This window comes from Talpa occidentalis, unplaced genomic scaffold (assembly GCF_014898055.3).
Source record: "Talpa occidentalis isolate TD23 unplaced genomic scaffold, MPIMG_talOcc4v2.1 talOcc4.3, whole genome shotgun sequence".
NCBI classification, from domain to species: Eukaryota; Metazoa; Chordata; class Mammalia; order Eulipotyphla; family Talpidae; genus Talpa; species Talpa occidentalis.
Window position 1 is genome coordinate 54,765,750 of NW_023603184.1, and position 252,510 is coordinate 55,018,259.

Genomic DNA, 252,510 nt, shown 5'->3' on the forward strand with positions numbered 1-252,510 from the left:
AGCAATACACTGAGCTGCGGCTGCAGAGCGAGGGGGGCCTGGAGAGCCGCCCCCCGCATCCGCTCCCCACTCGGCGCCTCGAGCAGCCTCTGCCGTCGCGCGCGGTCGCGCCCCACGAGCGGCCTTTCTCCTCTGGCGCCGGGAGCCAGCGCAGGCGGCGGGACGTGCCCGCGATTCCCCCGCAGCGCGGAGCAGAGGGCAGAGCCCCAGAAGCCTTTTTGAGCCGCAGAGGCCGCGGAGCCGCCCGCTTTCCCGGGGAGAGCTGGGCCCGCGCCCCCACGTCCTGCTCCCTTCTCGGGGCGCCCCAGGGCCCGCGGCGCCCGACCCGGGAGGTGCAGCCGGGGCAGCCGCGGCCTCCCGGCTCGTCGACGCCCAGCCGCGCGCCAGCCCTTCGGCCGCGGGGACGCCCCACCGGGGCCCCGGGGAGCCTCCCTGCCGGGGCAGAGACGCACCTCGTCCTCGCCCCCTGACTCAGGGGCGTGCGCCTGCACCCGAGGGCGCTCACGGGGGAACGCGGGGGCGCCCGAAGCCCAGCAGTGTCACCCCGACCTCAGGGGCGTAAGGCGCGTGGCGGGGAGCGCCGGGGACAGGCCCCCGCAGCTGGGAGCGCAAGACCCCCTCAGAGGCGCTCGGCGTCCCCCCCACCCCCCACCCCCGAACCCCACCCCCACCGCACCCCCACCACCCACCCTTGGCCTCAGCACCCCGCGCCGCTCCCCGCCCCGCGGCAGCTGCTCCAGGAGACTCCTCCGTGTGCCCGAGGGGTGTCCCCCGTCTCTCCGGTGGGCGCGGCCACGTGCAGCCGTCGGGCCCCTCGGGCAGCAGCCGGGCAGGCCCGCCCCTCCCTGGCCGGGCTGGGCCGGGGGCGCCCCGGGGTCCGCCGCAGGACGGCGCAGGGAGGCGTGGCGGGCCCGGGGACAGCCCGGCCGCCGCCAGCCGCGCTCCTAGGAACGCCCGGGTCTCGCGGGGCCGTCCCCGCCGCCCAGGCCCGGCCTCCCCGCGGGGAGAGTGTCAGGACCGTCCACACTTCACGACCCTCCACTCGTTATTTACCGCCCTGGGCCGTGAACGCGCCGCTGCTCGGGAAACGCCCAGAAGCAGGAGAATTTCCTCGGCTCTCACCCCCCCGCCACCCCGGGGCGGCACCTGCGGCTCTCCCGCGCCAGCCTGGGCGTCGCCGCCGGGGCGCCGCGCTCCTGCCCGGACGGCCCTGGACAGCCCGGGCGGGGCAGCCCCCCAGGCTCAGACCCGCCCGGGAGGGCCCGCCCCGACGTGCGCTGTGGCCAGGGTCCCCCCGCTCGAGGGGTCCCGCCCGCCCCGCTCGAGGGTCCGCTGCTCTCTGCTCCTCACTCGGGTTTACACTCTGGGGGGGCGGGGGGCGGCCCCGTTTACGTGCTGCGCCCCCGCAGAGGGCTGGCTGGAAATGCCGCGGGCCCCTGACCACTGCGGCTGGAGCTCCCAGGGTGTGCACAACAGCCTCCTTGGTGTTGCACCCCAGAATGTAAACTCCCCAAGAACAGACACTTGCCTTATTCCCAGCTCTGTCCCCGGACAAGAACAGAGCTCTGCTTAGGGAGGTTGTGCAGTAGGTGTTGGTGTGGGGTTTTTTTTTTTTCCTGAGGACAAAATTTTATTTTTTTAAAAATGAGATTTCTTTAATTTCTTTTTTCCTTTTTAATTTTTTATTTATTTTCTTATATCGTTGTTCATTTTTGTACAGCAATCGGTTCAGTAGGTATTTGTTAAATGACTGTTGTTGTGGACATTCTTGCCAGGTTTTCATATTCATCAGGGCCCTCCTCGCACTCCCACCGCTGCAGGACGCTCACATCCATCATGCTCACCTGCTCCTGCACAGAACTGAATGTCCGTAAATAAAAACGTTGTTTTACACGTATGTAAATCTTGGAAAAAGTTTTCTTTTAAAATGGAATCTGTTTTAAAGCCAATTGGTTTTTTAAACTTGTCTTACATAGTCCAGACTTCTATAACTGAGACTTGTCTGAGATTTGCCCCAAGAAGGCAGGTCTGGAGGCCTCCCTGGTGGCGCAAGGGGTTAGGGCGCAGCCTATGAAGCTATCGGCAGCCTCTGCAGCACGAGTTCGATCCCCAGCTGACCAGGGAGCTACCCATATGGCACAGCAGACCTCTCCTGTCTCGCCCGCTGCTCCCCTCAGCAGTGTATTTCAGTCAGTCTGCATGTTCTGCTCCACTTTGGTTCTGGTGAGTCCTCCCACCCTCCCACACCTCTGACCTGTACCCTGGTTCTTGTATGCACGAATAAATAAATCTTTTTAAAAAAAGAAAAAGAAAAAAAAGAAAGGCAGGTCTGGGGGTGCCCCTGGAGCACTGATACTGTTCCATTAAATGTGTGTGTGTGTCAGAAAAAGCTGAGCAGCCACAAGGAAGCCCCAGGTGCCCCCAGACAGGCACCCCCAGAGAAGCAGCAACTCCACCTGCATGGGTGTCCGTTGGGATCCAGCCCATCAGCATGAGGGCCACACTTGAGGGCCAGAGACCAACCACACTCCTGGGACCCTGGGGCCACCCAAACAGCAATGTGAAGATGCTTGGAGCCCAAGGACTCTACCAAACAAGAAGGGGGTGCACACACCTGGACCCTGTCCCTACTGGTTACTCTGTGACACTTAAATATGCCATGACAACTGGGCCTCCCCTGGTGGCGCAGCAGTTGAGCGTTGGGCTGTGAAGCTGCCCATGGCCTCTGCAGCACTGGTTCGATCCCCGGCCACCAACGAGGGTCCCACATGGCACGCAGACCTCTCCTGCCGCCTGCTGCTCCCCCCAGCAGTGTACTTCATCAGTCTGCCTATTCTGTTCCCTGCTCTGACTCTGGTGAATTCTCTCACCCTTCCGCACTTCTGACTGTACCCAGTGCTTGTATAAATAATAAATAAATAAATAAATAAATAAATAAATAAATAAATTTTTAAAAATGCTGTGACAACCTCTGTGACAAACCAGCGCTGTTAAGGTATGGCTGTTTGACAGCCACAGACCATGAAGCCAGGGTTGAAATACTGTCAAATAATTACTTTTACTAACTGCATGATCTTGAACAACCACTTTACTGCTCTGGGCCTCAGTTTTCACATCTGCAAAAAAAGGTTGATATCAAAAGTACCTACTGATGTTATAGGAATGAAATAAACTCATGTGTATGTGGTTCTCAAAGGTTTTGGTCTTTGCTTTACACTCTTAAAAAGCATTGAGGATGCCACGGAGGTTTTATTTTTGTGGGCTACATTTATCAATATTTACCATATTGGAAATTAAAATGAAATCTTTTGAATTATTAATTAAAAATCAATAAGATAACATGGCTTAATGCATAAGGATATATCTTTATGAAAACTAACTTTATTTTCCAAAACAAAAAGTTTACTGAGACTTCTTACTGAGTAATTACTGAGCCAAGTTAAAGTAGCAGGAACCAGACAAAATACATGAAGCAATTGTTTTCCAAGACATCAAACATCAGGCAACAAAGGACAATGACCCATCAGAGCTGGAGATGAACAAGTAACACCATGACTGCCCCAGGCCTCTGCTCAGGGAGAAGGAACCCAGGCAGAGCTTGTGACTCCTGAGCAGACAGCTGCACTGCCCAGTGCTGAAGGCAGGCAAAGAGAAGCCGGCACATGGAACCCGACGTCTCCAGAGCAGCCCCCTCAAGTATCCAGATGGAAAGCACATGCATGTGAGGAAACCGCTCCAGCCCACAGAGGGGTCGCCTGAAAGAACGAGGGCACAATGTCTGGCACTCACATGGGGCAGAGAGTAAGTCCAACTCACCGCCAGTGTGGGAAACCCAAAGGCGGGCCAAAAAAATAAAAGAAGCCCAAGTGTCTTTAATACTCTCATGTTGCGAGCCTGCCGCAGCAGTCTGGGTGTCAGGGGTTCCTGAAGGATGGGAAGGCGTCGGCGCAATAGTAGAGAAAAATGGTAAGGGAAAAGGGAATGAGGAGACTCAGACACTTGATCAGGGTGCTGACATCATCCTACTGAGGTCTCAGCAGTCCTTTATTTATACTAAGCAAATTGTGAGTACACAAGCACAAGGTAGGAAGATAACAATTATCACATGTCCCTTTTCAGGAGCCGCCAAGGGTCTGTTTGCCTTCCGGCAGAGGTGTAACATTTATTATTTTTTGTCTTAAAGAAGGCACAGTTGCTAAACAAATGTTTTCAAAATAGTTATTTACTTTACACATTTAACAGTTATTGTATTACTGGCAAAAAGTGTATGTGTCTACAATTAACATTTCTAAGTTTGCCATGGTGAACGATTAACTATGGGCTGAGGGAAACAAAGGGCAGGAAGTTACCTGGGGGAAGGGAAACAAAGATTATCTCTAACTAACCTATGAAGTTTAGACCAACATACAACTAATTGATTAAAGTAAAAAACAGAAGGCTTTTATTTAGAGATTATTATTTATATTGTTTTAGCTCTACCAGTCATAAAATTGCTGTTGACTTATTCTTGAATGCATACTCTAACAGCTACCATACCACTGTCACCTCCAGGGGAATCAGCCCTAAACAAACAGGAAGAATTTAGCAGGAGTTAGCTATGGCGCCTCCTGGCTCATCAGAAATGTTCTTACACTTGGAGAATGGATCACGTCTGCCACCCAACTGCTATCTTTAAAGTAATGGAATTTCCTTCTCCAATTAGCTCTTGCCTCAAAGGACCACATCTCCATATTAAAGACTTGGCCAAGGGATGTTTACAGCCTTTTGTTCCCAGAAGTTTTTTCACTTGTTAATGTAAGGCCAAATGTTGACTGCCTTTTGGCAGAGAAAGACTAATTTTATAAAAAATGTAATAATTGTATTATGCAGTGCCATTTGCCATCAAATTGGTTATTGAGTAATTGATCAGTATTTGCAGTTTTACTTTTAAATGCGTATTTTTAGCAATGGTAGAAACTAGCCATAAACAAATGAGGAGAATCTTGGAGTCAGCTAACGAGATTCCTGATTTTTCAGAAATCTGCCCCAAGCCCGGACTTTTGTCAGACGACATGAGTAGCGCGGCTCCCATTACTCTCACAAAATGATAAAATGTCGATACCGGTAGACTGTGCATAAGTTATGCATATATTGCTTCTTAGAGAGACAGATATACTAAGATGTATAGACAAAGAAGTACAGCAGAAAGCGCAGTGGAAAAATCAAAATGGAATTCTAAAAACTGCTCGAGAGTTAGAGAGGGAGACAAGATGAAAGAATGAATGATCTATTGCTCTAACAATCTGATTTATCCCAAGGGCATCATACTGTATGAAAAAAAAACAATCTAATGAGATCACATACTGTAAGGAGTCATTCATTTAACAACCTTGAAATAACAAAACTGTAGAGCTGGAAAACAAAAATGTGGTTGCCAGGGCTTGGGAGTGGTTGGGACAGGGGATGAATGTGACTATTAAGGAGATTTCTGGTCTCTTAACATGGAATGCCTTTCCATTTATTTAAATTTCTTTGATTTCATTGAAGTGTTTTGTAGTTTTCATTGTACAAGTCTTACACAACTTTCCTTTAGTTTATTCCTAAGTATTTTGTTTTTCTGATGTGAATATAAATGGAATTATTTTATTAATTTCCTTTCTAGATTTTTCATTGCTGGTGTATAAAAAATACGATGAAATTTTGTATGTCAATCTTGTATCCTACAATTCTGCTGAACTTATTTTTTAAAAAGACTTTATTTATTTATGCATACAAGAACTAGGGTACAGGCCAGAGGTGCAGTGGGTGAGAGGATTCTCCAGAGACAGAGCGGGGAGCAGAACAGGCAGACTGACTGAAATACACTGCTGAGGGAGCAGCGGGCGACTCAGGAGAGGTCTGCTGCGCCATGTGGGTTGCTCCCTGGCCAGCCGGGGATCAAACTTGTGCTGCAGAGGCTGCGGACAGCTTCATAGGTTGTGTCTTAACCCCTTGTACTATAAGGGAGGCCCCTGAACTTATTAGTTCTAATAATTTCATAGGGTATTCCTTTTCAATATACCAAATCATGTCATCTGCAAAGAGAATACATTTTACTTCTCCCCTCCCAATCTTGATGTCTTCTACTTACTGTTCTTACCTACTTTCCCTGGCTGGAGCACTGTTTAATAGCGATGTTTCTGTTGTTAGGCTGAACATAAACAGTTTTTGACCATCAAATATGATAATTGCTCTGCTTTTTCATAAATCCTCCTTCCCTTCCATTCTTGGTTGTTTCTTTGTTTTATCATGTTTTGTCTACTGCTTTCCCTGTATCTGTTAAAAGACAATATCATCACTTTTTTCTATTTTCTGTCCTCTATTCTATTAATGAGCTGCTATTACATTGATTGATTTTCAGATAGTATTCCATCCTTGCATTCCTGGGGTAAATCTCACTGGATCATGGTGTATAATACTTTGTATTAAGAGCCCTTCCTGGTGGCCCACAGGTTGGTCTCAGTGCTATCACTGCTATGGCCTGAGTTCAATCCCCAGCCATGGAGCTAACCCATATATGGCCCAGCAGACCTCTCCTAGCTTGCCCACTGCTCCCCTCAGCAATGTTTTCGGTCTGCCTGCCCGTTCTGCTCCCTGCTCTGTCTCTGGTGGATCCTCTCACCTCCAGCCTACATCCCAGTTCGTCTACAAGATAAATATGTATTTAAAAAAATACTTTGTGTATGTTTCTGGGTTTTTTTTTTTTTTTTTTTTTTTGATATTTTCTATTTCTCACAGGGTTTGACTTTATTTTTTGTTTCTGGGTTTTGTTTGAGGATTTTCATATATATTCGTGGAGATATTAATCTGTGGCTTCCTTTCTTTGTGATGTCTTTCTGGACTTGGTATCAAGTATGAGTTGAGAAGTGTTTCTTCTATTTTTGGTAGTTTGTAAAGGGTTGATAGGATTGGAAAGTTTGAGAACATTTGGTTGAATTCCCCACTGATCTTTATGTGTAGTTTTTAAATTACTAATTTAATTTCTTTGTTTATGATAGTTCTATTCAGATCGTTTCTGTTTGTTCTTGAATGAATCTTGGTAGTATGATTCTTAGAATTTTTCCATTTCATCTAGATTATCTAATTTGTTGGTATAGAATTGTTCATAATATTCTCTTCTCTGTTTTATTTCTGTAATGCTGACAGTGATGTCTGTTTTTCATATTTGATTTTAGCCATGTGTATGCTTTCTTTTTTTTCCTTCAGTCTAACTAAAGATTTGTCATTTTGTTTGATCTTTTCAAAGAACCAACTTTTGATTTCTTTTTTTTCCTTTTAGTTTTCTTCTTATTTGATTTTTTCATTGGTTTTGTTTTGTTTTTTCCTATTCTTTTTCATCTACTTCCATTTTCTACTCTATATTGTTTTCTTCCTTCAAGTTTAGTTTACTCGTCTGTTCTTAATTTCTTTAGGTGAAAAGTTATTGATTTGAGATCTTTTTTTAGATTTATTTTTATTTTATTTATACAAACAAGATCTGGGGTATAGGCCAGAGGTGCGAAGGGGTAAGAGGATTCACCAAAGACAGAGGGTGCAGAATAGGTGGATCTACTGATATACACTGCTGAGGGGAGCAGCTGGCAAGACAGGAGAGGTCTGCTGTGCCATATGGGTTACTCCCTGGCCAGTGATAGAACTCAGGCTGCAGCAATGGGTGATAGCTTGATAGTGCTGAGACTTAACCCCTATACCACCGGGAAGGCCCCAAGATCTTCTTTTTTAACTAACCACTGCTTTTCTTGCACCCCATAGGTTTTTGCATCTATGTCTTCATTTTCCACTCATCTCAACATATTTTTTTAATTTTCTTTGTGATCTCATCTTTGACCCATTTGGTCTTTGACCAGTGTGTTATTTAACTACCACATTTGTAAATTACTAAGATATCCTTCATTTATTAATTTCTAATTTCATTTCATTGTGGTAAGAGAACTGATTGTGTTACTTTATTCATCTTAAATTTCTTGGAGTTTGTTTAATGACCCATCCTGGAGAATATTCCATGCACCCCTGAGAGGTGCATATATCTTGCTGTTGTTGAGTGGAGTGTGTAGATGGCTCCTTCCGTTTTTTGTATTATTACTGTTATGCATATTGCAACCACAAGTTATAAACACAACATACTGTTATAATCATTGCATAATCTTGCCATAATCTGTGAGAAGAAAGTGGAACAATTATATATTTAGGGTTTTTTATATGAATCTTATTTAGCATTTCTGATTCATTTCTTCTTGTGGATTTAAGTTACCATCTGGGGTCATTCTCTTGCTCTAAAATAGCTTTGTTCCCACTTCCTTTGTACTCTGATTGTCAAATGAGATTTTGACAAAATGCTGTCACATATTATGTGTCTCTATGTGAAAATCCAAAGAAGACCATTATAAACACATCTTGGGTAATTATTTTTTAAATAGCTAAGAAAAGAAAGAAAAAGAAATTTGCAATATATGTCTTTAGTAATTATATACCCTTAGAAAATTTAGATAAACCATTTGCTTTTATGTGGGTCCAAATTACTATCTAGTGTCATTTGTTTTTGTTCTGAAAAATGTATTTTAGTATTACTTGTGAAAGAGTCCGACTAACAATAAATTGTCTGTCTCCATATTTTTAAATGTCATCATTCTATCATTATTTTGTCTTTATGTTTGAAAAATAGCTTTGTTAGATATTGAAATACTTGGTTGACTTAAGCACTTTGACTATGTCATACCATTGTCTTCTGGCTTCCTCTTTTTATTGTTGAGACATCAGCTGTCACTTATTGTACTTCCCTTATACATAACTAATTGTATTTCTCTTGCTTCTCTTAAGATTTTCTCTTTATCTTTGGCTTTAACATGTGACTATGGTAAGTCAGGTTGTAGATCTCTTTCTGTTTATCTTACTTGAATTCATTGTTTCTTGGATGTACAGGTTACTATTTTTCATTAAATTTGGGGAAATTTCAATCATGACTTTTTTTTTTGGTGGGACCCTCGCCAGAGGCCTGGGAATGAACCGGCGCTGCAGGGGATGAATGAGTTACATCCCTGGTCTGGAAAAAGACTAGGAAAAAAGGAAGTTGAGGTGATGTGGGAAACTATTCAGTTGCACCAAGATCCTCCTCCTATGGAAAGCCTAGCTTTCCATTGCCTGTCTACCTGACCATAATGCCATAAGCCATTGTCTATAATCCATGAGTCAGTAAAAGGGACTTTTATTATTGCTCAATTCTTCTAGCTCTGCTAGAAAAACAGCATGCAATTCAGCCCACGGGGTTGACCTATTCTCTCTTTTTTAAAGATTTATTTATACAAGAACCGGGGTACAGGCCAGATGTTCGGAGGGGGAGAGGATTCACCAGAGATAGAGTGGGGAACAGAAAAGGCAGACTGACCAAAGTACACTGCTGAGGGAAGCAGCGGGGAGACAGGAGAGGTCTGCTGCGCCATGTAGGACCCTCGCCGGCCGGCCGGGATCAAACCCATGCTGCAGAGGCTGCGGACAGCTTCACAGCGCTGCGCTCAACCGCCCGCGCCACCAGGGAGGCGCAGGTTGACTTATTCTTACCTTCTTCATTCTTGACCTCTGCTGATCTTAATGCAGCAGCTTTCCAAATGTGGTATTTTCCATTCATCTTGAACTGCTATCCACAAACCAAGCAACTCTTTATTATTCAGTCAAGAACTGTTCCTGGGCCTCCCCGGTGGCCCAGTGGTTGAGTGCTTGGCTGAGAAGCTGCCCGCAGCCTCACAGCCCAGCGCTCAACCGCTGCGCCACCAGCCTCTGCAGCGCCGGTTCAATCCCCAGCTGCCGGGTGAGGGTCCCACATGGCGCGCAGACCTCTCCTGCCGCCCGCTGCTCCCCTCAGCAGTGTATTTCATCAGTCTGTCTGTTCTGCTCCCAGCTCTGGTGAATTCTCTCACCCTCCTGCGCTTCTGACTGTACCCAGCGCTTGCATAAATAAATAAATAAATCTTAAAAAAAAAAAACTGTTCCTGTTCTTAGGGCACTGTCCATGTGGCAATAGGTTCCAGGTATCTGATATAATCTTTTTAAATATTTATTTATTTATTTATGCATACAAGACCTGAGGTGTAAGCCAGAGGAGCAGGGGTGGGGAGTGAGAGGATTTTCCAGAGAGAGTGGGGAGCACAACAGGCAGATCTACTGAAATACACTGCTGAGTGGAGCAGTGGGCGAAGCAGGAGAGGTCTGCTGTGCCATGTGGGTAGCTCCCTGGCCAACAGGGGATAGAACTCGTGCTGCAGTGGCTGGTGATAGCTTGACAGCACTGTCTTTAACCCCTGCGGCACGAGGGAGGCCTTGATACAATTGTTAAGAGAACACGACTCCAGAAAATTGGTCCTTAATAAAAAAAAGGCTCCCTGCTCATGGATCTGGTGGGTGCCACCTTGCACTCCCTGGTAGCAGGCGCCTGTATAATCATCTCCATTTTATTATGGAAGTCTTCTGGGCACTGCCTTCTCTATCAAAGTGTTTCTCTTGACATTGCCTAAGACATTATGGGAACTTCAGTTTCCATGATTACTTTGTAGCTTTGGTCACTGCAGCAGTCTAAATTAATGCCAACTAGTAATTGTCCTGAAATGGTGTGCATCATGTGGCAGTATCTTGGAAATATGCTTTTCCAAAATCCCAGCAGTGGTCATTGGGAGCTGCACAGGGCTTTGCCACAAAGCCCCAGACTACGTGACATTTCTACAATCATATCTATATGGCTATCGTAAGGGCCCAAAGGCATTAAGAGAGTTGTCGTTACAGCCTTTTGCAATTCAGACATGGTCTGCTTCTATTCAGGTCCCTACTCAAATACTGACTTCTTTCAGGCAGCTAGCAATATTCCCAGATGTGAAATATGCATTCTCCAGAATCCAAATAAACCAACCAAAAACTGAGCTGGTTTGGTCACAAGGCATGGGTAATGATAGCAGCTTAATTTTAGCCACTTATGGACTATCCCATACATTATTTTTAATGAATTATATTCATAATACTATAGAATATACACATCGAATATTACATTCATATATAGTTATATAAATATATTTTATTTATAACAGCCACAAGAGATCTATAACTACTGGATCAAACAGTGCAACCTGGACAATGTTGGAAACATGGGGGCATTTTGGGTTATCACTGCTTCCAGGAGAAATTCACTTTGAGGACTGCATCATCAGCTTCCTGAGGAAACGTCACTAAAATGGATCCTGAGCGTATGTAGTATTCCTGGACCCTATTTTATTTTATTTTAAAGATTTATTTATTCACTTATGCATAAAAGAACTGGGGTGTAGACCCAAGGTGGGGGGGGGAGGTGAGAGGATTCACCAGAGACAGAGTGGGGAGCAGAACAGGTTCATCCACTGAAATACACTGCTGAGGGGAATAGTGGGGAGATAGGAGAGGTCTGCTGCGCCATGTGGGTTAGCTCCCTGGCCAACATCGAACTCAGGCCATAGCAGTGACAGCACTGAGACTTAGGCCACCAGGGGATCTGAGAAATCACCCCAATTCTGACAGTCTACCTAGAGATTGCATCAGATTCCACAGGTAAAGTACCCAGTCTCCCAAGACTAAGACCATCGTCCTCTCTAGATCATCCCAGGCTGACCTGTGCTTCTGACCAGCCAGCTGGAGTCCCAACCAGCCCCCCTCAGACTCCACTAATTTGCTAGGATGGTTCACAGACTCATCAAACCTGTTTGCTCACTATACCCCCAATGTATTACAAAGGACACAAATCAACAAAAGAAAAATAGGAAGCGGTCCCAAACAAAGGAGCTTCTCTCCTGTGGGACCTGGCATTCAGTAAGGTGGCATGTGCAAGAGCTCCAGGTCTCCAACCTGAAAGTCCCTCATTTTGGGGTTTTTATGGAGGCTTCATTATAGGTTGATTCGATCACTGGTGACTGGCAAATGAACTCAACCTCTAGCTCCTCTCCCTACCCAGGAAACCAGCTGAAGGCAATGAAAGTCCCTCCTTAGATTCATGTTGGTTTACCTGACAACCAGCCCCCAGACCAGGTGATTTTCAAAAGTCACCAATGTATCTGTGATTAAATGGTTAAAATGGTCTTAGACCCAAGGAGCACAAAGAGAGGGGGAAAAACATAATCTCAGCTTTTCTCTGAGACTTGCTCTAACAGATTCAGCAGAGTTTATCAAGAGGCTTATCAGGTAAACTTGAGTTAAGGTCCAAGGCCTGTTGGAGCTGGGAGACACAAAAGCGGGAACACGGGGTCTTCGCAGAGGCAAGGGCCCACCAACAGAAGTTTAAAACCCATTTTCTGAAGAAAAGCCTCTTCGTATTTCCTCCTGTATGGAATGTCCTCTACCTGGCCAGTGACTGCAGTCCAGCCCACACTTCCTTGGCCCTAACTTGCTTTTCAGACAATAAAATAAAATTTAACCCAATTAGTCCCCAACGTGATAAAATTGTTCTCAATCCTGACCCCGCTTTACAATCAATTTGCTAAAAAGTTGATTTCTCTTCTCAAAAACCTTAGGTCACGATCTGAGCCTACGCGCAGTGGACAGGGAAGCCCACTGCTCAGGAACACTACCAGAGACGGTCTCTCGGTGTCATGGGAAGTGACTCCGCGGGCACGTTAGGGACACTCAGGCAGCCTCGAGGACAGTGCAGGGACTTCAGGAGAGTTCCGGAAAGCTCCAGAATAAGAAGCACAAATTCCAAAGGGGACTCATCACACACCCCACGACTGAGGACATTAGGGACTCACTTTATGGCCTCAGGGTCAACAGGACGTTCCAAATAGAGACAAGGGCTGGGACCCAGAGGCTTAGTTCTGGGCACACAGACATTGAGGCAGTGATGAGACAGCCGAGAACTAACTGTCCACAAAGAGCCTGGTGGAGCTTTGGGATAATGAGGGGAAGGTCCGTGTTTCCTGAGACACGACTCCACTCCGGCTGCCTTGACCCTCCCTGGCCTGGTTCCACGGCCTGGGGTGCCACTTTATTTCTGTTCCTTTTCTCCTCAATAAACTTTTTCTTTCTCTGAACAAACCTGCCTCTTCTCGCTTGCTCACCAGAGCGTCTGCGAAGTTCCTGCTGCGGCTTCGTGAGACACCGGCCCGTGGTGGTCTAGTGGCCGGGGCTCCCGTTCCTGGCTGGGAGACTAGGCCCTAAAACCTGCAATTCCAGTATCAGCAGCACACAAGGTTAAACACCGAAGCCACAACCTCTGTAATATAAGCTTAGAGTAGAAAAATTGGGGCTGGACGTTTTCACAAGGGACGATTAACAAGTCGTTAAACCAGGCATGGAAGTTTCCAGGAATCCGAGGTGCAGTGAAAACGGATCACCTGTTACAAAAAACTAACCTAATCAGACCCCAAAGTGATAAAACTGCACCAAGGAATGAACCGTGTCCCCCTCAAACAACCCCCCCCAACAAAAAACACTACATAATAACATCACTTTCTCTGGCAAAACATGGATCTTGTCCTTTACGTCTGCCCGCCCGAGTCTACGCAGGTGGTCTCTTTCCTTTCTGTCTACCTCAATAAACTCTCTGCTGAACCTGGAACATCTGAAATTTCTCAGAGGGACCCAAAACCCCATTCACCAAATCCCAATACTCTAGCTCTGCCTATCACCAATTTTGGGGGTGAGCGCTGATAAATTATTTAGCTTCTCAGGATTTCAGTTTCCCTCATATTCTAAAATGAGCAGAACCACCCTGATCTTCTGAAGCTCACAGCTACATAAACGATCAGGCAACACAATCTATACAGCACCATTCCACTGTCCATAATCTTCACTACTCCAAGTGTAACAGGGTGGTCCCCAGGAAAGGGGGAGGTTCCAGGTTCCCTGCCCCACCCAAGGGAGGGTGGAGCTGAGCAGGGAGAGAAGAAGCTGCAGAGGAGACTGAGGAAGGAAGCAGGATGGAGCCAGAAGGAGACCTGGAGGAGGCGCATGGAGCCGAGAGACACGCGAAGAAACTGTGCTTGTCTTTTGGTCATGGACTGGGTGACACAGATGTGGGTGAGACCCGTGGGGAGGTGACAATGGCAGTTTTTGTCTTGATGTTGATTTTGCTCTTTTCCTTCCGGATTTGTCTGGTTGTTTCTGACCCTTTTCTGTGGGTCCCCACTGGAAGATGCTTTGGACTTGTGGCAGGCTTTGGGGCCTTGCTCTGGGCCGATCCCATATGGATGGACTTTTACCCACGAGGGGACGGGTAACTTTGGGTGCTTCATTTAGAAAACTAGATTCTTTGCCTTTCCTGTATTGTTTCCTAGTTTTATTAAAGTTCCTTCCCATTAAAGTCTCATATGTTTTGTGTTGATGCGACAGGTGGCAGAACCCTATATAGAATAGGCAGGTTTGCCAGGTTTGGGCTGCCCCTCTCCCTGCCCTGTAACACAAGTACCTCACATGAAGTGTCATTCAGTATTTGCCTTTCATGACTGACTTATTTCATTTAGCATAGCATCCTCAAGGCCACCCACATCCTCAGAAAATCTCGATTTTCTGAGTCACATTCCAATGTTTGTATGTGTGTGTGTGTATATATATATATATTGCTTATCTATTCCTTTCTGGATAGACACCTAGATTGCATCTTACCTTTTGGCTATTATTAATAATGCTGCCCATGCACATGGTGTACACTGAAACTTAAAGATTCAATTCTTTGAGATACAAACCCAGAAGTGGAATCACTGGATTATATGGTAATTCTATTTTTTTAACTGTTAAATTTTCCATAGCAGTTGTACAACTTCTATTCCCACCAGCATTACACGTGTACCAATTCTCCACACCTTTGGCAACATTTATTATTTTGTTTTTATTTTTCACAGCAGCCATCCTAAGGTTTTGCCCATGGTCAATATTGTCAAGTCAGCTACAAACTGGAGTATATTCTGAAAAACAGTATGTGAGGATGCAACCAGGAAAGCAGAAAATATTGAAAGAAATGTAATGGGGGTAACTGGGTAAACAGGTAACAGAAAGGCTAAGAAGCTGAACAGAGCCTAAAACAGCAGGAAACCAGTAACATCTACCACTACCTACGGCAGAGCACAAGCGTGTTACCAGCCCACCGGCTGTAGCTGTGTAGGGAAACCTCTGTCAAGGCTGTGAAGGGAATCGTTTTGCTTCTTCGTTCACGCACAGGAGAACTGGGGTGCAGGCCAGAGGTGCAAAGGGAACAAAGGGAATTGCAATGCAGCCCAAAGAAGCTGAGACCAAGGGAAACACCAAGTCCCCCAGCAGCCCGGCTCCACCTCCCCAGCCGGATGGCAAGTGACGGAAAACTCAGCCTTCGGAGGCCGGCGAGGCTTCCCGCCCCCCGCGGAAGCTCGGCAGCCGGGGAACGAGCCGGGGCGGACACGCCACAGACCTGCGCGAGGGGCCCGCGGTCGGCCCCTGTCGTGCCCGGCGAGGGCCCGCGGCGGCGCCTGCTCGGCCCAGCGCGGGTGCTGGCCGGTCCCGGCGTCTGGGACCTCGGGAGAGGGGCCTCCGCCGCCCGCTAGCCGCGGAGCCTCCACGCCAGGCCGCCGGGCCCCCGGGTCTGCACCTGCGCAACGGGCGTTTATGGGCCCAGCCACGCGGGGAACAGGGCAGCGGCCTCGACGCCGCCGCCCAGCCCGGGCGCGGTCACCGCCGGCGCCCCGGCCCGTCCTCCGGCCGCCAGCGCGCGCGGGGTCGGCACGCGGGCCGGGGCGGGCAGGAGCCCGGGGACACCCGGGCCGCCCCCCGCGGCCGCCGCCGGCGGAGACACCCCACGAAGCTCCGACCAGGGAGGGCGCAGGGCGCCCCGGGAGCGGGGGCGGCGGGGGCAGGGGACAGCCTCGGGCCAGGGACGCCGCGGGGGCGCCGGCCGGCCCCGCGAAGCCGCGCCCCGGGAACAGGCGCTGGCCCCAAAAGCGGCCTCCGCGGACGGCAGCGACTCCGGGGCTCGGCAGCGCGGGGCGCGCAGCCCCGAAGGCCCGAGAGGGGGACCGGGCGCCCGCCCACGCCCCGCCCACAGCGGCTCTGCAGAGCCCCCGCGCGACCCGGCTAGCCCTCGACCGGCGTCAGCTCCGCGCGGGCCGCGACGGGGGAGGCGCGCCCCGGCCTCCCGGGTCCCCACGTAGCCCGGCGCGCCGCCCCGCCCCTTCCGCCGCGAAGACCCCGCCCCTTCCGCCACGGCCCCCGCGGGCAGCCCGGAAGGGGCGAGACCGCGCGCGACATGGCGGGCCTGCACCGGCAGCTGCAGGAGTACTTGGCGCGGGGCGGCGCGGGCGGAGCGGCCGCCGTGGAGCCGCTGCTGGCGGCCGGGCGTCCGGAGGCGCCCGCGGCGGGCCGCGGGCCGGGCTGGCTGGGCCGGGCGGGCGCGGCCTGGCCGTGGGCGCGGGGCCCCGCGGGGCCGGCGGCGGGCCCGGCGTGCGGGGCCGGAGTGCCGCGCGCGCAGCGGCTGGCGTGGGCCGGCGCGTGCCTGCTGCTGGCCGCGCTGTGCTTCGGACTGGCCGCCCTGCAGGCGCCGGCGCTCGTGCTGCGCGCGCGCAAGTTCGCGCTGCTCTGGTCGCTGGGGTCGGCGCTGGCGCTGGCGGGCGGTGCGCTGCTGGGGGGTGGGGCGGCGTGCGCGCGCCTGCTGCGCGGCGAGGCGGCGCCGTCAGGGCCCGCACTGCTGTACGTGCTCGCGCTGGGCGCCACGCTGTACGCCGCGCTGGGCCTGCGTAGCGCGTGGCTCGCGGCACTCGGTGCATGCGCGCAGGTGGCGGCGCTGTTGGCGGCTCTGCTGGGGCTGCTGCCCTGGGGCGCGGGCGCCGCGCTGCGCTGGGCGCTCGGGCACTGGAAGCCGCGCGCCGGCCTGGCCCCGGCGCTGCCCGTGTGACGCCCGCCGCCCCCGCCGCAGCCAGGCCGGAAGCCGGCGGCGGGCGCCCCCCGGCTCTCGCGAGCCCGCCGCGAGACCTGCGCGCCCTCGGCCGCCACGACGCCCAGCCCGGCCCCGACACCGCGTCTGCAGCGCCCGGCTCGACGGAGGCCCTGTGGGAGGACACCGCCCGCGCCCGGCCTGCAGGCGCCGCCGGCCGAAGACGGCGCGTCTCGTGAGCGTCCAGGCGAAGCTGCCCGGGATCGCCGGACTCCGCGCCGGGCTCCAGGCCACCGCGCAGCAGGGCCTCGGGCGGCCGCGGGGAGCCCACCAGCTGCTCCCGTGGCCGGCCCCGGCTGCGAGCCACGGTTCTGTGGGTGCACAACCTGGGAACGGTTGTTTTCTGGGGCTCGTTCCGGTGTCGCCTGAGCGGGTGTGTCGGGCAGGACGTTCCTGCTTGTCCAGGCTCAGGGTGTATGTCCCCGGCCCCTGCTCCGTGTCCTGCATCCCACCTCAAAAAGTGACCCCAATACCCACATTCCGCCCCCCCCCCCGAGGGTAGCACCGCTCATCCTCAGAACTCCAAGACAGCCCTGTTCTTCGCTCCGTGCTAAACAAGGTCACCTACCTCGTGGGAACCACCCAGAGAGTATTCAGGAAAGAACAAATGCACTTTTTCAGTGAGTGATTTTTTTTTTTTTTTTTAAAAAAACTGGCAATCTTCGTGCCGTTGGCCGCTTTCTAGTTGCCTGGTAAAACTTGTGTTCTAATTCTAAATTCCTCTAGAATTTACAATACTTAGTATGTTTTTTGTTGATGCTGTTGTGTTTTTAACAATCTCCCCAACATTTTGTTAAGAATTCAAAGTTTGAAAATACAGCTTTTATAAAATTCAAAGCACAGTATCTTGTATTTTGACAATGTTTTAAAATGCCTCTGCCACGTACCTACTAAATACATAGAGAAGATTTGAGTTTTCCCTAAATCATTCTCAAAATGTCATCTGGTTGTCTGATTACAGAGATGTATTTCTTGTGTGTTTAAATTTACAGCCTAAAATGTCAATGTCAAGATGGCAAGTTCTTACATCTTGGGGAAAAGAGCCTTGTCTCACTATGGGATTAGCCTCTGGATTTGATGACAACTTCCCTCTTTTTAAGCCAAACCAGTGGAGAGCAAATAAAAAGTATCCACAAACCTCAGTCTTGAGCCTCCTAGTCCTGTATTTACAGTGAGGTGCTAATAAGCAGGACATAAATTTCAGAGTAAGTGGGAATTATTCGCTTATAGTCTCTAGATCCTGATAACCACAAAAAGCTGTGTGTGGTGCACATTTTCTCACTGCAGATGGAGCTTAGCTTTCACCATTTTTTACACTAGTAGAGAATCAATTAGTTTTTCAATACACTGTCCAACTATGCCCAGGTTATTTTTCTAAGCAATTACTGAGATTTCTAGCACTACTAAACTTTGTCTCAAATGCCAAACTGAAGCTGGCGCCATAATGAGAATGCTAAGGCAGCTTCAGGCCTGTTCTTTCAATAATAAAAGCTTTTTTCTTATAAAAAGTATCATGGGGTATTCTCAAACTGAACTTTTGGCTGCCAGCCAAAACTGGGTCAAATACAACATTTAAAACTAAAGGAAGCTTGTGGAAAAGAACTTCCTGGCTCTAGGTTAGCTAGTATGGCAGGGAAGAAAGTTACATTTTGCAAATTGTTTTAAGACATATTTTGGTCCCTTTTCCATTTAGACATCCTGTGAAATGATTTACCGTAATTAAGAGAGTACATGTTTCATTCCTGTCTTTCATCAAAAAGAAGGCAGTTGACTTGTGCCGTGTGATTGCTGGCAGATGTATAGTCGGGAGAATTCCCTACTTTGACGGGAAATTTAAGTTTCTTCAGTTTAACTTCTGCCAGAGCATGTCTGAAGCTTTGGATCTACTTCAAACTAGGTTAAAGTTTTAAAGTACTTACCACTTTTACCAAGGTAAGTGTGGCAGAATGGCTAGGTGAGAATTTGCTTAAAAAGAAAAGTTAACATGAAATATAGACAACTTAGTGGTTCCCATCAGATCTGCTCATGAGTATCAGCCTTCACTGCACACCCCTCAGCAGACTAGATGCAATGGAAACAGCGTTTCCTTACGGCAAGCACTTCACAAGTAGTTTTCTGTTAATCCTTGCGTAAATCACATTCTGTATTCATACAAAAACAACTTAATGTTTTTTCTTTGACAAACTGTACATATAGAAACAAATTTCCAATAGGACATGAACTTAAATTTGTGGAGGGGCTCCATGTCTTGTGACACTTAAAAAAAAAATTCCAGCTTTTATCTTCACAAAACAGTGGGAGTGAGGGCAGTGAGGGCAGACAGGACAAAACAAGGCCCGCTACTCGGTGCAGCTGGCAGCAGTCTCTTCTCGAAGATCTCGTTAATGGCTCCGGGGGGTCATCAGCCCCGCAAGAGAGCTCAGGGCTACATGGTGCAGGCTTCCTTTTGTTTCTCTTAGTAAGTCCACAAGAAGTTCTTAAATACTGTCCAGAGAGGCATGGGGCTACTCAGCCCCCACTTCTACCGACCTCTCCCGCCACCCCTCGAAGCTCCTCGCCTGGGTGGGCCAGAGTTCATGCTACTCCCTCTACCCCAGTTACTGCCACTCCGGCCCCCTCTCGAGGGAGTCCCACTGCCAGGAGGGCCCCCAAAAGGTTCATCTCTGTGATAGCCATCATGGTGATCTCCATCCAAGGAGCTGGATCGCCCGGACTTTGGCACTCTCTGGGAAGGTCCTGGGCCCCCTCGGCCTGAAATGAAACATTGATTTCACTTGTGACTTTAAATCAGAAATTGTTCAAATCAGTAACTCCTGGTACAAACTTTCACTGTATGATGAGGGTGGAACACTTGTGTGACTTTGTTTAAAAGAGAATCTGAGGACATGAGTAGAGCGTTCGGAACAGCCCACCCTCCTGACCACTGCACCTCACTGCCATCCTGGCTCCTGGCCCTGCCCTCAGCTTCAACCTGACAAGATTCCCCAAGCAGTGACCAAGATGAGAAGAGACCAAGAGAAACATGGAGCATGTTCTGGGAGTCAAGGACCACACCAGGCCATGTCGCCAGTCTATGGAAATTATTGTCTCCCTCTTCTGTGCTACTAGTGGTACTCTGAGGAGAGGCCTGAAAACTCAACTTAATTTTGGAAGCCACAAAGACACCCAAACTGTTGATGTTAATTACAGGTACACTAACCAGGATAAGTGTTTACTATGGTTATCCCATGATTACGTGACACCTTTGGTCATCTTTTAAACAGTGAAGTCAAATATTTGAAAAAACAATGGCTTTTAGATTTCTCCCAAGATTAAATGCTCCAGACTTGAACACAAACTTTTAAGTGTTATTAAATTCTGACTTCTAATTTTTTTCTCATCAGATGATAGATTTGGCCACATCTACCATAATGCACCATTGCCAACTTTATTAAATTTTTGAATGGAATTTGAATTCACTTAAGGTGAAGAAGAAAGCTAGCCACAGGAATAATTGTTTTTTTTTCTCCTTATAAAGTGCAGCACAGGCCCATGGGGAAGTTCTTTAGGCAAGAGAATTTGTCAGCTAGGATGTCGTTTTCTATACTAGCCTGTCTTTGGCTGGACAACTAGAAAGGTGTCCTTGAAAGTCCAAGACAATGACCACACCAACCAGCAACGGAAAAGATGTGCCTGGGCGGAGAGATCTGACACAGGAGGTAATTTCTGAGAGTTTTGTCTGGAGAAGAGCCAAATAAACTGTCAAAAACACAAAGCAGAACTTAGTCATGGAGGACTGTAAACACGAGGCAGATTGACAAGAGTGGAGCACAAGCCGGGCCCATGAGCAATTTTCCCAGCAGCCTGCCTACCAGAGCACATATGCAACTGCCCGGTCTAACATAGGCCCAGAACTGCAGCAGTAGTAGGTGGCCCTGCTCCTGGCTAACAGTGCTGCCTCTAAAATAAAGATCCCAAGTTTCATGTAATAGAAATTACTGCAAGGGGCTTAAAATAACTTCTTCAGATCACATTACCCAAAGTGAGCACAAGCAGTCTTCCTTCCAGGCTTACAATAAAAAAAAAAACCAGTCCTGAAAGAGAATGATTCCCCCCCTGAGGATAGCCTGAGGGGGCAGAGTGGGCCACAAGTGGGGAGCACACTTGCCAATCAGAGCAGAAGTTCCTCAGAAAAGAAGAGCAGAGTGCAGAGGCAGCCTGTCAGCACAGTGGAAAACTTGAACGAACCAGGAGATTCTGGAAGCAACTGCAGGAGACCGGTGTGGAGGCTGAGCTTGCAGTCACCAAGCGGGCGCTCCCACGGGCTGTAGTGCGGGCCTCAGGTATAATCACTGAACTCCACCTACCTTTGCCTCGTTCCTCAGAAGGCACCCCTGGGGCGTCCATTTCTCTGTGCTCTGAGGTCCCTGGCCCGTCATGCCAGGGACGCTTGCGAGGTGGCAGGGACGCCATGTCCATGCCTTGGAGAGAAGAGGACCGTTCTCTGCTAGCTGGGGAATGGCCGTCGTGAGGGGGGTGATCGGGGCGGGGAGCATCGCGGAAGTGTTCATGGCCCGGCCCTGAAATGTGAAGCAGCATCATAAGACTAAGAGCCTGGCAATCTCATTACATCACAGTGTGCCCAAAGCAGACAGAAACTACTGTCAGGACCAGGATCAACTTGAAAACCAACATTCATTTCGTGCAGGAAACACTCCCTGAATCCCCACTGTAGGCGAGGCAGAAGTTACACTGTAAAAAGGTGAAGATTAGAAATCAACATCCCTTCCTCCTAGAGCAAGAGACAGGAAAGGTGGCTCTCAGACCTTTTAGTCTCAAGATGTGTCTTTTCTTAAAAATCACTGAAGACCCCAAACAGATTTTACAAGAATTATATCTAGTAATATTTGTCATGTTATCAATTAAGACTAAACCATCAAATGATACTTAAAAAAAAAAATTTAGTAAAAACAGTACTTTTTTTTTTAAGATTTATTTTTATTGGCCTCCCCGGTGGTGCAGCGGGTTGAGCGGAGCGCTGTGAAACTGTCCGCAGCCTCCATAGCGCAGGTTCGATTCCTAGCTGGCCAGGGAGATGCCCACATGACATGGCAGACCTCTCCTGCCCCGCCTGCTGCTCCCCTCAGCAGTGTCTTCGGTCCATCTGCCTGTTCTGTTCCCTGCTCTGTCTCTGGGGAATCCTCTCACCCTCCCGCACCTCCAGTCTGTACCCCAGTGCTTGTATAAATAAATAAATCTTAAAAAAAAATTATAAAAAAAGATTTATTTTTGGGTCTCCCCTGGTGGCGCAGCGGTTGAGCACTGGGCTGCAAAGCTGCCCACAGCCTCTGCAGCACCGGTTCGATTCCCGGCCACCGTCCAGGGTCCCACATGGCGCGCAGACCTCTCCTGCCGTGCCCACTGCTACCCTCAGCAGTATACTTGGATCTTTCTGCCTGCTCTGCTCCCCGCTCTGGCTCTGGTGAATTCTCTCACCCTCACGTGCTTCTGACTGTACCCAGTGCTTGTATAAATAAATAAATAAATCTTAAAAAAAATTTTATTTTTATTTATTTATGCATATAAGAAACTGGGGTGTAGGGCCTATCTGGTGGCGCAAGGGGTTAAGACACAACCCATGAAGCTGTCCGCAGCCTCTGCAGCACGAGTTCAATCCCCGGCTGGCCAAGGAGCAACCCACAGGGAGCAGCAGACCTCTCCTGGCTTGTCTGCTGCTCCCCTCAGCAGTGTATTTCAGTAGATCTACCTGTTCTGCTCCCCATTCTGTCTCTGGTGAATCCTTTCACCCCCCACACCTCTGGCCTGTACCCCACTTCTTGTATGCATAAATAAATCTTAAAAAAAAAAACGACCTGGGGTGTAGGCCAGAGGTGCAGTAGGAGGGGGCTAGAGAATTCACCAGAGATAGTGGGGAACAGAACAGCTGATGTACCGAAATACACTGCTGAGGGAAGCAGAAGGTAAGACAGGAAAGGTCTGCTGTGCCCTGTGGGTTGTTCCCTGGCCGGGGATTGAACTCACGTTGCAGTGGCTGGCGATAGCTTGATAGGGCTGAGAATTAAGCCCCTGCGCCACCCGGGGGGCTCTTGTTATATATATCTGTATCTATATATTCAATGCAGGAGATTCTGCACTGAACCTACTGTGATGAAATGCTACTGAGAGATGTAGCGACAATGCAGCCTCCCGTGTAGAGTAATTTGTGAGCAAGAAGACCTGGTGGACCCTGGGAAAGTCTCAGGCTTCCAGGAGTCCTCACCACGCTCTGTACTGCTGGTCTCCAGATATCCATAAGCCACAGGCAGTGCTCCTTCCTTACCTGGCTCTCTACTTCCATCCCAAGAGTCTGGTTTCCGTCCTCCTTCAAATCGAGGGAACTCATCAGGAGTGGGAAGTAAACCCTTCCGTCCTCCTAGGCGATGGAACAGACGACACCACGCTCACAGACTATTTCAGGAATGTCCACAACCTGCCTCTGTACCCCCATCCTTCCAGCCCTGGTGTCTTCTGGACATGCTCACCTCGGGGGGTACCCCGACCTCGACCTCTGAGATCCCTTCCTCGGGCAGCTTCATCAGAAGCATCAAAATTCTCGTCTGGACCAAAGTCGTCAGGGACGGGAAAACCATCCCTTCCTCTGGGGGGAACACGGCCCTCATGTCTTGGGGGGGCTCCTCTTCTAAAGCTGTCAGGAAAAAAGCAGCAAAACATTTACCGAAGGGAATACCTGGAAGCTCTTAAGTTCACGGTTCAAAGAAGCATAATGATATGAGAAAATAGGATACAGTGTTAAATGGAAGAAAAAATTATACATTTTTTAAATTACACATTTCACAGTCCCAACATTACAGGCAAAACCAGACAGGCAGGAAACATACCAGAATGTAGGGTTATTTTAATTTTCTTTTAGGCTTTTAGGAATAGTAATAGCAAGCATTTTTAAGTGCTATATCATGCCAAGAGCTTTACATGTATTGTTTCATTTCAGTTCACCTTCACAACCGCCAGATGAAGCTAGTACTTTTATTAGCTCCACCCTGCCCACGCGAACACCCAGCACAAACAGATTACGGCACAGGTGAGTGTTGGGATTTGAACTCAGCCAGGCTTCACCCCAGCCCAGGCTCTTTATCACTGCTTCCCTAGTATTTTTCATTATCATTTACATTTTCACAGTGAATATTACTTATGTAATCATGAAAGAAGCAGGTTTAGACGCACGCCTGCCAGTGACTTCGTTGAGAGCATGTGTCCTCTCCAGTCTGCTGGTTCAGTCTACTCAGAGCCAGCAGGGGTGGCCGTGAATCTCACCAATGGTCCTGTTACAAAGCTAACAGGTATACAAGTAGACACCTGGCTTACGGACGGTCCACCCACTGGCTAGCTGGCAGCCTAGAGCCCTGCCTGGTGGATAATTTCACTCTCAGGAATCCTGGGTCTAAGAAACTAAGTTGGTAGAGGTATTACTGAAGCAGAACCATTATGAGGAAGCACAGCACAGCAGCAGACCCGGAGAGGAGGCAGAAAAGAGATCTCCAAGCAGGAAAGTTGCATAGGTATAGACCAAAAGCAGCCATGAAAACTGGAGAAAGGGACAAAGGAAGCAAGGTCACAGGGTCAGCCTGCATGAACCATCTGCTGTGGCTTCCTCTCAGCCTTCTGCTTTTTCTTGAGTCTCCACTCAGTTATCTTTTACACAGTATTTTATTTTGAAAAAGTTCAAACTAACAGTAAAGTTCAAAGAACGGAACTACAAAATGTCATACCTACTTCACCTAGATCTTGCCTGTCTCTCTATACACAAAAGTATTTTGTAAACCATTTCAAAATCAGCTGCCAACATTGACAACTGACTTCTGCATAGCAAGAGTGACTACAACGAAGAGACACCCTACTGAGTGGGAGAAAATATCTGCACACCATACATCTAATAAGGGATTGATAACAAAGGTCTTATACAACTCAAAAAGAAAACAACCTGGGCCTCCCTGGTGGCATAGGGGTTAAGTCTCATCACTGTCATCGCAATGGCATGAATTTGATCCCCAGCCAGGGAGCTACACACATGGCACAGCAGACCTCTCCTGTCTTGCCCGCTGCTCCCCTCAGCAGTGTATTTCAGTCAGTCTGCCTGTTCTGTTCCCCGATCTGTCTCTGGTGAATCCTCTCGCCCTCCCATACCTCTGGCCTGTACCCCAGTGCTTATATGCATAAATAAATAAAAAATAAATCTTAAAAAAAAAAAAAAAACCTAATCAAAAAATGGGTAGAAAGCAAGAAGACGTGGCATATATACACAATGGAATACTACTCAGTGATCAAAAAAGATAAACTTATGCCAGTTGCAGCAACATAGATGGAACTGGAAGGGACTATGCTAAGCAAAATAAATCAGAAGGAAAAAGATAAACGATGGATGGTTTCACGAATGTGCGGAATACTGAGAAGCCAAAGAAAAGGTAAGGAAAAAGACGAAACCTGCAAGCTGCCACAGATCTGAGGCCCACGGTGGGGGATGGGGGGTGGAGAAAGGGTCAAAACGGGAGGGAAGAGCACAAGGGACTGTGGTGATGGGTCACGGGTGCTGTGGAGTGGGAGAACTATGGGGACTACACCTGAGGGTAGAAATCAAATACTGTAGACAAATTAACAACAATGTAAGAAAATAAACATTAAAAAAAATTTAAATCATTTAAAAATAGGGCAGAAGAGCTAAACAGGCACTTCTCCCAAGAAGACACGCAGATGACCGACATATGAAAAAATGCTCATAGTTATTTATCAGAGAAATGCAAACCAAAACCACAAAATGCAAACCAAAACCACAACCAAAACCAAAACACCTCATACCTGTGAGAATGGCCCATATCAAAAAATCCACAAACAAGAAGTGCTGGAGAAAAAGGAACCCTATTATACTAATGGGAATGCAGACTGGCCAGCCCCATGGAGACAAGGAGGTTCTCCCAACGACAAAAAATGCATCTACCCTATGATCCAGTGATGCCGCTCCTAGGAATCTACTGAAAGGACACAAAATGCTCATTCAAAAGGAAACCTGCACTCCTATGTTTATAGCAGCACTATTTACAACCGCCAAGATATGGAAACAACCTAAATGCCCAAGACCAGAGACTGGGTCAAGAGGATGTGGTGCATACACAATGGAATACTATTCAGAGATCAAAAAAGATAAACTCATGCCATTTGTGGCAACATGGATGGAGCTGGAAGGGATCATGCTCAGTGAAATAAGCCAGAAGGAGAAAAATAAGAACCAGATGGTTTCATTTCTATCTGGCATCTAGATGAACCAAAGGACCAAAGGAGACACACAGTAAGGCTGACCCTGAAGCAGACACAGATCTGACACACTCGGGGAGGGTGGGGGGAAAGAGCAGAGAACTGAGGGGAAGAGCGTGCAGTGGAGGGTGGTGGAGGGCTGGGGGCGCTTTGGTGCTGGGAAACCATGGTGACCACACCTAAGGGGAGATATTCTATGTTGTAAAAAAATAAACAAGGATGCTTAAAAAAATTAAAAAATTAATGAAAAGCATTGATGCTTAATCCCTAATACTTTGGTGTGTTTCTTTTAAGAATAAGGACATTCTTCTACCTATTATTTAGTGTATGTAAATATACTAAATAACACGTAATACTTTATAGCCCAATTCAAATTTCTTCCATAGTCCTCAAAATGTCCTTCATAGTTGTTTCTCAATAGAGCTCTCGACCATGATCACGCACCGTTATACAGCGGTCGTGTCTCTGTGGTCTCAAGCTAGCACCATTCCCCTTCTGTATTTTATCTGTCTTAACCTTGACTTTTTGGAAGGGTCCATCCAGGTGTTTTCTAGAAAGTACCACATTTGATTTTATCTGAGTCTTTCCTCGTGATTAGATTCAGGTGCACAATTTTGGCAAGTGCTGCTTAGCTCTTAATGATGCCAATTTGTCTCACTGTGATGTACAGTGGGTGGAAACCCAATTTTACTATTCCAAAAGTACTTTTTCTCCTTTGCAATTAAGTACCCTATGGGGTGACATTTGGGCCCCCCACCCCATACCCAGTTCACCACAATCCCTTCCCCAATCATTAGCATTCACTAACTATCCTTGTCTGAACACTGATCACTTTATAAAAGGGCTGATTTTCTATCACTCTTACATTTATTACTTTTTGCTTTACTTTTCCATCCCACCACCCCAGCTATTAAGGTAAGGGAGGTTGGGGTGGTCAACAAGAGATGAGCGGGCACAAGGCACAATCTCCAAAGACAACAGGACTCCTTTTGACCAGGCATCTACCGTTCAACTTTTCTAGTAACAAAGGGACAGAAAGAATCTAAATTGCCTTAATCAGAAAATAGCTCCTATTATGGACTATATGTTTACGTGCCCCCACAAAATCCCTATGTTGAAGCCCTAAGTCCCAGTGTGAAGATCTCTGGAGATGGACAGCTGAGAAATAACTGGGGTTAGATGAAGTTCTAAGGGTGGGATCCTTGTGGCGTGACTATGCCCTTGTTGGAAAGAGACTAGTAAGAGCTTGCTCACTCTCTTGCACCTTCATTCGAGGACAACGGGGGGGGAGCCAGGAAGAGCATTCTCAGCACAAACTGACCCTGCTGGACTCTGCTGTGGGCCTTCCAGCTTCCAAAACTGAGAAAATGCATTTCTGCTATTTAAGCCACCCAGGCTCTGGTGCTTCGTTAAGGCAGCCTGAGCTGACTAGTGAGTGCACCACCGAATGCACTGAATCTGCTCAAGCAGGTGTCCCCATTTAACAGATTACTGAATGGTGACTGCGCAGCTGCAGTGTGTCACCACGACTGCTCTAGGTGCTGAGGACAGTGGTGAATAAACAAAGATTTTCCTAATTCTTATTTTTTTCACCATCTCATCTTTTTTACCCCAAGTAAGCTGAATGGTCAAGCCTGACTTCAACCTAATTTTAGTTTAACAGCAAGATTATTTTTAGTTTCATTTGATTTTGTTATGATCTTTAGGCAATTATGCAAAAACCACCTAATAATGCCTTTACACACAGCCTATAGATCTCACATTTCTCATTCTAATCAAGAAGAACAGAAGATTTCTAGTCAGATTCAAGACACTTCATAGCACAGTGGTTCTACTAGCTCCTCAGAAGAAAGACTTTAGTGGAGAGAACACGTAAAAGACGTCAGGAAAAATGAAATGGACCCAAAAAATATCCAGCCCACCTTTCTTCTCTGCGCCCCCGAAAACGCGGGTCCTCAGGGTCCCGGGGGAATCGTTCATCTCCAGGTCTTCGGCCCTCCCATGCTCCTGGAGGGCCCCGGGCTGCCCCCCGGCCATCCCCCTCACTGAATTCCCTGTGATCAGGAGGAAAGGGAGGCCCGGGACCCCCACGCCTCCACTTCTCTTCTTGTGGTAAAGGTCCTCCTCTCCCCTCAAATTCACGCAATCGGTGGCCAAAGCGCTTGTCAGGGTGGAAGTCATCTGGTCTGCTGAAGTCATCAGGGAAGTCGGGGTGAGGGCCGCGCCTATCCGGGGGCCCCCTGCAGTCCTGGCCACCCCGGAAAGGCCCCCTCTCGGGACCGTGCTCGGGGCCACCGCTCTGCTCATGTCGCCTCTCGGACATCGGACCCATGTGATGGTTTGGGGGGCCGCGGGCATCACCTAGAGGAAACAAAGCTGACTTTTATCTTCCAGGAACCCTGCCAACACAGCTCTGATTGGGAGCATCCTGAAGGCTCAGAAAGCACTCTTCGTTTAGAATGTCTACCCTCCTGGGTGCGCAAGCATGCTGAGAAGGCAGATGCCCCTGAAGCACCCTGTCCTGGATTTCAGCGTCATCATAGCCCCGCAGTCGAACCATCTGACCTGAGGCAAATTACTACCTCCTGGGAGATGCAGCTGCCCTGAGGACTGATTAGAAAACATTAGAAAGAGCTTCCCTTCCCCTGCCCCATCCTTCCAGAGGCTTCACTCTGCTTACCTGCTCCAGCAACCCCAGGGGGGGAAGGAAGAGAACTTGCACACTGCAGGTCAGGCAGTGGGAACTCGCCTCTACACTCGAAAGGTTTGCAAAACCCACCCAGGGTGTGGAGCTGCACTGACCATTATCTCAGATGTTGCTCCTTTAACCCCTAGGTCATTCAACGTAACCGCTAACACACACATTTGGATCCTTAACAAAATCCTCTGTAAATCCAAGGGTCTCTCTTATATCTGCACTGGCCACAGAACCCCTCTGTACTCACTTTCAGGCTTAACAGGAACACTTTTTTCCCTTGCCCCTTCCTATGACAAGCCCTCTCCTCAACTATGCTACCACCACTTTGCAGTGCCAGTACGAGTTTTTGGTTGTTTTTTCTTAATATCTGATATAGATAATATATTCAAAACCTGAATAAAGATGGAAAGAGGCCAATTAAATATGTGATGGTCAACTAAGCTCACCTAATTTTGAAGGGATTTGTTTTACTGGCCGCTGAGCTACTATAGTTATTGTAAATTAACACCTATCTTCTGTCAACATACAATTTAAATCAAACATTTTTAAAAAGAAGGTAGCAGAGAGACACATTGCTTAACTAAGTTTTTAAAAGAAATGCCTCCACTTGCCCAGCTCCCGCATTTCCCTGCATTTCCCTGGCAGCAGGATACGCTGTAGCAGGCACAGCCAGCCACGAATCTGATCCTTCCGTTGTTCTTCCCACTTCCATTTTTCGTCATCTCTCTTGGTCAGGTCAATCGTTCCTCACCACTCAACGTGCATAAAACCTTGGAGATCTCAGCATAAAAACAAAACACTAGGACTCTCTCTTGAGCTCTTTCTGTCCCTCTGCCTCCTCATATTTCCTTCAGCACACTAGTCCTCCCCACGCTGAGACAAGCACCTCCCAATAGCCACTGTTCAGCTTGCAAACACCCCAGGTCTGTTTCCTGCTGACAGACAAGCCCTCTTCCTTCTCAGTGTGTTCCGCAGCTAATGGCTTCTCTGACAGTGGTGCTGGAACTTCTATGATCTCAGACATGGCAGATCTTTGACCTGAGGAAGCTGAGCACATTCCACTTGGACTTACCTAGGAATATTAATCCTCCCATTACCTCTATCTGTTTAAAAGCATCCTGCGCCAAGAAACCCACCACTACAAATTAGAAGGGATGTGACCACCGGAGATGGGGCGGCGGTGCTGGTTAATCCAGTAGGGGATGGCAGGGCCACTTTCTCGGCTCGCCCTTCTCCCTTTGGTCCCCGGGAGGGAAATAGAGGAGGAAGAAGAGAGAAAGAGGGTGGGGGGGTGTAAAGAGAAGCGGGGCAGGCAGAGACAGACACAGGATAGGGAGAGGAAGAGGCAGGCTCTCGGTGTGTTGATTACTATACTTTGTGGATCAAAGTCTCTCCTTAAGATCCCCAGTTTCAAAGACTGAACCTTGATGGTTTCGTTCTCTTTTCCCTGTTGGCCATGACTTCCATGCAGTGGAACTAAAGTAAACACTCCCGTCGTTCCTTTCTCTATGCATCTCCTACCTCTAATAATTCGTATCGATTCAAAACCAAGCTTTAAATTCCCAATGTCCCAGGGCCAACAAGTGCTTCTCTTAAGCTGCTAGAGCGGGGGCAAGAAACCTGACATGTACCACAGGGTGCTGTAGGCTTAGCCAATTAAAAATGAAAAGAGAGGTGTGTGGGGTGTTCCGACTGTAACATCTCCATCCATCGCCTGCCATCACGCGCAGCCCTAGTCTCACTTCCCGTCCACCCGCCCGCCCGCCCATTTCACTCCTGCCCCAAGTCTGCATGTGGGTGTGTGAGAGTTGAACACTTCAGCATCAACAGAACAAGGATTCTGGCTACCTATGGACTACTGAGATCAACTCCTACCTTCCCAATAGCCTCAGCTCTAAACACTACCAATCCTCAACTCTGTGCTTCCGCAATACCGACAAGCCGAGGCACTGCTTCTCCTTTTAAATTATGCACAACAATGAAAGCAGCTGAAGAATTCAATAGATGACACAATTTAGAGGAACTATTTAAAAACACTTAAAATCTCTGAATTCTCTGTACCATCAACCATTTTTAACTGAAACAGTTCGGCCCTCTGGGATGCTAAAAGCACGCACTGCCTTCATGAGCACAGGGACCCCCCGCCTCTGTCCAACAGACAGACAAGGCCGATCCTGGCACCGGCCCTGCTGGCAGGAGTGGCCCCAGCAGCTTCACCATGACCTTCTGGTATCAAGGAGGGTATTTTTCTCTGGGTAGCCTTTTTGGCTAACTAAAGCAAGTCTATGAAAATAACATGAGAAAAAGCAATTACCTGAAATGACTGTGCTCCTATTTTTCCTAGTGTTTATTCTATCAATTACTGACCAGTAAAATTATTTCTTGTAAGACTTATACAAAGGTGGAAGAATACAACCTCTTATTCAGCCGAGCAGATATTTACCTTTGTTAGGGCCAGGTCCTGGTCCAGGATTAAGAGGGGGGATGCGACCTTGTGCTCCCTGCTGCCCTAGGCCTGGTATCAAGGGTGGGGGGCCTGCGTTCTGTCCTTCCTGAAAAGATGTTTTTAAAACAGGGGTGTGAAATTATAGGTTTGTGCTTCATGAATAGCAAATTTATTATCATGTGAGAAGATAAAAATAAAAACACTAGATTGCTCCAAAGCCTGCAGCATAAATAGATAGCTAGTGACATCATAGCAAGACTGGCCTTAAATGGTGGGAGAGGATATACTTCTTACCATAATTAGAGAAAAAACTTAAATGTTAAGCCTACTGCTAGGTTTTAGTTAAAGCCCACAGCTAAGTTTTAGTTAAAGCTAGATCTTTACTGGTATGCCAAAGAAGCGCCTCAATGGAAAAGCAACAGCCATAACACAGTGACAACACTCTGCACAGAGGAGGAGCTTCTGGCAAAACTAAAGACCTGGAAATGTGCCAGGATAGGTTAGCTCTGTTCTGATATCCACAACTCCTTCCAGTTACAGGAAATAATCAGTCCTTTCAAGAGGTCAGGGCTGGGTTTGAAAAGAACTGCCCCTGTCCTCAGCACCTTCCTGTTCATTCCCAGTAGAGTCAGCTGGGAACTTGCTGAAGGTTCTTACAGCTACTGTCTGACACAGACCTTTTGGTTCAATCAATCCTCTTAATCTCCTTACTGCCCAACCCCCTCCTACCACAGCCTTCGAATTCTGTATTTTTATCTAGTGTATCTAAATTCTGATTTCCCCCCCACTGTACAGTGACTACAGATCGGGTCACTTGACAAAGAAATGTATATCCAGATTTAGTACCTCTATCTACTGCAAATATAGCTCAATTTCAAAAACATCCATAGCAAAACAACTTTCATCACATTCTAAACCAGCAACAGTAAAGAGCAGTCTTGATAGCGGACGTAAAACTGTAGGCCTATGTGGCCATCACCAAATCAAGGCCAGCAACATCTACAATCCTTTGTTGTCTGTCGTTTTACCAAGGAACCCTCTTACCAACCTATTTCATGGTTGCCTGAAGGTAGTGACAGTTAATTAAGCTGATCAAAATAGGTTTTAGGGGCCTCCCTGGTGGCGCAAGGGATTGAGACACAACCTATGAAGCTATCCACAGCCACTGCAGCACGAGTTTGACCCCCGGCCAGGGAGCTACCCACATGGTGCAGCAGACCTCTCCTGTCTCACCCGCTGCTCCCCTCAGCAGTGTGTTTCAGTCAGTCTGCCTGTTCTGTTCCCCACTCTGTCTCTGATGGATCCTCTCATTCCCTGCACCTCTGGCCTGTACCCCAGTTCTTGTATGCATAAATAAATAAATCTTAAAAAAAAAAAAACGGGTTTTAAAAAATTGGTCTATTCAAAGTGCAAGAAGAAAGCCAGAGTTCAGTACATAAGAAATATAAGCAAAAACTTTCATCTGGAAACCTTTGACATTTGAAATGCCCTAAAATATACTACACCTTTACCCTCATTTTACTAATATTTCCATCTTTACAGTCATTATGTTTCCCATGTACAAAATCTTTTACTACATGATACAATAAAAATTCCTATAGAATTGTCCCATGAATCTGACATGTTTATCATTTCCTATGTGTTAACTAAAGTTCACTGTTTTTCTCTCCCAAATGAAAAGTGCTAATTCACTACCATAAAGTTAGGTAAATAAATATTATAAAAACACAAATAAACAAAATACATAACATTTTAAGTTTTAGGGCAATTTAGGACCGTAAACCTAGATTGAGTTTACTCATTCTGAAAAATTCCAATAAAATCTGAAAATTTACTCAAGTACCCTCAAACATGTTCAAGTTCTGGAAAATCTAGTGAAGAATAATATATGCCTACCCATTCAGCTAGTTATTTTAAATCAGTAATCCAAAAATCATTTTCACATTACAGATCCTCAGAGTTGTTTGAAAAAACAAAACTGATGATGTTCTATATACACAGTACCTACAGCATGCCCTCTGCCAAGTGACTCAAGCGTCTTGCAGTGAAGACCCAGGGAGTCAATAGCACACTTAATTCACTTACTTTTAGCCATGACAAGACCTTGGGGACATAAGCCCAGTAATTCACACCCAAATATAGCTTCAAGACTACAAAATTTTCAGAAAAACATAAAAACAACAGGGCCTAACAGGAACTGAATCTATTCATACTCATATGGACTTTCTGTAATTTACTCCAAACAACCTAAAAACTCACGTTGCCTCTCCAGCACAAGCTCAGAGGATGGGTGAGAAAACTAGAAAAATAAAAACACAGTTCCTGGAAAAAGGGCCAAGAAAATTTCTGTAGAAACATTCCCCACATAAGGGTCATGATTTGAGAATGCTCAATTATGGATTCAGAGATGCTTAAAAGTACTCACTGAAAAGCAAATAGTGAGATCACAGTATATAGTATACTTGTGAGTTAAATACCCACCTTATCCTAACAAAAAAAAAAGTGATAACTGCAAGAAACTCAGAGGTGGTTCAGTTGCTGGCAGGCCCATGAAAAGTGAGACTACCAAGTAAAGGACTCAGAAAAGGTAGTGTGATAGACTCAAGGTCATCTTGCTTTCTCCTCAGGACCACAGCTTTCTTAGAGTTCTGGGACAATCACAACCTGTATTCAATTGAGTTTTGATCTTTTCTGGAAATGCCTCTACTAAAAACATAGGTTGAAAACCAAAAACTCACGTCATAAGATCTATTTAATTATCCTTATTTCCTTCTTCAAGATGAAATAAAGGCTTTTCTCAAGCCCTAATTATTTGAAAGACAACTGTAATGTCTGTGACTCCTTATCAGAGCATCCAGAAGTGCCACCTCAGTGCAGAGTGTATTTTCCCAAAGTGTAATGCCTACAAGTTGGAAATAGACAATACCTGATTGAAGGGGGCACGGGGCCCATCACCTAGCAGAGCTGTTTTCTGTTGCTGGAATGGTATTGGCCCTTGAGATGGATGTGGCCCTCTTGCCGGGTTCTGCTGTCCCTGAGGTCCAGGGGGCCCTTGCATGCCACCCTGGGGTGGAGGTCCCAAAGAGCCCTGGGGCGGCCCCTGCTGACCTTGTGAGCCTGGAGGCCCTCGCAATTCCTGAGGCGGGCCTAGCATTGATCCTTGGGGTGGAGGCCCCTGCATGCCTCGCATCTCCTGAGGACCTCTCATTTCCTGAGGGCCATGTCCCAGTAGTCCACTTGGAGGGTGAGGTCCTCTCATCTCTTGAGGCGGGTGGCCCATCATCATCCCTTGGGGAGCAGGACCCTGATTTTCTCGGGGGCCTGGAGGACCCTGCATTCCTCTTGGATTCAATCCCATCAGAGGTCCCTGAGAAACAGGACCTTGGATCCCTTGAGACCCTGGTCCACCTTGTAGCCCATGAGGATGAGGAGGTCCTTGCATTCCTCTGGGACCAGGTGGTCCCTGCATACCTTGAGTACCAGGAGGCCCCTGAGGGCCCAAATGACCTTGAGGACCAGGTGGGCCTTGGGGGCCTAGGTGACCTTGTGGGCCAGGTGGACCCTGCGGACCCATATGACCTTGAGGGCCAGAATTACCCTGTGGTCCAGGTGGTCCTTGAGGTCCCAAAGGGCCATGAGGTCCGGGATGTCTCTGCATTCCTTGAGGCCCATGCATGTCCTGAGGCCTCGGCATTCCCTGGGGTGGGCCCTGGGGCCCTTGTGGTCCCATGAATCCTTGTGGCCCCCCACCTCCCTGATGCAGTGGAGGACCTTGTGGTCCCATTTGTCCCTGGGGTCCAGGGGGTCTAAACTGTCCCTGTGGGCCTGGAGGCCCCATTTGAGCCATGTTCATTGGCATCTGCTGAGATGGATGGGGTTGCTGAAAACCTTGAGGAATCTGAGACATTGGACCTTGTCCTGGAAAAGGCTGGGGTCCAAGAAGAGGAGTACCAGGTGAAGGAGAAGGCTGAATTTGTTCAGCTTGTTTCTGTGCAAGTCTTTCGATTTTAAGTTGCTGGAAAGAAAAAGAGAAAAACCATACTGATTAATAAACCAGAGCGCTTGAAGATGACAATGTTGCTATCACTTATTTCTTTGGGGGTGCATCAAACATAAGGCGTTGCCTTCTCAACACCCCAACAGTGACTAGAATCCATATAACATTTACTCAGGCTTCCAGACTCAATCTACACTGCTTCTTTTTTAAGTGCTAGGAAACAGCATTCAGGACAATTTATACCCATCTTGATCAGGGGAAGTCCAATAACTTACTAGCATTTTAGCATTCTTAGGAGCTGTCAAAGGTAGAAAAAATAAGAATAAACTACCTGCTCTAAAGCTGACAGAAAAAAAATTATTTTATGCTGAATAAATAAATCCTAATTAAACTATGTTGGCTTTATCTTTTCTACTAAAAATGTACATTCACCTTACCTCTACTCACTATTTCTGATTTCCTTTTAAAAGACTAAGAAATAAAATTCTTTTAGAAACCAGCTTCCCCACAGAGTAGCAAGAAATGGTGGCACTCATCAGACCCATCTACGAGGCCCTGCCTTCTCACTAAGTGCATCAGTAAGAAACGTCCCCACTGCGCTCCTAGGTCATCTTGGGCTCTACTTTGCAACTTCACACACCTCCAGAAGCTGTGGATTAGTATACTGCAACGTGGCCATTTCCTGCTCAATTTCTGCTTGCGTTTTTTTCTTCTCTTCCAATTTAATATCCTCTTTTCTATCATTCAGCACTTCATTTGGGGCAGGGATTGGAACTTTATTCTGCATCCAAGCCTTGGGAAAGAAAAGAACATGAAAAGAAACCCCGAAAGTGTAACTTATAATGATAGTATGAGAAAATCATCCTACAATGTCCTAGGCTCATAACAAGCTACTAAATACAAGTCAGTTCGCCCAGCCCAGGTACTGTCTTTATCTCTAATGATTCTTAGTGACATAGGAATAAAGTTCGCAAGTTCATTACCAGGTAGAAATCCCCAAGTTGATAAAAGTTGTAGGACCTTATAGGTTATTAAGAATGCAAGCTGCCCTACTGCTTCAAAAGAGCACATGTACTTTGTGTTGGGGGGACAAATAATGTAGAAGACAAACAATGTAGAAGACAGTCATCATACTCTCTGCTGCAAGCCTCTTTTCCTCCTTCCTCAGACTGCTTGGATGATAAGTAGAGAAAGGAAGACGATCTAGAGAAGATTCATAACAAACTCACTGCTAACTGAAATGTAATAGATGGAATTATGTTTGAGAATGCCTGAGACAGGGGCCCCCCTGGTGGCCTAGGAGTTAAGTCTCAGTGATATCACCGCTATGGCCTGAGTTCAATTCTCCACCAGGGAGCTAAACCACATATGGCATAGCAGACCTTTTCTGTCTCTTCTGCTGCTCCCCTCAGCAGTGTATTTCAGTAGATCTGCCTGCTCTGCTCCCTACTCTGTCTCTGATGAAGCCTCTCTCTATACATGTACCTCTGGCCTACACCACCCCAGTTCTTCTATGCAAAAATCAATAAAATCAATAAAGTCTTAAAAAAAAAGAATGCCTGAGATATGTGAAGAAGCTTCCCAAAAAGCCTACAATACAGAAATACTTTCAACAGATGAGATTATCCAAAAGAAACACATTTCTGAACTTCAATTAGATTCTAAACAGAATGTCCCACTGCATGGATGAGGAAGGGCCATTTTTAGTCACTCACCTGCTGAAACTGAGCAGGAATGGGCTTTGCATAAGGAACTTTCTTTTGAGGTACTTTTTTCTGATCCTTTTGCATCACCTCCTCCATTCCCCAATCTAAACCTGGAATTGTCATTTCAATTTCATTTGATTCATCTTTCCCTGTAACATAAACAGGAGTATTTAGTCAAGGAAGTGAAAGAAATTGGTTACTACATCAATGAACATATTTTTAGAAGAGATTTTGAGTAATATGTAGTTCACATCACTTTTATGGCATTTTCAAAATAACTCATAAAGATATTAAATAGGCCTACAAAAATTTTATAAAATAAAACTTACAGGTACAACTTCTCTTACCCATTTGCTCTTGCTCCATAGCTAATTTTAGTTGTTCTGGTATTCCCATCCCTGGAATTACTGCCAGACTATTAGGTTCAAGGTCATCTATAAATAGCAACACATCCATTGTTAATAGAGATTTTACAAATGTAGTAGCCCAGTAAAATTATCACTTTATAAAAAGGAAACACTGCTGGTGATTTGTAAGTTAAAATGTAAAAAGTGAAATTAGTATTGTATAATCTTCCCAATATCTAACACTTTCACAGAATATCAGAAGGAAAAATGTTTAAGAGCCTCACCATATTCTACTCCATCTTCAGACATTCCAGGTAATAGGTTTAGATTATATCTGTCTCGCATTTTATCACCTGGTCGGTTTCGGGTCCAGAATTTGCTATCAAAATAAAAGTGATGAGGATGGGGAGAGGTACATAGATTTAGTGTTTTCCTGAGCACTTAATAGTTCTATAAACAGTTCCTTGGTAAATGCAACAATGTTTTATAATGTCTTTATTCTGAAAAATTTTAATGCAGACATACTTTTTCTTTCAAATCAGAAGGCAAAACAAAATTGAAATAACAGGTCATGCAAAATTGAAATAACAGGTCATAACACCTCTTTTTCTTGTAAAAATGTATAAACTATTTCAAAAATATTTCTAAAATTAAGTTGGAATACAATTACTATATCAATCAACAAATCTTTAAAAGTATGCATGCATGTGTTTGTGTGTGTATTTCCTGAGGCTTCCTAACTATAATCATTCTTTGCAATTTTTTATTTTTTACCTAAAGCTTACCTAGTATGGTCATTTGAGCCTGAGCAGAGAATATGTCCAAGAGGATGCCAAGCCAAACTCCAGATCATTCCTTCATGGGCCATCTCCATCCCACCTACTTCCTTCTCTACCCTGTAATAGCACCACACAAAGAAGTCTTTTTCACAAAAGTTACCAAGCAACAACAAATATTTTCTTTTAGTGTAACACAAGTCATCAAAGTCTATTACTTTAAATCTGGTCAATTGCATATGTTTTGGGGCTAATGAACTGTCATCAGTAACAGACTTTTATCCAAAAAGCACTGCAGAGGGGAAAATGCTTCAAGAATGATTTCACCATGAGCAGCAAGGAAATTTGTTTTATTCTCCCTTGATGACTCCCACATCAAAACACAGAGGGAGTCTCTGATAACAGGACACGCAGAAAAATACAAAACTTGGTCATGCTTTACACTTTCATGTGCTCTCTTCACAAAGTTAGGAACATCTTTACATAGTAACTAGAACATACCCAACGTGCCAGAATAACAAAGAGCCATCAGACCCTCCACTAGCAAAAAGTCCTTCATGAACAGGATGCCAGGCCACAGCTGTGAGACCAAACCACAAGGAAAAAAAAAAACAATTAGGGTCTCAGAAGCCTATAAGTCATCATCAGAATGAGAAGTATATCATAGTCACTGACCTGTGGCTTCTTTCTTATGACCTCGGAACACTTGAAGCTCTTCTTTCAGGTTTCGGATGTCAAAAAGTTTACAAAGATGGTCACGTGATGCTGTAAGTAGCCAATTACCATTGAGATTTAATTTCACTTCCATTACAGTGTTTTTATGGGCATGACTAGAAACAAAGTACCAAAAAAATAATCTGTCAGAATTCAGAACAAGTGTAACTCGGTATAATTGCCATTTTTGTTGACAAGCAAATGGATCAAGATGGCAAGAAGTTGGCCTAGAAGTAATAAAGTAAGCAACATTACAGGATCAAAGTAAAAAGTACACTTGAAAAACAGGTCAATGGCAGAAATAATTTCCATTATAAACAGCACTTTCATTAAGCAATTAAAATAGCAGCAGAGCTAAAATTGTATAGAAAAGTTTATCTGTGAAACAGAGGGAGCACTTTAAATGTAAATTAATATTCAATAAGGCTCATTAAACTTTCAAAATTCATTGTTCCTCTCATTAAGACAAAACATCAAGAGGGGCAGGAGATAGTTTGAGGGTTAATTTGAACTAAAAACACTACAGGCTAAGGCCTATGCAATGCACATCTCCAATGGGCACCATTTACAGGTGTCCTATGCTGGAGTGGCCACTGGAATTGTTTAATGAGGCAGCCTGGCTCCAACCAGCTCACTCTGGTTATGGCTCACTTCCCAATCAGAAGGGCCACAGTATAGCTACTTGATCAAAAAAAAGTTAATATATTCATTAAACTGAGGTTTATAGATAATCCAAAAATTGTATGTGGCTGTGTCATAAGTAAACACCTCAGACAAAAATTGAAAGCAGATTCAAAAATGAAGGGAAAACTCTATAAACAGGTGCAGTGAGATGGAGAAAGCTGGGCTGTATTCCAGTAGGTGGCACACACACATATCACCTCCATACAGTGTCAAAAATATATTATGAGGAGAAAAAATGAGCTAGAACAGTAATAACCACCTCCTCCTCACCCTTCATTCCACCCCCACCACTCCATGATACCCAAATTAAATTTATTTGTGGCAGAACAAAAATCAAGCCTTATTTTATTGGGATTTTAGAGAAAAATCACATTTATTTTTAAGAAGTCTATAGCTACAAGTCCATCTGATGTCTAAACGACTTTTTCAAGAACACATGAGAGGAAAGAAAGCTAAAAGTTAAAGAATACAGGCAGCTTTGTTCCCCTTTGTTTAGGGACCAAGGTGGGGTTCCTATCACTTACAGTGTTGCAAGACTCTGCCCAGTCTTGGGATCCCAGAACTTGATTGGCTGTTGACTATCTTTACTTCCTGAAACAACTAACCCTTTTGTTGGATGCCAGTCTACACATTTCACATCAGCACCATGCCCTGTCGGAAACAAGTTAAGATAAAAACCTAATCAGTCATATATAATTAAAGCAGGACTCCATTCCAATTTAAACCAAAGTAGAGAAACCTATTAAATGTTTTAATCTTAATGCTCACTCATCTTAAACATTTTAAAGACTCTTTGGTCTTTGTGTCTGGGAGGAAGACATTCAGATAGAGACTCCTCCTTCTATGCCAGAAGGCACAGGAACCACACCTCTTAGGAACTAAGCTCATCATCTCACCTACTTGCCAGTAGGCTTTTGGAAGCTGCATCTCTCAAGCCTCCATATATGAGCTTTCCAAACTTGTTATACTGGATTATTCTATTAGACATAATTCACATTAGTTTTTCTATTTCAGAAGTCCTTACAAATCCAAAGTCCTAAGCTCAGGTTTTGATATCACCACTTTCTAGAAGAGATGATAGGAAAAGCATTTCATCTTTCTGATCATTTATTGAAATACATAATGAGAAAAATAATCACTTCTTCACACACACATCAGATAAGAGGATAATAACAGCTATGCGATTGAGTGCTATGTGTTAAGCTCTCATAACCTTTTTCTCTTGAAGTCCTCACAAAATCCTGGGGAATAGATTAGCATTGTCTGTTTTACAAGTAAAGAAATAGAAGGACAGAAGGGATTAAATAACATGTCCTAGATTCCCAAGCAAGTCGCAAGCAAACAGGAGTTGGGGTCTAAACCTGCTCTACAGGATTCCAGAGATAGATCTCTTAACTCTGTGCTTAAAGGATAGGCTCACTTCACAAAAAAGCTCACTTAACAATTACTAAAGGTCACAAAAGTGAAAATCAGTATTTATAAAACTAAGAAATGAGAATGATTTTTGAAAAAATTGGGTGCTATACTAAATGAACCTCCATAATATTTTATGTAGCAAATTCACTAAGGGGCAGGTGAAGAATGGAAAACTTGAAACACCTCCTTCTCTAAACTATTATCAACTTCAGCTTCTATGAAGTTTGTGGAGGGAAGAGAGGTATATAACAGAAAAAAAGGAAGTAGGGAAGAAAGATAGCTCTAGAGGCACCTTCACAGGATAGTGAATATGCAGGTGATTCAGAAGATGAGCAATGTGTTTCTCAAATATGGATTTTAGCTAAAGATAATATCCCATACTGGCGAGCATGGGACACCAACTGTCTGGACAACCGTTTGTCACTGTTGATCAACCGGAAGAAAAAGTACATATCCTATAAGCTCAATAACTCTGTCTCAGAATTTATGAGAGGGCAACAATGTCCAAAAAGATTCATCTATGAGGATGCTTGCTAATAAACTTTATTTTTATTTTTTAGAAGATTTTTATTTTATTTATTTATGCATACAAGAGCTGGGGTGTAGGCCAGAGGTGCGAGGGGGTGAGAGGGTTCACCAGTGACAGAGTGGGGAGCAGAACAGATAGATCTACTGAAATACACAATTGAGTGGAGCAGCAGGCGAGACAGGAGAGGTCTGTTGCGCCATGTGGGTAGCTCCCTGGCTGGGGATTGAACTTGCGTTGCAGTGGCAGTGGCTAGCTTCATAGTGCTCAGACTTAACCTCTTGCATGATCCAGGAGATCCTGTACTTTATTTTTAAATGCCTTGAATAAGATGTAAACATATTACAAAATACAGTATGGCATATGTGAGCAAGGAATATGATGCACATATTAAAATGATCTTATACATAAGTTAATGCTGTGACTAAAATGTTCTTGATACTATTTATACATAACGAGTGTATGTAGCATTCCTGATGACTTCACTATAAAAGGCAAACAAATCAACACTATGACTCTGTACACATCTAGAGAGAGAAAAAGGCAAGACGTCTAGACATCAAAGTGTTAACAGAAATAAAACTGAGCAGGGTAGTGGTATTAAGATTCAGCATATTTATCTCTATTTTCTTTTCTATATTTTCTATAAAGTATATCAGGGCCTCCCTGGTGGCCTAGGGGTTAAGTCTTACACTATCACCCCTGCAGCCTGAGTTTGATCCCTGGCCAGGGAGCTAACCTATATTATATATGGCCCACAGACCTCTCCTGTCTCACCCACTGCTCCCCTCAGCAGTGTATTTCAGTAAATTTGCCTACTCTGCTCCCCACTGTCTCTGGTGAGCAGTCTCACCTTCCGCACCTCTGGCCTATACCCCAGTTCTTCTACACTAAGATAGATAAAATCTGAAAAAAAAAAAAAAAAAAAAAAAAAGGTGGTGGAAAAGGGAGATTTGTTGTTGCTTTGATTTTTATCAAAAAGAACTAAGGGGCCTCCCTGGTGGCGCAAGGGGTTAAGACACAACCTATGAAACTGCCTGCAGTCTCTGCAGCACGAGTTCGATCCCCAGCCAGGGAGCTCCCCACATGGCACAGCAGACCTCTCCTGACTTGCCTGCTGCTCCCCATAGCGGTGTACTTCAGTCGATCTTCCTGTATTGTTCCCCACCTCTGTCTCTGGCGAATCCTCTCACCCCCTGCACCTCTGTACCCCAGTTCTTGTATGCATAAATAAATCTTAAAAAAACAAAAAAGAACTAAGAACGGAAAAATTGGATACAATTCAGTCCCCCCAGTTCCTTGTTTGCCTTAAGACATTTTATTAACAATTTTACCCTCAAAAGAGGTGGCCAGGGAATTTTAAAACTTTGTAAACCACTATCACCTAAAATTCTTATATTTATAGACATGTATGAATTTCAACCAAATCTGAGTGGAAAAGAGGAGAAAGTACTTAAATATGATGCACTATGCAAAAAGGTTTACATTCTTCACAGGCATCTTCTCTGGGGCACTTCTATCACATAAAAAGAAATTACAGGGCCTCCTTGGTGGCGCAAGGGGTTGAGATGCAACCTATGAGACAGACCATAGCTTCTGCAGCATGAGTTCAATTCCCGGCCGGCCAGGGAGCAACCCACATGGCACAGCAGACCTCTCCTGCCTCGCCCACTGCTCCCCTCAGCAGTGTATTTCACTCAGTCTGCTGTTCTGCTTTACACTCTGTGGTGAGTCCTCTCACCCTTCCCCACATCTCTGGCCTGTACCCCAGCTCTTGTATGCATAAATAAATAGATCTTTAAAAAAAAAAAGAAAGAAAGAAATTACATCTGTTTAGCAAGTGCTGGTAAAGAATGGAGAAAAAAGAACTCTCTTACACTGTTGGAGGGAATATAGAATAGTCCAGCACCTATGAAAAACAGTAAGAGGTTCCTCAAAAGAGTAAAAATGAATCTGTCATAACGATAAAACCCAGCAATCTCACTCTTCTGACCAAAGAATTCAAAAACACTAATTCTAAGGGAAACTTGCCCTCCTGGGTCCATTGCAGTACTATTTACAATGACAAAGCTATGCAAACAACCTAAGTGCCCAAAGAGAGGAGTGGATGAGGACCCATGTGTGTCTATACAAAATGATACACTCCTCATCTGTCAAAAATGACAAACTCTTGCCATTTGTGGCAAGGTGATATAGCTGGAGGGGATTATGCTAAACAAACTAAGTCAAAGGGAAAGAGACAAACATTGCATGGTATCATTGATATGTGGGATACAGAGAAGCCAAAAGGTCAAATAAAGCCAAACTAAATCTGACCGCAGAACTGAGTATATCAGAGGGGGAGGGGGAGGGCCGGGGAGGGCAAGGCGTGAAGACAAAGTGGGGAGGGAGAAAGTGAAGTGTGGTGGACTATATTAATTTCGGTTACCGGTGAAGTATGGTGACAACACCCAGTGGCAGAGATCCTATATATCTCAAACACAAGCAACAATATAAACCCATATAATTAAAAAAAAGTAAAATATATCTAGTTAGTGTAAAGAAATACATGCAGAAACAAATAAAAATCTTGAGATAGTTCTCTTTACCACTAAAGGATGCGACCACTTCACAAATGGAATAGATTAACTGTTACCAAAAATCACAAAAGTGAGAATCAGAATTTACAAAACAAGGAAATGAGTATAATTTAAAAAAATCAATAGCCATACAGAGCTTCAATAATACTTTATATAGCAAATGTACTAAAAGGCAGGTGAAATGCCATTAGAAAGGAACAATAACATGTTTTACCTGCTTTAATTTTGCTTCTGAGGTTTTCTAAAGTTTAAGAAGAATTCAAGCAAGTGAGGAATTCCATCCATCCTTTTCCATTAAATGAATTTACCCATATATATAAATAATCACAAACATAAATGAAACTGATACTAATTCTTGGATACTGTTTTATTGGCCACTGTTCTTAGCAATAAAAATACTATTAGCAAAAAAAAAAAAAAAAAATACTATTAGCAAACACATGTACTACTTGTGTATGGTACAATTCTAGGCAGGAGATGTGTATTGACATGATCCTACACACAAAGGGTACCAAGCATAGCTAGGTTAAGTATGTTGCCAGTAATCACACAGCTCATGTGTTGCAGAGCACACATCTGAATGCAGGGAGCTACCCTCAACCCTCACTGCTCTTAATGCCTATTGTATACTCCTTATCTGAGAAAAAAAATAAAACAAAAATATGTACTTCCCTGTTCGCATCTATCTACATAAAGACACACACTGAAAAATGACACATCAAGGACAAGGACAAGAGAGGCAACTATTCAAGCCTGTACATCATATTATTTTTGAGCCCTGTACATACATTCTCTACTTTTTAAAAATGAAACAAATAGTTATCTAAGAAAGTATGTGCAAAAACTATGTGCAGCATGTTAACATTTGTGACTGAAAGAGACACACACATATAATGAACCATCTACACTAAAAATGCGTAAGAATGAAAGTGTATACGAGAATCTGAAACTGATTCCAAGAATGTGAACTGGGTTGCTAGGGGACTTCACTGTACATTACTCAGTAATTTTTAATATTGGTACATGTGAATGATCCACTAAGAAAAAAATTCAATTAAAAAGTTTATTAAATAGCGGATTACCTCTGGAAAGTGGATATGAAAATTTTACAAGTAGTATACATCATTTTATAACTTTTTTAATTAAAGAGGAAAAATAAATACTTTAAGTTGGCAAATTTATAGGCCAAGTGCTTCCTTCTTCAGGAAAAAAACTGCCCACATGGCACAGCAGACCTCTCCTGGCTCGCCCACTGCTCCCCTCAGCAGTGTATTTCAGTCAATCCGCCTGTTCTGTTCCCCACTCTGTCTCTGGTGAATCCTCCTACCCCTCACATCTCTGGCCTGTACCCCAGTTCTTGAATGCATAAATAAATAAGTCTTTAAAAAAAAGGGAAAAATCTTAATGAATTCCCAATGAAATGACAAAAACTTTTCAAGTGATAGAATTCTACCCTTTCAAATCAATGCTGAGAGAAACTGAAGAAAAACCAGACTAGTAGAATTTATCCTAAGAAAATAATTTTATTTTTTTTTTTTTGTTAAGATTTACTTATTTATACAAGAGCTGGGGTACAGGCCAGATGCGTGGGAGGGTGAGAGCATTCACCAGAGACAGAGTGGGGAGCAGAACAGGCAGATGGACCGAAAACACTGCTGAGGGGAGCAGCGGGCGAGACAGGAGAGGGCTGCCATGCCATGTGGGATTCTTGCCGGCCCGCTGGGAATCGAACCGGCTCTGCAGAGGCTGGGTACAGCTTCACAGTGCTGCGCTCAACCCGCTGCGCCACCAGGGAGACCCCTAAGAAAATAATTTTAAAGGATTTCTTTAAACTTTCATTTAAAAGATATTTAAATCTTTGTCCATAATAGTGAAAAAGTGTAAACAGATTTTAGAAATGGAATAATTAAATTTCACAGCCAAAAAATAGAATGCACTACTACTAAAATAAAAATTCTAAAAACAAAGAAAAATGCTCATGAAATAAAGTGAACTAAAAATAATACATGCACAAGTTGTGCACGCGCTGTGAGGATGACTACTAAAATGTACAAGTATAAAAATGAATATATGAAAAAACAGGATATGAAAATTTTATTAGGACAGTGGAAATGCACATAAAATTTATCTGTTCACATTTCCTCTAATGTTATATTGTACAATAGTTTTAGCCATCAACAAAAGGATTTTGTGTCTGAATTAACATTTTGGTATCTTTTAGAATGAGACCAAAAAAAACCACACTGAATACAAGTTACTTTACTAAGTAATATTTTCTCCACAGAATTAGCAAAAATGAAGTCTGATGGCACCAATGTTAATGAGAGGAACAGGCACACTCAACCATAACTGGTTGGAAAGGAAACTGGTACAACTTTTTGGGGATGTCATTTGGTAGTACTGTTAAATACTCATAACTTTTACTCCTGTGAATTCTTCTGCTAGGAATTTACTATAAAAGCACACTAAGATTTACACACAAAGATATTTATTGTACCTTGTTTGAATTGCAAGACTGGAAACAACCTAAGTAAGAATCAGTAAGAAGTTATTTGGAAAACTAAGAAAATTTCATGTAATTGAATACAATATAGCTGGTGAAACTGAGGCAGAAAGAGTGAACTTATGGGGGTAGCAGAAATGTTCTACATTTTGATTTGGTGGTGGTTACAAAAATGAAGCAGAGAGAGGGCCTCCTTGGTGGCGCAAAGGGTTAAGCACTGCACTATGAAGCAATCCGCAGCCTCTGGAGCACAAGTTCGATCTCCAGCCCGCCAGGGAGCAACCCACATGGCACAGCAGACCTCTTCTGTCTTGCTCGCGGCTCCCCTCAGCAGTGTATTTCATCAGCCTGCCTGTTCTGCTCCCCACTTTGTCTCTGGTGAATCCTCTCACACCCCCACCACCTCTGGCCTATACCCCAGCTCTTGTGTGCATAAACAAATCTTTAAAAAAAAAAAGGAAGCAGAGAGAAGGAAGTGAAATGTGACTTGATTATGATATATATATTTGTGAAAATTCACAGAACTGTACACTTGAAAATGGTGAATGTTGCCACATGTAAATAATACTCCAATAAGTCTGACTTTTAAAAACCAAAAGCAGAAAAGCAAGGTGTAATTTAATCCCATTTGTAGAAAAGGAAACATAGCTGGTAATAGATATTTAGGGAAAAGAAACAGTGTAAGAAGGCATTTATTCTTCTGTACCACTTTAAGTTCTTAATATATATTTCACTACTTTATTTAATGACAACTGCCTTTGATTTCCCTCTATTCAAAAATCAAGGGAACAAGTAGTATCAGTTAGTGACTTCATTTGCCAATCCAGAGGTAGCCAGTGCCTTTGATCTTAGGAAGATGACTCAGAGCCTCAATGAGAATTCATTTTTTCATCAACAGGTCTCAGACTTAGTATGGCTGAATTAAGTTTCAAGTATATTGTGGATTTTGTGAGCATGTCTGCCATATATAAAAACTTAACCTTATATAAATTATCTCATACAAAAACAACTGAGTCCCAAACACATGGCACATCAATTTAAACCATTAATCCCAAAGAATGCCTCTACACTAATTTTTATCATTTCAAAGTTCCAGGCTTTCAGGACTGAATCATTCAAAGTTCTTTGTGAACTTACAAACACGTAAATTCTAAGAATGTAGTGTTTGCCATGTTAAAGTGACTATTACAGATTAAATGGAACATTTATTCAAATGATAACCATTTTTATGGCTTGGTGACCTAGATATTTAAATACTAAAAACATCTCACCAGTGGCTCAAGATTTTAGGGCTAAAACTTTTTGCCAATGAAAGACCAAATTTTTTTTTGTAAAGGTCAGCTTTTTTTGTTTTTTTTTTTAAAGATTTATTTATTTATTTATACAAGCACTGGGTACAGTCAGAAGCACGGGAGGGTGAGAGAATTCACCAGAGCCAGAGCGGGGAGCAGAGCAGGGAGAGTGACAAAGTACACTGCTGAAGGAGCAGCGGGCAGCAGGAGAGGTCTGCGCGCCATGTGGGACCCTCGCCTGGCAGCTGGGGATTGAACCGGCGCTGCAGAGGCTGCGTAAAGACCAAATATTTTTTAAAGTGGCATTTTAATTGAACTCTTCAGAATCAAACTCTTAAAAATAGTAAGATAAAACTCTCAACACCAAACCTACGCCAGATACTACAAGCCCTAACTCCAGAATCTGATGGAACCCTACACAGGACTGACATGAGTCTACAGGCAGAAGGTGATAGAAACATACAGTCCTCGGTAGGATGGCAGAACTTTAAAGAAGTCAGTAATACAGGTACATGGTTACCAAGTAAAGACTCCAGCAATCCTGGGAAAGGTACCAAGTATTTTTTAAAGTTGGTATTTAAGTAAATTCTTCAGAATCAAACTCTTAAAAACAGGAAGATAAAACTCTCAACATCAAACCTAACAGAGGAACTGGATGAAGCCCTCCAGGGGATACATTTTCTAAGTGTGGAATACTCTTTGAATACATGTAAGAATTTAACCTGCACTGTCAAGTACAAGAGCTATTAGGCACAAGTGGCTATTTATAAATTAGATTCCTCAGTTACACTAATTGACATTGCAGGTGCTCAAAAGGCACATGTAAATAGTGGCTAGAATGTTGGACACCAAAGGCCAGCATAGAGCATTTCCACCTTCACAAAAAGTCATATTGGACAACACTGAGGCTATAATTAGGCATTTTAAAGAAAGTTTCTCCTTAGAGCCTCACAATCACGTACCTTAATCTTCACTATCATACACACTGAATAGCAAACCTAAAAAAATTATATTCAATTGATATGAGAGCTAGGGAAAACCTGCAAAGATTTCTAGCCCTTTAATTTTTAGAGATGAAAAAAAAAGGCATGAAAGTGTGAAGCTAGTGGCCAGAGGTAGCCTGGATCTTCTCTCATTTCAATTTGTCCGTCACCTAATTAAATATAATGGCCAAACTGTTGTTGGAAGAGCCCTTTTGTTTTGTTTTACTTAATCAATTTTCACTTTCTCAAATATAACTGAGAAGTTGTAGAAGACTACTTCTGTTTACCTTTCCAACTCTCAAAACTATACAAAAGAATTTAAGGATAAGATCTAAAAATAAATACATAAATAAAAAAAGTACTTCTATTAACTGAGAAACAATCAGATTATTCTGAAGACTTTAAAAAAAATAAAGACTTAAAAAAAAAATAAAGCAATGCAGCAACCATGACTTAGTTTCACCAAAAGGAATTCTAATTTAATCTAACCATATGGGGTTGTTTTTAGAGGTTAAACGTGGAGGGCAATGAACTCTGCATCATTTCTTAGCTAGGTAACAGCCTCACAGGATCCCACCCAGTTCAATGAATAGTGACAGAATTAGCATCTCTTGGAGACAGGTGCTTTGTGGATTAATCTCTGTCTAACAAAACAAAAATTTTTCATGATTTTTTGCAGGAACCAAACATTAATTGTGCATCTGAATTTATACTGAATGAGAGGGTAACAATTTTATTTATTCCACTTTATCACTCTATCACACACTCATATGTGCTTTTTCACTCATTCCAATGTGTTCAACAGCCTTATTTATTGGGTTCCTATATATGAGTGCTCAGTCTCTAAAACATGTGAGCAACAGAGGACTATAGTATTTGTAGAATCAAACAGACCAGGTCAAAAATTTTTAAGAAAGTTAATACTTCCAATAAAATAAGTTTTCTGATGATTAGAATTAAGCGATTTTAAAAGGCAGTTTTAGACTTTGCTGCATAAAACAAAAATTGAAGTAAAATGTTTTTGTTACATAATTATACCTAAAATAGCAAGGTGCGGAATGCAAGTTTTCCTAACCAATGAAAATATGTTTAATGTGTTATTAAGTAGATATCAGAAATACAATGCAGAGATTCCTTAATAAATCCTGTAGTTCTAAGAATAACAGAGTAGAAGGCTTTGTTTTTAGGTATTTGGTGAACAGTTATAGACTTTAGTAGAAAGTAGAGCTTTTCTTAATTATGTCCTGTCTCACAACCAAACAGTGTGGTGCAGTGAAGGCCAGAAACCAATGAGAGGTCTGTTTGAGGACTCTTTCCTTTCGGGAGGTGGTCGCCTGGCTTCTATAAGGTTGTAGGTAAACTCTGCACCTCTGCATTTTTCCAGAACCTCATCTCTACTCCACAGCCTGAACAGATCCTTAGGGAACCTGTCATTCCACACAGGTGAACAGTACTGCCTTTAAAACAATGCGTATATCCCCAAGGATCGGTGAACAGTCTGAAAACCAACATAGAGAGCTTTATTTGAAGGTCGGAAAGTATTTATTTTTCCATTTTATTTTTCCTGGATCAGACCATTGTATGAACAAATTTTAGGAAAAGTTTCTTTTATACAGAACTTACAAAAAGCACCAAAATTTTCTAATACAAGAAGAAAAAAGTAAACAAAGAATTCAAGTATGATGTTGTACAATATTAACAGTTAAAGAACTGTTATTCAAGAAACTGTGTCAAACATTAACAACAAACTCTGGCTACTTCCAGCCATAAGAACATAAAATGTAACAGATCAGTTTAAGGCAAAGAGTATGTGTAGCCATGGTCCACAGTTAGACAATTTAGATCAGTGAATATTCAAGAATTTTAAAAATTAAGGGACATAAATAAATTGTGTGCTGGTCAATGAAATGCAATTCATTAACATTTTGCCTTCTCTTTTTGCAGTCAACATGAACTGGAAGTGATTATAAATGTAATCACTTTAGATCAGTGTCTTACTGATCTAAATTTAAAGTGTTACATTAATAAAAAACTCTAAAACTCAAAATAAAATTCTAAAACTCAATGGATAGTTAATGTCTTAAGAGCAGACCTCTACACAGTATTTTCATGAAGTATGTTCAAGCAACACCACACAGAATGACGCGCAGTGGGGTTCTATGGTGTAGGATGGACAATATCTAGTTCTACGGACAACAGATGTTTCTATGGTGTAAGATGTGAAATGTATGTTGTCAGAAGAGTAATCAATGTACAAGCATAATATTTAAAACTCAAATGGAGAAAGGCGGTAGATTTAACTTGCTGATCTCCTATTAAGTCACATATTTAATTTGAATATGTAAGAAAAATGTTTTCTATTTATTTGTACCATGTATTTAACATAGAAGACCAACAATCCCTAAAAGAAACTGTCAAGTAGGTTAAAATTTGAAACTAAGTGTATCTCTTTGAAACTAAGTGTATCTCATAAGATTAGCCATGGTTTCTAGCACCAAAATGTAAAAACACTTGAAGGCATAAGTGTGCAGAAACTTACACTGCTGTTAAATTTATACAATAAGGGTGGAAGAATATAACCAGAGAAAAGCACAATTTCCATTTCAATCAAGATTTAAAGACTGTATCTAGAAAAATGTTAAGGTTTATGAAAGGGAGAAAAATAACCAGAAAATGATTGATGCAAAAGAAAAATTGTTATTTCTCTAAAACACTGCCCAACAGTGGAACAGAATGTGTGCCTTGTTTATATTCTTCAGTTAGAAAAACCAGAAAGCAAACTCTGTAAGCATGTTTTGTGCCAAACATCAAACTCCCCTTTCTTGACCTTTTTATTTAATATATTCAAAAAATACAAGGCTATTTTAGAGAATATGCAACAAAGAAGCTTAAAGGGAAGGAATGCAACAACCAAATATTCTTGTCAACCTAACTGCTGATGTACTTTTCCAACTGCTTCATATTAACAACCCATATTACAGGGCCTCCCCGGTGGCGCAGCGGTTGAGCGCTGGGTTGAGAAGCTGCCCGCGGCTTCTGTGGCGCCGGTTCGATCCCCGGCTGCTCCCCGGCCACCGGAGGAGGGTCCCACATGGCGCACAGACCTCTCCTGCCGCCCGCTGCTCCCCTCAGCAGTGTACTTTGGTCCTTCTGCCTGCTCTGCTCCCCGCTCTGGCTCTGGTGAATTCTCTCACCCTCCCGCGCTTCTGACTGTACCCAGTGCATGTATAAACAAAACAAACAAACAAACCAGCAAACAAATAAATAAAGCATGCCTCTATAAAAAAAAAAAAAAAAAAAAAAAAAAAACAACCCATATTACAAAGCACTTCAGTCATTTGTCAGAGATGGGAGACACTAATGTCCCATACATAATACAGAAAACAGCAGCAAAGTCCTCTGAGAAAGGAGGCACTGGTGTGTGCATATGTTATTAAATAGTCAAATGTTTAGTAAACATTTCTGCACACATTGATAATTCAATAGTAATATACAGATGGTAAAAGGAGTCAAGAAAAGAAGTGTATTATATATTCACTAATTTAAAAACTAGAAAAAGTGAAAATAACAAAAATATCTTTGAAAAATTGATGGGAGTCTGGCATTACTATAAGACTATCAGAAAGGGTATTACCTGGCTACATTAATAATAGTTATTAGTGCCAGCCAATATCATGGTTAAAAATGAAGACAAGTCATGACAAACCCCTAAAAAAGAAAAACTAGGTAAGTTTTATTTTTCCAGAAAAAGGAAAACAAAAGGCTATTACAATGGTATTTTAAGGTACTTCAGGGCAACTTCCTTCTGAAAGCAAGGAAAAAAAGAGTAAACTGGTTCACCTTCATTTGAACAAATTAAAGATACTATTTAAAGTTGAAAGTTTTGGGCCTCCCTGGTGGTGCAGGGGTTAAGACAGCACTATCAAGCCAGCCGCAGCACAAGTTCAATCCCTGGCCTGCCAGGGAGCAGCCCACATGGCACAGCAGACCTCTCCTGTTTCATCCACTGCTCCCCTCAGCAGTGTGTTTCAGTAGATCTGCCTATTCTGCTTCCCACTCTGTCTGGTAAATCCTCTCACCGCCACCCCCCCACCTCTGGCTTACATCCCAGTTCTTGTATGCATAAATAACTCTTTTTAAAAAAATAAATAAAATAAAATTGAAAGTTCAAATACCTAAAATAAATGATACTAGCTAAGTAGAATTACTTAATCCCAATGTCATCAAGTCAAACAACATCAGCTATACTTCAATCCCTGAATTTTCCCAGAATCTTTTTGGTTATATCTGCATGTTTTTGGTAAATGTGGCTCTCTATAATCCTGTTCACTACTACTGTCCACTCTTAGAAGGAAGGAGACACAATGGCAAAGTTACGGAAATCTACCTATTATCAAAATAAGGTCACATGAATCCTTAATATTGCTGAGAACAGGTGTCTATCGCACAATCCTTAGGAAACAATTTAATTTCTAGCTATTACTAAGAATTATTTCCATAAATGAGTACTATGAGATGGCATTACACTCCAATGGGACCTTGAGAATTATTTCCAGTTGTTTCAAAGCTGAAGTTAACTTAGAAAATCTCATCTGGGACCTGCTTATATTATATAGTTTCCATCAAAGTAAAATCATACTCTTAACAAAATAAACACATATTAGTTCACAGTGAAGTAACTGAATAAATAAGAGGGAGAGAAGAGTCTAACCCTCACAAAAATTCTGAATAACTTCTGTAGTTACTTCACCTTAAAGAATGGGAAGCAAAACCTCTGCCCCTTAAATGAGTTGTGAATCACTGACTTCCGCCCAAAGAGTACAGTATAGAAGGGAGGGAGGGAGTACCCTTAAACTGGACAAATCTGACAAACAGTGCCTCAACCTGGTGGTTAAGGTCAACACCTAGTCATGTTTATAAGTATATGCCCATGCTCTGATGACTTAACTGCACCATATGAGATCTTCCACCCCAAACCCCAAAATACTAAAACCAATGATGAGGAAAATATCAGGTGAATCTCAAGAGGAATATTCAACAAAATATCATAAAGCTTCTCATAAAAACACTAACTACAAGAGAATCTGAATAGATACTTCTCCAAAGAATATAGATGGCCAATAGGTAGATGAAATTTTCATATTTTATTATTAGGAAAATGCAAATCAAAACCACAGTGAGATTTCACCTCAAACCTGTGGGAATGGCATGTATCAAAGAGATAAGAAACAAGTGTTAGAAAGGACACAGAGAAGGGAAGCCTTGCACAGTTGATGGGAATGCAAACTGGTATAGCCACTATGGAAAGCAGTATGAAATTCCTCAAAATTTTAAGAGAAATTCCAAATGATCCAATTATCTTACTTCTGAATATTTACCCGAAGAAGATAAAAACAGTAATTCAAAATAAATACAACCCCACCCATGTTTACTGCAGTATCATTCACAATAACCAAGAGCTGGAAATAACCTAAGCACTCATGAACAGATGACTTAATAAAAAAGATGTGGGGCCTCCCTGGTGACACAAGGGGTTGATAGACACAGCCGATGAAGCTATCCGCAGTCACTGCAGTATGAGTTCGGTCCCTGGCCAGGGAGCTACCCACATGGCGCAGCAGACCTCTCCTGTCTTGCCTGCTGCTTCTCTCAGCTGTGTATTTCAGTCAGTCTGCCTGTTCTGATCCCCACTGTCTCTGGTGAATCCTCTCACCCCCCCCCCACCTGCATCTCTGGCCTGTACCCCAGTTCTTGTATGCATAAATAAATCTTTAAAAAAAAATAAAGAAGATGTGGTGTATATGTAACTGTGAAATATTACTCAGCTATTTTTTAAAAAATGAAATCCCATCACTGGAAGGTAGTATGTTTAGTAAAATAAGTAGAACAAACACATAATTTCACTCATGTGGTACATAAACAAATGAAGAACAAAAATGTCTAGAACCAAATTAATGGTTAAATATATGGGAAGGGAGTAGAGGGGATGGATAAACTGGATGAAAGTGATCAACTGCGTAAAGGATGGAATTAGACTTTCAGTGGTGATTTTTTTTTTTTTTTTTTTTTTTTTTTTTGGTAGGACCCTCACTGGTGGCCCGGGGATTGAACTGGCGCTGCAGAGGCTGCGGGAAGCCTTGCAACCCAGCGCTCAACTGCTGCGCCACCAGGGGAGGCCCTCAGTGGTGAACTTTTTAATATAGTATATATAGACATTGTTTTTTTAATGATGCACAGTTAAAATGTATATAATGTTATAAAGCAATGTTATTTCAAACAAAAAACTATTTTAAACTACAGACTGCAATGATATAATGGAACAAAATCTTGACAGTGTTAAAGAGGAGGACAACTCTGACTCCAGAATTCTCTATCTAGCCAAAGCCTCATTATATTAGCGGGAAATGAAGACAAACAATTTTTTCTAGGTTTTCCCACAGATGTCAGAAAGAAAAAAATCTTTGCACTCTATAAATGTGGAACCCAATTAATGATTAGGAAATATGAAAATCCAAAGAAGTTCAAATCAAACTTAACATATTACAAAGAATACCAGTATTTCCTGTGGAGGTGTTTAATATCTTCCCATCTTCTTGCAGGTTATTGAACACATTCAGAATGAATAATGAAAAGCTCAGTGAACAAAAAAAAAACTATACAAATTGCACTAAAAACCAGCATTGTATTCTTGGGAAAAACAGATAAATATTAAATTTATTCTGCCATCTCTGAACAGGATGAGTGAATCGCAAAAATTCCTATTCCCATGTGCAATTTATTATATTTCCCTCCTATAGTAAGGGAATAACAAAGAGATGAAATTAGTTTTGTCAAGAAAGATTTATTTGGACTCAAGGAAAAGATATAATTTATTTGTATTGGTAATATGTTCATGTTTATATGCTACACAATGGTTAATAGTAAAAAATTTGAGGTAAAATTGATCTGTTTAAAGCTCAGCTATCACTTACTAGTTATGGTCTTATATAATTTACTTAAGCCTTGATAAGTCTTAACATTTTCATGTGTAAAATGGAGGTTATTACTCAATTGTCAGGTTGTTTCAGAAATTAAATGAAATATACGAAGCACTGCGCATCACGCTAAGGATACATTTTTGAATAATCCATAAATGAAAGCTCTTATTTAGATTTCAATCTCTCTCCTGAAAAAGCTCACCATGGGATAGTATTTCCACATAGGCTTAATTATCCAGCAAAAGCTATTATTACCATGAGAAGAGCGCGGGAAAACAGAAAACAGTTTGATTTGAGAACATTTCCCCAAAGTGAAACAAGTAAAGACTGGTCAATTTCAGTTTTCAAATCACCTCCGAGTAAAGAACATGGAGTTCAAATTAATTTCATACATAAGACCCCAGTATAATAATAAATACAATGCCATTTATCTCTTAGAACTGGAAAACCTAAAATGCAGGCCTATCATTGCCTTTATTATTTTGACTCTGTTTCAAGTCACTAAGACCAAGAGAAGATACTTCAATATAACTATAGATTTCCCTACACTAAAATACAGTTCCCAATACGGATATATTTACAAGTCATTTTCTGTTATAGGTATGATGTAAATGTTTAATGAATGTTTCCAAATCTTCTCTATGGAGAATGTTAACTCATTTCAAGGAAAAAATAAATGTACCAAAAATAAACTAGATCTAATTCAAGGATCTTCTGGTTATTTTAATTGATCACTTACCTCTACATCCCCCATGGCATGGATTACCTTAAGCTTCAAATACATGATTAAAAATTTAAATACCGGGCCTCCTTGGAGGCGCAAGGGGTGAAGTACCGCCCTATGAAGCAATCCGCAGCCTCTGCAGCACGAGTTCGATCCCCGGTGGGCCAGGGAGAGACCCACATTGCACAGCAGACCACTCCTGGCTCGCCCACTGCTCCCCTCAGCAGTGTATTTTCAGTCAATTCGCCTGTTCTGTTCCCTACTCTGTCTCTGGTGAATCCTCTCACCCCGCCACACACCTCTGGCCTGTACCCTAGATCTTGTATGCATAAATAAATCTTTAAAAAAATTTAAATACCCATTTCTTAAGAAATGTAAAAATGATAAAAGCAGGCAGAATAACAAGAGGGAAGTATGGGTGCTTCTTTCAAGGTGACTAATGTGAAAAAAGAATTATGCTTGAAACAAAACATGATTTTAGTACTAAGTAAATTGATGGATGGAAGCCCCTTCCTAAATTACTTCCAAAGATTAATGATGTATACAATTACTTCCCAAAATTGATACCACAAACCTTATGAAAATTTCAAACCCCTATAAACCAAATAACAGACACTCATAAAAAGACAGACTCATACTAAGGAAAAAACCAAAACAGAGTGAGGGAAAAAAAACTCAAAATACAACACAGAAGGTTTTTAAGGCTTTGTAAAGACTCTAGGCTCTATGACAGGTCAGTGACAAAGGCTGTGATGTTGTAATGAAGGTAAATCACAGAACACCTAGTAACCTGTCCAGGCCTTGCTAACCTTTGCTTATGTAGAACAGCTGTCCTCAGCTAAGGCCAGACAACTGCTCTCTAAATAAGGAAGTCAGTCAGTGGGGTTTCTCTTTGTTTTTGTTATTGTCTCTTTTGCTGTGCAGAAGCTCTTTAATTTGATGTAGTCCCAGCTGTTTATCTTTGCCTTCACTATCACTGCTTTGGGTGATGTGTCTGTAAAGATGTCTTTGATGTGCAAATCACGTAGTGTTTCGCCTATATTTCCTTCTACTGACTGGGAGAACATTTTTGCACCCAACACTAATGATAAAGGACTGATCACAAAAATCTGCAAAGAGCTGATGAGACTCAACAACAACAAAGAAAATAACCCAGTCAAAAAATGGGCAGAAGAGCTAAAAAGAAACTTCTCTGAAGAGGAAATGCAAATGGCCAACAGGCATATGAAAAAATGTTCAACATCACTTGTAATCAGGGAAATGCAAATCAAAACTACCATGAGATACCATCTCACACCAGTGAGAATGGCACATATTAAAAAAACTAGCAACAACAAATGTTGGTGAGGGTGTGGAGAAAAAGGAACTCTCCTGCACTGTTGGTGGGAGTGCAAACTGGTCCAACCACTATGGAGAGCTGTGTGGAGATTTCTTGACCTACTAAACATAGAGCTTCCATATGATCCAGCAATTCCACTCCTAGGGATTTACCCAAAGGACACAGAAACATCAATTCCAAAGAGCACCTGCACCCCTATGTTTATAGCAGCACTGTTTACAATAGCTAAGCTTTGGAAACAGCCCAAATGCCCAAAAATAGATGACTGGATCAAGAAGATGTGGTACATATACACCATGGAATATTACTCAGCATTCAAAAAAGATAAACACATGCAATTTGCAGCAACATGGATGGCGCTGGAAGGGATCATGCTCAGCGAAAAAAGCCAGAAAGAAAAAGAAAAATACCGGATGGTCTCACTCATAGCAGGAATCTAGAAAACTTAAATAAGGGACCAGGAAAATGAATAACTATAAGAAAGTGAAAATCAAAATCAACAAAAAACTATGAACCAGAGATACTTTTTGGGGGTGGGGTGGGGGGTGGGAGGGGAGGGATTGGGGTCAGAATGGGGGGGTTGCAATTGTATGGGGAATATAAAAATAAAATTTATTATAAAAAAAAAAAAAAGGAAGTCAGTCTGGGAAGAAACCAGATTTAAGGCTAGAGATCAAAACATAACACAATGGCACACTAGGACCCTAAAGGCAGGGGTGGGAAGGAAAAACCGGTAGGAGGGCAGGGAGGAGAAACAGAAGAGGTAAGAGACAAGAGATGGGAGGCAGAGGGAGAGGGAGTCCCACGGAGAAAGGGAAATGAACTAAGCACGCCACCTCAAAAAACAAAACAGTTAATGAAATAATAGTGGCAGTTGCCTATTTACTCCAAAATTGTACTTCCCCACTCAGCTCAAGAGTTCACAGTGAGATCTACTACATAGGAGAGAACACTTTTGGGTAAGTGGACTTACCCTAGTGCAAAAGAAATACAAGATAGCTACTTTAATATAAATCTTCATGCAAATATTTGGGCTACCAAATATCACTGGATATGAGAAAAATAATATAGGAAAGAAAAATACTAGGAAAAAGAAGCAGATTAAGTGATTCTAGGGAAAACAAATGCGACAGCAGGCTAAACTAAACCAAACACACAAACATCTTGATCACTAGATTAAAAATGTTAAGGTATATATTTATTTAAAACCACCAACCAACCAGTTCATCAATTAGCTGAATAATAATAATAGATTGGGAATGATTAGAAAATAAAACACAAGAAATCTCCCGATACTAAGAAGAAAGGACAGAAACAAAATCTGAAAGAAAAATACAAGCAGTCCAACACTCATAAAAGCCCAGAAGTCAAACAGAGACCATGAGAAATGACAAAGAAACTCTTTGTATGAAAATAAATATTTGAGGCTGAAGATTAAAGTGAGACAAGAAAAAGGAAGTTTTAAATATTTACATATATGCCCAGAGTGAAAAAAGAAATCACGAGAAAAAACATTTAAAATACAGAGTGTAAAACCAAGTTACATACAAAATAATGAAAATCAGAAGAGCAACTGTGTTTTCACCAGCAAAACTGACAGCAGATAGTAGAGGTTTCAAAATTCTAAGGCAAAAGAATTTCAAAGAAAGAATTCACTACCTTGACAAAACAAAGTGTGACAGTGGTTAAAGACTTTCTGGACCTAAGAATTTTAAAATTTACCTCCCAAGCATTGTTTCTGAAAAAAGTATTTTGAAAATATATTTTTCAACTAAACTGAAAGAAATTAAGCAGATTTAACAGGGAACAGCAAAGAGATCCCAGTCTAACTGCAGTCACAAGCAAAGAATACAAAGAACGTAACTGGTCCAAATTAGAGCAGGAACTCAGAGAAACTGGTGAAGAATGTCTTTTAAAAAAATTTATTTATTATAATTGTAAAATTAAAAATCAAAAGATTTGCTAAGATAAAGAAACACTAAGAAAAAACAGAAAATGATTAGAAAGTACAAGAAAAACTAAAGCAAACTAGACTGTTGCTCGTTTTCAGCCGTTTATGGATGGCAGATTTCAGAAAATAGAATCTTACTTGACCTTGCCATTCTTCAAATAGAAAACTGTTGGAGGATTTACTACTATAAACCCAGTTATACTACTTGGCTCTGCAATCAACAGTATAATTCATAGCAGCAATGGTTTTCTTTTTTTGAATTTTAAATCATTAAAAATCCTCAACAGGGACTCCCTGGTGGCGCAGCAGTTGAGTGCTGGGCTGCGAAGCTGCCCGCAGCCTCTGCAGCACCGGTTCGATCCCTTCGATCCAGGCCTCCAGCGAGGGTCCCACATGGCGCGCTGACCTCTCCTGCCTTCCCGTCAGTCTGCCTGCCCTGTTCCCCGCTCTGGCTCTGGTGAATTGCTTCTGACTGTACCCAGTGCTTGTATAAATAAATAAATAAATAAACCTTTAAAAAAAAATCCTCAACAGTATATATAAGGGAGAGAAAAGGGAGGAAACTACTTTCAAGGTTTTCTTATTTAACATAATGGTGCGTCAAGGAATATTACCTAAAATTGATGGCCCAAATAACAAACTAAAGAATTAACATGAAACTACAAGGGAAATCATAAAAGTAACTATAATTTGTAACAAAACTTAGGAGGAGAAAGCACCATTGGTGGTATAAGTATACTTGTAACTCCTCAAAGTCCATGTCAGGAAGAAAAGAGACAGTGTATCAGGCAGATACAGCAAGAAACATATTAAGTTCTGATGGCAAGCACAGGAGTAGATAAAAACTAATTAATTCTAAAGAATTATCTCTAGGAAGCAATAAACGATTGGAGATTTTTACATTTCAAATTCCATCCTTCTATGGATTTTACCACATGTGCACACTGCAATTTTTTATTATGCTTAAATTTATAAATGGTGAAAATTTTCTACAATATTAACCTTTTTGTTATCTCTATGGAAATGGGTTAGACCATAACACTCTTACAGCTTATCATTAATGACTTTAAGGAGACTGAGAACAACTCAGAAGTATCTTAACAAAAGTTTAAATGTTCATGCTCTTTGATTCATCTTGTTTGGAGTCTAGCCTAACAGCAAATTTACAGGAGTGGGAACAAATATATAATGATACAGGAAACTCTGGCGTACACCTCTGTCATAGCAAAAACCTCTTGCAAATTCTAAGTGTCTGTAAGTGAGAAGAATTAAATATGTTCTAAAGCAGTTACCTAAAATGACTGGGGTAGTAATGATACAAAAGAGTAACTATGATATGTGTGTCCTGGGAAAAGCAAATAGCAAAAGGATATAGGTAGTATAATTCCATTTCATGTAGTTTAAATACATTTTTTACATAGCAAAGGATGTGGAAACACACACACCAAACCATTAATAGAACAGTGATGACCTCTGGGGCATCCCTGGTGGCAGAAGGGGTTAAGATGCAACCTATGAAGGGGTCCACAGCCACTGCAGCATGAGTTTGATCCCCGGCCAGGGAGCTACCGACATGGCACAGCAGACCTCACCTAACTCGCCCACCGCTCCCCTCAGCAGTATGTTTCAGTCAATCCACCTGTTCTGTTGCCCACTCTGTCTCTGGTGAATCCTCTCACACCCCACACCTCCAGCCTGTACTATAATATAGTTATAGAACTATATAATATAGTTCTTGTATGCATAAATAATCTTTTTTTTTAAGATTTATTTATTTTTATACAAGAGCTGGGATATAGGCCAGAGACGCGGGAGGGTGAGTGGATTCACCAGAGACAGGGCAGGTAGCAGAACAGGCAGAAAGACCGAAATACAATGCTGAAGGGAGCAGCGGGCACGACAGGAGAGGTCTGTTGTGCCATGTGCGATTCTCGCCCACTGGCCAGGATCGAACTCACACTGCAGAGGCTGCGGGCAGCATCACAACACAGCGCTCAACCTGCTGCACACCGGGGAGGCTCAAATAAATAAATCTAAAAAAAAAAAGAATAGTGATGACCTCTAAATGTGAGACTGGAAATGGGGAGGGGAAGATACTGCTATTTTACTTCTGTTTGAATTTTATATTTATTAGCTTTGTAAAAGGAAGACATTCTCCAGAAAATACTTCAACATTAATCCCACTCAGCTCTTTCCTTACCTTTCCAGCCCTCCCTTTTCCCAGTACTGCTGGCACCAAAGATCTCAGTCTTCCATATGGCACATAGTAGGAATATGTGGACCCAGACCTTATAAATCTCTCCAACTCTTACTTCCATGAGATATATAGATGATACTTGTCACCACAGATAACTAATGTAAAAAAATGCATCTTAACATTGCATTTGATCTTCAGTTTGGCTAGCTATGGAATGACGCTATTAATTATTAATAAAGCCAAGGTTGTAAGTGATATCCCCCACAGAAGTCAGTAATTGTTACACAGGCAGCCTGCTTTTGTCTTCATCCCCTTTCATTTTCCACTGACAGGACAAGAGGTAGAAAGAGCAAAATAAAACCTTTTTAACTAGTGAGAACACTTCTTAAAAGACACATACTGATAGTGGGCTTCAGTCTCATAGTTGCATTCTGGAGAACACCTTTGTGTGTAAGTATGTATGACCAGAGCTTAATCAGTTCTTTGCCAGGCAGGTCATTGAAGTGTGTCACCAGTGGTTCCCAGAGAGAAAGCTGGTAAGCCAGGTTATCAGCAACAACTGCCTGTCTGTGCTCTCTGGGAGCAATGTGATGTTGGGATGTGTGGGACCATGTAGTTCTCAGCTTCTGGCCTTCAATTCACATCGTCAGCATCACAATGAACACAAAATCAAAGTAATGAGAGTGAAACGTTCTCAACTTTTCTTTCACTACTCATTTTTAGGAAAGACTGAAGAACAACAGGACTTACAGTGCAACCACAGTGCTACGTTATATGAATATCTCTAACAGAGGAGCATTTGATTTTGCTCTAATTTGTACTATTTAAAAATGACCAAGTGAACAACTCACACCACTTACAAAAATGTATTTTTTTTGGCCTTTTTTATTTTTCAAAGATATTGTAAAACCTAGTAAAGAGTAGCAGTGGGAAGAACATTTTGCTATAAAAGTACAGATGAACTCAGTACACCTTATACTCATCAAATGCAAATTTACCTAGCTAGAACTCAGAAAAAAGCTATAGGTTCTCAGGAAATATTCAAATATATTATCTATTAAAAAAGCAAGTAAAGAAACAAAGTAAAAGAAGAGAATGTTGGGGAAAGTACATGGGAAATATAAAAGTAAAGTGCTGCTTTAAGGTAATACTGTGGTCCTGAGAGGACAGTGGAAGTGTGAGGACTTGTATAGCTTTAAAAAATAAGTCATAGTTCCATTTTAATATGTTATTTATTTAAGTGTGGCTTACAATACAATTAATTTTTATCCATGACACTTCTAAACCTAAGAATCATTACTGAAAACAGGAGTCATCTCATTCCAACTCTTGATCCAGTAACTCCTTAGTAAATTCTTCATAATACTTTCCTAATCAATTCCAATCCCCCTTTAAATCAAATTAATTACTTTCTTTATACCCTCAAACGCTTGCTTATGGCATGTTTCCTTCCACATGACGTAAGCAACTAACGTTTGCTGTGTGCCTGCAGGATGAGAAGTGCCTTCTGTGTATCTCTGGGACCCTCACAACAACCCTGTGAGGTAGGCATGTGTCATTAACCCCACTCTCCAGAGGAAATGTACACTGACAGGCTGCAGAACTGGAATTCAAAGCCAGACCTGCTGACTCTCAGATTAGTAACATGAAAGTACCCCAGTGGAAAAAACAAAGATTGTCCCAAAGTAGAAACTATGATTACATGTAGAGTTTTAGAGTGGCTGGAGAAGAAGTTCAATAATATTAGTAATCCCTTCTTCCTCGTCACTTAACCCTTGTAAACTGCAATTACGCCACTCTCCTGTCATTAAATTGTAATGGTAACAATACACAAAAACAGAGAATATATATACCTTCCCTTTGTGTAGGGGGGGAACAATGACATATAGACTTGTGCTCATCAGTGATTATGAAAGACTTAGTGAACTGGTAGTGTTCTACACCAATTCTTCTGATAAGTGTAGTCACAAAGACAGTGCAAAATGTTCTGATTACTGTGAATGATTGGAAGAGTAAATGTTGGGGGTCATGTAGGTGAGTTGCTGCCCAACAGATTTAGTTTTAAAATACAAATCCTTATTCAGACACTATAACCAAGAGAATGTACCACAAACCTATGTGCCTAAATTATTCAAAGATGCATTCATACATAATTTAGACACAGAAAAAAATGGGTAAATAGTAAGTTCCCTACCAATCTTGAAATCACTGGTAACTCTGGAACACCTTTCCCCATGTAAAAATACACATTGTACATAATAAAATCTAAATGGCAATTCATTATAGGGTATTAAAACCTAAAATTAACACATTTGCTACCTGGAACGGCCTGTAAAAGAAAAATCTTATTCTGAAAAGTTATTCTCAACAATAGTCTAACATAACTACTGCTCTATCTTTTAAATCTATCAAGATTTAAAAACGTTTGCAATCTAAATCCTTTCTTAAAGGTTTCTAGGGTTCTCATGAACATTCATAGCTGTCACAAAGCTATAAAGAATTCAGTGAAAAAACATTACATTCTTTATTTCTATAGGAAAATTCTATCAACTAACTGCAGAACTAATATTATTACCACATGAGGAAACTAATTTGCTTCTGCCTATAAGGTATCTTGCTCTTCTACTGGAACTAGACTTGGGATACTGTGACACCATCCAAATGTGCTCTAGACTTTTACTTACAGTTAAGTTTTAACTACAAACCGAACTTTTCTAATTTTAAAACTCAGTTTTTACTAAATGATAAAGAGTCACTATTAAAGAGAATACCCTCAATTTATTATTCAAGGTGAAGGTGCCTATCTTATAGCTTTACCAGGAGACAAATTTTGTTCTGAAGACCTTCACTTTTAACAGTATCTCCAGAACCACAAGAGCAATTAACTCTATAAATACTGAATTTTAAAAGTTCTAAATTTTAAAATCACAAAAACTACTTCAGTAATCACAGAAATTGTTCTGCAGACTACAATAATATGAGGGCTTGTTTTAGAATATATATGAACTCAAAATGCCATTAAAAATGATGCCATCGTGGCTCTTGGCATATGCTAGTGTTGAAGGGCCCATCCTGCTTCAGATTTACCTATAGCATGAATCAAGGAAAGTTAGCCAAACTTCAGGCTCAGGTCCAGATAGGGGACAAGCGTACTGCTTGAAAAAAGAAGATGTAAGATGGTAAAACACATAACAGCTACATCTGATGACAAAAATTTCAGAGTTCTCTAAAAACCTGGCTGTGAATAATATAGCTGGTATTGAAGAGGTGAACATGACTAAAGAAGACAGGACAGTCATTCATTCCAACAATCCCAAAGTCCAAGTTTCCCTTTCTGCTAACGCTTTTGCAATTAACCAGTCTTACAGAAGTCAAACAGATCACAGAAATGCTTCCTGGAGTATTAACTCAGTTTGATGCTGACAACTTAGTAAGTTTCAGGAATTTAGCTGAACAGTTCCCTTGGAAAGTGTTGGATACCAAACCACCCAAACCAGAAGATATTGATGAGAAAGCTGATGTTCCCGATCTTGCAGAAAATTTTGATGAAAAGTGTCAAAGAATGAAGCTAATTAAAATGGGTTTTGGAAGCTGACATGGTCTAAATTTAACTAATCAGCTATGTGGTTCTAAAGTTTTACAGACATGGAGGACATCAACTGTTACTAGTTCAGTAATGTAAATATTCTGTATATTAATAATGATGTGTTTAGCATTTTCCAGTCATTTGATTTTGCATTTTGCACTTTCTCCCAGGATATATTCTTTTGGTCAGAATATTAAGTATTGGTTCAGTCTGAGGGTATTTTTGGTGTGTGTGCATGTGTGTATGTATGTGCATGCACATGCAAACATATAGGCATGTGTGAATACAGTGGAGAGCAAACTGAAAAACAGTTCTATTTACCCTCTTCTTTTCCCCAATAGAAATACATCTTTACATTAAAAAAAAAAAAAGGATGCCATCCAGCCAGCATTTGCATTGGTCATGAAGACTGGCCTGTCTCTACACCTCAGAGCGTGGCACCTAGTACACAGCAACTACTTGCATAAATGAAGAAACACAAGCTCCTTTCAGTGATCTTTGATATACTTCAAATAGGAATTTACCTAATAGAGCTCACACACAAAAAGCAAAGCTAGAAAGGAACTGTGGAAACATGATCTAGCTTTTTGTATTAGGTCTATCTGAGAGTTCATAAACAATTTTACAACTATTAAAACTTTTTATTGTAGGGCCTCCCTGGTGGCGCAGGCAGTTGAGTGCCACACTGAGAAGCTGTCCGCAGCCTCTGCAGCGCAGGTTCAATCCTTGCCAGTCGCGAGAATCCCACATGGCGCAGCAGACCTCTCCTGTCTCGCCCGCTGCTCCCCTCAGCAGTGTGTTTCGTCAGCCTGCCAGTTCTGTTCCCTGCTCTGTCTCTGGTGAATCCTCTCACCCCCACCCCCATCCCCACACCCCCATCTGCCCTGTACCCCAGCACTTGTATAAATAAAAAATAAATCCTTAAAAAAAAAATTTATTGTAAAGGATTGCAACAGTTCCTTATGTTGGGGGAAAAGGATGCCCTAAACAAACTCCACAAATAGGTTTTATGGACCCCATCCCCACACCTCAGACCAAAGAGACCCCAAACACTAAGAACTAAAACTCCCGTAATATCATCACCCCTGAAGGGAAGATGGTGGGACTGAGAGTGGAGTTAAGCAGCCAGGTTTGGTATCTAACCAGACACGTGGGCCTTGGGGGTCTCCTTGGTTTTTCTCCAGCTTTCAGCATGCTACTGGGGTTCCAGCTCAGCAAAAGTGGTAGACACATTCTCTCTCTTTCTCCCTGAGTTTACTCATTCCTTCATTTCCCCTATTTTGTAAATAAATCCTTTATTAACCTTTTTGTGTGTACCTACAGTTGGGTCTCATTGTAAGTCCCTTTCAAGCACACGGCTGGGGACCTACAGTCAGGCCAACCCATTTCACATTGGGGTTGCCCTGGAACATTCTGGCGCCCAATGTGGTTGACCACATCACATCTATGGTTAACCAGCACAAAGTAACTTTCCTTGCATTGGTCACCAGAAGTGCATTAGGTCATCCTGTAACACTTGTCATAAAAACCTTTAAAATTCCTTTGATATTTACTACTGCGTGACAACATCATAGAGACAATGAATAGCTGACTCTTCCCGGATATAAAGAAACTACTCCTAATGTTATGTCAATTATATCTCAATTCAGAAACAAATTACAAAAAGAAAAACTTCTAAAACACTAAAAACTACTTCCTAGATATAAATCTTAGAGAGTAAACCCTGGGATCGCCCACAGATTATCACAGGAAAATTCGTATTATTTTTTTAATTCATCTTTATATTTTACCCACTAGCTACTTCCAGTCAGCTGAAAAAATGACATGTGCTGGTTAATATACCACTGCATGCTTCCCAAATGCTCTGGTTTGTAAAAATGTAACAGTATTGCTGCAGCTTGTTCCAGTGACATGCCAAATATGTCACTGCTACTAAATCCTGGCCTTCCCTAGATGGTTCTTATATAATGAGAGGTTGGTTAGATTTAAATGCTTCTGAGAGTAAAGAAACTGACCCATAACTCTGAGAACTAATGCGATACTCACAGCTAAGCCTCAATGTTATCACCAACTGACCTGACATCTATAACTAACCCATTTTACTCGCCTGTTGAACAATCTCTATTCAATTAAACATCTGTATTAAAATAAGTAACTCTGGGACCATGATGAAGTGAGACACCAGGATGCCCACCAGGGGGCCTCCCTGGTGGCGCAAGGGATTAAGATGCAACCTATGAAGCTATCCACAGCTACTGCAGCTCAAGTTCGATGCCTAGGCAGGGAGGTAACCCACAAATGGTGTAGCAGACCTCTCCTGTCTCGCCTGCTGCTCCCCTCAGCAGTGTATTTTGGTAGATCTGCCTGTTCTGTTCCCCACTGTCTCTAACCCCCCACACCTCTGGCCTGTACCCCAGTTCTTATATGCATAAATAAATCTTAAAAAACAAAACTAAGGTACACAACCCACAAATAGCAAAGATCTCTTTTGCTAAATGAGTAATAACTAATTCATTTACCAAAACTGCTTTCTCTTCACTTATCTGCCCTCCCTGTAAGATTTACTGATACCCAACCAAAGACTTATCGCCACTTTTTTATAGCACTCCATCCACAGCAAGCCCTCACATTCTACAATCTGCTTCCCCACCCCCACAAATTACCCAAAGCCCAAATCCTATAGTATAATCTTTATAACTCCCTCTTACTGAGACACCCATGGTACACTATGGTCTGACCTTTGCAGTAACAATTAATAAATCCTATTTGTTCAACAATAAATGTATTCTTGTTAGTCTTTCACTGAAGGGCACTTATTGACATTTGCAAATAGTAATGGTGGAATAAAAGTAGACTAAATGTTCCAGGGTTACAAAATGACTCTAAACATGGCTCATCATTACTCATGTCATAAGATCATCAAGAGTCATTTTAACTGAAGATATGTCAAGTACCCAGGGCTACGGCCAGATTCTGAGATTTGAAACAAGGAACCCAGAGCCTCCCCTGGTGACGCAGCGGTTGAGTGCTGGGCTGCGAAGCTGCCCACAGCCTCTGAAGCGCCAGTTCGATCCCCGGCTGCCGGTGAGGGTCCCACATGGCGCACAGACCTCTCCTGCCACGCCCGCTGCTCCCCTCAGCAGTGTACTTCAGTCCTTCTGCCTGTTCTGCTCCCCGCGCTGGCTCTGGTGAATTCTCTCACCCTCCCGCACTTCTGACTGTACCCAGCACTTGTATAAATAAATTAATCTTACAAAAAAAACCCCAAAAAAACAAAAAACAAGAAACCCAAAAAAATAACCCAATAGTAATAAAAACAAAGATACAAAGAAAAGGTGAAAGAGAGTAACTTATGTTTTTACAACAGAGCTCACCAGGTGGATAACAAGTTAGCTATAAAAAGAAAATGAAGTAAGATTTTTACATGTACTCTTATCAATGAAAGAGTAATGTACAGAATTCTCCTACTTTGTGACTGAATATTAATTTTTCTAAGCATTAATATTAGTCATATCAGAAAGGTAGAAAATCCAAGAATGCCAACCTATAACAAGATTTTACAACACAAATACATTAAAATGAGCAATTCTGCTCATTTTAAAATAAACACTGCCTTTAAAGCTAATTCATTCATAATTACTTAAAAGTTAAAAACCATTTAGGTCTTTAAGAGCTTGAGCGAACAACCAAAAAGTCCCTCTCTGCCCCTAAGAAAAAGCAGAAAAACCTTTTGTCAACTATAAAGTCTTATTTTAAAAGACTCTATGGGAAAAAAAATCACCAATTAACTGCCTTCCAGATAAAATGGAACAGAGGCATCTCTAGGGGGTGGGTAAGAACACAACAGTTTCCAAGTGCCTACTGCATCTGTCTTGGCCCTGGAAGATGTAAATATGGAGCTTCAGTCTGAAATCCCAAACAAAAGTCACTGCCTTCAAAGGCCTGTCATTTCTTAGTAATATGCATTGTATGCATATAAAATATTACATCCATACTACAGTCTGACGTCCCTTATTATGTAGGGATTACGACTTACTTTTTAAGTATCATGAACACCTGGCTACTCCACAAGTAGAAGGAACAATGATTTAAATTATACCTATAAAATGTGAACAGTTAGCTCATCATCCTTTAAAATATCTATTAATACCTCATTTACCACATGAACTAGTAAGAAGACTGACCTTTCCACTAAATCCAACCTCCCCTGTAAATCTCTTCTAAAAAATGCTAAAGAAATGCAAATTTATTGTGTGATAAATGTTAATTCATCTAATTTATATATTTTTTAAAGATTTATTTATTTATTTATACAAGCACTGGGTACAGTCAGAAGCGCGGGAGGGTGAGAGAATACACCAGAGCCAGAGTGGAGAACAGAACAGGCAGGACTGAAGTACACTGCTCAGGGGAGCAGCGGGCATGGCAGGAGAGGTCTGCACGCCATTGGGACCCCCACCAGCGGCTGGGGATCGAACCGGCACTGCAGAGGCTGGGGGCAGCCTCGCAGCCCAGCACCCAACCGCTGTGCCACTGGAGAGGCCCCTAGCTCATCTAATTTAAATGTGATTCTAAAATAGACAAGAAACACAACGTTGAATTCTTTTTACAGTCTAGATCTCAATACCAGTGCCAAGCCATACCCTTCACATTAATCAGTCTTTGGCATGCTTCCTGTGGGACTCAAACTCTTCTATACCATACTGTCTTTCAAATACCTATCATTTCTAATCTTCAATGGCTAATATCCAATTCCTAAATCAGAACTGAGTCATCAATTCTGTCATCAAACATGTTTTTAAACAGACATTTTAAAAAATGTCAAAAACATAAAGAAAACATCTATTTAAAATAATTAACTTAAAATGTTAAGGCATTTTAATAATTTAATTTCTTTGCAAGAATAAACCAAATAAAAGGCCTAGTAAAAACTCATGAATTATTTTAATAATCCTTTGTTTTTTAACCCAAAAGACAGGTAGATAATTTACATTTAAATAGAAAATTAAAACATTAAATCCATAAAACTAAAAATGTTCTCAAAAAACAGACTGGTAAGATATTTGAAAAAGAAATTAGTAGAATTTAAATTCAGAAACCATGACACTTAAATGTTCTTTAATTCCTAGTATCTCCTTTAATATCATCCTGTTTGCTCTAAGAATTACTTCATCAGTGGGGCCCTTATCTGCTAGAGCCTAGGTTACTCCACCAAAGACTTTGAGAACACAACAGATGACACCCCAGCCAGCATGCTGTCAGCTGGAAGTCTGATAGGATGGGATAGTGGCTACTCAGAAGCCCCAACTAGATGACATTAAATTTCTATATTAGTCTTACCTGTTGGGATAAAAGAATACGTGGACTATACCTTCCCCAAGACTCCTTACTTACTACTGAACACATTACTCAAACAGAAGCAACAGAAGATGACAAACAGAAATGACATTTACCAGATCATGAGCTCATCCAAACTTCTTGAACTAAATGGAGCTGTAACTGTGATTCAATTTGGGCAACAGGAAAAAAACTGTTCGATCCCCAGAGGAAAAATGCTGTCTTAATTAAACACCAATGACCACAATGTGCTGCAGTGTGACAAGCCGTGACCGTTAACTTTTAGTGCGTTCAATATTCCTGTTCATCATGGTACTTGACTAGCACACGAAATGGATTAGAAGAAATGAAAGAACTAGGGAAATGTTGCTTAAGGGATGAAACCATGTCTTGTTAATTTACATCAAAAAGAGATTCAATCAGAGAGGGTACTCATTTAAATGTTTGATTCATCTAACAAAATCTTTCAATACTTCCATACGAGATCTTCAAAAGGCTAATTTTAAGTGCTAAATTTCTTTTACATCCAAAAAAAAAAAAAAAACCCACTAGATATTCATGAAACTTTGTTTAAACAAGTGGTCATATTTCTGGAATAACTATCAATAAAAACCTGTACTATTATAATAACATGACAGTAATTGGAAAACACTTAAATGAGTAAAGTAAAATGCACTTCTAAAATAATCAATTTTATTCTTAAATAGGCAGAGGTCCAAGCAGGTTCTAAAGAAAGCTCTGGCAACAAAATAGTAAGAGCTAATATTGACTGAACACTCTTTTATGTGGCAGGTACTAACTAAGTGCTTCTCCTGAATTCATTTAAGACTCTCAATAGTTAGATTGCTCAGTAAGGTTGCTACTATTATGAATCCCTGTTATACAAATAAGGCACAATTATAAATAATGTGATTTGCCCTCATGTTACATGACTTCTACATGTTAAAACTATCACTCAGGTTCCAGAGCCTCTCATTATATTAATATATAGTACTATCTCCATATGTACTAACTTGTGTTGCTTTTAGTAGCAGCCAACTATTAAATGAAAGTAATCAGAAAAAATATTACGATGCATGCTCTTTAATAAAAAAAAATATGTAAGTTAAAAAGCATTATTTTCAAAAGAACAGAGGCAAATGAGGGAAGTTAAGACAGTTTTACACATGGCAAAGTGAGATGACAAAAACCACAAAACTTTAAGATAAACTTGAAAAAACAGAGAAAAGGGAAAAACAATTTGATGGAAATATCTTTTAAAGTCTAAGCTACTTAATAAAAGACTTAAGTGGTAGGGAGGCATGAAGGTATCTTTAGAGGGCTTAAAGCATTCTATACACTGATCTAAGCAGTGTTTAGATGCTACAAATGTGTAAAAATACATCATACTATACACACTTACGATTTGTGCACTTTAAATGTGTACATAGTAAATCTTAAAAGTATAAATATTTTTAAATATCTTGTAAAAGATTAGGTGGCAATGAGGCCCCATTCACTACATCAAAGAATGGGGTTGATATCTACTGTCTCACCAAAAGTTGGCACCATGTCCTCACAGGATATATCCTACCCACTTACCCTCTGCAATTCAAGTGCCCACATGCTAGACTTACAGTCTTTTGGGTCTGCCTTAAAACATGAAACTACATTTAACCACCTGGTCCAGGTTAACTCTATTAAATCAAACCACCCACTGGAAAGGGAACGGTTTCCAGTCTCCCTGCTAGCTGGCAAACTAAACATGGCACAATCTCAGTGAAGAAAAGTCCAATAGCTTACACAACAGCCTATTTTCTTATCCTTTGACAAGAAAAAATTTCCATAATACAAATATGAATTCCTATATTCTCACCTGCTATATTGTCACCTGCTATATTCTAGGCCTATACAAATAAATCTAATCCTGCTTTCATACAAAAGCCTTTAAATATTTGAAAGAGGCTAAACTTTTCAAGTCTCTTATCCAAGCTCAATACTAAGCATCTCTTTACTCTTCCTTACATTGTCCAGACCTTTCCCAATTGTGACATCTCTCCTGAATAATTAAGTTCCACCATTCTTAACATCCATTTTTAAAATGTGGAAGGGCATGCCACCTCAAGAATTTACACTATTATCTAAAACTCATGATCATTTTTATACAAACTCTAATAAAGTCAATCTAACTCTAGAATTGAGGTCAAACACCTAAGTACAGGACTTTGAAAATCTGTTAACATATTGTTTTTATTAAGTTTAACATAACAATGTCTTCTTGAATCCTGACATCTTCTGCTTCTAATTTTGAATTATCTGTACATTTGCTAAGTAAGCCACCTAAATTAATGAAATGCCCAACACATCAGAGGGCAAGCAAGGAATGTTTTTTGTTTTTGTTTTTTTTTTTTGTGGGACCCTCGCCAGCGGCCGGGGAATGAACCGGCGCTGCAGAGGCTGCGGGCAGCCTCGCAGCCTAGCGTTCAACCGCTGCACCACCAGGGAGGCCCAGAATCTTGCATTATTCTCTACATACTTGCTTCATAGGCCAACTAACATCTGAAGAAAATTTACTTTGGAAACAACCTTTCAAAGATGCGGCCATGACCTACAGACTGCCTCTGATTTGGTATCATTTTCTTGACTCCCATTAGTAATTCTATAAAAATAAAGTTGTTTCAGTAAGATTAATTCCAAACCACTGGCTCTCAATGGAGGAAATATTGTCCCTTAATGAAGATCTTGTAAAAATTCTCAGAACCTGTGTGCAAGAGCACTAGTGCCTTTTAAAGTTTTACATGTAGCAGTCACTACCAACGAAATCCATTTCAGATTAGTAGTTGCAAACTATAAGCATCAGTACTCTTGACAGGACCTAGAACTACTACTCTAACCTTTGACTCCTGGCAACACTAAGTGCTGTTGTTGAATGACAGACTTAAAAGTTTTCAGTTGAAGATTAAATATTGAGCTCCCTGACAGGGAGTTTCTAGAACTCACCCCTGTATTCCTTGGCTCTGGGTTCATGTTGATTTACCTATTTTTTAATGTAGCAGAATACTTTTAATTCCCATCTTTGACAAAACAAAAAACAAAAAAAACACCTGGAAACTGAACAGGTACTCCCACAAACTTTTCACCAGCAAAGGGAGATGGTGATGCTAAGTGCAGAATGCTCAAGGTTCAATTTTTGAATAATAAAAAAAAGGAGAAAAGGATACAAAAATGGCAATGACTTAGAAACTTTTTAAGCTATGTATTCCTAAACTGGATTTCTACAAAGGGACATGTACTAGTCAGGGGATGGCTGTACTAAAGCAGCACACTGGGGGGCCTCCCTGGTGGCGCAAGAGGTTAAGCACCACCCTATGAAGCTGTCCGCAGCCTCTGCAGCGAGTTCGATCCCCGGACAGCCAGGGAGCAACCCACATGGCGCAGCAGACCTCTCCTGACTCACCCACTGCTCCCCTCAGCAGTCTATTTTGTCAGTCTGCCTGTTCTGTTCCCCCCTCTGTCTCTGGTGAATCCTCTCACACTGCCTCCCCTGCATCTCTGGTCTGTACCCCAGTTCTTGTATGCATAGATAAATATTAATTAATTAATTAATTAATAAAGCAGCGCACGGGGCTGTGGAGTTCTACCTAGTCTGGCTCACAGGCACCACAGGGTCCCTGCAGTGGCTGTGCCTTACTGGTGTTCTCTAGGAAGAAATACTTCTTGTAAAATCAGCAAGTTTAAAGCAGACAAAATTCACTGGGCTAGTGTAGGAAACATATGTTATAAAAACCAGGCTAAAAAGGTAAAAAACTCTCCCAAAAATTAACACTATTTTATGAAACAATCTAGAAACTATCTTTCTTCCCTTTAGTAGAAATTCTCATTCTTATCGCTTTACAACTAAAAAGATCACAGCACTATAGGTAATACTTACAAATTCCTGAGATAGGCTTTAAATCAAACTTCAAAATAGTTTAATCAGAGTTTAAAATCAAACTTTAAGATATATCATAAAACAATGAGTAGGGAGAGGGGATAAGTGACTGAATAAAAACCACGTATTTGTTTTGGAACTTCCCTCACTGACAAACCATTTATTTTTGATAATATGCTTTTATTAAGAGATCAACTCACTAAAAAATGTGAAATCCAAAAGTACATGATATATTTATCCATTTTACCAGCTCTTTCAAAATTCTGAATTTTAACTTAAACTATTAAAGATACAATTAGCTGGGAAACTCCACAATATGACAGGCAACTAAGTTCATCAGTGAATGACTAAGTCTCATTCAAAATAAACTAAAGACGACAATTATAGTATATTTTATAGATGCAAAGATGTAAAGACTCTGAAAATTGGCTATTAATTATTAATCATCATTTGTCACTGTGAAAAAATTGGAATCTTTATATACAAGAGTATCTGGAAATTGCTCTTGACTCAATTCCAATGATAGCACAGCATACAGTTCTACAATCCCTAGAAAGTCACAGTTCTATTTTCAACAAATCTTTACTCTATTATGTGCAATATTTAAAATAGAGATAGAAACAAAGACCAGTAGAAAAATCTAAAATAATTATTTTATGTACTGTTTTCTTCGCCTTAAAGAAATTTTTTAGGGCCTCCCTGGTGGCGCAAGGGGTTAAAAGCACCACACTGTAAGCAATCCGCAGCCTCTGTAGCAAGAGTTCGATCCCCGGCCAGCCAGGGAGCAACCCACACAGCGCAGCAGACCTCTCCTGACTCACCCACTGCTCCCCTCAGCAGTGTATTTTAGTCAGTCTGCCTGTTCTGTTCCCTGCTCTGTCTCTCACCCCCTATACCTCTGGCCAGTACCCCAGCTCTTGTATGCATAAATAAATCTTTAAAAAAAAATTTTAATTTCCATAAAAGCACCATATAAAATAAATCAGGATCCCACTACTCTAACTTCTTCAAATACTGTGCTTTAGAAATAAATCATCTTGTTTCTCATATTGTCAGATTATTACATAGGAGAACCTACCATGATTCAGTCTTTTCAGGAGAACAGAAGAAAAAGAGCCTTAAATAAATTTTTGCTCAAAATGAAGAACCACAGATAGAGAAAAGAGGTGTCTGTATACAACATGGGCCTACACAGTTGTTAGGAAGATTACATTAGATATGACTGAGTGCTTTTTAAATATTGAAACGTGTTATGTTAGTGGAAAGAGTCATTCTGCTACAGGCTATTTTTAAGGAAGTTGCTGTTTGTTTTTTTCTATCTTGGGAAGCAAAGATAGGGTATTTTGTGGAATGTTTTATGAAACAAGGTAGAAATAATGTGCATTAATCAAACTATGTGGTTTGCCAATTTTACTTTAATAAGTAAAATAATTTCCAATAAAAATTATCAGAGATTTTTGAAACAGACCTTGTAAATATGTATTCACACAGTTCAAAAACACACTGCTGAACCAAAAGATCTTTGCAGAGAAGTTTGTCTTATTTATTAAAAACCACAGTCAAATGCAATCAGTAAGGGATACATGGGGGCTTAACAAAAGTATTACTTATATTCCTTTTCTTAATTTGTGTGTACTTGAGTCCATTTCCTCTCCGTGACTGCCATATATACATGTGTGTATATATACATACACACACATATATATGAAAACTGAAACAGATCTTACCTCCTAAGTCTCAGCATTAACTGTTACATCCATATTCTATTTAAATAACCTAGTACATAAGTATCTTTCAATCTATTTGTGGTTTAAAATATTCAGTATGGTTTTTGTTGTTAAATATGTCATACAATGAAAACCTCTAACTTCTATGAACTCTTATAAGAATAGTAAAATGATTTTGAGTACCTAAATTAGTTTCCTCTACCCACCCCTTGCTTCAGCCCTCCAAAATTCTGCAATTCTGTCCTCACAGCTTAGGACAGTATTATGTCCATGCTAATAATTACTTTTAAAACATAAAAGAAGCAGTTTAACATTGTGGTTCAGAGCTCAAATCACAGGCCCACTTCTTACAGATTACATGACCTCCTCAGCAAGATTTATTTAATTTCTTTCCACTTTGGTTATGCATTTGTAAAATAAGTGGAGCAAATAGTACTCATCTCCTGGGGTTACTGGGAAGATTAATGAAGTACTCAGAACACGCCCCACAGTAAGGATGATAGTGTTATATGGTTACATGTCTGTTCTTCTAAAATCAAGAAGGTGAAACAGGAGAAAGCATGCTGAAACCTGTGGACCGGATTCTTTTTAAGGGTATACGCTTCTCACTAACACTTTACTTCAGTATTCTTATTGATTGTACATTCTCAACTTTCTCATTTGCCTTTCAACTGGTAATACATGATCTGCTTCTAAGTCTTCTCTGATAAAACTACATGGCTAGGGGGCCTCCCTGATGATGCAAGGGGTTAAGATGCAGCACTATGAAGCTACCCTCAGCCACTGCAGTGCCAGTTTGATCCCCGTCCAGGGAGTTAACCCACATGGTGCAGCAGACCTCTCCTGACTCGCATGGTGCACCCCTGAGCAGTGTATTTCAGTAGATCTGCCTGTTCTGCTCCCCACGCTGTCTCTGGTAAATTCTCTTACCCCTGCACCTCTGGCCTGTACCCCAGTTCTTGTATGCATGAATAAATTTTTTTTAAAAAATTTAAAAATTAGAAAAAATAAAACTACATGTCTAACACTATCATGACTTTTCTCCCACATTATCCAACATCGTAAGTTTGTGGAAATATCTTACCTTCCCCACTTAAACTCTGATGTATGAGAATAAGGCTCATACCCTGTAATAAGTCCTTCTACCTATGGTAGCATACATATAGTATACGGTCATTATTTAATAAACGAAATTTAATGATGTGGTTTCCCTTGCAGCCGAAAGTATAAACATCAGTAAACAAGAGGCACATTTAGACTCATGTATTCATGGAGCTTAAATGTTATTTTATTTTTTATTTTTTTGTGGGACCCTCACCAGTGGCTAGGGAATGAACCGGCGCTGCAAAGGCTACAGGCAGCCTCGCAGCCCAGCACTCAACCACTGCGCCACCAGGGGAGGCCCTGTTATTTTAATCCCTGTTCATAAATTGAGATGTTTAACTCATACTAGAAAAAATATATATAAATTATGTGACTTGCATATGCTTTAATAATGGGTAGATATGTAAGTGGTATTTGTCAATGTTGCTAAATATTCAATTTTTTAAGTGTCTATTTCTTTTCCCTATCTACGAACCCATCATCATGACTTCGATCTCCTGACAATGTATCTCTAGTCATTTTAATCTTAAAAGTACTGATTACTTACTCTTGTGTAACATCTTCCTTTTCCAGGAAGCATAAGAACAATCTCAGGACACTAAAAAGCAACTGTACTCAAAAGTATGGTATCAGGATTTCTGACACATGCAGGCATCCAGTGTGCTTATAGTTAAAAGATTACACTAAGATGATACAACAGCTGTCTTCAAATATTTAAAGTGCCACTATGTAGAAGTGCAGACTTAATTTTTTGTGTTCCAGAAAGCAGGAAAAAATGCAAGGAAGCAAATTTCTGACATAAGAGAAGAACTTCCTAAAAATTAGAGGTATCTAAATTGCAAAGGGGACTCCTGAGGTAGTGAATACTTTGTTGCTGAAAATGTGAGAAGACGAGTTGATAGGAGTGATAGAGTAAAGGTAAGCATTTAATAAAGAGTTAGAATACATGATCATAAGCCTCCCCCCTCCCCTCCAATTAGAATGTTCTTGGATTTTCTTAATACTTAACCTCAAAAGTGATGCTTTGACGTACAACACTCTCAGGCTGTAAGAACATGCTTACCTCTCCCATGTTAGAGTCTATGTGGGTTACATGATCATCATCCCTTCATACAGAGCAACAGATGCTATAGAGGTTGGATAGGCCTACCTATGTTTGACTTTGTGTTCCAACCTTCTCCACAAAAAAAGAACTAACTTAAGTTCACTTCAAATTGTATTTGAAGAGTTTTGCATCATTGAGAAAACTAGAGTTTCACTATCCTGGTAATACCAATCCACCAGGTAAAGGATAGAAAACTAGAAGTTTTGGTTTCATTATTTTAAAATCTCTCCAAATTTCAGAAAAGTGAGGAATTACAGAGTATGGACCACTGGAATTTAATGATTCATCTACCACACCAGATGTACTATCAGAACTACTACTTGGGTGGTATAATTATTATTTTAATATATTTGTATTCATCCCACATACTCAATAACTATAAAGCAAGCAGAGTATTTTCTACAAGGAAGCAAAAAACCATAAATAAACTAGAACATAAATCCTAAAAGTACATGGAAGTTTATTATATTTTTGTGTGTATTTGAAATTTCCATAGTAAAAATGTAAAATAAAATACACACACACACACTGGTGTATACTTTGAGATACAGAAGAACAGGTAATGATTCAACATTCTCTTAACTTTACCCAAATTTACCTGGACTCACTCTGAAAATATTTCACTGCTAGTTAGTATCTTATGTACCCTCTAAATTTCAGAGGCAAAGTTTTTAAGCACTATTTAGAAATAGCTTAATTACCAAAACTGAATAACACTTCACTGAAACTTGGAATTGAAAAAATGTTATAGAAAAGATAAAGAAAAAATGATCCTTCTTTTTTAAATTCAAGATACATAGTGCTTTTATACAAACGTCAGTTATTAAAGTCCTAATCCATGGAAAATTGTCACGACACTCTAGAATTCTTTGAATAAATAAAAATTACTATACGATTACTATTCTGTATTTCTCAGAATGCACAAAGACTAGAAAAAGTTATTTCTGTTTAACTGCTAAGACTTCTATTGAGGAAAGATGCAACACTAGTGTAGTATCAGACTAGGAGTTAAATGATAGATTCTAGTACATCCTTTCAGCTTATTTTACCTTGAACGTGTCACTGAAGCTTTCCGGGGTCATCAATACAATAACTCAGACTAGATGATTTCAAAGAGTTCATCTAGTTCATCTATATAATATTGGTTATTAGTAAATGCACTTCTTTAATGATAGTTACTACATCCTATGCTGCTGACATAATACTGTACTGGGGATGAAGCCATACAAAATATGCAAAGCCAGGAATATTTACTTAAGCAAATACAGCTTGAAATACGGGTTAATTATCAGGCCTCCCTGGTAGCACAGGAGTTAAAGTCTCAGTACTATCAAGCTATCGCCAGCCACTGTGGCATGAATTCGATCCCTGGCCAGGGAGTTGATCCACATGGCACAGCAGACTTCTCCTATCTTACCTGCTGCTCTCTTCAGCAGTATATTTTAGTAGATCCACCTGTTCTGCTCCCCACTCTGTGTCTGGTGAATCCTCTCTCACACACCCCCACTCCCAAACTTCTGGCCTACGCCCTAGTTCTTGTATGAATACATAAATAAAAATAAATCTTTAAAAAAAAAAAAAAGAAAGAAATATGGGTTAAATATCAAAAGACTTTATTTTCTTGTCTAAAAAGCATGGATGCTATATGCTACAAATAAAACTCTGGAAAGCTATAAGAAACAAGACAACTAACTCTACTAATTCTTGAACAGAAAACTGAACAGTAATTTCCTGACACCAAATGCTGTGGCATCCATTTACCCACCCTGTGGTTATGTGTCAGAAGACGGTGTTATGGCATACTGGAATCCTGAAAACTATTAAGTCAGGAGAGGTTCAAATGAAGCACCTTTGAAAACTACTTTCCTAGTGAATAATAAATGAATGGGATTTAATTTGAAGTGTAAATGTTTTTGCTTTAATGTATATACTGAAGATATAAAAAAATAATTCTAATTCTACCACCACTAAATTCACACAAATGGCATTATACCGTTAGCATTTAAACATTCTCACTTTATGAAGTCCAAGGTGAATTCAAGTGAAAATATGGATATTTTTGTAATATAGAATTTATAAATGAAATCAAGAAAAATAAGCAAGGAATTTCCCCAAAATTCAGTAATAAGTGGGCCATTTAGTATAAATGTGGTATACTGAAAAAAAGCTACCTGCCTTCAGAAACAGCAATACTGAGAAGTGGAGACACCTCAACTAGTTCATATTGAAAGAGAACTACTAGAAGAATGTGAGCTATCTAAGTAAAAGTACAGTGTCAATATGCTGGGGAAAGGTATCCTTTGTATAAGAAAAAGGAATTTAACCCTAAAAGATGCATATAGATAAGCAAGTAATTAGGGGTTGGAGGGGAAAGAACGCATGTATTAATTTATAGCTAAAAAAATTCATAGATAATATTACTAGTAAAAATCCATAAAATGATTGTGAAACAGAGAATTTGGTTTCCTTAAAGAGCCTGACTGAGACGGTATATATGTGAGAAGAACTGGATGGAGATGTAAGCTGGTATTGTGGTATTGTGGTGATTTAACCACAAATGCCTTCCCTATTTAAATATTCCAATCAGTACTGTTAGTACACATACCTCGCAGAATTCTTTCCTCATGGCAACGAAGAAAGTCCCAGATTCTAACAGTGCCGTCATCAGAGCATGTAGCAAATTTATTATCCGTGGGTGAGAAACTGTTACATGAAGACACACAGCAGGGGAAAGAAGTCAGCATTTAACAGATTATCTGTGCTTCTCAGACAGGGAAAAAATAAAAACACTGTGCTGCGTTATAAACAGGAGAGGGAAGTATCCAACAGTGAAGAAGCCCTTAAAGAGAATGTTGTCAGCTAACCAATGTATCTCATCAAAAGAAGAATTCAACAATAACTGCTTCTTAATTTTCAGTCATTAATATTCAGAGAACTTTACAAGTGTATTAATGGAACTAGTGCTACCTGTGCTCAAGCAGTATACTATATCCTACTGCACCAAGAAAAAACATGAAGTTGATTTAAGTGTAGAATCTAAATGAATTCTATTTCTGCAATATTCCTGCAGTTTCTTAAATCACATAGGAATACTGCTCAAAAAATCAGCATCAGCTTCTGCCTCAAATACTTAACAAGCTGGGGGAAAAAAAATCAGGAAGGCTATTTAAAGACTGCTGTTAAATATATCTATACACGATGTTTCTCATTTAAGAGTTCTGGGGAAAACTTTCACATCTTCTTCCTGGCAAGCAATCCCATGAATGTTGTACCTTTTGAGGAAAACTTTTTAACACAGGGACACTCAGATTTGTGTTTAAAGGCAAAGAATCTGCTACACAGGAGATCGCCATTATTTCTTCCTATAGTGAAAGACCGTAAATTTTCTTAACTAACAACTCCCTTGAACTTTTGAATCCTCTATAACTAAGAAAGGACCAACTGTGAAAACTCAATGTATGGCAGAACACTAAGGCAGAGTCTCAGCAGAAGCATGTTTATCCGTGTTAAGATTCTGAAAGTAGAAACAAGTGACTGCAGTTGAAGATGTTTCTATAAAGTTGAAAACCTCTCATGCATGGGTGGCACAACCATAAAGAATGCTGCTTAGCTTTATTCTGAGGCTGCAGCAATTCTTCCGGCTTGTTTTTGAAACTTTTTCTTGAGCTTTACTATACATATCTCATTGATATGTAAAAATATACAAGTCACTGAAAATACTTTTTAAACTCCACTCATACATTTGGTGTAACTGATGTTCTCAACAGTGAATCAGGTCCTAGAATCTTCTTGACAATGGTATGCTTACAGTTTCAAAGCTTGAAGAACCCATTCATTAATCCATTAATGTTTGCCACATCCAGAGTTATTTGTGAGTTTTTAGTCCTACTATACTTTCCTTTTGAAGTCGTGGCATAACCAAGCCAACCAGGTCTTCATTTAAGCCTTTTTCTCGTATTTTGTGTGAACTCTGAAGATGTTTTCTGTAGGCTTTAGATTTTATTCAGTTGTATAATTAAAGACTGAATTCTTTATTTGGAATGAAATATTCTTGTCTTACACAATAGATAATAAAAGGAATACGTATACATATTATTAACCATAAATGAAAAGAGAAAACCAGTGCAAAATGCGGCAGACAATACATCTCTAACATATTGCAAAGGCTGATACCAAGACAACACTACTTCAGAAAGGTGCCAGCAAAATGGTGAATGTGTGAAAACAAAGAAAAATACTGTGTTTATAGGGTGCAGAAAGTTTCCCAGAATCTGACAGAGCCCATGCATCTTTGCACCCAGAATACACTTAGAGAATAATTTAACCATGACAATAGGGACTACAGAAAATGGTATATTGTGTATAAACCTGGCCTCTCTAATCGCCTCCTTATGTGCCTGGAACATCTTGACGTTGTTCATGTTCGACTGCCAATATTTCACATATCCTCCGTGGTCTGCTGTCAACATCCACATGTCATTATGTGACCAAGTCATGGCCCTCACTGGGCTATCGTGGGCCTGGGAAAACAGAAACATTTGTACATGTTGGAATACATGATGTCAGGCTTTTACAGGAGCATGTATTAATTCACAACAATGATTTGTCCAATTATAAGGTTAAAATGTCAATAAAGCAACTATATCTCTGCTACCATCTGACTACTGTTACCTGTAATATTGTTTCGAAATTGAAAGTGAGTCCATTCCACAAGGTAAACTCCCCACTAGAAGCTCCAGTGACCAACCGTCTTCCTTCTGGAGTCCACTGGGGAAGAAAAAAAGACAGGTTACAAAAAGTAACAAACAAGCCCTCACCCCCAACATTAACTATTTTGAAAAAACTTATAACGTTGTTATAAAATATCTAATAATTGGCAGTAAGGAGACAATACTGACTTCCACTTAAGCATAACTCAGTTTATAAGAAAAACTTTGTTAGAAAAGAACTTACATTAATACAATGCTAGGAAAGCTCTAGCAGTTCCGCTCAATTAAGGAAAGTACAAATTCTGAGTGCATTTATAAGTATTTGGTTAAATTACACACCTATCAACACCAAAGAGCATTTCAAAACAAAATATGCAAAAACTCAATTTCCTAAGACACATGGTAGGCTAACATAAATAAGATGTCAGTTACCAGAAAAACTCAAAGACTAATTTGGTTTATTACAACTGCCAGTGGACCAATTCAGGCAGAAACAATAGTATAGCAGTAAGTACCAATTGAAGGACATCAAAACTATCACACTTTTCCTGATAACTAAACATATTTTGTTAAAAGGGGAAAGAGGGAACAATTTTAATATCTTCCATTCACAGTTAACAGTGATCTACTCTCAAAAAAATATGAGTCTGTTACTAACACAAAACCAATATTTTGCCACAATTTGCTAAAGGAAACTGGTGACCTATCCTGATCAATTGAAAACACAATGTATTTTTTCTTAGTTTCCATTATAGATTACACACTCTCCTTAGAAGATATAAATATACACAAAAGTTAACAGAATGATCCTATTTTCTAAAATAAAAAAAGAATATCAGAGTTGAAAAATACTCATATGTTTATAAGAACAATAGAATGAAATATATAAAATGAAGACTATATTTATATGGTAAAGTATACAGATATACATGACCTGGCTTTTTATTGCTTACCAGCAGATCATGATTTTGATAATTATAAGTAAAATTTTCCTGCTCTCCTACTGTCTATTTCTGCTAGGACGTATTCATTTTGCTCTAATGCCACATTACACAAGCGCTGTTCTTCACCTGCTTATTATTTTTCCCTTAAATCTTAATTGCGCAAGTTGGATTAGTAAATAATGTATGTTTCTATAACTAAGATATTATTATGCAGCCAGTGCATTCTAATTTAGCAAATCATAAAACATACTATTATCTATGGGAATATTAATTGACTGCATAGAGAAAAAGATGGGTAGACGTTTTATTGCAAATACATCCAATTTTTTTTTAAGATTTATTTATTTATTTATACAAGCACTGGGTACAGTAAGAAGCGCGGGAGGGTGAGAGAATTCACCAGAGCCAGAGCGGGGAACAGGCAGAAGGACTGAGGTACACTGCTGAGGGGAGCAGTGGGCGCGGCAGGAGAGGTCTGCGTGCCATGTGGGACCCTCACCGGCAGCCGGGGATCGAACCAGCGCTGCAGAGGCTGCTGGCAGCTTTGCAGCCCAGCGCTCAACCGCTGCGCCACCAGAGGAGGCCCTCCATTCAAATTTTATCTTAAAAATTTCAGTGAAAATGTACTGTGTACCTACTATATACCTTCATGGAGCTGACAATTCACCTCTCCTGGGGTGTTTTCCTTCCTAGTAACACTTAAGAGTTTTCATTCATCTTGAAATACCATTTTCTAAACAGTACTAAGGGCAAGTCTGAGATTACGAAGGAGTATATGCATGGCCAGAAATCTATGGCAATTACAGCTTTTTTCCGGCGGTGACGACCTCCCCACGAGAACATGCCTCTCGCAAAGGATCTCCTTCATCCCTCTCCAGAAGAGAAGAGGAAACACAAGAAGAAGCGCCTGGTGCAGAGCCCCAATTCCTATTTCATGGATGTGAAATGCCCAGGATGCTATAAAATCACCACCGTCTTTAGCCATGCACAAACGGTAGTATTGTGTGTTGGCTGCTCCACTGTCCTCTGCCAGCCTACAGGAGGAAAAGCAAGGCTTACAGAAGGATGCTCCTTCAGACGGAAGCAGCACTAAAAGCACCCTAAATCAAGATGAATGAGAAACCATCCTAATAAACAAGTTTTGGATAAAAAAAAAAAAAAGAAATCTATGGCAATTACAATGTGAAGAAAAACAATCCAAAAGTAGTACCTTACTGAATGTGGATATATAGTGGATAAATGATTATTAGAAAATAAAATTATTGGCAATACATGGGTTTTTGTCATATATATTTAAAGTTTTTCTTTGCCCTGCTAAATATATTTGCAGACAACTCAGGATTAATTTTTCCAAAAACTATTCAATATAATACTTACCCTAACAACAAATACTGGACACTTCACTTTATTTGTTGATGTCCGAACAAATTTCGTTGTTACTGCATTCATAGGATTATTCAACATACCTATAGGTGGAACCAGCTACCAAAAAAAAGGGGGGTGGGGGAGAGAAGAATTGGATTTTAAGAGCTCTTGATTACTCAGGATATAGCAGGGAAATTATTTCAACATTTAAAGACTTTAAAAACTATCACAGATTTTAATTAGGCTATGTTAATGAAATGAAGAAAACCAAGATACAAGAAAGTAAAATGCAGGCCTCCATGGTGGTGCAAGGGGTTAAGACGCAACCTATGAAGTTATCCACAGCCACTGCAGCACAAAAGAGTTCGATCACCGGCCAGGGAGCTACCCACATGGCACAGCAGACCTCTCCTGACTCGCTGCTGCTCCCTCCAGCAGTGTATTTCAGTCAATCTGCCTGTTTTATTCCCACTCTGTCTCTGGTGAATCCTCTCACCCCCCACATTTCTGGCCTGTACCCTGGTTCTTATATACATAAATATTTTTTTAAAAAAAGTAAAATGCCCATTTATTCCTAAACAAATGATAAATCAAGTATCAGATTTTCCTGAACAGTTCAAAAAGTTAACACAATTACACATGTTCACAGTAAGTCAAATTTTAAATTAATTTTCCTATTCATAGACTTTGAAGCAGTGTAATCTTTTCCTGTACACTGCTTTAAGCCCCAGAACAAAAGTTCATGCAACATTAAAAGAAAACTTTTCACTGAGATAGACAATAGCCCATGGTTTATAGCATTGTATTCTATTACCCTTTTAAGAATGTTTTGTTTCAGTAACGTTAAGTGTAAAAAGAAAAGCCCACGTTTCAATTTGAGATCACATTATTTGCAGGTTCAAATGTCTAACCACGTAAGTTTTATAAAACTAGTTTGACATATTTTGTACTTACATCATTATAATAACCTGCATCAGGTTGAATTGCCCGCATATCTCTCTGGTCTCTTTGCCATATCCTATTCTGTCAAAAATAAATAAATTTAGTAAGTATTACATGGTCAATTTGAAGCTAAGCCAATTAGTAACAAAATGTAAGCTATTATTAAATTGGGAGAAAAAAATTTCATTACATTCTAAAACACAAATAACAGTTCTCTTAAAGAGAGCTCCTCTCTTAATTCTATTGACATTGTTAGAATTTTCCTCCTCTCTTTATTCACACGATGCCCAAGCAATCATCCAAGATACTGCTGATCCCAACACATTCTCACTCATACCTTAAAAAAAGGACTAAGGAGAGGAACAGAGACATCCCCAATTCCTTCACACTCCTCAGCACAATTATTTTGTCCTTGGTTTCCTCATTCCTCCTAAATTCTCCTAGTCTAAGTTTTCCAACTGAAATACCCAGGAAAACTTAAATCTGTCTTTACCTCTAGAAGAATTTTCTCCTCATACATGCTTGCAACATACTAGTAATTATGCCCAATGTGCAAACTATCTATAGTAAGTCTCATAATGAAAAGCAGACAAATTTTTTAGCAGGCCAGAGCAGACCAAAGCCAATTAAAGTAACAGGGGTTAGTAATGAAAAGTAAATCACAGGCTAATTCCTGAGTTAAGACATATAAAGAACTCAAAGGGGAGAAACTGACAGATTTAGGCAAACGTCTATTTTGCCACAGAGTTGATTTCCCCATAGGACTTTGGCAGGTGCTCAACAGTCAAGTTGAATCCTTTCCCTGATCACTACAAGCGACCTACCAAAAGGGGTTTGGAGAGTCTATGCTCCTATTGCCACTATTCTGATACACAAAATTCTAAATGCATGTTCTCATAAAAATATTCCTATGTTGGCAGTCTCTTAACATGTAACATACATTGTGGGTTTAACAAGTGTTTTAAGGTTGGCCAAGAACCCTCTTTTGAGATTTGTTGTAAACCATTAAAACAAAGCCTATTTGCTAAATGGAGTATAGCTTTAATAATTTTTGAGATGATTAATGTACAGAACAAAATAACTACTTATTAAAATGTGAAAATCCACTTTATCCCACTAATTCAAGAAACACAGATAAACTTATTAGCCTGCATTTAAAAAATTTTATTTTTTGAAAAACCAAAGGTCACCTGAAGCATATTAAGTTGACTTACCTCCAAATATTTAATTACAGAAGGATTATAGTCTATGGTTTTTCGGTTTACTGCTTTTCTCATTCGCTTTCCATCAAAAGTAAGCTGTTGCATTGCTTGTTGCTGTGCAAAATCGGGTCGCTTATAGAACAGCTGTCGAGGTGCCTGGTGTTGGAACCTTGGCATATGGAAAAAACGAGGAGGAGAACCAATTTCTGTAGCCATGGTGGTGTTTTCGTTCTAGGACACTAGGGTAGGGAAAAAGTACTTTCACTACAAATATCAGCATTGCAACACTGTATGAAAAATTTTAAATGACACTTTTATTTATCTTCCTTTTGCATTGTTTCTAGCTATTAGTCAACCTATCTACAAAAAGAACTATTAAAATTAATGGCTAGGTACAAATTTGGAAAAGGCCAATTCACAGAATAAGTACTGTGGAAGTATTTGCTGAACATTCAGACTAATGAAAGGAAACCTACAATTTGTAACAGTTTGAGTTTTGTGCACTGGCCCAGCTGGGGAAGAAGGGTTATGGAGTGGGGAAAGGTGGGCTCACTGAGAATATTCACATTTTTTAAATGAAGTTCAACTATGTTTGTCAAATCATTCTAAGACCCCATTTAACACAATAAATAGTCAAATTGTATAAAATTTTAAAACCTTAGTTTTACTGTTTTAAATTTCCTAGGAACACTGTAGAGGAATAAACTACCTTACTTCATATGAAAGCTAAAAGTACATCTAATTTCAGACTTAAAGTAACTTCCACAGAAGCTTAGTTCTTAGTATATACGTTTACACACTTACATAAGCAACATTAAGCTTACATCTGAACAGAAAAAATGTTATGAGCTTATAATTTCCCAACTTCCATGCTCTACAATTAAATTTACATTCCAATAATATAAATATATGATTTAAAAACACACTTTTATTATATTTCTTAAATATACTCTGAAAAACACATAAGGGATGTTAGAAGCTTTTCCAGATTTTGTTTTCCATTTTTTGTTTTAAAAGATCACATTTTTCATTATTCTTCTATATTCTTATACAAGTCTCATATCACATTCAAGACATTAAAGGACTTAAAAGTTATGATTTTCGGGCCTCCCCGGTGGCCCAGCGTGTTGAGCACAGTGCTGTGAAGCTGTCCTCAGCCTCACAGTGCAGGTTCAATTCCCAGCGGGCCAGGGAGATTCCCACATAGCACAGCAGACCTCTCCTGTCTCCCCACTGCTCCCCTCAGCAGTGTGTTTCGTCAGTCTGCCTATTCTGCTCTTTGCTCTGTCTCTGGTGAATCTTCTCAGCCTCCCGCGCCTCTGGCCTATACCCCAGCTCTTGTAAAAAAAAAAATAAATAAATCTTTAAAAAAAAAAGTTATGGGGCCTCCCCAGTGGCGCAGCAGTTGAGCGTTGGGTTGTGAAGCTGCCCGCAGCCTCTGCAGTGCCGGGTTCGATCCCCGGCTGCTCCCCGGCCACCGGAGGAGGGTCCCACATGGTGTGCAGACCTCTCCTGCCGCCCGCTGCTCCCCTCAGCAGTGTACTTCAGTCCTCCTGCCTGCTCTGCTCCCCGCTCTGGCTCTGGTGAATTCTTTCACCCTCCTGTGCTTCTGACTGTACCTAGTGCATGTATAAATAAATAAATCTTTAAAAAAAAAAAAAACAAACATTGAAAAAAAAAGTTATGATTTTCTTGGATGAAAATGAATATATTCTTAGTACTACTTCATTAATTCTTGTCACTTTAGTCTCTCCTGAAACCATTTAATAATGTTAGAAGACCAGTGGGAAGAAGTGAAGGGAGAAGAATGAAATCCTGAGTCCCACAACATTAAAAACAAATAGTAAAATCAAACTGTTTAATATGTATTATTTCCATTACTCTGGGGCAATTGTAGTCAGCCCTTGATGAATGTTAATTTGCAATGAACTGAGAAACATTCTCTCTCTTAGAGCTGTGGGTGAGTTAAATCAGAATATACAAAACGCACTAAGCATTTGACTCAATAAGGCTAGTGAAAAAAATCTATTTACTCCAACTAAGTTTCAGCATCTAAATTTGAACTAATACCTGCAATTCACATGGCTAAGCCAACAATTCTAAAAGAGTACTTCTTTGAAAAATATATTTTGATATTATCATTTTTTCACATTACAATCATCAAATTTCTGGTTTTATTAGACTAAAACAATCCTAATAGCCTAGCTTCTAATGCTGATGTCAAATGGGAATGGACATATATCTATATGCATTTTAAAATGAAATCAGGTACTTACACCTGCTACAACATGCAAGAATCTCAAAAATATGTAAGTGAAGGAGTAAGACATGAACAGTCAAATATTGTATGATTCCTCTGATATGAAAAATCCAGAGAAGGCAGCTCCGCAGTTGCAGGGACAGGGGAAGAGGAATGGGATTTCTGTTGGAGGTGATGAAATGTTTTGGAATTAGAGGCAGTACAACATTGTAAATGTACTAAGTGGTGCTGAACGGAACACTTTAAATGGCTAAAACAGTGAATTTCATGACATGTGACTTCTACCTCAATTACAAAATGGGAATTTAATCCTTTGAAAACAAACAGGCAGTGGATAAAACTTAACAGTCAGGCAGTGGATAAAACATAACAGAAAGATACTGGTGCTGAACTTGGGTGATGTGCACATGGCTATACAGCACTAACCAAGTGTCAAGTGTAAGGAAAATGACTAAAGTCAAATGTAAAACAATCAATCTGTTGTTGCTAACACTCTTGGATAATTCATACGGTAAAACTAGAGAAAAATACCTTCTTTTAAGACCTTTTAGGGGATGGGAGAGAGTATCTTTCTATTTACAAATTTGTTGAGTAAAACTTACTATGGAAAAAAAAGGCCTTTACATTTTCCTTGAATGGTCAAGTACTACTTTGTATTCTAGAAATAAAGGTCCAGCATGAAAGGGAAAAAAGGGGAAAAAGTACAATCATATTCAAAATCACAACAAAAATGTATCTCCTCGCAACACAGCAATATCTTCACATGTCCCTTACTTTTTTTTTATAAATTTTATTTTTATATTCCCCATACAATTGCAACCCCCTTATTTATTTTTTTAAAATATTTATTTATTTATCTATTTATACAAGCACTGGGTATGGTCAGAAGCGCAGGAGGGTGAGAGAATTCACCAGAGCCAGAGCGGGGAGCAGAACAGGCAGAAGGACCGAGGTACACTGCTGAGGGGAGCAGCGGGCGGCAGGAAAGGTCTGCGTGCCATGTGGGATCCTCCTCCTGTGGCCGGGGAGCAGCCAGGGATCGAACTGGCACTGCAGAGGCTGCGGGCAGCTTTGCAACCCAGCGCTCAACCACTGCGCTACAGGGGAGGCCCACATGTCCCTTACTCTTAAGTTTCACTTCCCGCAAAACACTGTTATTTGCCCAAAATCAAGAGAGCCTCAGAATTTTAGTTATGGTCTGACTTGTGTGCCTCCCTTAAAAAATTCACTTGTAGGGGCCTCCCTGGTGGCACAGGGACACAGGCTATCAAGCTATCACCAGCCACTGTGGCATGAGTTCAATCCCTGGCCAGGGAGCAACCCACATGGTGCAGCAGACCTCTCCTGTCCTGCCTGCTGCTCCCCTCAGGCAGTAGAACCGCCTGTTCTGCTCCCCACTTTGTCTCTAGTAAATCCTCTCACCCCTGGGCTCCTTTGGCCTACACCCCAGTTCTTGTATGCATAAATAAATAAATCTTTAAAAAAAATTCACATGTTGAAGTTCTGAAAAACACTCCAGGACTGCAGAGTGTGATTATATTTAGAGGCAAGGCCCTATTTCATATGTCTGGTACACTTACTAAAAAAAAAATTAGGTTCGGGGCCTCCCTGGTGGCACAGGGGTTAAGACGCAACCTATAAAGCTATCCGCAGCCACTGCAGCATGAGTTTGATCCCCGGCCAGGGAGCTACTCACAAGGTGCAGCAGACCTCTCCTGTCTCGCCTACTGCTCCCCTCAGCAGTGTATTTTGGTCATTCTGCCTGTTCTGTTCCCCACTCTGTCTCTGGTGAATCCTCACCCCCCCAGCATCTCTGGCCTATACCCCAGTTCTTGTACACATAAATAAATAAATCTTTAAAAAAAAAAAGTGTCATTCGGGTTTCACTCAGGAAATTACTTCAAGGATAGAGGGAAACAGACAGACAGGTGTAGAGATATAACCAAATACAGAAATAAAGGGTTTTATGCTTCACAAAAATTATTACTGTATTTCTATTCTATAGTACTAGAAATCTCAACCAGATCATCAGGTTTGTCTCCAAAGCACATTCATTACATTTCTAGGGTGGAATGCGCGGAAGGGACATAGAGGGGTTAGGAAAGACGGGGGAGTTGAGAGAGAGACTGAGATCGGAGAGAGAAGGAATCTGCATATAGACTGCAATGGACAAAAATCCACCTGAAACACTGCGGTCATCAGATCTTTTTCTTACACAAACATCTTCTACTTTTCAAGAAATCACAATTTTTATGTGCATATACCGCACAGCATATCATGCTGCTTCTCTGAGCGTCATTTCAAAGTTCAGAGAAGAGATTTTAGATGTTGCGGTGTCTGACCCCATTTCTATTGTTGGCAACCACAAAGACTAGGAGATTCACAGTTGTTCGCAGCATATTCTTGGCTTTACAACTCTCAACTATTCTCTCAAGTCAGGAAAGCAACTCAGCTTCTCTGCATCTGTTTTCTCAACCTGCACAGTGGGGTAGATTATTGAAGACAGAAAAATTCCTTTTGTACAAAGATACTTTTTGCATGAAATATATACCTTTAGCCAATCTAGTAACTAGTCTGTTGAACAAACTAGAATATCCACACTTATTTCCCTCGTTTGTGTGTGCAAGCCCTTAACCACCATAATAATCCATTTTATCCCAACTATTAGAAAATAACTTTTTTTTTAAAGATTTATTTATTTATTTATACAAGCACTGGGTACAGTCAGAAGCACGGGATGGTGAGAGGATTCACCAGAGCCAGAGCGGGGAACAGAACAGGCAGACTGACTAACTACACTGCTGAGGGGAGCAGCGGGCACGGCAGGAGAGGTCTGCGCGCCATGTGGGACCCTCGCTGGTGGCCGGGGATAGAACCGGCGCTGCAGAGGCTGCGGGCAGCTTTGCAACCCAGCGCTCTACTGCTGCACCACCGGGGAGGTCCGAAAATAACTTCTTTTATGACCTCAACTCTGTGATTTACATTTGAAGATGGAAAAGTAGATTTTAAAAAATCATAAAAGCTTTTTTTTTAAAAAAAAAAGATTTATTTATTTATTTATTTATTTATACAAGCACTGGGTACAGTCAAAAGCACGGGAGGATGAGAGAATTCACCAGAGCCAGAGGGGGGAGCAGAACATGCAAACTGACTAAGTACACTGCTGAGGGGAGCAGCAGGCGCGGCAGGAGAGGTCTGTGCGCCATGGGGACCCTCGCTGGGGGCTGGGGTTTGAACCGGAGCTGCACAGGCTGTGGGCAGCTTCACAGCCCGGGGCTCTACCGCTGCACCACGGGAGAGGCCCCTCATAAAAGCTTTTCTTAAAGAAGTCACTACAAATTTCACATTGTAGAATTGCACTAAACAGTAACTCATTTTATAGAATCTTAACCTCTAAAGTAATAAAAACTATACACAAGTGCTGACAAAACCTCAAAAACTGAAGCTAGAGTGGGTAGTAAAATGAACAGGGAAAGATTCATGAGAGAAGACAAACTGGCAATCATATAGAAAGATTTATTAATATAGGATAATGAGCAGTTATCACCAAAACCACAGAGGCAGTGACTAGTTATAGCCATGAATACATGCACATTCATGAATCGTTGAAGTTTGAAAATCCCTGTGGCCTGGGAAAAGAATGAGAAATGCAATTCATTTCAAGAAATAACTAGTGGGCACTGCTTCTGTTTCTCTCAATCTCTCTCTCTCTCTCACACTCACACACCACACACACACACACACACACACACACACAGAGTCTGCTCTCAAGAGAATGGCAGTTAGACTTTTGAGTGCATAATGCTAAGCAACATAAGTCACTAGGAAAAATACAAAAATAGTATGATCTCACTTATATTGTATGTATATCTTGCCAGAGGTGCAGGGGGCGAGAGGATCCACCAGAGACAGAGTCAGGAGCAGAACAGGCAGACTGACTGAAATACACTGATGAGGGGAGCAGTGGGCGAGAGAGGTCTGCTGTGTCATGGGGGTTGCTCCCTGGCCGATGATACTTGTGCAATGGCTGCTGATAGCTTCATGGTGCTGAGATTTAACCCTTTGTGCCACCAGGAAGGCCTCAAATGTTTAAATGATAAAAGTAATCTTTAATGCCTGCTTTGAAAGCTCAATAAAAACATCTATTCTATGCCAATCACTATGCTAAATGTTTATATATATATATACACATACATATATATATGTATATAATTCAATTCTCATAATGTTCCAGGGCAACCCCAAGGTGAAATAGGTTGGCGGGACTGTGAGTCCTCACCTGTGCGCTAAAAAGGGACCCAACTGTAGGTACACATAAAAAGGTTAATAAAGGGGTTATTTACAAAAAGGGGAAAGTGAAGAAAGGAATAACTCAGGGAGCAAGAGGGAGAGATAAACTGGTGAATGTGTCCTATCAGTTCTGCTGAGCTGGAACCCCAACAGCACAGTGAAAGCCAGCGAAAATCCAAGCACCCCCAAGGCCCACATCTAATTATATATCAAGTCTGGCTGCTTAACTCCACCCTCAGTTTCCAGCAATCCCCCCTCCCCTGGGTGCTGATGATATTAAGGGATTTGCAGTCCTTGGTGTCTTGGAGGTCTTTGGCCTGGGATGGGGGTGGGGTCCATAAAACCTGTCTGTGGAGCCTGTTCAGGACATCCTTTCCCCCCAACAATAATAAACTTCTAAGAGATGTATTTTTTTTTTTTTGGCCCATTTTACAAATACAGAAGCAGTGAAGGCAAGGGAGAGGAGGGGGCGAGAATGTGACTATGGGATAAAGAAACCTGCACCATCAACCATTTTCAAATGAGACAGTCAGTGGTTATTAGGTACGGATATTCTCCCCATCATCAGCATAGAAAGCAACAAGGTTTTCCTATTTTTACATTGTTTTGTAAACTAAATAACATCAATTTGTCAGCTGGGCAAACTAAGTCTCATTGTATTAGTGAGTCACCTTTGCAAAAGACAGACAAAAAAATACGCTACACTTCCCCCAGATAAGTAGCCGTAACTTACATCCCAAATTCCTTGTAAGATGTCAGCAGTTCCCAAAGCCAGGATTTCTTTTTTTTTTTTTTTTTTTTTGGGGGGGGGGGTACAGGCCAGAGATGCGGCGGGGGGGGGGGGGGGCGGGGGGTGAGAGGATTAACCAGAGACAGAGCAGGGAGCAGAACAGGCAGACAGACTGAAAGCACCGCTGAGGGGAGCAGCAGGCGAGACAGGAGAGGTCTGCGGCGCCGTGTGGACATCTCCCCGGCTGGCCAGGATCAAACCAGCGCTGCAGAGGCTGTGGACAGCTTTCACAGCACTGCGCTCAACCACCTGTGCCACCAGGGAGGCCCCCAAAGTCAGGCTTTTAAGGCTCTCTTCATTCGGATTTAAAGGCATGGGATATAAAATGCACAGCAGATATTTAATATTCCTACGTTTTCAAGAAAATATATTTTCTATCATTTGTCATTCTATTAAATTAATATTTTATATATTTTTGTTTTTAAAGCAGTTTTACGTTCACAGAAAATCTAAATAGAAAGTAGTTTCCACCCACCCATTTAAGTAGCTCATCCCCCAACATCCAACATCAGTTAGGTATTATTTGTTAAAATCCATGAACTAACACTGATGAAACATTATTTCCAAAGATCATAATTTACATGAGTAAATAGCTGGTGAAATGCGGGCCTCCTGTCGGTATTTGTTGCCAAGTGATAAAAATTTTGAGTTTCAAGCAAAAACCAGAGTTTGGAAACTTTCTCTGTCATATGAGATTGAGTTTCCCAGTAATTAGTAGTTTTTACAATGAGACCCATGGTGATTCTGATGAACATGAAAACCTGGAAACACGAAAAAATCTCTGCTATGCATTTTATATATCATACCTTTAAATCCAAATGAAAATATCTTAGGGTTTTTTGGACAAATAATATTCAGACAGGCTTCTACTTAGCAATGTGCACTTAAGATCCCATCATATCTTTTTCATTACTTGAGAGCTCAAATTCTATTTCTGAGCTCTTAGTGTTGAAAAATACTCCACTGGCTGAATGTACCAGGGTTGACTGATACATCAGCCTCTGAAGGACATACTGGTTCCCGTATGTAACAGGGGGGTCCCCAGGAAATGAGTAGGTTCCAGGTTTCCCGCCCCACCCACAGGAGGGCAGAGCTGAGCCAGGAGGAGAAGTCAGAGAGGAGACTGGGGAGGGAAAGAAGAGAACAAGGAGGCCTGGAGGAGGCGTGTGCAGCAGACACACGCTTCTTGGTCCTGGCCTGGGTGAAACTGGTATGAGCAAGAGAACCATGGAGAGGTTAATAAGGGCAGCGCTGATCTAGATTTTGTTCTTTTCCTTCCAGAGTTGTCTGGCTGTTTCTGACCCTAAGGCACCAGTAGGTGCCTTAGACCTGTGGCAGCTTTCGGATCTCCGAGGCCCTGCTCTGGGCCAACCCTGTTTGGCTGGGCATTCACCCACGAGGAGATGGGTAACTTTGGGTGCTTGATTGAGAATCTATATTCTTATCCATTCTTCCCCTTTTCTGCACTGCACACCAATTGTATGCAAGTTCCTTTCCATTAAAGGCCTTGCACACTAGAGTTTAGTCTTGATGCGGCAAATGGCCAAGCCTATTTTTATTTTTTTAAAGATTTATTTATTTATTTATTTATATGAGCACTGGGTGCAGTCAGAAACACGGAAGGGTGAGAGAATTCACCGAGCCAGAGCGAGGAGCAGAGCAGGCAGGAGGACCGAAGTACACTGCTGAGGGGAGCAGCTGGCGGCAGGAGGAGAGTTCTGCGCGCCATGTGGGACCCTCGCCCGGTGGCCGGGGAGCAGCCGGGGATCAAACCGGCGCTGCAGAGGCTGCGGGCAGCTTCGCAACCCAGTGCTCAACCGCTGCAAAGCCTATTTAGAGCAGGCAGGTTTGGGGGTTTTGGGGTACCCCTCTCCCTGTCCACTTCTAAAGTTTGGTAATTATAAATAAAGCTGCTATATACATGCATGTGCAGTTTTTTGTATGCATTATTTTCAAATCATGTGGGTAACTACAAAGAGGATGACTGCTGGACCCCACCGTAAGACGTCGTCGTCCTGTAAGACACTAACACACTTTTCCAACGTGGTTATACCATTCTGCATCATTACTGGGGGTAACCGGCAACAAGGAGCATTCTGATTGCTCCACATCCTCATCAACATTTGGTATTCCAAGTGTTCTGGATTCTACACAGTCTTAAGAGGCGTGTGGTGGTATCTCGTTTCAATTTGCAAATCCCTAGTGATGTCTGATGATGGGCATCCATCTATATGCTTATCTGACATGGCTCCATCTTCTTTGGTGAGATGTCTGCTCAGATCTTTTCCCCATTTTTAATTCCAGTATTACTTTCTTATTGTTATGTTTTTTCCTTATTGTTAAGTTTTAAGAGTGAAGCATGGTGGCCTGAGATAAGCAGCCTGGGGGTCTTAGTAACAACCTTTTTGCTCAGTTCCTGATATACAACAGTCCCCGGCATGAATCTTGCTTCACGTTAGACCATGAGGCAGAATGGACCCATGATAGTAACTCTACTCACTCCTTGGTATGCAACTATACGACTCACCTTTTGGTATGCAGCCGCATCATGTCTGACCATGCACAGCTAGCTGCCAATGCAAACCCACCCGGAACCTTGTAGAAACTGAAAGTGTATATAAGCCCATGACTTCCTACAAACAAGGATCAGCCTTGGGATACGAATCCACTAAGTCAGTACCAGTGCATTAACCCTACTTCTTGTTAGCCCTGGCGTCCACAATTCCTTTGTGCCTTATAACAAGAGCTCTTTGTATTTTGAGTAAGTCTTTTACCAGATAAATCTTTCGCAAATGTGACATGTCTTCTCATAGCCTTGGTTTATTTTTAACACTGCATGTATTTAAATTCACCTTTTAGTGTACATTTCTATGTCTGGACAAATGCACAGGATCATGCAACACCCATACTGATGATACCAAACAGTTCCATCGTCCCCATATATCCTTCACACTGACCCTCTGTTATTGACCCCCACCCCCTACCTCCTAGTCCCTGGCAACCACTGATCCATTTCCCATCACTACAGCTTTTATCTTTTCCAGATGTCATATAAATGCATTTTGTAGCCTTTTGCCTGGCATCTTTCACAAAATGTATCATCCATGTTGTTGAAACTATCAATAGTTCCTTTTTTAAAGTGTTGAATTCTACAGGGGTAGCACAGTTTATTCACTCATCAGTTCAGGGGCATTTGGATTATTTACAGTTCTTGGCACTCTGAACAAAACTGCAATAAACACTCATCTTCTTAAGTAAGTACCGAAGACTGAAAAGTGCCAGGCCGCGAAAGTTTGTGTTTAACTTTATGGGAAATTGCCAAGCTCCTTTTTTCCGAAGTTGCATTCCTACCAGCAATGTAAGAAATGTTCCGGGTACTCTAAATTCTCACTAATATAAAATTTGGTAATGTCAGCTGGGGGAGGGAAGGATGCCAGTTTGGCTTTTTAATCATTCTAATAGGAGAGTAGTATTTTCTCATCGTGGCTTTAATTTGCATTTCCACTATATGACGTAGAACATCTTTTCAGGTGCGAGGTTCTTCTTATACTCTGCGAAATCCTTCATCAAATATGTAACCTGCAAATATTTTCTCAAGTCTGCCAATGCCACTGCCAGTGGCACTGCCACTCTTTACAGTATCTTTCAAAAGGAAGTTTTTAATTTTAATGAAAACCAATTTACCAACTTGTCATTTTGTGCCCTGGGTCCTACCTAAAACATCTTTTAAGTCAAGGTTATAAATATAGTATTTTTTTTCTGCTAATCTCATTTTAAATTTGTTTTAAAATCTATGATCTATTTCCAGTTCATTTCTATATGACTTAGGATTCTTTTATCCTTATATGGTGTTAAATTGAATTTTGATAGTTTGCGTCTTTTAAGGAATTGATAATTTCACTCAAGTTGTCAAATTTGGGGATACAACACTTTCCCGTACCATTTTAATGTCTGTAGGGTCTGTAGAAATTTCCTCTCATTTCTGATACTGTTAACTTGGGCTTCCCCCTCGCTCTTCTCTCCCCACTCTCTCTGAGCAGTATGTCATCCTTTCAAGTAAAAACTAGATTCCATGAAAAAAGTAAACATAATTAGAGAATTTTCCTCAAGAGAAATGCAAATGGCTGACTAGCATATGAAAAAATGTTCAACATCACTTGTAATCAGGGAAATGCAAATCAAAACTACAATGAGATACCACCTTACACCAGTGAGAATAATGGCACATATTAAAAAAAAAAAACAGCAACAACAAATGTTGGCGAGGATGTGGAGAAAAAGGAACTCTCCTGCATTGCTGGTGGGAGTGCAAACTGGTCCAACCACTATGGAGAGCTGTATGGAGATTTTCTTAACCTACTAAAGATGGAGCTTCCATATGATCCAGCAATTCCACTCCTAGGTATTTACCCAAAGGACACAGAATCATTAATTCCAAAGGGCACCCACACCCCTATGTTTATAGCAGCACTGTTTACAATAGCTAAGCTATGGAAACAACCCAAATGCCCAAAATAGATGACTGGGTCAAGAAGATGTGTTATATATATACACCATGGAATACTATTCAGCAATCAAAAAAGATAAACCCATGCAATTTGCAGCAACATGCATGGGGCTGGGAGGGATCATACTCAGCGAAATAAGCCAGAAAGAAAAAGAAAAATACCGGATGGTCTCACTCATAGCAGGAATTTAGAAAACCTAAATAAGGAACCAGGAAAAAGACTAATTATAATAAAGTAAAAATCAAAATCAACAACCAACTACAAACCAGAGACACACTTGGGGGGAGAGGAGGAAGAAAGGAGGAATTAGGGTCAAAATAAGGGGGGTGGGAATTGTATGGGGACTATAACCAGGATGAAAATGCATACATTGCGCAAAAATGAAAAATGATGTAAGAATTATATAAAATAATAAAAAAAAATTTCCTCAAGAGAACTGCAATAATTCTCTAGATAGAAGTGCCTTACCCACACTTCCTATTTCATTACACACTATATATTATTCTGCTTGGACTGCCAATACACATTACCACAGGCTGAGAGAATTTATTTCCTCACAGTTCTGGAAGCTGAAAATCTGAGTCGAGGTCAGAGTGCCAGCAGAGTCAGGTTCTGGTGCAAGCTCTCTTCCAGGCTTGCAGATGGCCACCCTCTTGCTCTTTCCTCATATGGCAGAGAAAAAGGGATAGGAGTTCTCAGTGTCTCTTCTTACAAGGGCCCTACCTTTATGATGTCATCTAAACCTACCTGTCTCCCAAAATCCCATCACATTGGGAATTTGGGTTTCAGTGTAAGAACTTTACAGGGGGGCTCCCTGGTGGCACAGAAGTTAAAGACAGCACTATCAAGCTACCACCAGCCACTGCAGCGCGAGCTGGATCCCTGGCCGGCCAGGGAGCAACGCACATCTTGCAGCAGACCTCTCCTGTGGTGCCCACAGCTCCCCTCAGCAGTGTATTTCAGTAGATCTGCCTGTTCTGCTCCCCGCTCTATCTCGGGTGAATCCTCTCACCTCCCACACCTCGGGCTTACACCCCAGTTCTTGTATGCCTAAACAAATAAATCTTTAAAAAAAAAAAAGAACTTTACAGGAACACGTTTCAGTACATGTAGCACACTATATTTAAAAACAATATTCAAGGTTGATGTTTAATTATTTCTACTACTTTATCAATGACATTCTCAAGTGAAGTTGGCTTTTAGCTTAACTACCAGTGTGAGGTGCTAGTAACATACTACGACTTCTAGTACAGTTTAGTACCACTACCCTGAATCATGTTAAAGAGCCAGCAGTATATTATTTGCTTTTTATGCCGTTGACAAATGTCAACACAAAATAACTTAGTATTATCTCAGAATTATTATGAAACAAGTTCTGATCTCACTTTGAGAACTTATTACTACCTTAAAGTTAAATAACTATACAGAAATTTTTATAAACTGCTAAGTGCATCAGCATTTTAAGGTACTATAACTAATTCCTCACAAGAGATATAACCAATATTAAAACTTGATCAATTCCTAAATTTCATAATTCAGTGATGAAATGATCAAGCTATGCTTTCACTTGATGTATATGAACCTTAAAAGGAAATAGCTGAAGAACCCATGAAATGGCACTTTATGTAGAGCAGAAGCAGGAGCGAATCTTTTGCAAGTTCACCTACCATGGCTAGGATGCAACCAGCTGCAGAACATTTCCTATGAGCAGCTGAAGCAGCAGTTACAGTGCCCAGCAGCGACAGAGGCTAAATCCAGGCCTGTCAGTACTCTCTGCTAAAGGCCTGCCCAAGGCCAAGGAGACGGCCCCACTCATGGAAACAAGATCATTCTGGCTGAGATGGTGGGCGGCTACAAAAGCAAGATTCACTCAGGTGGAGACCAAGCCAGAGACGATCCGCTACTACCAGGGTAACTTCTCTATCACCTGCAAGCCCATGAAACCCTGCTAGTCAGGCTTTGGGGCCACCTGCCTCTCACTTTAACCCCCCCAAATAACCTGCAGGAATCGTAAAGCGTCAACCTTCTCATTAAAAGCAAAGGGGAAGATGTTTGAATAATATGAAGTTCTAGGGCATCTAAGAAAGAAAAAAAAACTACCTTGGTTGTGATAAAACAATAAAAAAGCTAATAAATAGAGCCAGCCAGTTTGTAAACAAACTCATTTGGCAGGCAGACGTCACCTACAGAAACACATGATGAAAATTTTTAATGCCAGAGGCTCCAATAAATTCAGTCTCTAAAATAAACCAATCCTGTCAGGCAGACAATTTTTTTTTTTTAAAGATTTGTTTATTTATTTATTTATTTATTTATACAAGCACTGGGTACAGTCAGAGGCACGGGAGGGTGAGAGAATTCACCAGAGCCAGAGGGGAGAGCAGAACAGGCAGACTGATGAAGTACACTGCTGAGGGGAGCAGCGGGCGGCAGGAGAGGTCTGCACGCCATGTGGGACCCTAGCTGGCAGCTGGGGATCGAACCGGTACTACAGAGGCTGCAGGCAGCTTCACAACCCAGCGCTCAAACTGCTGCACCACCGGGGAGACCCGAAAAATTCAAATCTTAAAAAAAAGACATGTATGGAAAATTTTCAAAAATTTTTACAAATTACCTGATCTAAGTAAACAAGACCAACAAGATAACTAAATGGCATACATGAGCGTTGACTGGATCTTGGTTTGAAAACTCAGTTATCATAGACTGAATGTGAAACAGATATTGCATAATAATCAGGACAGTACTGCTAATTTTCTTAGGTGTGATATTGCATGCTGATGCACTGTGTCAGGATATCTGCAATTACTCAGTTGCTTTTTTTTAAAAGATGTATTTATTTATGCATACAAGAACTGGGGTGTAAGCCAGAGGTGCAGGGCGGGGGTAGGGTTAAGGGCAGGGGGGTGAGGGGATTCACCAGAGACAGAGTGGGGAGCAGAGCAGGCAGGTCTACTGAGATACACTGCTGAGGGGAAGCAGTGCAGAAGACAGGAGAGGTCTGCTGCGCCATGTGGGTCAGCTCCCTGGCCAGAGACCGAACTTATGCTGCAGTGGCAACAGTGGCTAGTAATAGCTTGATAGTGCTGAGACTTTAAACCCTGCACCACCCATATATTCATGTATATGTATTTGAAGACAGAATGCTACAGGTTGAATTATAGTCCCTCAAAATTCCTATGTTGACATTATAAACCGCAGTAACTCACTGAGACATGGTGTCAACTGCAAACGTAAATACTTAAGATGAGATCATACTGGGGCAGTATGAGTCTCTGATTCATTATGATTGGTGGCCTAATAAAAAAGGTGAAGGAGAGTACATGTAAAAACTGGAGTTATATTGCCACAAGTCAAGGAGCTACCAGAAATTAAAAGAGAGGCCTAGAACAGACCCCTCCTAAGCATCTTTAGAAGAAACAAGGCCCTACCCACATCTAACCTCCAAAACTGTAACACAATAAATATCTATTATTTAAGTCACTCGGTTTGGTAGGGCAGTTCTAGCAAACTAATACAAATTTTTAATGTAGGAGGCACGTGCATGGTATTAGTGATAGTATTAATTTTTCTTCTTTCCCCACCCACCTCGGGTGCATCCTCTTCATGAAGTGATCCTGTAGTAGATCCAGGGTGTGCTCAAGTAACAGTGTCCCCACCCAGCAGCAGCCCACAGAGACCGTGCTCAGTGCTGGGGTCAGGCCTGGCTCAGAAAAGAAAGAAAATCTGCCTTAAAACCAGTCTGGCATTGGCTTTCCCATGTAATTCAAAAAGTCCTGCCCTGCCTTTTTGGAGAAACTTCATTAAAGCAGGGAGGGTCAACTTCAGGGACTCCCAAAGTGATGAGGACATTAGGAAGAGAGGTCCAGCACACAAAATGGAGTTGAAGTCCAACTGGAACTGGCCCTGACAAGGTTGGCACAGCCAAAGACCTGTTCTGCCACCTCTGCTGCGTGTACTGAGCAGCAGTCCTGGCTTCAGTGAGCACAGAAAGTCTGCAGTTTTTATCCTAGGTCTGTGCAAAACATGCAAGAGAATTTTCCTTTCTTTTTCTTTTTCAAAGAAAGATGAGATTGGCTAGGTTCTTCATCAGATTTTATACATTTTTTTTTCCCTTGCTCATTTCATTTGGGGGAAGGAATTTAAGCTGTGTTGGGGTTACTAAGATTTTGCTTTAGATTTCTGCATTTATGGTCATGAGAGGTATTGATCAGTATTTTTCCTCTGGTTTTGATATTAGGTTAATACTGGCTTCATAAGGAATTTGAAAGTATTCCCTCTCCTTTTATTTTCTAAAAGAGATCACAGGGCCTCCCCGGTGGCGCAGCGGTTGAGCGCTGGGCTGCGAAGCTGCCTGCTGCCTCTGCAGTGTCGGTTTGATCCCCCGCCACGGCGAGGGTCCCACATGGCGCAGCAGACCTCTCCTGCCGCACCCACTGCTCCCCTCAGCAGTGTACTTTGTTATTCTGCCTGTTCTGCTCCCCGCTCTGGCTCTGGTGAATTCTCTCACCCTCCCACGCTTCTGACTGTACCCAGTGCTTGTATAAATAAATAAATCTTTAAAAATAAAATAAAATAGGGCCTCCCCGGTGGCGCAGCGATTGAGCACTGGGTTGCGAAGCTGCCCGCGGCCTCTGCGGCACCAGTTCGATCCCCGGCTGCTCCCCGGCCACCGGAGGAGGGTCCCGCATGGTGCGCAGACCTCTCCTGCCGCCCGCTGCTCCCCTCAGCAGTGTACTTCGGTCCTTCTGCCTGCTCTGCTCCCCGCTCTGGCTCTGGTGAATTCTCTCACCCTCCCGCGCTTCTGACTGTACCCAGTGCATGTATAAACAAACAAACAAAACAAATAAATAAATAAATAAAAACATGCCTCTATTAAAAAAAAAATTCAAATAAAATAAAATAAAAGAGATCACAGAAAAAGAATTGGTATAATTTCTTCCTGCCATGTTTGGTAGACTTCATCAATGAACCCATGCAGGCCTGGTGCTTTCTGTTTTGGACCGTTACCAGTCATTGATTGAATTCTTTCTCTCTCCAGCTTTCCCACCATAAAGCAATTGCCCAAAATCTTCAAACATACAATTATTCATAAGACAATAAGGCAAAGAACTATAAAAAGTATATGCAAAATATTATAGGATTCTGGGTACATACCCAGAGAAATGAAAGCTGGAATACAAACATATTTGTACAGTCATGGTCAAAGCATTACTCACAATTGGTAAAAGGTGAAAAAATTAAATGTCCAAAGAATTAATAAAAAAAGAAATGTGGTACATACATTTAATAGAATATTTTTGGGTGTTCCTGGTGGCACAAGGGGTTAAGTCTCAGCACTATGAAGCTATTCGTAAAAACTGCAGCATGTATTGATCCCAGCCGGCCAAGGAGCTAACCGGCCTAACCGACACCTCTCCTGTCTCTCCCGCTGCTCCCCTCAGCAGTGTATTTCGGTCAATATGCCTGTTCTGCTTCCCACCCTGTCTCTGGTGAATCCTCTCACCTCCCACACCTCTGGCCTATATGCCAACTCTTACATGAGTGAATAAATAAAAATGAATCTTTAAAAAAAAAAAAAAAACAAGAAATTCTGATATATACCTTAAAGATATTATGCTAAGTAAGCTGCCACAAAATTATACATACAGTAAGAGTCCTTTTATTTTTAAAGATTTATTTTTTATTTATGCATACAAGAACTAGGGTGTAGGCCAGAGATATGGGGGGCAAGAGGATCCACCAGAGACAGAGTGGGGAGCAGAACAGGCAGATTGACTGAAATACATTGCTGAAGGGAGCAGTGGGTGAGACAGGAGAGGTCTGCTACGCCATGTGGGTTGCTCCCTGGCCAGGGGTCTAACTCATATTGCAGTAGCTGGTGATAGCTTGATAGTGCTGAGACTTAACCCCTTGCGCCACATGGAGTTCTTAAGAGTCATCAAATTCAGGGGAAGAAGTAGACAGGTGGTTGTCATGGACTGGGAGAGAGAAATGGGGAGTGTAAATGTTTACTGGGTAGTTTCAGTTGGGAAAAATTGGAAACACTTTGGAGATAGATGGTGATAGTCCACATGAATGTACTTAATGTCACAAAGTATGTACTTTAAAATGATTAGAAATTTGTTATGCATATTTCACCACAATTACAAAAAACAGATATGGAGCTCAGCAAGTTTTCATTAAGTACATGATGAACTTGGGCCTCCCTGGAGGCACAAAGGCTTAAGCATTGCACTATGAAGCAATCCACAGCCTCTGCAGCACGAGTTTGATCCCTGGCCAGGGAGGTAACCCACATGGCACAGCAGACCTCTCCTTTCTCACCTGCTGCTCCCCTCAGCAGTGTATTTCAGTCAGTCTGCCTGTTCTGCTCCCCACTCTGTCTCTGGTGGATCCTCTCACCCCTCACCCCCATATCTCTGGCTTGTACCCCAGCTCTTATAAGCATAAATAAATAAATCTTAAAAAAAAAAAAAGGTATGTGATGAACTGGTAAGTGCTCACTGAAAAATTATTTTTAAAGTGCTGAGGGAAGAAACAAGAAGTCACGGTGAAAGACACAGATGTAAAACAGAAAGTTTCAAGTGAACTAATTTATGCAGAAATAGAGGCAGGGATATACCCCACAGAGAAGGGAAAGAGGGCACTTCCAGGCAAAATAAACAGCAAATAGAAGCAAAGGGGAAACATCAAGTGTCTTTGTTTTAACTGAAATACAACTGACATACAATATTATAAATTTTAGGTATGCTGAGTATTTTTAAGTGGTTCATGGATAGGGTTGTGAGCAAAGAGGAAGAAGCTGGAAATCTAAGTGCAGGTGTTAGAACTTGATCTGAAATTCCTGTTATGCCAACCTAGACATGTCAAAGAGTTTGAATCTACCAGATAAAGTAAAAAGCCTTCAAGTCTATGAATACACAAATGGGCAAAAGGAGTTCAATGACCCCATTTATCTTACAGTCAAATAACAAATTCTAATATGAATATTTGCATTTTTACTGGGAAGAAAAATACACAACCTTCATCTGATTCCCATGTGGTCCCAAAATTATAAAAGTATCTGGTGTATGCAATGATGATTCATTCAGTAATGTAGTTACTAAATTTTGAGTTTTAGAAGGTAAATTACACTGTGCGATGTAAAGGAACAAACCAATTTAATCAACTACAGTAATCCAAGTACAAGATAAGCTTTTTTTCTTTTCACTAAAATCTTTTATTAAATTTTTTGCTGAAATTTAAAATTTTTACCTATACCAAACAGGACTCTAAGGGACTTACCTTTCAGGTCTTGACTTATATAATTTATGCAACAAGAAAACATAAAACTTTGCTATATAAAAATACATCACATACTTCATTACAGCAAAAGAAATTAACGAGGGCCTCCCTGGTGGCGCAAGGGGTTGGGCACTGCACTATGAAGCAATCTGCAGCCTCTGCAGCACAAGTTCGATCCCCAGCTGGCCAGGGAGAAACCCACATGGAGAGGCAGACCTCTCTGGTATCCCCGCTGCTCCCCTCAGCAGTGTATTTCAGTCAGTCTGCCTGTTCTGTTCCCCGCTCTGTCTCTGGTGAATCCTCTCAGCTCCCCACCACCTCTAGCCTATACCCAGTTCTTGTATGCATAAATAAATAAATCTTTAAGAAAAAAAATAAGAAATTAAAAGACAATCTACAGAATAGGAAAAATATTTCATAAATCATATGTATGATAAAGAGTTAATATCCAAAACATATAAAGAATTCATTTAATTCTATGAAGAAAAAAACAAATCACCCAATTAAGAAATGGGCAAAGGACCTGAACAGACATCTCTCAAAAGAGATCTCAAAGAAAGGCAACAAGTGCAGGAAAAGATGCCTGACATCTCTAGGCACTAGGGAAACAAAATGAAAACCACTACAAACCACAACAAAGCAAAAACAGACAACTGTAAACCAGAGCCATCCTGCAGGGGAGGAGGAGGGAGAGGGGTGGGAGGGAGGGAGGGAGGGAGGAGCACAGGGGACTGTGGTGATGGTGCACGGGTGCCTTGGGTTAGGAAATTCTATGGGGGCTCAATCTGAGGGGGTGGGGGGGAGCAAATATTGTCTAAAAAAAAGTAAAAAAAAATTGATAAATATTAAAATAAAAAAAATTTAAAAAGAAAAAAAAAATGAATTATAAAAAAAAAAAGAAAAGAAAACCACAATGAGATAGCGCCTGTTAGACTATCCATCATGAAACAGACAAGATGTAACAGATGCCAGCCTGGATGTGGGGTCAAGGGAAACCCTGTGTACTACAGATGGGAATGTAAACTGGTACAGTCACTATGGAAAACAGTATGGAGGGCCCTCAAAAAATTCAAAATAGAAGGACCATATGAACCAGCAAATTTATTTCTGGGATCCCATCCAAAGAAAACAAACACACTAGGGCCTCCCCGGTGGCGCAGTGGTTGAGCGCTGGGTTGCGAGGCTGCCCGCGGCCTCTGCGGCGCCGGTTCGATCCCCGGCTGCTCCCCGGCCACTGGAGGAGGGTCCCACATGGCGCGCAGACCTCTCCTGCCGCCCGCTGCTCCCCTCAGCAGTGTACTTCGGTCCTTCTGCCTGTTCTGCTCCCCGCTCTGGCTCTGGTGAATTCTCTCACCCTCCCGCGCTTCTGACTGTACCCAGTGCATGTATAAACAAACAAACAAACAAATAAATAAATAAATAAATAAATAAAACATGCCTCTATTAAAAAAAAAAAAAAAAAAGAAAGAAAACAAACACACTAATTCAAAAAGGTTATCTGTACCCCTTGCTCATAAAAATATTGTATGTAATAGTCAAGACATGGAAATACTTCAGAAAACCTAAGTTATTTCCATTAATAGATGAATGTATAGAGATAGAGTGTACAGAGCCTCCCTGGTGGCACAGGGTTAAACACACAACGCTATGAAGCTGTCGCCAGCCATTGCAGCAAGAGTTCAATCCCTGGACGGCCAGGAAGCAACTCACATAGGGATGCAATGTGCCTGATGACTACAGCTAGCACGGATACATGTTATATAGAAAAGTTGTTAAAAAAGTAAATCCCAAGAGTTCTCATGGTAAAAAACTTTCCCTTTTCATTTTACTTTATCTACATAAGAAGATGGATGTTGTCAGGCCCTCCCTAGTGGCACAATGGGTTAAGTAGCAGCATTATGAAGATCTCTGCAGCTATCTGCAGCCTCTGCAGCACCAGTTTGATCCCTGGCCAGGAATTTAACTCACATGGCACAGCAGACCTCTTCTGTTTTGCCCATTGCTCCCCTCAGCAGTGTGTTTCAGTAGATCTGCCTGTTCTGCTCCCCAATCTGATTCTGGTGAATCCTCTCACACCCCCTGTACCACTGGCCTGTACCCCAGCTCTTGTATGAATAAATAAATCCTTAAAAAAAAAGACAGATGTTGACTAAAACTACTGTGGTCCATCATTTCACAATAAATGTAAACCAAACTACTATGCTGTATGCTTTGTATTTACATAGTGATACAAGTCTATTATCTCCCCATAAAACTTGAAGACATATATATATGCACAAATCTATACACCCACCTATCACACAAAAGTTATCAAAAAGGGACAATTTAGTGATTTTTAACTTCCATAATTCATTCTGAAGTATGACTTCTCATCACTTCAGAAGAAACATCACTCAAAAAAACAAAAAATATAACACAAACGTTGGTTTGTTGTGAGAAAAACCAACATAATATTCCTAACATCAATAGCACACATACTTCTGACCAAGCCGCTCCACTTACGTGGATTTCTCTCTACTAAAAGTGCACAATATGCAAAAACACACATACACAAGGCTTTTCAATGGAGCACTGTTTGGAATAAGAACACTGGAAACCACTCATGTCTATTAAGTAGAGCTAATTAACGTAATTCATTAAATATCTAAACAATGTATATCTGAAAATACTCTGGGGGTAAAAAAATGTGGGTGAAAAAACTACCTAATAATACCAACTACCAATGAATTTGAATACTTTAACGTTAATATGAGAAAGACACTAAGTTGTATGTTGGGGGCGTGGGGGCATTTTTTGTTTTGTGTATATATAATCTACCAAGAGGGCCTTCCTGGTGGCGCAAGGGGTTAAGCACAGCACTGTGAAGCTATACACAGCCTCTGCAGCACAAGTTCCATGCCCGGCCAGGGAGCTACCCACATGGCATGACAAACCTCTCCTGTCTCGCCCGCTGCTCCCCCCAGCAGTGTATTTCAGTCAGTCTGCCTGTTCTGTTACTTACTCTGTCTCTGGTGAATCCTCTCACCCCCCACACCTCTGGCCAGTACCCCAGTTCTTATATGCATAAATAATAAATCTTTAAAAAAAAAAAACCCAAGAAATATTATGCTAAATCCCAAGATTATCTAGCTAACTTAAAGGCTAAAACCATTAGGTAACTAAAATAAAAATGCACCAAAGCCCCACTTCATGATCAGTTTTTTTTTTTGTTTTGTTTTTCATTATGTTGCAATTTTGAGTAGAATTAGTATTCTACAGCAGTTTTGTTTTCCCTTTTTTTTTAAAAGATTTATTTATTTAAACAAGCACTGGGTACAGTCAGAAGCGCGGGAGGGTGAGAGAATTCACCAGAGCCAGAGGGGAGAGCAGAGCAGACAGACTGACAAAATACACTGCTGAGGGGAGCAGCGGGCAGCAGGAGAGGTCCGCGCGCCATGTGGGACCCTTGCCGGTGGCCGGGGATGGAACCGGTGCTGCAGAGGCTGCGGGCAGCTTCGCAACCCAGCGCTCAACCGCTGTGCCACCGGGGAGGCCCGACTTCATGATCAGTTTTGCACAAAGCTAGATATGGAAATTTCAGGACCACAATATAAGGTGACCACTTAATTCATGGTGGAAGATTTTCCCATTTTAGACTTTTTTAGCTGTGTAACTACTATAATTTTAGCTCTCGCCCAAAGACAAAGAACAAAAGCCCTTCAAGTTATATCATAAAATGTGTGTGTGTGTGTGTGTGTGTGTGTAGAAAGAATGCTAAACTGCTATTCTGATGACTTACATTCTGCCACTAACTGTGTGAATGAAAAAATTTTATTTCCTCAGTAAAGAGTCTAGAGCTGATGATCAGTAGAAGTAATTCTATAATTTCACTATTACACAGGGAGCAGGTAAAAATTTTCCAAAATTTCTTCAAGTTCATTTTAATATCCAGCTTAACAACTACACAGAAGGTCAGAGAATTTGATAAGAAAACACAATCCTTCCCAAACTGAAATCTTAAAGAGATGGTCCTCACTATTCCAAATTTGACAACAGCAAGGTGAATTTACCACTTTAAGGCTTTGAATGCCTCTTGATTTTGAAACAGTAGCTCTCAGTGTCTACTTCTCCTATGCACATTGATCTAAAAGCCTAGTAATAGTGCCTCAGTATGCGGAAATTATGGTACCTGCATGCTATGACACATTCTATCTTAACACTTTGGTCTTCCAAAGAACTCAACCAAGGTTGGGGGCTCCCTGGTGGCGCAAGGGGTTTAGATGCAACCTATGAAGCTACCTGCAGCCACTGCAGCACGAGTTTGATCCCCGGGCAGAGAGCTACCCACATGGCGCAGTAGACCTCTTCTCCTCACCCGCTGCTCCCCTCAGCAGTGTATTTCGGTAGATCTGCCTGTTCTGCTCCCCATTCTGTCTCTGGTGAAACCTCTCACCCCTCTGCACCTCTGGCCTGTACCCCAGTTCTTGTATGCATAAATAAATCTTAAAAAAAAAAAAAAAGTCAACCAAGGTTTCAAAAGTACATTATTAATTATTAAGGATAAAATAAACTAACTGAAAGTAAACCAAATATCTAAAAATAGTTAAACTTTCACTAATAAAACATATATTCATTATTTTTGACAGGAACCCCCCCATTACAAAATAATAGCTCGATAAAGTTACCAAAAAATGCTGTCCTAGGAGTCGAAACTAAAGCTTATAGACTTCTAACCACAAAGTCAGACTCATTACAACTTTTTTTTTTGAAAGATTTATTTATTTTTACAAGAACCGGGGCACAGGCCAGATGTGCAGGAGGGTGAGAGGATTCACCAGAGACAGAGCGGGGAACAGAACAGGCAGACTGACGAAATACACTGCTGAGGGAAGCAGCAGGCAGCAGGAGAGGTCTGTGTGCCATGTGGGATTCTCCCTGGCTGGCTGGGATCCAAACCTGCGCTGCAGAGGCTGCGGACAGCTTCACAGTGCTGCGCCCAACCTCCTGCACCATCAGGGAGGCTCTCATTACAACTTTCTAACCAAAAGTCAAAACTCGTAATCTTATTTACATCCATGTACATAACCCACATTCTTGGTTAAAAAAATCAACTGCTTGAGCAAATGTGTGGACTTAGGTTAGGCAAAGTATTCTTTTTTTTTTCTTTTTTTTAAAGATTTATTTATTTGTGCATATAAGAACTGGGGTACAGGCCAGACGCGCAGGGGACAAGAGGATTCACAGACTGACTGAAATATGCTGCTAAGGGGAGCAGCGGGCGAGACAGGAGAGGTGTGCTTTGCCATGTGGGTTAGCCCTGGGTGGCTGGAACAAACTTGTGCTGCAGAGGCTGCGGATAGCGTCACAATGCTGTGCATAGCGTCACAATGCTGTGCTTAGCCCCTTGTGCCACCATGGAGGCCCCTAGACAAAGTATCCTTAAGATATGATACCATCCTGAGGTGCATATTAAAAAGAACTGGCAACAACAAATGCTGGTGAGGATGTGGAGAGAAAGGAACCCTCTTACACTGCTGGTGGGAGTGCAAACTGGTCCAACCACTATGGAAAGCTCTGTGAGGACCTTCAAATTACTACAAATGGAGCTACCACATGACCCAAAAATTCCAATCCTAGGAATCTACACAAAGCACACAAAAACATTATTTCGAAAGGAAACCTGCACTCCTATGTTTACCACTGCTCTAGTTACAATAGCTAAGATGTAGAAACAACCCAAATGCCCAAAACTAGATGACTGGATCAAGAAGATGTGGCATAGGGGCCTCCCTAGTGGTGCAAGTAGTTAAGACGCAGCACTCTGAAGCTATCTGCAGCCTCTGCAGCACAAGTTCAATCCCCGGCCAGGGAGGTGACCCACATGGTGCAGCAGACCTCTCCTGACTCCCCGCTGCTCCCCTCAGCAGTGTATTTCACTCCGTCTGCCTGTTCTGCTCCCCACTCTGTCTCTAGCGAATCCTCTCACCCCCCGCATCTCTGACCTGCACCCCAGCTCTTGTATGCATAAATAAATAAATCCTTGCCAAAAAAATAAAAAAAGATTTGGCATATATACACAATGGACTACTACTCGGCAATCAAAAAGATAAACTCATGCCATCTGCAATAACATGGACAGAGGTGGAAGACACCTTGTTCAGTGAAATAAGAAGGTAAAAGAAAAATATCAGATGGTTTCACTTATGATACAGGGAAACCAAACAAAGGGTCAGAAAGAGACGAAACTTGCCCAGGCAAAATACACATCGAGGCAAACAGCAGGGGAGGGAGGGAGAAAGGGGTCAACACGTGGGAGGGAAGAGCACCAGGACTACAGTGACAGTTCAAAGATTATTTGGTGGTGGGAGATTTATGGGGACCACACCTGAGGGAAGCAATCAAATATTGTACCAAAAAAAAAAAAAATGATGTAAGAAAATAAATATTTACTTAAAAAAAAAAAATATGCTGCCAACCTGACTTGAAAAAAACAAAAAAGGTCTGTGGACACCCTGGGAGGTCACTTCCCAGACATTGTCGCGGAGGCACAGGAGGGCACAGGCTTCTTTCTGCCCCTTGATGTACAGTCCTTTTCCACAATGTTGGAAATAAAAGCTGGGCCTTCCGTTGTCATACTGCTACAGTTTCTCAGAGCCCTGCAGACAATGACTGAGAAGACAAACCATGCAGGAAACATCTAGCATGCTAAAATTTTACATGTAAGAAAGACTGTAAATCTTTTCATTTTTTTAATTAAAAGAAAAAACTGATGACTCCAAAAATACAAGCCACAAAAGAAAAAAAATAGATATAAAATGGGCATCACCAAAATTAGAAACTTTTGTGCTTCACGAACATTATCAAGAAAGTGAAAAGACAATTCCACAGAGTAAGAAAAACATCTACATACCATATATCTGATATGGGACTTGAATCTAGACCATATAAATAATTCTTACAAATCAATAATAAAAGACAACTCTTTTCTAAATTAGCAAAGGATATACATAAATACTTATTTAAAGATATTTAAATGCTCAATAAATAAATGAAGAGATGCTCAGCATCAACAGTCATTAGGAAAATGCAAATCAAAACCACAGTTAACACTTCACATCCACAAAGATGGCTAAAATCAAAAAAGGACGGGGCCTCCCTGGTGGTACAAGAGGTTAAAGTATCAGCGCTATCAAGCTATTGGCAGCCACTGCAGGTCTGGTTTAGTACTGGCCAGGAAGCCAAGCCACAGGGCACAGCAGACCTCTCCTGCCTCACCCACTGCTCCCCTCAGCGGTGTATTTCAGTAGATTCACCTGTTCTGCTCCCCACTCTGTCTCTGGTTAATCCTCTCACCCCCCTGTACCTCTGGCCTGTACCCCAGTTCTTGTATGCAGAAATAAATAAACCTTTAAAAAAAAAAAAAAATCACACACTGAGAGCATAACCCTCCTCTGATGAATGCCTGCTTTTGAAGTCACTGGAGGTGAACCATCACATCACTGTTTGCGTACCACTTCTCATCACCAGTTCTCAGTCGCTTCAAAAAAGGATCATTTCCCACACATTTAATGAGCATACTGCAGATATTTATGCGTGCCATCAAATGAAGTTCTTTGAGTGCACGAAGAACCCAAATATTTTTTTTTATTGAAGCATATATTCTTTTTTTTTTTTTTTTTTTTTTTAGGATTGATTGATTTATTTATATAAGCACTGGGTACAGTCAGAAGTGCGGGAGGGTGAGAGAATTCACCAGAGCCAGAGCAGGCAGAGTGACGAAGTACACTGCTGAGGGGAGCAGCGGGCGCGGGAGGAGAGGTCTGCGCGCCATGTGGGATCCTCCTCCGGTGGCTGGGGAGCAGCCAGGGATCGAACCGGTGCTGCAGAAGCTGCAGGCAGCTTCACAACCCAGCGCTCAACTGCTGCGCCACCAGGGAGGCCCAGAACCCAAATATTGAGCTTGCTTATGTATCTCAGCTTTTTCAGGCAGTTGTGAACACCTGAATGATGCTTGTTCAATGTTTCTGCAATCTCTCGTGCCAGGTAACATGGGTTTGACTCCATCAATGTGTTTGTCATCATCACCCTCATTGGGCCTCCCTGACAGAGGAGCATCGTTGAGATCCAAATCACCAGCATGGAATTTTGTGAACCATTCCTGGCACTGACATTCTTGTAGAGCATTGTAACCATAAATTTTATGCAAATTTTTTAAAGATTTATTTATTTATGCATACAACAACTGGGGTGTAGGCCAAAGGTGCAAGGCGGGGTGTTTGAGAGGATTCACCAGAGACAGAGTGGGGAGCAGAACAGGCTGAAATACACTGCTGAGGGGAGCAGTGGGCAATACAAGAGAGGTCTGCTGCACCATGTGGGTCATCAGTTCCCTGGCTGGGGATCCAATTTGTGCTGCAGTGGCTGCCAACAACTTCATAGTGCTGAGACTTAAACCCTTGTGCCACCAGGGAGGCCCAACTTTGTTATTTTTCACAAGCTTGACATACGTTCTTCCCTTTACATAAGTAAAACAGTAAAATATGAAGAAAATGCAATTTGATCTTCCATTTTCAATTTGTTGTAAAATCTCCAAAACTACCAAATCGCTTTTTTTTTTTAAATGAAGCTAGAACTGTCAAATGACTAGCAATAACATAGATGCAAATGACTCTAGTACTTCCAAAAATGAACTAGTGCCATCTGTTGCAAAAATGCATCATGAGGGACTTCCCGGTGGCGCAGTGGTTGAGCTCTGGGATGTAAGGCTGCCTGCAGGCGGTGGCCAGCCAGCGAGGGTCCCACATGGGGCGCGGACCACTCCTGCCGCGTCCGCTGCTCCCCTCAGCAGTGTGTTTCGTCAGTCTGCCTGTTCTGCTCCCTGCTCCGGCTCTGGTGAATCCTCTCACCCTCCCGCGCTTCTGACTGTACCCAGTGCTTGTATAAATAAATCTTTAAAAAAAAAAAATGCGTCATGACACAGCACAGCATGCTATCGCAAGCCACTGCAACATGATTGCGATCCCCAGCTGACCAGGGAGCTACCCACATGGCACAGCAGACCTCTCCTGTCTCGCCCGCTGCTCCCCTCAGCAGTGTATTTCAATAGATCCACCTGTTCTGTTCCCCACTCTGTCTCTGGTGTATCCTCTCACCCCTGCCCCTCTGGCCTATATCCCAGTTCTTGTATGCATAAATAAATCTTAATATAAATAAATCTTAAAAAAACAATTGCAATGGGAGAGGGTCTTCTTACTGTACATAAGTTCACTTAGGGTAATGAGTTTGGGGTTGGGCAAATGTTTTACAGGTTCCTTTAACCAGTTTGTGTGTTATTATTGTCTTTGAATTAAAGTAACTTTCAGAAAAAATAAACTACAAGTCTACAACAAAAATAAATAACCTGGGCCTCCCTGGTGGCGCAGGGGTTAAAGTCTCAGCACTATCAAGCTACTGTCAGCCACTGTGACATGAGTTCACTCACATGGCTGACTCACATGGCGCAGCAGACCTCTCCTGTCACATCCCCTGCTTCCCTCAGCAGTGTATTTCGGTCAGTCTGCCTGTTCTGCTCCCCACTCTGTCTCTGGTGAGTCCTCTCACCCTTCCTGCAACTCTGGCCTACACCCCAGTCTTGTATGCATAAATAAAAATTTTTTTTTTAAAAATCAAATAACCCAATTAAAATATGGGCAAAGGACTTGAACAGACATTGCTCCAAAGATGATATACAAAGGGACTCTCTGGAGGCCTAGGGGTTAAGTTTCAGCTCTATCACTGCTATGGCTTAAATTCGATCCCTAGCCAGTGAGCTAACCCACATATGGTGCAACAGACCTCTCCTGTCTCACCAACTGCTCCCCTCAGCAGTGTATTTCAGTAGATCTTCCAGTTCTGCTCCCCACTCTGTCTCTGGTGAAGCCTTTCACACACACACCCCCGCACCTCTGGCCTACACCCCAGTTCTTCTACACAAAAAGAAAAAATATATACAAATAGCCAACAAGCATATAAAAAGATGTTCAACATCATTAATCACCAGAGAAATGCAAATTAAAACTACAATGAGATGTATTCTCTCACACCTATTAGAATAGCTACTATCCAAAAACATTAAGTGTTGGTGAAGATGTAGACAAATTTTAAACCCTTTTGCACTGCTTGTGAGGCTGTAAAATGATACAACCACTATAGAAAACAAGGCAAAATTAAAAATAAAAATGTGATAAGAAAATAAAAACATGAGGCCGGCAGGAGGAGAATTGGAACTTGTGACTTCGGTGTGGTCACATTTATCCAGAAGGGACATTAGGTCTATAAGGTGAAGCCTGACTCCATAGGTCAACAGAGACCTGCTCAGTTCTCTCCAGAAGATAAATACTCTTAAAACAGAATGAGCATCGGGCCTCCCCGGTGGCGCAGCGGTTGAGCGCTGGGTTGTGAAACTGCACGCGGCCTCTGCGGCGCCGATCCCCGGCTGCTCCCCGGCCACCAGAGCAGGGTCCCACATGGCGCGCAGACCTCTCCTCCCGCGCCCGCTGCTCCCCTCAGCAGTGTACTTCGGTCCTTCTGCCTGCTCTGCTCCCAGTTCTGGCTCTGGTGAATTCTCTCGCCCTCCCGCGCTTCTGACTGTACCCAGTGCATGTATAAAACGAAAACAAGGGCCTCCCCGGTGGCGCAGCGGTTGAGCGCTGGGTTGCGAAGCTGCCCGCGGCCTCTGCGGCGCCGGTTCGATCCCCGGCTGCTCCCTGGCCACCGGAGGAGGGTCCCACATGGCGCGCAGACCTCTCCTGCCACCCGCTGCTCCCCTCAGCAGTGTACTTTGGTCCTTCTGCCTGCTCTGCTCCCCGCTCTGGCTCTGGTGAATTCTCTCACCCTCCCATGCTTCTGACTGTACCCAGTGCATGTATAAACAAAACAAACAAATAAATGAATAAATAAAAAAAAACATGCCTCTATAAAAAAAAAAAAAGAATTAAAAAAAATAAAAAATAAAAAAAAATAAAACGAAAACAAACAAACAAATAAATAAATAAATAACATGCCTCTATTTAAAAAAAAAAAAAAGAAACAGAATGAGCATCAAGAAACACTTCAAGGTGCTTATAACCCAACAACCAAGGCCCAGCCTCTGAGGGTCCCTTAAATGTCAAGTCACTTCGGCCACCTTTTACCCCTCAGAGAATTTCTGTAACCAAGCTCTTCACTGAGTTTGAAGCCATCCACCCTTACTCTCTCTGTAAGTCAGTCTCACTGTTACCTTTGATCAAAACTCCTGTGAAGCAATCATGCATGGTAGTATGCCCTTTAAAGGGAACAAGCTTGAATCTTCTTTTCATATTCTGAATCACAGCCAGGTTATTAAAATGATTTGAAAGAAAAAGAAAATAAAAATACAACTACTATATGATCCAACAACCTCACTTCTGAATACATATCTGAAAGCAGGATCTCAAAGACCCATCTTCACAGCAACACAATTCACAATAGCCAGGAGATGGAAGCAAGGTACATTTAAACAAAATGTGGTCTATGCCTACAATGGAATATTATTCAGCTATTAAAAAAAGAAGGCCAGGGCCTTCCTGATGCCCTAAGGGGTTAAGCACAGCACTTGTGAAGCTATCTGGACCCTCTGCAGCACAAGTTCGATCCCCAGCCAGCCAGAGAGCAACCCACATGGCGCAGCAGACCTCTCCTGCCTTGCCCATGGCTCCCTTCAGCAGTGTATTTCAGTCTCCCTGTTCTGCTCCCCACTCTGTCTCTGGTGAATCCTCTTATCCCACACACCTCTGGCCTACACCCCAGTTCTTGTATGCATAAATGAATAAATCTTTTAAGAAAAAAAGGATAGCAAATCACGTTATAACATGAACGAAACTTCAGAACATTATGCTAAGTCAAAAAGACTAATATTGTGGGCCTCCCAGGTGACGCAGCTGTTGAGCACTGGGTTGCGAAGCTGCCCGCAGCCTCTGAGGCGCCGGTTCGATCCCCGGCTACTCCCCGGCCACCAGAGGAGGGTCCCGCATGGCGCGCAGACCTCTCCTGCTGCCCGCTGCTCCCCTCAGCAGTGTGCTTCAGTCCTTCTGCCTGCTCTGCTCCCCGCTCTGGCTCTGGTGAATTCTCTCACCCTCCCGCACTTCTGACTGTACCCAGTGCTTGTATAAACAAAACAAACAAACAAATAAATAAATAAAACATGTTAAAAAAAAAAAAACTAATATTGCATGATTCTGACCTTGAGAGATTTAAAGCAGTCAAACTCCTAAAAACACGAAGCAGAAAGGGGACTACCAAACTGGATAAGAGCAAATGGAGAGTTGTTGCTCAAGGGCGCAAAATATCAGTTGTGCAAGAGGAAAAAAGCCCTGAGATCTAAGGCACAACGGCTATTTAACACTATTAAACTGCACACTTAAAAACAGCTGCGATGGTAACTTTTACCACAATTTAAAAAAAGGGGGGGGGGAATCAAAATTTTTCATGGGGCCTCCCTAGTGAAGCAAGGGGTTAAGTCGCAGCACTATGAAGCTATCGGCAGCCACTGAAGCACAAGAGCTGATTCCTGGCCAGGGAGTAACCCAATGGCCCAGCAGACCTCTCCTGTCTCGCCGGCTGCTTCAATCAGCCTGTTCTTTTCCCCACTCTGTCTCTGTTGAAACCTCTGACCCCCGCACCTCGGACCTGTACCCTAGTTCGTGTATGCATAATAAATCTTAAAAAAAAAAATTTCATGGTATGCCACTTTTGTAAGAAAGGGAAAATAAGGGCCTCCCTGGTGGTGCAGGGGGTTGGGCACAGCACTGTGAAGCTGCTGACAGCCTCTGCAGCAAGAGTTCAATCCCAGGCCAGTTAGGGAGCAACCCACATGGCACGGCAGACCTCTCCTGTCTCGCCAGAGACAGAGTGGGGAACAGAACAGACAGATGGACCGAAAACACTGCTGAGGGGAGCAGCAGGCGAGACAAGAGAGGTCTGCCGCGCCATGTGGGTATCTCCCTGGCCGGTCAGGAATCGAACCCGTGCTGCAGAGACTGTGGACAGCTTCACAGCGCTGTGCTCAACCCGCTATGCCACAGGGGAGGCCCCATTAATGAGATCTTAAATGACTTCATTTCTTTATAACTGGTTCCTCCAGTTAAGCTAGGGTCTGTGTAACTGCCTTTTGTTACTTTATGTCCCCTACTCCTTGGCACTGTGCCTTAACCATTTGGAGCAGGTCGTAAATACAAAAGTGGGTAGGATGGTAAATACAAAAGTGTTTTAGGCTGAATTTGTTACAGGCATCTACTCTGTTTACTGTCTCACTTATTAAGATGCTTTTAAGAAGCAATTTCTGTTTTTTAAAAATGTGGGATATTGGGCCTCCCCTGGTGGCGCAGCGGTTGAGCGCTGGGGCTGCAAAGCTGCACGCAGCCTCTGCAGTGCCAGTTCAATCCCCGGCCGCAGGCGAGGGTCCCATATGGCGCAACAGAACTCTCCTGTCTCACCTGCTGCTCCCCTCAGCAGTTTATTTCGTCAGTCTGCCTGCTCTGCTCCCCGCTCTGGTGAGTTCTCTCACCCTTCCGCACTTCTGACTGTACCCAGTGCTTGTATAAATAAATAAATCTTTAAAAAAAAAAAAAAAGTGGGATATTCTGGTAACTTGTTTTCAATCCCTATATGTTAGGAGAAACTGTAAACATCCAGAAAAGTTGAAAGAATAATTACCTTTCATTTAGATTTATCTGTTGCTAACTAGCATTTTGCATTAGCCCTCTATATGACTTCCTCTGCTCCCAACCAACTGAAACTGAATTGTAAATATCATGCTCCATAAACACCTCAGGAGGCATCCCTTTAAAATAACACTATTTTTCTACACTTTCCACCTTTTTTATTTCAAACTAGGCTCCGACCTAAGATTACACAAAAACACACTATCCTTGTTATTATGGCTAAGGCAATTAACATTAAATCTCTGGCATGGACTTTTTAAAGAATGTTCACTTTGGGGCCTCCCCAGTGGCACAGAGGTTAAAGACACAGTGCCATCAAGCTATCATCAGCCACTCTAACATGAGTTTGCTCCCAGGAAGCTAACACACATGGTGCTACAGCCCTCTTCTGTCTCGCCCCCTGCTCCCCTCAGAGGTGTATTTCAGTAGATCTGCCTGTTCTGCTCCCCACTCTGTCTCTGGTGAATTCTCTCACCCTCTGCACCTCTGGCCTACACCCCAGTTCTTGTATGCATAAACAAACAAATCTTTTTAAAAAATTCTCATTTTGGGGATTTTCTGATTGAATGCATAAAATGTCATTTACCTTACTTCCCCAATCCTTTTATTTCCTATTACATGAAAATTAGATCTACAGAAGTTTGATTAAATTTGGGCCAAATATTTTTGGTGGAAATACTTCATAGGTAATGTATGTATTACATCAGGAAGGACATCTTTAGTCCTAGAGATGATGCATTAATGTTATGGGGACTGCCTGATGTTAGTTTGCTCCATTGTTTGCAATGTCGTCTACTTGTTTAGTATGGTGTCAGCCAAATTTCTTCATTGAAAAAGTACATTATTGGGTCTCCCTGGTGGCACAGCGGTTGAACACTAGGTTGCGAAGCTGTCTGCAGCCTCTGCAGCACGGGTTCGATCCCTGGCCGCCGAGCGAGGGTCCCACATGGCATGAGAGACCTCTCCTGCCTCCCGTTGCTCCCCTCAGCAATGTATTTCGTCGGTCTGCCTGTTCTGCTCCCCACTCTGGCTCTGGTGAATCCTCTCACCCTCCCGCGCTTCTCACTGTACCCAGTGCTTATATAAATAAATAAATCTTTTAAAAATATATATATATTGAAAAGGAACATTATCCTGGGCCTCCCCAGTGGCGCAGCAGTTTGAGCACAGCGCTGTGAAGCTGTCCACAGCCTCCGCAGTGTCTGTTCGATTCCGGCCGGCCAGGAAGATTCCCACATGGCACGACAGACTTCTCCTGTCTTGCCCACTGCTCCCCTCAGCAGTGTATTTCAGTCCTTCTTCCTGTTCTGCTCCCTGCTCCGTCTCTGGTGAATTCTCTCACCCTCCCGTGCCTCTGGCCTGTACCCAGTGCTTGTATGAATAAATAAATCTTAAAAAAATAAATAATAAAAATGCCAATACCATAATTTGGGGGAAAAAAAGAAAAGAAAAGGTACATTATCTCTTTATACCTAATAGCTGATGATTAGGTTTGGCCTAGTCATTATTTCCTGGGGGTTTTCTAATTCTGTTATTTGTTTACTAGCTTTTTTCTGTAAAAAGGAGCTTTCACTTTTCATATTTTAAACTTGTGAGTTTTGAAATGAACTTATGGGAAAGTTGAAATAGTAGTACAATAAATTCCATACACTTTTTCATTTCTATTCACATAGAGCATTTGACACCTTTTGACGCATTTGTTTAATCCCTCCATCCATCTCTTCCTTTCTTTTCCTCTTGTGTATTTTTTCCTGAACTCTCTAGAGCCTTTCAAAGACATTATGCACCTTTCCTCCTAAGAACCCACAATGCCAACAAATTCTGGACAGTTAGTTAACATTGGTACAATATCTAATCAAGTTTCTCTAGTTGCCCCATTAGCGTATCTTCCAGAATTTTTTCCTTGTAAGTCAGGACCCAATGTAATTGTCTCATCTCTTTAGTCTTTGATTAGAACCACTTCTTTGCCCCTTTTTCCTTTATGACTGGCATTTTTCACAGCACTGTGAAGCTGTCTGCAACCTCTGCAGCACGAGTTCAATTCCCCTGCCAGCTGGAGAGCTGCCTACATGGCACAGCAGACCTCTCCTGTCTCACCTGCTGCTCCCCTCAGCAGTGTTTTCAGTCAGTCTGTCTGTTCTGTTCCCCACTCTGTCTCTGGTGAATCCTCTCACCCTCCCACACCTCTGGCCTGTACCCCAGCTCTTGTATGCATAAATAAATAAATCTTAAAAAAAAAAAGGCCTCAATGGGAGATTTAACTGGATTAAAGAATGAATAGAATATGAACTGTCTGAAAGAAGGGAAGACAGGCAAAGAGGTCTTATGGTCAAGGAGCAAAAACAAACCAGGTCAATGTGACATTCCGATTCCCATAGTATCATATGGAGAATTTTTCTAAAAAATCCATTCCTCGGGCCTCCCCGGTGGCGCAGCGGTTGAGCACTGGGTTGCAAAGCTGCCCGCGGCCTCTGCAGCGCGGTTGGATCCCCAGCTGCTCCCCGGCCACCGGAGGAGGGTCCCGCATGGCGCACAGAACTCTCCTGCCACGCGCTGCTCCCCTCAGCAGTGTACTTCGGTCCTTCTGCCTGCTCTGCTCCCGGCTCTGGCTCTAGTGAATCCTCTCACCCTCCCGAGCTTCTGACTGTACCCAGTGCTTGTATAAACAAATAAATAATCTTGGGAAAAAAAAAATCCATTCCTCAATTTTTACAATGCCTAGGTTTTATGACTATTAAAAGATAAGAGGGCCTTCCTGGTGGTGCAGAAGGTTGAGTGCAGCACTGCGAAGCTGCCCGCAGCCTCTGCAGTGCAGGTTCGATCCTGGCCAGCCACAGAGCAACCCACATGGCACAGCAGACCTCTCCTGACTCTCCCGCTGCTCCCCTCAGCAGTGTATTTTGTCAGTCTGCCTGTTCTGTTCCCCACTCTGTCTCTGGTGAATCCTCTCACCCCCCCCCACCTCTGGCCTCTACCCCAGCTCTTGTATACATAATATTTAATAAATAAAGACTAATATAAATCATTTGCAAATGAGGAAAAATGTTACCAACAAGCAGAAGAGTTTGGAACCTACATCACTAACAAAGACAAAATACAGTCAAGTGACTTATCATACGTATATCAACAAACTTTCACCAGCCTCCCCCCAAGCCCAAGAAACAATTAACATCTCTTATGAGCAAAAGTCTGGACACAGAATCTGGAACAATGTATGGCGGAAAACTAGGACAATCTGGAACCTTGAACAACAAATCTGGACTGTTTCAACATCATGAAAAATTAATAATGAAAATTTCTAAACTGCATGCTCATTAATACTACTTAATCTAAGTAGATCAATACCACTTTATCTAGGGGCTCCCTGGTGGCCCAGGGCGGTGAGGCGCAACATATGAGGCAGTCTGCAGCTTCTGCAGCACGAATTCGATCCCTGGCCGGCCAGGGAGCAACCCACATGGCACAGCAGACCTCTCCTGACTTGCCCTCTGCTCCCCTCAGCAGCGGATTTTACTAGATCTGTTCTGCTCCCTACTGTCTGTGGTGAATCCTCTCACCCTCCACATCGCTGGCCTGTACCCCAGCTCATGTATGCATAAATAAATAAATTTAAAAAAAAAACTATCTAAATTAATACTACTTTATCTAAAAACACTCATAAAAGTCCTAATCTTTGGCTAAGTAACTTCAAAGGATTACATAAAAACATGCAAATGTGAAATTTTTTCAGATATCTTTGTCAATGTATTTGTTGTAGTTATAAAGCTTTATTTTGACTTTTATTCTGAAATATGAAACAGTTTGAACTTCTATAATAATCAAAAAACAAGGCTGACCCAAAGGAATGTAAAAAATACATGCAATTATTACTTAGCAGAATTCTAAATTACAAAAATATAATTAAAACCTTTGGTCAAGATTAAACTGGGATGTCAAAAATCTATCCTTTTAATTTTTCCCCAACCAAGAAATGAATACTAAAACCAGCAACTTCATACAAGGACTTTTTCCTGAGGCACTGAGATGCAACGCCAACTTTCTACCAAAATTCTTCCCAAGAATACAGAAAGATAAAATTTTTCCATAAATTTCAAGACAACTGTCTAAATACAGAACTTCAAACCTAAACACAAATTCGAATGGATACAGTGTTTTACCTCCTACTAGACAAGACCAATTAAAAAGTGCAAAAATATCTCATAGTAACAAAATATGGTTGTCAAATGCAATTAAGATTAGGAAAAGAAAAATGCCCCCGGGGGACAATTAACAAGTTTCCTCTCGGCGCTCAGCCTCTGGAAGTCGTGAGAGGATAAAGGGACCTGCCGCGTCAGGAGCCACCCCCGGAGCGTGCTGCGGGCCCCGCGCTCCCGGAGGGGTGACTCCTCCCGACCCCGGCGTGCGGCCCCGCTCCGGCGGGCTCCGGAGCTCCTGTGCGGGTAACCGAGCACCCCTGCGCGGAGACGCCGCGGCAGCCCCCGCCCGCGCTGACTGGCGGTCAGGACCCCGCGGTCTCCCCAGGGCCACGACTGGCGCCAGCGCCGACTCCCCCACGTCCTGCTCCGAGCGCGCGAGCGCGGGTTCCAGCCCCCAGCGACGACCGCAGGCGCCGCGCGGAGGGCAGGCGCGAGGAGCCCCCGGGGCGCGCTCGCAGGCGCCCGGGCTGCGGCGAACCCCCGCGCCCCGCGCCGGCCCCCGGTCGGCCCCGCCAGCCACGCCGTCCGGGCCAGCAGGGGGCCGAGCCTCCGCGGAACTGCGGGCGTCGCGCTAACGTCCCGCGCCCCCTGCGGCCACGGGCGCCGGAGCCACACCCCGCCCCGAGGCGGCCCCGCCGCCCCCGCGCCCGCCCCGCACCCGCCGGCCCGCTGCGCCCCAACTTCTCGTCCTGCCCGCGGGCCCACCGCCGCCTGCGGGCGGCCGCGGTCCAGCGCAACCTCCCCGGCGGCGCAGGCCCCAGGCCGGCCCCGGGCCCGCCCCGGCCTCAGACGCCCCGGCCCGCGCCCGCCCCCGCCGCCCCGAGCAGCCCGCGGGCGCCCGCAGGCCCCAGGCACGCAACGGCCGAGCCCGAAAATGGCGGAAAGCGCCGCCGCCTGCGTAGGCGAGGGGGCCGCCCGCCCGCGCTTACCCCGGCGCGGCGCAGAGCTGCTCGCGGACGGTGGGCGAGGGTCCGTGTCCGCGGCCAGCGGCGTCTCCCCCGTCCGGCTTCCCCTCCGCCCCTCTCAATCCCTCTCCTCCAAGGGAGCAGGCGCCATCTTCCCCTGCGAGCCACCGAGCGCACGCCGTTGCGTCATCACGCATTGGCAGACGGTACTACGTCACGTGCGCCTGGGCCGCGAGGGCCTGGCCCTCGATCTGCGCATGTGCCGAGCTGGGGGCGGGGCCCGGCGGCGCCGCACGCGGCGGGCTGAGCTCTTTGTTCTCGCGGAGCTGCCGGGCGCGGCGCGGGCACGGTGGCCCCCTCGTGTGCGCGCATGCTCCGCAGTCGCTGCTGCGGGACGCGCTGCGCGGGCATCGGCGGCCTCGGCAGTTTGCGGGCGACGCGACCCCCTAGCCACCTGCCTTTCCAGCTGTGAAATGGGGTCTCCTAACAGCACTTACGAATTTGAGTTAATCGGGGCCTCCCTGGTGGCGCAAGGGGGTAAACGCAGCCCATGAAGCTGTCCAGAGCTTCTGGCGCGCGGGTTCGAGCCCCGGCCAGGGAGCTACCCACCTGGTGCGGCAGGCCTTTCTTGTCTCCCCGCTGTTCCCCCAGCAGTGTGCTTCTGTCAGTCTGCCTGTTTTTCTCCCTACTCTGACTCTGGGGAGTCCTCGTGTTATAGAGCAACCCCGATATTAAAAAGGGTTCCTGGCTGTGGGTCCTCACCTGCGCGCTTTAAAGGGACTTATGAATACTCTACGATAGACACACACAAAAGGTTAATAAAAGGTTTATTTACAAGAGAAAAGGAAATAAGGAAAATGTACAACTCAGGGAAAAATAGGGAAATAAAGTCTTTAATGCGTCCTACCCGATCCGACGACCTGGAAACCTAATGGGAAGGAACTTTAATAAAACTAGGAAACAATACAGGTAAGGCAAAGAGTCTAGTTTCCAAATGAAGCACCCAAAGTTACCCATCCCCTCGTGGGTAAAACTCCATCCAAATGGGATCGGCCCAGAACAAGGCCCCAAAGCCTGCCACAAGTCTAAAGCATCTTCCAGTGGGGACCCACAGAAAATGGTCACAAACAACCAGACAAGCCCGGAAGGAAAAGAGCAAAATCAACATCCAGATAAAAGCTGCCATTGTCACCTCCCCACGGGTCTCACCCACATCTGTGTCACCCAGTCCACGACCAAAAGACAAGTGCAGTTTCTTCACGTGTCTCTAGGCTCCATGCGCCTCCTCCAGGTCTCCTGGCTCCATCCTGCTTCCTTCCTCAGTCTCTTCTTCAGCTTCTCCTCTTCCTGCTCAGCTCCACCCTCCCTTGGGTGGGGCAGGGAACCTGGAACTTCCCCCTTTCCTGGGGACCACCCTGTTACAACTCTCCGAGCTGGCCGGGCGCTGGGAGCTGGCGGAGAGCCAAAATGGGGGACCCCCCTAAGCCCACGTGTCTGCCTTTTATATCCACCTGGCTGCTTAACCCCACCCTCAGGTCCCAGCCACCTTCCTTTGGTGATGATGGGATTTGGAGTTCCCAGTGTCTTTGACTTTGACCTAGGGTGGGGGTGGAGTCCACAAAGCCTATATGGAATTAGCTTTGGGACATCCTTTTCCCCCTAACACTCGCACCCTCCCACACCTCTGGCCTGTACTCCTGTTCTTGTATGCATAATTTTTTTTTAAAGAATATTTTTGATAAACAACTATTACATTGGTATTGATGGCAGGAAAATAGAAAAATACAAGCAACTTAAATGCCCATAGTAGAGAATGGTTCGATAATGGCACATCCATTTAACATGTTATTGTGTGGAGCATGAAGCATTGTGGCCTGAGATAAGCAGCCTGGGGCTCTTAGTAACAACCTTTTTGCTCAGTTCCTGATATACAACTTAGTCCCTGACATGAATCTTGCTTCACGTTAGACCATGAGGAAGAATGGACCTCAGGGGTCCCATGACACTGACTCTTTACTCACTCCTTGGTATGCAACTATACGACTCACCTTTTGGTATGTAGCCACATCATGTCTGACCATGCACAGCTAGCTGCCAGTGCAAACCCACCAGGAACCTTGTAGAAACTGAAAGTGCTTACATATAAGCCCCTGACTTCCTACAAATTGGGCTCAGCCTTTTGATGCAAATCCACTGAGTCAGCATCAGTGCAAATAAACCTGCATTTTTTTAAGATTTATCTATGCATACAAAAAGTGGGGTACAGGCCAAAAGGGGGGTAGGGGGGTGAAAGGACTCACCGGAGACAGAGTGGGGAACAGAACAGGCAGACTGACTGAAACACACTGCTGAGGGGAGCAGCAGGCAAGACAGGAGAGGTCTGCTGGGCCATGTGGGTCAGCTCCCTGGCAGGGGATAGCACTCGTGCTGCAGTGACTGCTGATAGCTTCACAGTGCTGAGACTTCACCCCTTGCGCCACTAGGGAGGCCCTAAACCGGCTTCTTATTAGCCCTGGTGTCTAAGTTTCCTCAGTACCATATAACAGTGTAGCCTTTAGAGTATCTATACAAAGTTTCAGTGGTAACATCAGAAATGCCCATCATCTAATTGTAGTGGGCCATAAACAGCTGTACACATGTATGTGTAATAAATATCTAAGGAAATAAAATGATAAGATTAAGAAAGAATCTGGAAGATCTGAATAGACATTTCTCCAAAGAATTGTAGGTCAGGTGCAGCAGACCTCTCCTGTCTCCCCGCTGCTCCCCTCAGCGGTGTGTTTCAGTCAGTCTGCATGTTCTGTTCCCCACTCTGTCTCTGGTGAATCCTCTCACCACCACCCTCTCCCAACCCACATCTCTGGCCAACACGCCCAGCTCTTGTATGCATAAATAAATAAAATCAATCTTCAAAAAAATAAGTAACTAAATCTGCAGAGGGTTTAAAGGAGTTTTAACAGAGGAGAGCAGAATCTTGGAGGACTAGAAGGCATCTGCCAAGTGGAGAAGAGAGGTAGGGCATTCTAAAGAGGGCGTAGTATGCTCCACTCAGGACAGGCCACACTAGTGGGCCTGACAAGTTTACTGTGGCTGAACTGTGTAAGGATGAGTGAGATGTGAAATTCTCTCACCTCTGTCTGGAGTAGCACTTGTAGACTAAACAAACTCCTTATGTGACATAAACCTAGAAACACGTATTGATAGAATAGGCCTACCTACCACCATGGCCACAACCAAAAATAAAATAAAATTAAGAAGTGAATGTATTGAGCTTTTAGGAAAACAAGGGAAATCTCCAAGGGCAAGAAACCAACTGGAAACTGAAAGTCAGAGTGACTAAGTTCAAAGTAATGCTGCAGCAACCTTGGTGGGAGTCAGAGTTGGTATCAGGTCTGACTGAGAGGCTTCAGTGTATCCTCCACGTGCGGCTGTGAGGCTGTGCACAGTTAGCATTGAGCCCTGCTGCACAAAGCAAGGAATTTGAGGGCCTCCCTGGTGGCGCAGCGGTTGAGCACTGGGTTGCGAAGCTGCCCGCGGCCTCTGCGGCACCGTTTCAATCCCCGGCTGCTCCCCGGTCACCAGAGGAGGGTCCCACATGGCGCACAGACCTCTCCTGCCGCCCGCTGCTCCCCTGAGCAGTGTACTTCAGTCCTTCTGCCTGCTCTGCTCCCCGCTCTGACTCTGGTGAATTCTCTCACCCTCCAGCGCTTCTGACTGTACCCAGTGCGTGTATAAACAAACAAACAAATAAATAAATAAAACATGCCTCTATAAAAAAAAAAAAAATTAACAAAACAAGGAATTTGAAAAGCTGTCCCCTTATTGCAAGGTGGGATTCTTGAGCATATGCAGGAAGAAAAGGATGCTTTTCACAATCCAAGGCTTTGTGTTTAAAAAAAAAAAAGAAAGAAAGAAAAGAAAAAAGAGCAACAGCAGCAGTGGGGCCTCCCTGGTGGCCTAGGAGTTAAGCCTCAGCACTACCACTACGACCACCTACCTTTGATCCAGAACAGGGAGCTAACATACCTATGGCGCAGACCTCTCCAGTCTTACCCGCTGCTCCCCTTCAAAGTGTGTTTCACTGGATCTGCCTTTTCTGCTCTCCACTCTGTCTCTGGTGAATCCTCCCATCCCCTGCACCTCTGGCTTGTACCCCAGTTATTATATGTAAAAATAAAAATAAAATCTTAAAAAAAAAAAAACTAGCAGCAGCATCCTCTGGGAAATCAAAGCTTAAAAGTTGTGCCACATGTGAGATTGAATTAAAATAACATAGAAGAGCCTCCCCAGTGGTGCAGCGGTTGAGCGCTGGGTTGCGAAGCTGCCCACAGCCTCTGTCTGCAGCACCGGTTCGATCCCTGGCTGCCAGGCGAGGGTCCCACATGGCGCGACAGACCTCTCCTGCCGCCCTCTGCTCCCCTCAGCAGTGTACTTCTTCAGTCTGACTGTTCTGCTCTCCCCTCTCTCTCTGGTGAATTCTCTCACCCTCCGCGCTTCTGACTGTACCCAGTGCTTGTATAAATAAATAAATAAATAAATCTTTTTAAAAATAAATAAATAAAATAACACAGAAAACTGTACTAAAAAAGGAGTGTTTTCATATTTTGATCCCGAGGCTGCAGACTGAGAACTGGCACCCTTTCTTCTTTCTGTACCCTCAGTGTATACAACAGCATGTGACACAAAGAAGATAGTCATTAAATAATGTGGAGCAAAAATCACCTTAAAAGCAAAAAATCACCTTATTTTCAATACCTTTGAAAATTAATTTTTTTAAAGATTTATTTATGTATACAAGAACTGGGGTACAGACCAGAGGTGTGGGGGGTGAGAGGGTTCACCAGAAACAAAGTGGGGAACAGAACAGGCAGACTGACTGAAATACACTGCTGAGGGGAGCAGCAGGCAAGACAGATGTCTCTGCGCCATGTGGGCAGCTCCCTGGCAGGGGATGGAACTCGTGCTGCAGAGACTGCGGACAGCTTCACAGGTTGCCTCTTAGCCCCTTGTGCCACCAGGGAGGTTTGAAAACTAATTTTTTTAGCTTTTCCCTAATAATTTGGTGATTGAATATAATTATGCCTATATTCCTTGCCCTTTTAAAAACTGAGGTCTTGGGGCCTCCCTTGTGGCTCAAGGGGTTAAGATACAGCAATATAAAGCTATCCGCAGCTACAAGAATTCAACCCCAGGCCAGGGAGCTACCCACATGGTGCAGCAGACCTCTCCTGTCTCGCCTGCTGCTCCCCTCAGCAGTGGATTTCAGTAGATCTGCCTGTTCTGCTCCCCACTCTGTCTCTGGTGGATCCCCTCAACCCCCACACCTCTGGCCTGTACTCCAGTTCTTATATGCATAAATACATAAATCTTTACAAAAAAAACTAAACTAAAATTCGGTTTTTCTGTCACACTACCTTCAAATGCTCAATACCTTTATGTGACTATCATCAACCATACTGGACAGAGGAGATATATAGAGTATTCCTATTTTACAGAGAATTCTGTTGGACAGTTCTACCTTGTCTTTCACAATTTCCAGGTGTCTTCTGGGCTCTTTCTCCTCTGAACCCTATCTCATAAAACCCTCCAATTTTATTATTTCAGACACAGTCTTGGTTCTCCCTGCAGCTCCACACTGAGCCTTCTCAAAATGGGGCTGTGTTTTTGCCCTTACTCAGTTCTTTTTTTTTTTTTTTTTTTAATTTATTTATTTATGCACACAAGAGCTGGGGTACAGGCCAGAGGTGTGGGGGTGAGAGGGCTCACCAGAGACAGAGTGGGGAGCAGAACAGGCAGACTGACTGAAACACACTGCTGAGGGGAGCAGCGGGCGAGTCAGGAGAGAGCCATGTGAGTAGCTCCCTGGCTGGCCGAGGGATTGAACTCGTGCTGCAGAGGCTGCAGATTGCTTCATAGGTTGTGTCTTTTTTTTCTTTTTTTAAAAAAAGATTTATTTATTTATACAAGAACCAGGGTACAGGCCAGATGCACGGGAGGGTGAGAGGATTCACCAGAGACAGAGCGGGGAACAGAACAGGAAGACTAAATAAATACACAGCTGAGGGGAGCAGCAGGTGAGATAGGAGAGTCTGCTGCACCCTCAGCCAGGATTGAACTGGCGCTGCAGAGGCTGTAGACAGCTTCACAACGCTGCGCAACCGCCTGTGCCACCAGGGAAGACCCCATAGGTTGTGCCTTAACCCCTTGGACCATCAGGGAGGTCCCTTACTCAGTTCTTAATAAGTAGCTCCTAAGTACCATTCAGGGCAAAATGAGGAACACAAAACTCCAACCAAGTATTACCTCACCTTTGATGGTGGACAGCAGACATGCCCTCTCTGCTGACAATACTCACCCATTCTGCCTTAGTGCCAGGCAGCCCCTTCTCAGGATGAAACCAGAGTGCCACAGGGGGACATATCACCAAGTAAACCCTACTTGGGGCTCCAATCTCTGTAGGCCCATTTACAGCTCTGGTTTGCATATACAGGTATTTTTTTTCCTAATCAGAGCTCCTTACAGCAACTAGAGGGCAGTAACCAAATGCATTACTTCATTATTTTTCACAAGTCAGGTGTCAGTTTAGATCCTTAGTAACTGCTTTTGTGTAACACTGCATTATCCCAAAACTGGGAATAATCTTTGGCAGGAAGGCTCCCCCGGGGTGTAAAATTCTTGTCAATGCTCATAAGTGTAATAGTGTTAGATAAGTGTATTTTTAAAAATGCAATGTATTTAAAAATGAAATATCATGTTGTCTTTCAAACGCTTCCTAGCAAAAAATATAACACAGATACAGCAAATAGTAGTTTGTTAACTGTAGATGATGAAAACATAGGTGGGTGATATACAAGATATTTCTGTCTTAAATTATTTTAGAAAAAAGTCACCATTAGCATATCCTGTGGAACTGCTTTAAGTAGCTCATTCCTACTTAATGTTAAATGGTGTTTCACTATATGGATAAACATTTAGTTTACTCACTGGTGAAAGGGATTCAGACTGTTTCCAGTTTTTTGACTATTATACTGCAGTTTGTTTCCATCCAAGTATTTATGTTGGCTTCAGTGTTTTAAAACTAAACCTAAAACATTAATGTTTAATACTCTTCTGTGTTTAGGTCCTATCCAGTAATGCTTTTTTTTCTGGGGGATTTATTTATGCATATAAGAGCTAGAGTGCAGGTCAGAGGTGTGTGTGTGGGGGGGTGAGAGGATTCACCAGAGAGGGGGGAACAGAACAGGCAGATACACCATTGAGGGGAGTAGCAGGTGAGACAGGAAGGGTCTGCCTTGCCATGTGATTCACCTCCCTGGATGGGAGGGATAGCTTCACAGTGTTGACACGCAACCCCTTGCATCACGAGGGAGGCCCCAGTAATGTTCTTTTTCTAAACTTTAGTTTACCAGATTTTAATAAAACCAGAATGACTACAATTTTCAGAAAAGGCTGATTTAGCTTTCTGGAGGTTTGACATCTGTTTCATAAATGAAATAGAGTCAATTATATGATGAAAGACGAAACTGGACTTTCAGTGGTCCACTTAATGCAGTATATATACACATGCTGATTTTTAAAGATGCGCGCCTGAAACCTGTTACAATGCAATGTTAAGTCAATGAAAACAAAAAAATCTATGGAATAGACACTTTTGTTACCCACATTTTTCTTTTTTCTTTTAGATTTTATTCATTTATGCATACAAGAGCTGGGGTACAGGCCAGAGGTTAATGTTAAATGGGGGGGGGTGGTGAGAGGATTCACCAGAGACAGAATAGGGAGCAGAACAGGCAGATCTACTGAAATACACTGCTGAGGGGAGCAATGGGGGAGGCAGGGGAGGTCTGCTGCACCATGTGAGTTGCCCCATGGCCTGCCGGGGATAGAACTAGTGCTGCAGTGGCTGTGGACACCTTCACAGGCTGTGTCTTAACCCCCTGCACCACCAGGGAGGCCCTGTTACCCACATTTTTCAATTGATAACACTGGAAAGTATCAAAGAAATGAGGCTGCCTAAGGACACAAAGATTATTTCCTTCAAATATTAAGGACACTGGTGATTTAGAAATCTTATTTCAGATACTGAAATAATTTATAAAAATATTTTATTTTTGCCTTAGTCAGCAGTTGACATAAAAAAAGCCAATGTTGTTCTTTCCCCAACTTTTCACTTGAATCATGAATGTATTTGGAGCCAAAGGTGTTCTTCTAAGCACAAAGCACAAAGATGTGAAGAGTAAAGGCCTATTTCCTGTTTGAAAAAATAAAAGATAATGTTTATCTAAAGTGTTTCCCTCAGCTAGCCTCAGATCACATGACTTCAATGAAGTGACTCAGGAAGAGGCAGGTTCTCTTCTTCCAAATCAATCACAGAACACCTGATGTAAGCAGCAAACCAGAGGTTCAGACACGAAGCTTCACATGAAGGTCCTTCAAAGATCTTTGTGTCTGGCCTGCAAAGGAGTCTTAATTTGGGAGTGACAAAATAAGTGCTTTAGGATTATTTACTCCAAATCTACATTTAGTAATAGTCTAAGGAAAAAGGCAAAGTACCTGTCAAACTCAAGGCTTGGCCCCTACAATACATTTATCTCCACATCTAACTGCTTTCCATAACAGGCTTTTCCCCAATCTGCTGAGGTAAAGTATGATGATGCCAAGGGTTTCTCAGTCATTAAAATCATCATCCCTTAAGAATTTCAAACAATGATACCGATGTGGTTTAATTCTTCTTTTTGCATTTAGGTAAGACTATATCCTATACCAGTCTTATTATGTTCTAGTACAATTTCAAAAATTAGAAAACACACTGAAATTAAAATATGAAATGTTAGGAATCAAAAATAACACAGGGGCCAAAAAGTACAGTATGAGGTAGTCAAGAGTGTAGCTTATATGCACATCACCCCACCTCACCCCAGTGACGAGACCAGGAAGCCACAGGCAACCACAACATCGCCTCACCATAATTACATGGTCATTATGGTCCATCAGAAAGTCTGAAATAGCAACCTAGACCTAGACCAAGACAAGTTGCTCATCCAAAGGAAGCCTAAGTGTCCTCTGCACTAGAACTTCCACGCATGGCGGCTAACACCCTGGGATGGCAGTGCTGTACTAGGGTGGCGGTTCCTTCAGCACGTTGTCAGGAGATCAATATTGAAAGCTGCGCTTAGTCTGGATATCATCAAGTATCTGCTGGAGTTCCTCATCTTCAAATCGCCCCTCCAGACTAGAAAAAGAAAACAAAGAGTGTTTCAGCCATAACATTTCTCCACCTCTGCATTCACCCCTACTCACTGACACCTCATCAACTCACTTTCCTCCCTTTCCTTTTAAAAACATCATAGTTTTTCAAATACATAAAAGATATAGAAAATATGGGCTTCCCCGGTGGCGCAGCAGTGGAGCGCAGGGTTGCGAAGCTACCAGCAGCTTCTGCCATGCTGATTCGATCCCCGGCAACCGGAGGAGGGTCCCACATGGTGCACAGACCTCTCCTGCCGCCCGCTGCTCCCCTTAGCAGTGTACTTTGGTCCTTCTGCCTGTTTTGCTCCCACTCTGGCTCTGGTGAATTCTCACCCTCCCGCGCTTCTGACTGTACCCAGTGCTTGTATAAATAAATAAATAAATAAATCTTAAAAAAAAAAAAATTACTTAAAAAAAAAAAAAAGATATAGAAAATAAGTTAACTTTAACAGTTATCCCTACTTTATTTGAATTTTAACAACATAACAGGAACTGATGGCTCTGTGCAAATAGATGCTCCTCCATTCAAATACCTTCCCCCTCCTCCCCAGAAGTAACTACTTTCCTTAATTTGGCATTATTCCTGTGTATAGTCTTTTATTCTCATCTCTCTCTCACACATTTATAAGCAATATGCAGCACTGTATCAAAACTTTAGGGCCTCCCAGGTGGCACAGCGGTAGAGCGCTGGGTTGCGAAGCTGCCCGCGGCCTCTGTGGCGCCGGTTCGATCCCCGGCTGCTCCCCAGCCACCGGAGGAGGGTCCCACATGGCGCGCAGACCTCTCCTGCCGCCCACTGCTCCCCTCAGCAGTGTACTTTGATCCTTCTGCCTGCTCTGCTCCCCACTCTGGCTCTGGTGAATTCTTTCACCCTCCCGCGCTTCTGACTGTACCCAGTGCATGTATAAACAAAACAAACAAACAAACAAACAAATAAATAAAAAAACATGCCTCTATTAAAAAAAAAAAAAAATCTTTAAAAAAAAAACCAAAAAAACAAAAAAAAACTTTAATAGGGGGCCTCCCTGGTGGTGCAGCGGTAGAGCCCTGGGTTGCGAAGCTGCCCACGGCCTCTGCGGCGCTGGTTCAATCCCCGGCTGCTCCCCGGCCACCGGAGGAGGGTCCCACATGGCGCGCAGACCTCTCCTGCTGCCCGCTGCTCCCCTCAGCAGTGTACTTCGGTCCTTCTGCCTGCTCTACTCCCTGCTCTGGCTCTGGTGAATTCTCTCACCCTCCTGCGCTTCTGACTGTACCCAGTGCATGTATAAACAAAACAAACAAACAAATAAATACAACATGCCTCTATAAAAAAAAAAACAAAAAAAACTTTAATAGGGCCTCCCCGGGTGGCGCAGCGGTTGAGCGCTGGGCTGCAAAGCTGCCTGCAGCTTCTGCAGTGCTGGTTCGAGTCCCAGCCACCCGTGAGGGTCCCACATGGCGCGCAGACCTCTCCTGCCGCCCGCTGCTCCCCTCAGCAGTGTCTTTCGTCGTTCTGCCTGTTCTGCTACCCGCTCTGGCTCTGGTGAATTCTCTCACCCTCCCACGCTTCTGACTGTACCCAGTGCTTGTGTAAATAAATATATAAATCTTAAAAAAAATTTTTTTTTAGGGCCTCCCCGGTGGCGCAGTGGTTGAGCGCTGGGTTGCGAAGCTGCCCGCGGCCTCTGCAGTGCCGGTTCGATCCCCGGCTGCTCCTCTGCCACCGGAGGAGGGTCCCACATGGCGCGCAGACCTCTCCTGCCGCCCACTGCTCCCCTCAGCAGTGTACTTCGGTCCTTCTGCCTGTTCTGCTCCCCGCTCTGGCTCTGGTGAATTCTCTCACCCTCCCGCGCTTCTGACTGTACCCAGTGCATGTATAAACAAAACAAACAAACAAAACAAATAAATAAATAAAAACATGCCTCTATTTAAAAAAAAAAAAAAAAAATTAAAAAAAAAAAAATTTTTTTTTAATAAAAAAATTTTGGCATTTGTTGACATTCTAGTTAGTCACTTTCTTCACTGCGATGTAATAAACAGTATATGATCATTCCCTTGTTGTCTGACAATTGTCAAGTTTTTGCTACCACTAATGATGCAGCATGAAATACGTATCTCCTTATGAACCTGTGTGCACTGTTCTCAGGGCAGGTATCTAGGAGTGCATTTTTGGGTGACAGGGTATATTCATCTTTAACTTTACTAGAGCTAGCCAAATTGAGCTCAAAAGCGATTGTACTAATTTGCACATCAGTGAATGAAACTTTTGGCTGTTTCATGTTTTTGCTAACAGTTGCATGCTATCAAACCACCATTTTCAAGTTCTTAAAAAGGTATTCTTACTAACCTTGGGATCAGGGCCTTGGACTCTTCAGCAGTCTCCGGGCAAAGATTGGCCAAACAGGCCAACTCAAACTTGTGAAGTTTTTTCTGGAGCAACAAGCTGATCACAGGAGAGAAAGTTAAAACAATCAAAACTACTGAACAGAAAAACGGATCATTGCAATCTCTATTCTTAGTGAATAGGAAGTTACAAAGAAATAAGGGAAAGACAGGGGCCTCACTGGTGGCATGAGGGGTTAAGTCTTAGCACTATCATGCTATCACTAGCCACTTCAACACAAGTTCAATCCCAGGTCAGGGAGCTAACCCACATGGCTCAGCAGACCTCTCCTGTCTCGGCCGCTGCTCCCCTCAGCAGGGTATTTCAGTCAACCTGCCTGTTCTGCTCCCCACTCTATCTCTGCTGAATCCTCTCACCCCCCGTACCGCTGGCCTACACTCCAGTACCTGTATACATAAATAAATAAAATCTTAAAAAAAAAAATTAATGCTACCATCTTAGAATCTATTCCAAATATTTTTGTTTTAGGACATAAACACACATTGTTTTATAAGTTTTTGTTAACTTTTAAAAAGCTATTTTCATTTTGTAAAAAAAATACTATAATCTTAGTACATGAGAAGAGGTTCATAATGCCAAATATATATGTACCTGGAGGGATCTGTGGTAAAATGAACACATGCTCATTTACAAACAGTACAAAAAAAATAGCAAGAAAATGAAATAACCTGAACTTCTACCAGAAATAAGCAATGTTAATATTTTCACGGAGAGTCCCTCACCTTCCTTTCTTTGATTTTTAAAAGGAATCATAACAAATGTTATTTTGTAACTGGCCTTTTTTCACTCAACATAATAGCTGTTTTCCATGCTGGTACACATAGAGCTCTGCCTGAACACAGCATTCTATTGAAAGGCTGTGACATAATTTATAATCAAACTTCCTGATGCTAAACATTTCATTTGTTTCCAAACATTCACCATTTGAAATAATATTTTTTGGGGCCTCCCTGATGGCGCAGTGGTTGAGCGCTGGGTTGCAAGGCTGCCCGCAGCCTCTGCAGCGCCAGTTCGATCCCCGGCTGCTCCCCAGCCACCGGAGGAGGGTCCCACATGGCGCGCAGACCTCTCCTGCCGCCCGCTGCTCCCCTCAGCAGTGTACTTCGGTCCTTCTGCCTGCTCTGCTCCCCGCTCTGGCTCTGGTGAATTCTCTCACCCTCCCGCGCCTCTGACTGTACCCAGTGCTTGTATAAATAAATTAATTAATAATAAAAAAAAAAGTGTTCATGAAATAATATTTTTTGAACATCATTGTGAATGCACTTCTTTTTTTGGTTTGTTTTAAAGATTTATTTTTATTTATGTATCCAAGAATTGGGATGCAGACCAATTCTGCATGGTGGTGCAGGGGATGAGAGGATTCACCAGCTAGAATAGGGAGCAGTGTATCTACTGAGATACACTGCTACATGTTTTAAAGAGAAGTTCCTGGAAGTAGACTTATTTATTTATTTAAAAAGATTTATTTATTTATGCATACAAGAACTGGGGTACAGGCCAGAGGTGGGGGGGGTGAGAGGATTCACCAGAGACAGAGTGGGGACAGAACAGCAGACTGACTGAAATATGCTGCTAAAGGGAGCAGCGGGTGAGACAGGAGAGGTGTGCTTTGCCATGTGGGTTAGCCCTGGGTGGCTGGAATAAACTTGTGCTGCTGAGGCTGTGGATAGCGTCACAGTGCTGTGCTTAACCCCTTGCACCACCCAGGAGGCCCTCAATCACAATTTTTAATGACAATATAGCAACCCATCAAATGGATATACCACAATTTATTTAACTATTGAATATTTAGGGTTTTTTGTTTGTTTTACTCTTGGCTATCATAAACAGCTATCTGGAAAGTATATGTACATATATACTTTTTGTCCATCACTTTTCCTTCAGGCAGTAATTCTCAGACATTTTCACAAGAGTAGAGACAGCAAGTACCCCTGGGCAACCTGGGCACAGAGGTTCAAATGACTCTGCAACTACAAGTTTTGAAGACTCATGATTTTATTTAAGAATCCATATGTGTTGTTTTACTCCAAATATGCTGGTATCTGCTTGATTTAATGTAGAAATGTGTTAAATGACCTACTATCAAGTAAAACTTATACTTTAGGAAGATGTGCTCCTTTTCCATCTGCCTCGGCACACTACTGTTTCCCAGGGTACAGTCAACCCAATCTGAGAAGCAATGCCTTTGAAGGCTCAAAGTTGACCATCTTTTGAAACGTAAGCAAAGATCCAGAAAGAATGCTCCTGATTTATACTTATTAGCACATAGATACCTAAGGCATTTCAGGTGAATAATAAATAATCCCACTTTCAGGCCTTTTGCTAAGCACGGGGGTTAAAGTCTCAGAGCTATCAAGCTATCGCCAGCCATTGCAGCAAGAGTTCAATCGCTGGCAGGGAGCTAACCCACATGGCACAACAGACATCTCCTGGCTCACCAGCTGGTCCCCTCAGCAGTGTATTTCAGTACATCTGCCTGTTTTTTGTTGGGGTTTTTTTTTTAAGGATTTATTTATGCATACAAGAACTGAGGTACAGGCCAGAGGCACAGGGGGACAGGATTCACCAGAGACAGTGTGGGGAATAAAACAGGTGGATCTAGTGAAATACGCTGCTGAGGAGAGCAGCGGGTGACCCAGCAGAGGTCTGCTGCACCATGTGGGTTGCTCCCTGCCTGGCCGGGGATTGAACTCGTGCTGTAGAGGCTGTGGATAGCTTCACCATGCTGTGCTTAAGTCCTTGCGCCACCAGGGAGGCCCAATAAATAAATCTTTAAAAAAAAAAAAAGGGGGGGTCCTCCTTGGTGGCACAAGGGGTTAAAATACAACCTATGAAGCTATCCACAGCCACTGCTGCACAAGTTTGATCCCTGCCTAGGGTGGCACCCACATGGCGCGGCAGACCTCTCCTGACTTGCCTGCTGCTCCCCTCAGCAGTGTTTTCAGTAGATTCGCCTATTTTGTTCCCCAAATATGGTGAATCCTTCATCCCCCCAACCTCTGGCCTATACCCCAGTTCTTGTATGCATAAATACATAAATCTTAAAAAAAAAAAAAAGCAGCAGCAGGTGGTCAAAAAAAATTTTAGCCTTATAAGCAATTTTTTAAATTCTGAACAAGATTATTATCTACTTACATTAAACACATAAGTGATGGCCATGGGAAAGGGAGTTTGGATTGGAAAAGGAGAAAACATCTTTTTACCTGCAGGTGTCCAATAGTTTGAATAAAAACTTTCTTTCCAGCAACAGCTCTCCTGCCTTCCTGTGACTATGCAAATGTTTCTCTTCATCAAGCTTCTCCATTTGCAAAGAAGCAGAATCTCCTCCCAAGACTCCCTGGCCTGTGACTATGGAGGCTTCTCTTTTAACAAACCTGTACATTAAAGGGGCAGCTCTTTCTGCCCTCTTATGTCTGTGCATGCATTCTTACTTCTATTCCCTTTTTTATAATAAACCCACCCTTTTGAATGAAAACAAAACACCTTTCTTTTTAGCACTCACCTACGAACACTGGCAATAGTCTCTCTATTTTTGAAACGGCTGAAGCGGGCGGTATAGTTTAAAGTTTTCATGAAGACATCAGAAAGTTCCTGTTCATCTTCTGCACTCTCATTCTGCTGTTTTCGATGCTCCAGAAGCATGTGAACTTCAGAATTTAGAAGAGTCTCAGCTGTTTCAAACTCTGTGAGAAGCATAAATGTCAGCTAAAAATATTCCTTCAAAAGTCATCTTCTAAATGTTTATTTTGCCTTGAGACTAATAGCAAGTCTCAGTACCTGCAGAAGTCTAGAGGTCTCACTCTCACAATTTTACCCTCATCCAAACTTGTATACCACAAGGCACATGAAGTTGCTGACACTAAAATTCAGCTCAATTGGGTGAGACAGTTATTAGGGTCAGAACCTGACCTAGCCATGCTATTTATGGCACCACTATTCTAATTAGGTGAATTAGTGATTTAAAAATGCAGCTTAGGGCCTCCCAGGTGGCGCAGTGGTTGAGCGCTGGGTTGCGAGGCTGCCCACGGCCTCTGCGGCGCCAGTTCAATCCCTGGCTGCTCCCGGGCCACGGGAGGAGGGTCCCGCATGGCGCGCAAACCTCTCCTGCCACTCGCTGCTCCCCTCAGCAGTGTACTTCGGTCCTTCTGCCTGCTCTGCTCCCCACTCTGGCTCTGGTGAATTCTCTCACCCTCCCGCGCTTCTGACTGTACCCAGTGCTTGTATAAATCAATCAATCAATCTTGCATAAATAATGTTTTTTAAAAAATAAATAAAAATGCAGCTTAACCAACAATTTCCCTCTAGCTTGCATGAACTAATAATCTTTCTACTTCCATGGTATTAACACTAATCTCAATTTAATGCCCCTCCCTGGTGGCGGCAAGGGGTTGTCTCAGCACTATGAAGCAATCCGAAGCCATTGCAGCACTGAGTTCATCCCAGGCCAGGAAATAACCCACAGGGTGCAGCAGACCCCTCCTGTCTCGCCTGCTGCTCCCCTCAACAGTGTATTTCAGTTCCATCTGCCTGTTCTGCTCCCCACTCTGCCTCTGGTGAATCCTCTCATGCCCCCACCCCCCACCCCAGCTCTTACAGGCATAAATAAAATAAATCTTAAAAAAAAAAAAGAACTATTACATATTATGGAGAGTCAAGTGTTTAGAAATACACATTAATAATTTATCTCAGGGGGCCTCCCTGGTGGCGCAAAGGGTGAAGTCTCAGCACTATGAAGCTATCTGTGTACCCCCATCTCTGCCCTATACCCCAGCTCTTGTGTGCATAAATCTTTAAAAAAGCAGTAATTTTTCTCAGAGATTCTCCTCCCAATACTGTTCACCTGTGACTATTCAGCTGTCCATTTTTTCCTAGTAAACCTGTCCTTTAAAAAATTTTTTTTTGCCTCCCCTGGTGGTGCAGCGGTTGAGCGTTGGGCTGCGAGGCTGCCCGCTGCCTCTGCAGGGCCGGTTCGTACCCCGGCAGCCCATGAGGGGCCCACCAAAAAAAAAAAAAAATATATATATATATTCTTCTTCTTTTTTTTTTTTTAAAGAATGTATCTCCAGGGCCTCCCTGGTGGTGCAAGGGGTTAAGCACCGCACTATGAAGCAATCCGTGGCCTCTGCAGCACCAGTTCCATCTCCCACTGGCTAGGGAGCATCCCACATGGCAAGGCAGACCTCTCCTGACTCGCCCGCTGCTCCCCTCAGCAGTGTTTCAATGAATCCACTGTTCTGGTCCCTGCTCTGTCTCTGGTGAATCCTCTCACACCCAGCGTCTCTGGCCTGTACCCCAGCTCTTGTATGCATAAATAAATAAATCTTTAAAAACAACAACAACAACAACAAAAGAATGTATCTCCAACTGTGTTTTTGTACCAGTACAAAATTATGGAGCAGGCACTGGGTTTGAGGTCAGAAATCTCTATCCTCTGTATTTCACTAAAATGTAGTTTGTCATCTACGGCTAATTCAAGTATTTGCCAGCACATACGTCTTGTCTTTGATTCTCATTTAAACTAATCCCTTTGCCCCCCACCTGTCTCTCCTTTCCCGCTATGGAAAAAATCAATCCTCTTGGCCTAGGTATAAGCAACCTTTTAAAAAAAAAAAACATTTTAAATATTTATTTATGCATACAAGAGCCGGGGCACAGGCCAGAGGTGCGGGGGGTGAGAGGATTCACCGGGGCCGGAGGGGAGCAGGCAAACTGAGGAAACACCGCCGACGGGCGGCGGGCGGGGGAGGGTCCGCCGCGCCGCGCGGGCAGCTCCTCGGCGGGCAGGGAGTGTGTGCCTCAGGGGCTGCGCGCAGCTTCCCAGGCTGCGTCTGGACCCCCCGCGCCACCAGGGCGGGCCTGTTACCCACATTTTTCGACGGACAACACTGGAGAGTATCAAAGAGGTGAGGCCGTCTGAGGACTGCGCTCGGCGCGGCGCTCCCCGGGGAGGCCGCGGACAGGCGGGCGGGGCCCAGGCCCTGCGCACGCGAGGGGCGACCGCGGCGGGAGCCCCACAGTAGGCGCCGCCCCGGCCCAGGCCCCGGACGAGGCCCGCGAAGACACGAGCGCGACGCGAGCAGCACCCGGGGCGCCCAGGGGCGCGGCCTCGGCCACGCGGCCCCCTCGGCCCGGCCCGGGCGGGAACGGCGCCTCGTCCCGCCCCGCGCCCCGCGGCCTCCCCGGCACACGCCCACCGGGACGCCCGCGCCCCCGGGCCCCCGCGGGCCCCCGCCCCTCCCCGCGGGCCTCCCGCCCCGGGGACCCCGCGCGGCCCGGGGAGGACAAAGCGACGGCCCCGCTGCGGGCGGCGGCCCCAGGCCCTGCCTTTGGGGAAGATGAGCTGCGAGGCGTCCTCCTCCACGTCGCCCGCCCGCGGGTCGCCGCCGCCCGCCGCCATCGCGACGCCCGGCACTGCCGCCCCCGCCGCCGGAAGCGGAAGCGCGGGACCGCGGGAGGGCGGGGGCGGGGCCGGCCGGGGCCGCGGGAGGGCGGGGGCGGGGGCGGGGCCAGAAAGCGCCCTGCGGGGGTGGGGCGACTGGGGGCCGCGGCGGTCGGGAGCCGCAGTCCGTCCTCCGCCGACTGGCCCTTTGCTTCTTACCTGGCGCGGCCTGGGCGCGAGCCCTGCAACGCAGCTTCCTCGCGCGCGGGCGGTGACACCGCGTCCCGCGGGACGGGCTTGGGGAGAGGCAGGAGCTCTCTCAGTGCTGTCCCGAGGCGCCCCCGGCGGAGAGCTGGACCGCGGCCGCGCCTTCTCTCCACAATCAGAACCTTTCATGGACAGTCATGGTTTGTCCTGACGCTCCTGAGCACGGACCTGCTGGTAGTGAGAGCCTTCAACACAGCGATTGCAACACTTAGATGATTCATAAAGAAGTAAGCAAATGAAAAATGATAGTTTTTAACCAGAGAAAAACAGACAGCTCTACAAATAAAGGCGATCATGACAGCACACAGCTTGGCCCAGTACTGCACGTATTTGGATATCCTGGAAACCATCACCCTAACAAAAAATGAACTATAAACTAGAATATCTACCTTTGATTTACATATATAATTTTTACAAAATTAATTTTTTCTGTCTGTACTGAGAGGAAAAGTGTATTGTGTAAACTAGTAGGCTATATAGTATTGGTAGAGCTTAAGTCTGTCAAAGTATTTTCCTACACGGTTCATTAGAGCCTCAGGAAGGAAGTTTTTTTTTTTTTTTTTTTAATAATAAATTTTATTGTTATATTCCCCATACAATTGCAGCCCCCCCATTCTGACCCCAATCCCTCCCCTCCCGCCCCCGCCCCCCAAAAAAGTGTCTCTGGTTCATAGTTTTTTGTTGATTTTGATTTTCACTTTCTTATAGTTATTCATTTTCCTGGTCCCTTATTTAAGTTTTCTAGATTCCTGCTATGAGTGAGACCATCCGGTATTTTTCTTTTTCTTTCTGGCTTATTTCGCTGAGCATGATCCCTTCCAGCGCCATCCATGTTGCTGCAAATTGCATGTGTTTATCTTTTTTGAATGCTGAGTAATATTCCATGGTATATATGTACCACATCTTCTTGATCCAGTCATCTATTTTTGGGCATTTGGGTTGTTTCCAAAGCTTAGCTATTGTAAACAGTGCTGCTATAAACATAGGGGTGCAGGTGTTCTTTGGAATTGATGTTTTTGTGTGCTTTGGGTAAATACCTAGGAGTGGAATTGCTGGATCATATGGAAGCTCTATGTTTAGTAGGTCCAGAAATCTCCACACAGCTTTCCACAGTGGTTGGACCAGTTTGCACTCCCACCAACAGTGCAGAAGAGTTCCTTTTTCTCCACACCCTCGCCAGCATTTGTTGTTGCTAGTTTTTTTAATATGTGCCATTCTCACTGGTGTAAGATGGTATCTCATGGTAGTTTTGATTTGCATTTCCCTGATGGCAAGTGATGTTGAACATTTTTTCATATGCCTGTTGGCCATTTGCATTTCCTCTTCAGAGAAGTTTCTTTTTAGCTCTTCTGCCCATTTTTTGACTGGATTCTTTTCTTTGTTGTTGTTGAGTCTCATCAGCTCTTTGCAGATTTTTGTGATCAGTCCTTTATCATTAGTGTTGGGTGCAAAAATGTTCTCCCAGTTGGTGGGGTTTCTCTTTGTTTTTGTTATTGTCTCTTTTGCTGTGCAGAAGCTCTTTAATTTGATGTAGTCCCAGCTGTTGATCTTTGCCTTCACTGTCACTGCTTTGGGTGATGTGTCTGTAAAGATGTCTTTGATGTGCAAATCACGTAGTGTTTCGCCTATATTTCCTTCTATATATTTTATGGTTTCAGGTCTTATGTCTAGTTCTTTAATCCATTTTGAGTTGATTTTTGTGTATGGTGTGAGGTAGTGGTCAAGCTTCATTCTTTTGCATGTAGCGACCCAGTTTTCCCAGCACCATTTATTGAACAAACTTTCTTTGCTCCAATGCATAGTCTTTGCTCCTTTGTCAAAGATTAGTTGACCATAAATCTGTGGGTTTATTTCTGGATTTTCTATTCGATTCCATTGGTCTGTATGTCTGTTCTTGTTCCAATACCATGCAGTTTTGATGATTATGGCTTTGTAGTATAGTTTGAAGTCTGGGAGTGTAATGCCTCCATTCCCTTCTTTTTTTTTCAGGAGAGCTTTGGCTATTCGGGGTTTTTTGTGATTCCATATGAATTTCATCAATAATTGTTCTATTTCTTTGAAGAATGACATTGAAATTTTGATTGGAATAGCATTGAATCTGTATATTGCTTTTGGAAGAATGGCCATTTTAATAATGTTTATTCTTCCAATCCACGAGCAGGGGATGTCTCTCCATTTCTTTGTGTCTTCTTCTATTTCTTTTAACAGTGTTTTATAGTTTTCTTTGTATAGGTCCTTTACCTCTTTTGTTAGATTTATTCCCAAATATTTGATTTTTTTTGTTTCAATAACAAAAGGGATGGTTTTTTTGATTTCTTCTTCTTCAGATTTATTGTTTGTGTATAGGAAGGCTACTGACTTTTGCGTGTTGATTTTGTATCCTGCCACTTTACTGAACTGATTGATGAGTTGAATTAGTTTTTCTGTGGAGTTTTTGGGGTTCTCTATGTATATTATCATATCATCTGCAAATAGTGATAGTTTGACTTCTTCTTTTCCTATTTGGATTCCTTGTATGTCTTTCTCTTGTCTTATTGCCCTGGCTAGGACTTCCAGTATTATATTGAAAAGCAGTGGTGAGAGTGGACATCCTTGTCTTGTTCCAGATCTTAATGGAATTGCTTTCAGCTTTTCACCATTGAGAATGATACTGGCTGTTGGCTTGTCATAGATGGCCTTTATGATGTTGAGGTATGTTCCTTGTATCCCAAGAATTTCAAGGGCTTTTATCATGAATGGGTGTTGCACTTTGTCGAAAGGGAAGTTTTTTTTTTTTTTTTGAAGTCTTTTTTTAAAAGATTTATTATTTATGCATACAAGAACTGGGGTACAGGCCAGAGGTGTGGGGGGTGAAAGGATTCACCAGAGACAGGGTGGGGAGCAGAACAGGCAGATTGACTGAAATACACTGCTGAGGGGAGCAGCGGGCAAGTCAGGAGAGGTCTCCTGCACCACGTGGGATTGAACTTGTGCTGCAGAGGCTGGGGATAGCTGGGGATATGCTTAACCCCTTGTGCCACCAGGGAGGCCCATCAAGGTAGAAGTCTTAGCAAAGAGTTCCAGGACATGCAGCACCTGGGTATTGAAAATTGACCTGGAACTCAATGTCAGCCTCTTCCTTTCATCATTCCAGCAGGCCGTTACAGAGCACCAGCTTCTTATTGGACCTTGCCATGTTCTGGCCAAGAGCTAGCTGGATAGCCAACACTTGGGATCTTCTGCACTCATACTGCAGGAGAGATGTTGGAGAGAAAAGAAAGGAGAATAGGGCCTTCCTGGTGACACAGGGGTTAAAGTCTCAGTGCTATCAAGCTATCACCAGCCACTGTGGCAGGAGTTCAGTTCCATCCCCAGCCAGGGAGCTAACCCACATAGTGCAGCAGACCTCTCCTGCCTCACCCGCTGCTCCCCTCAGCAGTCTATTTCAGTGGATCTGCCTGTTCTGCTCCCCATTCTCTGGTGAATCCACTCACCCTCCCACACCTCTGGCTTATACTCCAGTTCTTGTATGCATAAATAAATAAATCTTTTTTTTAAATAAAGAAATCTTTAAAAAAATTCTTGTGGACTGAATCACTTATGTCTTCTGCAGGATCCATATGTTGTATCCCTGCTATAAAATGATACTTCCAGTTCTCTTTATATTTATTGTTCAGAACTTCTGAATTTAAGCTATTCTTCCATAAGTTAAAAAAAAAATTGTTGGCACCTGCTGCTGGAAGTCCTCTGCTAGGTGATACAAAGGAAGCCAAAGGAATAAACACGCTATTAATACAGTCCTCAGAAATACAAAGGAATGGGTTATATGGGGGTTTAGTGTGATTCCAGAAACAGTCTTTGATTTCCAAGCAGTCTTCGGAAGGCTGTCCTGGGAGTTCTGGATTTGGATTCTAAGACTTTGTGGCAATGTTACAGGGCAGCAGTGATCCTAAAGTTGGTCCGCCCCATCGTACTATGCTGGTGCTGTTTTTGACTCCCTGAGAAACCCACTCTTAAGATCTTGCTTGGACTTAGTAGACCACCAGTTTCAAGACAGGAAGCCTATTCTGACTTGAAAGGCTGAGCACACACCATTATGCCAACTCCTATGTGCTCAGAGCAGTGGAGAGCTCTGGAGCCTTTGCCCCTCGCCCAGTAGTTCCCCTCTACACCTAGCAGTGATGACAGTCCATCAGAGAGTCAGTCATACAGCTGTTGCACCACATGCTAGGGCTTTGGCAAAGCATTTCCAAAAGGCTGCCTTGAAATTCACAGTCCTGACACAAAGCAGGAAAAAAAGCTCAGGCTGACTCCTCAACAGTTAAGATTTGAGCTCAAGGGGCATCCCTGGTAGCGCAAGGGGTTAAGCACAACACTGTGAGGCAAACTGCAGACTCTACACCAAAAGTTCAATCCCCAGCCAAACAGGTACCATATGGTGCAGTAGACCTCCCCAGGCTCACCCACTGCTCCCCTCAGCAGTGTATTTTGGTCCTTCTGCCTGTTCTGTTCCCCACTCTGTCTCTGGTGAATCCTCTCACCCTCCTGCACATCTGGCCTGTACCCTGGTTCTTGTATAAATAAATCTTTAAAAATAAAATAAAATCTATGCTTAACCAGTAGCTTGTAGTCTATTTCCAAAACTACTAATTCTGACAGCATGTCTGCCAGTGGCCATATGCTTGAGTTCTGTCAAGTGGGAGAAACTTAGGGACCTCCCTAGTGGTGCAAGGGGTTAAGTAAGCACAGCGCTGCGAAGCTGTCGGCAGCCTCTGCAGCACCAGTTGGATCCCCGGCCAGCCAGGGAGCTACCCACATGGCACAGCAGACCTCTCCTGACTTCCCGCTGTCCCCCTCAGCAGTGGATTTCAGTCAATCTGCCTGTTCTATTCCCCACTCTGTCTCTGGTGAATCCTCTCACCCCCGCAACACCACTGTTGTTGTATGCACCCCAGTTCTTGTATACATAAACAAATCTTTTTTTAAAAAGTGTGAGAAACTTAGAAGTGGGTATCTTTAAAAAAAATTCACATCCTTGCAAATCAAAGTTTAAAGTGAAGGGTGACCATCCCAGTATAGGACGATTAAAAAAAATTATTTTTTGTAATGAACCCCAAATGCATCTTTCCCTTTCTGAGCCACTCCAAAGCATAATCATTTCCACTTAGATCAGACTAGACCACATGTCCTAGGGGTTTTGCTTGGATCAATATTACCAAATGATACCTTAAATTTGAGCATTTTTCCCTGTTCAGTGTTTAGGTCTTTGGGTAAGGTCAGTTTTACCGGAAAATCTGATGAAAACTATGATCATTCTTTCCAGAAAAACCCACCATTTAGGGGGTTCATGAACACCAGTTCAGAAAACGAGTCTAAAACACAGTTGCTACCAACCACAAAAAAAAAATAGACAAGTGCAAGGTTATTGGATGTTGTGAAAGTAGTGTGTAGGTTGACTAATGTTTGGTTCACTGTCTACAAGAACAAGATGGCTACTACCACTACCGAGAAAAAAAAAAAAAAACAGGACAAAGAACAACTTTTACCCATTATGATTTATTCTCTACAATACTTCATTAGAGAGTTCAATGATTTGCACTCAGAAGTTACATAGCCAAGAGGCAACCAAGAGGAATACAAAGAATTGGTCTGAAGTCTTTGCACTGAAGGCCATACAAAGTCTCTTGCTTCAGGAAAAAAAGATAAGAATGAGAAACAAATAAAACATATAGCTCTCTAGGCTCCGGAATCTCAATAGAAAATAACATTAACAGTTAGTGAAATTGTAGGTGTTAACATACCATGGAAAACAGATCTTGTGCAAATATTAAAATTAACACCCAGGACTTCTGTATAGATGATTTTTAATATAAACAATAAAATATATATAACATCTCAACTACAAACCTTTCGCGTTGAAAGGGTCTCTAAACGTGAGTTGCTTTAATATTATGAAGCGAAAAAGTTTAACCTCACAGTGGAAACAATCCAACACCAACAAACTCTAGTGGTCAAAGACATTCTCTGTTAGTTAATGTAAAACAAGGACAATTCATAATTACAGAATGTCCTAGCTGTGGGTATTGAGACAAGCTAACTTTCCAGACCAAAAGGCACTCACAGCTAGGGATGAAACGAACTCCGAATCACACCAGTCAAGTTGGGCTGGTTCCTTTCAAACAGTGGTCATCTACTGTTCAGCACGAGCAGCCCAAGGACAAAGCAGAAAACATTCCCTTCTCTCTAAAACCACCACTCACACATGTACCGGCCACCGTCATCACTGCCTTGGTGGAGCACATGGAAGGCAGTTCAGTCCCAGTTCGGAGCCGTCATCTCCCCATGCAAAGCTGCCACATGGATGATCCAGACTTAGTATTTTTCCTGAGAGCCACCTGCCACACATCTTCATGAGGTGACCATGACTGTGCACTTCCAGGCTGCTTCCTGCTAGGCCCCTTCCAGGACACTGACAATGCCATTCCTTATGGCGCCAGTTTTCCTCGGTCGACTCCCGAGTACCTCTGACAAGGCAGGAGGAACTTGAGTATCTCCACGAGCTGGACTTACATGGGAGCAGGAGGGAATGTGCAGGGAGTAAGGCTTCTTCACTCCAAAACCATTGAGCCCACTTCAGTGTGGTGCTGGGCTTAACCAGCCTGATTCTTGTGCACTGATTTTTCTCCCCATTTTGTGGGTTTAGAATTTTTCTGTTCATTTTTTTTAAATGGCAGGTTATCCTGCCCCACCCTCAAAAAATAAAAAAACATACTATACACTGGGGAAGACAAATAGGGCAACATATCTACGAGAAAAAATAGGCTTGAAGAGCATGGCACTGTAAATGCTTGCGTGGCCAGTCTCACTGAGCGTGCTCAGGGGTGAAAGTTTAGCACCAATTTTTTTGCTTTTTTTTTTAATCTTTAGAAATTAAACACAACTTTTAACATAGAACACTTGAACAGTAATGAGTGTAGCCCTATGTATCAATACTGTTGTACAAATTTGAGGTGGGTGGTTTTGTCCAGAGCTGACCACCCTGACATCAATCCATGGCACCTAAGAGTAACTGTCGTCACATTTGTTTGTACAAGACATTTATTATTCTCAGCAGCAGGATGAAACAATCCCTCCACCTTCAAAAGCTTCCCCCTCCCCCCCACTAATATTGCAAGGGAAATGCGAGATCACAGCACAACAGTTAAGATGGGGTGATGTGGCCTGGCCTGGGCATCCCGATGTCAGCCCGTTTCCCTTTCACACCCCATATCCTTGTGAGCAGTACAGGATGGTTGCCACCAAGCGAATCTGCTCACCCTTTCAAGAAATGAGACAGCAGTGCCTAGCACGTGCCTCATTCCTTAGATCATGCCCCACCCACCCGCAATGCCTGGCAGATAACTCTTGCGTATCTGCCCCTTTCAGAAAGCCGCACCATCTCCACATAAACTTTAAAATAAATTAAAACACTGTGTTCACTGAGTCGATACCCAATCCCTTCAAGAGTTTTCTAAGTATGTGGCTGAAAACCAGTGTATCACCCATGGGTTCCTTTCTTGCAACTGGCCACGTCTTCCTGTGAATCATTTCGGCAGGGCCTGTAACAACTGTTTTCAAAGTATCCTCCAAGTTCTCAACTTCTATGATCTCTGCAACCAAATGAATGGAGAATAGGCAAGAGGGAAGAGAAACGTGCTGACAGCTATTTGGAATCAGCAACAATGGGTTAGGGAACTATGTATGCCACATGAAAGTCTGAATGACCTAGAATAAAATGAGCTATTTGGGACTATGCCCTAGTGGGGTGAAGATTCCCAGCAAGTTAGGCAAGATAAAGGTTCACCTTATTTAATTACAGAGCTTTGTTCTAAAGTCCTGTAAAGGACTGAAACATTAACAGTCTTCCCACTTCTATAGGCAAATTAGAAAAAGGAACTCCTCTGCTTAAAGGTCCCTTACAATATTTGCCTGAAAAGAAAAACAGCTTGGAGACCCTGGATTCTCTCCTATGTCATGTCTTCTAAAGCCCAACCCAAGTGCTTCTTTGAACATCTATGCCTTCTGAGAACCTAGATCCAGTTATAGGCACTGCTACCAGTAGAGGGTGAGGTAGCCAGGTGGTAAGGAAGAGGTCTCTCCTTTCACACTGCATGCAGCGATGACATCAGGACCTCCCATGGGCATCCCAGTCCATTCCTCAGCAGGCTACACCACAGAGCTCTGTTCAATACCAGGAGACTCAATGCAGGAAGAGTGCCAGAAAATCCAACTTATAGTGGGATGAGAATTAAAACCTTCCAGGCTAATTGAGCAATGAGATCTGCAACGCCATCCAAAGGGCTTCCGATCTTGATGTGGGTCTCTATCCAGGAGCCTCAAAGGACTCTTGGTGCCCACGTTCAACCCTAACATGGCGTCCACTTATGAAGCATGAAGGTTGTGATCAACTCTTGGTTGGTACCCAATAAACTGGAAGTTTAAAAAAAAGGAATTTAGAACCTAAAAATGTTTCTTGTTGGTCTCCGTTGCCCAGACTGCCAAGGGAATACACCTACTTGATCTGGGGAGGCTGGAGGGATGTGTGTGGGGTTAAGCCTTCATGGATCATCAATTCCAGCTTCCATTGTGAGGCCAACGCACAGGCAGCAAGCAAATCACCAGTGGTAACTGCATGCCAAGGGTCTTCTGAACCCGTAAAGTAATTCTTACTAGTCATGGAGGAGCCCCAATCCAACGGAACCCCATATTGAGGAAAGGCTGAGATAAGGCTTGGGCCCCTCAAGTTCTGTTTCATTCAATATAACCCCGCCCCTCCCTCAGTCAGCTGGGGGCAGACTTGGCAACGGAAGCTAGCATCATAAAATGGTGCAGTAATAGAAGTAACTGGACCAGGAAGAGGAGGCATCTGCTCCAATGATGTCATAGCCATTGGTGGCCACAGGGGGGTGGGACTGGTCATGCAGCCGTGTGTCAGGAGTAATGATTGTAGAGGGGCGGGGCATGAAGAGTGCCATTCTGGAAACAGTGCTGTCGAGAAGCAATATATTCTGCATAACTGATTGTCACCTTCTCACTTCGATACCTGTATAAGGAAACAGGAAAGGGTATTAGGAAGCTGAAATACTCTACTTTGTGAAGTCAGCAGAGAAAACCAAAAGCTTATTCCACATTTTCAAAGAATAAAATGGAAGACCAAGAGCAATCGTACTTACAGAAAATGAAAGACAGCACAAGAAAACAATGTTGTTATTACAAATGAACAAGATGAAAAAGCACAATCACAATTCACCCCCGAGAATGAATTTTCTGCACATCCCACCTCTAAATACTACATATGCTTATCATCAGGCTGCTCTTAAGCAATCTGCTACTGGGGTCTGGATGAACAATTTCAAGATCAAATTAGAAGGGTGACAGATTGGAGGATGGCTGCACCAATGCCCAGCGTAAACTGCTTAGCTACTTTTGGGTTAAAATGTGATAAAATCGATAAATATGCAACCTCAATTTGCAAAAAAAAAGCAATAAGCAAGTTATTTATAACTCAAAGGGGGCACAGATACCTAATTCTAGTCAAATTCTGATGAAGCAGGTTAAAGAATCCTGAGGCTACACAGGACAGGTTTCAATTCCCAGATGAATATGTCATATCATTTCACAGGGTCATCAGAACAGAATTCATAGCACTTTGGCCTTGCTCTGGAAAGAGCCATGAGTCAGGATGCGAAGCATGGGGTGTTACAAACCTATGGAACCTACTACAGACCACAGGAGCTGGGTGTGACAATCCTTACCCAGAGCCATCTCTTTCCCACTGTAATCACTCCTCCACTGCAAGGTGATTATTCCTGAATTTTGACAGGGAAATGGCTGTTCAAATAAATTATAATAATAATAATATAATGCTTTGTATTTGAAGATTTTTTTTTTTTGGACTCCAAAGCATTTCAAAATCACTGGTTTATCTTCCAAACAGACCTGTGAGGTTAGTATATGATTATTCAGCATTTTTAAAATGTGGAGGCCAACAGAAGCCCACAGAAGTTATACCTCTCATTTCCATAGGTATGGGAAGTGAACTGACATCTACTGATCACCTACAATGTTGCCCAGACCTGGGCCAGAAAACTTTCATACATTTCATCTTACTGCACCCTAAAACAACCCCAAAGCATTATCATTCACTTTTTACAGACATGAAACAGGCTAGGAGAGGGAGCATAACTGACCCAGGTCACATGGCTAGGAAGTCAGGGAGCTAGGAGTCAGACCCCAAGCCTACGTGCAGTCTACAACACCAGGCACTTCCCTAAAGAAGTATCTGCCTCAAAAAGGCAGAGGTGTTTCTTATAACTCTTGTAGAAAGCATTTTCCAACCATTCTGTTAATGTGCCACCTGTATCCCCTGCCACCTGACTGCATCGTGTGACTCTGGACTTGTGCACTGAAAGCCTTCTCTTGCTGACTTCAACCTCCCAACTCAGCCTCCCAGCAGGTGGGTCTGGCAAAGACATCCAGGACTCGCTCAGCAGCCTAAACATTGCTGCCACTCTGCTGCAGAGATGCCCAGCATGCTAGAGTCTTTGCCCTTGTTGCCACTGCTTCCTTGGAGCTTAAACTCACCTATGCTTCTTTGGTATAGGGACAATAGCAGAGAAAACTTTTTTTTCTTCCCTTTCCATCAAAAGTATCCTCCATCCAATCCCAACTAAATTAAAATGACAAGGAAAATGAGATAGTGGCTTACCTGGTGAGTTTGATGGTTTTTCTGAATTCACTGGTAATGGGAGCCTTAAAGCCACCTTTCCTGAGCAAGGAGTCTATTGTTTGGATCTGATCCCAGTCTGAGGAGAAGAGGCACATTGAGGTCAAGGCATAGGATTCAGAGTGGGATGTGTCCTAACATGGTCAGAGAAGAGTAATTGAGTCGGCTAGGGCAGAAGAAGTTGCCCTGGGCACTGGCCACATCCCTGGAGCCCCATCAACCTTACTGATGGAAGTCCAAGTAGAACCTCTGAGAACGCAGATGACAGCCTGACACATGCTATTAATGGCCATCCCCAGTTCTTCTCTGCCAACCCCATCCCTGCCTCTTTCCTGTCACATGTGACCCCAGGATAATCATCAAGGAGTAAACATAGTCCTAATGTAGACTGGCTGGTTGACTTAGTGCTCAGGTAACCCAGGGCTGGTCTGTGGGAAAACAGAATACAAATTCTACAGCTTATATTCCTTTGTGTGACCTTCCTTCATTTTGATGACTTCCTGAAGTCCTGCTTTCTAGTATAGAGAAATAACAGCAGGATGGAAAGTATTCCTTTAGGAAAGGCAGGAAAGTTGTATATGCATACATTATTGTCATTCTTATACAAACACATCAAATTGAAAGCCAAAGAGTATCTCTTAAATTACTGTAGTAGTGCCCCACTTTTTAAATTTTCCCAACCAATGTTCAGATGACAAAAAAACGAGTTTGATCAATTTACCTAAGTTATATCACATTTCACTATTAAAAAATACTTATGGTATGCCTCCTTGTACAGAAATGTCAGGTTAATGACCTCAAAGAGGTAGTTAAAAGGTTTCCACTTAGAAAAAGTGGTTACAGATCACCAAATGCATAAGCAACACATCAACAGTATTCTCATAGTCTTTTAAAGAGAGAACCTGCCCAATCCACTTACTATCTTTAATATCCCATTATAAAAACTAATGAGTGCTGTCTTTGAAAGAGAGATTGCGTTTTGTCTCCCTTCCTTTCACCTCCGCGCAAGTGTAATATTGTTTAACAACTCATAACCAAAAAATCAAACCTCACCAATGTGGGCAACTCCCTTTTACAATGAATTCCATACTACGGCCTAGCTGATTGTTGGAATTTTGCTACAATTACCATGGTAGCTTTGCAGGCCAGGAAACAAAACTGTTCACTGAAATTAAGTGAAATGAGGAGATTGAAAAAAAGAAGTTTTTTTTCATCTGTTCTCTTTTCCCAGCTTCTACATCTTTTGGGGAGTATATTTCTCATTCTACATAAATTTGATAGATATTAACAGGAAAAAAGGCACTGACTCTTTGTTGTAGTTGCGCTATAAGACAACACACTCCAGTTTCCTACCCTTTAATTAGCAATACTGAATAGTACTGTTCACTCAAATTCCATTTGTCTAACTCACCTTGTTCCTTAGCAACCTCAGGTAAGTATGTGGCTGTACGTTTGACACCTTTTTCATTGATGAATTCAATTCGAATCCCATGGACCCCTACCTGCAGAAAAATACAAACAAATAAATGGCATTAACTTATTCTAATGGAATGTCAGTCATTCTCATATAAATCAACATTGTCCCCTAACCAGCTTGACCCATGCCTGAAGGGAGAATCTCTTGTTTTCATGACTTTCAGGTACAGAGGCCAAAAAAGTTTCAGCTTGAGACTATACGATGGTTACAGAAATAAAATCTTTCAATAGCTCATACAATACTTTTAAATATTTCACCTTTAATCGAATCCATTAAATGAAGATGCCACAGGGTTTTGATCTAGTTTCATGACTCTTCACATCTGACTAATAACTCTTTACTCAAGAGCTCCAAGAGGGATGTGGAACACTCTCCTGTATCCCCATTATTACTTCTTACTGATGTGGGGGAAGGATGTGGAAGAGAGTGGACTGGGAGATGGGAGAAAAATGTCTTTACATTTCTTCCTACTTCTAGCGCCACAGCACCTTTCCTGTCACCTATGTTGCCCACAATTGCTTCCAAACTCAGCTTACACATTCTTATACCCTCTCTCAATGAAGGAGATACATTACCATGTACTAACCCGAACCCAAATGCAACGAGAGATGCAGAGTTCCAAATGCGGCTGTTCTCACCTCCCAGTCCAGGTAATCACTGGCATCCTCAAAGTTAGTAAGGAGGGAGACAGAGCAGAAAAGTTTAGGCAGCTCCTCTCGGGTCAGGGGGGGAAATCGGCTGTCCTTAAGTGCACTGGAGGGGGACAGAAAATATTAAGTGAGGCTGCTCTGGAGTTAGGCGCCAACATCGTGCGCTTGAATACTTAAGAACTCTGGGTTATACCGAAAACATCTATCTATTAGCTATCAGCACTAATATGCTAACAACAATCTAATGTTATTAAGTGCCTATACTTGGTGACTCACCAGAATAAAGGCCCCCGCATTTCCTGATTACCAAAAAAAGAACACTCAAACTTTATCACTTAAAAGAAATAGTCAGGCAGTTGTTTCCGGTCTAGTCAATTTATCTACGGTTTATGTCTGGTGGCATTACCTGGTTAACGTGTATTCCCTGAGTCCTGAATGAAGATTCATGGCTGAGAAGGTCCCAATGCAGCCACGAAGCCGCTTGTCCCGCCCTGTCTTCCATGTCACAAAGAGTGGACTAAAAAAGCAAAACAAAACATTCTCTAGCCCCAAATCAATCATGGTTAAGAAGAAGACCTGTGGCTCTGTCCCTGATTCATTTCTGTTACTCCTGCAGAAGACTCTTATCTGAATTGCGGGCTATCACAAGAAATCTGCCTTTCTGGGATTTGTGCAGACCCTGGCTAGAAATGGGGATAAAAACTCTACCAGGCGGCATGAAACAAGCTCTCTGAGCAACCCTTTCTCTGCTCCTAGCGGACAGCCTGAATGCACTTGAAACCAACATATACACTATTTCCCTCTTCCTCTGCCCAGGACTCAACTTTATTTGTGGTCTTTCTCCTCTGCTGTGTTCCCCACCAAGATCCTTCATGAAGAAACATTTGGCTTGAACTGCTTCCCCCTATCTGCAAGCATTCCCTCAACCTCACAATGTTTTCAATTATTCTGCCCGGCAATCACACACATATACTTATTGCTCTTAAGTTTTCAGAAAGAAAAAACAATGTTTCCTCAAGTAAGCTTATTGTTAGCAGAAGCTGCTACTTTCTGCTTGGAGGCTGAAGTCAGGTCATGTTACATCAGATTGAGGGTGACAGATTTTTTAGAAAGAAGGCATGGGGTACTCTTCTTCCTTCTCCTTGAGATGCCTCCCTATTTCTGAGCCCTCACCACCTGGAGTCTAAAATACTTCCAAAAAAAGTCACCCAGACTTCCGCTGTCTGCAGGAGGGAAGCACGAGCTGCTGAACCTGACAGTCAGCACATGATATGCTGAGACCACCACCCGCCCCTCCACAGCCAGGCCCTCCCCTGCAGGGCACCCTGGATCCAGAAGACTGGAGTTCGGAATTGCCAGTCAGCACATTGCTCTCTGCAGGTCCTCTCTGACGCAATCACATGGGAGTGACTTCCCCTCCCTCTGCCCAGTGTGCCACCTCTGTAGCTGTGTGCGTGCGTGCGTGTTTCCCCAGAGCCAGTACTTTCCCTCCACCCTGCTACTTACTGCCCCATGGCACTAGACATGGCCTCAGAATGGCATTAACAGTGAGGAATGCAGCATCTCCTAAAAACAAATGTCAAAAAAGCAGCAGTAGCTAGCTCAGAGCTGCTTCCAATTCTGAGGAAGAAGAAAATATTGGCATGAGTTTCTTTACTTTATGCTTTATACATGTTCCTTATTCAAGTCATTGACACCATGAGAAGACTTGGGAAAAACAAGTTTTGAACTAAAAACAGTAAAGCGGATGCTGACGCTCTGAGGTGGAGGTCAACAGTCCTAATGGACTCTATGGGAATGCTAAAGAATAGAGTGCGCATCATAGCTCCCACCAGATGAGCCCTCGTCTCCAGCACAAACCTTAGACACTCCCAGTTCACTTGGATTTTCACACTACCGGGGTCCACAATGGTGTAACCTCTCCACTTGAGAGGCTGATGACCCACTCACTGACATAGGAACAACGTAAGAGCCAAGAATGACATCCTCCAGACTTCCACAACATTAACAAGCCTATATACCTACCGCCTCCAAACAAAACTAGTCTGCCTCTGTTACTCAATCCAGTGAACATCTAGGTATTGTTTGGACATTTCTCATCACCTTATTCACATTATCCTTTGCCCAAGTTAGGGTAAAGCGTTTTCTAGGTAGCAGGCTCTCTCAAGAGCACGCACAGTTCCAGAAAGATGCCATCATGCCCTTCTCACTGTCTCCCACACCCAGCTGTTTTACTCACTAGGGGTCGTTGGTGAATCTGGGGAGTCGCGGCTGTGGGAAGCCATAGAGGTGACAGTAGAGGACGTCAAAGCAATAGCAGCACATCTCTGCAGTCACCACCAGATTCTTGGTGGTGTTGGCAGTTCCATTGGGCCGGGGGAGAGGGCTCAGAGCTCCCGATGCGGGATTCATTCGTGTGATGGGAGAGTTTCCAGGTCCCAGAGTTAAGTCCGACACATTCTCCCGCCCACTGCTGCCATCCACATGCTGGTGGTTTTGAAGCGGTCCTGAACTGGAGCCGGGGGCCGTTGTGGACTGGTTCCCGTGACTGTGCGCTCCGCTTCCAGATAGTTTGGGCTTCTTGACCCCACAACAGCCTGCTGCCAGCTTGGGCTCGAGTGGAGGAACACAACGCCTTTTTCCCATCCTGATTCAGTGCTTGATGCCTGGAATGCTGCAGAACCCTGACCAAAGAGAAAATAGTTAAGCATTAATTTGAATGGCTAAACAGAGAAAACAAATAATCAAAAAGAAAGTCATCAGATTCTCTTTCTCACCCAGATCACATGATCACAAAGGTCACAGAGCAGCAAGGCGAGAAGAGACCCTGCATTCCCTACCAGGGACTCCTGAATTTTTCCTAAAGGGAACTGCTCCTCATTTTCCATAAAGCTTATGATCGCCGTGGATGAAAGCTGGCAATGAGAACGGCCTCTTGCCCAGGACTCCCCAGGGCAGGAGAGTGGGTTGGCAGCCTGAGTGATGCTGGATAAGGACATTTTGAGACTAACTGTAAGGTTGCACTTGGCCTGTCAGACTCTTTATCAGGTTGCTTTCTCTACCTTTTGGAGGCTCCAAATTGAACCATCTATTTTTAAAGAACCCCAGAGGAACTTTCATGCTTTCCCTTGTTAACGACATCCTTCTGCACTTTCCTCCTCACTAACCTAAATCTACCTGTATAATTCAGTCCTAAACCCAGGTGATGGTGAAAAGCAGTGAGCTGCATTCTGGAAAGAGCACACCTCCTAGCACAAGGTTCCCACCTTTCTGTTCTCACAGCTCTCATTCTCTAATGCCTTATTCATTGTCTTTGTTCTCCTCTGAACTTACTCCAATTTCTACACATCTGTCTTTTCAGGACTCCATTCAAAAAAGCTACAACCATGCAGAAACCTTTATTCACACAAATGACCAAGTTTCAGTCCTTTTGTGAGGTAGCATTTCTGCCCTGTCATAGCAAGGTTCGGCTGCAAAGCCATTCAGCTTAACAGGAAATAGTATTAGACAGGTCAGAAAACCAGAACATCCCATCTGATGATATAAAGGGGAGAAATGACTATTCATTATTATGGTTTTTCTTAGAAAGCCTAAGTAAAATATACATCTTATAACATTATCAAAATCCTGTCTCTGTTGTCTGAAAAATGTCAATAATCAACAGAATCAGTAACAGAGATTCTAGTTATTTCAACGTTGATAAAACCAAAGTTTGTAAAATTCCGAATTTCTCAAGTCATTACCTACGTTAGTTTTAGTCAAATACACTCACACAGACACACTCTCTCCTGAAATTTTCCCCTGATTTGGACATGTAGCACGTAATTGCCTTTTAGGCATTGCTCCACAAAATAGTATTTTGGCTGCAAATCCTACAACCTTTAAATCAAATTAGATATTGAAGCACCCATTTACTATGCCATTACTTCTATAAAAACAACTTACCACTGTAGATGGGGTGAGATATAAAAATTTCAAATATTATGTATGCTCGTGATATATGCTAATCCATAACAAAATACACATTGGGCCTCCCTGGTGACGCAAGGGGTTAAGTGTTAGTACTATGAAGCTATCCGCAACGACTGCAGCACAAGTTTGATCCCAGGCCAGGGAGGTGACCCACATGGCGCAGTAGACTTCTCCTGTCTCACCTGCTGCTCCCCTCAGCAGTGTACTTTAGTCAGTCTGCCTGTTCTGCTCCCCGCTCTGTCTCTGGTGAATCCTCTCACCCACCACACCTCTGGCCTGTACCCCAGTTCTTGTATGCATAAATAAATAAATCTTTAAAAAACAACAACAAAAAAACCCCCAAAGTATACATCTAGGGCAAGTCTCAATGAAATGGAAATCACAAGCCATCAAGGAGTAAAAGCCACATACTTCAATTTCTTGCTTGAAATGGGTTTCTTTTTAAGCCTTATATTCTTAACAAATCCTTAAATAACTAGAGTGCTTCTGAGCATGGATGTTGTTGTCTTGTTTAGACTATTGAGAGAGGGAGCAATATGTCTTGGTTAAAAACACTGTCTCCAGTGCCAAATGGCCTGGGTTCAAATCCTTACCATTCCAGGATTAACTTCACCATGACTCAGTTTTCTCAAAATGGGGAATAACAACAACAACAACAACTTGTCTCACGGGGTTGCTAGGACAGTTAATGAGTTTGACATAAAATGCTTAGAACAATGTCTGGCATGTTGTGAGCGTGAACATATTTAACTCCTCTTTTCCTCTGGGCTCTTCACCTGATGGAATTAGGATGAAACCTCTAGTAGGGCCAGGACTCCGTGAGGCTTACAGCAGTGCTTGCACTGAACAGGTATCCTTTAAGCAGTATTTCACTGAATCCTCCAAACCACTAAGCATGGCAGATGATATTACTATTATTTCAAAGAGGAATCTTGTATTTAAAAGCAAGACAATCTGCCCAAAGTCAGACCTCCACTGAACTGGTCATTAGGATTTGGGCCACAATCTATCTGTCAGACTCCAAGGACTGGGTCTTCCCACAAAGCCACAAAGAAAAGAACAAGATCTGTCAATAACATCCACTAGAATCAGTCTCTATCCTAAGGGCATGTTTAAAAACAAGAATTACATTCAAGGTTATACTAAAAACTAACAGCAGTCTTTGGAATCTTGCCAACAGAAATGGAACAGGAAAAAAAAAAAAAAAAAAAAAAAAAAACCTAAGCCCAAAGCCAGTATCTCAGCCATCATCCTGAAAACTATCAGTACCACTGCCATTGGCATTTGAACCATAAATGGATGTCACTGACTTTCGAGTTCTACCTTATGCTTAATGGTGGGCAGGCAGCTTAGGACAGGTGTTGAGCTAAGCAGCAGGACTATCTCTAGAGAGGTAAGAGTCTTAATAGGCCCAACAGGGCCCTGAGGCTCTGCCTCTAGAGAGACCCAACACTCAAAAGAAACAAAGAAAATGGGGGAAATAAAGGTTAAAAAAAAAATTCTTCCCTCATTCTCATACTAGAGCACACCTGAACAGCTAAATGTCACACGATGGTGGCAAGTCAAGATGCTCCTGAACAGGTGTTATCAGCTACTGACTGGTGAAACACCCCTATTGAAAATGCAATAGAAGACATTTTCAAACCATGTCAAGGCAGATGAACTGAAGTCTAGAAGATTGCCTACATACCACTGACAATCACTGATCTGCACTGGAGCATGACCACAACTGATACCAAGTGCTCACATGTGGCAATTGCCCCACACTCTCCCAAATAAATTACTTGAAATCAACTCAAATCTTACGGCTCTTTAGACCTAAGCATTTCTCTGGAGGCCGCTAAGAAAACAATTCAATCAATACTCTCAATTAGTGACCAAAGGCAGAGTTAGAGCCTTTCTGCATTAAAAATATATTAGAAGCCATTTCTTTAAAAATTCATTCCATAAACATTTAATCTATGGAAAATTTCAAACATTAAGTGGAAGGAATAGCATAATGAACCCAACACACAGCTTTAACAATTTTCAACATACGGCCAATCTTATTTACCTATATCCTTATCTACTTATTCTCTCTTCCTTCTAATGAATGATTTGAAATCATGTTTTCAAGGTGCAAATATCTGTCAGAACACAGAAAATAGGAAGTGAACTACAGTTCAAGAATGTGAAGCTAGCCAGGGCGTTGGTAGTAAATAAAGATTTTGCACTTAAAACATCAACCACTCTATCTACCAATTTTATCAAATCTTTCTCTACAGGTTTGAGACTCTTCTAATCCTACTCCAACAAAATGGCTACCTCCCCACAACTAAGTAGCCACGGATTCAGCTCCCAAGAGTCCCCTACGATGAACAGAGACATATTTTGTTCCGATATCTCTGAGACTATAGAAGAAGGCAGGTCAGAATAATAATAGATACAATACACTAACTAGCTGTCTCATCAGCTTTAAACTAACACTCCTACTCACATACTCTACCTCTTGTAAAAATGTGTATGAGTTTGTTCTTGTCCTTCCCCCTAACCTCATAAAACTACCAACAAGGGTACTGTGATCATAGCAGAGTAACTGAATAGTCACTGTGAAGCCAGTGCCTTTTAGTGAACTGGAGTTAGGTGTAAAAACCATTGCTTTGTGGAAGCTTGTATTACCAAGACTTTCCAGATGGTTACTCAGCTCGACTCAAGGGTCACTCTAAAAGCCAGCAATGCTCGTCTCATACTTTTTCACTTTAGATCAATCAATGTGAATGAACTAGTTAAAACTGAATTTCCACCAAGTGGAGGCAATAGCCATACTTGACAAAAAGCTGGAGAAAACAAGAATCACTGTTTTATGTTTTAAGACCTCCTAACCAAGCAAACATCAAATAAAGTATTTTCAGTGTTAAAAAATGGTCAATACACCTTTAACTTGCAACACTCAACAGGTCCTGGCCTTCCCTAGGGTCAACAACAAAGGCAACTGGGACACCCTCAGGGATGCTGAACAGTGCTGGGTGGGGTGTCTTACAATCTTACCTACAGATCTCATACTAAGTTTATTTAAGTTTGCTTTTTTAATAAAAAGAATGCTGAAAGCACAACCTGGTTTCCCCAGGTACTGACTTCACAATGTGTCAGAAGCTCAGAGTGACTGAATTACAAGGGACTTTTTTAAAAAATTTATTTATTTATGCATTCAAGAACTGGGGTATAGGCCAGAGATGTGGGGTTGGGGGGAGGGGTGACATGATTCACCAGAGACAGAGTGGGGAGCAGAACAGGCAAATCTACCGCTGAGGGGAGTAATATGGGCGAGACAGGAGAGGTTTGCTTTGCCATGTGGGTGTCAGCTCCCTGGCTGGCCAGGGATTTAACCTGTGCTGCAGTGGCTGGCAACAGCTTGATAATGCTGTCTTTAACCCCTGTGCCACCAGGGAGGTCCCAAGTGTCTATTCTTATCAACAACATCCACTCTATTCTGCCCAAACCAAGGAATTGTCTAACAACCACTTACAGCAAAATGGATAACCAATGTGGTTTTTTCATCCTAAAATTAGATCAAATATTCCTAAGTCCACTTTTTGATTTGATTCATGCTGTCAGCTGTCTTCTTTGCTAGAACATATCCATTATGTCAGTGTTGGTGTTGACCTCACATGTTACAGAACTTTAGGTGGCTCAAGGCTTTCCTCTGACAGTTCATACATTTTTTTTTTAAAGATTCATTTATTCATGCATACAAGAAGTGTGGTGGGGGAAAGGATTCACCAGAGACAGAGTGGGGAACAGAACAGGCAGACTGACTGAAACATACTGGCTGAGGGGAGCAGCAGGTGAGACAGGAGAGATCTGCTGCGCCATGTGGGTACCTCCCTGGCTGGCCGGGGACTGAACTCATGCTGTAGAGGCTACTGATAGCTTACTGATAGCGTAGTAACCCCTTGCGCTACCGGGGAGGCCCCAGTTCATACATTTCTTGAGAAAATTTTTTTTTTAAATGATAGGATGCTTTAAGAGCTACCCACTGCCAGGCTGGGGGTGGGGGAGGAGGACTATGATTTCGGGAGGTAATATAAATTGTTAATGTTTATAAAAAAGGTTTATAAAAAAAGTTTTGAGAACACTGATATGACTGGCTGGGTTGGAGGGCTTCACCTCCCTGCCTGGAATACAAGTTGCTGTCTTTCCAGAAAAGCTCCCATCTTCCCAGAATAGAGTCTAGGCTTTGTGGTTACAATCTAGGTTCAAACCCCAAATGCAACGGACCACATACTGGATATGCAAATTCAGGCAGGTTGTCCCATCTCTGTGGATTGGGCTCCTGCTACCACATGGGGGTTATTTGTGATCATCCAGTAAGACAGGAAAAGCACCTGGCAATTCTCTGGAACATGAACTATTCCTTATTAAAGAATGTACTTCTGCTAATACCACCACTACCTCTACTAATAAAAGTAGGGTTGGTAACAAAAATAACATACCTCTGCTTTTATACACTTTCTAGAGAAATAAACTCCTACATAATAGAATTCTGTTAAGAACTACCCTTAGTCTAAAAAGATATTATTAACACGGGATTATTACTCTGGTTACCTTGATTGATGTCTGGCCTTTTGGGAGAGCAATGGCTTCTATTAAGTCATTTACTATTCTTTTCATTGTGAGATATCAGAAAACACAAAAAATATTGAACTCTCTGATGGGTGTACACAGTTTTATTATACCAGGGTCCTCACTTAAGCTTGTTGACATACTAAAAAGAAACTAAATATGCTTTTGTGTAAGTATCCAGCACTGATGGAATATTCACTATGTAAGTATATATCTAGTTTAGCGGTACATACATTAAGTACTGTGTCAAAGTAGCTACATTTCAAACAATAACTAGACTAAAAATATCTGAAAAAGGAAAAAAAAAGTCCAGATTCACCCTCTGAAGACAAATCTCAAAACAGCTTATTTAGGGGCATTTGGGGGATAGAAAAGAGACAAAAAAAAGTCTCTGCATTTTCATTAGTTTAATTAGTGTCCAGATGTCAACTTTTATACAGAAGAGAACAGGCTGTTGTTTCCTTTGTAACACAGAGAGTTGAATCAAAATTTAATTTAGTAATTATGAGAGTAGTAAAATGGTACCTCAGCTCTAATTCTGGTCTACTTGTGGAATCACTCCAGGAAATAGATGAAAAAACCACAAACATTTTGGTAATCATTTCACAATCATGTCTATATTTTTGAAGCCCCGTTATACATATACACATATCTAAAACACTGGCTGTGTGATAAATTTGTCCTGAAAATACACATCCGGAGTCTCCCTGGTGGTGCAAAGGTTAAGACGCAACCTATGAAGCAATCCGCAGCCACTGCAGCATGAGTTCGATCTCCCGCCAGGGAGCCACCCACATGGCGCAGCAGACCTCTCCTGTCTCACCCGCTGCTCCCCTCAGCAGTGTACTTTGGTCAATCAGCCTGTTCTGTTCCCCACTCTGTCTGGTGAATCCTCCCCCGTGACACCCTGCACCTCTGACCTGTACTCCAGCTCTTGTATGCATAAATAAATAAATCTTAAAAAAAAAGATACACATCTATCTATAGGTTTCTAAAATATATAGATTTTAAAAAACGTGCAGAATTAATACATTTTTATGTGAACTTAGCCTAAAGAAAAATACGAAAACAGGAGTCAAAACCTTCGTTGTTTTTAGATGCCCTCTCCCCACCCTTTTGATGTGCTCTACGGTCAGGTGCCAAATCTTTCTGGGCTTCTGTTTCTCTCATTTGTAAAGTGAGAATATTTGTTCCCTGCCTCCCCCACAGGGGGAAGGTGTATCTCCAATAAGATGTGAAGCACTCTGAATAATTCTTACAATTTTTAACACACCAACATTAATAAATTCAAGAGAATGTAGCTAGCATGACAGAAATTTTTCCAGAAGACTGTTAACATGTAGAATTTAATTATTTTCAAGAATATCGCTATAGCATATTTAGGGCAAAAGGTTTCATTAAGTCGCTGGAGATAAAGCCATACTAAAGAACCTCAATAATTGACCTTGATCGGGAACTGCATTATAACATCTTTTGTTGTCTTAAAAAAGAGAGTAATTTAGGGAACGGTGAGCCCAAGACATTATGTATTAAAAAACATAAAGGGTAAATGCAATGCTATTCCACCACCTAGGTCACACTAATGGGATTATGGAAAATAGTACGTTTCTGCATACTTAAAGTTACTTTAAAAAAGAGTAAGTAAGAGGAACATCATCAATATTAGGGACTGTCCCCCAGAAATAGAAAAATACAAGCAAAGTAAATCAACATCCTGAAGTCCCAGCACAGGCAAGAAACAACAACAAAACAATAATATTTTACTCTAATTATGTACAAGGTAATACTCACTGAAAGCAGAAAAGTTTGTAGTGCCGGAGGAACAGCTATAACAGAAGAGAGCTACTTTGTTTCTGAAATGAATTTTCTTCCTTTTGAGTCCATTCCTTCTTCCTGTACCTGAAATGGAAATGCAGGAACAGTGAAATACCAAAATCAATGGAGTGCAGTGGTAACGCATGATTTTTGAAAAATTACAACTCATCTGAGCAACTTCTAGGGGAAAAAATAGCCAGAGAACAGGCTCTTCTTACTTCAAAACACTTCAAGAGCTAAGCACGAGGCGGCAACAGCAGCTCCGTGCCCCGAATCACCTCCTCCCCGGCGCGACCGCCCAGGGAGGCGCCGAAGACCGGGGTTCGGTGGACCCGCGCCCGAGGCGCCCGCCAGAACTTCTCCGCGGCTCATCCGGGTCGCAACTTGCTCCGGGGCCGGGCCACGCCGCCCGGCTCCCCGCCGGCCGCGGCACCGACGCTGCGGGCCCGGCCGCGCGGCCAAGGGCAGGCCCGGGCCCCACGTGCGGCGCCAGGGGACGCCCGCTCCGGCCCCGGCCGCGCCGTGGCCCGCGACTCCCCGCCGGCTCTGCCCCGGGGCTGTAAACAGGGGCCGCCGACCCGCCCCTCTGGGAGGCCGGGCGCGGGCCGGGCGGGGCGCGGGGGCAGAGCCGGGCAGGCCGCGGCGAGCGGGGGCGGCGGGCGGCGGGCGGGGCGGGCCGGCGGGGAGGTCGGGCCCGGCGCGGGGCGCGGCCGGGGGCGGGCGGGCCGGAGGGGCCGCGCCGCGGGCCCAGACGCCGGGGGGCGGGCGGGAGGACGAGGCCGCCAGGAGGCGCCGGAGACCCCCAAACTTTGCCGGGCCCGGAGACTGCGAGCCGGAGCGGGCCGGTCCCGTGCCCGCGGCCCGGCGCCCGCCAGCCCCGGGAGGCCCCGCCCGCCCTCGCGGGCCGCGCCCCGGCCCCGCTCCCGGCGGCGCAGCCCGACTTTCCCACCTTTTCTCCTGGCCCAGGCGCGGCCGGGGCGGACGGGACCTTTCGCGCGCTGCCTTCGCCCCCTGCCTCATGGGGCCATGCGCGGGGGGCTCCGGAGAAGCGGGCCGGGCCGGGCGGGCGGGCGGGGCCGGAGCGGCGGGGCCACTGCTGGAGGGATTTCCCGGGCAGCGGGAGGACCGAGGCGAGCCGGGACCCGAGTCCTCCGATATCCCAGCAGCCACCGGAGGCAGTGAGGTAATGGGGGAGGAATGTCGGGAGTCCTCCAGTGGCCCACACGCCCTCTAGCGCGCCTCGAAAACCATAGAGCTCAGGGAGCCGCCGAAGCACCGCCCCGCTACTGTCACGTGGACCGAGCCCGCGTGCTTCATTGGGTGACGCCCAGTCCAGGCGGTTGAATTTAGGAGACCGCTTTCCACTAGCGAGGCCGAGTACCCGGCAGTCGGGCCGCAGTCCCTAGGCAGGGAGAGTAACGGGGAGCTCGCTGTCCCGGAGGTCGTTGAGCGGGCCGAGTCGGGCCGCCGGCTGCAGGCCCGCGCGCGCGCGCTGCACGCCGGGAGTTGTAGTGCGGGGGAGACCGCTGTCAGGCCCGCGCGCGCTGCACGCCGGGAGTTGTAGTGCGGGCGGCGCCGGCGGGCGTCCAGGACGCGCTGGGGCTGCCCGGCCCCGGCCGGCCCCGCGAGCTCCCGGCGGCTCCGCCCGCGGCCTCCCCTCGCGGTGCCGGCTCCGTGTCTCCCCGGCTCGCGGCCCCTCCAGCGGCCGGGCGGGCCACGCGGAGCGAGGGGCCGCGGGCCCGGGGCGTCGGTGCTCGCCCGGCCCGGGGGGCGCCCAGACCCCGCCCGGAGGCGCCGCCCGCCGGCAGTGTGGGGCGTCGGATGAAGACGGCCAGGAGGCTATTAGGGATTTAAAAAATTAGAGGTAAATTATTTTACTGTCTGATACTTGAGATTCGATGTGATTTAGCACGTCTGTTTTCCTGACGGAGGGCGCCGGGTCGTGTACCCGCCCCTCCTCCGCGCCCCGCCCCGCCCCGCCCCGCCCCCTCCCCTCCCCGCCCCCTCCCCTCCCCTTCCCTCTCCCCCTCCCCTCCCCCTCCCCTCCCCCTCCCTCCCCTTCCCTCTCCCCTCCCCCTCTCTCTCCCCCCTCCCCTCCCCCTCCCCTCCCCCTCCCCTCCCTCTCCCCTGCGTCGCCCCCGCGCCGCGCCGCCCCCTAGTCGCCCCGCCCCTCCCCGCGCCCCACCGGGCTTGGCGCCACGCGCTTTGGGACGCGCGGTGTGGGGAGCGCGGGAGCCCCGGCGGTTGCCGGGGGTTTGCTCTTCTGGGTATGCACGAAAGCATCCTAACGTGCTTGTCCTCCAGGAGCAAAGAAAAGTCTCCAATAAAAAATGCAAATCATATCTAACAGTAAAGCTTTACAGCAAAAACCCTTTGCTCTACAATGCATACTGTGCTCAAGCATAATACGATTTACTGCTGCAGACTGTAGGGATAATTCCCTGTGGGCAGCAAAAAGGGAGGACACGGAGTGGTTGGGTCTTCTTGGACTCAGCGCTCCCAAAGAGAACCTGGTAATGGGCAACAGAAGGAGGAGACAGGGCTATGTTTTATAGAGGGGAGCGGACTGTTATAATAAGGAGATATCTCCAACAGTTTTTAAAGTTTCCGTCAATCTTGATTTACTTGTCTGCTGTTGAGGCTACATTTGCCAGTTTTTAACCTCTGTCTGCCTGAAAAGCTACAAATTAGAAGATCATGGGGCCTAGAGCCAGAAAGGCAGGAGGCAGCAAGCCAGAGGTAATTTTTGTTTGGTTCTGAATAAGAAGACCGAATCCTTACTAAAAATAATAATCAGAATTTCACACATTGAAGGTCTTTCCCGCTGGAATTCTTAAAACCTGGTATCTGGAAAAGGGTCTCAGTCTATTGCTCCCAGGGTGGTACTACATCTCATTAAACAGCCCACACATAAGGAAGTTATTGCTCCCTGGTTATCAAGCTGCCGGGAGGTAAATGATAAGACTAAGGTGAACATGAAACACTTCCAAATTAAAACAAAAACAAACATTGCTCTGAGTTGTCAAAGAGGCATTTTACTGAGAAGTTGGGCCCACATTTTTCTGCTACTATATTCTGCCATTGTTAATGGATACCAAAAGGCAAAGGGTTGGAACTTTAAAAAGAGCTCACTTTGGGGTCCCCTCATATCAGCAAGCAACCCTCTGAACTAATGTGATGATAAATTAGGAACAGGAGGAAGAAACTGAAGGCAGTATATGCCATAAATAGAGAAGATAGTGTGTCTTATTTTCTTATTCCTACACATAATACAGAAACCTGATACATAGTAGGCATGCAATAATTATTTGTATCCAGAGTGAGTAAATGAATAAAAAAGCCATAAAACAAATGGGAAATAATCTGGTTGGGAAAAGGCATCTGCAGAAAATCTCAAGCCCTCTACATGATCTTGAAATGTCATTCTAATTTGCTATGACATAGTTGAACTACTCTTTACCAAAATAACTCACAAGTCATCTGCCTCCATGATACACAGCTTTCCATCATTTCTTACACTAAATAATTATGGATATATGGTAATGTAAGTGACTAGATCTGAATTGTCCCCACCACAAAAAAGAAATGATTACACTGTGAAATGAAGAAAGTGCTAGTCAACTCTATGGTGGTAATTGTACTGCAGTATATAGAAGTATCAAAACACATTTACACCTAAGTGTTCATGATGTTATATGTCAATTATACCTCAATTTTTAAAAAAAATACGTGGTCAGCTTTCAAGAATTGGTTTTAAAGTTTGTCTTTGACCCTTTTTGTTTGTTTTTTCTATATTCTACACATAAGTGATACCATTATCTTTCTCCTTCTGGCTTAGTTTGCTCAAGGACTATGGATGTGTTGGGAGTGAATGTGCTATGGTAACTACACTTGAAGGGGATGATCCTATACTGCTAAAATGCAAGGATGTAAATTAATGGTACTTCAATAAAATAATACGAAAAATATAACAGTGAGATTGATTGAAAAAATTAATATAAACAAAAATAACAAAGATTATGTGATAATGATTAAGAGAGTGTTACAGATTACATCTCTGTGAAAAGGGAGAAGCATTAAATGGGTGCCATTTTTCCCACTCCCCACTTACATGCAGCTGCCTTGGATTCCAAGTCCCAGTTTGCCATGAATTGGACTTCCTCAGAGGGGCCAGGGCAGCTGGGAAGGAGTAAGGTGGGTATGTAAAGGAAGGGAAACAAAGGAGATGAGGAGACATGAAGGAGAGATATTAGAGACACTTGGAGGAGATACATGGGTGAAGGACCCTTGGGGAGGCTGTTTCTGGTCCTGGCAGGGCCCATGGTATGTTAAGTGTATGGTGGATTCTATGGTATATTTTGATTTTAGAGTCTCCTGTAAAATATGAGCTCTCTGGGACATACCTAACCCCTCAGTTGCCCCACTTTGAGCCAAGCCTGTTTGGCTGGGTATTTGCCCTGAGGGGATAATTTTCAGACCTTTATTAGGCATGTCCTTTCATTTCCACACCGGCACTCCCCGCCCCCCCCCAATTAGATTAAAAGTCTTTTACATGAAGAGTCTGCTTCCTTGGCCTTTGTGTGCATGGGTGACTGGACCCTTTTTAGAATCTGCATCCTTTAACAGTTGAGATCCTTAGATACCACTTGGCCCCTTGGTCTTTTCCTATCAAGAGGACATTCTGGAGTTAAACTGCATGGGTTTAAATTCTAGCCTGAACAGTAAATAACTGTGAACGCAGGGCAAATTAATATTTCTGTGATTTGTAAAATGGACATTGCGACAGTACCTAACTTGGGGTTGTTAGGAAGTTTAATAAGTTTATACGCATAAAGCTATTATAGGATCAGCATATCAAAAATGCTCAATTAAAAAAAAAAATCAAACCCCAGAAAACAGAAGTGCTCAATAACTGTGAGTCTCATTACTATTAGGGCATTGAGATAAGCATGAAATTTAGCCTGCATAACTGACATTCTTAGACTTTTGTATTCACACCTTGGATGCATGGATTAGCTAAAGCCACTTGCAAACTCTTTGTAATAAAATAAGTCTTCAGGGGAGTTATTGATGGGTGATAGAGATTTCATCTATCCTATTTTCCAAACTCACGTGAGTCTAGAACTGATAAGAGATAGAGTCTGAATCTATCAGACCCATAAAAGGCAGACATAGAAAGACTGTTTTCTTCAGAGATAGTGCTTATCTCAAGTACATCCTTCCAGGATAAATCCAGCTGGGCATTTAAAAGGGTTAATGAATACTAATCTGGTTAAAATAAATCTTTGTATATACAGATGTGTACATGTGTTGAATATTTCAGAAATATGAAGATGTTTTAAAAATTGATGAAATCCACTGTATTTTGTTTATGGTACATACAGTTAAGCTGTATTTAAGGAGCTGTGTATTTATTTATTTATTTAAATGCATTTGTCCCTCCCTCAAATCTCTGTTAAATGTCAACTTCCTGCCAAGCATTTGTTGTTAGTTTATTATTACTATTTTTTTTTTTGCATGGAAAAACTGGAGTATAGGCCAGAGGGGTGAGAGGATTCACCAGAGACAGAGTGGGAACAGAACAGGCAGACTGACTGAAATACACTGCTGAGAGGAACAGTGGGCGAGACAGGAGAGGTCTGCTGCACCATGTGGTAGCTCCCTGGCCGGGGATAGAACTTGTGCTGCAGTGGCTACCGATAGCTTCATAGTGCTGCATCTTAACCCCTTGTGCCACCAGGGAGGCCTCTTCTACAAATACACTTTTTTTTTTTTAAAGATTGATTGATTGATTTATTTATTTATTTATTTATTTATTTATTTATTTATTTATTTATTTATTTATATATACAAGCACTGGGTATAGTCAGAAGCGCGGGAGGGTGAGAGAATTCACCAGAGTCAGAACGGGGAGCAGAGCAGGCAGAAGGACCAAAGCACACTGCTGAGGGGAGCAGCGGGCGGCAGGAGAGGTCTGCGCGCCATGTGGGACCCTCCTCCGGTGGCCGGGGAGCAGCTGGGGATCGAACCGGCACTGCAGAGGCTGCGGGCAGCTTTGCAACCCAGCGTTCAACCGCTGCGCCACCGGGGAGGCCCTACAAATACTCTTAATGTCTGGAATGTACTGAGAATTTTAATTGCTTTTTTGATGAGCTATAACATTCATGTAAAATGCACAAATCATAGGTATACAACTTGATGAATTTTTATGTTGGTATACATCCATGTAACCACCATTTGAGATGTAGAAATTTCCAGCAGCCCAAATGACTCTTGTGCTTCCTCCAGGATACTTACACCTCTTATAAAGATAACCATCATTCTAATTCTATTACCATGGAATAGTTTTGCTTATTCCTTTTTTTTTTATAGATTTATTTATTTTATGTATACAAGACCTGGGGTACCAGCCAGAGGTGCAGGGGGTGAGAGGATTCACCAGAGACAGAGTGGGGAACACAACAGGCAGACTGACTGAAATACACTGCTGAGGGGAGCAGTGGGCAAGACAGCAAAGGTCTGCTGCGCCATGTGGGCAGCTCCCTGGCTGGCTGGGGATCGAACTCGTGCTGCAGAGGCTGTGGATATCTTCACAGCGCTGTGCCTAACCCCCTGTACCACCAGGGAGACCCAGTTCTGCTTATTCTTGAATGTCATTGAAATGGACTCATCCAGTATGTATGCTTTTGTGTCTGTTTTTGTTGTTGTTGTTGTTCAACATTGTCTCCAAGAAACTCATCTCTTTGGCTAAATGTAGTGATAGTTCATTTTTTTTCCTATGCTGCATAGACTAATTAAGATGCTATTTAATGAATAACTGAATGAATACTATTGAATACATATTGACTGAATATGCCACACATCACTATTTAGCATTAATAAATTTTTTAAAGACTTATTTAAAGACTAATCCTCTTTGGTGAGAGGATTCACCAAAGACAGAGTGGGGAACAGAACAGGCGGATTGACTGAAATAAACTGCCTAGGGGAGCAGCGGGAGAGTCAGGGGAGGTCTGTTGGGCCATGTGGCTTGCTCCCTGGGATCGAACTCGTGCTGCAGTGGCTGTGGATAGCCTCATAGGCTGTCTTAAACCCTTGTGCCACCAGGGAGGCCCTAGCATTAATAATTTATTGTATTTTTTTAAGGCAACATTAGTTTACTATGCTATGATTCAGAGGTAGACGTTCAGACATTTTCAATGTATATTACCACTATGTGGCCATACTTCTTTGAGTCTAGAGATTTAAGTTTTTTTTTTTTTCCCAAGATCTTATGAGTAATGCAACCTCAGTGTATATAGTTCATCCTCAAATCACAATGGTTAAAAATGGCAATTGCAGCCATCAGGAGCCAGTCAGGAAGGTATTTGAGATGTAGAAATTTCTATAGGTATTCCAGAGATATCAATACATATAGCCTGTATAACCTGAGGGTTATGTCACCTATCCTTTCTGTGGAGAACTTAATTTTACTGACAGTTACACACTGATTCATTGTATTGGTGACATCTCGCAGAAGGGACCTGAGGAGCAGGTAGTGACAGGTACTTTAAATATATTAGGAAGTCACAAGTATCCCAGGAAGTGGAAAATACCCCTTAATCCTGATACAAATATTGTATCAATTAAGGTTCAAAAATAGAAACTGCTCTAGGCATTTCAAACAGAAGGGTGTAATAGAAGGTGACTTGATTGTCTATGCTGAGAATTCCAAGTAGAATGAAAAAAACTTCTAGAACTAGTAAGTTAGTTCCATAAGACCACAGGATATGTGAGTAATGCACAAAAATCAATTGTACTTACCTCTCCTAAGGATGAGCACATGGAAGCTGGAATTTAAAATATATACCAGTTACAATTACTTAAAAATCATGTAGGTGTAAATCTAACAAAATAAGGCCTTATGTAATGAAAACTACAAAATACTGATGAAGGAAATACAAGAAAATGTAAAAATGAGGAGACATACTGTTTTCATTGTTTGGGAGACTCAACGTAATGAAGATATGGTTCTTCCCAAACAGATGTACATATAGCTCTAATGCAGTTCCTTTAAAATTCTAAAAAGTGGGCCTCCCTGGTGGTGCAGGGGTTAAAGACAGTGCTATGAAGTTATCGCTAGCCACTGCAGCACAAATTCAATCCCTGGCCTGCCAGGGAGCAACCCACATGGTGCAGCAGACCTCTCCTGTCTTGCCCGCTGCTCCCCTCAGCAGTGTATTTCAGTAGATCTGTCTGTTCTGCTCCCCACTTTCTCAACCCCCTCACCTCTGACTTATACCCCAGTTCTTGTATGCATAAATAAATAAAATCCTTAAAAAAAAAACACCAAAATTCTACAAAGGCTTTTTGAAGACATAGAAAACCTCATTCTATGCTGTCGGTATTTAGTATTGGGCACCGTGAGATATATGTTGAGCTGAGGTGAGAAAATGTACTGGAACCTGTATGTTGTAGACTAATGTTAACGCAATACAAAATAGAATAAAGAGAAAAGCTTATTCTAAAAGTCATATAAAGAAGAACATGGACTAGAATATCTACATAATTTTTGAAAAAGAAAAAGTAGGAGACTCACTCAACCTGATACTAAGTCTTACTTGACAATATATAGTTGCAGTACTCATGATTGCAATATGTTGATATTGCAGTGATTCCAACTGATTGAGATTTTACATGTATTAACGTTCTGATGCTCCTGACTGGTGGAAAGGTCGGGGTAGCTGAGGGACTTTAATTATCAACCACTTGTTTAGGAAGACACTGATAAATAGACCTGCAAAAGCCAAGCACAGATTAGAAACCTGGCTCTATGAAGAGGATTCTCCTAAATAAAAATTAACAAGTACCCTGATAAGAAGTGTTTGAGAAGTTGCATAAATACAGGTACCAAAGATGATGCCATTTGAGATCTTATGGTCTCCATGAGAGCCACTGAGGACTCTCCTCCTGAGAAGTGCTGCTCCCTCCTTGCAAATGGACTGATTCCTGGAGCTCTTGGCACTGGTTCTTGTCCACTTGGTGCTGTCTGTCTCCTGAACTTTGCCAAGAGGCTCATTACTTTTCCCCCTCTCCCTGCCAATTTAATTGTATGGTTATATTATTACGTGGGTTCTCTGCAATAAATTCTTTTTTTTTTTTTTTTTTTTTTTTTTTTTTATAGAGGCATGCTTTATTTATTTGTTTTGCTGGTTTCTTTGTTTGTTTTGTTTATACATGCACTGGGTACAGTCAGAAGCGCGGGAGGGTGAGAGAATTCACCAGAGCCAGAGCGGGGAGCAGAGCAGGCAGAAGGACCGAAGTACACTGCTGAGGGGAGCAGTGGGTGGCAGGAGAGGTCTGCGCGCCATGTGGGACCCTCCTCCGGTGGCCCGGGAGCAGCCGGGGGTCGAAGCGGCGCTGCAGAGGCTGCGGGCAGCTTCGCAACCCAGCGCTCAACCACTGCGCCACCGCGGAGGCCCCCTAATATATTTTTTAAGGTATATATAAATGTTTTTTTGAAGATTTATTTATTAATTTACACAAGCACTGGGTACAGTCAGAAGCGCGGAAGGGTGAGAGAATTCACCAGAGACAGAGCGGGGAGCAGAGCAGGCAAAATGACAAGGTACACTGCTGAGGGGAGCTGCGGGCGCGGCAGGAGAGGTCTGCCTCGCCATGTGGGACCCTTGTCCGTGGCCGGGGATCGAACTGGCGCTACATAGGTTGTGGCAGCTTCGAAACCCAGCGCTCAACCGCTGCGCCACCGGGGAGGCCCCCACTCCCTAATATTTTTAAGGTTTATGCTCCCATCTCCATATTGAAGAGCTCTTTCATCCCGGCATGCCATGACTCTGACTTCCTGCATGGGGGAGTCTCTGGGAACTAGGGGTGGAATTAGTAGCCATGCTTGCATGTCCCTGGACACACGCAGGCTGACTCAGGTGCTGTCTCTCGCTTCCGGCCCGATGTGCACCTGCTGCTCCTGGAAAGGAGACGTGCACTGGACACACAGGGGAGAGACAACTAGAGACGCTTGCACGTGGTGCTTGAAGAGACACGAGGGTGAGAGATTTGTGGAGCGGCTGCTCTTGCCCTTGGCAGAGAGGCAGAGGCAGCTGATCCTGTATATTCCCTGTCGTCTTCTACCCCAGCTCTCGGGACATGCCCAGCCCCTTTCTCGTGGTTCCCTGCTGAAGATACCTTAGATTGTGGCAAGCTGTTGAGACTTTAGGGGCCCTGCTTTGAACTGGGCCAGGCATTTGGCTGGGCATTTGCCCATGGAGCATGAATAATTTGGGGGATTTTATGGGAAACTACAATGTATATATTTTTTACCATTTATTTTATTTATGCATCCAAGAGCTGGGGTGCAGGCCAGAGGTGTGGGGGTGGAGACTTCACCAGACAGAGTGGGGAGCAGAACAGATGGAACCAGTGAAACACACTGCTGAGGGGAGCAGCGGGGAGGCAGGAAAGGTCTGCCGCGCTGTGTGGGTAGCCCCCTGGTCGGCCGGGACCCCCTGCAGAGCTGCGGACAGCTGCCCCGCGCTGCGCTTGCCCCCTGGGCTGCCAGGGAGGCCCAGGAAACTACAGTAGTACTGGGAATAGCCTTTCTTCTCCTCTCTTTATGCACACTGATCACATGACTTGGAGAAACTGGAAAGAAACCTGCTGGATTTATTATTTAAGCCTTTGAAACATTTCCTGTCTGAAGGGAAAACCAGCCATTTCACCTGCGCGCGCTGTGGCGGTTGCTCCTCAGAGCTCTTTAATGCAACAGTGTGCTTCCAGGATCGTGGAAGGGACCAATCGGGTGCGAGCGGTGAGCTGATTGGTGCTAAGTGGTCCAATCAGACTTTCGCTACCAGGACCCGCCTCTCACCCGTAAGTCAGTTGAGGCAGGTGCGCCTCAGAGCCCTTTTATGTAAAGCCACTTCCTGGCTGTGGATTGGACCAATCAGGGGCTATGGGCTGGTTGGTAAATGGTCCGATCAGCCACAGATTGAAAAACGGGCCAATCAGACTTGTGGGCGGGGCACTGAGAGAGGATAAAAGCCAGGGTAGGCGAGCGACGATCCCAGTCCATGGAGGAGAGGGGCGGCCGCAGCTTCCACAGGAGAAGGCGAGCAGGGGATGACGTTGTTCCTGGCCTCCGAGACAGGGCGCAGCGGCGTCCAGCAGCCGCCCTCGGGGAGGGAGGGCCCGGGACCCTGCGGCGGGCTTGGGCCTGCTCCTGCTCCAGCGCAGAGAGGCGCCCCGAGGCCCGGGCCTGCGCCCCCGGAGCTGCTTGCAGCTGGGCCCGCCCGCGCCCCCAGAGGGCGGTGAGCCGGGGGTCCCCACGCCGCCTTGGGGGGCCGGGGGCAGCCGCCACCGGTGCTGGCGCCGAGGCCGCCCTGGAGATGCCGCCGCTGTGGGGCGGGCACGCGCGGCCTCCCTGCGTGGGGGGTGAGACCCCCCCCCCCCGGGTTTCCGGGCCGGGGGCCTCCTGCGACCGCGCACGCGGGCGGCGGCCCCAAGGAGACCCAGCGTCGCGCCGGCAACCGCCCCGGGCTGGCTCTGGTCCACAGGCGCCTGTTGTGCGTGTGCTGTGTGGCTAGAGGCCTGTTTTTGGCTTTTGGCCTTTTGGAGTTTTTTGGTGCCTCTCTGGCCCCACAGCCGGGGCGGGTGGGTGGCCGCTCCATCCTTCCATCCGGCCCCCTGCCTTGTTGCCCTTTCGTGGCCCTCACTGTCCACCCCACACTCATCACTACCTGGGCCATAGGTTGTAGAGCTTCATTAAAAGAATAAGTAAGAAATAAAGTGGGCGCGCAGGCCTCTCCTGCCGTGCCCTCTGCTCCCTCAGCAGTGTACTTCGTTATTCTGCCTGTTCTGTTCCCCACTCTGGCTCTGGTGAATCTTTTCACCCTCCCGTGCTTCTGACTGTACCCAGTGCTTGTATAAATGAAAAGAAAAAAAAAAAAAGAATAAGAAATAAAGTGTCCCTGGACAATTCAAATGGCTGCAGACAACAAAAATGCCTCTGCCCTGAATGAGGAACTTGCTAAACTCTTGAAGTCTAAAGGAGGGGTGGTGTGTTTGTAACAGTGTCACCTGAAAAGGGGAAGTGCCATGTTCCCTGCCCCACCTAATGAAGGGTGGAGCTAAGTGGTGAGGGGAAGTTGAAAAAGACTTAGGAGAGAAGATGGGAAGACTTGGAGGGGGCACATGGAGTAGAGAGACATGTTTAGAAGAAGCCACACTTGCTTCTTGGCCTAGGACTTGCACCAGGCACTTGGGGGACATAGAAGGAGATGTTTAGAAGACACAGGGTGAGAGACCTGTGGGAAGGCTGACAATGGCAGCCTTTATCTTGACTTGTACTGTGATTTTGCTTCTTTCCTTCCAGACTTGCATGGCCCCTTCTGTGCCTCTCCTATGGTTCCCTGCCAGAAGGTGCCTTAGAGTTGTGGCAGGCTTTTGAGCCTCAGTGGACCCACTTTGGGTCAACTCTGTTTAGCTGGGCATTCACCTAGGAGGGGATGGGTAACGTTGGATGTTTCATTGGGAAACTAGTACCCTTTCTTTATTGCACATTAATTGTATTAATGTTCTCTTCTACCAAGGTCTTATTCACTAAGAGTATGTTTGTCTTTATGCAGCACATGACAGACCTTATCAATATTTAATTAAGATTTATTTATGGGGCCTCCCCGGTGGCGCAGCGGTTGAGCGCTGGGTTGCGAAGCTGCCCGCGGCCTCTGCGGCGCCGGTTCGATCCCCGGCTGCTCCCCGGCCACTGGAGGAGGGTCCCACATGGTGCGCAGACCTCTCCTGCCGCCCGCTGCTCCCCTCAGCAGTGTGCTTCGGTCCTTCTGCCTGCTCTGCTCCCTGCTCTGGCTCTGGTGAATTCTCTCACCCTCCCGCGCTTCTGACTGTACTCAGTGCATGTATAAACAAAACAAACAAACAAACAAATAAATAAATAAAACATGCCTCTATAAAAAAAAAAAAAAAAGATTTATTTATGCATACAAGAACTGGGGTACAGGCCAGAGGTGTGGGGGGAGAGAGGATTCACCAGAGACAGAGTGGGGAACAAAACAGGCAGACTGACAGAAACACACTGCTGAGGGGAGCAGCAGGCGAGACAGAAGAGGTCTGCTGCGCCATGTGGGTTGCTCCCTGGCCGGCTGGGGATCAAACTCGTGCTACAGTGGCAGTGGATAGCCTTATAGTGCGGTGCTAACCCCTTGCACCATCAGGGAGGCCCCAGAACCTATCGATATTTAGAGTGTGTGAGATTTGGAGGTCCCGGGGAGCCCTCAGTGTGCCCATTAATGTGTAGAGAAAAATTATTTGTGTAACTAAGCATGCCCTCCCTATATGGAAGATTCCCCCCAAAGAAGTCAGACTTTCCAGAGCAGTTGTCCATTTGTCTGATCCTCGTTTGTGTCAGTCTCATTAAGGAGTAACTTTCTAGTTTCATCAGTGGAATGAGAATCACAGACTTTTTCCTCAAAAAAGTCTCACAAAATACAGGCAACAGGGCCTCCCCGGTGGTGCAGCGGTTGAGCTCTGGCTTGTGAAGCTGTCCGCAGCCTCTGCTGCACCGGTTCGATCCCTGGCTGCCGGGCGAGGGTCCCACATGGCGCGCAGACCTCTCCTGCCGCCCGCTGCTCCCCTCAGCAGTGTGCTTCGGTCCTTCTGCCTGCTCTGCTCCCCGCTCTGGCTCTGGTGAATTCTCTCACCCTCCCGCTCTCTGACTGTGCCCAGTGCTTATATAAATAAATAAATCTTTTTTAAAAATTAAAAAAAAAAAATAGAGGCAACAAAGCAACACATAATGCTTCCTCCTTTCCCTAGAGTTGAGGGTGAGATGCAGTTGGGGGTAATCTGGGAGCCTCCAACCCAAGAGAACTAACGTCAGCTCAGAGTGGTGTTGGGTTCTCAGAGCAGCGTCCTTGGGTTACCTCTGAGAAAGTTTCATCAGAGCTCCCCTTTCAGTGGCACGTGGTGAGTTTCCCTTGAGGATGTATTTAGTTATATGCAACAGGGCAGCTTTGTTATACAAAAGGGAAGGAAAGGATGCGTCCACAGACACAAGCAAGTAGAAAAAACTGTCCCCGGAAAGGGATAGGGTTGTTAAAAGAGACACCCGCATGGTCGCAGGCGGGCAGCCCTGGGAGGACAGCTGCTTCTGCTGCGTTGTGAGGGGAGAAGGTTGGTGAAGAGAAGCACCTGCATCGGCGCAGCTGGGCAGGAGGCCGTATCTTCTAGTGCAGAGATCACCCTGACTCGGTCTTCTCTTTGGGAGGGCCTCATTCCTTTGTGGGATTGTTAACTGTTGTTTAAGTCATCGTTTCTAGGGTTGGCACCTAGGATTCTGTATTTGGTTTGACTATGTGATTTTTTTTTACAGAGGCCCTTAGTCTCCATAGTCCCACCTCAGCCTACACCTTGCCTGCACCTCTGGATACTTCAGTTTTCTATAGCTTGTTTCACGACTAAGTTAATAATTTCTATCCCCTCTTCCAATTTCTGGTCACATGATGCCTCCTTCCCAAATTTTCTACTCTTACCTGCCATCAGAGGGAATGTAACTGGGCAAGGTGAGGGGTACTGCAGAACCCCCAAACCTGCCTACTGCCTCTTTGCCATTTACCACATCAAGACAAAACATATTCTAGGGCCTCCCCGGTGGTGCAGCGGTTGAGCGCTGGGTTGCAAAGCTGCCAGCAGCCTCTGCAGCGCCGGTTCGATCCCCGGCTGCTCCCCAGCCACCGGAGGAGGGTCCCACATGGCGCGCAGACCTCTCCTGCCGCCCGCTGCTCCCCTCAGCAGTGTACTTCGGTCCTTCTGCCTGCTCTGCTCCCTGCTCTGGCTCTGGTGAATTCTCTCACCCTCCCGCGCTTCTGACTGTACCCAGTGCATGTATAAACAAAACAAACAAATGAATAAATAAATAAATAAATAAAAAACATGCCTCTATTAAAAAAAAAAAAAAAAGACAAAACATATTCTAGTGCATAAGACCTTTAATGGGGGGCCTCCCCTTGTGGCGCAGCAGTTGAGCCCTGGGCTGCGAAGCTGCCCACAGCCTCTGCAGTGCCGGTTCGATTCCAGGCCACCGGCGAGGGTCCCACATGGCGCACAGACCTCTCCTGCCACCCGCTGCTCCCCTCAGCAATATATTTCGTCGGTCTGCCTGTCCTGTTCCCCTGCTCTGGCTCTGGTGAATTCTCTCACCCTCCTGCGCTTCTGACTGTACCCAGTGCTTGCATAAATAAATAAATAAATCTTTAAAAAATAAAAAGACCTTTAATGTGAAGGAACTAAATACAATTAGTGTGCAATAAAGAGAAGATAAAGAATAGATAAAATAGTTTCAAAATCAAGCACCCAAAGCATCCTCTCGTGGGTAAATGCCCAGCCACACAGGGTTGGCCCAAAGCAGGCAGCGGAGGCCAAAAGCTGCCACAGTCAGCCACAAGGCACCTTCTGGTGGGGACCATAGGAAAGGGGCAGAAGGGGCCCGACGGGTCTGGAAGGAAAGGAGCAAACTCAGAGTACACATCAAGAAAAAGGGGCCTCCCTGGTGGCACAGGGGTTAAGTCTCAGCACTATGAAGCTGTCTGCAGCCTCTGCAGCACGAGTTCGATCTCCAGCCAGGGAGCTGCCCACATGGCGCAGCAGACCTCTCCTGTCTTACCCACTGCTCCCCTCAGCAGTGTCTTCAGTCAGTCTGCCTGTTCTGCTGCTCACTCTGTCTCTGGTGAATCCTCTCACCCCACACACCTCTGGCCTGTACCCCAGTTCTTGTATGCATAAATAAAATAAAAATAAATCTTTCAAAATAATCAAGAAAAAGGCTGCCAATGTCAGCGTCCCCCCAGGTGTCACACCCACGTCTGTGTCATGTGTCTCCTTCTGTGTCCCCAAGTCCCTGGTAACACTCCAAGGCCGAGAGCAAGCGCAGCTTCTCCATGTGTCTCTCTGCTCCCTGGGCCTCCGCCAGGTGCCCTGCTGGCTCCCCCCAATTCCTTCCTTCTCACACTCCTGTCCCGCTTCTTCTCCTCCCAGAGACTTGGCCAGGCACGGCACCTGGGGTCTCCCCTTTTCCCAGGGACCCGCCTGTTACGGGAAAGTTTCTTCCGTTGCAAGCAGAGGTCACTGGAGAAGGGCATGAATTTATTTTCAGCAGCTTCGAGGAAACAGATCCTTCCTTGTTGGCTCCGCAGTTCTGTGCGCAGGGCCGGGCTCCGGGGCCTGGTGGCTGCTCCTCGACCAGAGGGGGCGGCTGCTGTGCCCTCCTTGCGACAGGTCACCCGATCTGGTCCCGGGCCTTACAGAGTGGAGTGAGATCTCGAGGAGAAGGGGCTGGCGGAAGGCACAGACTCCCCCGGTCACCTGAGCTCAAGGTCAGTCCCGCTGACCGCGGGAAACTCAGTCCTGGCCCGAAGCATGAAGAGCCGCGGCGCGCGGGCGGTTGGCCAACTTTCTACTGAGGTTACATAGACTTCAGCTGTTTCAGCAGAACATTCCTCCCAAATCCTCATTATAAAGTAATGCTTTTTGTAAGATACTTCAGGAACTTTGGCAGTGAGACAGGGCAAGCTAGGGTTATTAGGCAGTTTTAGGGACAGTGCAGGAGGGGACCTCTGAAGAATTTAGGGAGGCTTCAGAGATAAGGACAACCAAAGAAATATAACCAATTCCATTAGGAAAAACAAACATGCCAGGACCAAGGACAACATTGTTAATGCTGGTCCTGGTTTCCTTCAGGTGGTAAAGGGAGGCGGAGATTGGCGAAATGGAGAATGGTTTAATTTATGGACACATTAGAAGGGCAGCTGTTTAACTTCAATGCAGGGATGCCCATCCAGAAGACTGGGCCATAAATTTAAAGATGCAACAAATGGGGAAAGAGAAAGCTGTTAGATAAGGAATGTGAAGATCCCCCACTCAGTAACAAATTAAGTGAGACAGCCGAGAACTGACCAATCACAGAGAGACTGGTGAAGCTTTAGAATAATGAGGGAAAGAAGGTATATATTCCCTGAAACACAACTCCACTTGGGCTTCCTTGCCCCTCCCTGGCCTGGTTCCCTGGCCTGGGAGTCCCACTTTATTTCTGTTCTTTTTCTCCTCAATAAACTTTTTCTTTTTCTAAACAAACTGCCTCTTCTCGCTTGCTTGCCTGAGCGTCTGCGAAGTTCCTGCTGCGGCTTCGTGAGACACCAACCCTGGGGGGTCTAGCGGCTGGGGCTCAGCACTGCCCTGCAGCCTGGGATCTCTTCCTGGCTGGGAGACTAGGCCTGACAATTCCGGTATCAGCAGGAAAAGGGAACTTTCCCGAGATGAATTCATTTATTGGAATAGAAGAAGCGCCACAAACTGAAGCTGTGTGTGCCACCCCTAACAAAAATTCAGATGCTGAAACCTAACCCTTAATGTGATTCTGCGAGGAGATCGGGCAGTTGGGGTGGTTAGGTCGGGAGGGTGGGGTTCTCAGAAGTGGGAATAGTGCCCTTATAAAAGTAAGAGGCCCCAGAGAGCTCCCTGCCCTTCCACCATGTGCACGTCTGGTGAGAATCTGATTGTCTGTGTATCCGGATTCTGAGCCTCCCCACACACTGGTATCTGCTGGCACCTTGACCCTGGATTTCCAAACCTCCAGAACAGTGAGAAACAATTTTTCTTGTTTATAAGTCCTTTCAGGATATCATTTAATAAGATTAAAAGCTAAGCCTCTACTCTCTGCCCAGCAGGCAAGTTCGGGAGGCTTGAATGGATAGGGTTGCCATGGGAACTGGGCCTTAAAGCCTAGAATCTATTTCCTGAGTAGCAGAGCTCTAGGAATGCGGAAGCAGGGTCAGGACACCTTTTACATCAAGGTCAGTGCCCACAGCCCAGTAGGTCACTGATGCCCTGAGGAAAGCACAGGAAAACGGAGTAGGGAGCCTTGAGACCCTCCCTCCGCCCCCACGCAGACGCAGACGACCTCCCGTCTCCCCCGCTGCTCTGTCCTCCACTCTGTCCCCGGTGAACTCTTTCACTTTTGTGCCCCAGCCCTCATCCCTCTTTCCCCTGCCACAAGTCCCCCAGTCTGTGGCAGTCCGTTGCCTGGAATGGACTGAGAAAGAGGTAAGATAATCAAGATATGGTTCAATATCCACTAGTTTGACTCATTCATTCATTCAGTAAAGGTTTTAAAAGTGGTGTGTATGAGAGACCCATGAGGAGAGTGACCATGGTAGACTTTATCTCGATTTGTACTTTGATTCTGCTCCTTTCCTTCCAGACCTGCCTGGCCCTTCTGCCCCTTTACTATGGGTTCCCACCAGAAGGTGCCTTATACTGTGGCAGGCTTTTGGGCCTCAGCTGTCCTGCTTTGGGCCAACCCTGTTTGTCCGGACATTTACCCACTAGGGGATGGGTAACTCTGGGTGTTTTATTCAGAACATTCTTTCTTCTTCTAGCTATTAAAAAGGTTACACTCTGGCCTCCCTGGTGGCACAAGAGCAGCAGACCTCTCCTATCTCACCCGCTGCTCCCCTCAGCAGTGTACTTCACTCAGTCTGCCTGTTCTGCTCCCCACTCTGGTGAATCCTCTCACACACCCCCCTAGCCTACACTCCAGCTCTTGTATCCATAAATAAATAAAATAAATCTTTTTTTAAAATGTTACATGCTAAGACTATGTTTTGTCTTTATGTGGTGGGTGGCGAAATATCTTTAAATATGCAAGTCTGCGTGTCCTGAGGTATACCTCAGTCTGCCTGCTAGTACTAACACCGTTGAGACTGAGTATAAGAGTGAGAGGAACACCTTTGCTACTCATAATGTAACAGGGGGGTCCCCAGGAAAGGGGGAAGTTCCAGGTTCCCTGCCCCACCCAAGGGAGGGTGGAGCTGAGCAGGAAGAGGAGAAGCTGCAGAAGAGACTGAGGAAGGAAGCAGGATGGAGCCAGGAGACCTGGAGGAGGCACATGGAGCCTAGAGACACGTAAAGAAACTGTGCTTGTCTTTTGGTCATGGACTGGGTGACACAGATGTGGGTGAGACCCGTGGGGAGGTGACAATGGCAGCTTTTATCTTGATGTTGATTTTGCTCTTTTCCTTCGGGGCTTGTCCGGTTGTTTGTGACCCTTTTCTGTGGGTCCCCACTGGAAGATGCTTTAGACTTGTGGCAGACCTTGGGGCCTTGCTCTGGGCCAATCCCATTTGGATGGACTTTTACCCATGAGGGGACGGGTAACTCTGGATGCTTCATTTAGAAACTAGACTCTTTGCCTTACCTGTATTGTTTCCTAGTTTTATTAAAGTTCCTTCCCATTAAAGTCTCCTATGTTTTGTGTTGATGCGGCGGATGGCAGAACCCATGTAGAATAGGCAGGTTTGCGGGGTTTGGGCTGCCCCTCTCCCTGTCCTATAACAATAAGAAGGCCCTTTCAAAGGTATCTGGATTTACGTGAATAAGTGAGGAAGTGGGGATAGATCGCTTCTGTATGGGGCCTAGGAACCAAACATGTGATTAGAGGGTTGGAACTTTTGGTTCACCTCTTCACCTCCGCACCTCTGGGGAGGAGAGCGGGCTGGAGATTGGGGTTGTCCACCAGTTACTGCTGAAACCCAAGTTTGGTCACTTGCCACTAAAAGCCAACCGTCAGAAGTATTGGTGGCCCCTCTATGACCTTAAATTGTCATCTGAAGTGTGGGTAGTCTTAGGAGCTAGTGGATCTGATGCTAACTAAGTCTTGGTGGTTTTGGGTTTTGGGGTTTCTGGAGTTAGTGTGGAAAGAATTCACAGCTACATATTTAGAGAAGTGTAAGCAAAGTATATCAGAGACAGAATAAAATCATGCCTGAAAAGAGATCCAGGAGCAGAGTCCTGGGTAAGAACGACTGTGAGGGAATGGTGAGGGCCTTGTCTTAAATGGAACTGTTCACACCACCCTTTCCTGGGGTGCACTTTGCAGGCACTCCTGGGGTATAGTTTATCAGTCCTGACAGTAAGTAGGTTGGGCAGAGGAGAGTAGTTGGCCTGGTTGTCTCCGTGTCAACCAGGTCTTCCCTTTCCTTGGAAGGGGGAGAGCATTTGGGTGTTTTTGCCTGCTTAGGGGAATTGCCTTAACATCCAGAACCTGGCCAATTTTGAGGAATTGGCTCTCCTTGGGCTTTATTGCCTTCCTGTAGGTTGTGGTGGGAAGCTGCCTGTCTCTCCCCTCTTAGCTTTTCTTGCCTCTCCCTGGGCTTTATCAGTCCTGGCAAGTGTTTCCTGGGGTCCTGAATATAGTTGGCTCTTTAATTTTCTTTTTAAATTTTTTAAAAAACATTTTTATTTTTATTTATTTATGCATACAAGAACTAAAGTGTAGGCCAGAGGTACAGGGGGTGAGAGGATTCACCAGAGACAGAGTGGGGAGCAGAACAGGTGGACTGACTGAAATACACTGCTGAGGGGAGCAGTGGGCAAGACAGGAGAGGTCTGCTGCACCTGTGGGTCAGCTCCCTGGCTGGGGATCGAACTCATGGTGCATAGCACTGAGACTGAACCCCTGCGCCACCATGGAGGCCTTGTTTAATTTTCTTTAGGCATTGCCCTCCCTCACCTGAATGTCTAATACTGGGCAAGTAGTGTCAGAACTGACTTGAACTGAATTGTTGAACACTCAGCTATTGTCAGAGAGTATCTAGGAGTTGGTTCCAGAATACAGTGACAGGCAACCCTTTTTTCTGGCTCCAAAAGAAAACAGTTGTGGGGAAGGAGCCTATGCAGGCAGGACTGCCAGTGAATCTGGTGCAGAGTAGGTGCCTAATAGCTGTAGAAAAGAGGTTCATTTAAATCACTTGCTGAATATTGCAATATTTGGATGTCTGGGGTATTCTGGTACAAGTTACAGAATATTTATCAAATATTCTGATTTGTAATCATTATCTGTGCCCTTCACTTTGAAGTTAGCTCTGCAGGACAGGAGAGGCCCAACTTACCAATCTCATTCTGAGTTTGTAACATATAAAACCTGTGTTAAAAAAAAACAACACCTATTTCTTCACTTTCTCTATTACTTGCAACCCTCTTCAAGTGAGACAGAAAATTCTCAGGCCAGCTGCATAGAAATACATGTGTTAACCAGAAAGAGAGTGGGTTGTTATAGGGCGGCCCCGATATTGAACGAGTTGCCTGGTTGTGGACATCCTTTTCCCCCTAACAGGTGAATAGGAAAACGGTAAGGAAGACAAACTCCTCAAAAATAGGCTGTTGCAGCTTGAAGGCTCAGGACAGTGGTTTTGAAACCAGAGTGGTGGGTGCTGTGAAGGGGATGGGCTACCACACAGAAGCAGCCACGCTCCACCTGAGAAGTACTCTAGCAGTGTCTACATAGGGTTTGGATCCCAATTTTTATATTCTTCACTAAAGTCACCAAATTTGGAGGACTGAATTGTATTCCCCTCCCCGCGATTCCTGCGTTGCTTTCCTAACTCCCAATACAGAATAGAGACAGCGGTCTTAGCAGACAATTAAGGCTTACTGAGATCATGAGGGTGAGACCCTAATCCAACAGGACTGTGGCCCTGTAAGAAGAGGAAGAGCACGTGAGACCCCTCTCTCTGTACGCCTGGCAAGTGTGGACGCAGTGAGTGTGAGTTTTATAAATTGGGCCTCTCCTGCCCTGTGGAGCCAACTTCAAAATGAAGGGCACAGATAATGATTTCAAATCAGAATCTTTGTCTGCAAGTCAGAAGAGCACTCTCATAAGAAACTAATTCTGCTGGGTTGATCTTGGGCTTCCAGCTCCAGAACTGTGAGAAACGCGTTTCTGTTGAAGCCTGCTGATTTTTGTGGCATAGCAGGTTGAGCAGGCTAAGTTATCTTCAAAGATAAAAAGATCTGCCCATTGTTAGCTACAGAGATCTCATTCCAGACTTGTGACTCTTGAATTCCGTCCTCTGGTTTAATTCCCCAGTTCTGTATTTATAACTGGTCCTTGGAGTACAGCAATGCTGTTCTCTCTCTGAAGTCTGTCTTCCACAATACTGGGGAAATGTGGGCTGCCGGGCAGCATGCTGGCTGTCCCCTCAGGAGACTTGGATTCTAGCCTCTGCTCGGCTTTTGAGAAAGACTCTCCCAGTTTCCACTCTCACTCTCTTCACTTGCAGGCTGAAGGAAATGGTCTAAATTTGTTATTTTCAAACTTCTGAGCAGCAAGAAGTCTCTTTTCAAGGATAATCTTCTGTGGAACCCCAATATATAATAATACATCAAAGTAAAGCTTCCTGGGGAGAAAAAGGAGAAGTGGAAGCCTCTTACTCCACTGTAGCTCGTGGCCTCTGAGGAAGGTTATGGATCCTGCAGGCCTGAAGAGGCCTTGGTTTATAACAGACACCCTGGAATCATTAGTAACAGCACCCATGTTCACTCTTTTTTTTTTTTTTTTAAAGATTGATTTATTTATTTATACAAGCACTGGGTACAGTCAGAAGCGCGGGAGGGTGAGAGAATTCGCCAGAGCCAGAGCGGGGAACAGAACAGGCAGACTGACGAAATACATTGCTGAGGGGAGCAGCAGGAGGCAGGAGAGGTCTGCGCTCCATGTGGGACCCTCTCCTGTGCCCAGGGATCGAACCGGCGCTGCAGAGGCTGAGGGCAGCTTCTCAACCCAGCGCTTAACTGCTGCGCCACCAGGGGAGGCCCATTCACTCTTAAAATTTTTTAAGACCTCAAACTGATATCTAATGTTATTGATTGAACTTAAAATGTGGAGCTTCAACACTGCTCCATTAACTTTCCTTAATACCTGCCTTCACTTTTTTTTTCTTTTTAAAAGATCTATTTATTTATTTTTTAGAAGTGCTGGGGCATAGGCCAGAGGTGCAGGGGGTGAGAAGATTCAGCAGAGACAGAGTGGGGAGCAGAACAGGCAGATTGACCGAAGTACACTGCTGAGGGGAGCAGCGGGCCAGTCAGGAGAGGTCTGCTGCACCATGTGGGTAGCTCCCTGGCTGGGGACTGAACTCAGACCATAATGATGACAGTGCTGAGACTTAGCCCCTAGGCCACCAGGGAGTCCCCTGCCTTCACTTTCATTTACTTTGGAGATGTATCTTTACATGAATTATAGTTCAGGCTTTGTTGCAGGACAACCCCAAGGTGACCTGGGTGTGAGTCCTCACCTGTGCACTTTAAGACTCACAGGACAAGACTCAAGAGTAGGTATACAGAGAAAAGCTAATAAAAGGTTTATTCATAAGGGAAATGTGAAGAGGGAGAACACACAGAGAGAGATCAATTGTTCAATAAGTCCTACAGGTAACACAGTGTAGGTTTAGACCTTTGGTGCATGCTGAAAGCAGAAAAAGCCAAGAGAATGCAAGCCCACCTGTGTTCAATTTTATACAAAACATGGCTGTTTAACTTCAACCTTAGTTCCTAGGAATCCCCCTCTACAGAAGTCAAGAGTCATGGCAGATTCATGGCATGATGGGAGTTATAATCCTTGGCATCTGGGATCTCTTTGATGTGGAGGTGGCGGTGGAGTCCATAAAACATCAATGGGTAAAGTTCATTCAGGACTCATGGTTCCTCCAACAGCTTGATTTTTCTCCCCCAGCTCTACTGAGATATATTTGACACTCAACATTATGTCAGTTTAGGGAGTAAACCACAATTACTCTCAAGGCACCCTGGTTTACACACTGAATTGAATGATTAGAAGGTGCTGGATGTGCTCTTCACTATTGCTAGCCATCTCCAAAACCGGCATCACTATTATCTAATGAGAAAGGGACCCTGTACCCAAGCCAAAATTATCTTTCCAATTCTAAAACTACTGTGTGGCTGGTGGGCTTCCTCTCAACTGAAATTGAGTAGGTTAAAAAGAAAAATCACCCAAGGCAAAAATTCAAGGATATTACAAATGTTCTCTCCATAATATTAAGCAGCCATCAAATATCATGCTTGGAAAGAATTGTCCCATGATGTGAAAAACTGTGAGGTATGGTTAGGTCAAAAGCAGAAAATAGAACGTATATACAGTTATATAAAACACCTAGACTGCAAATTATACTACAAAGCCATAATAATTAAAACTCCATTGTACTGGAACAAAAAGAGACACACAAACCAGTGGAATTGGATAGAAAACCCAAAAATAAACCCACAGACTTATGGACAACTACTCTTTGACAAAGAAGCAAAGAATGTGCAATGGAACAAAGACAGTTTGTTCAATAAATGGTGCTGGGAAAACTGGGTTGCTACATGCAAAAGAATGAAGCTCGACTACTACCTCACGCCATGCACAAAAAACAACTCAAAATCAATTAAAGAATTAGACATAAGACCTGGAACCATAAAATATGTAGAAGAAAATATAGGCATGCATCTCAGTAACATTTTTAAAGACACATCACCTAAAGCAAAGGAAATGAAGGAAAAGATAAACAGCTGGGACTACATCAAATTAAAGATCTTCTGTACAGCAAAAGAGACACTGACCAAAACAAAGAGATTCCCCACCGATTGGAAGAAAATTTTTGCACACAACACTTATGACAAGGGACTAATCACAAAGATCTACAAAGAGCTATTGAGACTCAACAAAAACAAAGTAAACAACCCAGTCAAAATGGGTGGAAGGGCTAAAAAGACACTTTTCCAAAGAAGAAATGCAAATGGCCAACAGGCATATGAAAAAATGTTCAACATCACTTGTAATCAGGGAAATGCATATCAAAACTACAAAGAGATACCACCTTACACCAGAGAAAATGGCACAAATTAAAAAACAGTCAACAACAAATGTTGGCGAGGATGTGGAGAAAAAGGAACTCTCCTGCACTGCTGGTGGGAGTGCAAACTGGTCCAACCACTATGGAGAGCTGTGTGGAGGTTCCTCAAACTACTAAAGATGGAGTTCCATATGATCCAGCAATTCCAGTCCTAGGTATTTACCCAAAGGACACAGAAATATCAACTCAAAAGGGCACCTGCACCCCTGTGTTTATTGCAGCACTCTTTGCACTAGGTAAGCTATGAAAACAACCCAAATGCCCCAAAATAAATGACTGTATCAAGAAGATGTGGTACATATACACAATGGACTATTACTCAAAAATCAAAAAGGACAAACTCATGTCAGTTGCAGCAACATGGATGGAGCTGGAAGGGATTGTGCTCAGCAAAATAAGCCAGAAAGAAAAAGAAAAATACTGGATGGTTTCACTTATAGGAGGAATGTAGAGGAACCAAATAAGGGGTCAGGAAAAAAAATAACTATAATAAAGTAAAAATTAAAATCAACAAGCAACCATAGACCAGAGACATTCTATTGGGGAAGAGGAGAAAGAAGGATCAGGACAGGGGCGGAAATAGCACAAGGGACTATGGTGATGGTGCACGGGTGAATTGGTAGTGGGAATTTCACAGGGAAATCACACATTGTGCAAAAATGAAGGATGATGTAATAAATACATATATAAAAAGAAAAAAAACAATATTAATAGTGTTTATCCCTGCATAGACTTACAAGAAACTTATTTTTGTTACCAGATTCTAGGTTCTCGAATTCTCCAAGAAATAGAAGTAATGGAGACTCTAATCCTGTAGTTGCCAAGCAAGAATTTGTTAAGGTTTATGCAATTTAGCATAAGGGAGTCAGCCTCAGGGACAGAATCTGTATGCTGCTCGCCAAGAAGCAGGTGGAGGCTCTATTTAAGTAGTTTTAACCCAACATAATTACAGGCCAGGACCCATGCTTTGCTCTTTCTTCCATGAAGCCATCCCATCTTTGGAACTCATGCCTGTAGCCTCTTCATGGTGGAGTCCATGTCACTAGCCTGGACGGTTGTTAGCTTAAAGGATTTGTTAGTGGTTAAAACCTCATCTAAAGTACGTACTGAGGAGGGGTGCTATGGAAGATAGGGACAGTTTCTCTAAGAGAGTGGGGAGGTGACCTTGGCTTACATCTAAGTGGAGAAAATGCTGCTTTCTACTTTATAATGACTTGGTGGGCCTCAGCCTGAGTTGATATCCAGCATCAGGGAGTTTCCTGAGACTCACGGGACCCTTTCTCCTGCCTAACATATTTTGTCCTGACTCACCTAATTTCTATATTGGACATATATTTAAAACTAGAATAATTAGGAGGTCTCAAGAAAAAAGAAAACAGTGAAATGAAGTTCTCTAAGAAGGAAAATTCTGCTCCTGTGAGCACAGCCTGCAGGACCAGAGCCTTGACTGACAGCTCCTGGAAGGCAGGACTTTGTCACTCCACATTCTAGAGTTCAGAGCCAAATGGAGGCAGGGGATGGAAAAATCTACACATGTGGCAAAAACAAGTGTGTACTAGTAATTCCAGGTTACTGCCCCTTTTACCTAGAAAGAGATGGTGAAGAGTCATCCAACTGGGTGGAGTAACTGCCTAAATATACATATAAAAGATATAAAAAAGAAAAAATCAGGTGAAAGTGGAGATGAAAACAAAGGAATGTGAGAAAAATATCGCAACTTATGGTTCTGAAGAAATGAGTTCTTTTGATATCTGTGGTTTCTCATTGCTGAACCCATAATAACATCCTGTATGGGTAACTCATACAGGAAAAGCTGATATTTGATAAACAAGTGCATCAGCTTGCCGTTGTGTCTGAAACAACAGAAATTATCTTCTCACATTTCTTGAGGCTAGAAGTATAGGATTAAGTAACTGGTAGATTGTTTTCTTTTGAGACTTCTCTCCTTGGCTTGCAGATGATCACCTTCTGCCTGTGTCCTCACTTGGTCAGTTTGTCCTCTGTGTCCTAATCACTTCTTATAGGGACACTAGTCATAATGGATTAGATCTTACCCTTATGACCTCGCAAGGGTAAAGACCTCATAGCGCCTCTATAAAGGCGCTATCCACAAATGCAGTTATATCCTGTTACTGTGGGTAAGGATTTCAGCATAAGAATTTGGGCAGATAACTCAGGCTATAATGCAAGCATTATCATAAACCACTGAATAAGGTTTAGCACTTCTGTCAGCAAAAAGTGACACCAAAGTGTCCTTTGATAGGACAAATCCTATGAGAAGTGATGAAGCGTAATGAAGAATTTGACTGGCTTTCATCCCTGTTCCTGGGAGTGAATTCTAAATTTTGGATCTTCCTGAGTTGTGGGAGTGTTTTTGTTATTCGTGAGTATCTTTGAATCCCACCTGAGTTTATGCTAAGAAATGAAATGATTCAGGATGGAGGCTGGTCACCAGAAGGGTCAAGCATGTGATTAGCAGTTGGGGCTTTGAGCCAAGTGTTATTGGCTCAACCTGCTACCTCCAGGCTAGGGAGTGGGTTTAGAGATTGAGTTTAGTCATTGGTCAATGTTCAGTCAACTATGGCTGTGTAATGAAATTCCAATAAAAACTTGGGACACAGAAACTCAGTAGAGTTTTCAACAGATTGATGACCCAAAAGAGTGATATGCCCTAATTCCCTGTGCAGAGGTCCCCTCCAAGACCTTATTCTGTGTGTCTTTTCATTTGGCTGGTCTTGATTTATATCCTTTACAATAAAACTGCAATTATAGATAAAATGATTTCTTGAGTTTTGTGAGCTATTTTAGCAAAGCATTGAAGCTGAGGAAGATGGTGGGATCCTGCCAGATTTGTAACCAGAGGGCCTGAAGCAAGGGTGATATGGGACCCCACAAGTGGTTGGCATCTTCAGTGGTGCAGACATGTTGGGGTCTGTGCCCTTAAACACTTGGAGCATGATGCTGGACACGGAGCGGTAAATGCTGGAACTGAATCACAGTCCCCAGCTGCACCCGTTGGTGCCAGACTAGGTGGTGAGGCTAAAAAGTTGTCAACCTTCACCATCAGAAATTCAGCATGGTGTGTACCCATCCAGGTGATTGATCCATTGGTGTACAAGGCCTTGAAGTAATGGATGGAGTCTGTATAAAACAGTTATTTAGACGTAAAAGTCCAACTTTCCTTTGCATCTGGTCTGGGGGGCAAAGAGTATTAGCTCCTGGTACTTTCTTATTTCATCTGGGACACAATAGAAGATGTGGTATAATGTAAAGCACTGCGTTGAAGTTCAGCTACCCTAACTCCTTGACCAAATTGCTCATTTTGAATTTCAGGTTTCTTCAGTTGTACAAGAAGGATAAATGCATCCCTCTTGTAAGTACCCAGATGCTCATCCACAATGTAAACATATTTGCAGCATATTCACAATTCAAAAAGCAATGAAAGCGAACAATCTAAAACTATGTACAACATGGGCGAACTTCACATAAAATTCAAATCAAAACGGGTAGACACATGTGTGGTGCCATTTATATAAATTTCAAAGCCCAAGCACATTGCATCTATGGTATGAGGGGTCAGATATGTTTCCCTTGGGGTAGTGGCCGGATCATTGACAGGAAGGGGACACCAGAGAACTTTGGAAATATTGGCATTCTCTCTCTCTCTCTCTCTCTCTCTCTCGCTCTCAAATAATTCTGTCTCTTGACCTGGCTGTCATTACAGGTATGTTCACTTAGGGAAAATCCACTGGGCTGTGTACTTAGGATTTGTGTACTTTTCCGTACGTAATTGCTTCTTAAAAAATAAATGACTATGGGGTTCCCGGTGGCGCAACGGTTGAGCGCTGGGTTGCGAAGCTGCCTGCAGCCTCTGCAGCGCCAGTTCGATCCCCGGCTGCTCCCCGGCCACCAGAGGAGGGTCCCACATGGCGCGCAAACCTCTCCTGCCGCCTGCTGCTCCCCTCAGCAGTGTACTTCGGTCCTTCTGCCTGCTCTGTTCCCCGCTCTGGCTCTGGTGAATTCTCTCACCCTCCCGCGCTTCTGACTGTACCCAGTGCTTGTATAAATAAATAAATAAATATTATAATAAATAAATAAATAAATGACAATAGTCAAGCAAAATGTTCAAAGGTGTTAACCTCTTAGAACTCTAAGGATTAAGAGGTCACACATGTAACATGCCTGACAGTTACTCGTTAGAGATATTTGTCAACTCTCCTCTGCCCATTACCTAAAAGCCCAAATGAGTAAGTACATGACCAACTTGGTTGAAGACGGATTCATCTGTCTATAAAGAAAAGTTGGATTGTGCAAGAAGGGTGCATGACGTGGGGTTTGCATATTCCCCCACCTTTTGAGGAGGTACTTAACTGTTCTGAGCATCAACTTTCTCATGTGATTAATAACTGCTCAACAGGTGAGTTGCCAAGACTGCATGACATCCGTGAAGGCCCTGTTGTGACACTCTGTCTACATACAGTACAACCCAGGTGGTCAGCATGATGGTGATTAGCGGGAAATCTTGTTGAGGAAAGCCCTGCTCCTCCTGAATCATGGGCACTTGGGAAGCTGTATACAGAGATTTTTCAGTGACCACAAATCCCTAAGCTTTCAACATTGCCCTAGAAATTTAAACTTTCTAAGAAACGCTGTTTACCATTTACCTTCAAGGAAATCCTTTACAGTTCCAGCTGCCATGTCCTTACATTAAGCTTATTGCTGGAAACGATAGTGCCAAGACAGTGGTGCCAACTACAACCTTCCTGAGTGACATTAAGGAAATTAAGCTAAATGGCGATTTATGTTTTGTGGAAGCTTTTCCTGTCTGCTAACTGCCAATAAGAGCCAATCCTGGCATCTCCTACCTATTTCTCACCCGGGATATTTCAGGAAACCCAGCAGGGGATTATATCAGTGCAGCTTAAGATGCCTCTTAGTTGGATTTTTGGGGGTAAAGTCGTACAACTCAGGGCCTGTGGAATATAATTTTATTTATTTATTTTAAAAAAGATTTTAGAGCTGGGGTGTAGGCCAGAGGTGCAGGGGGGTGAGAGGACTCACCAGAGACAGAGTGGGGAGCAGAACAGGCAGATTTCCTGAAATACACTGCTGAGGGGAGCAGCGGGCAAGACATGAGAGGTCTACCTCACTATGTGGGTAGCTCCCTGGCCAGGGATCAAACTCGGGCCATTGCAGTGAGCCTTCAAGGTGGTAGCATTGAGACTTAACCCTTAGGCCTGGGAGGCTGGAACATGATTTTAAATGTATGTTAATATGCATGGTGATAATTGCCACCACTCGCTCAGGCCCTGTAGTAAAACACAAGATGGCAAGCACATTTAGTGTGACGTCAACATCAACAAGTTCCAAGATTTACTTTACCACCAGAGAGGGAGGAGCAGCCTGTCCTAAGTAGCCTTTGTTCTCTGCCATGTTACCTTGGCCTGGCAAAGGTTAAAAGGCCGCACATCAGAGTTTGCGAGGTATACGAGGTCCACATACCTCACTCATGGACTATATACATCAAAGAGAAGAATGAGGAGAAGTTCTAAGGCTAAGATTAGTATGTTGCTGAGGAGGTGACACTTAGGAGCTCTGTGGACAAATGCCTTTCCCTGTGTGTGGTCTCTTTGAAAGGAGGAGAGTCTGCAGATAGTGACCCAAGGATCTTGTGTTTCCTAAACAAAAAAGGCAAAAAGTCACTCGGGTGAAGTGGTATTTTGCTGCTGTGAATGTAGTAGGTTCAGAATAAATGTTCCTGAATATTCTCAAGGAAACAACTTGTTTAGTTAACTTCATGGTCCATGGTAACATGCATGAGTATTTCCCATCCAGGCGTAAGAGAAGTTTGTGTTTTTAGAAAAGGGCAAGTTAGGAGCTTAGTTTTTGTTTTGTTTTGTTCTTGGAATGAGATGACAACATCAAGTAACTAGAAAATATTTGCTAACATGGTGGTGAAAGAAAGGGATGTAGTAAAATTGTCAGGAAAACAAAGCTAACGAGAAGCTCTTACATTGGGAGTCATATTGACGACATTCTTTTTTTTTTTTTTTTTAAAGATTTATTTATTTATACAAGCACTGGGTACAGTCAGAAGCGCGGGAGGGTGGGAGAATTCACCAGGGCCAGAGCGGGGAGCAGAGCAGGCAGAAGGACTGAAGTACACTGCTGAGGGGAGCAGCGGGCAGCGGGAGAGGTCTGCGCGCCATGTGGGACCCTCCTCTGGTGACCGGGGAGCAGCCGGGGATCGAACAGGCGCTGCAGATGCTGCTGGCAGCTTTGCAACCCAGCGCTCAACCACTGGGCCACCGGGGAGGCCCGATTCTTAATAGTCAGATGGCTAATGCCTAGGATAATTACAGATTAACTGCAAATCAGTAATAAAAAGATTTTAAAAATCCAAAGAAAAATCTGCTATCCATCTCCCATTGGTGGTGGGAAAACTACAGTCACCACACCTGAGCGAAGACACCCTAGACTGTGAAAAAATAAACAAGGATGTTTAAAAAATGAAAAAAAAGAAAAATGAAAGAAAAATTGGCCATAACACAAAGAGGTAATGCATGGCACAAGTAATACAAATGGTTTGTGAACACACTCAAGTGATGGAGCCTACTGGTGATCCGGAAAATGTAAATTAGAACATCTTTCCATCGTTAGCCCAGCACAAGGTAAAAATATTAGTACTTCTTAGTGAGAGGAAGTGAGGATGCTTTTCTTTAAAATCATATGCTTTCTTTTTTCTTTTTTTTTTTTAAAGATTTATTTATTTATGCATAACAAGAACTGGGGTACAGACCAGAGGTACAGAAGGGTGAGAAAATACACCAGAGACAGAGCGGGGAACACAACAGGCAGACTGACCGAAATACACCACTGAGGGGAGCAGCAGGCAGGGCAGGAGAGATCTGCTGTGCCATGTGGGTTGCTCCCTGGCAGGTCGGGATTGAACCTGCACTGTAGAGGCTGTGGACAGCTTCACAGAGCTGCTCTCAACTGCCTGCTGCCACCAGGGAGGCCCCTACAGCTTCATTTCGAAGTATCATGCATGTGTGCACAAAGTCACAATTTCAGGATGTGCAGCTTGCTTATGAAGCAAAAAAGAATTTTTTTTAAAAAGATTTATTTATTTATTTATTTATTTATTTATTTATTTATTTATTTATTTATTTATTTATACAAGCATTGGGTACAGTCAGATGCATGGGAGGGTGAGAGGATTCACCAGAGACAGAGCGGGGAACAGAATAGGCAGACTGACGAAGTACACTGCTGAGGGGAGCAGCAGGTGGCAGGAGAGGTCTGCACACCATGTGGGACCCTTGCCAGCGGCCGGGGATCGAACCAGCGCTGCAGAGGCTGCGGGCAGCTTCACAGCCCAGCGCTCAACCTCTGCGCCACCGGGGAGGCCCCTAAAAAGAATTTTTACCATCTAACTTCATCACTAGGGAAGATGAGTCCAGAATGCACTGTGGTGCATTCATATAAGGAAAACTGTGTGGTTGGGAACAAAGCCCAGCGGAGCTCTGCACCCGAAGAAGAAAACTTTCTAAATAATTGTGAAGTGGAGAAGGCTACCCACACAAGGACAAAAAGGTCACATTTCATTAATGTAACCTCTCTGTGTTGCAAGCTGAGGGTCATGACTGGCTTCTTCCTGCTGCCTGAGTAGTGTGGCACGCTGCATTAGATGGGGCTAAGGAGGCTGCTTGAGGCTGCTGCCCATGGGTATTTCCCCTCTGGGCCAGCAAGGCCCAGGCTGCCGTGAAAGCTACAGTAGCAGCAGCAGCAGCAGCAGCAGCAGCAGAGGGCGTTTCACTGCCTGCAGGCCCCAATGTGAGCAGCCCTGCTGGGGCTCTGGGAGCCAGCATGCAGGCTGGTCCAAAGTAGCCGGCAGTGGTGGGTGGCATTGGCCCCTGCCTTCCCCAGGGCATGCAGCCCCATCAGAGTTGCAGGGGCAAAGTTTCCCAGCCCTAGCACAGGCCAGCCTTGGGGCTCTGTCATCAGAGGCCCTGTGACTCCTGGTTCAGGACCTCAGGGTGGAGTGTTGGGGTTCCCTGGAGCCGCAGAGAGTAGAGGCCTGCAGAGTGCTGGGCCGACGTGGCAGACTCCCAGTGGTGCCCACCCTGCAGCAGCTGGGCCAGATGTCCTAATGTTACTGCATTTTCACACGTGGCTCTGCTGAAGGGGCACTGGGTGCAGTATGCCTCCCGCCCCAATCGAGGCTGGCTTTAGCTATGGGTCCCTAGAGCCCATGACCCAGAACCTGCCCTGACCTCAATGCAGACCTTGGGCAGGCATTGGAGTTTTCCCTTTTATATCTGGCACCAGGAACATAAATGGACTAATCATGCTGGAATTCTCCAACTGTCAAAGGCGTGAACTCATGTAGATGGAAAATTCAGTGAACTGATGGGTGCTTAATGGTACCAACCAAATGCTTAGGATGGAAAAGTGGTACAATCAGGTTGTAGGGTGGGGGACCCTAAAGAGGATATAAGGCAGAGCAGGAGCCAACTTGACTCATTCAGCAACCAGTCCTTCAAGAGAGGATTCAGCTGACAGCCTATGAAGATGCATCAAGCAGATGACCTCTGTGGGATTCACTAGACCTCAACAGCCCTCAGACCTTAATAGAGACCTGGTTGCTGTACCTGCTTCTGGCTCTGCCTCTCACATTGCCTGCAAGGAATACCATCAGCCTTGACCCAGTGTCTCAAAGGCTATTATTGCCTGTTGGTTCATAACAATAGCTCATAAAGAGTTGTAACACTGGTGTCTCTGACACTGCCCTCTGGTGACTAGCACTGATGGGCACTACTGCCCAGTGCTAGTCAGCACTGCTGACAGGTGACTGGCACCGTGTCGGGTTATCTTTGAGAACTGTCCACCACCTCTGGCTCCCCACATCCTGGTGCTATTGCCTCCACTGCTGTCTGATCCTGTGTCTGGTGCTGTCCAGTGTGGCTTTCAGGCTGTTGTTGTGGGCTGCTGAGGTACTGAAATAGAGGTGGACAGAGCTAAAAGGGCAACAAGGTAGGAGGCAGGACGGAAGGATGGAACAGCCACCTACCCGCCCAGGCTCTGGATCAGTGAGCCACCAAAAAGCCTCAAAAGGCCAAGAGGCCAAAAACCAACACCAAGGGCTAGAGCCTAACAGAAGACAGTGCCCGATGAGAGGACAGGTCACTATCTGGTGTTCTCACCCACATGCACAATTGCAGCAGGCCTCAGGCTCCAGGAACAACAAACAGGGAAACATGGAGCCCCCTGTCCCCACAGTGTCCAGTGTCTCCCCAGGCAGCATAAGTGACGGTCACCACCGGTCACCAGGAGTCTGGACAGCACTGGCCAGTGTGATGGCCACTCCTGGTTCCCCAGAGGTGTTGTCAGAGACACCCCATGTTCACCGCTCTCTGTGGGGTGTGGGGCGACACCAACCACAAACAGCTCTTTGAGGCGCCAGGCCCAGGGCCTCTGGGCTCCTCTCAGCGCCGCAGCAGTCCCAGGCCCGTCCATGGAGTCCTCGGGCTCCCTTCCTCCCCGAGGGTGGCTGCTGGATGCTGCTTCTCCTCTGTCTTCCGAGGCCAGGAACGGCGTCGTCCCCTGCTTTCCTTCTCCTGTGGAGGCTGGAGCACCCCCTCTTCTCCAGGGACTGGGGTCGTCTCTCTCGGCTCCTGCCCACCCTGGCTTATATCCTCTCTTAGTGCCCCGCCCACAAGTCTGATTGGCCTGTTTTTCAATCTGTGGCTGATCGGACCATTTGCCAACCAGCCCATAGCCCCTGATTGGTCCAATCCACAGCCAGGAAGTGGCTTTACATAAAAGGGCTCTGAGGCTCACCTGCCTCAACTGACTTGTGGGTGAGAGGCGGGTCCTGGTAGCGAAAGTCTGATTGGGCCATTTAGCACCAATCAGCTCACCGCTCGCACCCGATTGGTCCCTTCCACAATCCCGGAAGCACACTGTTATATTAAAGGGCTCTGAGGAGCAACCGCCACAATTGACTTGTGGTAGAGCAGCAGCTTGAAAGGACATCACTGCTCCTGCCTGTTCCCACCGCTGAGGCGGCTGGGTTCTGGTAACAGTGACACCTCAGCAGCCCCACCTGTGAGCACCTCCAGCTGCCACCATAAGTTGGATGCTGGCCCACTGCTTATCAGCTCCAGGCCCTTGTTGACAAGACAGCACCATCTGGCACCACTGCCTTTGTTTAGGACTACTGGACGTTGCAGACACTACCTGGGGTGAGACAGCTGACCACCTGTGGCCTTAGAAACTCTTGTTTCTCCAATCTCCTCTTTGTTAAATAAACCCCACCATATTGAATAATTGCACTCTAGCCTGGGTGTTACGGCATCATATTTACACATCCATCAGTCGATGGACACTTGAGTTGCTTGTCTGTCCAGTTTTTGGCTATTACATATCATGCTACTACAAGCATTTGTGTACACGTCTGGTTGTGGTCATTCATTTTCGTTTCTTGTGCTGGGTGACATGGTAAGTCTAGATTTAACATTTTGAGGAAGTGACAGTCTGTTTTTCAGAATAACTGCACCATTTCACATTCTCACCAGCAACGTATGATGAGTTCAATTACTCCACATTTCTGACAATACTCATTATTGTCTGTCTTTTTTTTTTATAGTCATCTGCTGAGCATGAAGTGGTAGCTTGTGGTTTTGATTTGCACTCCTTTAATATCTTTTACTGTATATCTTTGATTTATACATCTTCTTTGAAGAAATATCTATTTAAATCCTTTGCCCATGTTTTAATTGGATTGTGTTCTTTATATACTTTGGATACAAGTCAGATAGATGATTTGCAAATATGCTCTCCCAGTCTATGTATGTTCTTTTTATAGCTAAAAACTGCTTGGCATCTACTTCCCTTCACAAAATGGGCTTGGCAGTTAGTACTGGAGTTTGGTACTGGAGAAATTATTCCCATATTTCACCCTGAGGTGTCGGCAGAACTACAGGTAGTGCTCAATTACCAATGAATAAAAACTATCCTAAGTTTTGAGGAAGAAATAGGGGCATGTACGAATGTGTCCTTGTAGTTGATAAAATACATTATTTATTTTCTTCTTATTCTTTTTTAAAAAAGATTTATTTATTTATGCATACGAGAACTAGGGTGTAGGTCAGAGGTGGGGGGGGTAAGAGGATTCACTAGAGACAGAGTGGGGAGCAGAACAGGTAGACTGATGAAATACACTGCTGAGGGGAGCAGTGGGCGATACAGGAGAGGTCTGCCGCGCCATGTGGGTCCGCTCCCTGCCGGGGATCAAACTCCTGTTGCAGTGGCTGCCCATAGCTTGATAGCCCCATGTCTTTAAGAAAATGGGATGAGACCCATTTTCTTCTTATTCTTAAAGGAAGTAAAGATCTCATAAAACCCAAACTAACAAGGATGATTTTACTAGTAGCCCCATTTGGGGACTGGGAGTAAAATCTTTTATGCTCAAACCATAAATTTGGCTTTTCTATCATACATCTTATCTGTAAGAATAGGGCAAGTTAATGAGAAAGACAATTTTCCCAGTGGTTTGATTATCCTAACTCTGTACGCATGTCAGTGCCCTCTTTGCAAGCGTTCTCTGCTTCAAATGATGACAACCCCCTTTGGCTGCTTTAAGGAAATAAAGAATTTATGCAAAGACATGGACTTCTTTGGAGAGCTGGTGAACTGGGCTAGTTCCCAGGCTGTGCAGGGAGAGGAACAAGCAAAATTGTACCTTACTGGTGCAGCCATTATGGAAAATAGTATAGGAATTCATTAAAAAGTTAAAAATAAAAATTTCATATGATCCAGTTAACTACCTCTAGGTATTTACCTGAAGAATATGAGAACACTAATTTGAAGGCGTATTTGCACCCCCATTTTCATTACAGCATTATTTATAATAACTAAGAATTAGAAACAACCCAAGTGCCCATGACAAATAATTGGATAAAAAGGATTGATAAATATACACAACGGAATACTACTCAGCTATAAAAAAAAAGATGAAAACCCACCATTTGCAACAACATGAATGGATCTGGAAGACATAATGATTCATGCAGTAGACACAGAAACAAAACAAATAAAGTAAAAATAAACTTTCATACTTAAGCACAAATCATGGTGACGGGAAGGTAAGGAGTAAAGAAAGTGGATAAATAGGTACAAGGGGTCAGTGGTGTGGTAAAGGATGGGATTCCTCTTAGTGGTGAACTAAATGTAGTATATTCAAATGCTGATTTGCAATTATGCACACCTGCAACCTATATACTGTTATAAGCCAACGTTCAATAAAAAATTTAAAAAATTGTACCTTCCTCGAGGTCCTGTGAAGACAGCAGCTTGGCTGACAGATCGATCTTCAATCTCACTCCACAGACATGGTGCTGCTGCCAACAATGCCCCAGGAAAGGCGGAGTCTTTCCCACAATTCCTAGGTCTAGGATTCTCTGCCACTCCTGACTATTTGCATCTTGGCTATATGCTTCAAGTTCAGGGAAGATGATTTGCATGAGTCAAGCTAAAGTGATACGCCATGGCTGAACCTTGTAAAACTTGCCCACAGCCAGTCCCAGCTCTCGACAGGCATTAAAAGTTATGCTATCTTTGGGCCTCCCCTGGTGGCACAGTGGTTGAGAGCTGGGCTGTGAAGCTGCCCGCAGCCTCTGCAGTGCAGGTTTGATCCCTGGCCGCTGGCAAAGGGTCCCACATGGGGCGCAGACCTCTCCTGCCGCCTGCTGCTCCCCTCAGCAGTGTACTTCATCAGTCTGCCTTTCTGCTCCCCGCTCTGGCTCTGGTGAATTCTCTCACCCTCCCGCGCTTCTGACTGTACCCAGTGCTTGTATAAATAAATAAATAAATAAATAAATAAATAAGCTCAGCAAAAAATGCTACTCCATATTAAAAAAAAAGTTATGCTATCTTTTATAAAATTATTTGTAATAGAAGGAAGAAGTATTAGATAGGAACTCTTGGAGTATAAAAACAGAATCCTTCCCCCCCCACCGCTTCCCCCCTCCCCGCACAAGTTTTTGGAAAGAATTGATTGATATGGGGGGGGAAAGTTGTATTTTATTTTTATTAACTCTAAATCAAATTAAGATTTTCCTTCCTTTGTGCAGGCAACAGATTAAGGTAGCAGAAGTTAGCTTAACACTTAACTTTATCACAAACTGAAATAAGTTTTTTCATACTACATTTTATTTTTTGCAGATATTGCAAATACAATTTATACTTATCACTAGTTTGAAATTGTATAATAGCTATTAGATATACTACTAGAACTTGTTAATCTGTTAATAAAGAAGTTCACTTTCACTGTAAAAAAAAAAAAGTTATGCTCTCTTGTGCTCTTATGGTTAATATAGGGTAAAGAGCTGTGAATCATAGTGACAAGTCTCACTTCCGGGGGAAACATTTTATCTGCTGGGGGTTCATGCTTCAGCAATCTATCCCCCTGAGGTGTTGACAGTCAAGGGGCCATTGTTCCCAGGATGGCAGCTACAAGGTGGTGAACCTTTGTCTGGGTCTGACTGGGTGGAACAGGGCTGTGGGGCAACCAGAATTAGGTAGGGAACATAAGCAAGGAATAAATGTATGCCGTCGAGCCACTGGAATTTGGGGTTGTTTGTTCCATTAGGAGAGTATAACCTAGAGTCTACCTGACTATGTTAAAAAACATATATATATATATATATTTTTACACACATATACTTATAGATGTAAGCAACAAACTCAAAAGACAGAAGAAGGGGAAGAGGAAGGGAGCATAATATCATTTTCCTTCTCAATTATCCTCATTTGTTTATAATATTTACACTATTTCAAATCAGATTTCCCCTATTGTTTAACCTTAATTCTATATTTGACTTGATTCTGTTTTCCCGTCCAATTTTTTTTACCTTGACTATGCTGTTGTTAAATTCTTTAGTTTACATCTTTCTTTTGGACTAGATTTCATCACTGAGTAGATTTTTCAGCAGTCTGCCTGCTGCTTTTGTATTTGAATAGTCAAATTCATAGGTTAATATTTCCCTTACAATTTTATATTTATTGCCCCATAGTTTTCTGTCATGGGATATGGTGTGGAGAAGTCTGAGGTGAGTCTGATTTTTGACTCCGTGAAGAAACTTCTTGTTATCTTTTAAAATAGCTTTATTGAGGGCCTCCCCTGGTGGCGCAGCAGTTGAGCGCAGGGCTACGAAGCTGCCCACAGCCTCTGCAGCGCCGGTTCCATCCCCAGCTGCCAGGGAGGGTCCCACATGGCGTACAGACCTCTCCTGATGTGTCTGCTGCTCCCCTCAGCAGTGTACTTCCTCGGTCTGCCTGTTCTGTTCCCCGCTCTGGCTCTGGTGAATTCTCTCACCCTCCCGCGCTTCTGACTGTACCCAGTGCATGTATAAATAAATAAATAAATAAATCTTTAAAAAAAAATAAAATAAAATAAAGTGTACCATTTATCCCCGGCCGCCGGGTGAGGGTCCCACATGGCGCGCAGACCTCTCCTGCCGCACCCACTTCTCCCCTCAGCAGTGTACTTCCTCAGTCTGCCTACTTTGTTCCCCGCTCTGGCTCTGGTGAATTCTCTCACCCTCCCGTGCTTCTGAGTGTACCCAGTGCTTGTATAAATAAATAAATAAATAAATAAATAAATAAATATTTAAAAATAAAATAAAATGTACCATTTAATGGATTTTAGTGTATTTAGTTTAAACTTGGTTCCCCTATATTCCTTCTACCCGTGAAACCATCTGATATTTTTCTTTTTCTTTCTGACTTATTTCACTGAGCATAATCCCTTCCAGCTCCATCCATGTTGCTATGAATGGCATTAGTTTATCTTTTTTGATTGTGGAATAGTATTCCATGGTGTATATGTACCACATCTTCTTGATCAAATCATCTATTTTTGGGTATTTGGGGTATTTTCAAGTCTTCCCTATCATAAATAGTACTGCAATAAACATAGGGGTGCAGCTATTCTTTTGAATTTTTGTGTCCTTTGTGTAGATCCCTAGGAGTGCAATTGCTGGATCAGATGGAAGCTCCATCTTTAGCAGGTTGAGGAATCTCCACACAGCTCTACATAGTGGCTCGACCAGTTTGCACTTCCACCAGCAGTGCAGGAGAGTTCTTTTTTCTCCACATCCTCGCCAATATTTGTTGTTGCTAGTTTTTTTAACATGTGCCATTCTCACTGGTTGAAGTTGGTATCTCATTGTAGTTTTGATTTGCATTTCCCTGAATTTTTTAAAAGGAGATCTTTTGAATTGTCTTTTTTAAAAAAAGATTTATTTATGCATACAAGAGCTGGGGTACAGGCCAGAGGTATGGGGGAGGGGCATGAGAGGATTCACCAGAGACAGAGTGGGGAACAGAACAGGCAGACTGACTGAAATACACTGCTGAGGGGAGCAGTGAGCGAGACAGGAGAGGTCTGCTGCGCCATGTGGATGGCTCCCTGGCCGGGGATCTAACTTGTGCTGCAGTGACTGTGGATAACTTCATAGTGCTGAGCTTCATAGTGCTGAAACTTAACCCCTTGTGCCACCATGGAGCCCATATTTATTTATCTTCTTTGAATAAATGTTTATTAAATTCTTTGCTCATTAAAAAAATTGGGTTACTTGTTTTTTTTTTATTGAGTTGTAAGGGTTCTTTAAATATTCTAGATCCAAGTCCCTTAGCAGATACAATATTTACAAATATATATTTATGTGGATTGACTTTTCACTTTCTTTTGCCCCCCTCCCTCCTTTTGAAATTAATGATAAATCATTATTTTATCTTTTTCCACAATATAGGATTTCATCTGTCAGGTGTGGTCACCATCGTTTTCCACCACCAAAGGGCCCACAGTCCTCTACCATCGTCCACTGTGCTCCCCTCCCCTTCTTTCTCCCTTCTTCCTGTCCCACCCGTTCCCCTCCCCTCCTAAACACCTCAGATCTATGGTCAACTTCAAGGGTTGGTTTTAAAATTGTCTTTCTTTGATCCTTTGATCCTTTGTTTGATTACTGCCTTTTCACTTTTCTTGTGGTGTTGTTTGAAGCACAAAAGTTTAAAATTTTGATTAAGGGCTTCCCCTGGTGGCGCAGGCGGTTGAGCGCAGCGCTGTGAAGCTGTCCGCAGCCTCTGCAGCGCAGGTTCGATCCCAGCCGGCCTTGGAGAATACCACATGGCGCGGCAGACCTCTCCTGTCTCGCCCGCTGCTCCCCTCAGCAGTGCTTTCGGTCTCTGACTGCCTGTTCTGTGCCCCACTCTGTCTCTGGTGAATCCTCTCTCCTCCATGTGGCCTGTACCCTGGTTCTTGTATGCATGAATAAATAATCTTAAAAAATTTTTTAAAAATGAAATTTTGATTAAATATATAATTTTTTCTTTTATTGTATTCTGTGTTATATCTAAGAAGCTATTGCCTAATTCAATGTACTGTTTTCTACTAAGAAAATATTTTTCTTAGCTCCCACATATAGGCTTTTAATCCATATTTCCACCCAGTTTTTGTAGATATGAAGAAGCAAGCATTCAGATACTTCTTTCCCATGTTCCTATCCAGTTACCCTAGCATCATTTGTTAAAAAAAACATTCTTGCCCCATTGGATTGTGTGTGGAAATTTAAGCTTCCTGGAAGTCTGGTTTATCTTTAAAGTTCAGCAACAATCACGTGTGGTTTTTTTACTGCCATTGTTCTATATCACTTTTCCTCATGCCTTTCCCTTTGTTGTCCAGTTTAGGTGTGTTCACCTAAATTGCGTCTGTGAAAACTACACTATTTACTAGAAGAGGCTGTGTCTCAACCCCTTGCGCCACCCGCGAGGCCCCACTTTCATTCTTTACTGTCACTGCATCGTTACACTTCACAAATTTCCTTTCCCCCAGTTTTATTTATACAAAATTGACACATAACACTGTATTGGTTTCAAGTGTACAACATAATCACCTGATATATGCACACATTGGCCCTTGGGTATTACAGCCTTTACACAAATTGTACCAGTTAGTCACCTGTCAACAGCTCAGAAATAGAAATTGCTACTATTTCAGTTGAAACAGATGTGGCAAGTGAGGCTTAGAGGGGTTAATTAATTTACCTAAGGGTACTTGAATAAATACAGGAAAAAAGCCCTATTTGATACTTTTAGTGGCCTCAAGTTCCCTCTCTAAGTATCTTAATGAAAATTAAGATACATAATCAAAATTATGTAGCAGAAGGCCACAAGACTTGATCTCTGACACATTTTTGTTCTCGTTTCAATTATTCATTCCTCTGCTCCCCTTTCCTTCAGCCTTGCCATTTCTTATTTTTCCCTTTTTCTGCAAAGATATTTAAAACCTTGGGCCTGCCCGGTGGTGCTGCGGTTGAGCGCTGGGTTGCAAAGTTGCCCACAGCCTCTGCAGCGCCGGTTCAATTCCTGGCTGCTCCCTGGCCACTGGGGGGAGGTTCCCGCATGGTGGGCAGACCTCTCCTGCCCCCCGCTGCTCCCCTCAGCAGTGTACCTCGGTCCTTCTGCCTGCTCTGCTCCCCGCTCTGGCTCTGGTGAATTCTCTCACCCTCCCGCGCTTCTGACTGTACCCAGTGCTTGTATAAATAAACAAAAATAAATCTTTAAAAAAAAAGATATTTAAAACCTTAACTAGCTGGCAGACTCCTTTTTATCCCTAAAAATGTTGGGATGTGTCCCTTATGTATCCTACTCCTAATCTACCAACATTTTAGCCTTCCCACATTAATTTTCTTCAATGTTTATCTCTTCCACCAGAACATGCATCCCTAGTAAACTCAGCCGATCTGATTTATCCTTGTAGCCCCATAATGTTGCACAGGGCTTAATAAATATTTGTTCAATTCAATTTCAAGGTCCAGCACAGTTGGTAATCTTACTCTATCACTTCCTTCTCTAAAAATGAAAGTAGGGCCTCCCAGGTGGTGCAGGGGGTTAAGCACCGCACTATGAAGCAATCCACAGCCTCTGCAGCACAAGTTCGATCACCGGCCAGCCAGGGAGGTGACCCACATGGCGCAGCAGACCTCTCCTGACTCGCCCACTGCTCCCCTCAGCAGTGTATTTCAGTCAGTCTGCCTGTTCTGTTCCCTACTCTGTGTCTGGTGAATCCTCTCATCCCCACACCTCTGGCCTGTACCCCCGCTCTTTTATGCATAAATAAATAAATCTTAAAAAAAAAGAAAGCATTTTTATTTTGTTTCTGATTTGCCACTTAGCACATGGTGCTAAGCACATTAGTACTTAGCACATACCTTTCTTTTAAATGTACACAGTCTACAATAAAACAGACAGAAGAGTGCAAGCCATGCGTTGCTCTATCTGTCCTCAAACAGCCCTAAAGATTGTTCACATCAGAAATTAGATTTGATGATGTCAGAGAAGAAAATGGTGTGTATGCCCAAATGCAATTATTGTACCCTTGAAAAAAAAAAGGCTTGGGGATTGAGTCTCAGCGTTATCACCACAATGTCATGGCCTGGCTTCAATCCCTGGCCAGTGACCTGACCTACTTATGGCACCGCAGACCTCTCCTGCCGTGCCCGCTGCTCCCCTCAGCAGTGTACTTCGTCAGTCGGCCTGTTCTGCGCCCCCCCACCCCCGCCCGGTCTCTGCACCCCCCTGGAGGAGGCAGGGCGGGCAGCCGGCCCGGGGTGACGCGCTCTCGGGAAGATCGTCCGCAAGGAAATCCCAGCCAAGGTCATTCATGAGGAGGACCAGGGGCTTGCTCTCCGTGGTATTTTCCCGCAAGCACCAACACGTTTTCTGTCGACACCCAAGAAACCTGTACCTCAGATTTCTGCAGCGGAAGATGCTGATGAACGTCTCCTTGGACAGTTAACGTTGTTGGCAGGAGATGTGCGCCGGTCGGGCCTGAAGAGGGCGGCGCGGTGGCGAGTGACGACTCGGATGGCGGACAGACTGCCCATCATACTCATCTCCACGTTCTTGGAGTACCTGGCGAAGCATGTTTTAGGGATGGTTTTCTCTTCTATAGGGGATTAAGTTGGAAAGTTCCAAGTGTACTGCCGAACAATACACTTTTGCCTATATATGGATTGAGGAAATAATGTTAAATATGCATACATAATAAAAGATATTGTTGAATGGTTAAAAAAAAGATTTAATTTATTTATGCATACAAGAGCTGGGGTACAGGCCAGAGATGAGGAGGGGTGAGAGACAAAGTGAGGAGCAGAACAGGCCGACTGAATGAAACACACTGCTGAGGGGAGCAGCAGGTGAGACAGGAGGGGTCTGCCTCGCCATGTGGGTCACCTCCCCGGCCGGGGATCGAACTTGTGCTGCAGTGGCTGCGGATAGCTTCACAGTGCTGTTGTGTCTTAACTCCTTGCACCTCCTGGGAGGCCCAAAATAAAAAATCTTAAAAACAACAACATCAAAACTCAAATAAATTGTGGTAGGAAGTCTAAGATAGCTTCCAAGATTCCTGCCTTCTGGGAGTGTATGACCTTTATAAATCTCCCCTTGAATGTGGATAGGACATGTTAATATGATGGGGTTTCAGTTGCATGATTTGGTTTCATTTTATGGCAAAGCTAAAGGGATATTACAGATGTAATTAAGGTTTCTAATCAGTCAACTTTAAGTTAAATAAAAGGAAGATCATCTTGGGTATGCTGAAATGGGGCAAAAACAAAGGACCAGGGATGACCTGGTCAATGAGTCCTCACCCGCTTACTTAGAAATGCAGGACACACAGAGAGAACTAAAATTAAAAGGATTAATTTACACAGGGAATGTGAAAAAGGGAATGCCGGAAGTGAGAGAAGGAAGCAAAATTTATTAGTCAGGATGTGACAAGATGCTATCTGTTCTACAACAGATATTGTTATAGAGCAGCCCCGATATTGAACGGGTTCCTGGCTGTGGGTCCTCACCCGCGCTTAAAAAGGACTTATTAATACTCCACTACAGGCACACACAAAAGGTTAATAAAAGGTTTATTTACAAGGGCAAAGGAAATATGGAAAATGTACAACTCAGGGAGAAAATAGGGAAATTAAGTCTTTAATGCGTCCTACCTGATCCGCCGACCTGGAAACCCAAAGGCACTCTCAGAGCTGGCCGGATGCTGCGAGCTGGCAGAGAGCCAAAATGGGGGGCCCCCCAAAGCCCACGTCTCTGCCTTCATATCAACCTGGCTGCTTAACCCCACCCTCAGGTCCCAGCCACCTTCCCTTTGGTGGTGATGGGATTTGGAGTTCCCAGTGTCTTTGGCTTTGGCCTGGGGTGGCGGTGGAGCCCACAATGCCTGTATGGCATTAGCTTTAGGACATTCTTTTTCCCCTAACAATATCATGCACCAAGCAGAGACTTGTGGGAGCCTGTATTATTGTGTGCCTCAACTATTCTGTCTTTGCCTTGATTATTCTTTGCTTTGACTCTTCTGTGCCTCTCAGTGTGCAGAAACAGGGAAAGTTGATAAGGAACCTCCAAGGGGAAAAGTCCTGGTGTGAGGCTCTATACGTGCTGAAAACAGCATGTGCAAAAACAGCAATAGGTGTGATAGCTAGAGCAGCATAAACACTGAGACTTTCCTTGACTTTCTCCTTATTTCTCAACCTTGGCTGGGGTCAGCTGGTTACGCATCCCCCATACACTTGTGCATTCCCCGTTTGCCTGCTTGCTTCTTTGATCTTTTCATTTTCTGTCTGATTCTAAATAAAACCTAAATGGCCCTTGGAGCTGAGCTGCACTTTCTTGGTACATCCCTCTAGGCTTCTCCTTGTTCTGGACATGGACTCTGAGTAATCCATTTCATCCCACTGCCACACGTCCTAACGAGACAGAGACTAGGGTTCTGCTGACAGCCAGTCAAACTAAGATCAGGCATGTTTGTTTGTATTCTGTATTTTAAGGCCAATATGGTGGTTCTGCTACATTCTTAGCTCTCAGGTGCCTCCATTAAGGGAGGCAGGGGTGAAGTCTGGAAATCTCCTCCTTCACTAAGAGCAGCACTTGGAGGTTGCTCTTTGCTGTTCCTCTAACAACTTCTCCCCTTTTGACTTTTGTCACATTTCTGTGGTGATAAGTCATATGTCTGGATGCTGGGGTACAACCTCAAAAGACAATTTCCCCTGAGGTTTCAGTGCATTCAGAGGGAATGGCAACCAGTCACAAGGCACTGGGCATGCTTAGCCAGTGTGGCAAAGCCATCATTCTAGGAAATAGTTAATTAGTCCAAGACAGAAAAAAAAAATGCTGAGAAAAAGTGTTGGAGACATTAGTCAAACAAAAGCAAACAGATATCAGAAAAACTCAGATGCAAAAAAAAAAAAAATCTCAAAAATGGTTAAGAGGAGCTACTATTAAAATCATCTTCTCTTTAAAAAAAATAAATAAAATCATTTTCTCTCCACTAAGTCATTGTAGTACAGCAAAATATACTTGTAAGCTACATCAAATTCCAATGCATTTGATCTAAATTTGTAAAAGTTCAAAAAGCATAATAACCAAGCAGAGTTTATGTTGCCTTCGTTGGAATTTTCCTTAAGGGAGCTTAGATTGAACTCTCAACATATGCTTGTTCAGGGCTCGGAGCCGTGCCAGGCTATGGTCCAACAGACTGCACCTGTAACCTCTGAACTTTGGGTGGACTTCCTCTTCCTGAGGTTTTCAGGGCTCTTCTCTCTAGGGTCTTCAGTCCTGCCAATAAGAGTAAGCTCACCTCACTTTCCTGGGAGCTTTCTGGAATCCCATAGGCAGACTATTTTCTTCTTGACTATTCAATCTCAAATCCCAGATCAAATCTACATAATGTAACCATGTTTCCAATTTTCCACTGAAAGAGAAAAAAAATTTCTTTAAAAAAAAAATTTTATTTTATATAATTCTTACATCATTTTTCATTTTTGCACAATGTATGCATTTTCATTTTGGTTATATTCCTCATACAATTGCACTCCCCCCCCCTTATTTTGACTCTAGTCCTTCCTCTCCCCGCCCCTCCCTCTTCACCACCACCCCCACTCCGGCTGCAGTGTGTCTCTGATTTATAGTTGCTTGTTGATTTTGATTTTTACTTCATATTGATTAGTCTTCTTCCTGGTCTCTTATATAAGTTTTCTAAATTCCTGCTATGAGTGAGACCATCCGGTATTATTCTTTTTCTTTTTGGCTTATTTTGCTGAGCATGATCCCTTCCAGCTCCATCCATGTTGCTGCAAAGTGCATGTGTTTGTCTTTTTGATAGCTGAGTAATATTCCATGGTGTATATGAACCACATCTTCTTGATCCAGTCATCTATTTTTGGGCATTTGAGTTGCTTCCATAGCTTAGCTATTGTAAATAGTGCGGCTATAAACACAGGGGTGCAGGTGCCCTTTGTAATTACTGTTTCTGTGTCCTTTGGGTAAATACCTAGGAGTGGAATTGCTGGATCATATGGAAGCTCTATGTTTAGTAGGTGAAGAAATCTCCACACAGCTCTCTATAGTGGTTGGACCAGTTTGCACTCCACCAGCAGTGCAGGAGAGTTCCTTTTCTCCACATCCTCGCCAACATTTGTTTTTGCCAGTTTTTTTGATATGTGCCATTCTCACTGGTGTGAGATGGTATCTCATTGTAGTTTTGATTTGCATTTCCCTGATTACAAGTGATGCTGAACATTTTTTCATATGCCTGTTGGCCATTTGCATTTCCTCTTCAGAGAAGTTTCTTTTTAGCTCTTCTGCCCATTTTTGGACTGGATTATTTTCTTTGTTTTTGTTGAGTCTCATCAGCTCTTTGTAGGTTTTTGTGATCAGTCCTTTATCATTAGTGTTGTGTGCAAAAATGTTCTCCCAGTCGTTGGGGTTTCTCTTTGTTTTTGTTATTGTCTCTTTTGCTGTGCAGAAGCTCTTTAATTTGATGTAGTCCCAGCTGTTGATCTTTGCCTTCGCTATCACTGCTTTGGGTGATGTGTCTGTAAAAATGTCTTTGAGGTGCATATCATGGAGTGTTTTGCCTATATTTCCTTCTATGTATTTTATGGTTTCAGGTCTTATGTCTAGTTCTTTAAACCATTTTGAGTTGATTTTTGTGCATGGTGTGAGGTAGTGGTCAAGCTTCATTCTTTTGCATGTAGCAACCCAGTTTTCCCAGGACCATTTATTGAACAAACTTTCTTTGCTCCAGTGCATATTCGGTTCCATTGGTCCATGTGTCTGTTCTTGTTCCAATACCATGCAGTTTTGATGATTATGGCTTTGTAGTATAGTTTGAAGAATGGGATTGTGATGCCTCCATTCCCTTCTTTTTTTTTCAGGAGAGCTTTGGCTATTTGGGGTTTTTGGTGCTTCCATATGAATTTCATCAATAATTGTTCTATTTCTTTGAAGAATGTCATTGAAATTTTGATTGGAATAGCATTGAATCTGTAGATTGCTTTTGGTAGGATGGCCATTTTGATAATGTTAATTCTTCCAATCCATGAGCAGGGGATGTCTTTCCATTTCTTTGTGTCTTCTTCTATTTCTTTTAACAGTGTTTTATAGTTTTCTTTGTATAAGTCCTTTACCTCTTTTGTTAGGTTTATTCCCAAGTATTTGATTTTTTTTGCTTCAATAATAAAAGGGATGGTTTTCTTGATTTCTTCTTCAGATTTATTGTTTGTGTATAGGAAGGCTACTGATTTTTGCATGTTGATTTTGTATCCTGCCACTTTCCTAAACTGATATTAGTTGAATTAGTTTTTCTGTGGAGTTTTTGGGGTTCTCTATGTATATTATCATATCATCTGTGAATAGTGATAGTTTAACTTCTTCCTTCCCTATTTGGATTCCTTGTATGTCTTCTCCTGTCTTATTGCTCTGGCTAGGACTTCCAGTATATATTGAAAAACAGTGGTGAGAGTGGACATCCTTGTCTTATTCCAGATCTTAATGGAAATGCTTTCAGCTTTTCAACATTGGGAATGATACTGGCTATGGGCTTGTCATGTATGGCCTTTATGATGTTGAGGTATGTTCCTTGTATCCTCAGAATTTCAAGGGCCTTTACCATAAATGGGTGTTGCACTTTGTCGAAAGCTTTCTCAGCATCTATTGATATTATCATATGGTTTTTATATTTCTTTTTGTTGATGTGTTGATTTTCAGATGTTGAACCATCTTGTGTCTCTGGAATGAATTCTACTTGATCGTGGTGAATTATCTTATGGATACATTGTTGGATTCTGGTAGCTAAAATTTTATTGAGGATTTTTGCATCCATGCTCATTAGAGAGATTGGCCTGTAGTTTTCCTTTTTTGTGTTGTCCTTGTTTGGTTTTGGTATTAGTGTAATGTTGGCTTCATAGATCGTGTTTGGTATCATCCCTTCCTTTTCAATTTTTTGAGAGTTTGTGAAGGATAGGCACTAATTCATTTCTGAATGTTTGGTAGAATTCATTTGTAAACCCATCAGGTCCTGGGCTTTTGTTTTTGGGGAGGTTTTTGATTACCATTGCAATTTCACTGTTTGTAATTGGTCTGTTTAGGTGTTCTATTTCTTCTTTATCTAGCTTTGGGTGATTGTAGAGTTGTAGGAATTTGTCCATCTCCTCTAAATTGTTGAACTTGTTTGCATATAACTGTTCATAGTAGTTTCTAATTATTCTTTTGATTTCTGCTGTGTTTGTTGTAATTTCTCCTCTTTCATTTGTGATCCTATTTATTTGTGCTTTCTCCCTTTTTTCCTTTGTGAGCCTGGCTAGGGGTTTGTCTATTTTATTTATTTTTTTGAAGAACCAGCTTTTGGTTTCAATGATCTTTTGGGTTGTTTTTTTAGTTTCGATTTCATTTATTTCTGCTTAGATTTTTATTATTTCTTTTCTTCTGCTGGTTTTGGGTTTTTTTGTTGTTTTTTTCCTAGTTCTTTGAGCTTTGAGATTAGGTTGTTTCTTTGAGATCTTTCTTGTTTCTTGATGTGAGCCTCTATTGCTATATATTTCCCTCTTATTACTGTTTTTGCTGCATCCCATATGTTTAGGAAATTGGTGTCCTCATTGTCATTCAACTCAAAGTATATTTTTTTAAGATTTATTTATTTATTTATACAAGCACTGGGTACAGTCAGAAGCGCAGGAGGGTGAGAGAATTCACCGAGCCAGAGCAGGGAGCAGAACAGTCGGAAGGACTGAAATACACTGCTAAGGGGAGCAGCGGGCTGCAGGAGAGGTCTGCGCGCCACTTGGGACCCTTCTCTGGTGGCCGGGAGCAGCGGGGGAATTGAACCGGTGCTGCAGAGGCTGCAGGCAGCTTTGCAACCCAGCACTCAACCGCTGCACCACTGGGGAGGCCCTCAAAGTATTTTTTAATTTCTTCTTTGATTTCCTCATTAGTCCATTGCTCTTCCAGTAGTGTGGGTTTCAATCTCCATCAGGTAGGAGAGTTCCTTGCCTTCTTTTTATGGTTTATTTCTAGTTTGATGCCTTCATGATCAGAGAAGATGGTATGATTTCAGTCTTGGTGTATCTGTTGATGTTTGTCTTGTGTCCCAGCATGTGACCCATCCTGGAGAATGATCCTTGTGTGCTTGAGAAAAATGTGTACTCAGATTTTTTGGGGTTTAGTGTTCTGTAGATGTCTGTTAAGCCCATGAGCTCTAGATCCTTCTTTAGAGCTTTAGTGTCTTTACTTATTTTTTGTCTCATTGATCTATCCATTGCTGATAGTAGTGTGTTGAAGTCTCCTATTGCATACGTGTTTTCTCTGATGTCTGTTTTCAAAGATGATAATAGTTGTCTGATATATTTTGGTGCTCCTTCATTTGGTGAGTATATGTTAATGAGTGTTATTTCTTCTTGAAGTATTGTCCCCTTGATCATAATGTAGTGACTATCTGGGTCTCTTTTCACCTTTTTGAGTTTGATATCTGTTTTATCTGATATAAGTATAGCTGATCTTGCCTTCTTTTTCAGTCCATTTGCTTGTAAGATTGTTTCCCATCCTTTAACTTTGAGTCTGTTTTTATCTTTTGTAGTTAAATGTGTTTACTGGAGACAGCAAAAAGTTGGGTTTTGTTTCTTAATCCAGCCTGTAACTCTGTGTCTTTTTATTGAAGTGTTTAGTCCATTTATATTTAGAGTTAATATTGATATGTTAGCATCTCTATTTGCCATTGTGTTTGTCTTTCCTTTGATTTTATTTATTTATTCTTTTGATCACTTTTTTTTGGCCTTCTTCCATTGTTATTCATCCCTCTGAGGTTCTGGCTTTAGGACTCCTTGTAGTATTTTTTGGAGTGGGGTTTAGTCGTAATGAAATTCCAGAGTCTCTGTTTTTCTGGGAAGGTCCTTATTCTTTCTTCATAGAGGAAGGAAAGCTTTGCAGGATAGAGTATTCTTGGTTGGCATTTGTTGTCTTGGAGTCTGTTGACTATGTCCCTCCACTCTCTGCTTGCCCATAGTGTTTCTTCGGAGAAGTCTGATATCGGTCTGATTGGTTTTCCTTTGAATGTTTTCTGTTTCTTCCCTCTTGTCAGCTTCATTATTTTTTCTTTGTCTTGGATTCTTGGGAGCTTTACTATTATGTGTCTTGCTATATTTTTCCTTTCGTCATGGAAGTTTGGTGTTCTTCTTGCTTCTTGTATGTCTATTTTCAGCTCCTTCACGTTTGGGAAGTTCTCTTCAATTATTTCCTTGAATATTTTCTCTGTTCCTATGTCTCTCTCCTCTCCTTCTGGGATTCCTATAACTCTTATATTTCCTTTCCTCATGGAGTGAGATAGTTCCTGAAGTTTTTCTTCAGTCTTTTTCCTTTGTACTTCTCTTTCCTTTTCTGTTTTGGTTCTTTTTATTTCTGTGTCTTCAAGAGTACTTATTCATTCTTCCATTTCATCTACTCTGCTTTCACTGCTTTTCCCAGAGTTCTTTAACTCCTCCGTTAATTCTTTGATCTCCTGCATTTCTTTTACTTCCCTCTTTAGGGACTCAATTTTATTATTCTGATCGTTGATTATTTTTCCCATATCATTTTTGACTTCCTTCAGTTTTTTAATCCTGACAATTTTAAATTCTCTTTCTGGAAGGCTCAGAAGTTCTTCTTTTGAGCCTTCTGGAAGGCTCAGTGGTTTTCTTTTGGTGGTGTGTCTTTTTCCTGAGGAGTTGCTAAGTTGCATGTAGTTTTTCTTCTCCCTGCTGCCTGTTTTCTAATTTGCCCTATGTGTTGGGATACTGTGTCACTGGTACTGGCTGGCATCTTTTTGGTGTGCTCTTTCTGGGATTTTGGAAACTGGTGGTCCAAAGGCGTCGAATACTGTTATGCCAGAAGTCTAGTCAGGCAGTTGTACTTTGAGTATGTTAATGGTTGCTGTCAGAGAATATCTCCTCCTTCTGTGTTTTTTTAATTCCAAAGGTGTGTCTTGAAGTCCCACAGACTCCCCCAGGAGGTGGGGTTGCTGGATTACACTTTGGGTTCCAGATCGCTGGATCCCCCTCTGGACTCTACTCCCTGCCCTGGGGGACCAGGCTTGTGTTGGCCTTCAGCTCACTTCTGCCTTCAGCTCACCTCTGGCTCTGCGGGGAGCCTTCTGCCAGTTTCAAGCAGTCTTTATTGATGGAAGTTCCCTGTTCTAAAATGGTGACTCAGAGATGCACTCTCCTGTGCACCCGGTCTGCCCCAGCCATGGGTGCCCGCTCCCCCAAAATAATATTCTTTATTGAAATTATGCAAGGATAGACACATTGCTCTGAGTAAAAAGAACACATATCACCATTTTCTCATAATGGTATCAAGGAGAGAGAACATGCAAACATAATTTAATTCTGCTCACTAAAAGCACTTTAATGCTACTGCAGATAATGTTCAGCTAATTTTTTTCCCTTGAATCACAACTAAACCAAACCAAACCAAACCAAACCAAACCAAAATCACTTCAAACAAAAATCATAACATGTTCATATCCATTCAGCACTATGTAGACAGCTCTCAGTCTTGAGTTTCATTAATTAGCATGGGTCTTAAAATATTATTGAGGTCTTTCCTGCTGTTAATTTCTCTGGCAACAATTTCTACAAGTGTTGAAACTCTGAAATAGCCAGAATTTAAGATTTGATAATAATGTAGTTGACAAGCAATATTACATCAAAACATATCAGACACAAAAAGTTTCACATAATTTTAAGAACACCATACATATTAAGAACAGCATGCATATTCACATGTATGCTAATATTAAATGTTCTCTGAAGTGACAATGTTTCACACTAAGTACCAGTTTACCAAGTAAATACCAAATAGGTCAAATTCATCTAATGTCTTTCCAATAAATAAAGGGACAGGGCCTCCCCTGGTGGCACCTGCGGTTGACTGCTGCACTGTGAAGCTGTCCACTTCCTCTGCAGCGCCGTTCAATCCCAGCCTCCGGCAAGAATCCCACATGGCAGAGCAGACCTCTTCTGTCACGACCATACTCCCCTCAGCAGTGTATTTCCTCAGTCTGCCTGTTCTGTTCCCCACTCTGTCTCTGGTGAATCCTCTCACCCTCTTGCTCATCTGGCCTGTTCCCTGGTTCTTGTATAAATAAATAAATAAATCTTTGAAAAAAAAAAAAAGTAAATAAAGGGACAGAATTTGGGGGTAACTCAGGAACTCTACTGAGGTTCCATAAAAATTCCCTTAATCAAGCAAACAAAAGACTACCAATTTTTCCAAATTAACATTTCTGGCAAGCTTTGTCATATATGTTTTAGCGAAAACACCATTTAAGACCTCCCTTGTGGGGCAAGGGGTTGGGTCACACCGCTGTGAGACTGCTGCAAGAGTTCACAGCCACCTGCTCACGGGTTCTATCCCTGGCCAGGGAGCTACCCACATGGTGCAGCAGACCTCTCCTGACTCGCCCACTGCTCCCCTCAGCAGTGTGTTTCAGCCAGTCTACCTGTTCTGCTTCCCGCTCTGTCTCTGGTGGATCCTCTCACTCCCCACCCCCGTGCCTCTAGCCTGTACCTCAGTTCTTGTATGCATAAATAAATAAATTAAAAAAAGAAAAATACCATTTAATTACACAACAGTGATAATTTAAGATATAAAAGCTCTGACTAGACTCAATATCACAGTGCTTACAGAAATAAACCCTCCCCATCTTCTTATGTTATCATATTGTAAAAATAACCACTTTCCCTCCATCAAGACTTACTGTATTCTACCACTTCCACAGCTGGAATTCTTAACCTCCAAATAACTACCTTAGATTCCTAATTCCCATTCTACCCAGTATACAAAGACTTAAGCAAGTTCACCTTAGGCTGCTACTTCTGTATAGCATGTACCCAACACAAATGATATTGGTAGAAAAGAAAAATACACTACACTCAATACCATAGCTTCAAAGTCAGTCACATTTCAAACCAAACCATTAAATTCCAAATTAGTTCTCATTACCCAAAGATTATCCCACACCATGCTTCGTGGAAGCACCTGAACAAGTTCCCATTATATTTCTGAGCTCAAAATTTCTATAAGTGCTCTTCATACCAAATTTTATGTTCCAGAGGCCCAAATAACTAGACCCAAAGGGGAAGACATATAGTCATCTAGCATATAGATATAGACCGTTCTCTCAGTTTTCAGTTAATTCATATTATGAAATTGCTGCTTAACTCATTTGCAAAGACCCTGAGCATTCTATTTGCTTTCTTAATAGAATAAATCCTAGTTTTCTGAGGCTAGATTCTATTTTGTTTTTTTGTTTTTTTAAAAGTTGCCTTTTTATTTATTTATTTGTTTGTTTATTTATTTAAGATTTATTTATTTATTTATTTATACGAGCACTGGGTACAGTCAGAAGCGCGGGAGGGTGAGAGAATTCACCAGAGTCAGAGAGGGGAGCAGAGCAGGCAGACTGAAGTACACTGCTGAGGGGAGCAGCAGGCGACAGGAGAGGTCTGCGCGCCATGTGGGACCCTCCTCTGGTGGCCAGGGAGCAGCCGGGGATTGAACCGGTGCTGCAGAGGCTGCAGGCAGCTTCGCAACCCAGCTCTCAATTGCTGCGCCACCAGGGAGGCCCTGAGGCTAGATTCTTTTCACCATTGCCCAATGGAAATGCAGCTTTACTTCCATTGAAGTAGCTGGGGCTGTTTGTCCACCCAGGTTATGCATGTACTTGCAAAAGCAGTCTACAAAAAAAGAAAGGGGGAAATAAAGTATATGCCCATATACCAAAAAAACTTCACAAAAATCAAAATTGTAACAAAAAGTCCAAAATTAAAAGCCCAAATCAAAACTAAATACCTTCCATGGAGTCAAGACCAAATTCCCGAAGCTGGGGAGTGATAACTGCAGAGGCCATGTGGTTTTGGACTCCGTCTTGCAAACTTTAGACTTTGGAAGGAGATAAAAAAATTAGAGCTAGGAAGACTCATAGCCTTATTCATCATCTCAGAGTCTCTAGCGTTCATTGGGAAGTCAACCCAGGGTATCATGCAACGGAAGCTGAAAGAGAAAAAGAGAACCTTCGAACTTTCGTCTTTTTCTTAAAAAATCTTTCAGGTCTTTGAAAGGTTCTTAAGACCGTGGGTTGTGATGTCTGGGTCATTACCTTTCAGAATTTTCTTCACCCTGAAGTAATGTAGCCAGGATTTTACACTTTTAATTTTTAAAGGCGTGTGAGCGGTTAATAGCAAATATTATAAGGACCAGACCATTTCTCTGTCAGTTGAGCTTGGCATCTCCAATGTGCCAGGACTGAGTAAGGCCTGATGACCAGGTTTGAGAGTGCAGGGGGTCATGTGGAAGCAGAGACATCCTACAGAGAGCAAAGTTGTGAGTTACAGTTAAAATTTCCTGACTGTGTTGTACACAGTCAAAATTGAAGCTTCAAATGATCTTCCAAAGACTTAATTTTAAAGGGGTAGCCCATTCTAAGAGTCACTCTGCATCAAAAAAAGGCTATGGACAAACCTGATCCCAGAGCAGATGATTTCCTCGGCACAATTTTACCAAGTTCTTTAGGCTGTGACTCATTTTCCAGGTTTGTCCTACAGGTTGCAGTCTCCAGGCAGCATGTTATTTCCAAGTAGTGTGTAAGGCCTCACTTTCTGAGTGACCTCTGGAACAAATGCAGGCCCATTGTCATTCTGAATAGAGTTCGGCAACCCAAAGTGAGGAATTTTTTCCTTCAGTGATTGTTCGGCAACCTCTGAAACTTTGTCTGTCCTGGTGGGGTATGCCTTCACCCATCCCAAGAAGCTATCCATAAAAACCAGAAGATGGTCAGGTCTCCCCTGGTGGCGCAGCAGTTGAGCTCTGGGCTGCGAGGCTGCTCACAGCCTCTGCAGTGCCGGTTCGTTCCCTGGCCACTGGCGAGGGTCCCACATATACACACAAAAAAAACCAAAAAAAACCCAGAAGATGCTTATAATTGCCAGTGGTCCTGGGTATTTGGGTAAAGCTCACTTGTCAAGTTTTAAAATGACATATGCCCTGATATTGAACTTCAGTAGCTTTAGGATGTCAGTCAGTCTTGATATTATTCTTGGTGTGTACGTGTCAACCATGAGCCACTTTGTGCAAATAGAGGACTTACAAATATGGATATATGGACTCTAGCAAGTCATCTGTCCCATAGTGGGGTCCCTCACATAGATCTGGGACATATACCAGGTATATTAGGGCCTCCAGGAGGAGTATCATGCCATATGTGTTCACTGTCCAAGTGGAGCTGGGGTCGGAGTTAGTAAATCCCCATTCACAGACCCTTTCTTCATCCTGGCCAGTGTATTTGGGAACACAATGTGATAAGATATTTGGAAAGCAAATTGTGAGAGGAGTGAGTGCCCCCTAGAGAATGGAACAAGCAGTAGCCTTAGTTTCACTGTCAGTTGCTCTGTTGCCTTTTGCAATTTCAGTCCCATCCCTTTGGTGTTCGGGACATGGGGCTGATGGCAAATCTACTGTTCTCTCAAGGCAAAGACCCGTAGATGGTGATTCATGTCTCCGTGGCAGGCTGTGAGGAGCCCTTTCTTCCCATACGGTGGCATGCATGCAAAATCATGAACACGATTTCAAGTCCCTGTATACATTTACCTTCACCGTGAAAAGAGCTCAGAGCACTGGTCAGGGTTTTCAGTTCAGCCTCCTGTGCGGGTGTCTCTGCTGAGAGGGCCTTCTGTGGTGTCCTGAGGCACCCCTACTGCACATCCTGCTTATCAGGGGCCCTGCTCCATAAAACTGCTCCTGTTTGTAAACAGCTCCCATGCTGAATCTGGCAGGGACTGCTCAGAAATATCTGGTCAGCTAGTATAAACTTTCAATAGTTTCTGGACAGTTATGGACTAAGATTTCATCCTCAACGCTCTCTGCATTGATTGGGAGCAAGGTAGCTGGATTTAAAAAGCTAGTCATTTGCAACTGCACATTAAGATTATTTAATATTACTCATCGATCAAAAAAGACAAACTCATGCCATTTGTGGCAACATGGATGGAACTGGAGGGGGTTGTGCTAGCCCAAATTAGTCAGAAGGAAAAAGATAAATACCTGATGGTCTCATGCATATGTGGAATATAAAGAAAGCAGAAAATGTCAAGAAAAAGTCAGAACTAGCAAGCTGACCATAGAACTGTGGCATACAGCAAAGGTGTGGGTGGGAGAAGGGGAAAACAGGGGCGGGAAGAATCCAAGGGAACATGGTGATGATTTGTGGGAGGTAAGGTGGTAAGAGAAATATGGGGGACTAGAGCAATGTAAGAAAAAAAGTTGATTAACAAAAAATTTTAAAAATACTATCTAATAGACTGCTTGATATTTCCTCATGCACCCAGCAGCCAACCAAAGTCCAGCCTTCAGTTCTAAGAGTGACACAGTGATGGCCCCATCTAAGATGAATTTCTCTGCGTCACGCACAAGGCCACAATTGGCAGTGAGAGACAGCAAACTTGGAGGCCATTACTTTGTGAGTGGTTCAGTTGTTTGAATAGTTATGTAATGGCCCATTTCTGGTCCTAATAATTGGATTAACAGTCCTAGTCTAACTCCCTATTTCTCCTCCACTTAGAAGTAGAAAGGCTTCCTGGGATCTGGAAATCCTAAGACTGGTGCTGAGATCAGCCTTCCCTTTACTTGATCAAAGGCCTGTTGACATTCAGGAATCCAAAATCAAATGGTTGAGGTCTGGGCCTTTGACAGCTTTGTGTAGGGTTTTGCTGTTAGTCCAAAGTTGGGCATGTAAATTCTATAAAACCAGTCATTCCCCCAAATGCATGTAATTACCTTAGATTGATGGGGACTTTGAGAGCTGAATCATCTGTTCTCTTTCAGTAATGAGGCTTTGTTTGCCTTTCTTAATCTCAAATCCCAAGTGTGGGATTGTTTGTATATATGAGCTTTCTAAGGCAACACATTTTAGCCACAATATGGTCTTTCCCCAAACAAGATTAATAGTTAGGACTGGCACTAGTAAATCATCCGAATATTTTGGATCATGCTCTGTTTTGGTTGGGAATTCCTGGCCAATATTTCCCCCCAAATAGTTGGGGAGTTCTTGAACTCTTGCTGAAGCACAGTCCGGCAATATAGGAGAGTGTTCTTCCAACCAGGGTTCTGCTGCTCAAAACCAAAGATTAGCTGATTTCAGGCATCCACTGTAATACAGAAAAAGGTGTCTTTCAAGTCCAATATTGAAAACCAGCCAAAGTCCCCAGGTATGGCCTTTGGCAGGGAGTAAGGATTTCACGTGGCTGGTTGTGTCCTTTATAATCTCAGATGTGGTTCTCTAATACTGCACAAATTGGTGCTCATTGCTGAGGGTTTTCTTTACTGATAGAATTGGAGTGCTGTAGGGGGAACAGCTGAGGCCAGACTGAAGAAACTTTTGTAAAACTGACTAAATTTTTTTTTTAAGATTTATTTATTTATTTATACAAGCACTGGGTACAGTCAGAAGCACGGGAGGGTGAGAGAATTCACCAGAGCCAGAGCGGGGAACAGAACAGGCAGAGTGACGAAATACACTGCTGAAGGGAGCAGCGGGCGCAGCAGGAAAGGTCTGCGTGCCATGTGGGACCCTCGTCAGAGGCTGGGGATTGAACCTGGTGCTGCAGAGGCTGCAGGCAGCTTTGCAGCTCAGCACTCAACCGCTGCGCCACCAGAGGAGGCCCAAAACTGACTAAATTTACCATAAGACCTCCTCACTTAGGGCATATTGCCTTTCCCTTGGGCTTTTTTTTTTTTTTTTCTTCACCACTTCTATTCTGACAGGGTTTGCCTTTTTGGCACAACCCAGAGCTCCATCTCATGCCTTTCCATTGGAGCATCCTGAATGACTACCATCTGGAATTGCAAGGCATGTTGTGGGGGTACTTGCAGGTGTGACCTTCGATCTTGAGGTGAGAAAATAATCTGTGCCTTAAGTTTATTTAAAAAGTCCTGTCAAAAAAGATAAACTCATGCCATTTGCAGCAACATGGATGGAGTTAGAAGGGATCATTCTCAGTGAAATAAGCCAGAAGGAAAATGAAAAATATCAGATGGTCTCACTTACAGGAGGAATATAGGGGAACCAAATAAGGCATTAGGGAAGAAAAATAACAATAAAAAACATAACAAAACAAAACAAAAATAAATAGACAACTATAAATCAGAGACAGCCTTAGGGAAGGGGGAGGAAGAGGGACCATCATGAGGGAGGGAACAAGGGACTGTGGTGATGGTGCACGGGTGAACTGGTTGAAAATTCTGTGGAGACTACAGCCGAGAAAAGAAAGCAAACATTGTAAAAAAATGAAAAAAGATGTAAAATATATGTAAATAAATAAATTCTAAAAAATTAAAAAATAAAAACGATTTGAAAAAAAAAAAAAAAAAACAACAACAACCTGAAGTCTGGCTGGGCCTCCCTGGTGACGCAAGGGTTAGGTCTCAGCATTAAGAAGCTGTCCCCAGCCATTTCAGCACAAGTTCCATCCCTGGCCGGCCAGGGAGTTACCCACATGGCGCAGAGACCTCTCCTGTCTCACCCGCTGCTCCCCTCAGAAGTGAATTTCAGTCAGTCTGCCTGTTCTGTTCCCCACTCTGTCTCTGGTGAATCCTCTCAGCCCCGACATCTCTGGCCTGTACCACAGTTCTTGTATGCATAAATAAATAAAATAAATCTTTTAAAAAGGAAGTCCTGGCCAAGGAGGGGAATTGGACATTCTTCTATATATAGAAAGATATGCTGGAGGTTCATATCATAAAGAGGCATTCCAGGATCTCCCCTGGTGGCGTCGAGTGGTTGAGCGCTGGGCTGCAAAGCTGTCCGCAGCCTCTGCAGCACTGGTTCAATCCCCGGCTGCCGGGGAGGGTCCCACATGGCACGCAGACCTCTCCTGACGTGCTTGCTGCTCCCCTCAGCAGTGTACTTCATCAGTCTGCCTGCTCTGCTCTCCCCTCTGCCTCTGGTGAATTGTCTCACCCTCCCGTGTTTCTGACTGTACCCAGTGCTTGTATAAATAAATAACTATTAAAAAAAAAGGAAATATATAAAAAAAAGAAGCATTCCAGAGGTTGTAGGAAGGCTTTCTCTTGTGGCTTTCTCACAGTTCCCAGTGACTGGTACAGTCAGTCCTCTTGCTGCATGAACTAATGTAGAATTTAAAACCAAAGAGGTTGCTCCAGTATCCACCAGTCAACCAAATGACCCCATGAAGTGGGGGGTGGGGGAGAGTGGAGCCCTGAGTCGCCCTCTTTTTCATCTGCATCACCATCCTGGACCACCAATTGTCTCCTTTCCTCCCTCTTTGCTTCATTCCTTTTAGTTTGCCTAAATGCCGCCCTGTGACGCTTCTCCGAATCCTCATCCTGTGCCATCTTCTGCTTTGCTTTGTCTTCACTTTCTCATTCTCTCACCCCTTCCTTTCTTTTAACCTGGGACACCTGTCCTTGCACTATCCCTCTTCCCTGCAATAAGCACTCTAATTCTTCCTTAAGGATTCATTTCTCCTGTTTCCTCTACACGTCCCTTCTGTTGTCCTAAATCTTGCCCTGTCTTCTTTTTCTATAAAAACAGTTGCAGGCTTAGGTGTCCTTTCTTCTTGTGCCCTGTAAACTCCAAAGGGTGTAGCCGCCACTTGGGAAGGACTCATCTCTATGCACTACCTTGGTTATTTTACCCCCTGAGAGCTGCAGTGCTCTGCCCAGTGACTATCATGCAATTGTCCAAGCATTCTCAGGAGTGTCTGAATTCACGTCTGTGTCAGTACTGTTACTGGGTTTAGGCCTGGGTTCTGCTGACTGTCACTACCAAAAAGCCAATAAGCAGAGACAGGAATTGAATTTATAAGCACTTTATTTTTCAGATTGTTGGCCACTGATCTGAGAGAATGGAGAGACCATTCTGCCATTTATCTCGAGCTGGCCTTTCTATAATGAGTTAAACAGAAACAGTCATAAGCAAACAGTCCATCTGAGTAGCCCATGAGAGTTGAACCAGTTTATCAGAACAGCTCGTCGTAGTTGATGTTCTTGGGGTTCATCATGCTCAGCCCCTAAAGTTTGTTATCAGCTTGTAGATTATCTTCACCTTGGTATATCCTGGCCTGCTTAGCTTGGTTAATTTCTGATGGTGCCAACGTACGGCACTCACTTGGGCATCATCGGGGCAGGAATCTCAGTTCGAGGCAAGAGTTTTGGTTTAAAGAAAGCAGACCATTAGTCATCTAGTGCGGGTTCCTATACGAGGTGTGTGCCCTGCTCTTCCTCCCCAGCCCTCGATCAGTTTAAGTTTGAATATCCTTTTAAGAAACTCAGTTGGATCCTCACTGGTCTTTTGTTGAAACTCTAATATCTTTCCAGAAACTCTTTTGCTTAGGTATTCCTTTCCTTGGTCCTGCAAAGAAGCATTTCTTGTAGGTTCTAGTCTTTCCATTTCCCGGTCACTGGCCAGCAAAGGAAAAGGGGTTGTATGGCCACCAGTACACTGCAGGTTGTCCCTGCTCATTCAGTGCCCCCATCCAGAATTGGTGAAGAAGAAACAGTCTTACTCCAAGGAATTTCCTTTGGCCAAACTGGGTGCCCGTCTGGTATGAGGAGAAGCCCATTCCAGTGGTGCCAGTGAGTCCTATAAAGGGGTACTGACCTTGGGCCTCCCTGCTGGTGCAAGGGGTTAAGCCCCGCACTAGGAAGCAAGCCGAAGCCTCTGCAGCATGAGTTCAATCCCTGGCCTGCCAGGGAGCAACCCACATGGTGCAGCAGACCTCGCCTGTCTTGCCCACTGCTCCCCTTAGTGTATTTCAATACATCTTCTTGTTCTGCTTCCCACTCTGTCTCTGGTGAATCCTCTCACCCCCTGCATCTCTAGCCTGTACCCTGGTTCTTGTATGCATAAATAAATAAATCTTTAAAAAAAGGGGGTACTGACCTTTAGAAAGAGAGTCTCTTCTATTGGGATCATAGTCGCCCCCTCCTCCTGCTTCCCCCCTTTACAGTTATCAGGGGAAGTGGAAGCCTGCTTTGCCTTTCTTTGTATCATCAAATGGATCTCTGTCTTTCCCAAATCTAATTTATGGAGAAGCATAAAGTCATATCTATGTACATACATATATGAGTTTGTCTCATTTGCCTGATCTTTTACACAACTTCTCCAGTTGCAGACTAGCATGATCATTCAAAGATTTAGCAATAGGCCATTTTTTTTTTTCCAACTGTAGCACATACACAGGCCAAGCAGTGTTTCAGAAATAAATGATATGTTTCATTCACCTTCTCCCAAACAAAGTTACAGAAAATATACCCGAGAAGCCACCAGAGAGGCCCTCCAGAAACAACAGTCCTAAGTCAGAGGTTGCAAACTAGCCACATCTGTTGCCTTGTGGACGTCTCATAAGACTAAAATCAGTTTCCATACACCACATTTTACGAGAAAACCAAAACTTAAAGAAAAAAATGAAGAAGAGGAAGAGCTTAAACTAACGGTTGAACCTGTGTCTATATCAAAATACACACTGACAGAACTCCACTGAAGTACAACCAAAGTGTCTAAATTGGAAACAGAGAAATCCTGCCATGCGTCCAACAATGTACTTATGGTGGCCAGTGCAAGGAAGAATCTCTTGGAATGGTCAACCATATCGAGTGCCAGTGTGAAATAGTGCAGATCCAGAGGACCAGGGAAGACCGTTTGTGAGTCCTCAACCACATGTTTAGGAATGCAAGATACACAAAGAGAAGTAAAACCAGAAAGATTAATTTACATGGTGGGGAAGCTTAGATAAGACAAAATTTACTAGTCAGCAAATGGCCAGGTGCTGCCATCTGTCCTACCCCAGTCAGCATCTGCTGAGGAGAGGCTGGGGTTCAGTTGGCAGCCATCTGAACAGACAGCAGGCATGACTGTGTCCCATGTTCTCAGGTCAACATGGCAGCTCAGGTCCACCTCCAGCTCCCAGCTGCTTTTATTCAAGGAGGCAGGAGTTGAGTCTGGAAAGCTCCACCTTCACTATAAGCATCGCCCACTGTCTTGGAGGTTGCTCCTTACTGTTCCTCTAACAGTCCTGACCTAATCAGGTCAGCCCTTTAAAAGAAGCCTTCCCAGGAAGGAGAGATGTAAATAAAGCCAGAGGCTCTGTTGGGACTTGAAGAGGCAAACCACTATGTGTTCAGCCAGAAGCCAATTCTGCCAAAAAGCATGTGAGCCTGGAGAGGACTCAGATGAGGCCCCGGTCCTGGGTGATATCATGATTGCAGCCATGCGAAGCCCTGGTTTGGCTCCCACTCACGGGCTGGGCCCATGGAAACCGTGAGTATAGGATTTTCTAGAGAAATAGAACCAATTATGTATAGACATATGTAATAGATTTATCATAGGAATTTGCCTATGTGACTATCCAGGTCCATAAGTCCCATAATCTGCTGTCTGCGAGCTGAACAACCAGAAAAGCTGGTAGTATGGCTGAGTCTGAGGCTGAAGCCCTGAGAATCAGGCACTGCTGGTGTAAGCCCCATGGTCTGAAGGACCCAAAACCGAAAACTCTAATGTTCCTGGGCAGAAAAAGCCACATGTCCGATTCCAAGAAGAGCGAAAGTTTGCCTTTCCCCCTTTTTGTTCCATGACGTCCCCAACAGTTTGGGTAACACCCACATGGGGAGGGCAGATCATTACACAGGCTACTGACTCAAATGTTAATCTCCTCTAGAAATACCCTCACAGATATATCCAGAAAAAGTGTTTTACTAACTCTTTGGGAAGCTCTTTGTTGTGTCTCCTGGTAGAAGCTTTCCTCCCTGTGGAACTAAGGCCTCTAGGAAAAAAGAGAATAGGGTCATAGGAATAAGAAGCAAACACTTTACTAGTGGGTTATGAATGGTAGTAATGCGTGACGCCACTCCAATTGCCACCTTGATTGCTGGGTCTGTGAATCTTGACTATCAGAGAAACAGGACCAAGTATTGGCCACTGGTTCAGAGCATGTAATGCAGCATTTTGGAGAACCTTGTTGCACCTTGCAAGGCCTTGCCACTAAGCTGGTTCTGTCAAAAGACCATTCCACCTTTGTATAAAACCAGCTGCTTCAGGGTGGGTGGAGGAACATACAAGATCAGTGAATTCCATGAGCATGGGCCTTTTGCTGCATTTGTTTTGCTGTGAAGCATGGTGGTGCTTCACCATGATGGTGGAAAAGGCATTCCAAAATTCCATGGATGGTAGTTTTGGCAGAAGCATTGTATGCAAGGCAGGCAAATCCATATCCAGACTGTCTTCCAGAGAGGACAGAATGTTGCCCCTTCCATGATGGAACTGATCCAAAGTAATCAATGTGCCATGAGGTAGCTGACCACTCTGGGGAATGGTGTCATGTGGAGGCTCAATGATGGTCTCTGCTGCTGGTATATTGGGCACTCTCAGTGACGGCAGCCAGGCTGGACTTCATGAATGGAATGCCATGTTGCGGAGCCTGTACATAAGCTCCATTCCTGCCATGATGGCAACTTTGTACATGATCCCATTTGTTGGTAACAGGGGCAGCTGGGAATAGAGGCTGAACAGTATCCACTTGATACTGCAGAGGCCGCCCTTTGGTGATCCTTCACATTAGGCCACAAATACATTAACACATTTTGCCCAGTGAGGTCTCTTCACATACCTCTTGCTCAAAATTTCTTTGTCATCAACTTTCCAATCATATTCCTTCCAAGTCCTTGACCATCCAAGCAAATCACTGGCTGCAGTTCTAAACTGGTATAAGATTGTGCCTTTGACCATTTCTCCTTCCAAGCAGAGCAAACAAACAGGTACACTGTCCAAAGTTCTGCCTGCTGGGAGGATTTTTCTTCACCACTGTCTTTCAGGAATGTCCCAGAGAGGCCTCAAGGGCTGCAATTTTCCGCTTTTTGGTGGTGCTGGCATGTCATACAGAACCTCCTCCAGGCTTATCTCTTTTCCTCCATCAACTGAGCGTAGGGAACTCCCCAGGAGGTTATGGTGCTGACTCAGAGAAAGAAGGCAATGAGATGGGAATGGGGACCAAGGGCATTTGGGCCCCTTGTGTGTGTAACTTTCTTGTGCATTGGGCCTTCATGGCCTGCCTTGGCAGATCACCCAGAGACTACTTTTATTTGATGATGGAGTTTTTGCTTTACAAGTCACCCTCATGGCTTGTTGGGTCAGCAACACTTAGTTGATGGGCAACTCAGATAACATGGTAATCTGGTAGACTATGATCAAACATTCAATTCATAGAAAGGTTAGTAGCAGGTCAAGGGTTAGTTCTCAAATGAGATTAGTTGTTTGCAGAGGATATCAGGTCTTGTCCCCAAATCCTAAAGACCTGGGATGTGATTTGGCTATAGGGGCCTGCTAAAAGTTCCCAAAAGCATCCCTAATCACCATCAACACTTTAAGCACCATTGATCTGCTGGATCACATGACCCCAGTACTGCACAGCAGCCTGGACCTGTTGCAGAGTCTTCTCTTGTTCTGAATCTCAACTCAAAACTAGCAGATTTTCCTTTTTCATCATTTGATAAATGGTCACAGTAACACACCTAAGTTAGGACTATCTTGCCTTCCAAATCCAAAGATGCCCAGTAGATGTTATACCTCTTTCTTGGTTGTAGGAATAACCAAATGTAGCAATTCCCTTAGAAGGAACATCTTCTCTCTCTCTCTCTCTTTTTAAAGGTTTATTTATTTATGCATACAAGAGTTGGGGTATAGGCCAGAAATGTGGGAGGGTGAGAGGATTCACCAGAGACAGACTGGGGAGCAGAGAAGGCAGATTGAAATACACTGCTGAGGGGAGCAGCAGGGGAGACAGAAGAGGTCTGCTGCACCATGTGGGTAGCCCCCTCGCTGGGGCTCGAACTCCGTGGCTGCTGAAAGCTTCATAGTGCTGAGACTTAACCCCTTGTGCCACCAGGGAGGGCCCCCCCAAGTTGTTTTTTATTTTTTTTAAAGATTTATTTATTTAGGCATAGAGGAACTAGGGTACAGGCCAGAGGTGTGGGAGGTGAGAGGATTCACCAGAGACAGAGAGGGGAATGGAACAGGCAGACGGACCGAAAAAACGCAGAGGGAGCAGCGGGCACGACAGGAGAGGTCTGCCGCACAAGGTCATTCTCGCCAGTCGGCGGGGATCGAACCTGCACTGCAGAGGCCGTGGACAGCTTCACAGCGCTGCGCTCAACCGCCTGTGCCACCAGGGAGGCCCCCTGCAAGTTGTTTTTTAAAAGAGCTTGGGTCATCGCCCTGGTCAGCTGCGGAATTGAACTCAGGCTGCAGTGGCTGGCGAAAGCTTGATAGCGCTCTCTTTAACCCTTGTGCCACCAGGGAGGCCTCATTAAGAAGGTATATCTTCTTTGTTTTTATTGAGTCTCATCAGCTCTTTGCAGATTTTTGTGATCAGTCCTTTATCATTAGTGTTGTGTGCAAAAATGTTCTCCCAGTCATTGGGGTTTCTCTTTGTTTTGGTTATTGTCTCTCTCTTTTTTTTTTTTTTTAGATTTATTTATTTATTTATACAAGCACTGGGTACAGTCAGAAGCGCTGGAGGGTGAGAGAATTCACCAGAGCCAGAGCAGGGAGCAGAGCAGGCAGAAGGACCGAAGTACACTGCTGAGGGGAGCAGCGGGCGGCAGGAGAGGTCTGCGCGCCATGTGGGACCCTCCTCTGGTGGCCGGGGAGCAGCGGGGGATCGAACCGGTGCCGCGGAGGCTGCGGGCAGCCTCACAACCCAGCGCTCAACCGCTGCGCCACCGGGGAGGCCCAGTTATTGTCTCTTTTGCTGTGCAGAAGCTCTTTAATTTGATGTAGTCCCAGCTGTTTATCTTTGCCTTCACTGTCACTGCTTTGGGTGATGTGTCTGTAAAGATGTCTTTGATGTGCATATCATGTAGTGTTTCGCCTGTATTTCCTTCTATGTATTTTATGGTTTCAGGTCTTATGTCTAGTTCTTTAATCCATTTTGAGTTGGTTTTTGTGTATGGTGTGAGGTAGTGGTCAAGCTTCATTCTTTTGCATGTAGCAACCCAGTTTTCCCAGCACCATTTATTGAACAAACTTTCTTTGCTCCAATGCATGGTCTTTGCTCCTTTGTCAAAGATTAGTTGACCATATATCTGTGGGTTTATTTCTGGATTTTCTATTTGATTCCATTGGTCTGTATGTCTGTTCTTGTTCCAATACCATGCAGTTTTGATAATTATGGCTTTGTAGTATAGTTTGAAGTCTGGGAGTGTGATGCCTCCATTCCCTTCTTTTTTTTTCAGGAAAGCTTTGGCTATTCGGGGTTTTTGGTGATTCCATCTGAATTTCATCAATAATTGTTCTATTTCTTTGAAGAATGACATTGAAATTTTGATTGGAATAGCATTGAATCTGTAGATTGCTTTTGGTAGGATGGCCATTTTAATAATGTTTATTCTTCCAATCCATGAGCAGGGGATGTCTTTCCATTTCTTTGTGTCTTCTTCTATTTCTTTTAACAGTGTTTTATAGTTTTCTTTGTATAGGTCCTTTACCTCTTTTGTTAGATTTATTCCCAAGTATTTGATTTTTTTTTGTTTTGATAATAAAAGGGATGGCTTTTTTGATTTCTTCTTCAGATTTATTGTTTGTGTATAGGAAGGCTACTGACTTTTGCGTGTTGATTTTGTATCCTGCCACTTTACTGAACTGATTGATGAGTTGAATTAGTTTTTCTGTGGAGATTTTGGGGTTCTCTATGTATATTATCATATCATCTGCAAATAGTGATAGTTTGACTTCTTCTTTTCCTATTTGGATTCCTTGGATGTCTTTCTCTTGTCTTATTGCTCTGGCTAGGAATTCCAGTATTATATTGAAAAGCAGTGGTGAGAGTGGACATCCTTGTCTTGTTCCAGATCTTAATGGAAATGCTTTCAGCTTTTCACCATTGAGAATGATACTGGCTGTTGGCTTGCCATATATGGCCTTTATGATGTTGAGGTATGTTCCTTTTATCCCAAGGATTTCAAAGGCTTTTATCATGAATGGGTGTTGCACTTTTTCGAAAGCTTTCTCAGCATCTATTGATACTATCATATGGTTTTTATATTTCTTTTTGTTGATGTGTTGGATAACGTTGATTGATTTTCGGATGTTGAACCATCCTTGTGTCCCTGGAATGAATCCTACTTGGTCGTGGTGAATTATCTTATGGATACATTGTTGGATTCTGATAGCTAAAATTTTATCAAGGATTTTTGCATCAGTGTTCATTAGGGAGATTGGTCTGTAGTTTTCCTTTTTTGTGTTGTCCTTGTTCAGTTTTGGTATTAGTGTGATGTTGGCTTCATAGAACGTGTTTGGTATTATCCCTTCCCTCTCAATTTTTTGGAAGAGTTTGTGAAGGATAGGCACTAATTCATCTCTGAATGTTTGGTAGAATTCATTTGTAAATCCATCAGGTCCTGGGCTTTTGTTTTGGGGGAGGTTTTTGATTACCATTTCAATTTCACTGTTTGTAATTGGTCTGTTTAGGTGTTCTATTTCTTCTTTATCTAGCTTTGGGTGATTGTAGAGTTGTAGGAATTTGTCCATCTTCTCTAGATTGTTGAACTTGTTTCCATATAACTGTTCATAGTAGTTACTGATTATTCTTTTGATTTCTGCTGTGTCCGTTGTGATTTCTCCTCTTTCAAATGGGCAGAAGAGCTAAAAAGAAACTTCTCTGAAGAGGAAATGCAAATGGCCAACAGGCATATGAAAAAATGCTCAACATCACTTGTAATCAGGGAAATGCAAATCAAAACTACCATGCGATACCATCTTACACCAGTGAGAATGGCACATATCAAAAAAACTAGCAACAACAAATGTTGGTGAGGATGTGGAGAAAAAGGAACTCTCCTGCACTGCTGGTGGGAGTGCAAACTGGTCCAACCACTATGGAGAGCTGTGTGGAGATTTCTGGACCTACTAAACATAGAGCTTCCATATGATCCAGCAATTCCACTCCTAGGTATTTACCCAAAGGACACAGAAACATTAATTCCAAGGGGCACCTGCACTCCTGTGTTTATGGCAGCACACTTTACAATAGCTAAGCTTTGGAAACAGCCCAAATGCCCAAAAATAGATGACTGGATCAAGAAGATATGGTACATATACACCATGGAATATTACTCAGCATTCAAGAAAGATAAACACATGCAATTTGCAGCAACATGGATGGCGCTGGAAGGGATCATGCTCAGCGAAATAAGCCAGAAAGAAAAAGAAAAATACCGGAGGGTCTCACTCATAGCAGGAATCTAGAAAACTTAAATAAGGGACCAGGAAAATGAATAACTATAAGAAAGTGAAAGTCAAAATCAACAAAAAACTGTGAACCAGAGACAGTCTATGGGGGGTGGGGGGTGGGGAGGGGAGGGATTGGGGTCAAAATAAGGGGGTTGCAATTATATGGGGAATATAAAAATAAAATTTATTTAAAAAAATAAAATCAAAACAACAACAACAAAATATATATGTATATAAAGAGAAGTAGAGACCATACGCAAACTCATAGAGTGTCAGGATGCATTGTTTTCAAAACACAAATGAAATAAATTGAATGATTTTCTCCTTTGTATTAAAAATATAAAACCTGCAAATCTGAGGTTATGGAGTTATTCTACAAGTGTTTTTAGAAAATTTATCAGTAAAATATAAAGTCAACTTTGCTTTAACAGCTTAGATATAAACTTAAAATATACAAAAAAAAAAAAAAAGAAGGTATATCTTGACAGACCTCACACCACTGGACATGTAGAAATTTCACTGAAGTTGAAGGTCCCCAAATTTTAGTTAGGTCAATTTCTCATCCTCTGACACATAAATGTCTTTACCAGTAAGTCTAAAGTAGTTGCTACTTCCTGACCACTGGTATAATCAGCTTAATGTCATTAAAATAATGGAGCAGTGTGGTGTCTAATGGAAGGGAAAGGTGATCACGATCTCTGCAAACTAAATGGTGACATAGGGCTGAAGGATAGACATACCCATGAACTAGAACAAAGAAGGTGAGTTGTTGGCCTTGCTCACTGTGAGAAAACTGCTTCTGATGGACTGTATGGATAGGGATGGAGAAAAAGCCATTTGCAGATGAATAGCTGGAAACCAGGGGCTGTGGCATATGTTAATTTGCTCAAGCAATGAAACCACATCTGGTACAGCAGCTGTAATTGAATTCATCTCTTAGCCAAGATTGTGACTACCCACTGTCATTCTCCAAGAACCATCTATCTTCTGCACAGGTCAACTAGAGTTGACTGGGTATGTGGTGGGAATCACCAGCCTGTATCTTTCAAGTCCTTGATGATGGCATTGACCACTCTAATTCCACTAGGAATATGATATTTAATTTTTTTTTTACTAGGCAGAAGTATGTTTATGACTTCCAGTTCACCTTTACGATCAAAATAACCTTAACTCCACAGTGCAGATAACCAGTGTGGGCTATCTGCCAGCTTCTGGCAGATTCCAGTTATACATTCTAGAACTGAGGAAATAACCACAGGATGGGTTCATGGACCCAGTGGGTCCTCTGTGAAATGGGTCTGAGTTAAAACTCGATTGATTTCCTGCTCTAACTGGAAGACCACAGTGACATTTTGGGTCTCCTGGAATCAATGCTTGTTTATAGTCAGTGTCCAGTGCTCCCTGAAAGCTCTGATTAGTTCCCTTTTCTCAATGCACAGTTACTCCAGTAAAAGGGCAAAGGTCCCTTGGGGAAACCTGGGAGAAAAATTAACAGTATTACTTTTTGATAGTTTATTGGGATCCTTCTTTAATAAGATTCTGCCTTCTTTTCATTCAAAGATTTCTGGAATATAAACTGACTCAGGTCTGAATTGATTGAGGGGTTATAATTCTCTATTTTTATGATTTGAGTTAGATTTTTGTTTCTTTGGCTAAGACACTGTTTTGCTTATACAAATCAGTTAAGAGTTTAATAGGCTTTCTGTCTATATCATTTCTAGAATCACGTTGACTCATTAGCCAGCATTATAGGTCTGCATGAATCAGACTATTTTGATTGTTGCTATGACTTTAATGTCCATTATGGTAACTATGTGTCCTTGTCTTTGGTGTTGTGAAGCAAGAAAAGAACTTTGGTCTTTAAAGAGGCAAGCTCTCAGGTGTTAACAGAAAATGAATTCTGACAAAAAACATGTGAGCCTGTGAGATCTCAGCCCAGGCTGATAACGCACTTTCTTTTTAAAGTTTCCATTTCCTCTTTGTAAAATAAAAAGGCAAACAATAAGTGATGTATTTTATTAAAACAACTTTTTAAAAAGCCAGTTAAACTGACCCTCGACTATAAAAGTTGTGGGCAAACCAGTATGGACACATTAAAATTGAAGAATATTGTACCTTTGAGCCCTTCTTGAGGAATCCACTATAGAATAAGACCTCTAGGACAATTACATATGAAAATGAAATAAAAGATGTCCAAACTGGAAAAGAAGGAAAACTATCTTTCTTTGGAGATAGTATTATCTTGAGAAATACTAAGGAATATGCTAAAAAAAAAAATCCCCAACTATTAGAATTAATAAATAAGGACAACAAGTTTTGCAGCATCCCAAGATCAATATACAATGATCCACTGCAGTGATGTCAGGGAAGATGGTAAAGTAAGATGGTAAAGTAGTTGTCTGAAACAACTATTCTATAGCTCTGCAGTGTCAGAACAGTACAGCATCTAAAAGAGACTTTGATGAAGAGGTTGGTAAATTTTCGACCATTTTAGATTGTTAGAACGTGGCTACTATTCCCCACTCTCCAGCCCTGGAAAAGATAACTATGGGGACAACAGCCATATTCCTGATGTAGTTTGCTGGAGCCAGAATGGGCAATAAGGACTTTATCCTTCAAAACTTAGGGTTGTGGGAGCCTCCCTTGCGGTGCAAGGGGTTAAGCACTGCACTATGAAGCAATCCACAGCCTCTGCAGCACGAGTTCCATCCCCAGCTGGCCTGCTGGGGGCAACATACATGGCGAAGCAGACCTCTCCTGTTTGGTCTGCTGCTCCCCTCAGCAGTGTATTTCAGTCTATCTGCCTGTTCTGTTTCCTGCTCTGTCTCTGGTGGATCCTCTCACACCCCCAGCATCTCTGGCCTGTACCCCAGCTCTTGTATGCATAAATAAATAAATCTTAAAAAAAAATTTAGGGTTGCGAATTCTGTTTGCTGTATTTGGTTGATGAATGATAGGCATAAAGATTGGCCTTTCTTTCAACCCATAAGGGCTGAAGTGCCCTCTCCATCATGAAAGACAGGATGTATTCTTTCTTTTGGGAGCATATATTTAAGGAGATCTTTGTTAGGTAATTGAATGATGGTAGAGACGAGAGGAAAAAATTTCAGTGAATACACCAACAAAGACCACACACTTTCCAAAAACAAAACAGCAGTATGGGAAAGCCACAAAGGATGGCTTCAGCTATCAACAATGGGTGGGAGAATTCGTTTTCCAGAGTTACCACAACATGATATATAGAACTCCACTTTTCTCCACAAGAAATTACAAAATAAATAAAGAAATAGGACAGTATGGTCTATTTACAGATAATAAAGAGTGACAGGAAGTATTACTGGGCATGTTCATATGTTACATCAATTGTCTTCAATTTGTTCAATGAGTTAAAGTAGACATGGACAAAGAACTAAAGGAAATCATTAAGACAATATCTGAACAAGGTAAGAATATCAATAAAGACTTGGAAATTATAAAAAGCAACCAAGAAATAGTTCTGGAGCGGGACAATACAATAAAGGAAATGAAAAAAAAAACTCACTAGAGGGATTCAACAATAGATTTGTAAAGTAGAAGAAAGAATTAATAAATGTAAAAATGACAAATTAAATTATCTTATTTGAGACATAAAAACAAAACAGAATGAAGAAAATGGGACAGACTCTAAAAGATCTATTAGACACTATCAAGCACAGAAAGAGATAAAGATAAAAGTATTTGAAGGAAATGACCAAACCCTTTCCATATATGAGACGTGACATACACATCCAAGAAGATCAAAGAACTCCAAACAGGATAATTTTTTTTTAAGATTTATTTATTTATGTATACCAGAGCTGGAGTACAGGCCAGAGGTGCAGGGGATAAAAGGATTCACTAGAGACAGAGTGGGGAACAGAACAGGCAGATCGACTGAAATACACTGCTGTGGGGAGCAGCGGGCTAGTCAGGAGAGGTCTGCTGTGCCATGTGGGTAGCTCCCTGGCTGGGGATCGAACTCGTGGTGCAGCGGATGCAGACAGCTTCATAGGTTGTGTCTTAACCCCTTGTGCCACCAGGGAGGCCCAAATAGGATAATCTTAATGACATCTGTGTCAAGACATGTTATGTTCAAATTAAACTCTAAGACAAAGAAAGAATCTTGAAAGCAGAAAGAGAATTACACAAAGGGTCCTCAATAAGATTAACAGCAGATACAGCATCGAAAAGCTACCAACACCACAGAGGCAATGGAATGACATCCTTAAAGTTCTGACATAAATAACTGTTATCCAAGAATTTTATATCTAGCAAGCCATCCTTCAAGAATGAAAAATATCTGAACATTTCCAGGTAAACACAAGCTGAAGAACTTCATTACCAGTGCTCCTGCCCTATAGCAAATGTGAAAATGAGTTATTCAAGTTGAAATGAAAGAAAACAGACTAACTCATCAGCATAAGAAAATATTAAAGAGGGCCTCCCTGGTGATGCAAGGGGTTAAGCACCGCACTATGAAGCAATCCGCAGCCTCTGCAGCACAAGTTTGATCCCCAGCTGACTAGGGAGCAACCCACATGGCGCAGCAGACCTCTCCTGTCTTGCTAGTTGCTCCCCTCAGCAGTGTATTTCAGTCCGTCTACCTGTTCTGTTCCCCACTCTGTCTCTGGTGAATCCTCTCACCACCCGCATCTCTGGCCTGTGCCCCAGCTCTTGTATGCATAAATAGATCTTAAAAAAAAAGAAACTATTAAAGAACATCAATAAGGATGTTTTATATGTAAAAATAAAATCAAATGTTATTATACTTTGGTTTGGTTTATAATGGCTTCCTTTTTCTAATGTGATTTTAAAGGGAAATACATAAAACAATTATAATCTGTATAATATATATTATAAAGCTATAATCTGTATACATAACAAATCACAAAGAGGAAGGGATGGAGATGTATATGAACTGGGAGGTTGTATGTTACTAGAATTAAATTGATATTACTCAAAGCTTATAATCATAAGTTTAGGGTATTAATTATAACCCCAGGGTAACTCCTAAGAAATAAGTTTAAGAATATACAGAAAAGTAAAGAAGAAGGCAATAAAAATGTTACCCTATAAAAAATGAGCTAGCAAAAGGATTAATGGAGGAATTGAGGAACAAAAAACAGAAGCCACACAGAAAACCAATGGATATGTGACAGATAAATCCTTTATCAATAATCCATAAATCTAAGTGGGTTTCCCTCCAACTAAAAAATAGAGATGAACAGACTGGATTAAAAAAATCCCCAACAACAGAACCCATCTATATGCTTTCTATAGAACACTGACTTTAGCTATGAAGGAAGAAATAAATTGAAAGTAAAAAAATGGAAGTATTGCAAATATTGTAGTAACTAAAAGACACCTGGATAGACTATAATAAAGTCACGTGAGAAACTTCTCTGAAGAGGAAATGCAAATGGCCAATAGACATATGAAAAAATGTTCAACATCACTTGTAATCAGGGAAATGCAAATCAAAACTACCATGAGATACCATCTCACACCAGTGAGAATGGCACATATTAAAAAAACTAGCAACAACAAATGTTGGCAAGGGTGTGGAGAAAAAGGAACTCTTCTGCACTGTTGGTGGGAGTGCAAACTGGTCCAACCACTATGGAGAGCTGTGTGGAGATTTCTGGACCTACTAAACATAGAGCTTCCATATGATCCAGCAATTCCACTCCTAGGTATTTACCCAAAGGACACAGAAACATCAATTCCAAAGAACACCTGCACCCCTATGTTTATAGCAGCACTATTTACAATAGCTAAGCTTTGGAAACAGCCCAAATGCCCAAAAATAGATGACTGGATCAAGAAGATGTGGTACATATACACCATGGAATATTACTCAGCATTCAAAAAAGATAAACACATGCAATTTGCAGCAACATGGATGGCGTTGGAAGAGATCATGCTCAGCGAAATAAGCCAAAAAGAAAAAGAAAAATACCAGATGGTCTCACTCATAGCAGGAATCTAGAAAACTTAAATAAGGGACCAGGAAAATGAATATAAGAAAGTGAAAATCAAAATCAACAAAAAACTATGAACCAGAGACACTTTTTGGGGGTGGGGGGCGGGAGGGGAGGGATTGGGGTCAGAATGGGGCGTTTGCAATTGTATGGGGGAATATAAAAATAAAATTTATTATTTAAATTAAAAAAAATGAAAAAAGGATTAGAAGAGACAAAGAAGGACCATTTATATTGCTATAACTTTTACTACAAGGAGATATAACAGTTATAAACATATTTGTACCTAATGAACTGCAAAATATATGAAACAAAACCTGACAGAATTGAAGGAGAAATAGCTAGTTCTACAATATTAATTGGAGATGTCAAAACTCTCAGTAATGGATAGAACACAAGACAGAAGTTGAATAGGGAAATAGAAAACAACACTATAAACTAATGAGAACTCACAGACATATGTAGAAATCAACAACAGGAGAATATACGTTCTTTTCAAGCACATATGGAACAAGAGTTAGGTCACAAAACAAGTCTCAATAAACAGAAAGATTGAAATAATACTTACTGTATTTTCCAACACAATGGAATGAAAGTGGAAATGAATAATAGAAAGAAAAATGGCAATTTACAAATACACAGAAATTAAATACTTTTAATCAACCAATGGATCAAGAAAGAAAGAATAATGGAAATTAGAAAATGCATTTAGACAAATAAGAAGGACAACATAACATAGCAAAAATAACGGGTTGCAGTGCAAGCAGTGCGTGGGGGAAAATCCATCACTGCCTATTCATGTCTATGTTGGAAATAAAAGGAGGAAGATGGTGCTGAAAGCAAAGAAGGAAGCCCCCGCCCTGCCCAAAATTGAAGCCAAAGTGGGGTCTGCTAGGCTTAAAGGGCTGCTTCAGCTGCCATTCTGGCCATGCTGTTCGGCCTTTCTCCTACAAAGTCCATAGGGCCCCATCAATCAATTACCCAAAGTTAGAGAATGCAAACCACAGACACTGAGAAGTTTGCAAACTGCAAACCACAAACAAGAGCAGGATGCTCAGTCCCCTGGGACAATGAGTTTATGTCATGAGGCATGACAGGAACGCCTGGGGAGCCATAGGCTGAGATGTAACTTCGCGTCCCAGAAACTAATCAGGAGAATGCCACTTTAATAAGATCGGAACCATGGGTGGGGGTATGAAGCTTGATTTAAAGTGGGCCATACACTGCTGAGGGGAGCAGTGGGCATGACAGGATGGGTCTGCCGTGCCATGTGGGTATCTCACCAGCGGCCGGGGATCGAACCGATGCTGCAGAGGTTGCAGCAGCTTCACAGTCCAGCGCTCAACTGCTGTGCCACCAGGGAGGCCTTACTCCCTTTTCTTTGGTATTGCATTAGGTAACACCAAAACAAAAGTTTGAAGGCCAACAAAGCAGTGATGAAAGACACACACACACACACACACACACACACACACACACACACACACACTATCTACACATCACCCACTTCCAGCGACCCACGACACTGCAGCTTTGAAGGCAACTCAAATACCCTTAGCACCGAGTCAGCCCTGAAGTAGAAGACAACAACATGCTTGTGTTCATTGTAGATATTAAGGCCAACAAGCATCAGATCAAACAGACTGTTAAGATGCTCTATGACACCGATGTGATCAGGGTATTGACCTTGAACACATCAGAGTCATAGAGATGGAGAGAAGTTATATGTTTGACTGGCTCCTGAATACGATGCTTTGGATATTGCCAACAATATTGGGATCATCTAAACCTCATCCACCTGCTTAATTCTAAATATACATTTTTTTTCCATTAGAAGAATATAAATGACTGTGTCTCCCTGATGGTGCAGGAGTTAAGTCTCAGCACTATGAAGCTATCGGCAGCCACTGCAGCATGAGTTCAATCCCCAGCCAGCATGGTGCAACAGACCTCTCCTTTCATGCCTGCTGCTCCCCTCAGCAGTGTATTTCAGTCAATCTGCCTGTTCTGCTCCCAACTCTGTCTCTGGTGAATCCTCTCACTGCCCCTGCACCTCTTGCCTGTACCTTAGCTCTTGTATGCATGCATAAATAAATTTTTAAAGAAAAAATATAAATGACTTCAGGAAGATGCTGTTAAAGAAATTTCCCTGAGGAGAATAAACTAAGAAGAAATCCACATAGTCACTGGATTCAGAGGATCCTATGACCTGGGGTGAAACTGGAATATGTCATGATTACTGGAGACCAATGCTGTTGGAATTTCCACCAAATAAAATGTAGAGGGAATTCAACTCTGGCCACAACAAAAGTGAGCTGGGGAAGAGGCAGTCACTGGGTGGGAATTGCAGGCATAATTACACCTGGGGAGGGCAAAACTGATTGCTGTGGCTCTAACAGGGTGAGCAACATGGACATGGTCTCAGTGAGGAAGACAAAGCTCAGAAAGGTGTGATTCCCCTGCCCATTTCCTCCAGGAATGCGTGGATATGGGTACAGCCAAGCCCACCCTGCATATTGTGAAGACTCAGGTCTGATGGCTTGAGAGGAGGGCTAGCAGCAGTACCATGACATGAACTGGGCCTGCACATGCCAGGAGCACCACCCTCCCCTCCATCACTCACTTAAGATCTGGCTACAGATTAGTTCTCCCTCACATACAGCATTATCTTCAGGAAAAATAGAAGCTCTGCACTCTTAATATTTATCAATAAAAAGTAAATAAAGGGGAGATGAAAAAGCACAACAAAAAAACAACTTGAGTATTTAAGGGAATACTACACACAGAGAGGCCAAATTTTTAAAACCCAAGCACAAAGACAGGGGAGATCTTTTCTTACTATCAGATACAAAGTTCAAAATTGCCATGAAAAAGGAAGGAAAAAGCAGAAAATCTGATCAAAGATATACAAGAAAACTCAGAAAAACAAATGCATATCCTGAGAAATAAAATTAATGAACAGAAGATTGAAATTAAAACATTAAATAAAAACATAACAGAGCTGTAAGATGTTCAGAGATCAATAGAGGATAGAAAACATTCTGAGAAAGCTATGGTAAAATATACCAAATTGAAAGATCCAATCAGTGACCTTGGAGATGATAATGCACAAAATATCCAGGTAGAAGCAGAGATGTGAAGAAAAAAAATGAAGAAACACTTTGAGTATTTTTGACTCCATGAGGAAAGGCAATATACGAATAATGCGTACTCTGGAAGGGGGAGAGAGAGATGGGAGTAGAGAACTTATCTTAAGATATAATAGAGGAAAATTTCCCAAACATGGAAAAAGAAATAAATATATAAGTCCATGAAGCTAAAAGAAAATCAGGCTACCTAAACAGATCTATGCCACAACACATAGTAGTGAAAATTCAAGATTTCAAGATAAAGAAAGATTATTGTGGCCAGTCATCTTAGGACTAATAAAAGGAAAAAAGAGAATATTGAATTTGACTAGAGGGAAAAAGCATATAATCTATCAGGAAACCTCTATCAGGCTTACATGAGATTTCTCTGAAGAAACAATAGGAACAAGGAGAGACTGGAATGATGTGTTTAAAATACTTGAAGATAAAAACTGCTAGCCAAGAATACTCTATACCGAAAAGTTCTCCTTCAGTTATGAAGGAGAAATAAAGGCCTTCTCAGACAAAGCAAAGCTGAAGGAGTGTGCAAATACTAGACCCCTCCACCAGGAAATGTTGAAAGGAGCTCTTGTATCTAAACCAAAGAGAAGAACATCCACAAAGAAGTGAAAAAGGAAACCTCAAAATAAAGGACAAAATGGTGGTAGTAGACTTTCCTAAATCAATAATCAACCTGAATGTAAATGGACTGAACTCACAGTGTTCAGGCACAGAGTATCTGACTGGATTAGAAAACAGAATCCAACTTTCTGCCATCTCCGGGAAACACACCTGGCTCCATAGGCTCAGAGTAAAGTATTGGAAAACAACCCTACAGGCAAATGGGGCTCCAAGGACACCCCTACTTATATCAGATAAAATAGACTGCCAGTTAAAAAGGGTAACAGGAGATAGAAATGGACATTATATAATGTCTAAGGGAAGACTTAACACTCATCAACATGTGCTCACCAAACATATATATAAGGCAAATACCATCAAATTGAAAAGAGACATGGCAAAAACACATTTGTTGTTGGGTTGTCAACACCCCATTTTCACCATTGGACCGAATGACAGAAAATAAGGACACAATAGCCTTAAACAAAGAATTAGACCACATGGGCTTAACAGATATTTATAGGACACTGCACTCCAATAGAATGGAATACATATTTTTTTCAAGTGCACATGGAGCATTCTCCAGGAATGATCACATACAGTGCCACAAGACATGTATTAACAAATTCATGAAGATTGAAGTCACACCAAACATCTTCTCTGACCACAATGGTATCAAACTACAAATCAAACACATAAACAAAGGAGGAAAAATGTGTAATATGTGCAGACTGAACAACACACTACAGAGCGACTATTGGGTTAACAGGAAAATCAGAAAATATTTTTTAAAAACCTGAGACAAATGATGAGGACACAATCTTCCCAAACTTTGGGACCCAGCAAAAATAGTACTGAGAGACGTATAGAGCAATACAAGCCCAGGAAACAAGAAAGAGCTCAAATAAGTAATCTCTTGTCTCAATGAATTAGAAAAAGAAAAAAACCAAAAAAAAGAGAGGTAGAATGAAGGAAATAATAAAAATTAGAGCAGAAATAAATAAAATAAAAAATAAAATAAAAAAGATTAATGAAATCAAAAAATGATTCTTTGAAAAAAATATAATAGACAAGCCTATAACTAAGGTCACAAAGAAGGGACAGAATCAGAATAAACAGAATCAGAAGTAAAAGAGTAGTTAATATAAACATCAGAAATTCAGGGGTTCATGAGAGATTACTATGAACATTTGTATGTAAGTTGAATTCCCTAGAAGAAATGGACATATTCTTAGAAATATACAAGCATCTGAGACTGAATAAGGAAGAAATAGAAAATCTGAAAAGGAAGCAAGATTATATACTGGAGAAAGGAAAGTCTATTCAATAAAAGTTCCTGGAAAACTGGACTGTCACATGCAAAAGAATGAAACTAGACCACTGGCTCATGCCATACACAAAAATCAACTCAAAATGGATAAAAGACTTGGATATAAGACTTGAAGCCATAAAATACATATAAGAAAACAAAGGCAAAGCACACCATGTTTAGAGGACTTGGTCCTCAAAACTTGCATCAGTTTCTGCATATACATTATGCTAACTGGCTTCCAGTAAAAAGACTCAAATTAGAAAAAGGTGGATTGATGATGAATCTGCTGACATGCCTGGAGTCTCTCCAAAACATAATTACAAGGATATTGTGAATCTGTGAAAATCTTTAAGGGATGGAAAAACTGGATAATAAATGCCTTGCAGTCCTCCAAAATATAGGGACCTTAAAGGGGAGTAATTAAAATACTTGCACATAACAAGTATGAATATTTATGCTCTAGACTGGGTATTTACATCCACCATACTCATGTGTTGAATTCCTAACCCTAAAGTGATGGTATTAGGAGGTTAGCCCTTTGGGAGATCATTAGGTCATGAGGGTGGAATTGTCACAAATGTGATATGTTCTTATTGCAGCGACACCAAGTGGTCCAGGAGCACTAGAGGGCTTTGGGTGACTATTCTTGGATTTATCAAATGCCTCGCTTTCCTGTGTCCTGCATCACATCAACAATCCTGAGGAATTCAATGACTTTCCAGGATCAATACATGTTGTCCTGATGATGATGGATAAGATAAAATGTGACATAAACATATATTACTTGACATGAAAAGGAATGAAGTTCTGATGCATGCTACACCATGGCTGAACCTTAAAAACCTTATGCTAAGTGAAACAATCTAGCCACAAAAGAACAATTATTGTATGATTCCATTTATACAGGTATCTAAAATGGACAAATCCATTAAAAACAGAAAAGATTTTTAGGGATTAACAGGAATGGGGAAGGGATTACCCAATGGGAAGTCATTGTTTCATGGTTACAAAGGGGTAATGAAAACATTTTGGAAATAGATAATGATGATATTATTGTTACAGGGCAGGTAGAGGGGCACCCGAACTCCCAAACATGCCTGCTATAAATATGTTCTGTTGTCTGCCACATCAACACAAAACATAGAGACTTTTAATAGAAAGGAACTTTAGGGCCTCCCCGATGGCGCAGCGGTTGAGCACTGGGCTGCAAAGATGCCTGCAGCCTCTGTAGAGCCTGGTTCCTTCCCCGGCCACTGGCGAGGGTCCCACATGGCACGCAGACCTCTCCTGCCGCCCGCTGCTCCCCTCAGCAGTGTACTTCGTCAGTCTGACTGTTCTGTTCCCCACTCTGGCTCGGGTGAATTCTCTCACCCTCCCATGCTTCTGACTGTACCCAGTGCTTGTATAAATAAATAAATAAAATCTTTAAAAAAAATAGAAAGGAACTTTAATACAATTAGTAAACAATACAGAAAAGACAAAGAATATAGTTCCTAAATCAAGCACCCAAAGTTGCCTGTCCCCTCTTGGGTAAAAGTCCACCCAAGTGGGATTGGCCCAGAGCAAGGCCCAAAAGCTGCCCCAAGTCTAAAACACCTTCCAGTGGGGACCCACAGAAAAGGGTCAGAAACAACTAGACAAGTCTGGGAGGAAAAGAACAAAATCAAAATCAAGGTAAAGGCTGCCATCGTCACCTCTCCACAGGTCTCATCCACATCTGTGTCACCCCATTCACAGTAACAAGGCAAGCGCAGCTTCTTTACATGTCTGCTCCGTGTGCCTCCTTCAGATCTCCTTCTGGCTCCATCCTGCTCCTTCTTTCTCAGTCTCCTCTCCAGCTTCTCCTCCCTGCTCCGATCCACTCTCCTGTGGGTGGGGCAGGGAACCTGGAACCTCCCACTTTCCTGGGCACCACCCTGCCACAGTATTATGAATGTAAATAATACCACTGAATTGTATGCTTAAAAGAATGTAGCAAAATTTATGTATTGTTTAAAATTAATAATATAAAACATCAAAGGTCACTGAATTGTACATTTTAAGTGGGCTATTTATATGATGTATGAATTGTATTTCAGTTGTTTCAAAATATATAGTATAAATTTATTATACACAGAAATTCATGTAATTCTATACATAGAAATACAAAATCAGTTCTCTTTCTATGACAATTTTCTGTGAGTGTACAACAATGAAATTAGGAGATATTTCATGTACAGTGGCATCAAAACAATAAAATAGGAATGAGTTTAATGAAAAACTTTGAATAATACAGACCATTGTCCAAAGAATTTGAATTAGTGGGAAATAGTGGAAAAACAGTTCACATTTATGCTCAGAAGACTTAATATTAAGGTGGCAAATTTCCCAAATTTATCAATAGATTCAATATAAAGCCTAGCAAAGTCCCAGATTGCTTCTTCGCAGTAATGGACAGGCTGATCATAAAATTTACCCGGAAATTCAAGGTATCTAAGACAGCCAGAACAATCTTGAAAAAGAATAACAAAACAGTTATCTCACTTCCCAATTTCAAAACTTAGTGCAAAGCTTCAGTAAACAAGCCAGTGTGGGAGAGGCCTAAACCTAAATATATAGATCAATGGGCCAGATTTACTCAGAAATAAGTTTAAAAATAAGCCTTTACATATATAACTAGTTAATAATTAATAGTTTATACTTTTCTAAAAAAGACAGCACCAAATCCAAATGGGTCCATTGGTGAATTCTACCAAATATTTCAGGACAGAATTAAACCAATTCTCTACAATTCTTGCAGAACTTCCTAACTCATTCTATGAGGCCAGCATTACCCTGATATTGAAAATAGACAAAGATGGTACAAAAAGTAAACCAGACTAAAATCTCTCATCAATATAGATGTAAATAAATATTGACAAACTAACAATGTGTTAAAAGAATTATATAAACCATAACCAAATGGGATTTATTCCAGACATGCTGGCTTGACTGGCTGGTTCAGCAATAAAAGAATCAATTAACTTCCCATATGAACATGCTGAAGAAGAAATATGAACATATCAGTTGATGCAGAAATACAAAGAAAAGCAATATGATAGAATCACAATCCATTCTTTTTTTTAAACATTTATTTATTTATGCATAGAAGAACTGGGGTGTAAGCCAGAAGTGCAGGGGGTGAGAGGATACACCAGGGACAGAGTGGGGAGCAGAACAGGCAGATCTACTGAAATGCACTGCTGAGGGGAGCAGCGGGCGAGACAGAAGAGGTCTGCTGCGCCATGTGGGTAGCTCCCTGGCTGGGGCTCGAACTCGTGCTGCAGTGGCTGGTGATAGCTTGATAGCGCTGTCTTTAACCCCTGCGCCACCAGGGAGGCCCAGAATCACAATCCATTGTGTGATTTAAAATGCTCAGCAAACTAGGAATAGAAAACTTTCTCAACTTGATAACATCTACAAACCTCCCTACACCTCACATCATAATGGTGAGAAACTGGACCCTTCACTTAAGCTTAGGAATAAGGAAAGACTATCCCCTCTTACCTCTCCTACTCAATTATCTTACTTGGATGTCCTGCCTAGTACAATAAGAAAAAAAAAAATACATACAGATTGGGAAAGAAATAAAACTGTATTTGTTCACAGATGGTATTACTATGTTGAAAGTCCCAAATAATTGACAAAAAAAATTCTGTGAAAACATCAATATCATAGCACATAAGGTTAAACACCATATTATAGATGTTGACTTTTGTATATATTAGTTATTTTGTATATATTAACAGGTTCTAAAATTTGTATGAGAAGACGTGACCCGGAATAGCGTACATGATAGCAAAGAACAACAGCTGGACAGCTGACACCTCTCACCCTGAAGACCTACTATAAAGCAATAGCAAATCAAAACAGAGTGTTTTTGGCGATGGAATAAACAATGAGAACCATGAATAGAAAGTTCAGACATAGAACTTCGCAAATACGGTCAATCGGTCTTTGGTAAAGGAGCAAACGCAATTTCATGAAGAAAGGATAGTCTTTTCAACAAACGGTGCTTGAGCGGCTGGATGTCCACACGCAAAACAAAAAGATCTTTACAGGGACCTCGCAACTCCCTCACAAATCATCTCAAAATGGGTCACAGACCTAACTGTAAAATGAAGGACTATAAAACTGTTACAAAACAGAAGAGACACTCCAGCCAGCCCGGGTGTGACGATCAGCCTGCAGGCAGACCCCAAAGCACAGGCGGTCCCCGAGCAGGACCGGGGCGCCCGAGGAGCGGGGAGGCCCGAGCGGCGTCCGGGGCACACGCGGGCTTTGGAGACTCGGCGGGAGCAGAGCCGGACAGTCACCGCGCCGAGATGGCGAGGACGGCAGGTGAACGTATGGAAAAAGGCTCCAGACCATGTTACTGAGAAACTGCACATCCAAACAGCGCCGAGACGCCGCCACGCGCCTCTCGGGCGGCGAAGCTGAAGCGCGGGCAGAGGCCGCGGCGGGCGCGGCCCGCGGGCCGGGAGGGGCGGCGCCGGGGGGGCCCGGCCGCCCGCGCGTGCTC

General features: G+C 43.2%; 5 protein-coding genes, 1 long non-coding RNA gene, 1 other non-coding gene and 1 pseudogene across 13 annotated transcripts; 5 read left to right on the forward strand and 3 right to left on the reverse strand.

Moving 5' to 3' along the window:
- Window positions 1-16,234: 16,234 nt before the first annotated feature.
- Window positions 16,235-16,879, forward strand: SFT2D3 (SFT2 domain containing 3). Its single transcript, XM_037522077.1, has one exon. The coding sequence runs from the start codon at window positions 16,235-16,237 to the stop codon at window positions 16,877-16,879; it is 645 nt and encodes a 214-aa protein (XP_037377974.1).
- Window positions 16,880-17,158: 279 nt separating this feature from the next.
- On the forward strand, window positions 17,159-29,355 carry LOC119255716 (uncharacterized). Of its 3 annotated transcripts, XR_008553520.1 has the most exons (5): window positions 17,159-17,538; window positions 17,911-18,123; window positions 18,612-18,850; window positions 23,907-23,996; window positions 28,616-29,355. It is a non-coding gene; the product is annotated as an uncharacterized LOC119255716 (long non-coding RNA). The 3 variants fall into 3 exon arrangements; XR_005127522.2 differs by having other exon boundaries at window positions 17,911-18,850; XR_008553521.1 differs by lacking the exon at window positions 18,612-18,850.
- Window positions 19,043-126,112, reverse strand: WDR33 (WD repeat domain 33). Of its 4 annotated transcripts, none has more exons than XM_037523133.1 (22): window positions 125,962-126,112; window positions 88,020-88,246; window positions 86,818-86,886; window positions 85,876-85,980; window positions 83,517-83,612; window positions 83,214-83,365; window positions 81,451-81,548; window positions 40,114-40,240; window positions 38,867-39,021; window positions 38,693-38,771; window positions 38,201-38,311; window positions 37,700-37,794; window positions 37,416-37,502; window positions 37,078-37,217; window positions 36,003-36,155; window positions 34,292-35,380; window positions 31,363-31,471; window positions 28,144-28,582; window positions 23,440-23,603; window positions 23,238-23,330; window positions 21,265-21,477; window positions 19,043-19,669 (listed from the first exon to the last, which is right to left on the reverse strand). In XM_037523133.1, the coding sequence occupies exons 2-22, from the start codon at window positions 88,221-88,223 to the stop codon at window positions 19,440-19,442; spliced, it is 4,008 nt and encodes a 1,335-aa protein (XP_037379030.1). In that variant the 5' UTR covers window positions 88,224-88,246; window positions 125,962-126,112; the 3' UTR covers window positions 19,043-19,439. The 4 variants fall into 4 exon arrangements, with proteins under 4 accessions (XP_037379030.1, XP_037379031.1, XP_037379032.1 ...); XM_037523134.2 differs by lacking the exon at window positions 125,962-126,112 and adding an exon at window positions 103,441-103,701; XM_037523135.2 differs by lacking the exon at window positions 31,363-31,471 and having other exon boundaries at window positions 19,461-19,669.
- On the forward strand, window positions 65,171-65,671 carry LOC119254133 (transcription factor BTF3 homolog 4-like; annotated as a pseudogene).
- LOC119255715 (40S ribosomal protein S27-like) lies at window positions 85,318-85,620 on the forward strand. The gene has a single exon (XM_037523137.2). It carries the CDS (start codon window positions 85,340-85,342, stop codon window positions 85,589-85,591), a length of 252 nt encoding a protein of 83 aa, XP_037379034.1. The 5' UTR covers window positions 85,318-85,339; the 3' UTR covers window positions 85,592-85,620.
- LOC119256419 (small nucleolar RNA SNORA73 family) lies at window positions 113,619-113,817 on the forward strand. The gene has a single exon (XR_005127754.1). It is a non-coding gene; the product is annotated as a small nucleolar RNA SNORA73 family (small nucleolar RNA).
- A 7,298-nt stretch (window positions 126,113-133,410) lies between the features above and the next one.
- POLR2D (RNA polymerase II subunit D) lies at window positions 133,411-144,007 on the reverse strand. The gene is made up of 4 exons (XM_037521810.2): window positions 143,894-144,007; window positions 141,072-141,252; window positions 137,513-137,608; window positions 133,411-135,169 (listed from the first exon to the last, which is right to left on the reverse strand). The coding sequence occupies exons 1-4, from the start codon at window positions 143,964-143,966 to the stop codon at window positions 135,091-135,093; spliced, it is 429 nt and encodes a 142-aa protein (XP_037377707.1). The 5' UTR covers window positions 143,967-144,007; the 3' UTR covers window positions 133,411-135,090.
- A 5,733-nt stretch (window positions 144,008-149,740) lies between these two features.
- AMMECR1L (AMMECR1 like) lies at window positions 149,741-168,546 on the reverse strand. Of its 2 annotated transcripts, none has more exons than XM_037523139.2 (8): window positions 168,425-168,546; window positions 167,452-167,559; window positions 159,326-159,770; window positions 157,493-157,603; window positions 157,075-157,189; window positions 156,371-156,461; window positions 154,942-155,038; window positions 149,741-153,276 (listed from the first exon to the last, which is right to left on the reverse strand). In XM_037523139.2, exons 3-8 carry the CDS (start codon window positions 159,730-159,732, stop codon window positions 153,165-153,167), a joined length of 933 nt encoding a protein of 310 aa, XP_037379036.1. In that variant the 5' UTR covers window positions 159,733-159,770; window positions 167,452-167,559; window positions 168,425-168,546; the 3' UTR covers window positions 149,741-153,164. The 2 variants fall into 2 exon arrangements, with proteins under 2 accessions (XP_037379036.1, XP_037379037.1); XM_037523140.2 differs by lacking the exon at window positions 168,425-168,546 and adding an exon at window positions 167,694-167,820.
- Between the last annotated feature and the right edge of the window lie 83,964 nt (window positions 168,547-252,510).

Bases quoted from the DNA above. Each gene is read 5' to 3' on its own strand.
- SFT2D3 (XM_037522077.1), top strand. From the start codon at position 16,235: ATGGCGGGCCTGCACCGGCAGCTGCAGGAGTACTTGGCGCGGGGCGGC.
- LOC119255715 (XM_037523137.2), top strand. From the start codon at position 85,340: ATGCCTCTCGCAAAGGATCTCCTTCATCCCTCTCCAGAAGAGAAGAGG.
- WDR33 (XM_037523133.1), bottom strand. From the start codon at position 88,223: ATGGCTACAGAAATTGGTTCTCCTCCTCGTTTTTTCCATATGCCAAGG. The intron at 83,613-85,875 runs GTAAGTATTATA...TTTCTTCCCCAG, and splicing joins GTCCAGTATTTGTTGTTAGG to TGGACTCCAGAAGGAAGACG. The intron at 21,478-23,237 runs GTAAGGAAGGAG...TTCACATTTCAG, and splicing joins GGATGGAAGTAGAGAGCCAG to GGCCGGGCCATGAACACTTC.
- POLR2D (XM_037521810.2), bottom strand. From the start codon at position 143,966: ATGGCGGCGGGCGGCGGCGACCCGCGGGCGGGCGACGTGGAGGAGGAC. The intron at 141,253-143,893 runs GCAGGGCCTGGG...TGCTTCTCACAG, and splicing joins GCAGCTCATCTTCCCCAAAG to AGTTTGAAACAGCTGAGACT. The intron at 137,609-141,071 runs GTGAGTGCTAAA...TCCTGTGATCAG, and splicing joins ACTATTGCCAGTGTTCGTAG to CTTGTTGCTCCAGAAAAAAC.
- AMMECR1L (XM_037523139.2), bottom strand. From the start codon at position 159,732: ATGGGAAAAAGGCGTTGTGTTCCTCCACTCGAGCCCAAGCTGGCAGCA. The intron at 157,190-157,492 runs GTAATGCCACCA...GTCCCCCTCCAG, and splicing joins AGGGAATACACGTTAACCAG to TGCACTTAAGGACAGCCGAT. The intron at 156,462-157,074 runs GTGAGAACAGCC...ATTTTTCTGCAG, and splicing joins GTGATTACCTGGACTGGGAG to GTAGGGGTCCATGGGATTCG.